The sequence below is a fragment of the Anas platyrhynchos genome, chromosome 14 (genome assembly GCF_047663525.1).
Source record: "Anas platyrhynchos isolate ZD024472 breed Pekin duck chromosome 14, IASCAAS_PekinDuck_T2T, whole genome shotgun sequence".
In the NCBI taxonomy this organism is placed as follows: domain Eukaryota; kingdom Metazoa; phylum Chordata; class Aves; order Anseriformes; family Anatidae; genus Anas; species Anas platyrhynchos.
Window position 1 is genome coordinate 1,401,891 of NC_092600.1, and position 260,111 is coordinate 1,662,001.

At 47.6% G+C, this 260,111-nt stretch overlaps 14 protein-coding genes and 1 long non-coding RNA gene across 26 annotated transcripts; 6 read left to right on the forward strand and 9 right to left on the reverse strand.

The window, feature by feature from the left end:
• Nucleotides 1-4,320: 4,320 nt before the first annotated feature.
• Nucleotides 4,321-7,088, reverse strand: LOC119718403 (uncharacterized). The gene is made up of 3 exons (XR_005269440.2): nucleotides 6,790-7,088; nucleotides 5,463-5,567; nucleotides 4,321-4,752 (listed from the first exon to the last, which is right to left on the reverse strand). It is a non-coding gene; the product is annotated as an uncharacterized lncRNA (long non-coding RNA).
• Nucleotides 7,089-15,412: 8,324 nt separating this feature from the next.
• On the reverse strand, nucleotides 15,413-31,309 carry NDFIP1 (Nedd4 family interacting protein 1). The gene is made up of 8 exons (XM_027468104.3): nucleotides 31,150-31,309; nucleotides 24,061-24,148; nucleotides 22,765-22,895; nucleotides 21,714-21,801; nucleotides 21,408-21,532; nucleotides 19,462-19,528; nucleotides 18,747-18,852; nucleotides 15,413-16,399 (listed from the first exon to the last, which is right to left on the reverse strand). The coding sequence occupies exons 1-7, from the start codon at nucleotides 31,186-31,188 to the stop codon at nucleotides 18,749-18,751; spliced, it is 642 nt and encodes a 213-aa protein (XP_027323905.1). The 5' UTR covers nucleotides 31,189-31,309; the 3' UTR covers nucleotides 15,413-16,399; nucleotides 18,747-18,748.
• Nucleotides 31,310-36,544: 5,235 nt separating this feature from the next.
• GNPDA1 (glucosamine-6-phosphate deaminase 1) lies at nucleotides 36,545-41,728 on the forward strand. The gene is made up of 6 exons (XM_021274457.4): nucleotides 36,545-36,740; nucleotides 36,991-37,092; nucleotides 38,220-38,402; nucleotides 39,004-39,188; nucleotides 39,854-40,028; nucleotides 40,311-41,728. The coding sequence occupies exons 1-6, from the start codon at nucleotides 36,617-36,619 to the stop codon at nucleotides 40,406-40,408; spliced, it is 867 nt and encodes a 288-aa protein (XP_021130132.2). The 5' UTR covers nucleotides 36,545-36,616; the 3' UTR covers nucleotides 40,409-41,728.
• A 654-nt stretch (nucleotides 41,729-42,382) lies between these two features.
• On the reverse strand, nucleotides 42,383-50,015 carry RNF14 (ring finger protein 14). Its single transcript, XM_027468102.3, has 9 exons — nucleotides 49,882-50,015; nucleotides 49,404-49,551; nucleotides 48,730-48,892; nucleotides 48,087-48,238; nucleotides 47,213-47,740; nucleotides 46,570-46,798; nucleotides 45,792-45,964; nucleotides 45,076-45,206; nucleotides 42,383-43,936 (listed from the first exon to the last, which is right to left on the reverse strand). Exons 3-9 carry the CDS (start codon nucleotides 48,881-48,883, stop codon nucleotides 43,879-43,881), a joined length of 1,425 nt encoding a protein of 474 aa, XP_027323903.3. The 5' UTR covers nucleotides 48,884-48,892; nucleotides 49,404-49,551; nucleotides 49,882-50,015; the 3' UTR covers nucleotides 42,383-43,878.
• Nucleotides 50,016-51,072: 1,057 nt separating this feature from the next.
• On the reverse strand, nucleotides 51,073-66,625 carry HSPA4 (heat shock protein family A (Hsp70) member 4). Its single transcript, XM_038186649.2, has 19 exons — nucleotides 66,344-66,625; nucleotides 63,433-63,490; nucleotides 61,724-61,864; nucleotides 60,986-61,108; nucleotides 60,421-60,520; nucleotides 59,907-60,040; nucleotides 58,151-58,395; nucleotides 57,686-57,762; nucleotides 57,224-57,375; nucleotides 56,141-56,247; nucleotides 55,684-55,817; nucleotides 55,045-55,226; nucleotides 54,651-54,740; nucleotides 54,006-54,158; nucleotides 53,390-53,515; nucleotides 52,352-52,459; nucleotides 52,130-52,249; nucleotides 51,568-51,729; nucleotides 51,073-51,333 (listed from the first exon to the last, which is right to left on the reverse strand). Exons 1-19 carry the CDS (start codon nucleotides 66,448-66,450, stop codon nucleotides 51,127-51,129), a joined length of 2,526 nt encoding a protein of 841 aa, XP_038042577.1. The 5' UTR covers nucleotides 66,451-66,625; the 3' UTR covers nucleotides 51,073-51,126.
• A 7,986-nt stretch (nucleotides 66,626-74,611) lies between these two features.
• On the forward strand, nucleotides 74,612-84,791 carry ZCCHC10 (zinc finger CCHC-type containing 10). Its single transcript, XM_027468140.2, has 4 exons — nucleotides 74,612-74,769; nucleotides 77,268-77,429; nucleotides 79,417-79,458; nucleotides 82,954-84,791. The coding sequence occupies exons 1-4, from the start codon at nucleotides 74,729-74,731 to the stop codon at nucleotides 83,222-83,224; spliced, it is 516 nt and encodes a 171-aa protein (XP_027323941.1). The 5' UTR covers nucleotides 74,612-74,728; the 3' UTR covers nucleotides 83,225-84,791.
• Nucleotides 84,792-87,142: 2,351 nt separating this feature from the next.
• On the forward strand, nucleotides 87,143-159,295 carry AFF4 (ALF transcription elongation factor 4). 3 transcript variants are annotated; one of them, XR_011803319.1, is made up of 24 exons: nucleotides 101,402-101,528; nucleotides 102,090-102,881; nucleotides 104,221-104,265; nucleotides 105,236-105,322; nucleotides 110,504-110,540; nucleotides 112,049-112,097; nucleotides 113,417-113,437; nucleotides 113,993-114,047; nucleotides 115,022-115,059; nucleotides 115,419-115,581; nucleotides 116,133-117,050; nucleotides 118,488-118,576; nucleotides 120,068-120,305; nucleotides 122,408-122,505; nucleotides 123,171-123,234; nucleotides 123,379-123,515; nucleotides 123,926-123,997; nucleotides 125,200-125,293; nucleotides 125,817-125,860; nucleotides 126,656-126,879; nucleotides 137,436-137,541; nucleotides 139,024-139,120; nucleotides 144,983-145,047; nucleotides 159,237-159,295. XR_011803319.1 is itself a non-coding variant. In XM_038186383.2 (22 exons), the coding sequence occupies exons 2-22, from the start codon at nucleotides 101,406-101,408 to the stop codon at nucleotides 127,998-128,000; spliced, it is 3,507 nt and encodes a 1,168-aa protein (XP_038042311.1). In that variant the 5' UTR covers nucleotides 87,143-87,554; nucleotides 101,402-101,405; the 3' UTR covers nucleotides 128,001-133,226. The 3 variants fall into 3 exon arrangements, 2 of the variants coding, with proteins under 2 accessions (XP_038042311.1, XP_071879252.1); XM_038186383.2 differs by lacking the exons at nucleotides 137,436-137,541; nucleotides 139,024-139,120; nucleotides 144,983-145,047; nucleotides 159,237-159,295 and adding exons at nucleotides 87,143-87,554; nucleotides 127,882-133,226; XM_072023151.1 differs by lacking the exons at nucleotides 137,436-137,541; nucleotides 139,024-139,120; nucleotides 144,983-145,047; nucleotides 159,237-159,295 and adding an exon at nucleotides 127,882-133,226 and having other exon boundaries at nucleotides 126,659-126,879.
• LEAP2 (liver enriched antimicrobial peptide 2) lies at nucleotides 133,872-135,787 on the reverse strand. The gene is made up of 3 exons (XM_021275574.4): nucleotides 135,605-135,787; nucleotides 135,044-135,183; nucleotides 133,872-134,155 (listed from the first exon to the last, which is right to left on the reverse strand). Exons 1-3 carry the CDS (start codon nucleotides 135,770-135,772, stop codon nucleotides 134,119-134,121), a joined length of 345 nt encoding a protein of 114 aa, XP_021131249.1. The 5' UTR covers nucleotides 135,773-135,787; the 3' UTR covers nucleotides 133,872-134,118.
• Nucleotides 139,579-140,699, reverse strand: UQCRQ (ubiquinol-cytochrome c reductase complex III subunit VII). Its single transcript, XM_038186388.2, has 2 exons — nucleotides 140,488-140,699; nucleotides 139,579-139,805 (listed from the first exon to the last, which is right to left on the reverse strand). The coding sequence occupies exons 1-2, from the start codon at nucleotides 140,639-140,641 to the stop codon at nucleotides 139,711-139,713; spliced, it is 249 nt and encodes an 82-aa protein (XP_038042316.1). The 5' UTR covers nucleotides 140,642-140,699; the 3' UTR covers nucleotides 139,579-139,710.
• Nucleotides 143,430-146,234, reverse strand: GDF9 (growth differentiation factor 9). Its single transcript, XM_013104015.5, has 2 exons — nucleotides 145,621-146,234; nucleotides 143,430-144,692 (listed from the first exon to the last, which is right to left on the reverse strand). Exons 1-2 carry the CDS (start codon nucleotides 146,048-146,050, stop codon nucleotides 143,743-143,745), a joined length of 1,380 nt encoding a protein of 459 aa, XP_012959469.5. The 5' UTR covers nucleotides 146,051-146,234; the 3' UTR covers nucleotides 143,430-143,742.
• SHROOM1 (shroom family member 1) lies at nucleotides 150,916-179,192 on the forward strand. 3 transcript variants are annotated; one of them, XM_013104010.5, is made up of 8 exons: nucleotides 159,425-159,499; nucleotides 159,967-160,039; nucleotides 169,574-172,355; nucleotides 173,375-173,454; nucleotides 173,748-174,338; nucleotides 175,315-175,465; nucleotides 176,573-176,845; nucleotides 178,567-179,192. In XM_013104010.5, the coding sequence occupies exons 3-8, from the start codon at nucleotides 169,677-169,679 to the stop codon at nucleotides 178,819-178,821; spliced, it is 4,029 nt and encodes a 1,342-aa protein (XP_012959464.4). In that variant the 5' UTR covers nucleotides 159,425-159,499; nucleotides 159,967-160,039; nucleotides 169,574-169,676; the 3' UTR covers nucleotides 178,822-179,192. The 3 variants fall into 3 exon arrangements, with proteins under 3 accessions (XP_027324472.3, XP_012959464.4, XP_005024396.4); XM_027468671.3 differs by lacking the exons at nucleotides 159,425-159,499; nucleotides 159,967-160,039 and adding an exon at nucleotides 150,916-151,126; XM_005024339.6 differs by lacking the exons at nucleotides 159,425-159,499; nucleotides 159,967-160,039 and adding an exon at nucleotides 162,613-162,917.
• A 5,241-nt stretch (nucleotides 179,193-184,433) lies between these two features.
• SOWAHA (sosondowah ankyrin repeat domain family member A) lies at nucleotides 184,434-188,066 on the reverse strand. Its single transcript, XM_005024357.5, has one exon. The coding sequence runs from the start codon at nucleotides 187,902-187,904 to the stop codon at nucleotides 186,306-186,308; it is 1,599 nt and encodes a 532-aa protein (XP_005024414.3). The 5' UTR covers nucleotides 187,905-188,066; the 3' UTR covers nucleotides 184,434-186,305.
• Nucleotides 188,067-195,080: 7,014 nt separating this feature from the next.
• SEPTIN8 (septin 8) lies at nucleotides 195,081-232,630 on the forward strand. Of its 6 annotated transcripts, none has more exons than XM_027468063.3 (10): nucleotides 195,081-195,239; nucleotides 207,329-207,443; nucleotides 208,673-208,868; nucleotides 209,546-209,732; nucleotides 215,216-215,377; nucleotides 217,132-217,228; nucleotides 217,597-217,765; nucleotides 218,004-218,136; nucleotides 218,861-219,051; nucleotides 231,210-232,630. In XM_027468063.3, exons 1-10 carry the CDS (start codon nucleotides 195,210-195,212, stop codon nucleotides 231,373-231,375), a joined length of 1,446 nt encoding a protein of 481 aa, XP_027323864.2. In that variant the 5' UTR covers nucleotides 195,081-195,209; the 3' UTR covers nucleotides 231,376-232,630. The 6 variants fall into 6 exon arrangements, with proteins under 6 accessions (XP_027323864.2, XP_038042313.1, XP_038042314.1 ...); XM_038186385.2 differs by having other exon boundaries at nucleotides 209,552-209,732; XM_038186386.2 differs by lacking the exon at nucleotides 231,210-232,630 and adding an exon at nucleotides 225,743-227,402.
• A 3,826-nt stretch (nucleotides 232,631-236,456) lies between these two features.
• Nucleotides 236,457-254,278, forward strand: KIF3A (kinesin family member 3A). 3 transcript variants are annotated; one of them, XM_027468437.3, is made up of 19 exons: nucleotides 236,457-236,616; nucleotides 236,986-237,268; nucleotides 238,572-238,716; nucleotides 238,975-239,059; nucleotides 239,551-239,656; nucleotides 240,417-240,556; nucleotides 240,946-241,143; nucleotides 241,519-241,693; nucleotides 242,743-242,844; nucleotides 244,264-244,335; nucleotides 246,119-246,127; nucleotides 247,026-247,182; nucleotides 247,901-248,081; nucleotides 248,382-248,492; nucleotides 249,208-249,333; nucleotides 249,988-250,041; nucleotides 250,168-250,236; nucleotides 250,439-250,563; nucleotides 251,073-254,278. In XM_027468437.3, the coding sequence occupies exons 1-19, from the start codon at nucleotides 236,611-236,613 to the stop codon at nucleotides 251,119-251,121; spliced, it is 2,193 nt and encodes a 730-aa protein (XP_027324238.1). In that variant the 5' UTR covers nucleotides 236,457-236,610; the 3' UTR covers nucleotides 251,122-254,278. The 3 variants fall into 3 exon arrangements, with proteins under 3 accessions (XP_027324238.1, XP_027324241.1, XP_071879254.1); XM_027468440.3 differs by lacking the exons at nucleotides 244,264-244,335; nucleotides 246,119-246,127 and having other exon boundaries at nucleotides 236,458-236,616; XM_072023153.1 differs by lacking the exons at nucleotides 236,457-236,616; nucleotides 244,264-244,335; nucleotides 246,119-246,127 and adding an exon at nucleotides 237,564-237,631 and having other exon boundaries at nucleotides 237,128-237,268.
• A 940-nt stretch (nucleotides 254,279-255,218) lies between these two features.
• On the reverse strand, nucleotides 255,219-257,529 carry IL4 (interleukin 4). Its single transcript, XM_072023335.1, has 4 exons — nucleotides 257,352-257,529; nucleotides 257,097-257,144; nucleotides 255,590-255,718; nucleotides 255,219-255,414 (listed from the first exon to the last, which is right to left on the reverse strand). The coding sequence occupies exons 1-4, from the start codon at nucleotides 257,484-257,486 to the stop codon at nucleotides 255,316-255,318; spliced, it is 411 nt and encodes a 136-aa protein (XP_071879436.1). The 5' UTR covers nucleotides 257,487-257,529; the 3' UTR covers nucleotides 255,219-255,315.
• Nucleotides 257,530-260,111: the final 2,582 nt, after the last annotated feature.

A 260,111-nucleotide genomic window follows, 5' to 3' on the forward strand; every position in this document is an offset into this window, starting at 1 on the left:
CATAATTGAAGGAAACCAATTCTAGCACCATGAGCACAGGTTATGAGATGGCACAGGGAGACACAGAGCTGGGAATCACTGACTGTGGTTCACTGACAGGGCCAAAGAGGACCCACAGCTGTTGGAGTCCTGAGCAAAAAGGGAATTTCTGGTGAATCAATGCATCCAAAACACCTATTAAGCAATGCACTTATTCTGAGAAAATGGGCAGAAACTTCCAGAAAATAGATAAAAAGCTAATTTTGATATTTCCTTTAAAAATACTTCACTCAGCTATGCATTTAATAGATGGGCTGAGATTTCCCCAAGGTTAAGAAGCCCTGAGGACATGCGAGGTTTCTCCGTGTTGCAGACAGTGGGAGGGTGGGATGGGGACACAACCAAGCGACTTTGGGCCATCCATCCTCGAATTCCCCCATCCTCCGGTCGCATCCCTCCTTGCCACGACTCCTCACAGCAGGCTAAGCAAAGCGCCGACGGTGCCTGTTGCTGTGCCGGGGAGCGGGACACATTTTTCCGTGGTGGTAAGCCTCTGCAAGAAGGAGAAGAATAATAGGAGCAGCGTGACACAGGGAAACCAGCAGCTGCAGCAGGCAGGGGCTCGGGCTGGGGCCGCCCTGCACCCCTGTGCAGTGGGCAGGATCCGGCCCTCCAGCACCTCCTGCTCCCAGAGGTGGCCCTGGTGCTGAGCAGCCTTCCTCCAGTACGGGGTTTTATTTTATTTTATTTTATTTTATTTTATTTTATTTTATTTTATTTTATTTTATTTTATTTTATTTTATTTTATTTTATTTTATTTTATTCCTTTGCAGTTCTACAGGCATTTTCTCACCGTGCATGTGTGCGGCAGCAGGTGCCCAGGTGCACGCCCATGCGGAATGAGAGCGGGATTATTCGGAGCAGTTCCCCTAATGAGCATCCCTGCTCTGTTTGCATGGAAATGAGGCAGGAGATTCAAGGTCTGCGTGGTTTGCCTTTAAAAAATAATAATAATAATTGTTTTAGAGGCAGCAGCTCCACATGCACAACTGCATGGCTGACACAGGAGCTCGCTTTCAGGCCTGGCTTTGCAGGCGCAGGGGCTGTGAGGGCAGCGCTCGGGGCACCCGCTCCCACGCACGCACACACCACTGGCCCCGGCTCGCTTCCTGAGCCAGCATCTCCCAGTAACGAGCGATTTTTGTGCTCGAGGCAGCGCCCACGCAGCGAGATTTGGGGCTGGAGCACTCAGCCAGCTGCCAGCACCATCCCCGCCAGGAGCTGGGTCCCACGGGCACGCAGGGGGTCACCCACCTGCGAGGGTCGGCAATTTGTGAGCGGCGGACAAATGGCCCCGATGAATTGCCTCTGCATTTTGTTCTGCTTCCTGATGCCAACAGCCCCGGGTGTCGGGTGGAGAGGCCCCCACCGCCCCCTCCTGCGGCCCCCCCTGCGGCTGTATCCAGCCCCTGCCTGCAGGGAAGGATGGAGCCGGTGCGGGGAGAGCCTCGTGGGGACACCTTGGCTGCAAAGTGGGGGGCTCGGGGAGTCTGTGCTCAAGCTGGGTGCAAGCTGAAAAATAAACAGCGAGCTGAGAAAGTCATGGTGGAGGAGACAGTCTTGGTAAAATTAAAAAAAAAAAAAAAAAAAAAAAAAAAAAAAAAAAACAACAACAACAACAGCCTTTGGGTCTCCCTGGTGTGAAGACGCCCGCAGCTGGTGGTCAGCCAGCAGCAGCTGCGTGCTGCAGCGTGGGGCTGAGGGAGGCCAGGCTCCCAGCCCAGAGCTTTCACCCTCTGTGCCTTCGGCCTGGAAAACAGAAGCGGAGCTCCCCGAGGTTTTGGAGTGGCACAGCCAGGATTTCACCCCACCGGCCGCAGAGGGAGCGGGGCAGCGTAATTTACTTTTAATTACACCTAGATAGAGGGAGATAGGAATGTGTTTTTACCAAGCTTCATCTTCTGCAAGAGCTTAAATGCTCTGTCTGAAAGGCAAGGTGCTGCAAGCAGCCAGCCCCAGCTAAGCAGAGATCTGGCCCGTCAGAGATGCCCAAAATTGACAAAAGTGGCAGCTTCTGCGTGCCCACCTGCCCAAGCCAGGAGAGAGGGCTTTGGCCACGTGGCTTCTGAGAGAGCAGGAGGTGGGGATGTGAAATGGGGACAGAGAGCACTCAGTGGGGTCCTGGGATTTAGAAAAAAAAATGGATTGGAGAGACCCCATGGTGCCAGGAAGTGATGGGCTTGTCATTCGGTCCCAAAGAAATAAGCGGAAAATGTGTATTGGGACTCCAGCTAAGCAGCAATATACCTTAACAGTCCCTTGGCCAGCTCCTTTCAGGGTTAGGCTGGCTGAATGTTGTAAACTGCAGAGGAAACCCAGAATGACAAACAATTGTAGGAACCTGGAAAACCAAGTTCCTCTGGATTTCATGGGAAGTGCGATTTTAAATACTCTGACCTGTCTGTCTGAGGGGAAGTGGGCAATAAATAGCAGCCTGGTTGTTATCAAGAGGATGTGAGCTATTTATAAAAAATTCTTGGGCTTTTTGAACTCTGTTTAAAGAGGCAATATCCTTCACTTGGGTAATTGGGGGGACTAAAATGCTAAAGCAAACAAGATTACTCAGCCACCTTGGGAAAGTTTAGTGCTTGCCTGTGTGTTTCCGAAATTTCAGGCCTATTTAAACAGCTGCTCCGTTATTGTCCCCAAGTCCAGAGGAGAGCATGAAAGGCTCTTTCAGACCACCTCTTGCACGGAGATGCACCCGCAGCTGACAGCCGCTCCCGGCACGCAGCCACCGGCGGCTGCGGCTCGGCGGTGCGACAGCTGCCAGCCAGGCTGCCTGCTGAAATAAAGCCTTCCGTAGGTGAAACGCCTCTAAAAATGTCTGAAAAGGGCTTTGCCATGCCTTGTGACGCATTGGCTTCCCAGCAGGATGAAACCTTCTCCATGGGTGCCCAAGCCTGGAGCTGCTCGGACGGGGAGCTGGAGCCCAGGGCGCTGCGGAGCGGTGCCCGCCCGCATTAGGGCTGCTCCCGTTGGCCAGGTCCGGACCCCCCCTGCAAAGCCAGGGCTGACACAGGCCACAGAAACGTCCCCCTCGCTCCTTGCCCCTGCCCCACGATCAGTGTGTCAGGATGTGGCATGGGGCAAGGCCCCGAAGGGCTCCCGCTGGCGGCTCTCGGTGCTTGGCTGAGCTGCTCCGCTGTGGGAACCACACACACAGCGTCCTGACACAGCGATGGCATCGCCTAAAACACACAAACACGCTCAAAAGAAGGAAAACCATGAAATTAAGGATAACAAACAACAAAGAGAAACTCATACACAGAATCTGTTGGTGTTTGTGAGTCACCGAGGCCTTCCTGTCTCCTCTTATAAATTGTGGGAATCCGCTGTGGGCCACCCTCTCCCTGAAAACCACCGAGGTGCTATTTTCCTCACAGCCCCAGCGCCCGGGGCGGGGGGAGCCCGCTGCACAAATGAAAGAATTTTTTTTTTTTTTTTTTCCTTCAAAGTAGGAAACCAAATCTGAGGAGCAAATGCTGCGCGGCGCGTAAACAGAGGCGCCTGCACGAGCCTTGGCGATGAGATCACCGAGAGCCCGGGCCCGGCGCTGCTCTCCGACAGCGGAGGGCTTAACAATGGAATGGATGGGAAATGCCAGGAAAAGTTAAAGAGCTTTGGACACGAGGTCTTTGTAGAAGCTCATTCTTTATTATTAACAAACAACTTCCCCCCCCCTCCTCCTTCTTTTCTCTCTTCGGCAAATGAGGATTTTCTTTCTTGCACGTATTTTTTTAAGCCCCAGCCACTTTAACCTCTCAGTGCCGGGGCGTTGGGAAGCCAAGTGCCACATCTCGCCTCTGTACATGCCAGCACTGCCCACGCTGCAACAGGAGGGCCAGGATTTCCCCTCCAGGTTGCAGGTGGGACTTGTAGGACAGCGACAGGGCACCTGCTTACTGCCCCAAGCAGGGACCATCCCCTTTGGTCCGGCACAGCCTGTGCAAAAGCTTCCTTGAGGCCGAGGGAAGGATGCTCAGCCCATGCTTCCTGGCTGAAACTCGCTCATGGTTTACAGTTTCTGCCTGAAAAAAGCTGGAATCCACAAATGAAAACCAGGTTCCCACTGGCAGGAAGGGCAAGCTTCGCTGGTGTCCGTGTGAGCGCCTCGCCCAGCACAGACGCTCGGATGGTTTCGAAGTTCAGCTGGATTCAAGGGGAGCCACCCAGGCTTGCTCCAACCAGGGCCAGCCTTGAGCATCTCACCCAGGCTGCACTCACAGCGGTGGTGAAGCACATCTGTGTATTTAGGGACTTCCAGCACCAGCACTGTGTGTAGAGACAAAAAAATAAGAATAAAAAGTGTAAGGTGCTCTAAAATGGGGTTTGATACTAGCGCACAGCACCCAGGCTTTGGGAGAGCGGTGTTCAAGAGCTCTGATGTGACAGCCTCGAGCACTCCTGAAAGCTCAGGGGAGATCAGCTCCTGTGTTTTTGCTCTCAAAAGTCCCTCGCTGACTTTTTCCTGGGGAAGCGCCGCTGGCCACTGGCCCGCTGCGTGGTTTCTGGAGGTGGGCAGGCACGGCAGAGCAGGCGACGGCTGCTTCTTCAGCCTGGAGGAGTTACAGGGACTGGGAGCTCTCCGTGCTGGCTGCTCTCAACAGCTCACCTCTACTTAAATTCCTGCTCGATCCACATGATTCGCTGTCAGTTCAGAAAACGCTTTCCCTGCTCCCTCCGGATTTCTTGGTTTCCATGCCACGAGCACTGGAAATAAAATTATTATAATAATGATTACGCTACAACAAAAAGGCTACCCCCAAAATTACAGAGTCTGGAAGAAACAAGGGAGTTAAAAACCCCGGGATAACCATAAGTGTTATAATTCCATGCTCACACTAAGTGCAGAACAAGCCTCGGCAGCCCCCACAGCAGCAGCCCCCGGCCCCGCCGTGCCGCGGAGCCCCGGGCACAATACTCATTAAAAGGGACTTCTGGGTTTAACGAGAAAACATCAGACTCCAAACTGCAGTGGAGAAGTCAGATGCAGGGTAGATAGGAAGGGAGATGTCACTTTGATACAATTCACACTGTATTTTAGCTATTCCTCTTTTTTTCATTTCCACTTTTGAAGAACACAGAGGATGCTTTTCCTTACGAACAGCACACACATTTATGCTGTTTCCCCCCCTCCAGCTCAGCACGTGCTCCCCGGGGCTGTGCTGCCCTTCGCTGGTGCTGGCAGAGCTCCTCCAGCCCGGGGTCTCGGCAGCCTTTTGCTGCAGCTCTCGAGCCCCCATCCCGTGGTGCTTCCCTGCCCTGCACATACACGTGCACCTGCTTCCTTGGCTCTCCAGATCCCTTTCCTTTCCCCTGAATTAAGCCACTAACTCTCTGACTTCTCAGTTCTTGCGTAGCCCCTCAGGTAGCAGAATTATTCGCATTTTTCCTTTTCTCTCCCTGCTGAGGTGCAGCACCTGAACAAGAACCAACCAGCCAGGGATGCACCCTCCAGCCAGACCTTCCCTGTAGCATTTCGGTTCACCTCGCGTTCTCCCCTCATTGCCAAACAAAGATGGTTTCTGCAGGAAAGAAGTGGAATGAAAGAAATGTGAGCTCCAGAGTACCCAGTGACAGAATTCCTGCCCGCTGGGGTGCCAAGGGACTGAACCGAGTCTAAGAAAAAAAAATCATTTGAAGGCTTTCTTCAATTTACGCTCGCAAATCTGCACATTCTCAAAGTGGCTGATTTTCTTGTTGTCCTCAAGCCCCTCTCACACAGCACCCGACCCAGCCCTGCTTCAGTACCTTAACATCAGAGGGCGTGCGGTGTGCTCGGGGACACGAGGGTGACATCCCATCGGAGAGAACAAATAAAACAATCGGTACCACTCGCTGCCCCGAGGGCTTCCTCAGGCAGGACTGAATTTCCCTGGAACCCAGAGAACAATTCCCTGCATGGTGTATTGATGGGGCCTGGGCTTGGTCGCCAGTACGAACACACACACACACACATAATTTTTTCTTTTACATTTTTGCGTGATGACTTGCATGACAAGCCTAATAAAAGCTTAGACAAAAAACCCAAAACACACAAAAATGTAATACTGTTTTATATTAACTTCCAGAGCGCTTCGGCGGCTGCAGGAAGAAGCTGCATTAAAACATTAGAACAAAAAGCAGTCAAGTATGGAAAAAATAAATGCCCACTTAAAAACCATCCACTGTTTCTGAGCTGGCACGGAGGAACACATCGCTGTGGGCGGCGCTTGCTGCTCCCACAGCACCTTTGAGCAGTGCTGGCTCTGTCCCTCCACAGCTCCCTCCCGCAGGGCTCACCGCGCAAGGTGCTTAAATCCCAAATCCCAGGGCCCACACACAGCCTGCCGCAGCAGGAGCCTGCAGCGGGGCAGGGTCTGAGCTCCTGGGGCACAGCACAGCTCATCCGGCCTCCGCCGAGCCACGAGGGCTTTCTGGAGAGGGCCGGGTGCTGGCAGGAGCCAACGGGCCTCCTGCCTCCTGCAGCATGGCACGTGCATCCCAGTGCCAGTCCCAGTCCCAGTCCCAGCCCCATTCCCAGTCCCAGCCCCAGTCCCAGCCCGTTTCCTGCCTCCCAGCCCCGCTCGGCTCCTGCCCAGCTCCAGGCAGCAGGGAGCAGGGCTCATCCTCCAGCCACACTGCCATGCTTGCCAAAGGAAAAAAAAATACAACAAAACCCCTATATTGCAACACAAAAAACAAACAGCGTGCGTGTGTTAAGGCAGGATCCCTCTCGTCTCCCCTCTCAATGTATTTATAGCCTACCTGGGGGGAACGGGAGGCGTTTTGTTACTAATGACCCTCTGGCATTTGAAAACCAGCAGTAACAGTTTAAAAGCGTGATCTATATCACAGGGCCACAGGAACAGCTCCGCATGGAAATGGGAACGGCTCTCTGAGAAGCTGATAGTGCACTGCAAACACCCCGCTCCAGCTCCAACTGTGCCAAGCAGCTGCAAGAAAGAAATACCAGCAGGAACGGAAAAATGTTTCCACTTATTTTCCTAGGCCTCGTGCCATCAAAAAAAGCCCTGGAAGGGGGCGGGGGGCCGGGGCTCCCCATGACACCCGTGCGAGGTGTCGGCCCCGTGAGCAGGGTCAGCAGGGGAACGTCCGCGGCGTTGTGTCCGACACCAGCGGCACCGGCACCACCACGGCCAGGGGCACCCGGCGTGGGCAGCAGCATCGGCTCCCCCGGTGGAAACCAGCCCCGCTCCCAGCGCCAAAACCAGTAGCTGCACTCGAAACCACTTCCTCCACCTCGTAACAATGCACAGAGGAATTTCCACAAATCCCAAGGCTGCCCTGACTTCCATTTCTAAACTTGGAAAAAGAAATGCCAGGACATTCCTTTGTTGTTCCAGCTCACTGGCTGTTTGATCTGGGTTTTTTTTCTCCAACCGAGCCAATTAAAGAATCCCAATTTCCCCTGGAAAAAGCATAAAGTGGTAAAAAACAATGCGCTCGCTTCTTTGATTCTTAACTAACTGTTTCCAAGCCGGACCCAAACCTGTCACCTAGTGCTGGGCAGCAAGGTTTAATGCCTAAGCAGCGTTTTGGGCAGGGAGAGGAAGCGATAGCTGCATTGGCACCGCTGCGCTCCTGCTGCTTCTGGAAGGAAACGGCGTAAGGCTGCCCGTGCCCAGCGGCTGCTCTGGCTCAGGTAAGCTCAGGATGGCCCCGACCAGTCCCTGCTGCCCGTTTCCCATCAGGGAAACGCAGGAGGGGGTTAGGAGCACTTAGGATGAGCTCTGGGCAGCCGAAGCACGTAGGGATGGACACCTTGCCACGTGGCTCAGACGGACACGCGGGGTGTGCGAGGCGCACGCTGCTGACCAGCAGCCCTGCGCCAGGAATAACGCGGGCAGCAGCCTCGCCGCAGCCACGCAGCAAAGCTCGGAGGGTGGCTGCTCCCTCGAGCGTGAGGAAACATCCATTCTTCTGTCAGGAAGAAGGAGAGACAGGAACCTTGAACTCGAGGAGGAAGGACCGGGTTCCTGTTGTTCAGCTGGGGTAATTAATATCATGCACACCGAGAGGGGCCCGAGGGGAGCACGTGCTGCCTGCGGAGACCCCGCGCGGGGCCTGTGCCGCTGGTGGGACTGGCTTGGGGATGGTGTGCTGCCCACAGCAGAGGGAGAAATCCCGCTGGGTTTTGGTGTTAATCTATAAAACCCCAACAGCCTCCTGCTGACAGCACCGTGCCCTCGTGGTGGAGGTGCCGGGGAGCTCGTCCTGAGCCCCGGTGAGGTGCTGGTGGCGCAGCTGTGGTCACAGAGGGGGGAGCACAGCCTATTTCATCTCTCAAAGCACCTCGGGTTTTGAGAAAAATACTGTAGGTGAAGACTTCCAGCCTCTCTCACGTGGAGATACCAAACCACTTATTCATCTACTGATTCCAGTGGGAATTTAACGCTTGGCATTGTTGGAGTTGGGATGCAGAGACACTGACACCTCTGTCTTCTCAGCTCCGGTTCTGCCGTGGACTGGGAGGCCCCGGACCAGCAGAGCCAGCAGCTGAAGGTCGTTGCCGTGGCCTGAGTCAAGATGTGAGCCCTGCGAGGCTCTCGTAAGCCATCAGGCACTGGCCCAGTGCAGACAACGATGCTATCCTCATATCCTCATATCCTCCACCGCCTGGGGTCCGGGCACACCCTGAGACCGATGTGCTCCAGCCCAGCCTCAGCGTGCCGGTGGGTGTTGGCGAGGTTCTCTTCTCATGATACGACAGGGATGAAGCTGAGACCTCTGCCTTTTTTTTTCTTTTTTTTTTTTTTTTGGTGGTATCTTATCATCCAAGAGCTCATTAACCAAGAATTCCTCATGCTGTTTATTTTCCATTTGTCCATATGCTCCCCACAAACCCAGCCTCATCTCTGTTTTAAGTTTATACTTAGAAGCAGTAATTGGAAGGGCTGAACAAAGGCACGAAGGAAGGCAACACAAGCACTAACAAACTTACCAGATGTTTCGGATTCCTGCGTTTCCCCGAGAAGCAGGATCCTTAATGTTTTGATCATGTCATCACAGCACAAAACCGTTGCAGGCCGGAATACGACTGGCTCCTCTTCCCCGACTATTGGCCACAGAGGCAGTAACTCATGTCACCGCGAGCCACCCAAACCCACGAGCAAAAGCAGAAACCTGGGACGAGCCTGTGCAGCACCGGTGCCTGCAGCGGGACGGTCCCAGGGATGCATTTGGCTTCAGACTTTGAAAACACGGGGCCGAACTGTGCTGCTCTGCTCCTGCTGGTGCGGCGTGGAGCTGGGCTGGCAGCAAACAGCCCCGCCTGGGGGCTGCAGCCCCACAGCAGCCCCGCTGCAGCTGTGGGGTTTGGGTCAGGGCACCACCACCTGCCAGGGCTGTCCCCAAAGGGCCGAGCACCCCAGGCAGGTCCTCACCAGGGATCAGCACCCAAGGGTGGCACCAGCACCAGCACAGGGAGCTGGCTGTGCCATGCTGCTGGGCAGTCTGCTGGGCATCCCTTATTTCGGTTCAAGAGTGCTCATTTCCTTGATGTTTTATGTCAATTCAAGAAGGATTTAAACTTTACCAAAGTAAAACACCATGAAGCTGAAACACGGGGAGTTGCTGGTTACATTAAAATGGTGCTAATTTGCTTGTAGATAAGGCCTTGTTTTCCAACACAGCTCTTGCAAAACGCTTGTGACAACATCACAGCACTCTACAGAATGGAAAGAAGGAAAAAAAGTGGGAATAGCAGCAATTCTGTGCGCTGCAAGCAGCCGTCGAGGCCGCTGGCATGGGGGAGATGGCACTCGCGTTACGGCCAGCAGCCTCCCTCCCTGCAGTTTGACGGTCACTGAGAGGAAAGACTGTCACCACAGCACACAGAAGGGACTCCTGCCTGCCTGGGACAGTGACGCCGGTCCCCAGGCGCCCCCAGCTCCACCCAGGTGATGCAGGAGGCTGGGGGATGTGGAAAGAGAGACAAAGAAAGCCCTCCTGCCTCCGTCCTGTGGGGTGCTCCAAAGAGCTGCAGAGCTCTGCAAACAACAGCCCTGCAGGCTCACAGAGACCGGCTGAATACATGAAATTAATTAGGGGAAGAACACTAAAAGCAGACTAAATACTGGAAATCATGAACTAAAGCACAGCTCACATCATGATCGGAAGGGGAACTTCCCAATTTGATTGCAGAAAGCAATTTACCTCAATTAGTGGGGACATAAACAGAGTGCTTGCTTAATAGAAGCACTGCCTCTCCAAAAAGCCTCTCCTAATTGCGTCTCTCCTCTCGGCATTTGCAGAACTTCCAGAGGCAAGTTTCGTGGTGGAAGGGCCCCGCTGGCCGTGCCCTCTGCAGAGTGGCACCATTACTGTCACATTGAGCTGCCTCAGCTGGTCCCCAAAATGCTGGGAGGAGGAGGGGAGCCGCGGGGATGGGCAGAGCTGTCCCCTGCCCTCCTGCCTCTGCTCCAAGCACACCCAGGGGCACCCGCAGCAGCTTCAGGACGTGTTTTGGGTTTGCTTTTCATTTGGGAGCTTTAAACCATCGTCCTGTCAAAGCCAAGCTCTGTGTTATCCCGTGCGTTACTGGCTGCACCTGCAGGCTTGAACCAACCTTTAGGTTTCTGGGCAGTGGCAGCTCCCCTCTCCTCTGCAACGCCAGGGTTACAAAGCCCAGCCTGCACCCAGCCGCATCCCGGCCCCGCGGTGCACAGCCGAGCATCCCAGGGCAGGAGGATGCTGCGATGGCCCCCGGCCGCCCCGCACATCTGCAACCCCTTTCCTTTCTTCTCCTGTTCTTTTCCCCCTCCCAGAGCACTTTAAAGGTCCAGATGAGGCCATAATTAGGCGAGCAGTTAAAGTGGCGACCTGGCAGGGCACTGACCTCCGGCCGTGGGTAGGAAGCAGTGGCTGTGGGTGGGCTGGGGCTCAGCCTTGAGCCGCGCACGGCGCCCCAAAACCAACACTTGTGTGCAAGCGCTCTTCCTCCAACCCCATCACGGCCCCAGCTGTTTTGTCTGTGCAAAGGAAACACGAATTTGGGTGATACTCCTGTGCTGTGCAGAGCTGCCTGCCCACCTGCCCCATCCCCTGTGCTGCACCAACACTGCTTGTTGTGGCACGAGGTGCCCGGTCCTGGCTCTGTCCCCTGCGTCCCCTGACACTGCTCGTGGGCATCACACCGTCCTGCTGCCCGCACGGGGCTGTGCTGCTCCTAGCTCCGCGCTCCGGCACGTCCCAGCATATGTTTTTAAGTAGTGCTGTTTGCGGTCGCTCCGCTCTCTTATCACCGCCGCGACCTTTGCTTGTTGCAGATTAGTGGCTGGAGCCAGTTGGATTTGTTTGATTTCTGTTGATGGTTATTAGGCAGAGGAAGTGCCAGAAGGGATTTTGACCTCGAGTTTAAACCTATTCCAATTAGAGCCACTGAGCCTTTAATTACTGTGCTCCAGCCACTTCGGTTAAAGCAACAACAAAAACAAACACAGAATCTGGTTGAAGATGGGCTTCCTTCTCATCGGCCCTTGGATCGGCTGCCTGCTCTGCCCGTTGGCTGCCCATTGCCCCGATCCCATTCCCGTTCCCCCCATGTTCCTGCCTGCCCTGCGTGGCCGCAGCAGATGAGGGGCACGCACCCAACGTGCAAGGCTGGGGCATGGCGAGCGGCACACTGAGAGGCCAAGAATGCTTCGGAAGTGCTGGTTTCTTACTCAGTATTGAGCAATTCAGTTAAAACCCCAAAAAATCAGTCCAGAGCTTGCTCTGCTTGGCTCTTGGACATGAGCAGCGTTTTGCTGGCCCCAGGACCACGGCACCCTTTGGCTCCCGGCACAGCCCCTTCTGATGCTCTGCGTAGAGGTTCCTGCTTTTTGCAGTCTTTAATTTCTTACATCCACTGCTATTAGTTTGGGTTAACGTATTTTAAGCTCAGCAAAATGGGGGTCATGCCTGTGTAAGCCCTGCCGTTTAAAAATAGTTTCTAGGCTACATCCCACAATCGATTCTTTTGTTAAACAATGACTAAGCCCCGAGCTCCAACACTTCCCCTCCCTGACCCACTTTTGTTTATTACCCAAAAATTTCAGAAAAGCAGCAAAACGGAAATCATCCTCGTGAGTGTCCCAGCAGCCCAGGCACACACACGGGGCTGGCACGCAGTGAGCGCCCCACACCAGGGCAGTGCCACCATCACCCCACGTCTCAGGAAACCTCTGGGTGCGTTTCCTACATCCCGGTGCTCCCGTACCTGGTGGGGTGCCCTAAAACAGCTCGACCCAACCACCTGCAGCCAAGGCCAAGACCCAGCAGGTGCTGAAAGAAGAGAAAATTGTGAACTCACCTACTGATTCCTCTTGGGTTTCCATACACTTATCAGAGCCGTGAAGGAACAGTGAGCCCAGGATGTTAATTAAGGTCTCTTCGTTAGAGCACAGAGACCAGAGGGCACCCAGTGCTTGTACAGCAGCAGCCAGCTCGGCTGCAGGAGCCAGAGCTGCTGCGCGCCTCCTGATCTGAGGAGCCCATCGCCATACAGCAAACCCACCTGCCTTGATGAAAAGCTCTTTATTTACACACAAGAAAACATCCAAAAAACGACATTCTCTTATTTTACACAGAAACCAGCTTAGAACTACTTGCAGGAAAGAGAAACAGAGAAACCCCTCGTTGTTTGAGGCCACGGTAACTCAGCTTAGCATTTCTGCAGCAATACACGTGAGGAGAATGATTCCCAGTCCAATTGTTTTGACAAGGGAGATACCAGATTGATACGTTATCATCGATCCACTGCTGAGAAACAAACCCTGAATGGATGTGGCCTTGCTGGCTGGGGCAGGGTGAAGGCCTGGCAGCAGCAGGAGCAGCCCGGTGGGCCCTGCCGGCCCAATTAAACCTACAGCCATGCTTTAAATGTGGCACAATGAACACTGCGGTGGGTACTGGGAACACTTCCTTCGGGCTGTAAGAGAGGGAAGCGAATCCCAGACACCCCAGAAATCACCTGAAGCCCCAGAGGACGAGACAGCAGCGTGCCTCGGGCCCTTTGGGGTGCTTCCCACCGCCCTCAGCTCCGGCTGATTCCCCCAGGCACCACAGGCACAGGAGTGTGCGCGGCCCTGGGCTGGGGCACTGCAGCCCGTGACTCATTTCCACTGAAGAAGCCACGAAAAATTAGTCGGTCATTGGCTTTGTGCGGCCGCAACACAAAACAATAAACCCATTGCAGCGTTCTTCTTGTGAGAAAGGACCTCTGCAGTGAGGCAAAAAAAAAAAAAAGCTTACAGAAACCACTACCAAACCCAGCAATATTTATCAACTTCTTGGGAACAAAAGCGTGTATCAGCCAGAGCAAGAGCGGAGGGAAAACAAGTCTCTAAGTAAGTGGGAGGTCTCCCCTGTAGAGGTTTTATTCCTTGGCCTAATCCCCGCTTTCCCATGGATGCCACGGACAATTAGCGCCCATCTTTTCACTGCAGGCCGGGCTCCCACCGGCACGGCGGAAGAGGCGGACAATGGGCAGATTTCACACGTTTCCTCCGCGGCGGCCCCGCGCTCCCGTGGCAGATTCGATTTCCTCCAGCACGCGGCGTTCCCCCTGCAGCTGATCCTGCCCCCCTCGCCTCGCTTTTCCTTCTTGCATGGGAACTGCAAGTACGGCCTCGAGACGTGCTTCCGAAAAACGCCTGGAAGAGCAATCTTAGAGCAACTTCCAAATGACTGGAAAAAAAAATCAAGTGGCCAAACGATTCTGGGGTTTGGGCAAGAAGAGGGATCTGCCTGCAGCACAGCTGAGCCTTCCTGCCTTGCACCCGTGGTGTAAAATCCCCAGGCCAGGAGCAGGCCCGGTGCCGCAAGCAGGAGGCCCCATGGCAGCTCCGCCGCCCCCTAGCCCCAGGCCCTCCTGCAGGGAGGTTCTGCTCGTTTCTGCCTTCCCAAACTGCCCCAAAACTGCCCCGGGATCACTCCTGGAGGACACAAGGGAACGGCTCCGAGTAGGCGTCAGGTACCAGGGCCATGCAGGCTGCGGGGCAGACCCCAGCAGCAGCTGGAAGGGGCAGGTGCCATCAGAAGGGTTTAAGGAGCAGGACAAAAGTCACAAAATGCCCTAAAACACACAGCCCAGCTAAGTTCCACTTCCTGCAGACAGCACCAAGGCCCCAGACATTGCTCTAAGGTGCTCTAACATCTGCTAATGAATCATTATTTATAAACCAAACCCTTTCTAAGTAGCAATATTAGGTTCCAGGAGCTTTCATTGATTAGTAAAACAAACCATACCTACACAAACGAGGGAGAAGTCGTGGTGCAGAGGTGACCATTATAGGAATAGTACCAGCTCTTTGCTAGCAAAAGCTCAGCTGTAAGCATCCCCCATCCCGAGCACTGAGCCAGCCCTGCTGCCTCCCCTCCCCGGGGAGGAAAATATTTGCTGGTTTCACAGGGAAAAGGCAAAATCCGTTTCTGGGAGATGGAATCCGGATCCTGTCTGAACCTGCTCAGAGGTTTACAATGCTGGAAAGAGAAAACAAGCTGGCTGACAGGAGGCAGGCCAAAGGTATTCGGTCACCAGAGATCACCACGGCCCCACCACTTCTGCGTGTAAAGTGGCTGAGCTGTCAGAGACCCAAAGTAATTATTTGAGTTTGGAGTCGGTGTTAACCCGTGCTGAATACAAGCGTGGGTTTCTTCAAACCCCGTCACCCACCCCCTTTCGGCAGGGCATCCCTCCTTGCCCGTGCTCCTTGAGGATGGCCAGAGCCGCTGCCTGCAGACCAGCTGAGCTCTAGGTGTCTGCAGCTCCAGGCCACCAAACGGGGAGGAACAGGCATGCCAAATATTCTGGTTCTCTGAATATACAAGACCAAATAAGGCCCAAATGCCAAGAGAGTAAACACAAGGCCGATCTACCAAGTTTGGGCAAATATGATTCAGAGTTCCCTAATGCTCCAGATTTTGCCTCGCAGGATAAACTTAATAATTCTGTGTACACTTATTCTTGTTTAAAAAGGAAGTCACCGTGTAACCCCCATCTGTCTCTGTCCGCCCAACCGCTTGTTTATCGAGACTGTGCATTTGTGAAGTTCGGCCGTGAATCAAAACTATGAATAAACCATTTCACGAAGCAGATAGCTTATGTATGCGAGACCGAGAAAAAACCAACACGCCCCCAAAAATTTATGGAATTGCTGTTTCCTCAACTGCCAGGGAAACAGGGCGAAACTGAAAACTGTTCTCAGGATTTGAAGACCTGGCTACAGAAAGGAGGGAGGATACCCTGAGGCGGAGAAAGCAGTCCGATTGTGTCACACCTTCTGTGCAGAAGCGATGAAATTCCTGCAGAAAATCTGCATTTGTAATCATTAACCAGGTGCAATAAAGCATAGAAACTCAATTAAACACTGATCTACAGCAAAAATTGCTACGTAAGTGACATTTATTAATGTTCTGCTATATTTACAGTTTTAACATAGTAAAACTCCAAAGTGAATTACCACTTGGCAGAAAGCACAAAAGTGGACATTAAATCTACATTTATAATGCATCATCGTCTCTGCTAACACAAATTATAAAAGCAAGAATTACAGGTATGTTAGGAATTGTCTCAAAAGTCCCAAGCCAAAGAAAAAAAAAGGCCCTTTGTTTTGCAAGATAATTTTTATACAAAGTTGCAATGTGACCTTTTATCTTTACACTACCAAGGTGTACTGTGAAAATCTCTATATAGTCCAAAAAGTAGGTAGTACGAAAGAAAAGTATACTACAACATTGAGAATATAGACTATTAAAAAATTAATACCTGTGCCACCTTCAAAATACTACTCTCTCCCAATTCCACCTCGAGGATCCGTACCGTACAGATGTACAGACCAATTTCTCCTTTCAGACGCAGATAGCACAGGTGGTGGAGAACTAAGCAGCAGCAAGGTATGTAACCATAGCAATGCCTTCACTTACACTTTTGAGCTCATCCCTTCGGGGCAGCCAGCATTATGCACGCCGTACACTAACGACCAGAGTCCAAACCTGCTCCCAGGATGTGGAAGGAAATAAAGCAAGCCTGTCCCCTGCTGGCTGCGGGGCATAGCTCATGCTACCCAAATTACTACAGATACTACATCAGGCTTTATTAGCACGTCACAGACTCGATTGCAAGAGCTTTTGCAAACATTAGCCACTAATGATTTAATGATTACAGAATTCTGCATTAATTATTAAAATTTTACATCTAGAAACAAATAGAAAGAAATGCTTCTCCTTTTTTCAACAGTACTTTTATTTATTTATTTTAAAGCAGGTGATTATTTTTTCTTCTGTTTCAGAGTCTTGATTCACTTCCTGCAGGTGTCCTATTACTTCTTGAGGGAGAATTCGCTAACGCAGGAAGACATTTGCCAGAAAACATCTGTCGGAGAAGGATATTGAATATTGAAACTATAGTTAGATTGCTATTTTGGATAACAGAAGGATGTAGTTCACAAAGAGTGCAGGATGTCTAAAGGCTTATGAAGTATGTCAGTACACAATGACATGACTCTAATGAAATGTGCAGTGTTTCTGTGCGTATGTTCCACTTCTAAAGAGTTAAAATTCCTGAAGAGTTAAAAACAGACACCGAAACAGGCAACGCTCTTAGAAACTCAGGCATAAAAACACATCCGTTTATGAAGTTACACTGCATTTGCACTAGGAGAACAAAATTGTACTCCGTCTTATTTGCTGCATCCACACACACGATTATGACTTCTGTATCTTTATATCAAACGTCTCAGTATGAGAGGCACCAGCTCTCACAAATTGCCTGTTCCAGTCATGCTGGGAAGAACCATCCAAACCTGAGATCCAACATAAAACACCTGCACTCAGCACACAGCTGGGGGATTCTGCTGGGATGCTGTCAGGAATGATGTCTGTTACTTGTACACACATCAAACAGTAAACAACAAACTTTCAATTAGATTCATTTTCACCAGTTATTTTTTTTTATTTGCACAAATTATTCCTCTCCTCTTTCCCTTCTTATATTCTAAAAATTAGCCCCTCTAGAACAATAATGATCATTCACTGTGCCCTTTTCATTATGTCCTGCAGCAGAAATCTTAAAAAAAAATAATATAGTAAAAATCCAAGTCTTTTGTGGTTTCCCTTCTCAGAATTCAGGATTAAAGATTTATTTCCAATGAAAATGTCAAAGTTGTAGATTTTAGAAGTGATTGTAGACATTTATCTTGAGGCATCTAAAAGAGTGCTTTTTGAAAGCTCCCAAGTGTACAAAAATTTAAAAAAAAAGATTTTTTAAAAAATACTACACCTCCATCCTTACAAGCAAGGAGTTAAGCAAGGTCTCTACAATTAGAATTTCAAATTCCAATACAGGAAAGGCCTGTGCAACAAGAAAACACACAGTTCCTATAACAAATGAAAAACTAAGTTTCAGTAAAGAAGCAAAATTAAAAAAAAAAACAAAAAAAACAGTTTAGTGAAAACAAACTACAGATGACACAGTTGATGCTTGAATGCTCTCACTATGTGACTATACACCTGAGGGAAGTAATCCTTCTGGTGACTCAGCAGGAATTTCAGAGGATATTACAAATCCTGGAGGAAGTCAACAGAAAAGTCCACCATAAACCAGTAATGGCATTAAATGGAACAGAAACACTTCAATAAACTGACTGAAGAACTACTTTTACATGCTATCACCACTGCACGACCTGAGCTGGAAAACTGCACAATTCTCATTTTGTGTAGCATGTTCCCACTGCAAAACAGAAATGAAGCAGTATCTTAAGCAACTCACAGTTTCTAATAAAAGGAAAATGCATTTGGAAAATTAAGCTTTGGTTTTAAATTCTGAACAATTTAATGACCTCAATTTAAAGCTGGGGTTTGTTTGGTTTCTTTATACCACTGTCCCAGCTGCAACTGCTTGAGCCCTGTCTTGGGGAAATCTAGTGTTATTATGAATTTTCTAAAGGGAGCATCATGTTGCACTCGCCATCTGGGAAGCAAACTATTACAGGATTTCCTTCCCCTCGGGGAGGGACAGTTAATGCAAGGCCATTATCTGCTGTAAGCAGGAAATTATGCTAGAAGGATTCAACTACTTAATTCTCCTCCTTTAAAGTCCCATTAGGAAGGTAGCAATGTTAAGGATCAGCCTTAAAGAAAAAGACTTCTAGGCATTAAGGCTTTTTCAAAACGTTCAGGTAAAAGTGTGTTCAAGTATGCAGGAGAGGTCTGCAATGAGAAATGGTGTGCAAGAGCTGAGTTTCTTCAGGAACTTGGCAAAAAATTCAAAGAGCACACTAAATTCAGACAAATTGTTCTTTCTGGGACATAAGCCAGATACACTGGCACAGTCTTCCAAACAGATTTTGTGACCTCTATTCATGTTTAGGACATACCACATGTTTCAGGCATATTATTTATGCTGAAAGACACACCTGTCAAATACAGTGCAACACCAAGGGGCAGAGATTCTGTTTGTACAATTCAAGTCATGGAATCTAATGAATTTAAAATTATTCAAAGGGAAAACTCAGATAGAAATGTCAAATATTCCTCTGCTCCCCACCAAGTCAGTCTGGCTCTGCCCATCTGTAGAAACAGGAGCTGTGTATGTGGCACCAAGAAACAATTGTTTGCTGCTGCCTTGTGTTCTAAAAGTATTGTCATAAATAAAAGCCTCGTTACTAAATAAAACTTAAAAAAAAAAAAACAGAACAACTTCACGAAAGCAGAAAGCTTACCTCTAGTAAATAAAGAGGACTCTGGTTCTGGGGAGAGTGGAAAAAGTATCTGGCATCTTTCTAACCTTTGCATAATTAATAAATCCTCTGAGAAACAGCAGAAAACCTAGATGAGAGAAACACATTTGTCTGGTTAGGGCAGATTTTGCTTCTGCAATTAGAGAAGGAGCAGTTCGACTCACTGTTACTAGCACAGAGGGACTTAAGTTGCTGGGATGAGTAATTGCTGATTAAATACAGGAACTTTTCTTGTATCAATGACACATGATCTTTCAATTTCATCCCATCTCAAAAACAAACTTTCCTTAGCCAATCACAAAACTTTCGACTCCAAATGAGGCCTAGCCACTTCCAAAGGAAGGGGAAAAAATTAAAAAAATAAAAAAGACAGTCCACAAGACCACAACTGACTCTTCCATTTAAAATACAAGAACAGACAACATCAGTAACTCTGAAGACAAGTATTGTTCTCTTGTTTTTCCCTTCTGGATGATAAAAGTGACACTGATACCAAGAATGACGACAGAAGGCTGTGGCTTATGTGTATCTTCAAAACACAAAAAGTGCTCAGGAAGAGTTTGAGGGTTACATTCCAGTTTTATATCTACATGTACATATTTCAGCTGCCAGTAAAGCTGTGCTTACAAAAGCCCCTACTACACTTTACAGAGTTCTAAGCAAACATTTCCTCTTTCCCCCAGACCAAAACACTTACCTAGTACAAGGAACACCCACCAGAGCCAATACTGACCATCAAAGTAACCGGGAAAATAGGTGGAGAACTGAAAAAAAAAAAATTACAAGTTAAAGCACATGCTAGTGTCTGAACCCAAATCTATTCTCAAGCCCTCTGCACACAAGAGAGTTTATAGAACCCTGCATCTTATTAACTACACAGACTGGAGGGAATGAACTACCTCCACGAACTTTTTTCTACACTTCTGACCAACTGTAACCAAGGGGAATGGAACAGATCAAATACTCAGCCATAAACTCTTCCAATCAGTGCAGCAGAAATACATGAGTGAGTAAATATTCCTATTCACCCCCACGCCTTTGATGCTGATAAGCCATGTTCGTAGTTTCTGAAAGGGGAGAGACCAGGCTTGCAGCAGTGCATCATGTAATTACACTGTTAGGTTGGACAGCATAGCTAACAAAAGCACAGTCAAAAAGAAATCCCATACCTGTGGAACCCTTTGACAGTAATTTCTATTGGGAGAATTGCTGCCTGTTGAATGAAAGGCACCAACACTAGTAGAGCACTTAAGTTCACTATGCCAATGGCAAATGCAATGATTTTGCTTTCACTCTATTCTAATTTAAAAATCTAACAAATGGCAAGCTTGATACCGAAGTTTAAATCAAATCTGCAGTTAAAGTCACTGGTCTCTGTCACACCTCTTAATCCAGCAAATAGTTTTTAACAGCACTGTTACAAGGATGTCTCCCAAAATCTTAAGTTTCTACAGAAAAAAATTAAGATATATTGTATTTACAAATCCAAGTCCTAGCCTAAAAATACTAGGTGTGAAGTGACCATGCTAACACTAATGCTGTCTATTTCTACTCAGGCACAGCTGAGTTTTTTTTGCTTGAAATTTAAAATGTCAGCTGGGGACAGCCGGGGACATCCGCATGTCATTTTCACAGCCACCATCGTTCCATGGCACTGAATAAATCTTTTCTTATTTTTTCTCACAACCCATCCAAAAGAGTATTTTGACTATATTTTCTCATTTCTTACAGTATCAGTACATGTATATATCATTTTTGTCTTTTTTCCCCCTAGAAATGTTTTGCTTTCTCCCTGCCTCTAAGTTTTAAAAATAATACACCAGCCTTTCTTGCTTCTGTAGGCAGAGGTCCATGCCCAGCAGGACCCTTTCTTTGGATCTGAACTCCTAAAATACAAACCAGCGCTGATCAGTCACATCCTGCCTTTCTCTGTGTGATCCAGTGGAGGGGAGCAGAGAAGATCTTTTAGCAACCTAGATATGCACGCTGTTACTATGGAAAATAAATTAAAATAGAAAAGCACACTTCTGATCACCTGCTGCTTGTGTCGCATGCACAACTCACCAGAGGGCACCAGCGAGCTTCTCTCACCCATGTGACTACGTGGTCACTGCCTCTTCCTTCAGCACAAAAAAAAAAAAACAAAACAAACCTCACACTGCCTAATTCTCAAGTCCCTGTTTCCCTCTTCTCACTGGTCATGCTCACACCAAACCCACATTTTAGAGAATATCGATTTTTCAAAGCAGCACCTAAAGAACTTCATCCTGGAGAGGAACATTGCTATGCTGACTGTAGGGCTGGCTTCACCTGGATAAATGTTTTATGAAGATCAGATCATTGTTACTGCTCAACACACAACCACATTTTGATCCAATACAGTGGCTCTGCCAGAGAGAGACATCCTTGGGTGTGCAATCTTTATTCTCCTTTATTAAAATAACAGTCCCAGCATATAACTACATAAATAGGACAGAACGACAAAAAAGCTCTGTCCTCGTCAAGTGAGGGGATCAAAATCCATTTCAGCATAAAAAGCTAAATTTACTACAAATAAATTCAGTATAAGTGACAAAAATGAGTTGGGGAGAGAAAAGTGGAGAGAAAAAAAAAGAGTACATGTTTCTGCACTACACAACTTACCCTGACAATAAGGATCCACTTGATAAGAGACAGACCAAACCCAGAAATGGCCCCGTATCTTCCTGCAGCTGAAGTAGTCAGACAGAAAGACAGGAAAAATCCAATCCAGTTGAAGAGGAATGCCACTGAGAAAGCAAGAGAAAAGCAGATGATCAAGCCCTCTTTATATACCAAGGAAAAAAAATCAAACCCTTAAAATTGGCACACACAGGTTTTTCACAGTGCTACATAAACCTAAGTGTGAAAATAACTATTTTGGGTTCTGAAACAGTCTGGGAAAAAAATAAAGTTTCACCATGTACTTACTGAAGAAAGTTAGCATGAAAATGCCATCATTCCCTATCCTCAGCTGGTCAGTGTCGTCAAAGTCATCCCGTGTCACAAAGTCATCCTCCTGCAAATCAAAAGGGGAAAAGAATGGGTGGATTTCAGTCAGTTCAATCCATACAGCAACCCCTCACCTGCACCTGCTTCTTCAAGATAGCAAACTGCACAGCCCTCAAAAAGCAATGCACATTGGAAGGCTACAAAATGCTTAGTTTACGTTTAAGGAAAGCCCCCTCAGGGAAATATATGACTAAATATCAAAAGGCTACAAATGCAAGCAGGAAAAAATCCCAAGGATAGGATGCAGGCATCACATATTAAGTCATTGGCATTATTTTTATTTATTTGTTTGTTTGAAGATAGTCAAGACTGCAAGTGTTGTTATTCTCAGTATAAAGAATGCCCCTGCTCAAACAGAAAAATTAAACTTTTCATCTCAACCAGGAATTTGGCTTCTATAAAGAAGGAGTAGTGGAAATTTAATGCTATCAGGGGTGGGGGAACAGACTGAACAAGATGCAGTGTTGAAAAAAAAGATGTTTAAAAAATAAAAATAAATTAAAAAAATACTGCAATAGAGGGAATGGTTTTATCATCTTTTTATCAACTAGACTGACTCCTGGGAAAGTCAACTAAGTAAACAGCAGGAGTATCAAGAGTAGGTACATTACACTGCTGAAAATTTAATCCTAAATCTTAAAACAAAACAATGAAAAAAAAAACAAAACAAAACACTGACAGAGCACAAAGCTATGGTATACTGCCTCTGTCAGCCTGCCAAACTAATCTGGATAGCAAATAGTGGCATTACTGAGATGTCTTACATCATCATTGCTGCCTAGAGGAAATTTTTTTTTAAAAAAAAGCACCACCAACAATAAACACTCACCCCTCAGAACTCTTGGGAGCGTATAATATCACTGCCCTAAAAAGCTAAGTAAGAAAAGTCAGGACACTTGATAAGCAGGACTTAAACCAGAAATTCTACACGAGCAATGTGAAGGACACACAGCCAGCCAAGTGTACTCACTCTTCCAGGAACCAAGGGAATTGTGGCTTCAGCCTTGGTTCTCTCTGCCTCATCATAACTAGGCAGTGTTGTGGCCACGTTGTAAGATGGAGGCTTAGGAAATCCTGACTCATCCTTGTAGTCAAAATAAGCTGCAATGAGAAAGTTATACAGAAGGTAACTTGTCTGCTCCTTAATAACACCATGCTGGGAAGGAGAAATATTTCAGAAGACTTCAAAAGACCCCAATGCCCGATGCTGGTAAGGCCTCCTGTCTCCTACCCATCATCCTAGCCTCTTGCTATCCCAGAACAAGAAGCAAAAAACAAGAGAGCACTCTTGTTTTTGAACACTATCTAATACCAAGTAATATGCAGAGCACTATTTAGCATGCCTGGCTCTACTTATTTTTAAAACAATAACACATGCTGTGCCTTTCCTTCAATAAAACAGAAGTAGTCACATTTTTGAATCCCAAATGGTTGGAGTTAGTCAAAGAAGAACCACTCCAAGCCTCAGGCCACTGGTGACCAGTTTTTGCAGAAAAGGGTTCCAAATTGTTTTCTGATGGGGGGGGGGAAGGGATTGGAAAAAATCAAAGAGCACTTCTGACCCACAGCCTCAGACACTCCAAGGAATGGGCACTAATGGGGCCAGCGTTACAGCTGTGTGCTGAGGCAGGATGCTCAGCTCGCTGGAGAAGCACAATATTCCAGCTTCTGTCCCAAGCCAGCTGGCTGTCTGAGAGACTGACAGTATGCTGCATTTGATTCACAAATCTTTAGAAGTTGACTGTGAGAAAAAACGGTAAGGTTTACCTACGCCAAAACACTCTGACACACAACCAGCACACAAAAAAGCTGTTTTGTTCCAAGCTAGTAGTGAGTTATATGACAGCACGATGAATCAGAAGTATAACCCTCATGACCAAGCCCTTAGTTATGAAAATTGCAGAAATCATGAATTCTTTAATCCCTTTTAAGCAGCAAGACATTTTTGGAAGGAGCACAGTATCATTCAAATGCCAAATGAGAGGAGAACCACAAATGCTCGCAGCACTTTGCTTTTTAACTGTCTTCAATCTGCTAAGAACGCTGCGGAGTGTAACTTGAACTCCACTTGATGGAAGACTTCAGATGACCGCAGCCAAAATGCATCTCCTAAACCACAAGTAACAACAGTGCCTCTGGATCGATTCTGATCCCTTGCTGCCTCCTCAGTGAGGATGCTGCAATGCCGCCTGGCAATAAGGAGAACGATGAAGGAGGTAGGAAAGAACAGCAGAGCAAACCCAGCTGTTTCCTTTTGCACGTTTACCTGTGCTCTCCGCAGAAATGCTGCTGTAAGGCGGAGGGGCATCATTTACCACCGGTGCAGTCTCGCCTGGCTCCTCTTCATTCTGCAGCTGAAGAGACCACACACAAGAGAAGTTAACTGCATGCCCCCCGGTGTGTGGAAGCATCCCTCTAGTTTTAATGGCACAAGCAGCCTCTTCTGGAACAAGCCTGCTCTATGGCACGGGGCATTTGAGAGCTGCTGGCTTCCCTCCAAAGCACTCCTGCTCGAGATTATCAGCGTGGCCTCTCAGCATTAATGTGCTTTCAAGTCGTGTCCTCGCACACCTGGGCTTTGCTGCTGGACAGCACAGCACAGCACAGCACACACCTTTCTGGTACCTTTGCATTTCCCTGGCACTTCCCAAGATTCCCCAGCTCACCCAGCTCAGGAGCTGCAATCACATCTGTTCGGGTTGAGGACACAGCAGGAGACACCCAACAGCAGTCTCCAGTGCTCCCGGGGCTTTGCTGGGGAAGGTTTTTGGTCTTTTTAGTGGCTATGTAATGGCACATGGAAGTCTGATTCTTGCCATTTCCCCTCAGCCTTTCACACCGTGTGAGTGAAGATGGTTTATTTTGTGCAGCATGCTTCCCACAGGCTGTGTATAAATAGCCATGCAGCTCACCAGCCGTACAGCGTCGCTCGCATGGAGAAGGTGAGGGGCTGGGGCTGGGATCGCAGACACTGCCAACAGCAACCCGGATGGGTTCAAAGCAGAAGGCACCAGAACGGAGCTTACAGACTTCTGCCCTAACATCTTCCTCCACTCCTCCTCCTGCATGCTAATGCTAATGCACTTGCAGCCATCTGGGACGTTTGCTTTCTTTTCTTTGGAGAGACGCTTTTGGCTTCTTCCTAAGCTGGCACTGAAGTCCTTCCCAAGCCTTTAGAGCTCGGGAGGGCTGGAGGCTCTTATTTTGCTTGTACGGCGTATCAGGGGGAAAAAATCAGCTCAGACTTGTAAATGAAGGTCTTGTTTTATACATCACTGCACAGCATCTTGTGTTTTTTTTTCCTTTTGATACCTGAGATCAAAGGATCACACTACATCCACATCCGCAGCCAAAGTCAAAGCCAAAGCTTTTTCAGTTTTGGGGCCCCGCTCGCCCTTCGCCTCCCCCAGGGGGCTGCTGCCCGCCCCACGTCTCTGTGGGTCACTGCTCCCTGCGCCAAGGAAGGCTTCAAACACACCTGCTGCTGAGGGAGTGGAACCTGGTAATGTTTAAATGACTTGGGTTAGCAAGTGATGGCACGGGCAGCGCTGCCCCCAGAGCCAGGGATCAGCCAAGAGGGGAAAAGGGCAAGCAAAGGAACAGCCCCGCCGGAGCTGGGGAGTCAGCCTCCCTCAGCTCTGCAGCCTAGGAATTCTCAGAAAATGCTCTGCCATGCTCAGTCTCGCTTTGTCCATGAAAATTCAATACTTCTGAGCACGTTTTCCTGCCACCTATCCCAGAGGCAGCCCATTAATGAAGGAGGGAGGCTCTGGCACACCACGGGCACTGTCCGCAGGACGCCCCGTGCTCCCTGCCCTCCTCACCGGGGTGGAGGGAATCACAGCCTGAGGCTCACGGGTAGGAGAGGAAAAAAACACCCGACCTAAGGTACAACCCCAGGGAAGGGGAAGGGAAGAGCTAGATGTGCGAGCACTGCAGGAAGTGAAACAGGAGAGGACACGGGCACCTGGTTCAGCATTAATTCTTACATTTAGGGTCCTTACTATATTCTCCTTGCAATTGCATCACGCAGAAGACAGCAAGACGAGCCTCCTGCTCGCTCCAAACCACACCAATTCACTGAACGACACAACAAACGCAGCTACTTTTTAAAACTGAGCCCCAGGCTCTGTAAGGTAGGCGGTTAGAGAAAGCAGATCCTCCTTTTAATGGACAAGGCACACAACTGCCTTCCAGCCTTTTTAATGATTCCAGGCATCTAAAATTCAACTAAGTGCTTATTAGCAACGCAGCACGGCTTCATGTGACAGGAAGGATGAATCATCAGCTCTCTCACATGCCCAGCACCGCTCCGGCAGCGCTCGCCCTGCGTTCCCCAGCCTGGCGGGGCAGGCACCGGGTGCAGGCACCGCACCGCGGGAGCTCCCGGCTGGGTGCACGGCCGAGACCCCTGGGCGCTGCTGCCAAAAGGCCTCGGAGCCCGGGGGAGAGCCCGGGGGATCTGATTTTAAGGCAGGCTGAGGCTGAGGCAGGCAGGTATTCTCTCTTTGATTCACCGGCAGATTTCAGCTTTTAAAGCACGACTCCTGGATTTGCTGCACCAAAAACGGGCGGTATTTACAGCATCGTGTCCAGTTATCAGAACAAGACTCTGGCTGAGATTGTTTTTTCACCTGATTACTGAAATGACAGAAAGCTGCCTGGCAGACCAGGGCAGGGCCCAGGGCCGTGCATTTTCCAGCAGGCAGCAGCCACCAGAGGCTGGCTGTGAGCAGCCGCTGCCTCCCCGCGTCACCTCCCGCAGCCGTGAAGCCGCACGCCGCGCCCACGTCCAAATCTCATACAACATTTCCAAATATTTCCACCCAATTTTTAAGGCCTTTCCAATAAATACATTTGTTCCTTCTTTGAAATACTCTGAACTTAGCCCACGGGCTGCTGGCACAGCTTTGCAGGGTTGTTTTACGCTTCCCCATGGCCCGAGTCCCCAGGCTACACGCAGCTCTTCGCGGGAACTCAGGATCCCTGCCAGCCCTGTCCTAGCAGTGCCTCGCCTGTAAGGGACCTGCCCGGCAGCACACCGCCAGCATTTTCTGCATTTCAGCTCGTTTCATGTGCTGGCACACGAGGCAGAGCTGCTCAGAAACCCCACGGAGGGCTCCTCGAACGCAGACGGCCCCGACCAGCCCTCGCCCCGTTGTTACTATGGTTTCTGCGAGGCTTCCCAGGCAGCTATGTAGGTTACTAACAGAGAGAGGATCGATAGTTTTTAAAAAGGTGGCAGGATTGATTTTTTTCTCAGAACAACGGAATCATAACCTCTGCAAATCCATACGCAGAATGGTAATGCAAAAAAGATGTCATCACCAAATTAGCAAGTGCCCAGCCTGCTCCCTTTCACTCCCAACACCCCGCACCCTTCTCCTTTTGCATTCCTGGCCTTCTGGAAACAAAGAAACTTTCTGCCCAGTCCAAAAGAGGGAACAGCTCTTCCCATTGCCTTACCTTGCACTGATCTGAAACCCCGACTTTGCCCAGCGCTGTTTCAGGCTCCTCTAACTTCCTAATCAGCGGGGATAATGAGCAGTATCAGACAAGGCAGCCCACGTGCACCAGCCCTCGGCAGCCTTCTCCTTGATGAGCAAATAACTGTTTTCTCCCCGAAGCTTTCAGTTCATTTAACTGCATCGCCCTGACAGCACCCAGCCACCCGGCTGCTCCTCGCCAACCCCTGGGGGAGCAGGCAGGCAGGAAGGGCCTTCCTCCTCCTCCTCCTCCCGTGTCCGAGGTTTTGTACAGAAGAAGGAGGTTTCCACCTCTGAGAGCAGTAATTAAATTTCACACACTTAACGAAGCAGAAGGCCTCGCTGTAATATTTAGGATCGCGCGTACGTTTTTCAGGACACGCATACATCACAGGAAGAATGAATGCTGGATGTTTCATGCACTTCAAAATAGTTTTAAAAATTTATTATCATATGAATATTAAGCACCTTCAATTTCAAAAATCCTCCTGTTCCATCTATCGAATTTGGGTATTTCACAAGAAGAGGCAGAAACAGAACAAAGGGACGTATTTTAATAACGCTGTTTTCTCCTTACACCCAGGGCCAAACGCTGAGCGTTCACACACAGAGGTACTTTAGGAACTTGCTGTCAGCACGGCCACTTCCAGAAGGCGCTGCCACCCCCATGCAGGAGGCAGCACGGCTGCTGGGAGTCACTGGGCAACCTGGAGGCCCAGCTGAGAGCCCGACACAACCCTGACACCTGAAATAACATTTAAAACTCGGAAGTTTGCCTGCCAGGCTACCTTCTGCTGTTAGACAAGCTGTGTGGTGGTACTGCTAATGTTTCCCAAGCCCTTTGAGCTTTTGGCAGCGATTGTATGCCAGTTCTGCAATCACCTTTTCACCTCACTTTTTGGTGAGCCTCCGCTGCCTCTGTGCCAAGAGGCAGCTCCAGTTCTGCCCATCTGCATGCACAGAAGAAACCACAACAACCACCCCTGGAAATTTCCTTATCATTCTTACCAGCTACTTGCGAGTACCTTTGGGAAGCGCATCTGTGGCAAAGGACAAACACCTCACCAAGGAAGCGATGGGCACTGACAGCATTCATGCTATCTGCTGGCATTCAGAGACACGGCACGTTCTCAGCTTTTAGCTTTGATCTGTGCCCCTTCTCCAACTGAACAACCAAACACAAGCCTGAGGTAAGCACAGGGTGCCACCTGCCACCTCCCTTCCCACTTCACATCAGTCTCCCCAGGCACTCAGCAAGCACTGTGGCCCTCCATGGATTTAGCATGCGCTCACGTACCCTCAGCAATACATTTCTTCTACAGTTTCACTGAAAGAAAACCAAACAAACGGAAAAATCTTTGTTCCTTATGTTTTCCATAGCCACCTCACATTACAAAATGATTCACAACCCGTTTTAGCCTTCAACGAGTGGAACCGGAAAAAAGTACCGTGTAAAAAAGGAATGTGTCTGTCTTATTTAACACACCCACCACAGCCTAGGTGGGTTTGCATTACTCATATACATCACATACAGTCCCAAATGCCTCAAGGAAAAAGCAGTTAACACATAAACCTAATAAAAGCCTAAGTATTTCTTCCAGAACGGAGGCTCCTTTCGATCCTAAAAACAAAACAGTTTTGTTGCTGAGCTCACCACCAAGGGGATATGCTCAGAAGGCTTCAGGCCAGCACTGCCCGGAGTGACCGCAGCACCGTGCCACCGCCTTCCTTCCTCCCCAGCACCTCCCAGCCCCGGCCCTGGGGGGCAGAGCCCAGCACTGCCGGAGGAGCCGACACGACACCCGCGGGCACCCAGCCCAGGGTTTTGTCTTACCTTTGTCCTGCTCTTCCTCAGCACATTGCATCCGTGCCACACCGTTCAGAGGCACAAGCACAGGCTGCTTCTTATTAGATTGCCTAAGGCCTGAGTAAAGCACCAGGGCTAGAGGTTTTGGAAAAATGGCTTTGGAAAATGAACCACGTGCCGCAAGCACCCCTTTAACGCTGCACAGCAAACAGCCACAGGTGAGTTTGCACTGCAGGAGGTGCTGGGGGATGCACAGCCTGAATGGGTCTGCAGGGCCAAGGAGCAGGGCAGGGGGAGAAACACAGGGTTGGAGCTCAATTACTCATTTCTGTTGTCCTCAGATTATCCTATCGCCTTTTTTTTGTGGTTTGTTTTTTTAAAAGCACACACGGGGAATTCTGAAAATACTTGGTATGGTCAGTGCACGTTCGAGCAGTGCCCACAGCTCCTCAGAGCTGCTCCCAGGCACACACGTGGATACGCAGCTGGCACCCACGGGGCACACAGCTCTGCCACACGTCGACAGCGCAGCACGGTCAGCCCTGGAGGAATTGCCAAACTGTGTGCCAACCACCACTGCACTACATCTCTCCCCAAAATACAAGTTCTCCAGATTTCAAATGTTCGGCCCTCCTCCACTGCCTCATCACCCCGTAACTTACAGATTAAAGGAGCTCATCCTCAATGCCTACACACTACCTACATCTGCCGGATCCTGCATTTAGCCTCACGGCTATTGATCCGTTACAAGCCTCTCTTCATTGGCACAAATGACATTTACACACAATAAACTTCAACGTATGAAAAAACTGGCACAGCCAGCGCTGGGAGAGATACTTCCACATCCTTTCCTCGTAAATACCAACTCCACACCTCTAGTTTCACAGCACGCAGGGATTTTTGGAGCAAGACACACATAAGGAGCCAGTAACACACTTTCCAGCAATATGGATTCCCTGTTCTGGAATGGGGCAGGGGGAAAAAAGCAACTTCTAAATAGCTCCAAGAAATAAATACATCTGTGCATCGGTTTCTCATTCCGCACTCAATTACACCCGTTTTCTCCCAGGAGCTTGTCTTTAGCAGCACAAATCCTCAGGGGCACAGCCTGCCTTTCTAATCTCTGCTGTACCACGCAGAGCTCTGCTCTACAGTAATAACAGTGTCTGTTATGTGTCTGCCTGATGTGTGAGCAGGAGCTGGCGAAAGGACAGCTTTTCACATTCCTCTTTAAGGAAATCAGCTGAGTTCTTATCGGGCAGGTCCGGAGAGCCACTAGAGAAGAAGGCACCAGAGTCCTCCAGCATTTCTGTCACCTATCGCCACGGGCTCAGGACGGCAGGACACGAGGCTGGGTCCCTTTACAAAATGCGTTTATGGAGAGGTTTGTCAGGGTCACGCCAACTGCGGGACTCTGGATTTGTAAGGAGACCTGGTTATTTGTATCTGATGTGGCCGAGACCAACAAGATGTGTCTCTGTAAGGACATCCGCGCTGCGGGGCGGGGGCACACAACTTTCACCTAACTTGTATCTCCCTGTAAAACCCAGTGCCATGGGGATGGGCTTAATGCCCTGTCCTGAGGGGGGGTCGCACCTGGTGCTCTCAGGGCCCCGGCCGCTATCGCGACACCAGCAGCAAGTCGCGACGCGGTGCCAGCTGCTGCCAACACCCAGGGGACAGGGGGCAGGGCTGTGGCGTGCAGCAGTTTCTGCCCCTGCTTCAAGCAGCGAGGCCTCAGCTCCTGCTGCGGGGCGCGGCACCCAGCGGGGCCCCCACCCGCTCCCCTCCTGCTCCCGGGGGAGCCGGGGAAGTCCCCCCAAACCCGCACCCACCCCCGGGGAGCTCTTGAAGCCCTGTTTGGGGCCTAGAGGGCCCCCAGCGCTGCCCGCAGCTCCCAGCCGTGGCATTAAGGCCGGCTGCCAGGCGCTGCGGCTCCGTGCAGGGAGCGCGGCCGGGCCCACACCGCCACCCGCGGCTCCCCCCCGCTCCCCACCGGGCCCCTCCGGCCTCCAGCGGAGCCCCCCCGAGCCCCGCTGCCCCCCCCTTTGCCTCCCCTCACCTGCTGGTAGCGGCCGCTGCCGGGCTCGGCGGCCGCCATGGCGCTGGGCGGGCGGGGAGCGGGGGGGGGGAAGCGGGGCTGGGCCCGGCCGCCTCCCGACGGGCGCTGCTGAGGCGGAGGCGGCGGCAGCCGGGGCGCTGCGGGGCTGCGGCTCCGCTCCCGCCCCCCCGACACGCCCGGCACGGCCCTGCCCGCTCCGACCGCGGCTGCGAGGCCCAGGGAGAGGAGGAGAAAGGCTCGGGAAGGGCCTGGGCGTGTTGGGGGGGTGCCCGCGGCTCGCGGGGGTCGGGGATGTGCCTGCTCGCAGCCCTCGAGATGCTGAGGGAAAACACGCGGAATCGGCCCAAAATGAGCCCCGAAGGTGCCCTGGGGAGCCTGTCCCGGCCCTGACGGCCTCCCGGTGGCCCTGCCCTCGGCCCTGCCAGCTCCTGGGGCGAGCACGGTGCCTCCCGGGGGTGCAGAGGGGACCTCAGGGCCCTGATGGTGCCACAGACGCAAAGTCTCCTTCCAGAAGGGAAAACACACACAAAGGTTGTTTATTTGGGAATTTCTGCACTGGATTTTACACGGGCTGAGGGATTGTCCAGCCTGTATAACCCCTCTTCGTTGTCTGTGCGGTTCATCTACAGGTGGATTTGTGCCAAACTGCCCGCATCAGTCCCTAGGGCTGATGAGACTTAAATATAAGGCTTAAATATTATCTGCTTGAGGATGAGGAGGGCTGAATCAGCCCTGCTGGGATTCCAAGCTGCCGATGCAGAGAGTTGAAGGAATTTAAACCTGAGGACACGGTCCTGAAGCGCATTACAGCTCAGTATTCGGTACCAGGACCAGGCTGGACTTTTGTTCTGTGTTCTGTCTTTGCAGGAGCAGGCAGCTCACCAAAGTTTTGCTGAGATGAATGAACATCCCCCTCCTCGCACTAAGGGGGAGGCAGCAATCATAATGGATTTTAGCCAGGAATAACCTCCAAAAGTGGATCCTGAGAAATGCTGGGGACGCAAAGAGAACGCAGGTTTCTTGCAACACATTTGAGGAAGCTGGGACGAGAGCTGAAGGCACTCTCATACTGTTGGCTTCACCCTTCCACGGGATTCACAGCTTGCACTGAGTCTCTTTTGCCGTAAGCAGCTGTCCTGATGACATGCGCGGATTTACTTGCCGTCGAGGTGGGATTATATCCCTAAGTATAGCTACAGCCCCACTGGTAATTAGCTGTACACTGATTGACTCGGACATCTGGGAGACTAAAATCAGACACAACCTGTGCACAACCTCAGAAAAGATGCTGGACAGTATCCCGAAGTGATGGTGAAATAGTTGGTGCCACGGTCATTAGCTGGAGGCATATCACCACCTAATTAGGCTATCTAGACTGATCAGGACTAACACAGGAAGGCTAATGGCAATTTCTTCCAGCTGCTTTCTGTGTATTTATTCAATTTTCTTTGGTAGAGAAGCTGTGTAGAAAGATAATGCTGTGGTTACAGTGCATGACTGCTTCTGCTTTCATTTCCCACATGGTTTTAGGCAAATCACTTCAAGCCTCTGCGTTTTTTGAATCTTCCTCCAGTGTCATTTCTCACAAGAGACATTCTGAAGCTTGAAGTCTTTGCTTTTTAGTGACTTCTGTAGGGGATATGCTGTGAAAGTATTTGAAAGCCATTATTAGAAATGTTAGAGAGTCTTCTGAAATCCTAGTGCTCTACAAGTGTTCTTTAATCATGGCGTATGGCTGAACAATGAAGGGGGCATTTTTAATCTACACTTTGTAATAAATATTGAACTCAAAAGCTAAATAATAATGCTCAAAGGAAGGACTTTGAAAGCTAAACATGTTTAAGCAAGAAATAAGCAGGACATTTAAACTAGCTCTTTCTGCTGATCTTTTAGTGATAAATGACCCAATTAAGAAAAAAGCAACAACAAATGTTCGCATGAGCTAATGGGTCATGTCATATTTCTGGAGCTCTCCACTTTAATAGCTTAACCATTTGCAAGCAGGCTGCAACCAGCAGGTTAAGAAAAGTGCCAGTGAAGTGTTGTTCACTTCAAGTCTGGATTATCCACTCATTCACAACACTGGCCTCGAGGAATAAGGAAACTGCATCACAAGCCTCATCCAGAGACTGCAGGGACTGAGAGAAACCTCACCGTGCTGCCCACCAAACGGCGACACAGTGCTGTGAGCCTGGCTGCTCTCCAGTTGTGTCCCTTCATTCCAGGAGCTTTGGCAGTGTTCCCTGGTTGTCTGTACTCTTACAGTTTTCATGGAAAAACTTTTATCACCGGCTATAAATAATGAATTGAGCTGTACGCCCCCAGAGGTACGCGTCTTCATGTGCAGCAGGGGAAGGCTGGAGGCTGAGCACCCGACGTGTTGTGTCTTGCTCACACTGCAGGCTGAAATGCGCCACAGGACGTCCTGAGCTAGAGTTGTCCAATTAGCTGAAGAGGTCTGTGGAGGGTTAACAATTGCTGTCTAACAGATGTTCTTCCCCAAAACAGCGTGAAAGATTTCTTCAGCTGTGAAAATGTGGCAGAAGGGCAAAAAGCAGGAGATGGGCCTCATACACTGCTGCCTTCAGTATAGCTGTCAACACTTCTAGCAATCTATTGGTAGGAAATTCAATTCACACTTTGAGACCCTTCGAGATACCTCGATGCTCTTCATTTTCTTCGTATTTTCTACTCAGTACCATTTTGTATTTGTATCTTCCTTTAGCTTTTTGCTAGTTCAAAGCTCTGTTGACACAATACAGTATTAGCTCTCACCTCAAGTTGCTTTAAAACCATGTTAGCTGTTGTACCTATAGCAGGTCAGGGCTTCGGTGGGTATTTCTGGTTTTACTGCCTCTTCAGAGAGATAGAATCAGGGATGACCGCAGTGCAAGCAGGCACAAACCCCAGCTTTTTCACCTGAAACCTCAGTATGCATTGCCTTCACGCCATCCTGTCAAACAAGCTCAGTCGGGCTCTAGAAGCACGTTTGGCCCTCGGCCTGAAGCCCTGCAGTGGGCCCTTGGAGACCCAGCTGCACAGCACCTCGCCAAGCCCTGGCAGGCATCAGGGTTTCACTCTGATTTCACCAGTGGTCTTTGTTGCCGTGTTATTTTGTCAGCCTTCTGGAGAAAACACCAGTAACCAATGGCTTCTGTTACTCCTCATCTGCAAAGATGGGAAATGACCGCTCCGTGTGCCCTCCTGCACAGCCTGCTCGCGGGCTGGCTCCACTCCAGGCTGACAAAATCCCTCACTGGGATTGGGATGTGCTGGGAGAAGCCAGGCAGTGACATAGTCTTGAAAAGGGCAGCTCCCTCCGGGTCCATCCAGCGTGGAATCTTGTTTTCTCCTTTTCTTCTAAACAGGGGTGAGAAGGTAGGTGGGACGTGCGCGAGCAGGAAGCGGTGACAGATGGTGGGTATTTAAGAGATGTTTTAATTACGGGACTTGGAGAGAGGCCCTTTATGGCGATAAATTTTTAATTGTTGCTTTTTTTTTTTTAGGAAAAAAAAATTCCCAGTGCTCAAAGGCAGTTCCTGGAAGCAACAGCTCTGGTCTGTGCGCACTGTTGACTCTAATCACTTCAACACAGAGAAAAAGAAAATGCTGTGCTTGTTAGAACCTGCTGGTCAAACTTCAACTTCTTCTGCAGAGGAGAAGTACTTGCTTCCTTCCATCTGCTGCTTTTGCTAGGAAGGAAAATCAGCTTGTTCAGACACCAGGAAGTTCTTCAACATTTGAACAGCTAGCTGTGAATGCAGGAACAGTAACATGCATAAATAATCATACCTAAAAATATCCTGCATGCCAGTCACACGTATAACCCAGCCCTGGAGCGATTCCTCAGTAACATAAGGCTGCCGAAAGTATGCAGATACATGGGATGTGGGCAGAACAAGGCAGCTGTGGCAGCAGATGCACGTGCCTGGCTCTCTCATACTGTTGTAGTTTTTTTCTTCTCATCAAAACATGTTTTGCTTTTACTGGGAGCTGCCAACTGCCTCTCATGTCTTTGTGCACTGCTCCTGTCAAAGCCTTTTGCAAAGGAGATCAAAACGAGAGCCAAGACCTTTCACAATTCACAGAGCCCCATCACACTCGAATTTAAAGCAGACACCTTCGCAAAGTCCAGCGCTGACCCTGGGCCTGTGTTGGCAGCATGTCAGGGCAAGGCTGAGCCTCAAACGCAGCAGCTCTCTGTAGCTGAGGGGTGCAAAGTGCAGTAACAGAAGGCTGTGCAGGTAGGTGGCAGGGAGCCTGAGCTGTCCGTGGCTGTTCTGAGCACAGCAAACCTGGCAGCCCGCAAATCACCGCAGAGGGGCATGCGGATGCTGCCCTGCAGCTTGTTGCTTTGGGAAATGGTCTTTCCTGCACTCTGCACCTCCATATTTGCCTTCCTTTTGTGGGGGTGATGCCTGGAGAACAGCAGACACAGGATGAGAAGTGTTCAGACATCAGCCAGGTCCCCGCTGTCCCTCAGCTCAGCACAGCTCTGCCTGGCTCCAACCTGTGCTGCTGAAACCACGGGAGCTGTAACTGCTGCCGGTGTCTGCGGGACTGACGGGTGTATCACACCGATATGATGCCAGAGGGAAAAGAGGGAAAGTCCTTTCACACAGAGCCAAAGGCGAGGCAACAGCCTGTAAAGAACCCCGGGCTGTCCAGCATGGTGGGCACATGGAGGAGCCTCTGCTGTCAGCTCTTTGCCCAGCACTGCAGCCACGGAAATACCTCCCTGCCTGCCGGGTAACCACTGCTGATGGAAACACACTGCACTTTCCATTTATTTAGTCTCTGTGGCCTAAAACTCTTCCCAAGTCCGACCGCAGGGTCTGGCAGTGGCCTGTCACACCCACTGTTCCCCAGCCAAGCACAAACCAAGCCAGCAGCTCTCAGCACTCACGGCGAGATAACATCAGGAGCACTCAGCCTTGCCAGGTCATTTACATTTTTTAAAAGGAAGGAACTGCATGGACTGGGTCCTAGGAAGGCAATTTGTATATTATTCCTTTTTCCTAATGGAAGTGAAGTGCTGCCTAACTGTGAGGAGCTTTGTGTTCCCTAAGGGACCTCTTCACTCTCACCCAGGCTGCACGGTGAGCTCGGGCACAGGTTGAAGGGAGCTGGAGCAGCAAAAAAAGGCCTTTTTGGGACACCAGCACCGTCAGGAGCAGCACAAACACAGGTCAAAAAAAGCAGCTCAATATCAGCACGGCGCCTGGGCAGCTCGGAGCCACTCAGCAGGGATGCGGGGCTGCACCCACAGCCCCAAAACAGCACCGAGGTGCCCTGAAGCAGCTCCCTGCGATGTACTCCCAGGACAGAGGAACGAGAGGCGCTGCCCCCAGCCTTGTGGCACTGCCCTGGGGCTTGCTGAGGCCGGCCCCAGCCCGGCCCCGGGCGCCCAGCGCCGCCCGCTGAGGCGGGGCGGGCGCTAAGATGGCGGCGTAGCGGCGGGGCCGCCATGAAGCTGATCATCCAGGAGACGTACGCGGAGGCCAGCGAGTGGGCGGCCAAATACATCCGCAACCGCATCGTGCAATTCGCGCCCGGCCCCGGCCGCTGCTTCACGCTCGGGCTGCCCACAGGTAGGGCTGACGGGCTGTCCGACTGACTGACTGACTGATGTCTCTGTGTCTGACTGACTGACTGTCTGTGTGTCTGACTGACTGACTGATTGATGTCTGACTGACTGACTGACTGACTGATGTCTGTGTGTCTGACTGACTGACTGATGTCTGTGTGTCTGACTGACTGACTGATGTCTGTGTGTCTGACTGACTGACTGATGTCTGTGTGTCTGACTGACTGACTGTCTGTGTGTCTGTCCGCCCGCAGGCAGCACGCCGCTGGGATGCTACCAGAAGCTGGTGGAGTACCACAAGAATGGGGACCTGTCCTTCAAGTACGTGAAGACCTTCAACATGGACGAGTACGTGGGTGAGTGGCGCAGGGAGCAGCCCAGCCGCTGCCCCTCTCAAAACCTGCAGCTCCTTTGGGTGGCCGAAGTGCTGGGTTTCACTGTTTTGCTCATAATTACCGATCTATCTGTGATCCCTCAAAGCCTCGTTAATTAGGCGCTGCTGCCAGCCCCTTGGAGCGGTGTGCATGCTGCTGCCTGCACTCACAAAGCTCCCCGTAGTTACTGTGCATTCGGAGCATCCCAGCTGCAAAGGGTTTAAGGGAGAAAGGATAAAACTTGTGTTACCACAGGGAGTTAGCAGGGACAATCTGAAAACCTCTATAAGAAATATTAGAGTATCAGGTGTTGCCTGAGCCCACACACATTAGAGCCCGCTGTGTTTTACCTGAACTTAGGTAGTGACCAAGTACAGATCCATTTTATCGCATTTTAACCTGAGATAATGTGCGTTATTAACTGCCACCTTTGTACCTGGATTATTGGGGTCACTTCAGCTGCAAGTCCCATAGAGGGCTGATGCGTTGTTACCCATCAGAGTGACCTTCAGGAACAGATACAGGTGCTTGTGGAGACTGCAGAGGAGTGTTGAATTTTGAAGCTGTGATGAAATAGCCTCTTCAGAAAAAAGAGTGCAGAGAGATTAGTGGAGAAGGCCTGGAGATCCAAAGGTGACAAACGTACAGGCTAATTATTTGCTAACTTCATGCTGGTCAAGCAGTTTTCTTGTGAATGATCATTATCAAGCAGCACCAGGGAGTAGACAGTTCTGCAGATTTGTAACACTGAAGGGGAAAAATATACGCAATAAATTATTTCCCAGGCTTGTACACAGTTTTGAAATTGTTCTTGCTAATATGAACTGGGAGGAAGACTGAACAGGCAGCAACAGACGAGGCACAGTGCGTGCCTGCTTTTCTGGAACATCCATCACATGTTAATATGAGGACATGCCTTATAGCAGCTATTGTGACAGACTTAATTTTGTTATTTGGGGAAGTAAAACGACTTTGGAAAGTTGAGGAAGTCACATAGGACAGATGAAGAAAACAGTGCTGTATTACCAGAGCCACCAGAAGGGCATGCAAGTGCATATATGTGTTCTGCGTTACAGGTGACATTAGTCCTGTGCGTGCTCTCTTACCAGGTCTCCCAAGGGATCATCCGGAAAGTTACCACTCCTTCATGTGGAATAACTTCTTTAAGCATATTGACATCTTGGCTGAAAACGTTCACATTTTGGATGGAAATGCGGCTGATCTCCAGGCAGAGTGTGACGCATTTGAAGATAAAATCAAAGCAGCTGGAGGAATTGAACTCTTCGTTGGAGGTGAAAACCTGAAGGATTGGCAGGAAGCACTGCCTTTCCTCTACCAGCTGTCTCATTTATTACCTAGAGAGTTCATTTTTAAGGCAGTTCAGTGTATTTGCAGTGAAAGGCACCTTATACACTGGTTCGCTGAGCGCGCATGTGTGCTGGTAGCCTTGTTTTTTTGATGTCCTGCTCCCCCAATTTAAGAGTTTCAATTCAGTAAATGAATTGTTCAGGGAATGGTTAAAAGGAGAACCAGGCAGGGCTAGAATTTTACCAAATGTAAAATATATTACAATAACCTGTGTGAACAGCTAGCTGCTAGAATTAACCAACAGAAGCTGAACACAAGTTTTTTTTCCCGTCCTTTTGCCTTTAGATTCTGCCACTTACTTTTGCTTATTGTAGTCCCAGCACAATTAGGGAAGAATCTCTCTTGACTTCAGAAGAGGTTCTTGCTGTCATTCCTACCGGAAGCACATTTTAGTTTGAGCAGAGAAATTGCAAGTGTCTATTCCTGGGAGTGTTGGATGTCCCTGTAATAACAGTGCTGTTGGTTCTGCTTCTTACAAAAACCGTTTCAGCCAGTGACCCACTTTTCAAACTGTCTCTGTCACAGGTATTGGCCCAGACGGTCACATCGCCTTCAATGAGCCTGGATCGAGTTTGGTGTCCAGGACGCGGGTGAAGACGTTGGCTATGGACACTATATTGGCTAATGCCAGGTTTTTTGATGGTGACCTCTCTAAAGTCCCCACGATGGCATTGACAGTCGGAGTAGGCACAGTCATGGATGCCAGAGAGGTTAGGAAAAAAACAGACTGCGTACAATAGCTCTAGAGCTATTCGTGGAGTAGCTCGTCCCCATCCAGTCGTGGAGCTGTAGTGCACCCTGCTGGCAGAGGCCAGCCCGTGCTTTTTTTGCCACAGCCAGCCAAACACCCAATCCTGCTTTCTTGCATCCTGTACCACCACAGAAAGGCCCTTGATCTGTTTTCTGTTTTTTCCCTACTAACAATAACATTTGCATAACCCTGCAGTAAGTTGGGATCCACGGGAAGCTAGAAAGGCTTTTGGAGAATGTCTTTGATTAAGAAGTTCTGCTGGTGAAATTACATGAAGTCAGCCAGTGATCCTTACAGTTATACCACATTGTAAAATCCATAGGGGGTGGCTTTTAACTGTCTATACCTTGATTTATTCTCGTTAAGTCTCAATGTAGAAGTTCCTAACAGGGGAGCTCAGAGTGTCCAAATCACAAAAATGACCCATCAGTCTATGATTTTATTGACAAAATGTAGCCAGAGCAAACAGGACTTGTGATTCAGTGAAAGACATCTGGGGAGAATGATAGACCTTCCCCCCGTTAAGGACTGGAGCAGCTCCCTTAGTTCAGCAGGGCATGGGTTTGCTCTCTCTCAACAAGTCTTCTAGACCCTAACTGCCATCCTCTGTATCTTGGAGTCCAGGTGATGATTCTCATCACGGGAGCCCACAAAGCCTTTGCTCTCTACAAAGCCATCGAGGAAGGTGTCAACCACATGTGGACAGTATCTGCTTTCCAGCAGCACCCCAAAACCGTGTTTGTGTGCGATGAAGATGCCACGCTGGAACTCAAAGTTAAGACGGTGAAATACTTCAAAGGTGAGTGTTTGAGCAGGCTAAGCAGCTGCTGTAGTTAGTTTTTAAGTTGCACAAGTCATGCTTTGTGTTAAATGTTTGGTCAACTCCCCAAACAGTACATTCCTTAAATATATACAACAGCTGAAACATCCAGCAATAGTAAAAGTGCCAAAGTCAGGCTTAGTTCTGTGGCCGTGGGAGCGAAGGAGCAGCGATTCTACTAATGCTGACTTTCATTAGCATCCAGTGAATGAGGATTTTGCTTAATGTCTACTGAAGTCATCTTTTTACCCACTACATTAGGTTTAATGCTGGTTCATAACAAGCTTGTGGAGCCCTTATACAGCATGAAGGAGACAGAAGCAGAAAGAAGCCAGCCTAAGAAGCCTTACAGCGATTAATCTCTCACTGTTCAGAGTAATGCTGAGCCATCTTTTCTATTGAAAACCAGCTGCAAAGAAAGGGAATTGCTGCAGAAACTCATCTTGTATTTGTTCTTAAAATAGCAAAATGATGATGTATTTGCTTCTCTCCATTAAAAGCATAGATGCCAAACACCTGCCTTAATTAACCAAATGAGGATGTGATCCTGTATACTGTGTTCCACAAACTTTCACTGCTAATGTTCTCTGGAGGTAAAATCAAGGGATAAAGTTGTTTAATCGGTGATGCAACTGTAAGCATGTGGACTGAAAGCCTCAAAACTCAAATGTGAAGATGTGAAAATACAATGGGTAATCACTTTGGAATGTAGTCCTTGAAATTCTGATAAATACATTGCGTCGTTCCCCCTCTACAAAACACTCCTAGATTATAATCATTTAAAATGGGGATGGTTCTTGTTCAGCCTGGAGAAGGTAAGGGATCAGCAGGACTTAGCAGCAGCCTGCTTCATAGCTACAAGGTCATCAACAAGTAGAAACCAGGCACGCTCCGCAGTGCACTGGGGGAAGATGGGAAGAGACAACAGGGCATGCATGGAGACAAGATGTTCGCATTGGATCTAAGGAAAAAACTTCCCTGGGAGGCCATTCCAAGCAGCAGGGCAGGTTATGCAGAGGTGGTGCAGTCTGTCCGTAAGAGGTTTTCAAGACCAGACTGGATGCAGCCCTGGCTGAACCCCGCTTTGAGCCGCATGTTGGACGTGAGACCATCACAGCAAGAGGGATGCTTCAAACAGCACTTACCAGTGCGGTGCCATTAACGCAGGGAATGGTGAGCTCGTGCATCTGTTTGACTTTATTTGTTGCCACAACTCTAAAAGAAGCCTTACATGTTCGGTTTCAGGGTATAATTTTATATGCACTGGTGCTTTATGATCTACAGCAGGGTAGCTCTGTTCACATTAAGCATAAATGGCTTCTGTTTGTGCTGCTCAGCACTCCGTCATTTGTGTCAGCACAGAGCCTGAAGCAGTAAGTTCTCTCTCTCCTCTTCCTGTGCTTTACATTGCTACAAGGAAATGCCAAATGAGCCTCAAAGGAAACATTCTGTTCCCTCTGACCTCAGCCTGTGCTTAATTACAGAAGCCCCACGGAGATGGGAAAGAGCCTGTACTGGCAAGACCCTGCCAATGAAACTTGATTCTTGGTTCTGATTATGTTAAGTGCTCTCATGTAATGTAAGATAATCGGGGAAGGATTTGTTTTCTTTATGCAAAAATTCTGTGACCTGTTAATCTATAACTTTCTACAGTAAATACATTAATTTTTTCTAGCTGATGGGATGTGCTGCTCAGTTTTACTGTGCTAGTGAAAAATGGAACAACTTAGGTGGCTGAATGGATGTGTAATGCCAGCTTTGAACAACAGCAACAAAAGCTTTAAAGCCTGTTATTTTGAACAAGGTTTTCTGTTACATAAAACCAAGGCTGTACTGAAAGCAGTTTGGGAGAGTTAGTGCTGCTCCATACCTTAAGGACTTCCCCTCCCTCCTTGGCTGGTGTTTACTGGCAGGATTTCCATAAAGCTGGCCCACCAGGCAGCAGCTTTTTTTTTTTTTTTTTTTTTTTTAAAGGAATTTCTAAAGGTAACCAGAGGGGGTCACGAGTATCCAAAGCTGTTTCCATACAGGCTTTCTGACAACTACCATGCATCACCTCAGGGCTTGCAACTTGCACGAAAACAGCTCTCCTTGCTCCGAGGGCGCTTGGCATACCCAGACCTGCAGGCTTCTAGCAGCAGGATGCCTCAGGCTTCAGCCTTGCTTAGTTTTGCACAAGCCCAGGTGGGTGTGTTGTTCTACAGCGACCACAGGAGAGCAACGAGGCACAAGCCCCGGCACTGATTGCCACCCGGAAGCACACCAGGGTGCCCCACACTGACCTCTGCTCTGATATGTGTGCCATAATGAAGACAAACAGGGAGACAACTACATTTACTGTCTTAAAGTGAATTTAGTGCATGTGAAAGGTGCAGGAAATACAAGTTAAACCACACACAATGTAAACTTTTCCTGTACACTGCCCTGATGCCTAAAGCAAGACGAGATCCACTGTCCTCTCATACCCTGTTAATCACTGCCAAGTCTAGTAGACTAACATCCTCTGCAAAAGGAACTAAATCAACACTCATTTTGGCCAGATATCTAAGTAAAATTTATTTACTATCAAAATTGAGTGAGAGGTGTTCACTTTGTTCACTTCAAGTTTCTGAGTTTTCAAGCTCCTGAGCTATCCATGCAGACCCTGCTATTTGTTTTAAACACAGCACATGCAGGTTTCATTTCAAAATATATTTTTAGACCATTCTGCAAGTGGAAAAAAATAAGAAATCAGTGGTTCCCTCCAATAATTACTTTCATGCTCCCAAAACTACTTACTGAGCTTTTAGGGGGAAGAAGGGGGGGGGGGGATTGAAATATTTTGAAGGGCAAAAACAGTGGAAATAAAGGATCTAGTCCAGAAGAAAAAAAAAAAAAAAAAGAAAAAAAAATCAAATTCCTTACATGAAGAGTTTTTTAAAAATAAGTTACTTCTTCATCTGATGAGAAAAACAAGGTAATTTTCAGTATTTTGAAGAACTCAAATTAACCCTGTGTATCCATAAAAATGTGTTTCAGTATTCAACATATTTCTCATCCTCAGTTCACTGCTTTAGCACTCACCACAGTCAAGATACAGGCAAGGCAAGGCAAGGCAAGAGGACAGCAATGCAGATCAGTCATCAGATTTATAGGCATTTCAGGAAATGGTTGTTGGTCGTTTTCTGCCAAAACATTCAGGAAAGGACCCAGCTGTTACAGCCAGTAGGAGGGGGTGTTACGGATAATCAACTTGACCGCTGTTAGAACTGTCAGGGACACAGCAACGAGCTGCTTTCAAAGACACAGCTCAAGAAATGCTATGGAAGCAATGGGCTCAGTCACTGACTACAGAAACAATTTCCCGTGCTGTTTCAGAAAGCTTTCCCTCTCAAGCAGCCCAACTAAATAGCTCCCGAGAGAGCACTGCAGCTACAGTAAAGCTGCCTTAAAAACCCAGGGGTACTAGCCAAGATCCTTGAAAGCTCAGTCTCCCCCTAAAGAAAACTCCAAAATATTTCCATGAGTTGGGGGCTTGGTTTGGTTTTGAAAGAGTGGCATCTCTTGATATAGATTTTCCCATTTATTTTCAAACTGCTGTCTGGCTGCATCTGCTTTAGCACTGGATATGATTACTAGGGACTTCCAGTGGTGATCCTGTCCACCGGATGGGCAAAATGGTCTCCTTTGGTTCTGCCAACAGCCTCTGAAGAGTTGTATGAGATTCCTGTAGTGCAAGGTAGCATCATTCCTCTATCACATAATGGTTCCGAAAAATCAAACAGACTCAACACAAAAATAGAAAGCATCTGTCTCTGGTTTCTTCGGCTTTTGCTGCTAGAGAAGGCTCCTAGTCTTCATCTTCGCCTTCCCAGAGCTCACCATCAACATGCATAGCTTGAAACAATCTGCAACACAGCCAGGAATTTACATCAGGATGGAAAATGGAAAATTGGAAGAAAGAAAAAAAAAGTGTCAAAAATACAAAAACAGCTCACAGTTTTTATACCATAAAACACGCATTTTAACCAACTTTGAGGACTGCAGCATAAGCTACTTTGCACTTCTACAGCACTTGATATCAGCAGGTCTTACAACATGTTACAAACATGTTTCAGGAACATGTTGAACATTTATTGAAAATAACAACAATCCGAGCTATAGTGGAAGTTATCTGCTATGCTCCAAACAGCTAACAGTCCTATCAGATAATACTGAGCTGGGCAAACAATTACAAATATAAGCGGGGGGAACAAAAGGGAAAAGAAATGCCGTTTTGTAAAACCGATCCTCGTAGTCAAGAGAGCCATAAGTGAAGCTAAAGTGAAAGAAAAAGAGAGCAAGAGACACTGGGAGAAATATAAAAAGGAAAATGGGGTAGGAAGGGAAAAAAACACTGTTGGGAGAGAAAAAGTGCTGAAAAAGATTCTTGTTCAAGAACAGAAAACAATCCAGTCAGCCACGTTTATTAAAAAATAAATAAATAAAAATAGCAGAGTAAGCAGTGGAGGATTGAGCAAAATGCTGGCATTTTGACGTTTGTATCCAGAGCCCTGCATGTCACGGTGATGGGCCCTAACACATGGAATACACACAAGCTTCCTACGGCCACCACACCTCTCTGTTCTGCCTTTCATTTGTCCAGACAGCAGCAATGCCCCTTGTCTCTTGATATATCCCTAACAGTGACGAATAAACAAAGTCTACAGCTTTTTAGAAGCAATTTCCTTGCCCAGATCCTTGTGTTGCATTATCACATGCTCAAGCTTCTGCAAGGAAACATCTCAGTGCAAGCTGTCTCTCAGAGGCAGCAAGTAAAGCATCAGGAATAGGCCCAGAAGGCTCCTCCAAAATACTGAAACGGAAACTCAAGAAAACCAAAATTGCTCCTGATTTTTTTTCTTCTTGTTGTCAGATCCTTTTAAGTGCAGATATAAGAAATCACATCTTAAACCATATAGCTACAAATTTCAAGATAAGGATAATTTAGGAGAGACAAAAATCTGTGAGTGGTGCAGCACGAGAAGCAACACAGGTAAATACGTACCGGTTAAAGCACGGGGAAGATGGATCGTTGAAGTGCCTGTAGGGGTTCCCCCTCGACAGAGAACCCATACAAAGCCAGCAGAAGTACTGCATGCAGCCAGTACACGTCATTTTGTTACAACCATCTAGTTTCTGGCAGGGAAAAGAAACAAGAAATAGCAATAGCAAAATCCTACCATGTCAGTCTTCAGGCCTGGCTGTGGATGATACCAGTCCTCAAGTGGCATCAGCTAATATGATAACTGCACTTCACCCTTATTCTGTTATAACACTCATATTTTTTTTTTATCATTCAGGTGAACTAAGAGCTAGAATCAAGAACTGTAAATCAGTTCTGCTACTGACAATACTGGAAATTACTCTTTTTCTGAAGCTATTTATTTAGCAGTTATAGACTGAAACAGCAGTGGCCTGAAAGACGTGGAAAACAAAGGGATTCATACGGATGTTGAGTCAGCCTGGATCTCCTCAGTACTGAACACCAACTGCTGCATTTACTCAAGTCCCTGAGCTCTAGAAACATGACTGCCTCTTCTGTGCATTGCAGTCAGCAGTGGAAAATTCTTTTACCAGTTGCTAGAAATTTACCTTCCCTGGTGAACTTGGAGACCAGGAATCAATCTCTGATCTCTTCTAAATGCAGAACCTAATTAACAATTCATGCTAGTTGCCGTTAGGAGTTACTCTGATTCTTCAGCCCTTCCCCACCACGCTCACCTCTATAGGAGTACCACAGCAAGGGCAAGACTTGGAGTTCTTCTCTAGCCAGTCTTTACTCTCCATCTCCTCAAGGGCTTTCTGAATCACTCGCTTGCCATAGCGCTGCTCCAAAAATCTTTTAGTTGCCTCATCCGCTTCTAAATATTCATTACGCAAATCCATCAATTTCTCTGAGGAGTAGAATAAACAACACAAAAGCTTTTGTACTATGTTGTAGAAAAAAGTCAAAAGAAACTTAATTAATTAAAAAGCAAGTAAAACATTAGAATCCAAAAGAAAAATAGGAGAATATTAGAACCCCTCTATCTTAGAATTCAACTGGTTTACAGTGTTTCATCACAAAAGAGAACAATTGCTGAAATTAGAACAGGTCTACAATGTAAAATGAACTGAAAAACCAAAATATTTCTCCCAAACACACATTTAATGGACCTTTGTCACGTTTTCAAGGCACAACAAAGAAGCATTCACCTGATTCAACATCAACTCTGACAATAGAAAGAAGTGGATTCACAGGAAAGGATAAAAAAAGAACAAACGAAATTATTCTTCCCTTCTGTGGCCTCTCTGAACCTGGCAGTCAGCAGTTTAGGGACTCCCTGAGTCAGGCAGTGCCATGAAAGCAACACTTTTTAATTGCCAGCAGCAGACCTATTCCAAATGAATCCGTCTCAGCTGACACGGTGACAAGTTTCCTTGTTTAATTCCTGACTCTCAGCCTTTTCCACACAACACCTAACTGCTTCTAATCCATTTCGGAAATGCGATGACTCACCTGCAGTTACTTTACACGGTGAGACCCCGTGGTAAGTCATTTTACAGAGAGTACAAAAAGCATAGTTGCAACGGGAACATATGCCCATGGTGCAACCTGGTTCTTGCATGACCGGTGTCTGACAGCCTGGGCGAGGGCAATACACTACATCTGCCATCAAGTCCAAGCTAGACTGCAGAAGCAGGCGGTCATAACGTGCAAACAATTGCTCTCCAACCAACTCCTTAACCTAAGCAAAGAGCAAAGAAAGATTATGTGCATTTGAAATTCTAAGTTTGCCAGCTTTGGCAGAAAAAGGCAGTTTGATGAAAAAGTACCTACAGCTGGGATGAGTTCCCTTTATATTCTCCAATACAGATCAAGAAATTACTCCTAGAAAGGTTATTTTAGGAACAGTTAAATAATCGAATGAAAAACATGCAGCATCAAGTGCAACGGGACGTTAATTCAGGCCTCTGACCAGCGCCAGCACTGACACAGCGGGCACGATGTGCCGTGTTACACAGCTTTAACAAGGGCTGTGACTCAGAACGTGAAAACAAAATTCCCCAGGTGTGTGCCCAGCGCTCACCATCCAAAGCCACACCTTGCTGCCTGCAGTTACTGGGCACTTAGCAGCACTCTGCCAGCACAGCCGCATTACCTGGCCAGGAGTAGCGACAGAAGAACACTTGGGCTCAGGGCAGTTGAGGCAGTGGACCTGACCATCCCTGATCTGTATTTCAAAGTAGTCCTTCAGGCAGGCTTTGCAGTAGACGTGGCTGCACTCGGTGAAGTACATACATTCACTGCCCAGCTTCTCACTGAAGCAGATATTGCACAAGTACATCTTACTGTTAAAGCACTTTCTTCTCTGAGCCTGATCAAAGTCCAAGATCTCCCTAATCAGGCTTGATAAAGATTCCACATCCTGCACAGCTCTTTCATCAATGATTTCTTCATCAGCTGCCGCAGAGCCTGCTGCACCACCACAATCCTTCTCAGCATCTAGAGGGACCAAAGGTGTCCTGCTCTGAGCACTCCCTTGATGGCACATTTTTAGCTCATATGGGGATGAAATATTCAGGTAACTCAGTGTTTCTTCCTTCAGGAACTGCATCCAGGCAAACAAGACCACACAGCCTCGATTCTCTTCCCATACGTTGTCTAAATGCTTGCAAAGAGCACTGAGCTGGAAAAGAAAACCATGACTTCAGGTTTCAGGAATTTCTGACAACTCATTACCATTTTCCTCTCCCATGGTCTTCATTTAACGCAAATTCAGGAATTCAATTTCTGCATTTTTTATGTAGACATAGAAGACATAAATCTAAGCTCAAAGATGCAGGCTTGTAACTCTCAGAAGAGCAACCAAATCAAAACAGGTAGGAAACAAAAGAGCCAACTGAAAGAGAGAGGTAATTGTACAGGTCTTAATTTTACTTTTATCTACTACGTTAACATCCACCAGAACACTGTTAGTTATTAACTTACTTAGGACCACCACATGGTCAAAATGTTAGAATTACTCTGCAAACCTGTGCTTGGGAGAGCCATTTGCCACTGAGGGTAAAGGCAGGCGGGGAGGTTGACGGGTAGTCTGGTGGGAGCTCAAAATTCAGCACGAGGGGAGGCAGAAAGCAGACGGTGTACTCAAACCCGTTCTTCTGGAGGCTGTCTGCGGAATTGCCTGAATCAAAGACAATTGAGACAAAGCGAGAAATAACAAGAAAATGAAAACCAGCCAGCCACAGCTATTTACAGCAGCACCCGAGATCTCTCTTTTCATTTGATAATTTCTAGATTTAAAATGATTTATTCACCAGCCCTCAGTAACAAAACTTCCCAGTACCATAAAACGTCACAGGGTTTTATGAGATTAAATCAGTAACTACCAGTACTGTGAGATACCAGGTCCTGCACAAACCAACAGCCTGGCAAGCCCTCAAGAAAGAATAAATAAATAAATGAACTTGATTGTTCCCACAAAATAGTATTATTCATCTCTAACTTTGAAGCTCGCTGAAGAGGTTACGTGCACAAGGATGGAACCCAGGACCCAACAACATCAAAAGCACAGGACAGGGTCAGTCACGGATAAATATTCCTGTAGGTTACCAGCACACCTGAGCACACACCAGGAAAAGCTGATTTAGGATAACAAAAATCATCTCAACTCACCACTCACAAAAACTTTGAAGTTTTGCGGCAATTCCAAACAAATTCTTGTTTCTCCTCCTTGTGCAGACTCGGCTCTCTTAAACTCATCCTCATCGTAGATGCTAGCCAAGGCCAGCAGCTCATCCTCCTGAGCTTCTTTGTCTTCCGAAGACATTTAAATTTTCTGCGGAGACAGCACCACGCTACAGCATCACCTGAGTTAACGCGGCCTATTCGATAATTGACTGTGGGTATGTACTGTATTCTACTGCAGTAAGATTTAGAAACCAAAATACCTGATACAAAACAATGTAAAATATAACCCAGAATTTTTACATGTTTTAAAAAAATAGAGATAATTTTAGAAAACACAAAACACCAGCAGAACATCAAAGGCTTCAAAAGCAAAGTGTGCTGGTGGCTGGGGACAGCTGGAAGAACAAAAGTGAAATATGACGAAGGCAAAAGTAACACAGGGATGTTTTGTTAGCATCTGAAAGGGAAAACGTCAGAAAAGAAGAAAAATGACCTTGCAGCAGTTCCTCTCAGCCCCCGTTCTAGAAGATGACTTTCTGATCACAACTGTTGGAGCTGTCAATAAGGCGCCTCAAATCCTCCAGAGACACCTTGCAGACGCACCCCCCTCACGCCTCAGTTTGTGGTTTGGTGAAATAAAGCCGGGGCTCAGGCGTTACCTTGGTGTTCACGGCTGCCGGCGAGGAGCTGCGGGTGCCCAGGGCCGGGGCAGGGGCGCTGCTCATGCCCTGGGCCAGCGGCGGGCAGGGGCTGCTCGGGGTCCGGCCTCACCGTGCCAGGGCCGCGGCTCGGGGCTCCGGGGCCCGCCTGTGGGCAGAGGAACGACAAAAACCTGAGGGGGAGCCAAGTCCTGCGGGAGGCACGGCGCGCCTGGAGCCCCAGCAGAGCCCCCTCAGCGCCCCGGAGCCGCCTCACAACCCCCGGCCCGGCAAAAACCGGCTGCCGGGACCCAGCTCTATACATATAAAGAAAAAAAAAGGAAAAAAAGGTAAAAAATAAAAGCTGAAAAGCGCCACCACCACCCCCACCCCCCAACCCGGGCACACCCGCGGGGCCGCCCCCCCGGGCCGAGGCCGCTCCGGGAGCTCCGAGCCCTGAGGCCGAGCCCGGCCCCGCCGCCCCCTCAGCCCCCGGTACCTCGGCGGGGGCAGCGCTGGGCCCGCGGCCGCTCAGGGCCGGCACCGAGAGGGGGCCGCGGGCGGCGGAGGCCGAGGGGGAGGCACCGGCCCCGCCCCGCCTCCGCCAGCGGTCCCAGCGCCCCCGGCGGCCGGAGGAACGCGGGGCACGGCCCCGGTCTGCCCCGCACACCCCCCCCCCCCCACGCCGCTTTTGTCACGAGAAACGAGAGGTTGAGGAGGCAATCCAGGAGAATCCAGTGCATTTATTTCTTCCGGGTGTTTCAGCTCTGGGTTTTTAACACATACAAAGTAATGGTTGCGAGTTTAATGACAAGCAGCACTAGAAGCAAATTACTGCGTAAAACTCATAGAAAAATGGGTTCTGTTCCTGAAAAAGAAAACAAGCATTCCAAACAAAGGCCTCATGAAGGAAGCAAGCGTACCCCTTAAAAAAAGTGTTAGGAAGTAGTCGGTCAACTTTCAGTATAGGCAGCTAGACTACACGTCCTCATTCCTTCTACAAGCACCTAATTGAGCTAGAGACAAAGACTTCTTGTAGTCTAACTAGCTGGGGAATATACACTTCCCTATTTAAGAGCACATTCATAGTCCAATCTGTTACGAGTATACAGTTGCTATTCTACAGACTAGGTAAATGAGTCTGAGTTTGGGCTGACTATCCCTGAAGCGAGGATACCAGCTAAGGACTAAAGGTACTGATCCTAGACCACTGCTTTGCATACCTTGTGTGAGTAGTAATTGTTCAAGTGCAGATCAAAATAAAACTAGAGTTGTGTGTTAACACAAACAATGGCTAGACTAAGATAAACAGATGAAAGACTATGCTGCAGGCTCCCTCCCCCATTATTTTCCTCATAGTCCTAATATTAATGGGCATCTTCTTATAAACACGTGCTATGATCCACAAGAGAAAGTGAACAGTGTAGCAAATTAGACTTGAGCTTTTGCAGTCTCACTTCTTTAAAAGAAGACTGGGCCTGAACATGCTTAAAGGAGACAGCTTAGGGCTGTTTCTGGTAAGAATCCCAGGAAGTTCTAGCTACAATGACTATGGCAAGAAATACTGCTTATTTGATCAAGTAGTTGCTACCTAAGTATTCTGATGTTAGGCACTGACCAAACCTCTCCAAATAGTACTAAGAGTGCTGTGGTATCCACTTGCTTCAATTTGTATTCAGAACATACAAAGTCAACAACTTAAAGCTTTATTGTAGTTTGCAATAATATAAACAAGTACTGAAATTTAGTCAATGTCCATTTCAGGAAGCTTCTTTTCTGTAGCTGTTGGGGCAGCTGCAGCACTCTGTTCATCAGCAGTCTGGGACCCACTGTTGCCATCTCCCTGGCCTTCTACTGGTCCATTCGGTTCAGCTGGTTTCTGCTCCTCCTTTGGGAGTTCAACTTTGGGTTTTGGCTTTGTGACTATAGGATTACAAATACTTGTCAACTCCTGGAAAGGAAATAGTTAGAAGTTAAAGAACAACTGTTAATATGCAAACATGTTTGCCACATCTACTTTTGTCACCAGCTAAGTATCCAAAGTTGAAAGGTAACATTCCCTTGTACATGTCCAACAGAAATACCTCACCACTGTCCTATTACAGATTTCTCAGTCTTCCTCTTAGCACACAACTAGATTAAGAAACAGGTTTGTGAAACTCAGGAATTGTGTATAAAGACTTACTTTAGTTTTAGCTTGTATGTCTTTAGCTTTTATAACTGGGTCCAAAGTAAGACTTCTCTTGTTTTGAAGATTAAGTTTATTATTCATCCACTCCATAGCTTCATTTGCACTCTTCTCCACTTTTGCTACGTCTGCTTCATCTAGATGGTCATACTGCTCATCCTGAAACAGGTTAGTAGTAGCTGTGTAAATAAGTACTTTAAGCATGCAAATTAAAGCTAAAAGTTCAAAGAAACTAGCATACGAAGTTCTACAAAGACAGAACTAGAAGGCAATTCTGGTTAGCAGAGCAATTAGCCTGCACACCCACAGATCTAATCAGACAGAAAATTGAAGTTCTGCTGCTGCTATTTTCCCCTCCAAGAGGGATCAAGATCTCATTTAGACTGCCGTTTTCAAGCCAACGCCCACTTCTGAAAATGTGGCAGACAGAACTCAGCAGCTAATCAGGAGGTTACACCATCTTTTTGATTAGCCTTAGTAAAATTCAAGATAAGCTTTATTTATTGCATTTTTATTGTATTATTTCCTTGTATTTGCCAGAAATTAAGCATGGAAATACCTTTGCTTTGAATGCATGAACAGTCTTCATGTACTGTTGAATCTGCTTCCCTAAGTCCTCAAATGCTTTTGGTCTTTCCTCTGATTCTTGAAATCTTGCTTGAATAGGCTGACCCAGAGTCTGAAACAAAGTAAAACAGGTATCAAGAAAGCGTTCAGAATCACAGCAATGCTGCAAGATTTGACAGGACACATCAACATTCCCAAACTCTTCACCACATACCTTCAATTCTGTTAATTTATCAATGTAAACTTGTTTGGGTTGGTCTTCACCATCTTCATAAAGCCAGTTTTCTGTATCTTCCAGCTTCAGTGTGAAACTATTTCGATCCTGAAGCAATCAATACAAAATAGTTATGCAAGATAATCCTAGTAGACTGCAGACTGTATTAAATGATGCCTGGAATCTTTCTGGAACATTTTTGTAAAGAACTTTGAAAGTGTTAATCTACTTTCACTGAAAAACAGAAATTCTTCAGTAATGCTTAGTGGCTGAGACCAGGCTTAAGGAAGAGCTTAGCTCAGTATTGTCACAAAAGCCTGTTTTTCTCATCTTCTGATATTTATCATTACTATGTTCTCAGACTTGGTCATAGAGTGAAACCTATCTTTAGCAAAGGTGCCGTGAATCTTACTTGGTTTGTCCCAGTTTTAGCTGATATACATTACCTAGGCACCACAGACACCTTGCCAGCAGAGCTGCTGTTATAATCAATAGAGATCCAGCTGAGGTTGGAGTGATTCACCTGATGACATGTAATCATCTACCTTAGAGTGATGATCACAACAAGCTCATTTGGCATACCAGGGAAAGCTAATTAATACCACAGGATTTTCATGCAACCTGTTAAGGTAGCACATTTAGTCAGACAAATCCCACCTACTATACTCCTAGATTGGCCTCTTCTTCTATTTTGAAACCATTCCTAAATACTGACAAGAGCTCAAGTAGAATAGGCTGCCTTAAAGACTGTCCAAGTGTTCCTTGTTTGTTTCAGTCAAAATACACACTGACAGCAGCCTCTTTTCCAAAAGAGATGCAGCAATTGAGCACCATATAACCTGGGTACCATCCACTTGTATGTGGTCCACATTTAGATTATTTTCACAGCCAGAAAGGTTAAAGATATTTCTTCAAATTTAGATTTTAAGTATTAAAAATGCAGTCTAAAGCATACTACTTCATACAGTCCAAGGTTATTAAAATACAACTGATCATTGCAGGAAAACATTAGAAGATGATCAAGCTAGCAGTACTTACATCTTCAGTAACAAATTTCTCATAAATACCGCAGAGTTTGTCTCTCATATCATACACATATTCTTCCACTGCATTCTTGGCATCATTCCTCTCCTTCTCTAGTTTATCCTGCATTATCATTTTACCCTGCAAACAAGTTGTCAAATTAGTTGGCTAAGAAGCTAATTACCTCATTAGGTGTCTTCACAATACCTGTTAACAAATGCTTAAGTATTTCAGAATCTGTAGTCAAACTATGGATAACAGAACTCTAGACAGTACATCAAGAAAATCTCATTTCAGTTTAATGTTGGTGGGACATCCAACATAGCACAGTCTACCCCAGATGAAGAACCAGCCACCATCATGGTAGCAGCTGCCAAACAGCTTTTAACCATAGCTGATTTTGGACACAATCACTGAATATCACCATCTTTTCTGCAGAACACATCTCCAGTAAGAGTTACAGCATTTAACAAGAATAATACATTTCTGGCTCTATGGGGCACTGTTGTTCACCCTAAAGGTGCTGTATTCACCTTCCCCTAACCACCACTGACATTTACCAAGCTTAATGAACAGCAAAACTCCCCAGATCTACTAGTGACATTTTTAGCTTGGGCAAGTACGAGTTTACCTCATTCTCAATGAATAAGTTCAGCATGTCTTTCCCTATCTGCCACACCAGCTGATTCTCAATGGGAAGATCCACTGTAGTAGTCTTCACTTTAGCCTTCTTGGCTTGAGGCGGCTGATCCACTTTCTTGTCTTTTGAGTCAGCTTGAGAAGTCTGCATTGAAGGAATATATTCAAAGTAAAAACCAGCATCATCAGTTAGTTCAAGCTGAGTATTCATGATTGGCAACAGAGACAAGTATTAACAAGTCAGTACACGTCAGCATTAGAAGTGCACACCATCGTTCTTACATTCCACCTGCCAAAAGGAGTCAGAATTAATACAACTGCTGACCTCTTTTCTCAGCACACTAGCTACAGTCATGGGGGTGATGCCCCAACCCTGATGCCGCCTTTTAGTATTTAAGTTACTGAAAATTATGATTTCTTTTATGAGCAAGAGTTCACCTGTTTTACCAGTACAAGGTCACCTGACAGGCCTGCAATAATCTATTCATGTATTTAAAACTCATTCACAATAAAGACAACAAGTATTTCAAATACAAGTTTAGCATCCAAAGCTATGACAAAGGTAGTGGATATGTTCACACACAACTTCTTCTGTAAGATTCAGAAGAACGTGTAATCGTCCAGATTTTTATTTTACCTCCATTTCTTCAGACTCTCCCTTATTTTCAGGTTGGGCCTGCTGTTGTTCTTCAGTCTTCTGTTGCTCCTCCTGGTCTACCTGCATCTTCTGAAATCCATAAAAAGATTCAGTTTAATGCATATGCAGATCACTGCTTCAGCTCTTAGGCTGATCACTTTACTTGCACCTAATGTTCTTTAGGCAAGAGTACATTCATGTATACCTCAAAGTCATGGTTTCAAGAGATCTGTCACAGGTGTGACATACATAAATCAGTACCTAATCACACCTGTATCTTAGGTGCTAGACACACCTACTAAATCCTTTTACAATTTCTAGAAACTTTCCAGAACCTGACCAATTATGCTTCATGATGTCTTCCAAGTAGCTAACAGCAAGCAAAGTCCATTACCTCTTCCTCTTTTGCATGCTGATCTGTTTCCATAGGCTCTTCGTTCTCATCAGATTTATGGACTTCCACTAGAGATGCACTTGAAACACTGAAGATACCATGGATATTTACTCTAACTTTGACTTTCACTTTTGAACTGGATCCATCTGTTTGAGGAGTGACCTTCTGAACCAAGAAGTGAGCTAAACAACCCCAGAAAGAAAAAACACTTGATTAACTTCACATGAAATTAAGTAAATTCTATTGCTGGCAGCAGATTGCCAGTACACACTCTAAAGATATCAAAACCTACTCAATCCAAGCAGTTTGACCTTTTCATCAGCAATACTAGGACACTTATTAGAAGTTGTCTATGGTATGCTGTAAATCTGGAGTTACTTGTATCAGAGTATGAGACCTCACAGTTCTGAGTATGCCCCTTTCAGGTTTGCTTCAGCATCAGTATTCTCTGCATTTAGAATACTTGTCCATAAACTTCATGTTACTCCACAGATTTTATTGCAGATTCATGGCTTTGTAAACCTGCCCCTACAGCATTTGTAGTAGATTAGACTTTCCAGACTATGTAATTAAAAAGAAGTCTGGAAAGATGTACAAGATGATTAATCAAGTTTAAAACCACAGAATGGCCTTAACTACCTATAGCCGGATCTGGGTAAGGCAGTTCCTTGGGAGAGCTGTAGTATGCCTCAAGAGTGAAAGGTTCCTTTCTGTAGAATGTGAGTACTTTAGAAAATGGGGCAGGATGGTTCTTGGGAAAGACCTCACAGTCACTGCAAGAGAAAACAGTACTTGTTTAGCACAAGGTGCCACTTCTGACAAAGTTAGCAAAACATTTCCAGATATTCTTTACAACTTATGGAAAAGCTTAAAAAGTAACAAAAGATCTAGTGTTTTATATGAAAGTAAGCACAACAGCAATGTAGGAAGTGCTAAACTTTGCCATCCTTTTCTCCCCTACTGTCACTAACTTCAGTGAAGGTCTCAAAGTTTGAGATGTTAGATGGACATTGTTCTAAGTACTACCTCCTCTAGTTGTTATCAGTTAGTTTTAAGCTGTATGTAATCACACAAGAAGACTGAACATTATTTTTACCTTAACCCTTCTTCTGCTGGTGAATTCCATCGCAAAGAAATGGGATATGGTATCAAGTCTGTGATAGAAAATTCTCTCACTTTGAAAGCCGGGGATAAGATAGCACACTGAAAGAACAAAGGAGTTATATTACAGAAATTCAGGCTTCAGGTGAATAGTAATTTAATTCAGCAAGTAGCTATTTAAGCTGCTTAACATGTAGGATTACTCTAAGTTAAGGGAGACTAATGCTGATTGATGGACTCAGGAACTGCATAGTAAACACTACAAGCGTTTATGTACCCTTCCTTTTCAGGAAGCTGTCATGATCCGCTCACTCTGAAAACAAATACATGTTTTAATTTAGAACAATCATGCCATTGAGTTTTTTTAGTGCCAGTGCAAGGAATCAGAAAATGTAAACCAAAGGTTTTAGTGACAGTATCAGTTGTTGGTTTGATTTTTTTGAACAAATCATAACAAAACCCCTTTTTAAACGGATTACATTCCAACAGCTGGTTTGTACCACAGATGGAACAGAGATAAGCACATATTAAGCATTTGAAGAGGAAAATAAGGTGATCATAGCAAAATTAATGTGCATTCAAAAGATCATAGCGCTAGTAACTACAGAGTATTTACTACTGCTTATGCCATTTGGTGATTCTGGCCTCAGCTCAGGACAGATTTCCATTAGCAAGAACCCAAGTTTTCATTTCCATCCACATCATTAAGCAATTGCCAGATTACAAGTTTATCAGTAGCCCTGTAAAGCTTTGTTTAACTTAGGCTCCCAAAAGGAGCCTGCAAAGGAAAGAAAGTCCTCATATGACCATGATCATACTACCAGTTTCCAGCTACAGCTGGAGCAGAGTGTATATTTCACTGCAGACTATACTGACCCACTGATTTTGCTTATACAAACAGCACAAAGGAGTCACTTAAGACTGCCACTCTCATTTTTCCCAGCCACCTTGCTGGAGCTTATGTGAATCCAGTCTATGATGCACATGAAGTCATCTTCATGTTACCTGTGGACTTCAGCTCAAGTATTTATGGATTTCAATAAAAATATTCACAGCTAAAGCACACAGCACTTTTTACCTGCAGCGCACAACCTCGTGCAACAGCCTCATCTGCATTCAAAGTTGTACTGACTTCTTTGCCAAAAAATTTACTGATCTTCTCTTTTACAGCAGGGATTCTTGTTGTACCACCAACTATTTCTACCGCATAAATATCCTCCTTCTTTAACTCTAGAAAGGAGTCAGATGTTAGTTTATTGAATAAACTGTTCTGTTTTAAGTGAATACACTGACATTGTAAACTACATTATACTAGACCAACCGTTATTATAAGCTTGTTATTATGAGCTTGTTCTAAATTTCTAAGCAGTAAGAATTTCAGGTCTTAGATTCTGTGAAAAGGTTCTAGAAAGCTTAAAACTAAGCCAGAAAAGGTTAGCTGTGCTAATCAGTCTGCCCAAGTTCTGTCAGCAGCCAGAGGAAGCTTGTATTAAGGACATCTCCTTCCTGCATGCAGAATACAGAACGCATACACACTTACTGGCTTGCTCCAGCACGCTGCGAAGGGGTGCTTCTACTCTTGCAAGGAGTCCATCACACATCTCTAAAAATTTGCTTCTGTTAGAAGACACCAAAAATAAAACTATAGCATACCATAAGCTAGTTAAAGCTGCAAATAAAACAGGATGCTAAGATTGAAATAATTTTAAAATGCTGCAGTGTGTACTCTCCCCAATCCTAGCTTTACACTTAGTTATTTCACATAATCTGTTCCTAGTAATCCAGGCATACTTGCAACCTTTATAGCCCTTCCTCTTAGTTCAAGGCCACTGAGCTGTCTTTAGAGATCATCATTTCAAGCAGAACCCCTGCACAAGCTTCTCTTACATTTTCCTCCTCCCACCAATCTTGAACACTAGTACTTTATACTAAGTTTCCTTCCAGAAGGAAGGAACTTGAATGAAGTACGCTCTACAGCTTACCTTTGTAAAAGTATATACATTACCTGTTCATTGTTCCAGACACGTCTATGTCATTCATGAAGCATTCAATGTTCATTGGGAGATCAGAGGCATTAGCGCTCATCAGTTTTTTCAGTTTTTCACATTCTTGGTATAGCCTCAGTAACGCACGAATCTTTGACTTGATGTCTAATTTATATTTCTTTCCAAATTCTTCACAAAAGTATTCAACTAACATTTCATCAAATTTCCTGCCTCCGAGTGTTGTGTCAAATGCTGTAGCAAGAACCTTAAGAAAATTGAACTCTTCAGTAATAGTACAATCAATCATTGCTTCAGTGAAACTGATCAGCAGTTCATGTCAAAGCACTGTTTCAACATAGCTTTGAATCAAAGCAAGCATATCACAGCATTACTGCAGATGAAGAAACACAGGCACAACAGAAGGATCCACTACTATTCATCTATATCCTGCCCTTGCCAGTAAGGGATCTTTTGATGAGCCTTGTCTAGAAGGCTAACCCCTTTCCAAATAATATTGTGCAATGTATGAGATGACTACGGGACATAGCTTAATTCTTGCTACCAGTAAAGTTATTTTTATTTCAGGGCAACCTCACTAGCAGGTGCCTCACTAATATCTGATGTCTAGCATGAGTTACAGCTGCAGTAGTAGTTGTACACATCCTAAAGTCTTTTTAAAAAGCCTACCAAACCTGAGCAGAGGTTTACCTATGACTTGTAGCTGGTACTAGCTATGTTCAAAATGTTATCAGAGAAAGCTATCATTAACAGACAAGTGCTAGCAGCTCTACAAGTATTTGGCCTCTTTGTGAATGATAATTTTCTTGAATGACAGCAAACACACGTGCTCCAAGAGAAGGATATCCATTACCACAAATGCTAAAAAGTGGCTAATTTACAAATACACGCTCATTTTTGATGATGGAATTGCCTGAAGAACACCTGCAGTCCTCAGCTGATTCTACTCTAACATTGTGAGCTTGGTACTTCTCACAGTGTAGGTTCAGTGAGACTGAACGAGGTTCAGTTTCTACATTTTTAACTGCTTTGCTATCCAGCACTGTTTATATCCAAAAGCATCTCTTCAATACTTCTACAGCTTCAGAACAGCAGAAACAAGTTTGAGAAGCACAAACTAGGTGAAGTTTCTTCATAAGAGGAAACAACTACAAAGTGTATATTTTCATAACTTTCGCCTTCTTGTTTCACTTCCCTATGCTTTCACTTTGTTTCTCTAGTGAAGGGAAAACAACCGGACCTGCAGAAATCCTGACTAAAAAAGCTAACTAATAAATGCTAACATTTGTGGCAAAACAGTAGCATCTTGGCAACTTACACTGAAGTACACTAACTTGCTTAGCTTCCCTTTTTTTTCCTTAGTCATTAAGAAAAATTACTCTTACATGAGCACCACAGTAAGCGTTCAAAACAGAAGTTTGCCCCTACACCTTTCTAGGAATTTGTTTTCACACTAGATCTTATGACTCGAGTATTTTTTGTTTTGAAAGCAGCACCCAAACATCTGTAAAAATTGAATCCAAGCTTTTCATTCTTTGCCAAAGTACACTGATCAATGTACATTTGCTTCTTCTACATATCATTCAAAAAGCTCCCTCATTCCCTGCCCTACTTTCAACTCTAAAGTGCAAGTTTAAAAATACAAATTGAGCTGCCTGGACATGCTTAGGTAAAGACAGGCAAGCTTGCCTGTAACAGCGTATGCACTGATGAATATTTCTATTGGTACTTAAAATAAATGAATAACAGATTCTTTACTTTCAGTTTTCCTTTGTTGAATGCGCAGACAGAAACTTGGTATGCAGAGTGCCCCATATCCACAAACACAACATTCCGTGGCTTCTCTTCTAGGGCAGGCAGGTCTTGCTTATAGATTCCATATGCAAGGGCAACTACACAGAAACAAGAATTGGTACAGTTAGGGCATTCAGATTTGTAATTCCTTTAAGTAGTAGCTGGTACAGCAGTAAAGAGCATTAACATTTCATCTTATTTTTCAAGCTACAGAGTTTTCTTGTTAAATATAATCCTGATGTAAAAATAACACGGAAGAACACTAAGAAGTATTAGCCCCTCCTAGAAGAGATACTGCTCCATTAAACAGGTATTCCAGAAGCATCTTTATGCCTATGAAGTAATGAATAGTGGGCTTTGGAAACTTAATGGTCAGCAGTTATTCCAGAGGACATGGATCAGTGACAAATTAGAAACCATTTTATCTAATAAAACTACAGTGATAAGTGATTTAAAGGGAGAGAAAGTAAGACATTACCTGCAGTTGTTTCATTGATTATTCTCAGACAGTTGAGACCAGCAATCTGTGTAGCATCCATCACAGACCTCCTTTCTGCATCTGTGTAGAAGCATGGAACCTGCAAGAAGAACAGATATTCATTATTAGCATTTAAGACCCATCCATAGCAAACAGTCACACAAACATGTAGAGACTGCACAGAGCACAGCAGCTTTCCTTCACACCCCACCCGAGAGTTACCCTTCCAATTTGTTTTGATGTTCATTACATCATTGTTCTTCCCCCTCTATCACAGCTGAAAAGGCTAGAGGTGAACCTTCCTTCACTCCCTCTCACAAACCACTCACTTTAGGAGCACAGAACAAGAAACATATTAAGTATTCTGATAAACAGCAGAAATTGAAGGCACTCTGTCATTAGCAAAGTAAGTCCAGCTTTGGGGAAGACATGAATAAGACTCAGTCTGAAGTAGAAGAGAAAGACCCGAGGCACTGGTAATAGCATTAAACTGCCAATTAAACCTAAGGCCTTTTCAGTTTATGACAGTAACAATGCGCAGAAGCCTTGGTTATCACATACTTACCGAAACAACACAGTCAACTACAGGCTTCTTAAGCGCATTCTCAGCTGTCTCTTTTAATTTGGTGAGGAGCATTCCAGTCACCTGTTCAATAGTAAAGTTTCTTTCTTCTTCCATATACATGACCTTCAAATAGAAATTGTATGTACATTACACGGTCTTTACTGAAAGCAAGCTTCAAAACTAATGCAGCCCCATCTTATGTACAGCAAGTAAAATACATAACACTGGAATATGCATTTGAGAATTCATATAGACAATGCTACTTTGGGCACAGTTTTGAGTCCTGATTGCTCAGTGTCCAGGATACTTCCCTCCCTGCTGCTCTGAAGTAATTTGACCAGTTATTGCTAAAATCCAAGTCAGAGATCCAGGTATTGTTCAAAAGGAAATTTCTGCCACTTTACCTGACATGTAAAGCTCACCTCTTGCATCCTTGCAATAGATGAGCAGCAGCTAAATTAAGTATGTTGGTCAAATAGCTGCCTTCCAAACCCACCACAGAAAGAAATGCATTGATAAAGTGGTATGTGTTAAACTGGCTTTGCAAGGAAAAATAGCTGTCTAGCTGCAAAATCAGTCTCACCTAGCACTTGGGAAGACCACCTGCATTATTTGCCTTTTAAGATTTGATTTTTATAGTCAGAAAAGAACAGAAGTCACAGCAGGTAGATTCAAAACCAAGAGATAAATGGAAGCATCACTTTCTTCTTCTTGTTCTTTAAAATACTCCAGACTTACCTTGATGCCAGTTGAACCTGTTGGCAGCTGGACAAGTTCATAGGCAAGGCTCGTTTTTTCAGCTTGAACAAAGGGATCTGAGAATGCACGACCATGAAATCTTTTAAAACTTTGTACTGTATTCTTTGCATTTGAAATAACCTAGAGAAAAAGAAATCTTTAATACAACTTGTCAGGGGAACATCTGAATTTCAAACAGAAGACTACACAGCTACACAGAGTTTGGTTCTCAGGCTTCTCTTGCTGAAGATTTGTCATTGGTATCTTAATAGTATCAGGGCAGATGCTAGAAGGCAGCTTCCCTCTGATCTCTCAGGTAACCTACAAGAATTAAAGATTTAAAGTAAAATGTATGCCTGAAAACTGAGCCAAGGGTCTATCAAAACCACAAAGTAGTTAGCATTTCATTCTCATAGTGCATAAGATACAAGAAAGCGTCTTCCCCATTTACCTGTTTCCTACCACCCTACCTTTCTACTGTGCTGCAGCCAGTAAGTTACCAAGTGTAACAAGCATAGTGATGCAGATTCCACATCAGGTCCATCACATGCATGTGACAGTCAACAGGTGGGTATTCTTACAGAACAGGACCTTGTCAAGAAGCTTTAAAAAGTCCGGAGGACCCCAAGATACTGTCAACTTGATTTAACTGACAAAAGGTAAGTTCTTTTAACAGCAAAGATCAGTGCAAATGTAGAAGTGAGAAAATCATTGATGTTTCACACAATATAAGTATCCTAGTTTAATCCTTCCATTTATACTACAAGATATACTCACAGAAAAAGTCACAATAATGTTCAAGCTGACAATGTTTACCTGTGATTCAGTTCCAGTGAAATGTATTTCTTAAGTAACCTGGGTTTGTTTGGTTTGACTTCCTGTAAGTTTACTTTCTGCATGACAAACCTCATTATCTACTGGATCTCTGTATCAATGCATTTCTTTAAGCTAAGCAGACACCCAATTCCAGAAGAACATCTGCATTGAGTTCTAGCACAGTTCTGCTTGAGTGCCATGATTGTGTCCAGTCATTTGTGTTCTAGACACTGAATCTTCACTAGGAATTTAGGCTAAGAAAAATCAAGCATTTGAATAGTCACTTCCTGTAGAGCACTCCAAAAAAAGTTTGACTGCTGTTTCACAGCAACACAATATACAATACAGCAGGACCCAAACGTCATGAGTAGAGCAAGTCAGCTAAACTGCTTGGTCCTTAAAGCAAATTTACCTACCTACACCAACAGAAACTCATGAATAAGAAAGTCTAAGAGACATTTAGGCTGTAACTCAAGCATGAAGAGTCAAGGAGCTATATAAGATAATCAGGTTTGTCCCCTTTCTACTAAAGGTATGCCCTGAAGAGTTGTATGGAATATAGCTACAATTAAAAAACTACCCTAATCCAGAGAGATAAGCTAAGGAAGGATGAAACACTATTGCTTGTTACAAATATAAGTTCTGAAGCAACAGTGTTTCAGATTTGAGGCAAAAACAGTTTTTCCCCCCATTTCATTAAATACACCCTTATATTCCTATCCAAGATGATAGAGCAGCATTACAAACTGAACAACTGAATTAAGTTCAGCTGTTTGTCACAGTTAGACACTAGGAAGCCAGTTCAGAGCCCTTTTAAGCTTCACATATGAGAAAGCCTGTGATAGCTTGATTTTTGACCACTGAAGCTGCTTTCACCCAAACTGCACACTCACCTGGCTTTTAGCTGCAGCACCAATCGAGCGATTCTTGGGTCCAAAGGCTATACATGATCTAGAACAAGAACAAAGATTAGTAGCGATTGGTACCTCTGCACTGAACATCAGCAGTCAATGCTTTTTGGTAGGAGTGTTGACAATTAACATTTGGTGCATTAAGAAAGTTGGTCGCTTTGTGTACAGGGAATCTATTTCTATGACCTCTGGAAAGAAGCAGGCACCCAGTTTCCAACTTAAAAGCTGTGCTGCTCCTCACTGAAGAGCAGCACTAGAACTCATTCACACTACAACAAGTTCTATAGCTAAGTAATAAAGGGGTAGACACTGATCTTAATAACGATCCTTGTACATCACCCAGTCAAAGATAAATTGTTAGCCAATAATACAGGAAACAATCAACTGATCAGAAGAAAGAAGAGGCAAGTCAAATATTAAAAAGTTACCCCTACGTATCTATACAAAATGCTCATTAAACTCCTCAGTTTAAGTAAACCCTTCAAGCACAGGAAGAAAAAAATGCAGATGAAGACTGGTGCTCATGGGTTTCATCTGCACTCACTGAAATAAAAATGCAGATTAACAAAGAAAAACTGTACTTCACCTCAAGCTCTGCTTAGAGCTTGCAGTTCTAAGAAAACAGAAGAAAACCTCCTTTTGGAGAAATTCCTAGTCCTACTAAGCTCCTTGACTTACATATTTAGCAAACTGTATCAACCCTAAAGTAAATCCAAGCTCCTCGTACCACTGAAGTAGTTAGAGAGGAAAGGCTGCCATTATGCAGATCGTTGCTATTACTGAGACATTCACAGCCCAGTGATCTCTGTGCAGCAAACGAGACAGCTTTACAGCAGGATTATGCCACCAGGCTGCCCCAAGAAATAAATTTCAACTCTGCCCAATGTTTAGAATTGGTCCTCTGAATGGAAACTGTCAGAAACAGAACGGAGGGACAGAGATAATTACCTTGGGTTTTCATTTTGAAAATATATGCACCCAATTTATTAATAGCTTAATAGATGAAACAAGGCCCATCCCCTTAAGCAAATATTACAACCAAATTAACATTTGGGGAATAAACCTTCTAAAGCAATTATTCATGAGATTAGTTAATGAAGAGCAAGGCTCGTTGGCGCTAGGCAAACCCCAAGGCCCACACTGGAAGGAACAGGCGCTGCAGTGCTACAGCTGGAAACCTGACCAGCACCGAGCAGGAAGCTCGTTATTAATTCACCTGGCTCTCCAGAAAGAAATTCTGGCATGAAGGTGAATCTGTGCCTTTCTCCTGAAGGAAAGGACATGCAGCTGCTAAACGCAGGAGCCATCGGCAGTGTTCAGCACGCTGCCGCTCCCTGCGTTAGGGCAGAGCTCTGCAGCCCTGTCAGACTGGTACCTCGAGGTGGGGGTTGTCTCCAGAAAGGGTTAGAGCACTGTAACCAAACAGGCAGGCTGCGTTACAGATTTGGAATAACTTCAGTTCTGGGAGCACACATCTGCGTTATCCACGCTTGCACCTGCTCAGCACAGAAGCAGCCGTGCCCCTGGACAGCCCCACGGCACCGGGGCAGCCCAGCAGAACCGTAACCGAGGGGGGAGCAGCCTGCCAGCCTCATTCCCCAAATTGCTTCAAAGCAGCCAGGGTAACCCATTAAGTACAAATTACACTATTAATTACACAACTTACTGGAAGTTGAGTAACTTGCTGTAGCATTTTAAATAGAAACATAATCGCAGTGAAGGTCAGCTGAGGTCTAAGGCAGCAACTGAAGGAGGGCTTTGACCTCCCTAACACACCTCGCAGCTACCTACAGGCACTGCCCTGCCTGCCCTCACCACCCCTATATTGGCGGACACCCACAGCCCCAGCAGCAAGCTGCCACCACACCGAAACACAGCACCGGCCTCCTAAGGTCACTCACAGCTACTCGGTGTAACTCAAGCACCCTCTTCCTCGTGGGTAAGGAAACTGCCTTAATCCTCCTCCCGCCTCTAGCTTTATCTCCACCACTTCTGCATTTCAGGAACACCACTTCCAAGGACAGCTGTGCGGCACCACTTTTGGATGTACAAATCCAAACCCCACAGGGCTGTGGGAGAAGCAAAGCAGAGCTGTGAGTGGGTTCGGTCACAGCACCAGCCAGGCCACTGCACTGCAAGGGGAGCATTGGGCAGGGCTCACAAAGCTCACTTGCTGAGCCAGGCCCTCTGCTTTCAGGACATTTTGGTGGCTGTGCCCACCTCTCAGCATGGATGTGCCTGCTCAGGGCACTGCTTTCTGCAGGCCCTGAGTGTATGAAGGAACCAGAACAGCACCTGAGAGTGAAGCACCGCTAAGGGCATTCTCAATATAATTTTGGGTTGAGCTGTGTGATGCCAGGATCTGGATTTGGTGCTCCCTGTGGGTCCCTTCCCACGCGGGATACTCTGTGATTTTATGATTCTATGAATATAAGATAATGTGTAATAGGAAGGGGTGGATAAATTATCTCCTGGGCAGCGCGCTGTGCCGGGTGACTTCCAGCATCTCCCCTCTCCTTCAATGTGGATCCGTGCAGCCTCCCAGGCACACCTCAGTTCCTCGGGACCCGGCTCCCACAGCTCCTGGGAGCCGCTCCGAGAGGCCTCACGTTAAATATCCCCCTGATACCCCTACAATTATTGTCTGTACTGCCGGGATACGCGAGCCCGGCCCTCCCCGCAGCACAGCCGGCGGGCTGGGGGCATTTTCCTCCATTTCTTATCCCGTGGAGCCCCCCTCGGCCCCCCCAGCCCACCTCGGGCCCGGAACAAAGCCGCGGAGCCGCCCCCTCCCCTCCCAATCGCCTCACAGGCCCCGACCCCCCCCCGCGCCTCACAGGCCCCGGGCCTCGCCTCACAGAGTTCCCCCCCCCGCCCCCCCCGGCCGACTCACGGCGTGCTGCGGTCGCTGTACTCGTTGGCGACGGTCTCGATGCCGCCGGCTCGGGCCACGGCCACGTAGCAGCTCTGGAAGCCCAGGTCGATGCCCACCACCGACATGGCGCCGCCCGGCCCGGCCCCGCCGCTCTGCGCTGAGGCGAGTTGAGGCGCGGCCCCTTTAAATGCGCGGCGGCGGCGGCGCGGCGCGGAGGGGGGCGGGGCTTGGCGGAAGGGGGCGGGGCGAGGCCGGGCACTTCTGGAAGGATCCCGCCGGGCCGCGCCGCGCGGGATGGCAACGGAAAACGAGGGGGGGGGGGGGAAGATCTCGCGAGACCGCCGGGCCCAGCCAATCCCCGCCCCGGATAGGGGGAGGGAGCGCGGTGGCTCCGCCCCTCGGCGGGACGCACGGGGCCGCCCGCGCGTGGCCACGCCCACCCAGCATGAGGCCACGCCCACTTCGTGCATGCCACGCCCACCGCGTGTCTGGCCACGCCCCCCCCCAGCGTGAGGCGGCAGCGGCCGGGCCCGAGGCACGGAGGGGCCGTGAGGGGCCTGGGGGGCTCTGAGGGGCCTGGGGGGCTCTGAGGGGCCATGAGGGGCTTTGAGGAGCTGTGAGGGGCCCTGGGGAGCCTGAGGGGGCTCTGAGGGGCCGTGAGGGGCCCTGGTGGGCATTGGGAGGCCATGGGGGGCTCTGAGGGGCTGTACAGGGCCATGAGGGGCCCTGGGAGCCCTGAGGGGCCCTGGGGGGCATTGGGGAGCTCTGAGGGGCCCTGGGGGGTCGTGAGGCCCTGTGTGGGCCTGGCTGCGTCTCTGAGTTACAGGGAAATCAAACCAAACCCAGGCTGGACTCAAAGCCTCCCAGCCCAGGGCTGTGCCCAGAAGTCAGTCAGTTTCCACCTCTGCTACTGCTTAAATTTATCACAGTTCCTTTACATCCTCACAGGACAGCAGGTCCCTAGCAGCGTGTGAAGCATTGCTGTTAGCACATCGCAGCCCAGCCGCTGCCCCATGTCACGGACCCTACGGCTGCATCAGCTCCCAGGGCAGCGCGAGGCCAGCAGGCTTGGGGAAAAAGCTGTTGGTAAGCGATTGACTGGGAAGGTGGCAGGGATTTTCACTCAGGGAGGAAAAGCAAAGAGGCTTTTTTCTTGCATGGCATAGGTCTGTCACCTGGTGAGACCAGATCGACGCAGGAAAGCTGCAGCGGACCAAGCACAGTGCTGGGACAACGGCAGGGCTCCCAAGGGGAGCTGAGGGAGAGCTCTGCTGGGGGAGAGGTCAGGGAATAAAGTGCCAAGGAGCGGCCAGTTCATCCCGACGCAAACGTGATTCAGATACTTTACTTACATTACAAAACATAATGTTTGGGAAAGTTTTTAATTCTGAGATGAAACGTGCTGAAGGTACGGAAGTGCAGTGTGCTATAAATGGGACGCTTCCAAATTCCCGGCCCTAAATTTACACTGCTGCGCCTTGTTTCAGTGATACAGAAGACACATGGCAGAGAAACTCAATATTTAAAGCAGGAAGGACTCTTGCCCCAAAGACTGTTGAGTAGCCTCAGCTCCGAGTGCTTGCAATTCCTCACGGCGTGCTCAGTGACACTGCTTTGGCAGCTGTAGGTGGGCTGGGAATTGCATCATGGTGCTAATGACAGAATAATAATGAAGTGTTTAACCTCGGATGTCCTTGAGAGTATGGGAAAGTGCCAACAAACAGCACCAGCCTGCGCGGAGACTATCACACAGCACATGCTCGAGGCACAATTAAAAGCTGGAATATCATAGAGTTTCCTTTTTTTTTTTTCACTTTCATTTTCAAAACGAGTGAAGCTGCCAGTGAAGGGCCAGCTCCTTGCTGCCCTCGCCTGTGGCTGCCTGGCCCCTGCCAGGGCGCTGTGCTGGACGCAGCTGGGCAGCAGGAGCAGCAGATGCTGGCCCTGGGGATGGAGGAGGGAGAGGTGCCACGGGCCCAAGCAGGCTGGGGGAAAATGCCTCAATCAGCTCAGAATCCGGGCTGCTGTTACATCGGGGTGTGAGATGGAACAGATTCTGCGGCCCTCCCCACTCTCTTTTATTTTCTCAGTGTTTTTGGTATAAAAAAATCAGACTTGTACTGTACAAAACATGAAAAGCCTGTAATAAATCCTGCTGCCCCTGGAGATGGAAGGAGGGGAGAGGGGCCTGCAGGCACAAAGAGGCTGTTCTGATCAGCAGATACAAACAGCTGGGGGAAAATGCCTAAATCAGCTCAGAATCTGAGCTGGTGTCATGTTGGGTTCAATTCTGTGGTCTTCCCCACTCTTATTTTCTCAATGTTTTTCATATTAAAAAATATGAAACTTCTACTGTACAACGCATGAAAAGACTGTAATAAATCCTGCTAAGAAACAAGCAGGATTCGAGAATAGCCGAACCCGTAGGGCACACTGAACTCTCCCAGTACGTACTCTTCAATAAGGCTCTATCATTCCTGATGACGGCTGTGTTGCAGTAGAGAGAGCAACTGTAAAATGGAAGAGCAAAGAAGTGGTTGGGATAACTCTGCTTACTGGATTTTACCCACAGCCTCAAAGGTAAGTCCTGATTTCTTTACTGTTTATGTTCCTGTGTGAAACAAGCTGGGAGATGAAGCCTGTCTATGTCACTGTGGTGGGCAAAATGCACAGAGAAGGATGGAGAGGAACTGAAACATGAGAGCAAAAGGAGGGAGAAATGAGGAGTGGGAGGAAAAAAATGTCTGGAATAGCGGGCAGCCCGGTTTGAAAGCACATTGTTGGGCTGCATTTCCATCCATTCCCCAGTACAACAGTAAGGGACTAAAGAAAGAATGAACACAAGTTCAGTTACCTTTTATATCCCCTGTGGTATGAGCCTGATGCCCCGTACCTTCAGTATGGTGGTGCTCAGCTGGAGGGAAGGGACCTGACTGCTGGGAGGACGGGGATGTGTGTGCCTGCCCTGCTGGAGCCCTGGTGCCTGTCCTGCTGGCTCCCCTGCTCCACTTCTCCCAGCCTGGCAAACTGATAGCTCCCAGACCCACTGCAGAGGCAGAAAACTGCTGCAATTCTTTGCCAATGTTTAGGCAGCATGCCTGAAGTGTGCAGGTTTGCCTCAGTTAACTTTGGGGATGGGATGTGTTACGTGTAAAATGTAGACGTGTCCCACAGACGTGCCATCTGCTTGGGTGGGCACCAAGGTCCTTATGGTGTTTAAACCTGTCCGGGTTAAACTCTCCATCAGTTTCTGACAATGGGTTACTGCTGGAAGAGAATTCCCAAGAGCTGGTGGATTTTAAGTTCCGTGGGTTTCTGCTTTCAATTAAAGGAGGTGTCTAGTATATTTTAAAAACTCTGTCATGAGATCGAATTATTCAAGAGGACCCAGAGCGTGAAAATCAGGAGTAAATAAATCTGACATGCTGGAAATTATGGGGGAAAATCTGCACATTTATCATTCCTTTCACTTGTTTTCTGGCACATTTTGCTAGAAATTTTATTTATTTAATTTTAGAATGTTAAGAAATAGCAAGGCAAAGCTCAGCTCTGAGGTAGCAAAGCACCGGACCACGTGAATTTACGTTGATTTCTAACATCAAAGCAGACATTGCCTTCTTCTGAGTAACTTGCCTTTTTCTTATGCATTTAAATATGTAATCTGTGAACCCCTACCAGACCTAAATATTCCTACCTGAACATATTGCTTGTTTTTTTGAATGTGCCATGGATGTTGCTACAGAGCTGCTTATGTGACTGCTGTGTATATGAACATGGGACAGAGAATGTATTTAAAACATAAGGATTATATGTGGCCTAAAACTTGGGTATTTTTTGAAGAAGAAGGAATAATTTTCTGTTCTGTTGCCACCATTTCACTGCTTTGAGTTGCAAACAGCTCCTCTGTATAATGACAGACACTGCGAACATCTATTCCTCAAAAGCCAAGGGTATGAAGAAAAGGAGAGGAGGGTAATGCATCTAGGTTAATTGACAGCCCCAAGACTTTTCTGAAACTTATTTCTCTTGGGAACTGCACAAATAAACCTCGGCCTGGCAGATTGAATTCCCTCTGATTTCCCATTATCCGTATGCTAAGCACAAGTGCTCACAAACCGCAGATCTGCCATTAGAGTATAGGAGCTAGGGCCAATGTTTTCAGGCTTTGTTTACAGAGGCATGTCTTGTAATTCATTAGCACAGGCTAAACATGAAAACGAATATGAGCTTAAAATAAGCCCGAGCTGGTGTCCGTCACAGGCTATTCTTTGGTGTGCTGTAAATAGCCCTTGCATGTCATCTAATGTATGGTTCATCGTGCTATTCTGGGCTATTCAGATACAGACGGGCTTTGCGAGCTCCTGAAGTGAGGGGAGCTGGAGTATCGTGTTCCCGAACTCTAATAAGAACCACACCACATATAACGTGGTTCTCAGAAAATCCTGGCTTGCCGTCCCGTGAAAAGTTATTCTGGGGCCATTTCCCCCAGCACAGTTATCTCAAGAATTTGCAGTTAAATGGCTGTTGAAAATACGTTTTTCCCTCTTATTCTGGTTTCCGTACTTTCAAGCTTGAAATGTGATTAGATTTCATGTGTTTACTAATGAAGCTGTTGCAGGTACTGAGGTGTCAGAGCTAGATAGTGGCCCCCCAGACTAAATCTTGAAGAATCCACTGAAAATTTGGCCTGACCCTTTTGCTGCAGGCTGGGAGCGAGGCACCGTGGGCAGTGCATCCCTTTCATCTGCCACCGAGGCTCCTTTGTATGCTGTGGCTGAATTCCCAGGGAAGAAAACCATCTGAACCTGCGGCATGTCCATGTAATGCATTCCAGTGATCTATTTAATGATGTCAGCTTCCACAAGCTGCGCAAACCACGTCCCCGCTACGTCGACATGCTTCACGCGCCGTCGGGAGCCATTTCTGAGCTGTTGACACACAAAGATACTTCGTGTTCACTGAAATATGAGCCGAGGATCTAAAAATACCGCGGAGTTTTACAGGCTGGAGCCGGAACAGTCACAGCGCAGGCACTTGCGGAGGGTGCAGCGAGGACAACAAAACATCCCCATAGTAACACTGCCGGCCCCGCTCCCTCGGGAGGAGAGTGGCTGGGGTCCCAGGCTCACGGGTAGCACAGAACGGATTGGAAGCACTCAAAATCCAGAGCAGTGCACTGAAGGTGGCAAGTGCCAAACGCACGGCGTGTTAGGGCAGTACCAGTACCGGCTTTCTCTGCCTAAAGAATTCTGTCTTGTGCTAGCCAGTACTCCTAACTGTTGGTACATGAGGTTAAGATCATAAGTCCAGTTTGTTTAAATGCCCTGAAATAATAAAGCCCACGTTTTCTTTTCATTTCTATGGAACTCTGGCTGGACTTCCATTCAGATTACAGGTTTTGGGGGTGCGTTATCCCTCCCAGTGTGGCTTTACAACAGCTGATCCAACAAAGTCTAACCCGATTTGGGGCTCGAGAAGCTTCCTCCACACGAAGGTTGAGGAACGGCTCCAGCTGACCCATCTATCTTTTTTCTTCCAGCTTTCTGTACTCCCTCGAATTGTCTGTTTATATGGTGGATACCAAAGGAGTCATGAGCCTGCTTCCTCTGCGAAGAAGCAAAGCAACCTGGCCAACAGGGATGTATTTATTACATTGACGGAGTACTGTGAGTAAACTCAGTTACTGAAGGTACATTTGAATGGCAGCAAGAAATTCTGGACAGGGCGTGCTTGAAGTCTATTTACTCTATCCCTTATCACTGAGGTGTTTTTCTAGTCTGCAGTTCTGCCTGAATAGGGGCCTTCTGTGTTACTCTGCTAGAGAGCTGGGGGGAAAAAAAAGTAAAATGTCCATTAAAAAAAATGCCAAGTGCCACCATTGCTAGTGCTCCCAGTTTGTCACTGTTGTTGTCCAGCAGTAGCACTACTGAGCTGCTCGTCGTTTTGGAAGGCTGATCAGTTTTGTGTGAGTGGCACTCGTAGCAGCAGTCTTGGCAAGGGAGGTTTAACTGTTTATTCGTTGACTCAGCCCTTCCTGAGAAAGCTCTGGCTCCATTCTTCCTGTTGCACATACAAACCCTTAACAAATATTGTGACACTTTGCTTTCAAGAGCAATGCGCAGGCATAGAAAAGTGCAGGGAGGTGGAAGCACAGTGGGAGCTGCATGACAAGGTAGCTCAAGGTCTGTGCCACCGAAGCTTTAGCATCTTCCATTTTTTTCTCCTGCGTTGTCTGCATACCCCCCCCCCTTTCCTGTCTAGAGAGGGGCACATTTTGGAAAGCAATTGCCCTGCCCAGCATGTTTAGAAATAGGTTAATGATACTGCGACTTTAAATAGCAGCCTGGTGTGCAAGAGCAGGATTTATGGTCCCAGTCAGCTCATTGAGCAGCAGCAGCCCGGATCCGTCCGCCCTTGGCAGGGAGCTGAGTGCCACGCCGTGACTCTGCACATTTGGTCCGTGGAGTCGCATCCCACCCTGAGGGGTGCCACAGTGAGTTACCGAATGCAAGGACTGGCTGTGAGACGCTCCCCCGAGGAGGCTGCAGGCTGTAGGAACCCGCGGAGTCTGAAGTTACAAGCACTCTTTCAAACTTCTCAGGTAGCAGGATTTTTAGTGGGTTGCTCCAGTACCAGGTGTGTCGTTGAGGTCTCTGTGTAAGGAGCAGCCCACACGCTCCATGAGTGTTCTGGCACATGGCAGCACAAACCTGGCTGTGCTGGCACATTGAGGGAACGGTGGTTCTGCTGTCACAGCTGCCAGGAGCACCAAATGTGGTTGGGCAGAGTACAGACACTGCTATCAGTGTGTAATTCACTCCAAGACTTGAAGTGATTCTGAGGTAAAAAGGGATCAGGGATTTATTTTAAGCATGGATTATTATAAATAGATCAATCCTAAAGCAGGAAATGCTTCTGTCTGACTTTCTCCATTCAAGTCAGATGCCAGCCATCAAGATTCAGATATTGAGGCCAGACTCTGGTGCGTTTATAACATACCAGGCATCACACAGCACAACGTAGCTATGGTGCCAGATGTAATTATTCACAGATTACCACAGAGCATCAGCCAAAACAGGACAATTATCAGATACCACAAGAAATGCCAGATGGAGAGGAAAACAAGCTGCATACAGGAACAGCCACTAGCCTTAGACATTAAAATTTCAGAGTTTGGAGACAGGAGCTACCGTGATTCAATTCGCCACACAGTAATTAATCCTGATGAGTTGGAGCTGCTTATGTCTAAGAATTCCTCAGTATCGTACCTTCCCCATGTGACAGTTAATGGGTGCCATTGTCCCCAGCAGATGTGACCTGCTCTGACATGTTTCATGTGTGACACAGCAGGAAGTTCTGGCTCTCGTATTTCCAGGCTGTGATACTAGAATCATAAAATCATTCAGGCTGGAAAAGACCTTTGGGATCATCAAGTCCAACCAGCACAAGGTACATTAGAGGCAGAACACCTCAGGACGTGGGGTGATCATCACCTGAAAGGATCAGATTTGTATTGCTGCATTATGCGTGCCGTATGTTCTATTCTTTCGCATCTGTGTTTCCACCTTGTACCTTGTCTTGAGGGAAGTGTAAGCCTCTCTGGCCAAGGTCTGTCTTTTCTTCCACTTCTACGTTTCCTAACACAGTAAGGCCCTGATCCAACTGGCACTGCTGGATGCTAGGAATTTAAGGAAATACAATATATTTTGTTGTTTTATATAATAAATGAATACTGTGCACTACCAAGAAGCCACATAGCTGTTACTACACTGCTATGGACCCACATTAAGGAGTATGTTTCCTTGAGGATTTTTGTAGCGAGATCGACGTTAGTGTTTTAATACCGATCCCTTGAGGTTACAACGAGTTTTGATAAAGCAAACGTTAGGAAGCCCCACTCCTGGCTGCCCTGAATTCAGGATGGGGGCTGTGCTGCCTGTGCCAGCTGGCAGCGAGGCACAGGGGGCTGCGTGCCAGGAGCGTGCCCTCAGAGCACTGCCACCACAGCTTCGTCTTCTGTCCCTTGACCTCTCCTCCCGTGCCATGAGCCGTAAGGAGGTGATGCAGGAGCCCAAAATACCAGCTGCTGCTGGCACAGGGCTCAGTGGGGTGGGGGCAAGGCTTCGCCTGGTGGTTCCTGGAGGTGCCTGAGGTGTTCATTCCCTCACTGTTAGGTATGGATGGAGAACAGAGGGGCAGCGCGGGCACGGGGACAACTTGTCAGCGCCAGCCCCTGAGAAGGGGCTTATACGTGACTATATTTGATGCTGATGCTGTGCGTTACGAGGCGATAATGGGCTAAATCCCCCCTTTTCTGCCATTTAGCCCCGCGCTGAGGGCGGCTCTGCCTTCGCCTCAGGCCCGCCTCGCGTCCCGGCATGCAGCGCGGCCCCGCCCGCCGCCATGGCGACTCCCATGCACCGCCTCATCGCCCGCCGCCAGGCGTGAGTGCGCCGGGACCAAGGGGGGTGTGTGGGGGGGGAGCACAACGGGGGGGGGTCCGCGGCCGCTCCTCGGGCAGCGGGGCCCCGGCGGCCCGGGCACGGCCCCGCAGCCCTCAGGAGAGCGCCCCGCAAGGCGGCCGGGCTGGGCCGGGGGGAGGCGGCGCGGTTCTAAAAGTGGCATTTTGGGGTTGGAAAAGTGGCATTTTGGGGTTATAAAAGCGGCGTTTGTGTGCTCCCGGCGTGGGTTTAGGGGCTGGTAAAGGGGTGTGTGGGGGGAAGCAGCGGCTGTGCTCAGAGCTGAGGGGTCTGATTGCCCAGCAGCGAAATGAGGAGAAGGCAGCGCTTTGGTGCTGTGAAGTGCAGTAAATGCCCCCCTCGGCACTCCTCTGGGGGTTTGCTTCTTCACCTCCCCCCTTAGAACAATTCCTGGTTGCTTTTTTAAGAGTGTTCTTTTTTTTTTCTGTCTGCTCACAGCTGTTGGTTAACATATGGATGGCCTCTGCGTCCTCATTCCTCTGTTGTTGTTTACTGTAGTTCAGTTCTTCCTCATTTTCCAGTAGAAAATAACTTGGAATTTCAAAGCACTTCTGGAATTCTGGCTCTTTAGGTTGCTATTCTGTATAGGTTAAGGAACGATTTCCTACGTTCTTGTTGTGTCTTCAGGTGCTTGATGGCTGTTTGCTGTATTGCACATTGGCTAACCTCTGCGTTTAGGTCGTAGCCGCTGACCTGTATTAAAAGTTTACCTTCACCTCATGCTTCTCATTCATGTTAAAACTTGTTAGTGTTGATATGATATTTATAGGTCTGGTTGCTGAGCTATTTTGATCTGTTTTCCTGGTTGTTGCTTTTAGGGCTTGATTTTTATCGTCCTACCTTGCATAAAGTTGTGTGCCCCAGTCATGTGAGCAGTCCCAGAGCCCTGGAAATGCTGAATTTTGTTGTTGTTGCTTTGAGCTGCCCTCCTCCTGTGGAGAGAGCTCTGGGCTGGTTTGTGGTACAAAAAAAGCAAAGTGAATGTTTTTCTATGTTGACTAAGCAGAGATAGCATCCTTGTTTTGCTTACATGCAACTCTTGTGGTAGAGCCAGGAGACCAGGGCAAGACAAAGCAAACTGTTCAGAGGACCTTGATTTGATTTGTTTTGTTTTGTTGGTGCTCCTTACCAGAGCTCCTGCTTCCTGCTGAAGTTTGAGTTAACTGCACCGTGTAGGTAGCAAGGTTAGTCATACAGTGCTCATTTACATCAACGTTTCTGAAGGTAAATCATGAAGCCAAATAAACTTTGCATTGAGACAGTGATGAATGTTCAAAACAAGATTATCTTTGAGATGCAGCAGAACTGTCGGAAAAAGTGATAGCTAGATGCAAAGGAGAAACGATTGCTATGTTGTTTTGAAAAGGAACACTCCTTTCTGAGAGCAGGGTGTTCACTGCTGGTCTGTCACCTCATGCTCTCTAAATACTAAGTGAACAGTAGAGGATCCTCCTCCTAGCTGAGACAAGCTGTTAATTTTGGTTGATTAAGATGTGCTGGCTGTCAAAAATGAGTGTCTTCATGTTGAAAAAACAACGCAAGGTGGAAATAAGTCACAGCAGTTTTCAGTGAGCTGCATGAGAGCTACAAAGTCCTGGCTCTGAAACTAATCTGTGATATGGCCTTGAGTGGGTCGCTTGGCTGCTGTATGAGTTTCCTTCTTTGTAAAGGAGGAGCACATCTGTGAGAAGATAAGCAAACAGATTTTTTTTAAAACTTTAGAAATGTGGATTAAGTGCTAGAATATGAAAATGTGAGTTTTTCTCACTTAACTTGCTCCTAAAAATGATCGAAGAATTTGATCACTGAAGACTGAAATGCAGACGTAAAATGCTCTTTTTTGCTAATTGTATTTGAGTGGCAGAGAGCAGTAAGTAAACAAGAACGTGTTCTTGCAATAAATCTTCTGACAGGCTTTAATAAATCTTAGCGAGATTCAAGTAAGTTACCAATAGGAGCAGCTCTGTTTTACTTGCTCAGAATCCCAGGCTCTTTGTGTTAATTTGGAAGCGTTCTGCAGTTGAGGGTTATATACGAGGATATGGGAACAAAGATTACAAGCTAGGCTGGCAGGAGCACATACATGTAAAGTGAAATTCAGGTGCAGTTGCTCAGTGCGTTGACAGTTAATGTCAGTAGTTCAGCATTAGATACTGTAGCAGAAGAAGGCTTAAGCTGAAGCTCTGGAACAGAGGAAAATTGTTCTTTCTACTTTCATAAATCGTTGATATTAGGATATTTTGATAACTGAAGTGCGTGAGTTTGCCAAAATTCTATGTGTATGTTACTGTTCTTGTCCCGATTCAAGATGTGCAATAATTAAAGCACCCATGAACATCGCTCTGGTTTAAACATAACTGCGTGTATCGTTAAGAATTTGTGTGCTAAAGAAAATTTCTATTTTTTCAATAGGTAGAACAGAGTTGGAATCAGTCACTTAATGCAATTCTGCATTTTTACAGAGAGGCAAACAAGCAGCACGTCAGATGTCAGAAATGCTTGGAGTTTGGACATTGGACGTATGAATGTACAGGGAAGAGAAAATACCTGCATAGACCTTCGAGGACAGCTCAGTTAGCAAAAGTTCTGAAAGAAAAAGAGAAGCGACTGTTATTGCAACAAAGGTAAGATGGGCAGAATGAGAATGTCCGGTTTATTAATGAAAAGGTAATTTGCTGGGTGGGTGGGTGGGAAAAATGGTGGTCCAGACCTTTTTCTGTTGTCTTTTCTCCCAGGCTGTGAGGTGTCTGTTCAGTATCAGAACCATTGTGTATGTTAGGTGGTGTATGTACACTCGGATCCCACAAAATTAAAGCATTGTTCATTAACACCTGCTTGTTACTTTGGGTCAAAAAAGCTTTAAGTGCATCCGAAACAAACAATAAAGTATACTAAGCTAAGGGTAAAGTAGTCAGAGGCTCTCTGTAATAGAATACGGCTTCCTGAGCTCCTCAGTTGCTTGGTTCCTTGAGTTCAGGTGCGAGCAGGCTGAGGATTTGAAGACCCGCCTTCTGTCACTGTTTAGCTTGCTGGCATCAGTAGAGCCTGCTGCCTGCCAGTCTTAGAGGAGTTGAGAGGGAAGGAAAGGTGAGATGATGTTTATTCCTTATTAAAAACTGCTACAATCAACTAAAAGTAGAACTCCTGAGTTTTATTACGGTTCTGGAGGCAATGTGTGGTGCCACAGGGAGAACAACCAAGTGTAACAAAGCAGCTTTGTTTGATATGCTGACCGCTCTCAGCTCTGTGGCTTCATAAAGTGTCAAACTCATAGAATTATACATATGTTAAAACGCTAGAGGGAGGCACAGGCCGATGGGTGGCAGCCTGGGTTAGTCACCAGCCTCCCCATAGGTGCTTTGGGGTGTAGCTCTGTGTACGCACACTGGTACTCATCCCTGGTTACCTAGGTAAGGGCATATGGCCGTAACAACAGAAATATGAGCAGTGTTCAGCAGTACAGGAAGGATTATAGCTTGCTTCAAAGCTTAAGGGTCAGTGACTCTTCCTCATGTCGATGGGATTTTGTGAGGGGTGAGGAAAACTCTTCCATGTAGTAATTCTGATATTTTCATACAACTGGTATGAAAAAGAAAAACTTGCAAAATCCCATTTTGCCAGCATACAAATGACCTTGGGTACTTTTTTTGAACTATAGTTTACACTTAACTCCAGAAAATGGCAGAAATAGAAACCTGTTATCCGTATGTGCTGCTATCTAATTGCGAAGTGAAATGTATTTTAAACTTCTCTAATTCCATGGTTACTGTTATTTCTGTGTACGTAAGATGGTTTTCAGAAATAGTTTCAGTTGAGGAAAAAGTATCCTGGGTCATAAAAGAACAACTTCCTCACCTATCAGTGGCACGTTAAGCATGTAAGTAGATGATGAGGGATTACTTCAATCACAAATGTTCATTCCAGGTTGAATTATGTGCTGTTTTCCTACAATGGGGAAAAAGGGGATGAAAAGTGGATGTGACCGGTAAACATGACTGAAATATTTAAAAATTATTAAAAAATCCCAAACTGAGGACTAGTAAAAATTTCCTAAAGTGGTTTGTTAAATATCACAAAATAATGTTTCCTTTACTCCTAAAACATTCTGCATGTGTATGAATACATGGCGGTCTGAAAGACAAATAGCTGGAAAGCATCCATATGAATAGTTTTGTGTCTTTTGTACCTGAAAGAAATGCACGATGAAAGCTACAGACTAATCCGATCTTCTAATCCTTTGTTTCAATCGGTTCAGTTATTGCTAAATGCGGGTACACAGAACTTTTTCTGTATCTGTATCTCCTCCCCTCTGCTTCTGTCATCCCAAGATGTTGTCTGTATAATGCAAAGGAAAAAAGTAAAGGTGAGTGAAGCATTCTTAACACAGAAAATCAGAGGTGAATTGCTGCAACCCCCCTCCCAGATTTGTAGATATTGTTTTTCTAGTTTAAATAGCAACTGAAAATAGATACTAAAGGAGCTTTGGGCAGTGCAGATTTCTGCAAGTGGGATACCAGTTTTCTAGTACTGAACTCAGTTCCTCTGTGCTGCTACATATTTAATTTTCCTACTGCATTAATCAAAGGCATTGTTTTTCTCCCCCTTAATTAGCGCTGGAGAAAGTACTGCAGAAAGGAAGACCAAGAAAAAAAGGTACGTGGGGATCGATGACAAGTTGTACAGCTGCTTCAGGGTGTGATCTTGCACTGGGTGTTGCAGCAGGCAGTTTTGGAAGGGGCCTGTGTGGAAATTGAAAGTGAGCATTGCAGATACAGATTTGGTGTTAAGCTTTTAGCCTGTTGGGGGCATTTGCACAGCAGGTACTTGGGAGAGTTTCTACTCTTCCCTGTCCAAAAACTTTAAATTCTTTGTCCTCTGTTTTTCTCCCTGGTCTTTCTCCTATCTCTGTGTTGTTTTGTTTTAATAAGTTGTCTTATTTCTGCCTCAGTGTTTATCGAGTAGTTTAAACAATTGTGCAAGAATGGCATACTGTTTCTAGTCTGTTCTCTCTCTACCTACTCATCTTGCTCTTCCGTTTGTTTTCATCCCTTTTTCTTAACAGCTGTCTGTCTCTGAAGCTTTGTCTAGAGAATGAAATACGTATCTTAAAAATAATAAATCAAAAATCCAGGAACTAAACATTTCCACCTTTACCATCCTCCATCCCTGGAAAAAAAAAAAGTTGAGCTGAGAGTTGTTTTGCCATTCTTCCTCCTTTACATATGCAGTAATGCTAGCATGGGAATCCACTTCAGTCTCTATTAGCAAAATCCTTTCAGGAGCAGCTAGAACCCGGGCTGTAAGACTCCTGCTAATCACGTTGCAAGTTTTACATACGGGGGATGTCTGTACAGTAATCGCCTCATTGTCTTCTTGCCTTTTGTTGACTGTCCTCTGTCTCTGAATCTGACCAGTTAAAAACAGCCTTGTTTTTTTAAAGGCAAGGCCTTTTGCTTTGTGTGTCAGTCATTAAATGAGCCAGAGCGGTTTTATAAAACATGCCTTTATGTGAAGCTCTCATGTTAAATCTGGCTTTATTGGAACACTTGATTAGTATCTTAGTTCTACTATCAGGATGTGTTTTCTCAAGGGCTTCTTTCTCAGTAGTGTTCACTTATTGTTGGAATTATCCATGGCTAGTGAGATCATAAATTAGCCGATTTCTTAACAATATAGTTCAGGTCTCTTCCTTCCTCAGCTTTCTCATGCGTTGCAGTCTTCTACTTGGCATGATTTTCAGAGTAGTTGAGCTCTAAACTGCTGCCAAAAGGAAAAGAACAAAAGAATTTGGGTTGGGGGGTTGTTTGACCATTGTTTCCTTAAACCTTAAAAACTTTGCTATGCTTGAATTGTTACCCTGCTTTTATGCAAGTATAAAATCCATCAATGTAAATTCCTTTCCAGGTCACATGGTTTTTATATCTTTAGTATGATAGGGGAAAAAATAAACGCAGAAAATTGAGCGAAGCAATGGGTATGGAAGTTCCAGATTTAAAAAATGCAAAAGTGAGACTTCTGGCAGCAGTGAGCGGTAACCTTTTACATAGTGTGTGTTTGTTTTGATATAAACAGTAATAAGGAAGCTACAGGCTTAACCAGAAAAACAGGAACAGGCAAAACTGCTGTCGGACAATGTTGTAACCTTAGGTGGCACAGAACTGTCTCTGAGTTTACGTTGGCTTCATCACTCCTCTGTGGCATACTTGGTTAATTAATTGAAAGCCCCCTTTATGCTGCCTGTCTGAAGGGTCCTGAATTGAGTCCTAATTCCCTTGTTCCTTCAGGCAGTCCAGCATGTGAACAGCCAGGTGATGGTGCCCAACATTGTAGGTTTGATTTAAGCAGCATGTTTAAAATCACCTGGGGCTGTTGGGTGATTGCAGTGGAGCCAGAAAGGGTAAAATCTCGGAGAAGGGTGATAGCCAATGTTACCAAATGCAGCAGTAATCCCGTGGTTCATCATGCATGGAATAATATTAGTTGTTAACATCTGTGAGCTTGTTTGGAGGAGAACAAATGCTTATCTGCTGGAGGAATGTGCTTTTCCAGTGGTACAGTAGACCCACAAATCTGAGACCTCCCAATATGTAGCATCTAGGATGTCACCTTGTCTAAATAGGACAAGGTAAAATAGGTGAATTTTGCTTCTTCCCATGTCCGTCTTCCTTTTGTGACTACCAATAGGCCACCGATTGCATCAGCTGGAAACAAGTATCTGCTTGTTCTTTTCTCATGGATCTAGCCAGTGCTTTCGTCGAGGTGAAGGTATTGAGCATTGTGTCTGATGTTTCAGATACATGGATGTTTTCGGGGGAAAAAAACATTTTGTCAAGGTTACCGTTCAGGGTATCCTCTGATCCTTGCCGTATAAATGGGTCTGCACATCCAGTAAAAAGTGTGTAGATTGAAACTACTGCTTTGTGTGGGAATTTGCCCAGAAAATAACAAATGCCACTTTAAAAATAGACACTTTTTTTTCTTATCTTGTTACACCAGTTTTCCACCAACAGTGTCTGTATTTAACTGGCCTTTATGATTTTTTTTATAAACATCCATTATGTCTGTGCACAGAGAGGGAACCCATGCCCTGTGTATTATAAAAACTTCAGTGGTCTGTAGCATATTACAAGCGTTCAGATTTGGCAGTTGTCGTGACAGTGGCTGATCTGATGGAAAAAACATTACTCTCTAGTAGACTTAACGTAGGTATTTCCTGAATTTTTATACTTAACCAAACACTGAGATAAAAACTACAAATCTGCATTATTATTTCTAGCATTTTTGCATAGTATTTGGTTGGCTTGGTGGGAAGAAGGGTGGATAAGTACCTCTATATTTTGCTTGGAGAAAGATTTATGGAAGAACTTAATTGTACTTTCTTAGAATTCATATTACATCAGTTCTGCAAAGACCTTGATCTTGGGAACAGTGGCCTTACAGTAAGAGCTAAACACGGAGGAGAGAAAAAAAGGAGAAAAAAAAATTAAACTGCAGAGCCTACAGAAATCCACTTTACAGTGTTCCTGACTCCATCTTTATCCTGGACTGTTTCCATACCTTCTCTTCCACCCCGAAAACAGAAGCCTGCTGTAGCGGCTGGTAGTGGGGGTTCTGCTAGCAGTAATCTAAGAAAAGTTTCCGCTGAGCACAGTTCTGACGTTTGGGAAATCTCGCTGATGAAACTTCCACCAACTCACATTGCCAAAATTTCACTTCTTATTGCAGTGCTAGGGATCTGATCTTTGTTACTTTTCCCCCTGAGGCTTTAGTGGTACAGCACATCCCTGCAACTTTCTTTTATTTACGCGAGTTAGTGAAGACTCTAGTCGTTACTGTGAACAGGAGGAGCCTTGCCAACTTTCAAACGTAACTTTTTTTTTTTTTTTCCCTGTAGTCCTGTTCAGGCTTTCATGTTGTCCAGGGCAACTTACATTATGTGCATGGTGTCATTCTGCTGTTGCTCAAAATTAATTTGTTCAGAATGGAATGGGAGGTTGGGAGCAGGAGGGAAGGAAGATTGTTAAATTGTTAGGCCTGGAAATTTTCAGGCCGAATAATTGGTCTTTGGATTACAACAGAGTATAAAGAGCGCTCTGTAATGCTGTCTATAGCAGGCCTGTTCTCATCTGTGTATTTGTTTTCTTTCAGATCTAAAAGTGTGACGAGTTCCAGCAGCAGCAGCAGTGTCAGCTCAGCTAGCGATTCGTCATCTGACAGTGAAGATTCCTCTACCTCCTCTTCTGATGATGATAGTGACAGTGATGAGAGCTCCTCAACTTCCTCATCGTCTCCATCCTCGAGTAGTACTACTTCTTCTTCGGAGTTTGAATCAGATTCTAGTTCCTCGAGCAGTAGCAGCAGCAGCACAGACAGTAGTAGTTCTGATGATGAGCCACCAAAGAAAAAGAAGAAGAAATAATATGTTGTAGCAAAGAACTGGTGCTGAGCAAATGATAACATTCTTCAAAGATGTTCTGAGCACGTGGTTGCCAAGCAGTTTACCTGGTCAACATTTCTACTGCTAAAACTTTCTAAATGTTTTGCATAGTTCATAGGACATGAAAAGTATTAAATGGCACGTGAAACTTACTGAAAGAGTATTTTTGTGGTTTATCCTTTTATGGGAAATTTTACTTTTTTAGTTTAAAAATCTATCATCAGATTTGTTTATACGAGCTAAGGTCCAGTAACCTGGATGTTTACATGCTGGAAAGCAAAAGCTTTTTATCGCAGATCATGCTGTGCATCACATACTGCTACTCTGCTTACGGCAACTTCACTTACATGTAGAAAATCCTCCGATCTGTTAGAAGCAGAAGTTGTACGCTGCTGGCTGTAGAGCACGGTCATTGTTGAAACTGAATGCACAATGTTGCACACAGAGGGCCTTCCATCTCACTGTTAACAAATGTATTATATGCTGCTGAGCTTTTTTTCTGATGGCTTTTCCTGATGCTTCCAGGTCGAGTCTTAATTGCAACATGAAACTTTAAATAGTGTTCATTTGTTAACGATCAATATGCTACTTGTGCTGTACAGAGGCTTTAGTCTTTTCAACTTTGCCTGTTTCCATATTTCCTGTCTTTGTAGTACTTTTCTGAGACAAACAGAGTCTGTTGTAGCATTGTCTATGTAAGAAAGAGGAGCAGTGCACAGTGGAAGAATTACGACTGATGCTGCTTAGGAGTTTCATCTTTGTGCCTTTTTTTTGTAAATTAAATGTATCCTGGTGAGAGAAGGGCTGGAGTGGGTGTTTTTTCAGAACTCCCAATAGCTTTCCACACAGAGTACGGTTAGTAAAGCCAGAGAAATGGTAGTGACGAGCAAAAACGGGCACTATTTTTTAGGAGAGAGAAGAAAGGCTATTTTCGTGGGATGCTCAGTAAGGAGTGGAGTTGTCTTGTAAAAGAGGTCCAAAGGACAGCGTTTCCATTTTGATATTTTTGAAAAAAAAAATAAAAAAAATCTGTAATGCAAGATTGCCAATCTACGTTGTTGAGCACATGGTAACTGGCATTATAGTCTGCAGTATAATCTGTTCGTTATTTTTACTGGCGTGTGTACATGTCTGTGGAAATCTGGCACGGGAGAAGAAAGTTAGTGCAAAAAAAATAAATCCAAGCATACTGCAGAACAACTCTTGCTGGTTATAAATTGTAATTTATTTGTTCTTTTGGTGGACTTGAGCTGTTGGCATTAGTATTTTAATTTGTGATGCCATCTCCTGAATTTCTTACTGTTGGAGTTACCCTTTTCTGAGGGGGAGGCATCACATGTGGAAGAATTCTTAAATATCTTGGTCTAGGTAAAATATAGTAACTAAACTATTTTTTATATTTTTATGGAAAAGTAGTGTGTAGAATTTTGAATAAACTGTGCTTATATTTAAATGTTTGAAAATATATATGTTGTGCGTTTTAGTCTGTTTTAGTGTGTTTTACGGAACACTGCAGACTGTAAATAAAAATTATCAGAAAGTTGTTGAAGTCTTCTTGAGTAAATGTACTATTTAATGGGAAAAGTTAATAAATTATTAAACGGTATTTGTTAAGTTCATGCTTACTGCAAATCAAAATGCAAGGCCTTTGGAAAACAGTACTTTTATAGGTCTGGGTTTAGGGTCATCTCATGGTTTCAGCGCGACTGAAGCAGGTGAGTTTGGAAGTTTGCAGCCCCAGCTTCCATTGTAAGGGCACAGCCAGGCTGTAGGGGACCGCAGAAAGAGGGGTGTGGAGCCCATCTGCGTGAAGATGATGTGCTACGAAGAAAAAAGGCTTTTGTTTTGGTTGATGTTGAGCTGAGCAGCAGCGTGGATGCGAAGGGGGTTGTGATGAGGAAGGGCAGTTGTTTTGAAGGGAGAGGACAAGGAATTGGGTCTGAACTGTCCTTGCCATGCTGTTATGACCACGCTGTGCGTTGGTTTCTTTAATGCTGCTGGTGTTTGTGTGTAGATTGCTTTGTCAGATGTGCATTGCTCCACGCAGAAGTGTTATTACTGCTGCCCTTTAAAATGTTTCTGCTAAAAAAGAAAAACTGAAGATTGTCAGACAACTACTGATAGCAAAGCAAGTCACTCTGTTCGGGGTCAGCCTCTTCCTGCTTCTGTTCACGTGCCCATAGTCAGACAAATTGTGTCCATTCATAGAGACAAAAGGAAACACTTGTGCATGTCAGGTTCCATCAGTGGGAGGTAGGACAAGGTAACATAATTGCAGATAGTATCAAGAAGTCATTAATTTAATTTCTGGTCCACTGTTGGCTCATGAGCAGAGACTCAGAGATGGCTCACTGTTCTTGCTGCGTATCTGATGTTGCCTGCCATTAAGTCTGAAACCAGCCGTAAGGCTGTCTATGCTCACGTTGTTTTAATGTTTACTTTTAAGTACAATATGTTTGATTTTTGTGACTTGCCCTTTCTGTTTTATCTCTGTATATTCTTATTTTACAGAGTAAAGCCCACCAGCCTGTCAAGAGCCTCACCACTCATCTTGCACTAGATCGCGTCCTGATACCTCGTTATAAGGTGCTTTGATTCCATTTTTTTCAATGGGAAAGGTGATTTCTTTGATTACTGTCTTCCAAAGCTCTGGGTTACCTACAAAAAGCCAGTAATTAAAAGCAAACAAAAACAAACAACCCCCCCCTTGGAATTGTTATTTACCAAGCGTGTATATTTACACGAAACCTGTGTAGCTTGGAACAGGCTCAATTTAATCTTTCCTCTTTCAAGCAAAGCTGCCATTGCTAATTGAAGTGAAGCAATTGATGCAGTCTTGTAGAAAAATAGCCTCAGGAAAAGGCATTGCATTTCAAGGAGAAACGCTGCTAACCCAGGGGAGAGCAAAAGGAGGGAGGGACCGGACAACCTGATCCAGGCCTCTAATAAATCGAACATCGGTCAGCCTCAGACAGGCTTTTGGGTGCCCTCAGTGAAGTTGCATTAAAAAGTCTTTCATGGATTGATGGATTTTATTTATTTATTTACTTACTTGGGGGAAAGGGGGGGGGGGGGGGAGTGTCCTTAATAAATAGGAATTTTGCTATCAAATGGATTTGCTCTATAAAGAAATGATTCGGCATACCTGAACCCCATGGGTTTAATTTGCTTTATGAAGTTATATTTACCCGAGCCGTGCCTTTAACCAGACACTGAGACATCAGTTGTGTCGGAGGCAGATCTTCACAGCCTAATTTTGTTCAAGATGTGTAAAAATTGTGTGTGTGTAGGGGGGGTGTTAGGAATAATACAAACCATAATGCAGGATATCAGCTCGGGGAAGCGAGGTACCAAAAATGTCACTGGTAGAATGTAATTTTGAAAACACTGTGGAAACCTTACAGAAATTTATAGGGTATTTTTATTATTTTCTGTCTATTTGCAGTACAGCGCTGTGTTCTCAGGGCCTCTGCCTCCTCTACCCCTGCGAAGTGGGAACTTGTAATTGCTTTTACTTTCGGGCAGGATTGTTCCCATTTGGCCATATTTTGTAGAGAAGTTGGTAATATTTTAGTGTAGGAAACCCTGTCGTAGTTAGCTGCCCGTTAAAACACTTTATAAATTGTTTATTTTTTGTGTGGGCCCGAAGCAGAGCCGCGCTGCGGCCCGTCAGCGCAGGCTGTGTGGGCAGGGCTACAGGTGCTGCTTTCTACTAAACTTCAACACTCGTGCGCGTTCAGTTAAATTTTATTTCAAATTTATTTTTCCAGCGCGGGCCCCGACCCCCTCCCCTCACCCCTGAGGCGCGGGCCTCCTCCCCCCCCCCCCCCATTCCCCCCCTTCTCCCCCCTCCCTCCGCATGACGCGTGACGTCGCGCGGTCACGTGAGCAGCGGCGGGGCTGCGGCGGCGGCGGCGGCGGCGCGCGGGGGCTGCCGGGAGCGCTGGGGCCCGGCTGCGGGAGGAGGCGCGGCCCGGCCGCACGGGCGGAGCGCAGCGGGGCAGGGGCCAGGCAGGGCCCAGCCCGCCCGGGGCCGCCCAGCGCCGCCCGACGTCGCCGGCCCAGCCCCAGCCCGAGCTCCCCTCGCCCTCCTCCTCGCCTCCAGCCCGGCCCCGGCCCCGCCATGGAGCGGCGGGAGCCCCGGGGAGCCGCCGCCACCACCACAGCCACCGCCACCGCCCGCCTGTGAGGCGCCCCCCGCCGCGGGCCTCGGGCCCTGCTCCCCTCACCCCTCACCCATCCCGGCCGGGCCCTGCCCTGCCCCCCGGCGGCACCACGACCCGGCCCGGGCCCGGCGGAGCGCCCCGCGGAGGTGAGACACGGGGGGGGGCAACCGGGCACCGGGGGGAGGGGGAGGGGTGGGGGGGCGAGGGAGGAGCCCGGCCCCGGCCCGGACCAGGCCCCGGAGGCCCCTTCGCGGCCGCCGCCCCCCCCCCCCCACCCGTGTGGGCCCCGGCCCCCGAGCGGCCCTACCGGGAGGCCTTGAGCCGGGCCGGTGCCGGGGATGCTGCCGGGGCCGGTGCTGCCCCCTCGGGTTTGGGCCCCGGCAGCCGGCGGCGGGCAGCGCTTTGTTCCTGCCCCCCCCACACCCACAGGGCGCTGGGACCGGGCTGGGGCCGCTCCAAGGAGGGATGGGGGGGGGGGGGGTGCGGGCACAGCCTCCGGGGGTGTTATGGAAAGCACCGGCCCCAGCACGAAGGGTGCGGAGCTGCGGGTGCTGCGTTGGGCAGGCAGAGAGGTGCTGGGTGCTGCCAGGCACCGCTGCTCGCAGCCGCTGCGTCTTCCAGAGGTGCCTCAGCCGTGGCTGCCTTTCAGGGGGAAGCCGAGTGCCTGTGGCCGTGCCTCAGCCCCGGCCCCGCTCCCTGTGGTGCCCACAAGCAGCTGGGGCCCTGCTCCGTGAGCACCCTCACAGCCAAACGCGGCCCCTGACGGCTGGAAGTGCTCCCCGTGATGTCAGCCAGGCCTCCCACTCGGCTCCCCGAGAGCGGGGCAGGCACTTACTCAGCGCCGGCAGGCTTTGAAATTAACTTCTTCTGCTCAAGTGTCTGCCTGGGGTTCTCACCTTGCTGCCAGCTCTTCCAGTGCCGGCCTTCTCACGAGAGCGTTGCTGGCTGCTTGCTCTTCTTGAAAACTCCCCAATGCTCCTCTGAAGCGGGGCGCCTGGCAGCCCGGGGCGTTGTTGTGAAATAGGGTCTAGTCAAGTGATTCGAAGGAGTGGCATTTCGTATCTGCTCTAATGAGAGAAACATCATTAAACCCTCCGCACGCTGCTGCGCCTTCTGGCCCAGCAGGGCTTGGTACGAACAGCCCTGGTCCTGGAGGGGCCGTGCAGGGCGTTAGATGTGGGTTGTACAGTGGCTCATGGTGAGAATCGGGGAGTTCTCGCTCATCAATACCAGGAGAGAAAATTTTGCCATTGGGCATTGTTAGGACCTTGGCTTTCTTACCATATCGGGGTCATTTCTGTGCTGTGCAGTGCTTGTGTAGCTTTCTGCGAGGGTGAGTTCAGTGCTGAGCAGAGCTCTCCGTCATCAAGGAACATGGTGGATTTCAGCTCTCGTTTCAAGAGTGGGTTAAGGTCCCTAATATTTTCTTTAAACGTCTTCCCAGTTCTCATTTCTGGCATTTCTCCTCCCTCTCAAACGTTGTGAGAGGGAGACTGAACGCCTCGGGTGGGTTTTTTAACCAGTTTTGTGCAGGAAGCCACACAGCAACCCCCCAGAGAAGAGGTGTGTTTTGCATTCTTCTAGCTATAATGATCGCAACTTGATAAAACTTCAGTGAAACGTTCCTTGGGTTTCCAGGTTGCCGTTTCTGTGAGCTGGAATGTGTTTGTACGTGGTTATTTCCCAACTATTTAATGAAAGGATGCCACGTATTTTTTTTTTTTTATCTGCAAACGCGGCTCAGTTTGCATTGTTCGGCCTTTGTAAATAAATACTTGCAGCAGAAATCTGTCCTGACCTCGCAGGCAGCAGATAGTAAGTTGGCAGGCGTGCCTTAGTTCCTCCTTTCTCCCCTGGCTCCCAGCTGCTGGCAAGGATGTTGGGCTGCACTTTGTTTTCCACGCTGGCCGCCCCGGCTGCGGGACGGGGCTGCAGGCACACGGGGACTCGGCCCCCTCCTCCCCCTCGCTTTCTGTGTCACGAGAGTTGCCAGAACTGCTCACAGCTGCGTCAGGTGCCTCTGCTCTTGTGCTTCCTGCTCCTCCTCTTGTTTGGAGAGGTTTTTTGAATCGTTGCTCCTGTTAATCTTTGCTCCAGATGATGGGAGGCGGCGGTGTTGAGGGCAGGAACAGCAGCGGGTGATCCCTGAGGCTGGCTGCTGAGAGCTGAGGCACGAAGTGAGCAGCTTCCACGGGCAGGTTTTGGGAGACGTGGGCAGAGAACTGGAACCTGAAGGAGGCCGCCTTTGTCGGCAGAGCCGTGTTGTAGAGCGGGGAGAAAGTTGGTGGGGGCAGAGCCCTGCGTGGGGCCTCCCTGTCTGAGGAGGTAGGAACGGAGTCGGGATTTCAGTGGCTGTGAGGTTCCTTCTCTGCTGCAGTAATTGTTGCCAGCCACATAATTTCAGATCGTTACTCACCTGTGGTTTGTTCTACAGGCACTCTTTTTTGCTCGTGTTGCTGTAGTGTCACAGTTCCCTTCAGCAGGAGTGGAGAAATGAACCCAAGGCCGTCTGTCCCCCCGTGTCGTTTGTTTTCAGTGTCTCTCGTGGAGTTTGTGCCACGGAGGAGCTGACGGTGGTGTTGTCCTCGCTACAGCAGGGAAGCTCCACGCTGTGGGGAGCTGGAGAGGCCGCAGCGTGAGAGGGAGCGTTTGGAAGTGGGTCAGGAAGCTTTAAGAAACCACATTTTAGTAGAGCACTGCTAGGGGTAGGCAAAATACCGCTAGCTCTGTTCAAATGAGAAAGTAATGAGTGGGGTAGGTGGGATTGCTAAAGGAAAGAGGAAAGGACTTATCTCGCAGTGACTCTCCTCTTGCGGGACGGATCCTTTCTGCAGCTGCTGCAGATTGACAAGATGACTTTTGCCTTGTGAGATGTTAGGGCTTCTGCTGCTCAGGAAATACAGCTGCATGGGCTCGTGCTCCTTCCTGCCATAAAGCTTGTCTCTTGAGCTTAGTCAGCCTGTGTTGGTAGAGGAGTCCTGTGCTTATGCTTTATAGTTTTCTCCTGTGGTAACCTGGATTTGTGTTCTCTCTAGCTCTGTCATGTATACCTGGATGTAGCCACGTCTGGCAGTTGTGCTGCTGCTCTCCGAGATGGGAATGTGAGGCTGTGCCCGTGGAGGTGCCTGGCAGAGCACTTAGCCGCGGCGCGGGGCTTCCTTCCCTGGTTTTGTGCCAGCCTCGTACGTGCAGCCCGGAATCCCAGCCTCCCCTCTGGCTGTAACGCCGCCTGCCTCACGCGCTCGTGCCTCGCTTGCTGTCTGCCATCTCCCCAGGCTCTCGGATCTTTGCTGCTTTCCAAGTTTCTTTCTCCAGCTTTGTGTTCCAGATCTCCCTTTTCCCTAACGCAGTGAGCTCTGTTTTCTTCCCAAGCGCCTTGTGGTTCTTCAAGTTGTCGTGGCTCTTGTTCTCACTTGAGTCGTTAATTGTTCCTGCTGATGAACGTAAAACCCGGTTTATGAACTTTATGAACTGGCAGTAGCACCAGGTACCAACAGGAGAAAAAAAACACCTCATTGTGCCGGGTGCTGTACAGACACTGAATAAGGGAAGTTCTTGCCCTGAAGTCCTGAACTCATTTTCTTCTGCTGACAGCTCATTAGGAACAGTTTGCCCGCACGGCTCTGCTGAGGGCTCTGCTGAGGCACCGTCCCCAGCCCCAGCAGCACCTCCTGGGCAGCTCCTGAGCCCCATTTGTTGCCAGCTGTTTGCTGAAGTTCAGTTTTCATTTACAGTTACTGCTATTAGATGGTTCCTGATAACTTGAATACGGTGCTTGTCCATGATTGATAATTAAAAGTTTAGTTAAGAGTCAGTTTTACTAACATCACATTGCTCAGGACAGTTTCCTTCCCCACCCCTCACTGCTGGCAGTTCTCTGCAACCTAAGAGCAATCTCTTGCTATTTCCACTGCGATGATGGGGGGCAGAAAGGCCAGACGTAGACAACCAGCTGGAACAGCGCTGCTCTTAAACGTCAGTGCTGTGTTTCTTTTCCCATAAAGGGCTGATGTTTCCCCCAGTGTCTGCAGTTCCCAAAAGTGGCTTTCAAATGGGTGTCCTTTGGACTGGGCTTGAAACTTCCCTCTGCTGTTGGGTTTGGCCTTTCAGCGGAGGGCTGGGAGGCAGCTCTGAGCTGTGGGTGCCCCCCTGAAGCTCTTGGGGCTGGGAAATGTCAGAGGCTGTGCATTACACCGAAGCAGATCACAGGCTTTGTGCTTTCAAAGCTTTTACTCTATATGGCGCTGAAAGGAGCAGGCACCCAGGTCTTGGTGCAGCCGTGTAGGCTCCTGGCAGCAGCCGTAAACGCTCGGTATCTCGCTGTAATTTGTCCGTACATCGTCAGGTGTTGTTTGGTGTGTGAGTGGTGGTGGCCACTGCCAGCCTTGTGATGGCTGAGCCCTTCTGGCACCCTGTCACAGCAAGCCCTGCGCGCTCCATCCCCTTTGCAGCCTGCTCCTGTGGCAGCCCCTGCCCTCCCTCCTTACCCGAGCACCCACTGTTGGTCCCCTGCTCCTGCTGCCCTGCCTTCCCCAGAACGCCCCCCGGGGGCTTTCCCCTCTTCAGGACCCTTGGGAAGCACCAGGGACGTGCTGTGGGGCGTCCTGCAGCGCTGTGCTGCTCCTTTTCCTCTCAGCCACATCTCCCGGTGCTCGCTTTGCTCCTCAGATGAGGCTGTCCAGGTTTCAGCACAGCATGGCAGTGTGGTTAATTTTTAGAAGCGAGCACTGGGAACGCGGTGTTTCTACCCAGCGACCAGGTAAAAAGCACCCTTCGGGCAGGAGGAATTGTTGAAACTTGCTCAGATTCTAAAGTTCTGTGGTCTGTAAAATTCTGCTCGGGTTCTAGAGCTCAGGTTCTAAACTTCCACCCTGGTGAGAGTCAAATTGCTCCCTGTGAGGTGCTTCCCGTGCTGGCTTTGGCTCTCAAACCTGCCCGCTTCGGTGCTGAGCGCTGACTCTGCTCCTGCCGTCCCAGCGAGGTGCAGCAGGTGCACACCAATCTTCGATATTTTAACCCAAATCTGCTCCAGAACACTGAAGCTGCTTCCCCGCTCCTCGCCACCCATCCTGAGCTTCCCGTAAAGCTCAACAGCTGATAAAACCCAGGGAGCACCTGGGTACGGTCACACACACCTCTGGGTTTGTTTCTGTCTTTAATTTAATTTCCAGGGACGTTAAAGAGCTTTCAGTGCTGGAAGTGCTTAAATGGCTCTGATCGGGCTTTGATGTGCACAAATCATTAAAGCAAGTGGGATGAGGAGATAAGAGCCCGCTTCGCTCGGGATAGTTTGTCTAGGAGCAGCTAACAGTATTTTGCTACAGGGGAGGGCAGAATCCAACCCAAAAAAGCCACCTCAGAGCGGTTTCTGTGTAACGCTGCACGTGTTCGTGGGCAGAGGAGTGTAAACCATCGTTTTCTGAAAAAAAAAACCAACAAACCCAACTGATTATCTCATTTACCAGGCCTCCATTTCTTTAGTGTAATCACTTTCTTATTTAACGATAATTTAAAAATTGCGTGATCAAAGTCCAGCTGTGAGAAATGGTGCCCGTGTTGGTTACCACGGGGCTCTCAGGGTGTCACACACGGAGTGGGGCCGGGGGCCCTGCAGGAGGAGCGCCTGGCAGTGCCCGGCAGCCAGCGGGACGTGTTTCGGCGTAAATAAAAATAGCAGCTCGGTGGAAGCTGCTCTGCTTGAGAAAGCTTTGATTTTACAAAGCCAGCTTTATTCTCCTGACCTCGGGGCCTCCGAGCATGAAGATCGGACAGGATGAGATACGGCGGGTAAGGTTTTTGCTGTCTTACATCTTTTTTTTTGGTGCGCTGGGTGGTCCCGCGTGGGGAAAGGCTTCTGATGGTTCTGTTTGCGTGGAGCCAGTTCTCGGTGTACGTGTGGGTGGGGGGAGGCCCAGCGGTGGTACCTTTTTTTCTCTTGGTTGCTTTTTTTTGAGATTTACAGCGGGACCTTCGCGTGGAGCTGTGGCTGCTGTGCCAGGGGCTGGCCCCGCCGTGCTGAGCGGGGAGGTGTTGGCCTCGCACCGAAACCCTCCTCTGGCCTGGGGAAAGCTGTGAGCCTGCAGAAGGCTGCAGTGAAAAGGTTTTCCTGGAGCAACGATTACCTCTGCTGAAAGATCTGCACCAATTATATTTAATGAGGGGGAAAAGAGAAGCGAGGAGTTTGTGCTGGGACACATCCCGAGCCAGTGAGTAGCAGAAACCTTGTACCAGGAGGGGCTTTAGCAAGGAGGCTTCAGCTTCAATTTGTTCGTTGCTTGTAAGCTCCTAAAAGAGGACTTTCTGGCTTTTTTTTTCTCTGATTTCCTCTGATCGGTTTTGTGGTTTAAGAAGTCAGTTGCATCTCTCATGGCCACACGGGGCACGACCTGCACCAAGTGGACATTGCAGGGTGTTCTCACGGCACCCCCGGCTGGCTCCAGGTGCATGCGTGGCCTTGGTTATGTGGAAGGATGTTAGAGTGCTTTCACTGACTGAAAAGCTAAAGGTGGGCAAAATGAGAACGTTTTAATTTCAGTTTCTTGTCAAGAGAACTACAAAACTTGAGCCTTGTGGCTGGCGTAAGGGGGTGAGCTCGCACCAAGCACAGACACAGCACACAGCGCATTTAATGTGTTACACAATGAATAGTTCAAAAACTGGTGTGTAAGTAAATAACTCGCACATTAAAGATTGCTCTTAGCTTGCACCGTGCTGCTTTGGAGTGGGAAATGGAATTGGGTTAATTCCCAGGCACAATGACGGGTCTGCCTTCTGGGCCAGGCACCCGTGCAGGACGGAGCTGCTCAGGGGAGCTGCTTTGTGCGTCGCATCCTTGGGCGCTTCCGAAAGGGGCAGCGGCCGTCCTGCCGTGTTCCTGCAGCACCTGGAAGCTCGTCTGTCTGTCTGTCTGCCTGTCCGTCCGTCTGTCTGTCAGCTGGAGCATCATCATGTGGAAGCTCCGTAACGAGTGGACGCAGCGGAAGGCCCCGCACGGGCTGTTGCAGTGAGGGTTTTGAAATTCAACTGAATTTTGGCGTGAGTGTTGCAAGGCTGTTTGTGTCTTCCCTTTATTTTGTACTAGAAAAAGTTTAACTTCTTTTTCTAGCGGCAAGATCCATCCGGTCTCCCTGCTGTGAAATCACGCGTGCTGCTCTGCTCGCCTGTGGGCTGGCCACACGGGTAGAACTTTCCGTCCATGCTGAGCAGGGCTGGTCGGGCAGCACCGCGCACCAAACTTGCTGAATTTCAGCTTATTTCTCTAGGTAGCTCTGGCCCCTTCCTGTTTGCTTCCATTTTTTGGTTCTTTGGCTGTAAATCCCAGCTGTTCTCCAGTGGGTTTTACCAAAGTTCAGCCAGCAAGCTCTCCCCTCTTCTTGGGAAGCACAAAGCGGCCCTGGAGCTCCCTAACGGCTGGTGGTGGCCGTTGGCACCCAGCTGGGCTGTCCTGGTGCGTGCCGACACCTCGGCTCAGGTGACTTTCGGTGCTTCTCTGTGCCCTGTTCGGTTGTTCTCTCGGGAATTCACCTGGTTGTGCCTTGTAGCCCCACAGCACGCTTCAAGGGGCTCTGCCCGCGTTTCTGCAGGGTGTTGGGTCGGACGTGGGGAAGATGCGTGGCACCAGAGGTGAGAAACACGGGCAGTCATGCTCTTTCCTCTTTATTTTTGTTAAAGAAGTTGCTTGTTCCCACTCTCTCATGCTGTGATAGCTGCTCTAGAGGCTGGGGAGCGTTCAGGCTCCTCCACGTTCCCAAATAACCCTGTCCCCCAGGGTTTGTTTTGACCCCGCACAGCTCGGGGGCCGGCAGGGCCGTGCTGCAGCCCCGGTGCCTCCTGCCTGCGCCTGGTGCCGTGCTCGAAGCAGCGAGGGCAGGAGCAGAGGTGTTGGTGGGTGTACGGCCGTGTGCCCGGCTGCTGGGGCAGTTACAGAGCCCCCCCCCTGGTTTATTCAGCACCTGAATTTACGGTCTCAGAACCCGATGTGTGTTGTGCAGCACGGGGCTTGGGCCTTGGCTGCGATGAGAGGCTGGAGATAAACGTGCAGTGAGGAAGCAGCCAGATGAGCTTTTAGCAGGGCTGGAGGAAGCGGCCGTTAAACCTGGGCACCGTCTGATAAACTTCTGCCCTCCTGCTTGGTCTGCAGCTGAGGACGGGAACCTTCAGGCAAACGTGAGTTTTGCCTTTTGTCCTTCAGGTGGGGCTTCGTGAGAGCACTGGGTATTGTTTCAGGGCCTGGACGGGGTGTATTTGTCACGGGGTTTCTGCAAAGCCAATCCCTTCTGAGGCCTAACGCTGCAGAGTTCGTAACGCTCCCGTGTAATGAGGCCTTGAAGACAGTAAATTAACGTGAGGAAGTCAGAACTATAATAGGCAGATTAACGCCGGCTGTCTGAAGAATGATTGCTTAATAAAATTTAAACGCCAATTGTCTCGGCTTCAAAGCTGGAGCAGGAGAACATGCAGGCACAGGAATTCGGGTAGCGAGTCTGCCCGATTAAAGTGGCTGCTGGGAGCAGCATCGCGGTGCGCTTCGTGGAGCCTGTGCGGGCAGGAAGGAGCACACGGGGAAGCTCCACACTGCTCCAGCGCCTCACCCTGCAGTGTGGGTCAGAAAGTGACGATTTTGGTGGATCCCAGCCTCATATTGCAGTCTGGGCATCCCCCTTCCCTCTGGGGTCAGTAGGGTCCCCCTGGCTGGGCCATTCCTCCGCGGGGTCGGTGCCTTCGTGCTCCCGGTTGTGTTGTGGCTCTGCTTTTTCTGCTTGAGGCCCTTCCTCTGCTGTTCCCATCCCCGGGGAGAGCAGGGCACGCTGCTGCATTGCCTGGGTTTCCCTCTGTCCGTGCCCTGTTCTGTAGGGACAGCACAAAGGGACTGGTGCTGCAGGCCTGGGAGCGCTCCCCTGGCTGGGAAGAAAAAGGAAGCCGGGAACTTTGTTTCAGAGGGCCGGGCAGCTGATGTCTTCCTGCCCCTAAGTGGTTAGTGAAAAGAAAAACAAAACCGATAGCTTCAGGTCTGTGTTTTCCTTTCGTTTCTCTCCAGAGGACGCAGGGAGGATTTCTTCCAACAGCTCTTGAGCTGCCAGCCTTGCACAAGAGCCTGGCTGTGCGGCGCGGTTCCTTGCAGAACCAAGAGCGAGCTGCAATCATTGCTTTATTTTTAGAGCTTGCCCTTGGTAGTGACACAAAATAAAACCGAGGGCTGGGTAAGGTTAATCCAGGGAAGGAGAGGTGAGGGGGTCTGGGCGCTTTCACTACCCTGTAAAACTGCTGCATGAAGTAACTGTGATGGTTTAAAGGAGGGTGGCTTGGGGTCTGTTAACCCTTGAGTAAATAACAGCAAGCTAGTCTTGCACATTCTGTTTGGTCAGAATCGGTTTAAAGCTATTTTAGCAGTATGTTTAGGAAAAGGACTTCAAACTTGTTTTTAGACCAGCTGAAACGCAGCTGCAGAAGTTCCAAGTGTCCTCCTTAAGTTGGGTTGTAAAATTCAGGTGCTGGGAGCTGCGTTTACCTTCATCAGAACAGAAGCCTCGTGTCTGTGTGCTGGGTCTTGGTGTGGTGAACGCTGTGCCCAGCGCTCACTCAGCTCCTCTCATAAAATGGGTCTTACGTGAGCGTGCAGAGCCTCGTCAGTCCCACTGCAAGGCCAGGGGCCCAAGGAAGAAATCCAGCCGATGAAATTAAATCGGGCGCTTTGGGGAGGTTCTGCAGTCACAGGGCTGGCTGGGAAGGGCCCTGTGGCAAACACCGAGCTCTTCCCTCTGGTGGCTCTCATCAAACATTAACCTCGCCTAGGGCAACTTTTTTTGTTTGGTTTTTAAAAGCTCTGCCTCCCTTACGGTGGGTACAGAGGTGGTGTTCTCCAGCTGTGTGTTAGCAGCTCGCTGGGGAGTGTGCAGAGGGAATGCCCCAGGTGAAGGACAGGACGGAATTTCTGGGGAAATCTGGGTTTTGTATTAGTTTTATACCCTCAGTACAATCGTAGCTGTACCAGATTACCAACAGAAGAGACCTCCTCATGAAACCTTGGAAGAAGGGATATCTGCTAGAAACGGGGTTGTATTTTCAAGAAACAACCCACCCAAACCCTTGATTTTCCCCAAAACACCCAGCTGAGGTGATGGCTCACGCTTTCTCGTGCTCAGCACATCAGTGCTGCCTGGAGTTTGGACAATTTTGTGCAAAGCTCTATTGGTTCTGTAAGCAATGTTTCAGTTTTTCTGCGCTTTTCTTTTTCTTTACCATAAAACAGAAAGCTCTAAGTCACTTTTATTTGGTAAGTGTTCAGTCGTTAGTGGCCACACCAGAGCGTGTTGCTGCTTTGTGCCTCGGCGTGCTTCGTTTCGCTGCTGTGGGGCAGGGTTTGGTGGCTGGGCTTGGTTTTGTTTGTGACTTCTTTACCAACTCTTCTGTGAGTGCGTTTGCATTAAACTGTCAGAGTAGCACTTGGGGACTGTGTGTGTGTGTGCAAACACCTCGTTCCTTATATACTGCTCCTTCCTAGGGGCAGCATTTCCAGCGCAGGGTGTGAGCCGGGTGTGCCCTGCCCGGCTGCTGGGGCCTGCGTGCTGCATTCCCCCCACAGCCCCTTTATCATTCACGGCCAAATGCTGTGACACAACGCTGGTGTTTCCTCACAGGCAGCTAGCCCGTGCTGCCTGAGCCACCTGTGGGATCTCTCCTGCTTCTGAAAGCAATTCAGACAGAAAGAGGCCCTTGAGGTAGATGAGGCTGTCCCAGAGGGGTCAGGGTGCTGCGAACACACTCTGAGGATCCTCTGAGGCCTGGCTGAAAATTTGGGGCTCTGGGGTACTTCCTGACGTGCTGCACGTGGGGGGCTCCCTGGTGGAGGTCCTCATTTGTTGGATGCCCATGGGAAGGAGCGATGCTGCTGTTGGCACCAGACATGGTTCAGGCAGGGTGAGAGGAGGGGGCCGCACATCCCACTCCTGTTCCCACAGCTGGCTGAGACGCCCTTTTCTTTGGAAGCACTGTGTGGTAACGTGTGGGTGTGTTTGTTGTGTTTTAAACTGGGAACGTGGCCCACGAGGCCCCTCGGAGGCTGGGTGGCGGTGCCCTAGGGGGAGGGCTGCAGGCAGGGAGCCCCGCGGGGCAGGAGCAGCGCTGTGCTCACACCTCCCTGTAGGAAAGTCCAAGGTTACGGGTGTCTGTAGCCAGAGCTGAGCCCTTTTTGGACTGAGGCCGAGCAGAAGTACCAGGCAGGACTCAGTAAGGGGTTGGAACGAGGCACAAAAATCCTGTTCCTTGTAGGGACGGTCTGAGTGCCTCACTGGTGTGCGCCATCCCTTCAGGTGGGCGGTTAGTGGTGCTCGAGGAACGCACACCAAGGAATTGGGACTCTGAATTTCCTGCCTGCGTTTCCTTCTTCCCTTTAACTCTTCAAGTCAAGCTGGAGAAGGGAGGCCCAAAATTTGGCTGCAGTGAGCTGTGCGGGGAGCTGCCCTACACAGCCTGGCCAAGCACACACCAGTACCAACCCAACCCGCCTGGCATTAGGCCCCCTGGAAATGGGAGTGCTGTGCTGTGCTTTGGGCCTGTTTGCCTTTTTTATTTTTAATTTGTGAACTTTTCTTCCCCCAGATGTGGAAGTTCAGGTGTCTTAGGGCCTGGCTGTGGCAGTAGCTCTGTCTCCCTTGGCCTGGCTCAGCTCCTCCAAGGGGTTCTCCGGGGGCCCTAAAGCTGGACAAGACACAAGCATCTGAAAAGTTCCTCCTGCAAGTGCCTTCCCTGCTAGCAGTCCGGGTTGAGCAGGCATTCCTTGTCTCGTGCTCGGTGCTGTGCACGGGGTGCATGTGGCTGGGAAGCTGTTGGACACGCCGAGCTCAGAGCCCACCACGCCAACCAGCACCGGCTTCATTTATTTGCATGTTTAATGCCCCTGTGATTTTAATAGCGTAGTACACGCTGGTGGTGCTTAAAATATCCCCGCAGAGATGCAGAAGAGTAGATAAAGAAGTCTCGTTTGAATGCGATCCAAATGATCAATTCCACTCCCTTCCTTCCCCAGCAAAACAAAAAGAAAACCCCAATGCGCTCCCTGTATGGCCACAGTGAGTGCCTGTGGGGACGTTTGCCACTTGCTACGTACTGCAGAGAGCTAGGGAGGAGTGGTAAGAAGCGCCCTGAGCTGCTTTGATATTTCCAAAGCCTGATTTTGCATTGACCTGGCTCACAGAGCCAGCCTGCCTGCTTTGCTCCGAGGGACGGTTGCCTTCGGGTCCCTTCTGTGCGGCAGCGTTGTGCCAAGTGCCAGATCTCGACTTCCCCAGCCCAATGAGTTGTAGTATGTCAGTACAGCTCTGGGAGGGTGCTCGGCTCTCTGAAAGCCAGTGAAGAGCTTTATGTTAAAATTTACCCCCCTGTTTGTAAAATGTAGGTGTGAAATTGAAAATCGGTCTTAACTGATCAGTATAGTTCAATCCGGTATTTGTTTCTGTTTAAATCCTGCACGTATAGGAAATCTGAAGAAGAACAAGCTTCCTAGACCTCCATCCTTCAGAAGGAATTTGTGTTTTGCTGTGCATGGGCAAGTGCTGAGGCAGTTTGCTGGTGGCAGAGCCCCGAGGCCTGCGGTGTGCTCCCACCTCCAGGAGTTGGGCTGAGTTTAGCATAATGGGGGAAAAAGTAATTTTCACATCTCTGTTAAAAACCATCACATCCCCAGGCTTGGTATCAGCACTGAGCTGCATTATGCTCATGCTTTTACCTTGTTTACAACGCAAATATTCCAGGGAAGTGCAACAAATCCAGCGCCTGGAAAAGCACTGAGTGTGTGAGCTCAGGCTGGGGGTCCTGGCTGCGGCGTCCCTGTAGGTTTTATTGCAGCAGAGCAGCGGGCAGAATGAAGCCAAATGAGTAAGAAATTGCAATGAAAGGCTAAAATGTTATTAAGGTGAAAAGAATAATGTTAAACAAACAACCGAGTGATAGGTAGAAGGCTTCCTAGGACGGGCTAGCTGCTTTTACACAGCTTTCAAATCAGCGCTGTAGCAAACTTGGTTGTTATTTTTAATAGGAAGCTGTCTAGAAACATGAAACAATGACTTTCAATAGGCATTTCTTCTCTGGAAGCACCAACCATGCTTTTGGCACACCAGTAGGGTGCTTTTAGCTCTCTTAACATAAAGAATTACGCTCACAAAACCAGGGAGACCTCATCGGTGGTCTGATTTTGTTGATTCCTGTGGGTCCCAATGCTTTATCAAGCACAAAGCTGACAGTATTTTCTTCTTGTGTTGCTGCAACTTGGCGTACTGCTGTTAACTCAAACAGCAAGAGCAAACCTCCAAGGAGGATGGGCAGGAGGGGAGCTTGCCAGCTTTCTAGTCTGCATTTTTGCAGTAGGCACAGATCGTGTGGCCTAGGGCAGAAGTGCAGCACTGACAGAGCTTCACGGAAATGACTGCTTTGGCTAGAAAGGTCTTTTAGGAGGGAGGGAGGAAGGCAGGCCTGGAAACAACATCAAAGCTGGAGGTCAGAGGATGTCGGGGAATGCCCAGAAAGGTGCTTCGGGGCAGAGCTGAAAGCAAACCACAGCCCGATTCAGGCACTGAACGGGGGCGGGGGGAGAGAAGGGAATTGCAGAACACTTGGGGGATGTTGAGGAGAAAGGGAATTGTAGGAATGACCGGGAGATGGATGGGGTGGGCTGAAACAGCTTCAAACAGGTGCAATAGTTAGAAACAGTTATTTGCCTGAGGACTTTGTGCTTTTTTTTATTTTACTTTTATTTTTCCTGCATAAACTCTCCCAGTTAGGCACAGAAGGTAGCTGTAAATTGTGGGTTACAGCTGCTCTAAATGCAAGGTTCTTTAAACTGGACAAAAACATCTCTTCGCTTTAGAGGAGCTGCAGTCAGCAGCGGGTTCTTAACTCAGCTCTCTCATTTGGCAGAACGGGTACCGGGGCTCACTGCGCCTGCCTTCCTCCTTCCTCATTTCCTTCTGTGATCAGGAAATTATGTTTTTTTTTGCAGCAACATGAACCGTGAAGACCGGAATGTGCTGCGTATGAAAGAAAGGGAAAGGCGAAATCAAGAAATTCAACAGGGTGAAGAAGCCTTTCCGCCTAACTCTCCTCTCTTTGCGGAACCATACAAAGTTGTGAGTTTATGCCATTTTCACAAACTCATTTTTTTGTGGCAGTTCTGTGCAATTATTATTAGAGGACTAAAACCTCTATTGGCTGTCTAGATTTTAACAGCAGCTTTGTTTTTTTTAGAAGATAAATATTGATTGGGCATCAGTAAAAATAACAAAGTTCACTTGGATTTCTTTTGTAAGCTGTAGAAATAAGTGTAAAGTATTGCAGAGTATTTTGTTCCTTTTCTTTACCTTCTCTGCCAGTAGGGACTTTGTCGTTATTTTCTTAAAAAAAATTAAAGATCAAAGATTTTGAAATTGAAAACAAAAGCCTTCTAGTTTTCAAATACAAAAATGATTCAGTGCTGCCGAAGCACATCTTTTCTGTATGCTCTAGGGGGTTAAATTACTGCTTGAAAAGCAAACCTGGGACTAGGAAACCTTGGCAAAAAGATCGGGGTGCTAGCCACGATCCTAGCCTTGAAATGCAGATCAGCTGCACTAGTTGTCAAGTCAACTCACTGAAAGCGAAGTTGTGACTTTTAACACTGAATTTTGCATTTTCTCTAATGATTTTCACAGACCAGCAAAGAAGACAAATTGTCTAGTCGCATTCAGAGCATGCTCGGTAATTATGACGAAATGGAGGATCTTCTAGGAGATCGATCGCAACAGAAGCTCGTTGGAATTCCCAAACCAACCGTACCATCAGCAACAGATGAGAAATCAAACCAAAGTTTCTTTGGTGACCAGAGACATAATACTAGTTCACATCAGAGTAGCAAATGGACTCCTGTAGGACCAGCACCTAGCACTTCCTCGCAATCTCAGAAACGGTCCTCGGGTTTACAGAGCGGGCACAGCAGTCAGCGCGGCAGTGGCAATAACACTAGCAGTAGTGGCCAGAGGCATGACCGTGACTCATACAGTAGCAGCAGCAGCCGCAAAAAAAGCCAGCATGGATCAGAACACTCCAAATCCCGTTCTTCCAGCCCTGGAAAACCACCTGCTGTTTCTTCGTTGAGCTCCAGCCATTCGAGATCTCATGGAAGCGATCATCACAGCAAAGAACATCAACGGTCAAAATCTCCCCGGGATCCAGATGCCAACTGGGACTCTCCCTCCCGCGTACCCTCATTTTCAAGTGGACAACACTCTAATCAGTCTTTTCCACCCTCACTAATGTCCAAGTCCAATTCAATGTTACAGAAACCCACTGCCTATGTAAGGCCGATGGATGGGCAGGAATCCATGGAACCAAAGTTATCTTCTGAACACTACAGTAGCCAGACTCACAGCAGCAGTGTGAATGAGCTGAAGCCCAGCAGCAAAGCACATCTAACCAAGCTGAAAATACCTTCTCAACCACTCGATGTAAGTTCCTACCTATTTACTGGGTTCTTAAATGATAGTCCCTTTGGGCTGGGATTTTCCAGCTTCTTTAAAATCCCAATCTACGTAACCAAGATGCAGTTTATAGTAAATGCTGTTTTTTTGTTAAATAAAACATCTCTCCTGGTGAAAACCTGTATTTTAAATGGAAAACGTGAAGTTCTTCCATGTGGATACTGTGATTTTCATTAAACAGCCTATGAGACAGTCTGAGAAAGGCTTAACTAACCCAGACAGGCTAATTTTCCTGGAGTACTTCTGAAGTCAAAAGTCAGTAAAATAGTAGGATATTCACAAGTCTCTTAACAAGCCTGTATCCATACATTGTCTTTGCTGGGAGCCGTGTTGCCTTAGCCAGGTGATGCTATCTGAGCATATCAGGTTTTCTTTTGAAGCCAGTAGTAATTTCTAGATGTGATTATTATACCTTCACCTAGGGAACATCAGCTAACCCCAAAGCACACCAAAGTGGAAAAGATTCAAAACTTTGATCAGGTATGCTGAATACAGAATACTATTGGACTAACAACTTTTAATAGTTTAATAATCCTGGAATTGGTAAGGCACAGACCTTGACTACAGCTCACTTGCAAGGAGAGGGCCTTTCTTAATAACAAAATGGCCGTGCATTTCATATGAACTGTTTAAGTGCCAGTAGCAAGAAAAAAAACATTTGTTCCTGGGATTTCAAATAGCAAATTAAGATTCAGGAAACAGATAAGGAAAGTCGAAAAATTATTTCCACCTTCTGAAAGACTTGACACGCTGGTGTTAATGCAGTGAAATGTGTTGTCATTCTGCTTTCTTCCTGTTGTAGCGTCCCAAATGCAGTAGATTCATAGTTTCATAATTATTGCTGTTTCTAGTTTCGTGCTGTGCTGTTTTACTTTGTAAAGCAGTTTGTCATTACTGTGTATTCATTGTTGTGCATTTGAGTTCAGATATTATGCAGTGGCTTCTTCCAGGGAAAGATTGAAAGCCATGATTCTTTTTTCCCCTCTTTCCAGAAGTTTTTAATATCCCCGACTGCCTAAGATCACTTCTAACTGTCAAGTGAAAAGTAAGAGATTATTGTGGCAGTTTTATAGATCCGGTGTATTTGCTTTTCATAACTGGATGTGACTCATCCCATAAAAATTTGAAGCTATCTGATATTAAAATTAATATTGTTGAAAAGAATTAACGAGGTCTGTTTGTATCTATATAGACTCTGTATGAATTGTGATAAGGATTGAAGTTTCTTTTTAACTGCTTCAAATTCCTGGGATCCTTTAAAGAAAATCTGCTTTAGGAGATGTTAATCTTGAGTTTTGATTTGTAGGCATCAGCATCTGGCGATGTGAGCTGTGTGGATGAAATTCTAAAAGTAAGTTCTCTGCTTTTTTTTCATAAGTTATTTGTTGAAGATACAAAACATTTCTAAGGAGGTGGAAACTACTCTCCAGTTGATTAGTTCCTTTTAAATTGGCTTGACTGCAAGTTGTTACAGGAGGGCTCTTCAAATAATCCTGTGAAGCGGGTAGACTGGCGAAAACCGGAGGCAGAGCTGTGTGTGAGCTGGGCACTGTGCACTGCAGGGTGCACACATCATCTCCTGGATAGCCTCGTGGCATTCCTTTCCTTCTAGCCCCATCCCCGCTAATCTAACCAGAATTTAGCCATTTCTTCCACCTAAATACAGTCATTACCTTCCAATACCTTTTTAGAGTATAATTATTTGTAGCTACCCGACAGCAGACCCTTCCCTTCTCCTCTACCTGCATTATTTTCTCAAGCCTTTTTACCCCTCACGTGGCCTCCTGTTCATATGTCTGCTGTCACAAAGGTATCATTGCCCCATGAGCATTTCCATAGCGTATTTCCTCTGACCTTCAGTACTCCATGGTCCTTGGAGATGCTCTGAATGAATACAAGATGCTTTCTTTCCAGCTTCAGGTATTGATTTTCACCTCTTTTTCCTCAAATTTTATAGATTTCCCTTCCCAGGATTTTTCTTTCTACCCCTTTATCTTACATGTGCTCTTCACAGGCTGAAGTGATCAGACGCTGGCTTCTACTTCAGTTTATGTTCAGGCCAACCAGATTTATTGATTTGTTCCTTTCTGCTTGTTTTGTTGGCCTGTCTATTTATTTTCATGGGTAGCAATTTAAGATTCAGGTTTATGTGCAAAATCTTCGTTACACATTTGGGAAATTAAGATTTGAATATAAAGCTCATTGAAGTGTGAACAATGAACTGAAAATTTAGAGGTTTACCATTTAAACCAGGATTTTAACTTGAAATCTTTGCTCTGCTTTTGTTTTGTTAATAGCTTGTCTTTTTTGTTTTGGTACAGGAGATGTCCCATTCTTGGCCTCCTCCACTGACTGCTATTCATACTCCGTGCAAAACTGAACCGTCAAAATTTCCTTTTCCAACAAAGGTCAGTGCTGTAGTCAAATACCGAATGCAGTTTAAAAAAGTAGCTCCTATTAAATTAGCGTTTTGGAACTCTTTTAAATTCAATTCTGTATTCTTCTGTGTTTGTTTCAGTGCTGTGCAACTCTTTATCTTGCTTCACAATAACATTGTCGTTCTTATGAAAAATGTCATTGTTTATCCTCTGGCTTACATGCATAAAGCACTCCTCAATGTCTGCGAACATATGTATAAGCTTTCATTTTTATATTAAATGCTTTTTCATAAATTCAAACCTTCTTCAGGGTACTCCTGAAGCTTTAAAATGCCACTGAGCCTTTTCCCTGTTAGGGAAATACTTTGCAGCACTTTGTGCAGAAGCAAGCATTGTTTTACCTCATCTAGCAAGCAGTGGAGACTGACTGGTAAATGCTAAGAAATTCAAATGTACTTTTCTGCATAAACTGATTTTTCCTCATAATTTTGAAGTCCAGTTGTAGTTCTGTTAGATCTTACATTTCCAATTACAAAGGAAAAAAAGTTTTTAAATGAGACCTTTTGCTCAAGAAGTTTTGAGATTACTTGCCCAGAAATATGCCTTATTAGCTTCCCATGTACTTAATAACTACTGAAGCATTTAAATTATTAATTGGAAAGAGAAATCAGTTGCTTTTTGCTGCTGCTGACAGCATAGGGCATGTTGCCAAGAGACCTGCTTGAGCCGACACCTCTGAGGAAGGAGCTTGCATTCTCCTACCTTTTCACTCTTGGCTGTTTGCTCCTTTCCCCTCGGGCTGGCTCTCGCACTCCCAGCTGCAGTGCTTTAAGGCAAACTGGCAGAAGTGATTGTTTGCCTTGAACTGCAGCTCTGTAATCTGAAGTGTCTTGGAAGCTGTAGGTAGGCAGGGTAGATAGTTTGGGGAGCAACTCTAGCAAGTACAGTTCAGCTTATGATAGCTGACTCGTTTCAGACTTTGTACCTATTGATCAGCAGAAAAAGATTTAAGGTAAGAATACAATGTTTCTCAAGGCTCAGCATACATCTGAAACAGGTTGAGGTACTCTGTCCCTAGTTTGGCATAATTTTGGATTGCAGAAATTATGCTGGTCATCTTTTAAAAGTTACCTTAATAATCATGAAGACTACACCTTTTTGGACGAGGCTGCTATGCTAGAGGACCAGTTGCTGCTATCATTTTCCTGCTTGATCCAAATTACTCCCCAAAACAGTTCAGTGAAATGTGTTTTAAGATTTTTTCCCTGAGGTTTCTAAATGAAATCTGTCTAAACAGATTGTCTTGTTCCATGAATGCTTGGACATCAACTTTCTAGCCCTGTCTCTCTTAACATGAAGATGTTTTGGAGTTTGCATGTGTTTGAAAATCCAAGTAAAGGAGCTTTAATACATGAAACAAGCACATTGGATTACTCTTTATAACAGTCTAGTTGGAAAAGAAGTGTGTTCTCCTTTTGACTAGTTGGTCATAAGAAAATGCTTTCTTGTGAGCACCTGTAATAGTTTCCTCAGTGTGGGCACAAGGTTTAATCTAGGTGATTTACCCAGATGAGCACTGAGTGAGTACAGTTTTCCAAAAGGCTCTAGCTATAGCTCATGATTATTTCTTGGTCAAAAGTTCCAGCCTCTGCAAGTGCACATCCACAAACTCCCACAGACTGATGAAAGGTTAAACAGTTGTGTTTCTCCTACTGGCTAGATGTCTTGGAGCTACAGACAGTCCTGTTGTCATCACCCTGTCCTGTCGTGTTTTTGTCTCCGTGCATCTCTTTGACTCGGTGTGGGGAGAAAGAAGCTGTGCAGAGATCTGTAGGCCTTTGCCACATCCAGAGAAACTACGTAAGGTTGCACAACCTTGTTGATGCTTGAACAAAAAAGGGTGGTTGTGTGTTTCGTGTTTTCTTCTTCTTTTGAATCTATCAACCTGGACTGTGTTTCTTCACCCAGTTTGCAAAAAAAATTCCATTTATGGCTGCTCTGACTCTTTCGACTTTTTGCCAGCTTTTTTATTTTGTGGCTGCACATCTTAACCATGGAACTTTGTCAAATTCTCTCTCCATATCCAAAGTCTGTAATTTCCTCTGCCTTCTCCCCTCTGTCATTCTTGGCAGCAGGATCTTCGCAGAATTCCAGCAAGCCAGTGAGCCGTAGGCTTCTGCTGCCTGGACCCAGAGCAGAACTCAGAAAACAAAACAAAGCAGTGATTTACTTTAATCAAGCAGTGCTGCTCCAGAAAAGCTCGTTCTCTTTAATACTCTATTTATTTACAAGTGATATGCTGCAGTATTTCACAGCGTTCCTTTTGTGTGCAGAAGCCTGGCATGTTTTGCCTGCGCACATAAAATAGGGCTTCTTTTAGTGGACCAGTTGGTTTTATTTGTGAGGCTGTTGGGATAAGATCGCTTCTCCTGTGTGCGGATAGTGAGTAGGTTGCAGGGACTCACACCACTGACTGGGGCCTGTCTGCATTATTATAATATACCTAATATCAGAAAGTCTTTGAATCAGAAGATAAAACTTCATGAAAATAGGTCAGGGAAAGTTTTATGGATACTATGAAAAGAAACTGATTCCTGACTCTTGGTAAAAGCGTTATCTGGTGACCTAACACTCTATAATTTTATCCTATGTAAGGGTTTTTTTGTTTGTTTGTTTTTTAAAGCCATGGGCTCACAGTCAAAATCTCCAAAGCATGTAAAATATATTCAAAAATCCAGCTGTTCGTTAGAGGGTGGGAGCTTTTCATCTCAAAGCAAGCATCCTTGCCAGGTTTTGTGCCTGCGTGCCCGAGCGGTGACCTGGAGACATCCCTGGAGAGGTGGGTTCTGTCTCCAGCCTTGTTCAGCGCCTGCCCCGTGCTGAAGTGACCGTAATGGCCAGTGGGCAGGTGTGTCGATCCTTTCTCAAGCAGAAACTTTCTTCTGAGAAATAAAAATGAAAACCTGAGTTTTCAGACATTCCCCACCGGCTGCTCACAGCCCGATTCGGTACCCACTGCTGTTCCCAGCAGCTACCAGGTGGTTTTTCTCACTGCAGTTCTTGTGGCAAACTACAAGCAGCAATTTTATTTCCTGTTAAGTGTCGTCACTGCCTAACCTCAGTGGTATTCTGTGAAAGAGGTTTCCTTCCTTTAAGATATTTTTAATTCCTTTTTGAAGTAGACCTTTAGAAGATAGTGCCATAGGTAACCTCATGGTTGAAAGTGTATATTCTTATTTATTTATTAATTTCTGAGTTTCTTAAAGAAATAATGTATTCAAAGACAAAATAGGTGGTGAGGTGTTTGGAAAAAGTTGTGTGTTTAAGCATAACTCCTCGTTAAAGTGCACTTAACTGAAATATTGCTCTGTGCCTTAGAAATAGGAAGTTGACTGACGCGAGCAGTTAGGGGTTTCTGCAGAATTTGTGCTACGTATACTGGTGAGAATGGGTGCCAGTTCCTCGTCTTGTGCTCACCCCAGCACAGATGCTCTGTATCTGTAGATGTGGTATTTTGATTACGATATGGTCTTTACTTCTTTTTTGACTTGAGTTTTATCAGTCCTGTCTAAGTTAATGGTAGGCAAAAGGAAATTGGGGAATCACGCTTGCACTCCTTGAACTTGTGTCAAAGATAAAAATCTGTTTTTGTTTTGAAGGAGGTAGAGCTTTGCTTTCTGTTGAAGTCACAACACTTTTTTCCAGCTTTGTCTTCTCTTTTCACTTCGGGTATAGTTGAATTTTATCTATATTGTCCCTTTCTTTCATTCAGTTTCTTTCATTAGAGGCGTTTGGAACACGTGAAAATGAAGTCTCCTAGCAAGGTGTGGTTTTGAGAGAAGTGAGGAATCTGTTCTTCTAGACCACTGACAAAAAAACTTGTCCAAGACATTATTTCAACTGCTTCCACTTTTGAAATAAAGTTGAAGGAAGTTAGAGTTAATCTAAGCACGCCTTGTTGCATAAAGCTTTTGTTACATTTGGAAATCACACATACAGCCACTCAGCACACCAGTGAGCTGGCTGTTAGGGAAGACTGGTTCATAGCTATACCAAAACCCCTGCAATTCAATGTTGTAAAATGTGTGTGTATGACTTCATGGATTAACTCCATTTTTTCACCTTTCATGCTTAAAGTCAGCATTTGTCCTCGTTTTAAAATGAGGTCAGGAGGGTCCTGGTTTGAAATGGCGAACTGGTTTAGACATTTTTCGGTAACTTGGTACTCTGCATATTTGTTTATTGAAACAATATGTTGGTGTTTGAAAAGTTTGATAATGTACTTTTGGGAGACAGAAGTGGTTTTCTGGAATGGAAATAGCAAAGATCACACCAGTGCTAAAATCTGCAGGGCTGCATCTTTCAAGGCTAGACTTGTAGGTAACAAGTCTGTTACGTCTCAAGGCAGGTAATATCGCTGTTCATTGGCTTTGGTACAAGTGAATTGCCTGATTACATGCGGATTTGGCTGTTTATCGGGCTGGGGGTGGGGGCGAGGAAGGGAAATGATCTGTTTGTCAGCTGTGCCTGCCTGCGTTTCCCCAGGAACTCGTGCAGAGTGTTCTGAGACGAGGAGTTGGATGCAGCATTTGTGCAGGGCTCTTCGGATTTCAAATTTCATTATCTCATGTGCTCTTCTGTAGCTGGGATTTTTTCATTACTATGAGCTTTAGTATACTCATTAATTGTTCATTGAGTGTTAGTATGCTCATGGCTTGTCCACCAAGATGCTGTATGTGTCTGAAAAAGAGAAGAGAAGAATTTGAGTGAAAATATGTAAAGCTAACAGCAAGGCTTTCCCCACTGTATAAGAAAAATAAAAACATACCAAACTGCTCATCTTCATGCTAAACAAACAGATAGGATTTATGGAAGTTACACAGAGATTGAGTTTCAGATACCAAGAGGTACAGCACAAGGCCCTTAAAACCTGGCACGTAGGGATGGCTGAGCTCCAGACGAGGAACATGAAGTGCTCTTTCCATGTGCTTGCTGTTCCACTACGGTTGGTGAAAGGAGTTTGGGCCCAGATAAAGAATCACTCTTTGCTTTGTTGTTGTTGTGTGTGTTTTTTGGTGGAGGAGTGGTTTTGTTTTGTTTTTTTTTAAAGATGCCATCCTTTAAAGTCAAAGAATAGCTGGATGATGGCATGGTTTTTGGTATGTTAAAATTCCCTTTGAAAAAACTCCTGTGATCTTTTTATTCCCTTAGGAGTCCCAACAGTCCAGTTTTGGCACTGGAGAACAGAGTAAGTATATTAAACTTCCTTTAATACGTGTAATGTTTTTGTTGTGATTCAGTATTTTTAGTATCCTCCTAAGATGTCAGACTTTTTAAAGAGACTTTTCCAGACTGGTCATAGCATGGAGTCTAGGTTAAGATTTTCTGTACTTTCTCAAATGTTGATTTACGAAATAGCATTTGATTTTCTTCCTAGTTTCTTGTTGGCAACTAGAAAGCCAGTAACAGCCTTGCAACTCTGTTGTATCTGCTAGGGGGGGGGAAAAAAAAAAAAAGAAGTTTCTTTAATTTGTCATATTTTTTAATTCTTGAAAAAGTGTCTTTTTGGTTGATCTGAATGAAAATAGCTGAGTACTAAAAACAAAACACCCTCAGATAAGACCTCTAGATGTAATAGAAACTGATAGATTGCATAAGTTCATGTTTTGGTAGAAAAAGCACATTGCATTTCTCCTTTGCCATGTTCATTTTTACTTTGTGGATATAAAATCAGAAGGAAAAAAAAAACAATCAAGAATTCTTACAGCAATATACTTAATAATCTTGAATTCGTGTCCCAAAATATATGTCTGTTTTTAGACAAAAGCAGCTTTTATTCCCCTTGAATTATATCTTTAATTTGATTATTACTGAAACAAGTGATTTAACCAGGTAACAAACCTAGAAAAATTGAATTAGATTTGTGCTGTTGTCTTCCAGAAGTCTTTCCACTCCCTGTTGAAGTGATTAAACAGATTAAGTAGTAAAAGCATAATGGGTTATTCTTAGGTATTCACAAGCAGCTTAATCTAAACACCTAATACAGTGGGGAATTAAGGAAACAAAACGTAATTCCCTGATGCCAACAAATGGACGTGCGTTCAGGGAGCAACTGATCTCTCTGTATGTGAATGGAGGGGATGGATAAATAAAAACATAGATCTGGTTTTCAACTCCTGTTTGAGTTTTCTGGGAAACTTTTAACATTCTTGTTCCTGTTGTAGTATGCTTAGCAATATACCAGAATTAAGGGGAAGAATAAAACCCCAAGCTGAAAAGCAGATTATATCAGTATGTATTTTGACTGTAAGAGTTGGTTTGAGTGAGTTTTCTTTTTGGGTTTGAAGGTTGCTTATCCACTAAAAAGCTGTGTAGGGATGCTGAAAAGTCAGGAACCTGAAAGGTTGACCTGTATCCTGTACCCAGCACGTGGAAGGCAATACGTTAACCTTGACAGAAGCAAAACATTTTTTCACACCATCAAAACCAAATTAGGCACGTATCGGTTTCAACAGCGATCATTTAAATAACTTTCAAGATTTTCTCAGTTAAATTCGTTGTTTTACTTGGTGTTTTGTCTCTGCATCCGCTCACTCGGTTGGTCTCTGGGAGGCTGTACCTGGTGTCTGCTGGTTCTTCCTTTCTGCCGTTCGCTCAGCCGTTCTGGGTTTGTTTATCCAAGACTGTTTACTTCTGGCAATCTTGGAGTGACTATTTTCCTGTCTGAGTTTAAAACTATGCACTTTTTTCTTCTAGAACGATATAATCCTTCATCAAAAACATCCAATGGTCATCAATCCAAATCGTAAGTAGCTGTTGAGAAAACATTTCTCAAATAACCATTGAATTTTAAGAGATTGGGGAAAATAGCTGTTTTGTTACATGACTGTGTCGGTTCTTGCACAGACTCTTTAGCATACTTGTCCTAGGCTGGCAGAAAACAGGGATCGTTTCCTGTAAGCCCTTTGCAGGGCCAGTAGAGCAAATACGGTGTATTGGTGTGAGTAACAAACACACCGTGCCTGCTTTCCTTTCTCCTGCTTTTGTCAGCTATCAGGATAGGTGTGCAGGGGCTGGACGTAGGAACTGGAAGCGTATAAGAATGGGCAGGATGGGCCAGGACATACCAAATGTGTGCACTGCAGAGCTGTCAGCTAGGAGCAGCCTGCAGCAGTTGCACAGCCAGCCAGGATGAGGAACTGTTTTGTTATTGGAGGAGATAGTAAATTGGGTTTGGGATCTAGTGAAATTCATGCTACTCAGTCTTTTAAGTGACCAATAAACATTTTTGTTAGGTACACAGACCCAATATTATGCATCCTCAGTCATACAACTGAAAGAAAAAATAAAAAGTAACTGGAAGATTCTAGATGACTGTACTCCACCACCTTTCTCAAACCTGAAAATTGATTATCTGCTGCTTAAAGATCATTTCCAAACAAACATGACCATAAAAATAAAGTTTAACCACCCGATTGTATGTTTCATAAAAGTGATGATAGATTCTGAAAACCTGGTATTCTGAGTTAATGCTTGCTGCGATGCAATTACAAAATGAAGTCTAGTTCTTCTGCTTGTCCATGTACATATTACAGTCTTAACAAGATTAAAAAGCAAATGACCTGTGGGAAGGAAATAGAAGATAATTGAAGGCCGATTTATTTATTTGTTTTAGACTTGCAGTCAATTTCCTGAAAACATGAGGTTTAAGAAGATGCTTATATGCAGCCATTTCAACAAGTAGGAGAAATAGGAGTTCGCTGTTTGACTTTGCTTTTGTTTTGGTAGTGGAATTCTCCATGAAAGGACTGTGCTATTTCCAAAACAAAATGCAAGAACATCTAAGGACAAGACGTGGCATCGTGCATTAGTTGAACTGGGGTGCATAGGAAGAAGGATTAGAAGATGTTTACTGTTGCAGTAGACTTTGAAACAAAGTGATTGTACTCTGTTCAAAAACCTCAGAAAATGACATAAATGTATCTTTTGGAAAAGGATAGTAGTGGAAAGCATTGGGAACTAGATCTAGAGGTTGGCGTCTCTTTTCAGGTTATCAGTAGAACAACTATACAGTGAAATTCAGATATACCAGACTTTTAATCCTTTCTCATCTTCTTTTTCCAGATGTGAATCGAACCAGACAGAGTAAGATGTCCTATTTTTGTAATCCATTTTTTTAAATAAGCACAAAGGCAATATACCCCACTATATGTTTTCAATGTGTTCATATATTTTCAGTATTGTGAAATAGGTGTGTAATTATAACTAGCTTAAATAATAGGGTAATTATAACTTTGAATAATAATAGAAAAATTATAGTTTAATACAGTTGTGCTTTTGCCATGAGACGGGAAACAGCCACTTAATTTTATTTAGCACAGTATTCTTGGTCATTGTATGTGAGAAGTTGAACATCCAGATTTTAGCTCTTCCTGCATTAGTAAAATGTATCAGATTTCCTTCCTAAATTTGACAGACTGAACAAAGGAATGAAAGTACTAGAGTCTGTATTTTTCTTTAAAGAATGACTTAACTCGCCATTCTTAAACAATTAAATGTTTTAGAATGGTAACTTGCAGATTTCACCCACGCAGCCTGCTCTATAGCATAAACAATAGCACGTTGGAATATAGAAGAATGTTTTGACTGTAATTAAAGTACATGGAAAAACTTGTCTCACTTTCTCCCTTTTACTTACAGTATGTTGAAAGATGACTTAAAGCTTAGCAGTAGTGAAGACAGCGATGGAGAGCAGGTATGTTCATTCAGTACCAAAGTTTCAGGGAAGTATAGCAAGCACGTTGATAATTTGGTAGTTCAGCAGCAGTCAGTACTCCCAACAGCAAACCGAGCAGCTCAAAGATTTGTAATTAAGAAGCAAAAATCAATTAACAAGTTTCTAAACAAGCTCCAGGTATTCCACAATACAAACTGGGGGAAAATCATCTGTTTTGTGTGAATAGTATGCTATGAAAATAAAGAGGAGTATACTTCATAACGTATGTAACAGCCTGCCATTGAAAGATAGAAACCTTCATGTTCTTCCATGCTGTCTAACACATGCATGGCATAAACATTTCTGTGCAGGGACTGTGTTTGGGATGATAAGAGCTACTGTGTTTGTGCTTTACTCCCAGGTTTTATCTGTAACTGGGTATAGCAGCACCTTTATTGCTATAGATAAGTCTTTTTTTTTCTTCTTTGTCAATATTAATGTTGTGCGGCTTCTGCTAAAAATGGCATTGGGCATGCTAAATTAAAAATACCTGTAGGGTCTATACTAAGCAGCAGTAGTCCACTCTCCTTTTTTTTTTAATTTATTTTTTTCCTATTCCCACTTCTATTACTTGATTTGTTTTCTCACGTGAAAAACTTGAAGATAGTGCATTTACTTGGTTACCTACTGGTACTCTGGCCATCTCTAGAGTAGGATCATAGAATTTCAAATAACCTGATACAAAAAGATATTAAAGAATGAGAAAATAGGTTCTCTCAGAATACAGGGGACTGTAAGATGACACATCTGTGGTAAAAACTTGGAGAAAACTCTGATTTGTTTTTCTTTCTGTTCAAGGAAAATTGAGACAACTTTCTCAAGTACTGAATTAAACAGTGTTCTGGCGAAATATTTTAAAATTTTAAGGCTCTTAATTGATGCTTTGCGACGTAACTGTATATGCAATCCTAAAGTAACTTCCAGAAGCTTCATGCTCTTCTTCTTAATTGCAGGATTGTGATAAGACAGTGCCAAGGAGCACACCTGGAAGGTAGGCATTCCTGCTAGATTGCAGCATAGAAAGTAAAGCAGTGATATTCAGTCCAGTCAGCACTCATGACCTGATCTCATTTCTAAAATCTCTGTCTTTCATCTTCTGTTAGAGCAAAAGGTGATGAAAACGTAATCGGTGATTAAATAGCATTTATCCTGCAAATTATACTAACCACTTTGTGAAGGGGGGGGGGGAGCAAAGGCTGTTGTTTGTTTCCTGAGTAAGTTGCATTCTGTTGAACTTTTAAGCAATTGTTAATTAAAATGTTAGGTTTCATTCTTCCTAATAGAAGGATTTCTAGGATGTGTTTGTGCCTTGAGTAGTGTTTCTTTATTTTTCCTCATTTTTGTTTTCAGTAATTCTGAACCTTCGCAACATAACAGTGAAGGAGCAGATAATTCAAGGGATGACTCGAGCAGCCATAGTGGATCTGAAAGCAGTTCAGGATCTGACTCCGAAAGTGAAAGCAGTTCCAGTGATAGTGAAGCTAATGAACCATCGCAGAGCGCATCCCCTGAGGTAGGATGTGACATGTATTCAGGCTGTCTTCGTTAGTTTGGCATTCATCCCGAGTTTTAAAAGCAGAAAAATTGAATGTGTTCTCAAAGTGGTTAAAAAAAAAGTTGAGCTGACACATGTGGAATCATTCCCCCATCTGCACAGTGTTCTTTTGCTGAAGCACCTGTAATTGGACACAGTAACAGTGCTTTATGTAAGCACACATTTGATGTTCCACTTTGAGGTGATTTTTACCACCAGTTACCTGTTGGAGTGCAGACCCTGGGTATGGTGACAGTATCTTAAAAAACTATGGTCTTTTAGTCTGGGTAGCTATGGCAGCAGGTATCGCCTCTGGGTAGCAGCTGCTCTGGCTGAGGGGAAAAATGAGAACTGCTATTTGTAACTATATTCATCAACTCCTTTTATTTTTGTTAATTATTGATCTCAGATGTTTGGTGTACCTCTTGCTTAGGCATGCAGCACAGTAGAGGTGTCCTGCAGAAAAGATGGAAGAAACGTAAAATGCTTAATATAACACTGCTGTTTCTTTTTTTTAATTTTGTTTTTAGCCAGAGCCGCCGCCAACAAACAAGTGGCAACTGGATAACTGGTTGAATAAAGTTAATTCACATAAAGTGTCACCAGCTTCTTCTGTGGACAGCAATATCCCGTCCTCACAAGGCTACAAAAAAGAGGGACGGGATCAGGGGACAGGCAGTGGGTACGCTGATCAAAGTGGATCCAAGGATTCGATTTCTTCTACACCAGGGCGAGATTCCAAACCCACCCAAAAGGGCTCAGAGGGCAGTCGTGGCAGGCAGAAATCACCTGCGCAGAGTGACAGCTCAACACAGAGGAGGACTGTAGGTAAAAAGCAGCCCAAGAAGGCAGAAAAGACATCTGTTGAAGAGCCTAGAGGAGGTCTTAAAATAGAAAGTGAAACCCCAGTAGACATGGCAACAAATATACCTTCAAACAGGCATAAGGCAGCCACAAAAGGTTCCAGAAAACCTAACATAAAGAAGGAGCCCAAATCTTCCCCTCGGCCTACAACGGAGAAGAAGAAATACAAGGCTTCGAGCAAATCTGCCCAGAAATCCAGGGAATTCATAGAAACAGATACCTCATCCTCTGATTCAGATGAAAATGAAAGCCTGCCTCCTTCGTCACAAACACCCAAATATTCTGAGAGCAATAGGACTCCTGTTAAATCTTCCATGGAGGAGGATGACAGCTTTTTTCGGCATAGAATGTTCTCTCCTATGGAAGAGAAAGAGCTTCTTTCACCACTCAGTGATCCTGATGAAAGGTACCCACTTATTGTGAAGATTGACCTGAGCCTCTTATCAAGAATACCAGGGAAGCCTTACAAGGATGCTGACGCGCCCAAAGTGGAAAAGAAAACCGTACCAGAGAAGCACACAAGAGAATCCCAGAAGCAGCCTTCTGACAAAAGCTCTACAAAAGGCAAAAGGAAACATAAGCAGGTGATGACTTTGTAGATACGATTTTGCCTGTTATCTTAGCACCTTACTGCCTTGCTGCGGGGGTGAAGTGTATAACACAGCAACCCGTATCATACGTCATTGTCATGACGCTGAGTAATTCAGGAGATGACTTTGGCCACTGTTTTGTGTAGAATATGTTGATCATTCCTGTGTCGTTGTACAGGGGTTATTTGAGTTTTCTTTTGGAGTGAGGAGGGAAAGGGAGAAGGTTGTACATGGAGGTCTGTGAGCACCACGGTGAGTGCTCGTGGAGGTTGCAGTGCTGCTGTACCTCTGAGCATCCTGTGCTTTCCTGCCTCTGCTCCACCTGCCATTAGTCCCTGTTGCACTGCGGGCCAGCTCAGGCCGCTAATCCAAAGGAAAATCCACCTGGCCCAAAAGAAAAAAAGTGTTAATGTGGATCACTTCAAACAGCAAACGATGCATTTGCATGGGAGCTATTGCCAGGATAAGGGATGGGCAGAAACAGACCTGGGGCACAGCAAGAGAAACCGTAAGATCAGGGGTGCTGCTTTACTGAGATTGGAAGTATCCCTCCATAACAGTGAGGCTTTTCAGAAAAGCATTTAATCTTCTCAATTAAATAAAAAGCAGGAATCCCAAGGGACAGTAAAATGGACAGGTATTAATGAGGGATCTGAACAGAGTTAGCACTGCTGGGAGAAAAATAGTAGGGGGTAGCTGCTAGTATAATTTTAACCTGCTTTTGGAAAAACTCGGTAGAAGATACACAGTCTGTATAAAGAGCAAATCTGTGACTGTCATTTGCTGTTGTGTTTTCGTGATGGTGATGCTCAAGGTTGAAATATTGGTGTGACAAAAGTGTAACCTTCTGGGTTTGAGTCTGGGTTCTGTACCAGGTGGCGTACTCTGTGAGGCCCTAAGTTCTGGTTTATTCTTTGTATTTCTACTTCCAGTGCTTGTTGAAGACAGCTTTAAAATGCACCCTCAAAACCCTTTGACTTTAGGATTAGGTTTATATAAAAACCTGGTATTCAGCATCTCTTCCTTAACAGCCTGCAAGACTTTTACTGTTTCTGGCGTTCGTAGGACACCTGCTTTAGGCTCCCAGCATAAAATCTGTATCCTGATCTCTTATTGAAGCTTTTGGCTTTTTTTTCTGGTATTTCATGGTAATACTTTTGTTCTAAAATGTACAATTTGACTGCCACTTTTTTTTTATACGGGTTGGTAATTCAGAAGTCAGATTTTGTTTTTCTTTGTGTTCCGATCTCAGGGTTCAATATCTGGTCAAATATTTGATGCAGGCTAGATGCTTTGAGGAATGTTTTTATGGTCTGTACAGATCTTACTCTGTACACTGCACAATATCTACTAAATATGAAACATTTACAGCTTCACTGAGATGATAATGTAGACGTTTGCCTGGATGTATTTCTTTTTTGCTTTATTCAGAATGAGGATGAAAACAGAGCCAGTGAAAGCAAGAAAACAAAACTGGAAGAGAAAGCTCCATCAGGACACAAGACGTCTAGCAGTAGAGAGTGAGTACCTTGGCTGTTTTCAACATGAAAGCTCGGGGTGATCAAGAAGACCAATCTCCCCCCATTTCCTTCCTTCCACAACAGTGTCTCCTCATTATTATTTGATGGGTAAAATTTCATTGCTTCTTATTCTTGAGACGGATTCAGTTCAGTTTCTGCTAGTAGCTGGTGGAAATTGATTTCCATAACCAAAAACATTGACCAAGCACATTTTTTTACTTAACAAAACTAAGGTAAACCCTAAAGTGAAGGGTTGGTTTATTATGGAAAGTACGCTTCCTGTTTTTTTTTTCCTCTGACGTATGGTGTGTTTTTTTTCTAGAAGTAAGCTGTGCCTCTAGGTTTTTGATCTTGCAAAATCCGTACTTTTAAATTAACCTAATCCGTTAATTCTCCATTTAGCAAGTATGTAAACTGAGAATAAATTACTTAACTGACATGTGGGATGCTGATGGCATTGAGACCTGGATCCATGGATTTAGCCTCAAATTTGCTTGACAGATTAGCTGTAGTGTAAGCATCACAAAAAATAAAACAATGCAGACTTAGCAAAAACAACATCCTTCAATACCCTTTTACTTGCAGGTTATTTCTGCAATTTTGTAAATGACAGGATAAGGGGAATGGTTTTAAACTAAAAGAGAGGAGATTTAGATTAGAGGTTAGGAGGAAATTCTTCACTCAGAGGGTGCTGAGGCACTGGATCAGGTTTGCAGTGAGGTTGTGGATGCCCCATCCCTGGAGGTGTTCAAGGCCAGGCTGGATGAGACCCTGGGCAACCTGGCTGAGTTGGTGGCATCCCCCCCATGGCAGGGGGGTGGAAATGGGTGATCTGTACGGTCCCTTCCAACCTGAGCCGTTCTGTGATTCTATCTTTTCTTTTTTCCTTTTATTCTTGATATTTGCTTGTTTGCCAGTGTGGTTGTCAGAAGGACACTTTGTTAAAGGCAACTATATTTTTATTAAAATACTCTGTATAAATTATTACTTAATGTACTGTACTCTGTAAAAAGGGGAGCCAGGAATAAGTAACCATAGCCCTCAGCAGTGAAGTTGAGAAAGTTTTCCAGTTCCCTGGCTTCCAGAGCTGGCTTATCTGGACCATCTTTTTTCTGAATTGTTAGGCTGAGTAGTCTGCAATAGACAGGCTGGCGCTGACATGGGCATTAATTTCTGACGTGGTGTTTAGGGTGTTTTTTAAGAACTGTTGCAGGGATGTGGTTTTATGGTTAGAACTTGCCTGCTGCATTTTCAGGTCAGAACAAATAAAATGGTAAAAACGAGTTCAATCAGGCTTCGTAACATCCAGTCACTGTGATAATTGTTCTTTCTTTCTTCCTCTGAATCTGGCTTGGTAGGGCTAACAATAAAAATCTTGTTTTTTGGGGGAGGAAGAAGGGACCAAAAAAAAAAGTTTAGAAGAAAATGGGCTTTTTTTTTTTTTTTTTTTTTTAAATAAAAGACAAAACTGAACGTGTTCATTTTGTTCAGGTCTCTAAAGCCAAGTGCTGTTAAAGAGAAGGATTTACTGCCGTCTCCTGCTGCCCCAGTCCTACAGAAGGATTCCAAGCAGGAACATGGGTCCCGAAAGAGGACAGTCAGCCAGTCGTCATCCTTGAAGTCCAGCAGCAACGTCAGTAAGGACAGTAGTGGTGGCAGTAAAAGCAACTCATCTTCTAAACAGAAGAAGATGGAGGGAAAGGGTTCTAGCAGTACTAAAGAAACCAAGGTAAAGGGCTTATTCTGGGACTGCCTTGAACTTGTCAAACTGCAAAGCGAAACACATGCTCAGTGTGATCTAAACAGTGATTCACAGCTCAAGTTGAAATGTAATTAGTTTTAGATTTGCATTGTTTCATGTCATGGTGCTTAGGTACCTTGGAAGTCCGTAAATTAGAAAATAACTTGGGAGAGATTGTGGAATACTAATGCTTATTCCTACCAAATGCTTATGTTAATTAGTGAAATGAGTTTAGACATCTTCTGATTACAGATGCTGCTTATTTGTTGTTTAATTTGTTAATGAGAAATATCACTACAAATTTGTTTACACAACAGTAAATAGAATAATGAGGTTACTCTTATGTCATTGGAGCAATACAAATCTTGTCCTAATTTTAAGAACAGAAGCTGGGTCTGTGTTCACTGCTAGGATGCAAAGTTATGGCTCTCATCTTACTGCGTCCTTGGACTCCAGAAAGGTGCTTTTAACTCCAGCTCAGGAAGGTACAGAGCCCACTGTAATTAGATTAGATAAAAAATGGGTGCAAAGATGATACAGGAAACTTTTTTTTTCTTTTTTTAATTTAAGAGATTTAGGTTAGGAAGATACTTACATGGTGGGATTCAAAAATATTACAGGAAGATGATGCACTTAAGTCATGGAAACGTAATGTGTTTTTTCATCAATACATAAATGTGCATTACTGGACAGAAATTACTTTGTGAGAACATCTGACTGTTTAAAACGTATCACTGAATACCTGTGATAAGCAATTCCTAATGTATAGCCAATTTTTGAGTGTAGTATGTTTAACTTGGAGGGATTTCAGCTCCATCTTTGGGATTCCAAAGTACGCTGAAGATGTTGGTGCAGTCTGTCTGTGAGCTCCCTGCAGCAAAGCCCCAGAGCATGCTATGGGCTCTGGAAACTGCAGTAGTTGAAGCAGCTGCTAACCTCAGTGGCTGGGTTTGCAGTTTCTGAGAAGTTCAGAAGCAAGGTCTAAAGTGTTCAGGAAGGATAATTGATTGGGCAGGAGTAAAGCAGCAAATTGCCATTAGCAATGGCAGAAAGTAGCTTAGTCATTGGGGTGGAGTTCCTGAAATATCTGGACTGGGAGACGTGCTGTGTTACTTCAGATGCCATTGCAATGAGATTTTAGAAACCTGGCGAGGTTGTGTGCATCGAGACACTTCCAGGATGCCTGTAGATAATGAAGTTGCATCACAGACTGCTGCTCTCTGTCCTTTCCTTATTTGTTAGCATAGAACTGTCCCTAAACCAGCTGTTAACTGGTGTGCTGTTTATCCTTTTATGCCTTGGATATGCTTAGTCACGCCTTTCTTAAAGCAGTATGCTGCATTCCACTGCATGTTTTGGTATTGACTCCAGGATCCTTCTGATTAGCAATGATCTGATAAGGGTAGGTTATGAAATACATCTGTATAGCTGGCCTTTGGTCTTCATAAAGCCAAAGAGCTGAAAACACATGTGAAGCTGGAAAGCTGCTTTACACTTGAGCAGAACAGATTCACATAAAACTCACGGAATGTTTTAGTATCCAACCTTCAGCCTGCAGTGTCACTGAGCTGTGTGTAATTTAAGGGAGCAAGGACTGTATTGTGAGGACAGTTGTCATTTCTCCTTGAAGATGTTGCTTATTTCACAATCATACTGGTGTTTTCAAAGCAAAGAGATTCAGCAGTTTACTGTTGAGAAAAATGAGAAATCATTAAAATATTCGTAGCATCTATGATGGGGTGGGAAAACAAGACCTAGAAACAGCAGTGTGGGAGGTTCAGGGAGGGATTTCCTGGACCTAGGTGTGTCTAGGAAACCTTAGCTGCACTCCTTCCTCTGAGGGAGAGCTCCTGGTGTATTAGAGCCAAAAGCCTGATCACAGCCTCTGTGTCTTCCTCTGTGCCAGCATGAGGTGAAGGCCTTGTGGAAGCTGTGTTACTGTATGGCAGCGAGAGCAGCTGCAAAAATGACCTTGCTGTGAAGTAGCTGTGAAGTCATAGGAGAAACTTACATAACAAACGCTTTATTTGCAGACAAAGCAGACTTAATTGTTCTTTAAGTTTATGATTTGGGAACAATTTTCCTTTCAGGAAAAGATTCTGAACAATTCCTCAAACTGCCCTCCTGTGTCTGCTCCATCTACAGAGAGCTCAAAGTCTAGAAGAGCAAAACTTGTTTTTGATGACAGGTAAGAAAAGCAGAGGGATCCTTTCCCTTTGCGGGGATGCTAGTCTTGGAGCACAGCCAGCCCCCTGTGGGGAAGCGTTGTCTTTTTGCTTCACAGAAGATGTTAAGTACAAGCTCATGCTCCGGAGAGCTGCAGTGATGTTCTTGTCTGCCCGCTCTGTGTGCCACTTACGTGGTAGACAGCGCAGTCCTTGAGAAGGAAGTCCTCGAGAAGCCTGCCCTGTGCCTTCCTCTAACGAGGCAGGGCCAAGCAGTAGACTTGCATCGCTCAGGGTTGTTCTGATTTTAAATGCTGATGGGTCCATTGCACCCTCAAATTCTTGTTTTGTTTCCTTCTCTACCCCACACTTGATCAACTGTTTGGTTTGCTTGGCTATCAAATGCAATCCTGTGTACTAAACATCTTACCCAAAATCCTTTTTCAAATTACCTGAAACGAGAGAACTAAAATTAACTATTTTTAACGGTTTTATCATACTGTAAATAATCATACAATTTAACTATTACAAGTATTTTTTAAACAGTTTCAGCATATGGTAGCTCCTATAACTTGAGTTAGGGAAAAAAAAAAAAAGAAAAGAAATGTCAACATTAAGAAACTTCAGTTGTAAAAGGAAATGCATTGTGGATGGTGCTGAGTCCGTAAGTTTCTCTCTTCTGTTGTAGGACTTACTCAGCTGATCATTATTTACAGGAAGCAAAGAAGTTAAAGCATAATGCCGATGCACTGGTAAGTAAATCTGCAATATTTCTCTGGTGTTTGCACACAATGCTGGGTTTTGTTTACTGCTTTTGCCGGGTTGCTCTATGTCTGTACTGGGGCTTTCTGGTGTATCGTCTCAATTCTTGTCTTTAAATTTTTTTCCAATCTCAGTCTGACAGGTTCGAGAAGGCTGTGTACTACCTAGATGCAGTAGTGTCGTTCATTGAGTGTGGGAATGCATTGGAGAAAAATGCTCAGGAATCCAAGTCCCCGTTCCCTATGTATTCAGAAACTGTGGAATTAATCAAGTAAGCAATGTAGGGGATACACAAAAGTCAAGTGGGTGGGAAGGAGGTCTGGAAATAAGAACTTCTGGGTTTCAGAAAGGTTTTCCCACCACCATTTGAAATCCCTTATTCTCCAGTAGAACCAGATCACTTACCACTTTGTTCCAGTTGCTGAGGGTTAAACTGTTTTCATGAATGTTGAGATCCTTTGTTCCAAGGTTCTTGATGTCTCCCAATAATATGTAACATGTGAAAAGCAAAATTTTCCCAATTATTATCTAGTCATATTTTGTTTAGGGTCTGGGGGAAGTAACTGAAATGGTGAAGACAGCTGAAATTAGAAATTGATAAGAACTTTGATGGATAAGTGATAGTACAATATTTTGTTGTTTACTTGATGGATTGTTTACTTGCTGATGCTTTATTTGTAGGTACACTATGAAACTGAAAAATTACTTGGCACCGGATGCTACAGCTGCAGATAAAAGGCTAGCAGTGCTTTGGTATGTGTATTCTGAACTTAAGACAACACACTGATTACTTCAAGTGCAGTCTCCATGAAATACTGTATTACACGGACTTCTCAGGTGGTTTTGAAAAAAAAAATATTCATTTGACTGCGCAGAAAGATTAATGCTATATATCCGATTACGGTAAATTTGGGCAGAGAGGCTCTCTAGTTTTGGGACTATTAATGAAATTTCCGAATCTTTTTCCAGCTCTGTCTGATTTCCTTAAAATGATGTCAGTTAGTGCTTTTATTTTAGCATGTGATTTAATTGATGCGATGTCTATTGCAGCAATGAGGCAACAAAGTTGTTATGTGGCTAGAAATGGTAGAGAGATCTTTTGAACTTTTATCCTTCTTAATGTTTTGGTAAATTACTGTTGATGAATTGAGCTCTCCGTTTTCTCTCTTTGCAAATTGCAATACTCAAAAATAATGGATTGCTGTTGAGTTTGATGTGGATCCAGCTGATAGGGGGCTGTTCGGTGACCTAAGTGCTTCAGAAAACACCGTTGTTGCATTAACAAACTGTTTTCTGGTTTGTTTTATCTTTTTTTTTTTGTAAGATGGGATTATCAACATGCATTGCTTATTCATTTGAAAGAATTTGTAGCTCTGATTTGTGCCTTTTTTGCAAAGATAAACTTGAAACTAAGGTGTTTGACTGGATTTGCAAGGAGTAATGGCAGAAAGGATGCGGGTGCTTCCTATGTATTCACCCAGTGATAAGTCAAACTTTAGAATGACTGAACAATTGTCATTTGCCTTCTGGACCAGTGAAATGGCTGCAGCAAGCAGGGGAGCAGAACCAACCAGTATCAGGTGGAAAAGAAAGGGGAGGTGACAGCAGAATACACTAGACTCAGTATGTCATGACAGGAGCAAAACAAATTAAATTAAACTCTTGTCTAGCAAGTAATTTAGTGCTGTCTCCTGAGCTCAGAACTGGGGATTAGTTATATCAGCAAACTCATGGAAAACTATAATTTCCGCTCAAGGCAGAAAGCTGCTGTGACTTTCACTTCCTTAAGAAGTTAAAAGTGGGTTTGGATTTTTGCTACTTGGGACTTGACAATTGGCTTTTCAGAGTAAGGAGAGAAAGCTTTTAAAAACACTGCTGCGAGATTTTTGAACTTCGCTGAGATGTGATAAACTTGGCTTTAATTGTAAACGTTTTGCTGTTCTGTCTTTGTTTAGTCTTCGGTGCCAGTCTCTGCTATACCTAAGGCTTTTCAAACTGAAAAAGGAAAGTGCATTGAAATATTCGAAGACTCTGACTGAACATCTGAAGGTAATTGCATATGTATTTTTCATTTTTAATCAAATTAAAATTCTGCATCACTAAAAATTCCTCTATGCAGTTTACAGACTGCTGCGTGCAGACTTCAGTATGCTCTATTTAGAACTGAAAGTATATTTGAGCTGAGTAGCTTAAAGCTGGGAAGATTCAGCATGACTATAGTGACATCAACCCACTGGTCCTAACATGATTGATCTCTATTAATAATTTGATGTAGCTTTTGTCTTTAATAAGTTTAGTAGGCTTCAAAGAGAATTTTAAAAGATTTTTCTTTCTGCAGATATAACAAAGCTGAAACCTCACTTTGTCTTCACTGATTTTTGTCTTAGTCATCAGTACAAGGGATATTTTTACCACATTTGAAAGTACTTTGCTTGATATTATTCAAGATTTTGATTATTGTTTAAAAGAAAAGCCGTAAGAACTAACTTGTTCAAAAATGACCGATTAAGCAAATAAAATGTGATTAAAGTATAAACATAAATCAGGACAATTTTTTTTTTTCCCCCAACAGAATTCCTATAACAATTCTCAAGCACCATCACCCGGTATGGGAAGGTAAGTAAAAAAGTTGGTACCAGTATTTCCCAATGCATCTGTTGTTCATATAATTACCATAGATCATTCTAACAATACGTCATAGATAATTCTAATTGTAGTAGATTATTTTATTTTGATAAAGAGTTTGGAAAACTGTTACTTGCGATACTGCTGTACTGAAACTTAGGCAGTTCCTTGTTTGGGAAGGAAAAGAAAAACAAAGTAGTGGGTCATTAACACACAAAGTGTTTGTCTTTGTGAATTTGTTGTTTTATACAGTGCTTTTTCCCTCAAAGCAGTAGCTTTATTGGTGCTGCAAGCCCAGATGGCTACAAGTACAGGGTTGTCTGTTCCATAGTATAGCCATTTAATTCTTTAAAACTTAACAACCAACCTTTTATAGATTACTCTATTAAAAATTCCAGAATTTAGGGGAACTGGTCAGATTTGCATCATGTTATTTGAAAATGTAGCAGTATGGCAGCATAATTAACCATGCTGTTTTATTATTATTACTATTTAAGCCTCAATTAATTTAAACAATGAGTTTAAGACTTTTTAATTAAAAGATGGTGAGGATTGGTTTTGGTTGTTAAGCTGAAACAGAGGAGTTGGAGGAGCCTTTGCAATTTTTACCAGCCCATGCGTTTCATCTGTTGCAGGGCAAACCCTGACTTATCGATGTGTGAAGTGGGGGTGTTTTAGCATCCCACATTCTGAGGTGTAGGAAGAGAGGTCTTAAGCATTATTCTTGCAGCGAGCCTGAAGTACACATGCATGCATTTTACAATTTAATATTTTTCTTTGGATAAGCAGCAAGCCTGTTGGTATGCCGTCTCCAGTCTCTCCAAAGCTGTCTCCAGGGAATTCAGGAAATTACTCTTCTGGGGCAGCCAACCCTTCAGGGAGCGGGTCTTCGGTGACGATCCCCCAGAGGATCCATCAGATGGCAGCCAGCTACGTCCAAGTTACATCCAACTTCCTCTATGCCACTGAAATATGGGACCAAGCCGAGCAGCTGTCTAAAGAACAGAAAGGTAAGGCTCGTCACAGGCAGGTTATAACCTCAGATGTCAGGTTGTGCTGAAATGCTGACAGGTTTGATTCTGGAGTTCTGGTTAACAGCACGCGGGATGCTTAGCTGGGTCCTCTGCAAAACAAAGGCAGAAAGCGATGCCCCTGATTATGGTGATGTCCCAGGCTGGTTGTCTTGGTTGTCAGGTGGTGCTGGTGGTGTAATCATAGAATCATAGAATATCCTGAGTTGGAAGGGACCCTTAAGGATCATCAAGTCCAACTCTTGACACCGCACAGGTCTACCCAAAAGTTCAGACCATGTGACTAAGTGCACAGTCCAATCTCTTCTTAAATTCAGACAGGCTCGGTGCAGTGACCACTTCCCTGGGGAGCCTGTTCCAGTGTGCAACCACTCTCTCTGTGAAGAACCCCCTCCTGATGTCCAGCCTAAACTTCCCCTGCCTCAGCTTAACTCCGTTCCCGCGGGTCCTGTCGCTGGTGTTAATGGAGGAAAGGTCTCCTGCCTCTCGACACCCCCTTACGAGGAAGTTGTAGACTGCGATGAGGTCTCCCCTCAGCCTCCTCTTCTCCAGGCTGAACAGGCCCAGTGCCCTAATGTTTCCTAATGGCTATGTTTTAAATAAACAAATCCTGATTTTCCCATAAGTTGTTAGCTGCAGGAAGAGGAACTTGGTGTACTTCCTCCTCTGAAATTCTTATCTTGAGTAAATATACACGTTTGAGGGAAAAGACCAAAAAAAGTTTAGCAACCATTTAACCGTAGTATAATTATTCTCATCAGCTAGTCTTATGGGAAAGAGTAAAGAAATTGACTAGAAAAGACCTTTTTCTTTTATTTTTATTCTTCGAACGTTCAGCCATCTTTCGTTTCTTCTGTTTTAATCTGAAAGATTTGTGTTGAAAAGATTTTTTTATTTTTTTTTTTTGTGATGCAGTGTTTCCAGTACACCAGCCAACGTGAAAGATTGTGCCTAATTTAACTTGCATTTCTGTTGTTTTAGAGTTCTTTGCTGAACTGGATAAAGTCATGGGCCCTCTGGTTTTTAATTCAAGCATCATGACAGACCTAGTGCGTTATACCCGTCAGGGACTACATTGGTTGCGCCTGGATGCCAAGTGATATTTTGAACTGAAGGAATGGAAAATAGAACACATTTTTCTCGCTGCCTCTGATTTATCTCCACAACACTGTGTCATGTCAATAAGGAAGACTGCCATAACACATTGCTTAGTTGACACTAAGAGCAAGGAATGCTTTGAAATGTCTCCCATCCTCATTTGTGTTTTGTGTTTTAACCCCAAATTATCTGGTTAATGGACTTCTTCAGTATTCCCGTTTTAAGTTATTTAAATATTTTAAAATTTGCAAAATATAAAGGTGTACTTCTGCTAATCTATCATGGATAGATTGGATCATTGGAATTCCAGTCATAATACATGAGTCAGTTTAAATCCTATTTATTTTAATTTTTTAATTTTAATTTTGAAAAGCCCGATTTTGGGGCCGTTTTTAGCTGTTTCTTCCCTAAATTTACCCTTTCGAGTACTTAGCAGAAATTAAACATAGACACTTTATTTAAGGACTTTGTGAGCTTTGTTACTCTGTAATGTCTTGTGGTGGTAGAGCCTGTAAAAGGAAGTAGGGTTGATAGGTTCTAACGTGTAGGAACACCATACTTTTCATGCCTAATGCCTATGAGTCAACTAATAAATGACAGCTAGAGATTTATTATTGCAGAATTTGTACTAAATAGAAAAGTTCCAGATATTCTTCTACATATTAAGATACTTCGTTTAAATGAATTTTAAAGAAATTTATATGGAAAATATTTAGCTGGATCTGACTTGGGTTGCTTTCAAGGCAGTTTCAAAACGTTGATTAACACTATAACAAATCACAAAACATTACAGTAATTTGTATTGGATGTAATATCAAAGTAATGGTGTAGGAATGAACTTCAGTCTGATAGGTGCGATGCATACAGGAAAGGTTTCTGAAATGGACAATCTTGTGCTTTTTTGTATCTCTTCATTTAAAACAAGTTTTGTTTCCGTGCTTGTCATTTTTCGATACGTTCAAAATCAGCGAACTTTGTGGTTAAAAAAACCAAACCGACAGTAGTTAAATTCCTACCAGAACCGTCATTTGCATCTTTTCTATTGACTGAGAAACCAGGAATCTGAAGTAGAAATGGAGGTCCATTTTTTTCCTTTTAGGGTCTGATGGTTAATGGACACTACAGCATGACAGTGCAACAGCCATTGTGGGGTGGGGAGCACGCCTGCTATTCCAGGGAAGCTGTCTGACTGCTTTGATGCAGAATGGATTTGAAACTTGTATTTACCCCATGTTAACGAAGGTCCCATTAATGCTTGATGTGTTTGACGGAGCAGAATATTCGCTTGAGAGGAGCGATGTGGTGCAACACAAATGGTTCGTGGAGTTGCAGCTGACTGCTCTCAAAACGTGCAAACCAAAGTACCTTTCCACGCAAGGTGCTTGTCTGAGTCAAAGGTTTAAAATGCTACTGCTTTCAGTATTGCTTAGTGCCCCTAACATGTCTGGTGTGCCTTATGCCTTACTTTTAGATGAAGATTTTATGAACTGTTTACAAGATGTTTTACAGCAGGACCAGGTATACTGTATGCAGTGGTCTTCTGCAGTACTTTGGTAAAATTCCATTTCCTTTGTAAAAGTAGTGTCTGTCACACAAACGGACTTCTCAGCGCAGTGGTCTCCTGTTAAAGAGTCAAACTCTGAATCCTTTGGAGTGAGATGGTGGAATGCTGCTTTGTTTTATCTCCCGTTTAACCCTTTATTCTGTACCAGATATGAACGTGCATGTTCAGGAAAATTATTGCACTAAATTTTTGTGTAGCTGTAGTTAAGTGCCAAACTCATGGCAACCTCGGCAGAAGGAATAGAATTCTACGCTACTTAGTACTGCAGTATGTCCTATGGGCTTTAAGAGTTTAGGAGTTTTGCAAATTAGTAACCTACTAAAAGGTAGCTGCATATTCGTAGAGCTTCCTTTGCGTTCCAGCGTGTTTTGTACTTCCAGAAGAGCTTTGCTACATACAAACCGATACGTGGGTGACGGACCTGCGACGTGGTCACTTAGAGCCGAATTTCCTGTTCAGGTCTGTTGGAGCATCCTTTGTATTGAATCACTGTGCAAGATCACATTTCTTTTAGTGTTTGCTGTTAGAGACAGAACTCTGTACCCTCAGACTCTGCATCCTGGTTAATGGGACACTGTCAACTATTTTTTCCTTTAATACTCTAAAGTGCCTAGCACACTTTTGACGCTATATAAAAATACCTTCTTAGAAGTTGCATTCATAGTTTATTTTTTTGTGTAGTGCTGCACTAGCCAGCATGGCTGTTTTTTGGCTTGCTCTTTTGTGCACAGTTACCATGACTGTCAGCAGGAATGGTCTCATCTCTGGGATTTTTTTTGTTTTCTTTTACTAGAGTCCCACAAATACCTTTTGGTGTCACGTGCAATTGGTCTATAAAAATGTATCGCTTATCCCTAGATCGGTGAATCTTAAAGGATTGTCTTCAAATGACCAGAAGACTTTCCACATTGTGTCAAAATGTGGACCTAAACTGGTTGAAAGTGTCCCACCTCAACAGTGTACTTCACAGTGAAAAACCCCCCAAGAGTGCTGTCCCGGATTTCTGTCTGTCTGGGAGATGTGCAGTGGTCTTGTTCATTGAAAAGAAATGCCTTACTCATCTGTGGCTATTTCAAGCAGAGAAACTTAGATTTCACACTTCCAAAAGCATATCTATTTTGGGATTTACCATTATTTCAAAGAGAGAAGTTAAGTATTTATCAGACTTCATAGCCAAAAAAATGCAAATACGTAATAAGCTTCCATCCCTCTGTCCAAATGCAGGCTAACAATCTAAATCTTTTTTTTTTTTTTAACCTCTACACAACAGCGGTGGAAATGCATGTCCCTTCAGCACTAAGGCAAGTCGCACTATTGACTAATGAGGGAATCCCTAACTCCTGGCTTCCTAAACGATTCCCTAGACGATTGTATATTAAATACATATCAGCGCTGTAATTTTAATTCCCTTACTGAACGCGGTCCCAGTTGGTGAATCTTAAAAATGGCTTAATCAGACTAGGCTTGCTCAGATATCAATATTATTTGAATTTGCTGTGAAACTTGCAGGTTCCTAGGTGATAAGTGCAACCATTTATATTTATAAACAAATCTTTAGGACACCAGAGTAAAACAGCCCGATACTTTTATTTTGATTTGAAACTATTAGCCATAAAGCAGAGCGTATGGATGGCTCTTCTTGGCTTTTGATGGCAGTATGCAATTTGTATTGTATGTGTCTTTTAATATATATGTATATATATATGAACTCAGTCTGTCCAAAGTATATGTTATACTTGTTTTTAGATTATGGTGCAACTGACTATATTGATATATTATTTATTGAGTGATGATCACCGTCTTACTGGTGATAAATCTTGCATATTATACAGGAGTGCAATGTATATTCCTTTAGATTGCTGAGGCTTGATTGCTGTGATAACAAAAAAAAAAAAAAAAGCCCTGAAATGTATTTATGAAAGGCCCCAACATACAGAGAGTCAGTACTTTATGGGAATACTGTTGTGCTTGCCTGGGGCAAGTAAAATAAAGCCGTAGGCAGATAATTATGTAATTTTCCAAAATGGGAAACTATTGGAAAGAGAGACTACCTTTGCTGTATTTAATGTTTCACTTACCTAACAGATATTTACTGTCACTGCAGTGTTTATAGTAAGGGCCTGAGCAAGTCGAGTTTGAATTACCCATTGGGGAGTAAGCAACTTCCAAATTATTACATGTCTGACGAGTATTTCGGTCAGGGTTTAAATTACTCCATCTAAGGAATCAGTATTACGGAAAACTGTGTGTTTCCAAGCAACAGAGTTAAGATACCTGTTAAGTATAAAGAGTAGCCAAAGCTTTTGGTAGCCAACTCAGACAGATACAGACCTATTCCAGGAGGCAAACGTCCTAAGGATGAAAGTTGTGTAAACCCAATCAATCAGGGAATCGTGATCTCTGTCTAACCCCAGTACTTCTCAAGGAATTGGTCTCCGATGCCGTTTGAAACCAGCAGCGTTGGGGGCAGAGAGGGAAGGGTTGGCTGTACGGTGAGCGAATTCCTGTTTCAACAGGAGCTCTGGGCTTCGGCGGAGCAGCCGTAGCTCTTTGCTCTCTGCCAGTCTCAGCTGAGTTTCAGTGGAATACACTATAGCGAGCAATTGGAAATGCTGCCTTACAGCATAGAATTTATATAGGCTATCTGTATGTAAACGCTTACCTGTTTTAATTTCATCTGGAAACTTAATGGGAACGTATCCGTTCCTGTCGGAACTCTCCACGTTTGCTAACGGAGCTGATACAGGCAAATTGGATTGCAGTGTTCCCTGTCTTCAGTTTTTGTATGCAACCCTAGGAATTGATGCAGTCGGGTGCACAGTTACTTCTGCAGCGGTTGGCGTCGGCTGCGCTGGCATTATACATCCGAACACTCAACTCTAAGGACCAGGCATGACTTTTGCAAGCACAGTTCCTGACATTTGTATCTGGTCCCCCTTTTAAATTGTTTTAAGAAATTTTGTATATGGAGGATAAAGTGCTTATATATTTATTAAAAATCCTTTATCTTATTTGAAATTATTATTTGGTGAAGAAGGGTTTTCTTTTGGGGGAGGGTTTGCGGGAGGGGGAAGGTAACTTTTAAGCTGTCACTTATAAATGAAGCCCTTATTAATCATACAGAAAGGTACTGTTAGTAACTAATGGGATGTCTCTGTTTTATGCTTTGTACATGACAAGTCCATGTGTTACATTTTGTTTCTATCAAAATATTTAGGCATCTGTCTTTCAACCAAAACCTAAAAAAAAAAAACAAACTGTGATTTTATTTGTTGCAATACATTTGAAATTTCAAAGGGTACTTTGGGGCTCAAAATTAGGATTTCTAAGTCAGTATGTGCATTTCACGTAATAAAGCTGTTAATGGTGAGCAAAGTATTATATACTAACTAGATTTTTTCCACATCTGTATAGTATATTCTATGTATTTTGTGGTATTGAGATTATAGAAAGTTTAGTGTCTGAAACATGCGTTTAATGTGTATTTTTAAACAAATTTATGGCAATTAAAATATTTGGAGAAAAGGGTATCACATTTCAATTTGTAAAGATCTTTTTAACTACTGTGTCATTAAAATGCTTTGTACAATGCAAAACTGTAACTGGAGAAACTAAGTTTAATAAATATCAAATAGATTTTCTGTATTAAACTTCATAAACACTGTGTTCGTGTCTGTTGGACAGGCTGTCTCCTCCCCAGTATTGCATTTTAAAGCAGTTTTCATCTTTGTTTTAATGCTGTCTGTATAACAAAGGAAACTGACATTCAGTATTTGTGTCCCAGACCTGTTGATATTCGTCTAATCAAAAGTGGCTTCGTTTCTCTCAGCCCTCTGAGTTAAGATGGATCTGATTTTAATAAATTTATTTTGAAATAAGAAGATCCTTCAGTGGAAGAGGTCAGTTTAGGACTTACTTGGGCAATTTTGATTAGAAGTAATTAAAAGTAAATACATTTTCTAGTTATCAGCAGATATATTTGGCGTATTGAATCTGCTAGCAGTATTATTATCAGTTTGTTTGTTCCCTCTTTCCGACAGGCCTTTATTTGAAGTACTGATAAGAGTTCAGCTGTTGAGACTGAAATGAGATGGAAGCGTGATCTACTTTAAGCACTTGCCAGGTTGAAGGATAAATGTCTAAAGTCCAGTTTGAAATAAGCATTCCTACTTGAAATGCCTGATGTGCACTCACCATACACTTTGCTCACAGGATACAAGGAAAAACCCAGGTTGTTTACTGAATATAAACTTTTAATCCACACCTTAAAAAAATATATATTAACAGTTATAAAAAAACAAAACAAACGTGAGATGCAGGGCCCTTTTATTGAGCTTGGCCAGAGTCATCCTCAGGCGTATGCTGCAGAGGTACAGCCTCGGTTACTGAATGCTGTCCAGCTCTTTGAAGTCCTTTTACCAGTTCTTATGGCAGAAATGTCGAATATGCTTGTTGCTGATTCACTGTCCTAGCTTTTGAACGGTCAATAAATATTTCACAAGTAGAGCGGAGCATTGCTAGCAGTAACAGTGATGGGTGTTCTTCATTATGACAGGTCACTCGGAGGCGGATCTCAGGAAGCAGCGGTTTTTCCTGGAAAACAAACCACCGTCAGGCACTGACAGCTGTGTAGGGCTCCAGCAGGTCTGTCTGTCCTTAGCAGGGCTCAGCTATTACACCCGTGCTTGTATTCAGCTTAACGTGACTCAGTTTGTCTCCATTCATCTTATATCCTTTGCTTTGCATGGTAACTCCAAAGTACGTATTACCCAGGGCTATATGGCCAGGCTCTAGTGCAAAAAATACACACCACAAAAATGCCTTCCTGTCTATTCATCTTCCTGTAGCTGCTGTTACAGTTCATCCACGTTAATTGTTAAAACCAAATAGTGCATTTCAGGTGCATGCAGAGTTGGAACCCGACTGTCATTTCCTGTAGTATCTGTGTGTAGATGGATCTATTCTACCCATTTTCCATTTGCTTTCTGGTGTAAGTACAGTAAGTGCCACACAAAATCAGCTTTCAAGCACTAGGCAGTGATTTTAACTGATCACTTTTTATATGTAGTTGGGTAGCTTATGTTTGCTTTAGTATTTTAGCTTTTAAACAGTGAGCTTCAGTAATCACTTTAAAGTGCTTACCATTTTAAGGATGGATTATTATTTAAGGCTTCTAAGTGGCTACCTAAAGCTGTCCGGGACTCTATGGTTGGTTGCCTTTTTTTTTTTTTTTGAAAAGATGGTTATTCTGGGTTGCAATGAAACTACCAAGGCCTATCATCAAGGGCATTTGGACTCTGTTCTGTTTGTACTGCTTACAAAAAAGGTCTAAATCTATTGCTCCATCCATCCCCCTCCTATCTTTTTTTTTATGCCCAGAATTAATCCCATGTCTTATTTGAATGAGAATAACCAGGAACTTCCTCTCCATGATATAATACCAAGTATTCCTGAGCCTTTCTATTGATTAGGGTTAGTTACCTGCATAGCATTGTAATACACTCGCTGTTATCCCTGCATGAGGCTCCGATGGGTCTCAGTGAGACTCCTCTCCAGAACGGTGTCATCCGCCTTTGTCTTTTTAGGTGGGGCTGTGGCTGGTGCAGGGAAGCACAGTGCATCTGAAACAGATTGTGGCACAGCTGTCAGGAGCACGCAGCAGCTGTAGGCAGGTGGTCATTTGGATGCTGTGGTCAATCATATCAATTTTAAGTGAAAGACTGTAAATCTTTCTTGTTTTCGGACCATAGAGCGCTCTGTTAAAGTACAATTGCTTATATCCTAACCCTAAAGAAATAATTATAAAAATCAACATTTTTAATTGTCTTGAGAGGGAAGGCAGAATTATTTGCTAAATTACATCTCAGAGCAACCCAGTATTCCCCCTAAGCAGTTAGTTACTTCTTCAGGATGTTGAATCTGCTAAAGGAGCTCTGCTCTTACTTCTGGCTCTGGCAGTGAGTGTTATTTGTGTAGCTCCTAACACTTTCATTCACTGCCTGGCTGTTTGCGCTAGCATTTTAAATAGTTCTCTCTACTTACCTGGCTGAGCAGCAGCGAGCAGAATAAGAAGATTGCCATGACTTTCAAACAGTGCATCTTCACAGTACGGGCTGCTGCTTCGGCTGGAGGAGCAGCTGTGGGCGGAGGAGGTTGGAAGAGCCCTGAGTAGAACTTGCCAAGCTTCAGCCAGATTTTTATAGACTTCATTCTCTTATCATTGCATCAGCTGTCAGTCATTACAGGAACAAAGTTCATTTCAGAGCAAGAGGGAATTACAAAGTTAGCATCTACCGAAGCGATCTGGTTCAAGGCCTGTCTATCTAGCTAATGATTTACTCTCCTTCCACTTGTACTTTGTCTGGTCAGCTTACCAGATTTGCCAACTGTTCCTTTTTTTAAAACCTAACACGTTACCAGAACTCCATCCTGCACTTGCAAGCAAAAGGGTGGGTGGCCCAAAGTAGCGTGGTAAAGATCAAAAGCCTTATTGTAACAACCTTATTTAACTCCTCTGACATTCACAGTATGCGCAGCTCTGGGTTTGCCAGCTGGCAGGTAAGTATTGTCCTACCGAGTGTATTTGGAGCAGCAAAAGGTACTTTTGGTTCTGCTTCTCGTTCTTGGTACATGAAAGAATCATAAGCAAGTTACTTCTAACCTGTCTTTCCACGAACGTCGTGCTTAAAAAGTGGATGCAGTACTTTCCATGTGGGTTTTGCAGTGTAAAAATGGTGTAATTCCTGATAAATCTTAGACCTCTTCTTTCAAGGATCCCAGTCTGTTAAAGATAAGCTAGGCAGCTAACCCTAAAGCAGGAGGTGGCTGTCAGGACTTTCTGGAGTTGAGTTGCTCCACGTAGCAAGACCGTGGTTTCTTTAGACGAGCCGTCTCTGCTGTGGTCTGCCTCTATCTTACAGCATAACTCGGGAGTGGTCTTCTAGAAGCTGCCAACAGCAGCTCCCACCGATGGGGACAGATTAGCGTTAATTAGAGGCACTCTTACACTTTTCTGTGGTGAAATGAGAAGAGATTGCAGCAGCCTGGAGGAAATGTTTCAAAAGAACGACACGCTACCTTTCATCTTGCCCAAAGTCTGCGTTCAGACACACGCTTCTCCCACTTGGTCTCCCGCTGGGAAGTGGGAGAGGTGTTTCTAAGATCACTACTCTGTCGCTGCACCTTGCCAGTCCTCCTCCTCCTCCTCGTCTCTGATATTTTATGCATCTGGCTCCCAAATCTGTCCGCATGTTCTGTATCTGTCAAGGAAATGGTTTATGGGCTTGCAGAACAACACTACCAGCTCAGCCATGGCAAGCACTGCGTGGAGGCTGGGAGGCACCCTGCTTTGAAAGTTACTTCAAGTGGGAAGATAGCGTATAAAATAATGGGTTGTTTTAGCTAAATTATAAATCTAAATATGGAAGCAACAGACTACATATTCTGTGATTGCTTAACGTGCACGTATAAGTGCCAGCGTGGAAGGCAAGTGACTGAGATTAAGATAATGCCTGCCATGTTGTCAGGTTCCTGCCTACGGATGATTACCCCTTAGCCCAAATTTCACTGGGATTAAATAAAATCTCTTTGCAGCATATCACCTGCAAGCTATAATTGGAAGATTTATTCCTTTCCTGGTGCTCCTTACTGTTTCCCTGTTTGTCTTGCTTCCTTGTGGGAAGGAACCAAGCCCCTTCTTCAATTCACCTTCCTTGGGTTCACACAGGGAAAGAAATGAGACAGTAAATTATTGCAGATCAAATAACAGAACTGGAATGTTTCTTTTACATCTGGCTGTGAATTTCTCAATTGTTTTTCCCGTTAAGTCCTTTCCTTCCATGCATGTGAGTTCTAATTTCTGCTGTCTCTCTAGGCACTGTAGTAGAACAGAGACAAGAAAAGAAACAGTGGTAGTCTTGGCTGCGTATTTGGAGCACAGGATGTGAAATGACAGCTCAGCTCTGACAGCCGTGTCCTCAGTAAGTCATTGTTCCTCAGCTTTTTTGGCTAGCTAAGATTAGTACTGTGTGATGATGCACCAAAACTGTTGTGTGTCCTAGGTTACTAACAGTGTCAGCTTGTAGTTGCAGATGCCTTTGAAGCAGCAATCTTTATTCTGTGCAAGAAAAGAAAAAAAAATTGGACTGCTTGTTTCCATGTATGCAAATCCAGTGCAGTCCACTTTCTACTGCTGGCTAGTCAGGAGCCACAGCAAAAATGTTGGTTTAAACAACACCAAAAAAAAAAAACAAAACATTGCTGCATTGCCACTCCTAATATTTAGCAAAGGGACAATAGAAATAATTGGCTGATTAAGATGGTAGCCCGCTGTCTCCTATTTGCCAGTAGGAAGCCACAGCCCCCTTGAACATTTAGCAGAGGGAGAACAGAAACAAATGAGATTGGGAAACTTTCAAACACTGAGCCCAACGCCCCGATGCCACGCAGCGGGCAGGAGCCATCGCTCAGGGCTGGTGCTGGAGCCCCGCAGGCCGAGGCCACCTCGGGGGGGTTGCGACAGGCGCTGCGGCCGTGGGAGCAGGCAGGGAGCAGCCCCCATCCCGGGGCTGCCCGCGGTGCTCGCAGGGCTGCAGCGCCGTGGGTAAACTCGGCGGCAGGGGCTGAACGTGCCGCGGTGTTTACAGGAGTCTGGCAGCCGGCGAGGCCAGAGGTCAGCTGTCTGTGAACGGGGCAGAGACCTCATCGCAGAGGCTGCGAGGAGCGGCTCAGCCTCTATGGTTCCGGAGAGGGATTGAGGAAGTACTGAGGCTGTACCAAGCCTACCCGTCCTGTTATTTAGGCTACAAGCGGCTGCCGGTGCTCTTTGGGGCCAAGTAGGATGCAAATAAGAGCTGTGAGCAGAGCCTGCCTCGGGACATCTTTGCCACCTCCCAGCTGCAGCCAGTTCAATGCTCCCGTCTTGCTCAGGCTGCCTACACAGCACTGGTGAACCAAAGCAGCTTGAAGCATGGGCTGCTTGCGGTGCAGCGGGAGCACTGGTACTACTCCCGGTCACGGCAGCCTCTGACTGTGCTCAAGTACAAAACCATAAAGCATTTGACTGAATGATTTGCATGCCCCCAGCTTCCTGAAGTGAGGCCGAGCATCTTTGTATTCCCAGACGGCTCAGTCCTGAGCCTGCAGAGCACCTACCCCAGGAGAACGTCACTCTCCCTCTGCAGATAAGATAAATGCTCAGTACCAGCTACGGGACTAGCACAACAAGGAGATAAATGAGTTACTTTGCTTGCAGCACGAGCTTGAGACAATCAGCTCAAGACTAAGGGAAAAAAAAAAAGATAAAGAACTGAGCCAAACAGTCTGGCCTGGGGAGAGCAAAGGGTGTCACACTTAATGCTAGGGGGTGAATTTCCTAGGCACAGATTTAAAAGCAAACAGTAGCAATAAAGCTCCTGAGATCACCCTCAGGTGTCAAAATAATCTTTTTTTTCTCCTTGTAGTTCCCAAGAAGAAGCTTCTAATTTGGCCCGTTAACACTAAGCAGCCAGCAGAATGGCAGTTTATCGTGCGATTAACGTTAATAAAGATGATAACCAGGTAGGTGTATGTGGGGCAGAGTCCACGCTCAGCTCCGAGCCATCAGCCAGCTCATGCAGTTTTGGGCAGTATCAGATGGGCTGTTTGTTTTCTCATAGGTATCAAGGCTGGAACGTATTCTATTTCAAGCAAAAAGTGGCTGGTGAGGGAAAGATCAAGGGATCAAAGAGCTTACCCCGAGCTGTCATTTCTAACCAAGGAGAGCTGAACACAGCCCTTGCTACACTAACTAGACTGGGAAGTGTCTCAAAGAAACAGCAGGCAAAGAGGCTGGAAAGTAAAGTAAAAAGTAAATTAAAAATTAAAAAGGAAAAAGTAAAAAGGAAAGGAAAAAGTAAAAAGTAAAATAAAGTAGTTTGAGCACAGGGTACTTTAACCTGATAATCCCTTTGTACAGAGTGAACCAGAGACATTTCATACAACTCATCTCAACACGCAAAGCCACGGGCTTCACACAGTCATGAGACAAAGTTAACGTTTATTAGACAGCACTTTATCTCCCCGTCATCCCAGTCATATGAACTCGCTTAGCAACAGGACGCCGATAACACGGCGCTAACATCTCCGCTGACATCTCCTTGTGGCGCTGGCTACTTGTCGTTCTCGTAGTCGGCAGGGTTCTTCCTCTTCAGCCTCTCGAACTCCTGCATGCCCCAGGAGTACAGGAGGTAGGCGCCCACGAAGGCTGCAAAGAGAGGAGAGTGCTGAGGATGGCGAGGGGGGAGGCAAAGCTGCGTGAGGCTGGCTCACAAGACACCTGGTACAAACCCTCCCTGTTCCCCCATCCTTCCCCAGTCCCCCTTGGCCTCCCCCTTTCCCCTCCAGCCTCCCCCAATCCTTCCCATTCCCCCCTAGCCTCCCCCAGTCCCTCCCATTCCTCCCCCCCCAACTCCCCCAGTCCCCCTCAGCCTGCTCCAGTCCCCCTATTCCCTCCCAGCCTCTCCCATTCTCCCTTAGCCTCCCCCCTCCAGTCCCTACAACCTCCCCCAGGCCCTCTCATTCCCCCCCAGCTTCTCCTGGCCTTCCCCAGCCCCCCCAATTCCCCTCCCAGCCTCCCTCTTAGTCTCCCCCACCCCCTCCCCTTCACCTCCAGCCCCTCCAATTCCCCCCCCATCCTCCCCGTCCCCTTAACCCCCCTGAACCTCCCCCACCCTCTCCCCTTCCCCCCCAGCCTCCCCCATTCCCCCCCAATTCCCCTCCCAACCTCCCCCATTTCCCCTGATCCCCTCAGCCTCCCCCCCCCATTCCCTACATCTTCCCCCGACCCCCCCCAATCCCCCCCAGCCTCCCCCATTCCCCCTGATCCCCCCCTCACACCCCCAACCCCCCTCAGGCCTCCCCCTCACCCCGCCCCCCCCCATACTCACGGGGCACCACCTTGAAGACCTGCGAACTGAAACGCCGCCACACGTTGGGCAGCCCGTGCGACAGCACGTTGGGGAAGGCTCGCTGCTCGAAGGGCGACAGGCTGTAGGTGACGACGTGCCGCACCCGAGCCAGGTTCCCGAAGTGCCGGCCCATGGCGGTGTCACCTTGGAGACCGCCTCTGCCGCCGCGCGGCCCGGAAGCGGAAGCGGCATCGGAGATGCCGCTTCCGCTTCCGGGCCGCGCGGCGGCTGAGCGGGAGGAGCCCCCTCAAGGGGGTGTCGGTGCTACCCCAAAATGTCCGGGTGGAGTTAAAAAAAGACAAAGTAAAAAAAAGTTAAAAAAAAAAAAAGAAAAAAAAAAAGTAAAACAGACAAAAAGTAAAAAAAAAAAAAGTAAAGTAAGAAAGACAAAGTAAAAAAGTAAAAAAAAATAAAAAAGTAAAATAAAAAAGTAAAGTAAGAAAAAGTAAAAAAAAGTAAAAAAAAAAAAAGTAAAAAAAAAAGTAAAATAAAAAAAAAGTAAAGTAAGAAAGACAAAAGTAAAGTAAAAAAAAAAGTAGGAAAGACAAAGTAAAAAAAGTAAAAAAAAAAGTAAAGAAAGACAAAGTAAAAAAAGTAAAAAAAAGTAAAAAAAAAAGTAAGACAGACAAAAAAGTAAAAAAAAAAAGTAAGAAAAAGTAAAAAAAAAGTAAAAAAAAAAAAGTAAAAATAAAAAAAAAGTAAAGCAAGAAAAAGTAAAAAAAGTAAAAAAAAAAAAGTAAAAGTTAAAAAAAAAGTTTAAAAAGTTAAAAAAAGACAAAGTAAAAAAAGTAAAAAAAAAGTAAAGACAGACAAAATGTAAAGTAAGAAAGACAAAGTAAAAAAAAGTAAAAAAAGTAAAAAAAAAAATGTAAGACAGACAAAAAGTAAAGTAAAAAAAAAGTAAAGTAAGAAAGACAAAGTAAAAAAAAGTTAAAAAAAAGAGTAAAGTAAGACAGACAAAGTAAAAAAAAAGTAAGAAAGACAAAGTAAAAAAAGTAAAATAAAAAAGTTTAAAAAAAAGTTTAAAAAAAAGTTAAAAAAAAAGACAAAGGTAAAAAACCACCGAGTGATGTTGTCACAATGAAAACGCGAAGTGACATTGCCACAGTAAAAAAAAAACACACCAAATGACATTGTGATAATCAACACCAAGCGATGTTGCAACAATAATAAACGTTAAATGACGTTGCTACAGTACAAATCACTGATCTTGCCGCAGTTTTATAAATGGGGCAAAAGAATAATGTGAAGGCGGTGCGCGCACACCCTCACAGATGTAAATCTTCCCCAAAATGCCACGTGGAAAACACTAAATGATATTGCCACTATATATATATATAAGTATATATATAAAAAAATTAAAAATAGCCACAGTAAAATAAATAAATAAATAATGTTACCGCAATTTTATAAGACAAAATAATAATGTGAAGGCTGTGAGCGCATCCCCTCACAGATGTAAATCCTCCCCAAAATGCTCTGTGGAAAAAGAAACACTAAGTGACACTGACACAATAAAATGACATTGGCACAATGAAGAACACCAAATGATGGTGCCACAGGTTTATAAATGAGACAGAATAATAACGTGAAGGGACAAGGTTTTAAACAAAAGCGTTTGGTGGGGCTGAATTCCCCCAGTTTGAAAGGGGGCGGTGGGAGCAACGCTCACTGTGCAGGGAAGCTTCTTTACCCCAATCAAGCCCGATGTTGACCTGGGCTGGGGTTTTGTTTGACACCAAGGTTTTTGCCTTGAGCTCTCGGTGTTTTCCAGCCGCACCTCTGCTCGGAGCCAAAGCAAACACTATTTTTAGGCAGCAGCCCCAGCCAGAGGCCTCTTTTGGTGGAAGTTAAGTGACCGCTCGCCAGGCAGCGTTGTGCCTCTGCGGGGTACTCCAGGCTCACAGCAGCACCGAAAGGTTCACATTTAGGAGGGGAAGCGCTGCCCGTGTCCTGTCACAGCCCTGGGAAGTCACGCACGGCCCCTCGGGTTCAGGCCTTTCTCCGCCAGGCTGAGATCCCAAGCCCTTGGGTACTGCATGGGTCAGGCTTTAACACTAGGGTCCAGTAGGAAGCCAGGGACTCTATGCATTAATACATTTGGAAGCCCTTTTAAAGGCTAGTCTGAGCAATTTGAAGAAAAACAAAAACCACACGAGACAGCGCTACGCTACATCCTTCTGTTAAAAATCCACATCAAAGCTGTCTTTTGTGTGAGTCCCCAAACCAAAACAAGTGTTTTGAGCAAAATTCTTGTAACTAGAAAAATCTAGGAGAAAACACGTCAGTCTTGGTGAAGCTTTTGTCTAAAAACAGAGAATTAAGGTGCTGTTACCTACACTCTTACTGTGAGAGGAAATGAAGCTATGGCCCTACATCTTCACACCTCGTATCAGACTACTAGACTTTTACCAGCATTTAAATAAACTAATTTGATAGCCTCCTAAAGGCCTTTAAATGTCAGTGCTGAGCATTTCCACATCTCAGAAGCATGCGGCAGCACAGTTTTACATGTAGAACCCCATACCCTAACACCATGACCAGCTCATATATTGTGCTAAAAAACAGATCAAGATTTCTCAATAGCATATCTGTGAGCTGTTGCATGTTTGTGTTCAAATAGTTCAGTGATTTATTTTTTTTTATCTCTCTCTTTAAATTCTTACCATCTATTGTTGAGAAAGCTTGAGGAGCATGACAGAAGAAAAGCAAGGGACAGCCTGATAACTTTTCTTTTTTAAACAGAACTGCAGGGAACAGATGTCTTCTTGCTAGGGGAATTAGAAAAATGTGTTAGGGAAAAGAGTGAGAAACCGAGAAAGTAATTTTTTTTAATATTAGAGTCTTTCCTCTTTCCATAGAGGCTTGCCAGAAATGTCATTACAACATTACATATCAAGGAAGACTAGCAGGCACTGAGCTTAAGTGGTATGCATGATAGGCATTTATTTCCTTTTTTTTTTTTTAATCTATAACAAAACAGCTTAAAATAGGCATCTGGTAGTTGAAATCTTCATATTTTAAATGCAAGATTATTCCAATAAAAAGATATTTACATTTAATTTCACATTGTAGAAAAGTCGAGTGGCTACAAAAATAAGTGCTATTATGTAAACACCTACTAATCGCATGCTAAATCCTGACCGATTTTAAAGAGCTGTTAGACAAACGCTGCAGGTATTCTGATAATTCAGAATACCCAAGCTAAGTGTAAAATGAATTAGGATTCACCCACTACCGACAAGTGCACTTCGTAGCTATCATATCTTCATACTCTTTGTAGACTATGGAGCCGTCGGGCTCGATCGTTAGCACGCTCAGTGGGCTGTACTCGGCAGGAACACAAGAGGGCTTGGGAACAGATGAGTCCAATTTCTCATATATTAAGTTCTGCACCATCGTATGCACAGGAGAGCCGTAACGGTGCCCCACGACCCGCGGGCAGTCCCCTTTGCAGTACTGCGGGCTGTATCTGTGTGGTGCTATTATCCATTTGTCCCATTTTAGCTGGCTGAAACTTAGACGGAAGCTGTGGAGCTCACACTCATTTTGAGGAAACAGGAATTGTTTGAAATATTCACTCAAATTGTAAGGTGGAGTTGCTGGAGCTTCGTTCAGGGTCTCATCTCTTCGACGCCGAGAGGCCCTTTTACTTTGAGGATTCTCTCTTCTTTCGTCATCGATGATATCAGCCAGCAGACTGCTCCTTGGCCTGGGCCGCACTGGGTTTTTCCTTCTACGTCTAAGTGAGTTCCACCTGTGATAAGCTTGCTCACTGGTATCATTTAAGTAAAGGAGAAGAGAAGGGGGAACCAGAGCCATATTAATGTAACTGTCCTGTTCAGTGCCGTGTTGTGGATCACCCATCAGACAAGTGAAGTTCACAGCCATATGAATATTCCTCCTGTTAGTAGCAATTAGAGGCTGGAGAAAAGAAGTCACGTCGATCTCCACCCACTTGCGTTTCCTAACTTCAAAGTGCAGGCTAAAAGCTACAGCGTGAGAAACACTGGGACAGACTTGGCTAGAAAAATCATGCTCCTTAACAGACAAGTGGCACATGCACGTAAAGGAAGAAGTGGGAACAGATGTGTCAAATGAATAGAGCAAGACAGACTTGAGTAAGTGCTCTAGAGCAGTAACACGATCCAGGTTGAAGAGCAAATCCCCCGAGTGAAGGTCTCCTGAGAAGGGAAACATAATTTTGCAGTTACTGTACCTCAATTTGCCATGAGGACATACATACTGAAGTTGATTCAGATTCAGGCTACTACTTTTACTATTACTGTACTTAGGATACCTAACCATGCAATTAACTGTTAATTGACAGTGTATTTTTAAAGCAGGAGACTATACTATGCCAGGAAATTTTAGCCATAAACATTGATTTATTTTTGCTGTAGTGAATACTTTTTAACCAATTCTCAACCTCAAAGTCCTATTACTGTGTATGAGCGTGATGTTTGTGTTCTAGGTTATCTGGCTGTCCCAGTGGACGAATCCAAGTCAGGAAAACTCAGACAACTCGTCACCAGTCACGTAAGTAGAATCAGAGGCTAAGGATTGTTGCTCTGACTACACCACATTAAAAAAAAAAAAGTCAGTGACGTGCTCAGCCACCCTAGTTTTCAGACCCGACCCTGCTTTACCAGGGGTTCTACTCTTCACACATTTGGTTATGATTCTTTCCTAGGAAAAGCACAAGGCAAGGAGAAAGTCATCCTGTAGCAGGGTTCTTGTGCGATAGGCATTGGAAGGGAACATAATGCCCTTCCTAGCCACTTTTTCCTTAATTTCTTATGTTGTTTAGAACTGATTATAAAATTTCCTTTAACCAGAGGAAAAATGAGCTAGGCAGAAACATCAATATGATCTTAACCACAGTACCTTTTCTGTGCCAGCTCCCAGACCGTGGGGAAGTCTTTGTCTAATGCCATTTAAAGAGAAGCACATCACAAAGAACTTGCACAGTTTAAGAGAAGAGCCATCAGAGTTAAAACAGCAACAACTCTAACAGAGTACCATATTTTTCTGCTATACTGCAAGCACAGAACATGCCAAAATAAACCCCAACCAGCTGAACGCTGGAAGCTCAGGTCACTGCACACCTACCTGTCATTAGGTCCCTGTGGCTGTGCTTGCATTCCGAACACGGGGTGAAGAGTCGAACAGTGTTATAGAGGTGGCTTTTGTTGGCCTTGGGGATTCCCTCCTTGGTAGCAGACATCTTATAGAGCCTCTTCATGTACCTGAGGGCTCTGGAGTCTGGCTGTAGCCTCGGGGCCTCGCTTTCCCAGCTCTGGCGTCCCTGGTCAGACAGCACCTTGAGAAGGGGTGGCAGGAGGGCATATCCACGTCTCACACCTTTTGGCAGCCTCAGCAATGGGTTTAGCTCACTGGTGGCATCCTCAGGAGCTACCAAAAACCCAGAGATCCTGTCAGATGCTGCACTGTCCCTGGAGCGGGGGGCACACTGGATGCTAGAAGAAAGCCAGTGAATATAGCAATAGAAACAAACACAAATTCTCCAGGTACCCTCCATGCTTCTTAGGGCTGCAGCCAAAAAAACACCTCCACTAAAATATTCAAGAAAAAAAGAGTCTGTGAGCGTGAGCCCTTATATATGTTGCAGCTGTGGCACGGGAGGGAGGTTTCTTTCTCATTAGAAACCCAGGGGGAAGACCTGCAGCTGGCTGCGGAACCCACATGCTTGTTTGCATTCAGGGTAGAGTCGCTGCACATGAAAGCATTTTGTAAGCAAAATCCTTACTCATGTAAACCTTTCTCGCGTGGTAAATGGCAATACAAGAGCGTTCGTTTATCAGCCTCCAGAGGGAGCCGGGGAGACAAGCTAATACTGGCCGGTCTAACTGGATGCTTGTTATTTGCACAAATTTTGATATTTGCGAGTTAACTGTTAAGAAAATGTCAGTAATAATGCTAATTATCATCGCTGAATATATCTAAAATGTTAAATATTATTGCCATCAGCAATAATAAGATAACAAAAAAGAGTTAAACTGGTTTTCATTTGCTGTTAATGTATTTCTCAAATTTTGCTTCTCAGTGGATGATAGCATCCACCTGAGAGAGGGGAACTGTGGCTGTGGTACCCTCAGGCTCACTCCCATTCCAGCACACATTTACCTCCAGTCTTAGCTGAGGCAAGCAAAAAAGCAGAGTGGTTTTTTCAGTCAGTACCAGCGGTCTGGAGTTGCTCCAGAACTGGAGTAACGCTGGTTGCTTCAGGAGTACTGGGAGCTTCTGTTATGCAACATAACTGAAGGGATGGGGTTTCTTTTATTTAATCAGGAAAATGCATAAGAAAGTGTGTTTTCATGGCATTTGTTTTTAGAGCTATGCTATCAGTAATCTAGTGAAATGTCACCCATAATCTGACTTTCACATCTCAAGGCTTAGTTAAGGAGTACTTGTTCAGAGAATGCTTAATTAACTTAGAGAAATGTCAGTCTGGCATTCTTTGATTTGCAGTGGAAGGTGAATTCAGATAACAATCTATCCTCTGAAACAATATTGCCTTTTTGTTAGGTTCGTTTAAGCTGTTTTGATTACAATAAGAGGGGGATACTGTCACGTCTAAGGTCAGCTATGTTTAAACTGCTTTGAATAAGTTGATCAGTGGCTTTGTTCATTTTAAAAATACATCCTTGCAGCAGACAGGCTGATCTGCTCCTCCCTTCTGGATATGAATTAGCCCCACGTTAAGTTCAGACATGTATCGACAGTTTCTGCTGTTCCATGACAATTTAAGCTGCTTTCTAACATTGCTGTGCTACAAACCACGTGTGCATTCCTGCTCTCTCCTTTGCTGATTCTGATCTTATCACATCTTGTGGGCAGTCCATTCAGGGAGCTGAAATGATTGGAAAATAATCCAAGGAGAAGTGAATGTGTGCTTTATTGTGCTGAAATCCCTGGACAACCTGAGAACAGCTAAGTCTATCTCGAACAATTCAAGGCTCAGCAGGGCATGAGTGGTACTTCTGAACGCTGAAGGCGGAGCAAATCCTTCACTATTATTATGTGTGGTGGGTGCCAAAATAATCTTGCATATTTTTATATATACACTGCATTGGAAAGAGTGTTCTTGAGCATGTAGCTTTAGAAATGTTTACTTAAGTAAACCGAGAAGTTCATGAAACAGGTGAAAGGTCACAGAAATCTGTAACCGAGGATTTAAGCCTAGCCCTGACCAGAGAGATTCTGCTCTTCTGAAAAGTTTACTGGCCTGATCATAAAACTCATCCAGATTTATTAGCTCTTTTGCTGGAAATCAAAGCAGAGAGCAAAATCAAATGCATCCAACTTGAACTGATGCCTCATTGAAGAGGCACCTTCACGGAGCACGATGACAGGGAGAAATCTAAAGGTGCTCTAAAGGGGCTTGGACAGGATTCCTGAAGTGCTACAGACCACAGGTATGTGTGAGTGAAGGCTTCACATCCTTACACCTGTGGGCAGTTGGGCATGGTCATTGGAGGTACTGAAGGTTCTTGTTTAGTCAAACACAATGTCCAAGGAGATCAGTTTCAGGATATTTCTTTAAGATTGCTATTGTTTGTTGTTCTCGTGTTTTACATATCTGAAACATGTATTCAGTCTATTATTAGTCATTAGATTGTTGCAGCAGAAACTGTTTTTTTCCTTTTTCTTCCTTGGGAAACACTGAGTACCCAGTCTGTACTGTCGTAAACGAGCAGCAATCTTTAAATTCCTATAAAACTGAGCTGAAGAATTTGTGGCTTTACCCTGTAGCTAGATCATTACATTAGTTTCTTACCACAAGGGAGCAAAAGCATTAATCACAGGTGTAGCTGCTGTGCCCTGATAAACAAAGCATTTTCCTTTTGGCTCACCGAGCTGATTCAGTGCACTTTGAAATACAAGAAGCATCAGGTGCTCTCTGCAGGGTCAGTTAATGATGTTGCAGAAGCTCAGCTAACTGCCCGAACAGAGGTAATGCTGAGCTGCATGTCTGCGGTACAGATGTGAGCTGCAGCAATTTCTGACAATTTAAAAGGAAGAAATGTTTCCTGTTACTTCCAATCGCTTCTTCCTGCCATAAACCAAAAAGATCAAACACATTATTTTAATGAGCTGATGCTTGTATATGTGCCATTGTTCAACAAAACAGAATTAGGGCTAAAAAATACGTACCACTGATGTTGTGACTATAGTATAAAACAGATTTCTTTTAATTACTGCTTACAGCCTCTGCCCATTTTTATTTCCTAGATGAGAACATCAGTGATTCCTTAAGTTGATGCTAGCCAGAAGTTTGGGCTCTGTTTGCCGCTCTGTGCCTGCCAGTTGAGCTGTTTTTAACAGCCACGGTGGATGAGGTTTTTCCCAGTCATTATCATACTTACAATTGTCCTACAGAGGACTCTGTTTCCTAGCTGAGAGGTCAGCCTTCCCAGAGAGCTCTGGAAAATAAGTGAAACCTACCCGAGGATGTGGGTGAAATCTATGTAAGCCATGGCTCTGATGGATAGTTTATGAATCCCTTTTTTTTTTAACGCAGGCTATTTCTCCTACTAGCTCTGCAGCTTTCGTGTATGCTGTTCCTGCTGCCGTCCCTTTGTGCTTTACCTTCCAGCTGCCTGAGGTGGCACGGCCGTGCTGACTGTGTGTACACCGGGGCTGTGACCTTGCGGGTGCTTTGTGAGAATTAATAAATGTTCTTGACAGGGCAATCAGTTAGCTGGTTCATTTGGTGCAGGAGTTTAGTGACTTAACAGGCAGCAGTGTGAGAAAAGTTTTTCCTTGTCCTGTTGTGAACACAAAGGATCAGCACGGAGCAGCCTGGTGGCCTCACCCAGCGGCTCAGGCTGCTGGTGGCCGTTTGGTACCCGTGTCTTACAGCAGTCAAACCTCTTCAGTTCTGCAGCAGTGAATGTACGTGCTTGTGGAGTGCTCTCCTAGAGCTCTTCTGTGTCGAGGGTTTCGTTTACAAGTCCTTCACACCCTGTTTCTGTCATCCACGTGATGATTGCTGAGGGATGCAGATATGCGGTGCCACGATGTCACCTGCCAAGCAAATATCCCATGGAAACCCGCAGCTTTCTCCTCGTAATCAGATATTCTTTAAAAAAATAATGAGAGCTCATTGTCTGAAAAGGAACAACGGCTGCAGACAGCAGCTACCACAGTGCAAGGCTCCCCAGGGACCCCCCGTCAGAGGACACCTCCCCTTACCCCCCCTCTGTGCGGTAGGCACCCAGCCCGACCAGAGGGGTTACAGCTTGGGGTGCGCAGCCTGCAGGGACTGAAAGCTCCCCTAGGAGCTCCTTGTGCATGAGCCTTTGGAAAGGAGCTAGGGGGATTTGTACGCACCCTTATAACTGTGACTGACCATGTGGTAGCTGAATGAAGTAGTCTTTTAATATAATGAAGTTTTTATTGAAACAAACCATCTGAAGTTAACCAACAGCTGTTAGTTTGCACACACCAGTTCTGTTCCAGGCAGGAGCTGCACGCTTATCCAGAACGTGGCTCCAAGGCTTATTTTCACAATGCATTTAATGCAGCCCGAGGGTTACTGCTTTCAAGCATGGCTTTTCTGCCTTCTCCTCCTTGCCTTTCGGCTGCACGTTCTTGCTTTTTCCCTTGGATGGAATAGCATTTACCTGCCCTGCGAGCTGAATGCCTCCTTTCCGGCTGCATGCTCTGCATGAAATTGTGCGGCCGCTCAAAACACATCCTCTGGTAAGGAAGCAGCTGCGAGGGGTGACTGCTGGGTTTGTCAGGTCCCACTGCCTGGCTTTGCTGTCATGTGGGGCTCTCCAATGTGACGTAGTCAGGTACACGTAAGGTGTTAAAGATGTCCAGAAAGTTTTTGTGAAAAACATACGTGGTTACAGTGAGCTCTTCTTTTTTTCCTGCTTTTCATAAACATGCAGACAGGAGTGCAGGAGTTATTCCCCTCCTCCTTGTTTTTAGGAAGAAGAAGGAAAAAAAAAACAAAACAAAACAAACAAACAAACAAAAAAACTCAAGATAAACTCTGACAGACCCAGGAGCCGGGACCTTCACTCGGTGTTCTTCTTGCCCTGGCGTGGACAGCTGAGATCTCCAACATCCCTAGAGCAGAGAGCTCAGCTGGGGCTCTGTGCTGTCGGTCGGTCCCAGTTACCCCTCCCGAGATATCTTCCTGCCTGGCAAATTTTCGAGCAGAAGCTGAAGGGGAAGGGGAACCTCAGAGGCCAACCCCAAAAGCCGGGGAGCCCCCCGGTGCCCCCGTGGCCCTTCCATAACACAGCCCGGGAGGCGCCGGCTGCCAGCTGGGGCTCCCCGGAGGCTCTGGGCTCACCTCTGGGCTCCGCAGCAAGTCCCGGGGGGGCCTCGGGGCTCGGCCCCGCTGCCAGGCGTGGCCTCGGGGCTCTGCCCCCCTGCCCCGACACGGGAGCCCCCGGCGGCCGCCGCCGCCTCCAGCGCGCCCTGGGACGCAGCTGCGGCTCCTCCGGGCTCGGGCTGCGGCCGGGACCCCCGGGACCATCCCCGAAACCATCCCCGGGACCAAACCCGGGACCCCTCCGGGACCCCGCAGCCCGGCTGGGGGCTATGAGCGGGGCAGCAGGGGAGCAGCCTGCCCCAGGTAGGTGGCAATGGGGGGGGGGGGACCCTCGGTGCCCCGTGGGCTGCCCAGAACAGACGGGGTTGAAAAGCGATTTTCTGTGAGGCGGTGCTGTCTCGGTGGCCAAAGGGATCCTTGCAGGGGTTCCAGCACGCCGGGTTGCAGGGCTGGAGGAGTAACAATGTGCCGTGTGTGCGCTGCCTTCAGCGGGAGGCTGCAAATCTCTCTGTTAAAGACCTGAGCCGCGTAATTATTTCCTGCAGAAATCACGGGGGCAGGAATTGCCTGGCCCCTTCTTTTCCTGGTGTGCGGAGACCTGGTAATAGGATTCTTCTCTCGGAAAGAGAGGTCTCAGCAGCCCCCAGTGCCGGGATTGAAGCAGGGGCAGGTAGGGGTGGATGTGATTTGGGGGAGAGCAGTTCCACGCCGTAGCGCTCTGTGCTCAAAATGCTCCCGGAGTGATGTGTTTGGGACGGAGGAGCATCTCCGAATGGTATGTGCCGAAGTTTGGGAATTAATGGGAAAATATTGAAGTTAAAACTTGAAAATTTTGGTGTGCGTTCGGAAACAGAAATCCGAGATGAATGAACACAGGGCGGGGAGGTGACTGAGGGAGAAAAGGATTTCCAAGTGCGTGCGGGGGGGCTCACAGAAGATTTTCCAGCCCTTTACGAGTGGCGAGAGAAAATGCAAATTTTTCTGAATTTGCCTGGGAGGGCTTTGTACGCCCCGATTCTGCCTCCTTTTGGCTCTGTTTAGCGCTAAGGTGCAAGCCCCAACACGTGGGGGGGCAGATTGCTGCTGGCAGCGCTGTGCCGGCCTGCCAGGGAACCAGGGCTGGGCACCACCGAGGGCACGGGGCAGCCCGGGGGAAAGGGGCAGCCTTGGTGCCCCCCAGCCACCACCCAGGGGTCTGCCCGGCTGGCTCGGTGCTTAGTTTAGCGTGCTCGTTTCCTCATTTGACTTGGTCTGATAATTTGCACCCTGCTTCCTTGCTTCATCCAGACTTGGGGGAAAAAGTGGGTAAAATTTATCCTCTGGTGCTCAGAACAAGCTTAGGGGAGAAGATGCTGTCTTGCCTATTTTCGGTCGTTCTGACCCGTCCCTGAACAAGTTCATTTCCCACGCCTTGGAGAAGGGAAGTGATTTTTGTTTTGCATGAATTTGCATCGGGGCTGTGCCTTTTGTTGTTCCCTCTGAAAGCCTTCCCAAGTCTAGCCCATTAATAAGTCTCCAAAAAAATGCACACGCTTTGATTTTTAGTAACTTCACTGTCTGCAGATTGCCCTCAACCTACCGGAATCTCCAAGAGCTTCCAGCCGGGGCTGGGCTGGCTGTGCCAGGGGTGAACCCCCTGCCTTCATCCTGTGGCTGCAGAGCCACGTTGTCACCCTCGTGACTGGTTCCAGTTGGCCTCGGCCAACTGGGAGCTGCAAACTGGTGCTGGCTGAGCGCAGCGTGAGGGTCTGCCAGAAGGCTGCTGGTGTAACCCAGTGAAACCAGGGCTGAAAAGGAATTGCAGGGTGGGGCAGGCACAAGTGCAATGGGAGTTCTGCGACTGTTCTCTTAAAATAACTTTACACATGCATAATTCTGATACAGATGACTAAAAGCAAAGAGGAGGGGAAAAAAGAACTAATCACAGTTAGTTCCTCTTTGCTTATGATGTTTTCTTAATCTTGGTTATTAAAATCAAGTCTTAATTTCTTTAGAAGTTGTTTGCAAAGGAAAAGCTGCGTTAGAAATATGTTCCAACCTGCCATCAATGGTGTCTCGTAACTTTATTCAGTCTTTAAAAAACACGTTCCAATTCCTGTTCCCTGCATCTTCATCTTTTGGCACGGGGATGCCAGGCACCGTTTGTGCAGGTATGCGGAGGAGATCCAGGTTTCCAGCTGACTCTGGGAGTGCTGGCCCAGCACGAGGCCAGCTCTGGAGCTGGCTGCTTTGCCCACTCAGACAAGAGAGGCAAATGTAAGCGTGCTTTAAAAGAGGGTTGTATTTTTCTCAAGGGCATGCAGAAGATGAATTGCATTTGGGTATTTTCTGCCCATTTCTTTGGGTCTGGTTTAGGTCTGATTCAAAACACTGAAATCAAAGTGAAGGTGCCATTTACTTCAGAGGGCCTTGAAGAAACTTTTTGAAGAGTTACAGTGGAAATTTATGGTTTTGTGTCAGACTACACACATTTGAAGACGTGAATAAATGTATTTAAATATTCCATAGTCTGACAACCAAGCCTTCAGGTGACTTGAAGTTAAGGGAGTGCCTGTGCTCTCAGAGCCATCCATCCTTACATCAATACGGCCGAGGCCTTCCTGCCAGAAGATAACTAAGTTCAGGGGGGTGTTGGGTGCGAGGTGACACGTCTGCTTCTGGCTCCTCGTGCTGGGACACAAAGTGACCCGTGCCACTGGCTACGTTAGGCTGGGGAGCTGTGTGAACTTCTGCTCGCCCCCAGAACCTCTGGTGCTGCCCCTGGCAGCTCTCAGCCTACAGAGCAGTAGGAACGAAAGAAGTGGTCCAAGCCCAAAAGCTTCCAAACAGCAACACAGCAATATGTAAAGTGCTCGAACTTGGAAAGTCTTCATACATCGAACGTATGGAAATGTGGAAGTGAGCGAATGTAAATAATGCATGTAAATAAGCAGCTGTAAATTAACAAAGATTGAAAACGCAGACTTGTCGACAGCAGACGAGGTCAAATCCAAGTTAAGCCAACCAGATGGTTTCTCTGTCCCCCTCCACACCAGCTTTCCAGCTCACCTCCTTTAGCAGGCGTTTCATTTGTATTTTTTTCTGAGATGCCCAGTGACAGTTCTGGGGCTGCTTTGACCAGGCCGTTACACGTCTTGGGGATGAGTCTTTCACACTCTGACAGTTTGAGGACCTGCAATGTACTCAGCTTTCTAAGCTGAGCTTTCCCTTTTCCAGGCTGAGCTCTTTGGACCTTTAAACATAGACTGTAGCCTGTTTAGCGAGATGTTTCCTCATTGCTGAGTCAAGAAATCTTAGTACTTGTCTTTATTAGTTACATTCCATTTTGTATCTTGGTCCTTCAGATTTTGTTCTTCTCTGTCTGAAGAGCCCCAGTTCTCTGGCTCTTGCTGCATCCCCCTGCCTGTCTTACAGCTCTTCCTCGCCACCCTTAATTCCGAGTGCCGACCTCTGTGCCAAAACAAGCCCAGGCTGCCCGAGTTTGCATGTGGGCTGCCTGCATGCAAAGTTTAATATGTCAAATTTCGACTGAATTTATGCAAAGTGATTGCTCAGGGATTTGAATTTGTTCACAAATTGAGAATATTCAGATTTCACAGACACATCATAACCGGTATCTGGTGCAGTTGTTTGTTGCCAGATTTTGCCTGAACTCTACACCACAAGATCCAGTCAGTGCTTCATAAACAAGGATTATCAGCATTTTTTTTCACCTTTTGAAGTCAATATGTTATTCTGAGCCTTGCCTTAAACAGCTGGAAAACTTCATCTGACAATTCCACCCCCTAAGAAAAAAACTAACCCCCAAACCCGTGGACATCTCTCCAGCTGGAATATTCCAGTCAAATGGATAAACATTTGTCTCAATAAGTACCTGCAGCAGGAAACACGAGGCAATGCTGATACATGTGGGACCTTTCTAGAATATACAAACCTGTCTATTTTTCATCCCAAATGCACATTGACACCTCTCCTCTTTAGGAGTTAATTCTCACTGCAGCATTCCGTTGCGTGGAGCTATGTAAGATTATTTCTTGTATCATGGGCGTTCCTGCACCTGTCCCTACATCTGTTGTACAGACTCCAAGTTTCACTAGCAGGGGAGGATTATGATCAGTATTCAAAAATAACAGCTTTTTGCTACTCATCTGTCCTGGAGTAATAATGTACTGTACAGTGAGTCTCTATCTAACACAATTTCAATTTCAGTCCTGTTTTGAAGCAAATGTTCCATGTTAATTTGTATGCTAAAAATATGAATCAGCTTTTTTTGGGTCTTTTTTTTTTTTTTTTTCTGGAAAAAAAAAAGCTATTATTACGCAAGTACAAATAATTGTTTACTTTAAAATTGTCAACAAACTTTCCAAGTGTTGTAAAACAAGTGGTTTAGATAGCAAGCACACAGTTTGAGATGAGTTTTGTAATAATCTTGGAGCCCATAAAATGTAAGGGCATGACCTGACGATTTGTTGTACTTCTCTGAACAGTCACCATTAATCTCTGGATTTCTACTGTTCTGTATTTGAAATAATCACATCACATTAGATATTTGTTGCTAAAGCTGAATGTTCTGGCATCTAAAGTATCACAGGCCATTTCTACAAGGCTGGTTGTTGAAGACTCGGGAATGACTCAGCTTCCTAGCAGATACTGCAGAAACCAAGCGATTTAATGCTTCCTGTATATTGCTGACATTATCAAAGCTGTCCTGAGAAGTGACCAGCGTCTGAGTTTTCCAAGCTGCCCCGCTCAGTTCTTCACCCCACCAAACCTTGTAAGGAAATGATTGCAGTACCGGTGGGTCCGATGGAGGAGATTTGTCCAAGCCTTGAATGCGGCGCCCACCCCGTGTTGGCACGTTCAGAACAGCAGCGATGTGCTGCCCCGGGGTCTCAGATTGCCGATATTCCCTGCTATCTCCAAGGCTGATGGGGAATTTCAATCCACAGCAGCCTGGCTGGTGCCAGGAACGCCTGTTCTGTCGGGTCTGAGGGGAGGTCATCGGCACTGATTCCCCGCAGCGGCAGTAGGCACGCGTTCCACATTGCTGGGGGATTTGTACATCGAAGGGCCCTTCCAGCCTAAGGGCAGATGAGCACATACTGCTTGGGGTTTTGTCTAATCCGGCATACCACGGTCTTTCTGCTGGTGGCAAGTGTTCAGTTTGCACCTGTCCGTGCCTCCCCCCTCCTCCTCTTTCACCCATCCCTGCTGCTGAAGACTTTGTAGAAGTCAATCTAAGGCAACTCAGCTGCAGGACCCATAGGGGTACGAGTGCTGTCCTCAGACCTCTGCTGCTTTAGCTGCCAGGAGACCTCAGGAGGAGCTCACCACCCAGAGAAGTCCCCTGCCTTCAGGTGCATTTTGCAGTCCTTGCCAGGCTAAGCACTGCTCAGTTACGCCACTGATAAGGTTGACACATTGGCAGTTCTTTGTAGTAAGTTAACACATTGCCATGCACCTTACACAGAGTAAGGTGCATGGCAAGTGCCATGGGCATTAGAAATGCTTCTGCGGTATTTCTAAGGTATCTGAGTCAAAGGTGTCTGAGGTGGCACTTCAGTAGGGTCAGGAGAGCCTATTCTTGCATGGTAAGGGAAAACGAGCTTGCACACGTAACCTTAGGTCCCTGGGGCTTAAGGACCTGAGACCATTACCTGAGCTGACCCGTGGAAATGCACCCACAAAGCCTGCGTGTAGCACGATTATCCAGCACAGGAAATCTGCTCTAGTGAATAGGGCAGGCAGCTGGAAAATAGAAGGTTTATCCTCTTCCCACTTGTTCCAGTAACTTGCTGCAGGAATGTGGGTAAATCACTGTGTAGCCTCAAATCTGCCCACAGAATAGCTGCCTTTGGCTCTGCATCTGAGAAGTGCTGAGTTCAAAACACCTTTGTGTATATTTATACATAGTGCAAGTAATATTGCATAAATTATATAAAAGAGACTGTGAAATAAGAGGGATTTGTTCATATCAAATGAAAAATAAAGTCAGTGGGATTTTCTAGTGGATTGTCAGTCATTAGATGAAGACTAATAGAATGTATTGCTGGGTAGCTAGGAAAATTGCTCCTTTAATATATAAAATGAGATTTAAAATGCAGAAATCAGTTGTATCTTCTTGTATATCCACTTGTAGGAATTTCCAGAGCAGACACTTCCTGTGCTTCTTGCATTCCTGTTAATAACTTCGTATAACTTTACCATATGAAAGACATCTTGAAACTTGTTCCTCTTTTTTTTTTTTCCATAGTGAAAACTCCCCAAAAAGTTGTGAAATTTGCATTGTGCAGAGCTTGCAGAGTAAAGTCCTTATTAGCAAAAAGCGTTGAGTGGAAAAGCAAATGCATGCTTCCTAAAATATAAATCTGAAATTTAAAATGGATTTGCACATCGTTCTGTCATCCCCGTGCCTTCTGAAGTTTGGTGAGCCTACAAGATTTAAATGATTAACCGGCGTTTCCAGACCGCTGGCCAAATGAGTCCTTACCAAATAGGAAGGTATGCGGGCAGTCAAAAGATTAACGAACCAGGTTTGTTTGGAGACTCTTCTTTGAGTTTGATTATCAGAATAATACTGCTTTTCCTTCTGGAACCGTGTGCTTGGGTTGCAAGGCAGACAGCTTTCTTTAAAAGCTGGGTTCGAGAGGCGTTAGTTGGGTCCTGCTGGTTTTATACATTCATAAGCTCCAAGGCAGTAAATGAAAGCATGTGGGAAAGAAATACCTGTTATCAGTCATTATCCTGAACTGAACTGTACTTAATGCCCCGGACCTTCGTGTTCTGCGTCTCTGTTGACCCTCTGCAATTTTTCCCTTAAAAAAATGCAAGCTGCTGGATTAAACCGCCGGCAGAGCCCGCGGTGCCTTCGCCGTGCGTTTGTTACGTGGGAGAGTGGCAAAGCTGCCCCGAGCTTAATCGTGTAATGCTCCTTTTCTGTATGACATCTAATGGCTACATTATTTATTTAGCCTCCCCGTAACAAAGACACCATTGTACCTGAGTGCTGTGAGAGAAAGCAGAGAGCCTGGCTCTGCCGCGAAACTGTACCAGCAGCCCCCAGGAATTCCTCCTTATTTATTCATTTTCCCAAGCGCAGGGAGAGGAGCACACACCTGATGGCAAAAGCAGGCAGCAGCTGGCATTTCTGCTCTTCTGCGGGACCCTTGTCCCAGGGGGGCCGTAGTGTCCCTCTCCAGTTACTGCTCGCACATTTTACGGTGCCTGAAAGATAAACAAAAGGGTCACGATCTTGGGAGGTGTTTGTTATCATCCTGCACTACTCCTCCATGCTGAGCTACAAGTGGGACTCCTCAGCAGGATTTTTAAATGCAGTGACAAGTCTCATCCAAATTCTACTTTGGTAATTACCTGAGAAAAAAAGAAAGCCCAGAGCTTCTGAGCAGTGAGACACTTGAACCAGATGTCCTGTGTCTGTTTTGAATGCCCCTTCACTCAGCCAGTATAGAGAATTGCAGCCTGGAGTTCAGACAGCATTTTTCCAGTGATGATTGGGTCAATATCAGACCCAAAAGGATGCACGTTCGTACTTTGATAGCCTAACACCGAGGGTGCACAAGGGTAAAGGTGGGCCTGGGTCAGAGGGACAGGCCCGAGCCCCCAGAGCCCTGTTGGTGTGGGAGGGGGGCTCCTTGGCAGGGTGCTTGGAGCACGAGCTGTCGTGGGGTGGGTCTGTGTCTGGCAAGAGACTCGTTATCAGGAGCAGTGCTTCACTGCACAAATAAACCTTATTGTTACGGTATTTGTACGGGACACAGTGGCATTAATAATACTCAGGTAAAACAAAAATCGAGCTCTTTTGAAACATATACAAATTACTCACTGGATGTTGCTATGTTTAGTGTCAGCTCACACAAAATGAGGTTTAGACATTAGGAGGAAGTCGTAAATGTAATGGCAAACTTAATGGGTTTTTCTCTGGGGGATGTTAAATCCCAGCTTCTTAAATCCAGCCTTTGCTAACGGGGAGCTGCTGGCATGCCCAGCATTTACCTTGGTACCTTCTGCACTTACACTGTGTGAAGTTCCCAACCTGTGGCCCAGGGATCGCCGCTAACCTGTGAGCCACGCTAAATGAAGGTCAGCTGGTGTGAGAAACCAGATCGAACAGTAAAACTGAAACCCCTGCATGTGCACCCAGGCTGGTGCAGCCCATGGCTTGAGACACTGAAGCATCCCCGTTTCGTCTGCTGCAGGGTGTGGTGTTCGCTAGAGACTCCTCTGTGGGTTCAGGGAGTTTGGTCACCAGCCGTATAGCATCTAAACGTGCCTGGAGCATAGTTTCAGCTGGGAAAGGTGTTCAGCTTAATATGGTTTTATTTTTTTCTGAGGATGCTTTCAATTATGGTTTGATTGTTCTAACCTGAAGCTCCACAATTATCTATTTCACCAGGGACAAACCCTGTAACCTGACTTGGTCAGAAACCCTAGCGGAGGATTATGTGACTGTAAGCGTGGCTGTGCTTTCCCAACGCAAAGCACTTGGCAGCAGTACTGATTTAAGGTAATTCTTGGCATCTGTGCTTGCTTTTTCCCCAAAGCACAGCTGCTTTTTTCTGCTCAACACCACGGCAGAAGCCCCATGTGTTCCAACTGCCTCTGTTGCTGCAGAGGGGGAAACCAGCCTTAGAAGGAGCAAGAGCAGGGGAAGCTTCTGTAAGTTACTTTGGCTGCAGAACATTTTCTATGAAATCAGGGTCTAAAGGAACACTGGGATGTCTGCCTTTGATCCAGGGCACGTCTTTGGGACTTAAAATAATGGTGTTGGCTTTGTATTGCATTTTGTCTATAAACTGCTACCAAAAAAAATAACTACATATTAGGGAATGCTGGAAAACTGTTGGTTATGTTTGCTGTAATGTCATGAAGGATTAACTCCCGTAGGAATTACTGTGTTATGGTAAAAAATAATGAGTGTTTGTCTATAACAACCCTGTCCCAGCCTTCTGCCCTGCTAACCAGTCTGGTTGCTCAGTGGTGCAGCTGCACCTGTGAAGTCTGGGAGTGATGAGGGCTCTCAGGGATATTATTTTGCCTGTTAGGCTGCTGTTATTTGCATGGTGTGAGTGGATAAACCCCAGGATTTCTATTTTTCCTTTCTATCTTTGCCACCGTTGACCTAGTTTTTGAAGCCAGTAGCCCTGAGCAGCCATCTGTACCCGAGCTGATGCCAAGTAATGGAAATCACATCGCAAGGTAATCGCCCCCTGAGTGGTCTGGGGGGTCCACGGGTGTGTGTGCTGTGTTTGCACTGCTCCCCCTTTGGGTTTCGCTTCCCAACACCATCACTAGTGGCGATGACCGAACAGCCGGCGTGCTTGTGGCTGAGCCAGGTACGAGCAAGGTTTCCCTCGTTCCTGATGAATTGCAATGTTTTTAACTGCCGGGAGCAGCTGGAAGTTCTCTCTTTTTGGGGTCTCTCCATTGCAAATGGCTCAGTCCTCGTTAGCCATGAGGCATATTGCTGAGCAGGGCTGTGGTTAGCCCTTGGCTCTCTGGAGACCTTTTTGGTTCCCGTGCTGAGCAGCCCCAGCAGTGACTGAATTTGAGGACAGGGCAAAGGGCAATTGTTCACCCCAAATCTCCAGTGCTCCATGCAAAGGCAGTGAGAAGGTTTAGTTGTTGACACTTGCAGAATGTAGCCTTGAAAGAGCCCCAGCCTGTGTGTATAACTCATTGACTTCTTTGCCAGGTAACTGGTTTATAACCTAGGAGGAGCATTGGGAGGTCTGTGATTTATGCTCTGAAATGATTTCATGATTAGTGGATGCTGTTATTGTGTGCGTAATGCCATGTATTATTTTAAGTTACCAGGAAAACTTGTGCTGGTTTAGGGGCTGGGGCTCTGTGGTACTGTGCCACCAGGGCCATTTTGCTGGGGCTTTGCTCTGGTTTGTGAGGTTTCAGCTAATTTGCCCTGAGCTGTTGCTGATGCCCTGCCACGCGGAGCCGTTCAGAGGAAAGCTGCGTTTGTTCCTGGGAGCCTCTCAGCTGGTAATGGATTTATCCCCGCAGCAGTGTGGCAACAAGAGGCGTTTATCCCCACTTTCCATAGGAGAGGTGCCTGGCGATGCGTTTCATTTAAGGCTGTTTGAACTTGGTGTATCTTTGATGTCTGTGAAATTCTTGTCCAGAGTGATCAGGACAGGGAGTGTGGGCTCTGGGCTGCGTCCAGGAGAGTTTCAGACACCACCTCAACCCCGATGTGTCCTAATGTCTTAAAGATACCTCCTTCTGGTACGAGGGCCAGAGCTTGCAAAGGTCCGTGGCAAATCCAGGAGCTGAACCAAACTCCCTGGAGTTGATGGCTTAGCTGCTGAGTTTCGCTGTCCTGAGGGTGCTGGGAGATGCAGGAATTGATGCCGGAACCTTTCAAGGCGTGGGGTGATAAAATGATGGCTTGGGCTTTCTGCATTTTCTCTTTTCCTTGCGGTACGTTTGAACCTCTGCTACCCACGTAGGGCTAAGCTGGGATTTCTGTCTGCAGCACTTTAACAGCCTGCCATCTCTGACAGCTGCACAAAAATCACTGTCCCGAAGGAAGCTCACAGCACACAGAACACGAGCGGTGCCTCCAGCTGCTCCCCAACCAGAGCTCGGGGACCTGCAAGGAGCCGTCCACCTCTGATTTTCCTCCCAGGCGGGCAGCACGTCGTGCAGCATTTACTTCTCATTTCTCGGGCCATTTGAAGCGCTCCCCTCGCCTCCTGTTTCAGAACACTCACCTCCATCTGATACCGAGTCCTGGCTTTGTGAAGGCGCTGGTACATGGGGTGGCTGAACACCCAGCTAGTTACTGAGTAACTCGCAGCAGCCCTTCTCTGCGCTCAGCTGCAGCTCACACGCCGTGCTGGGGTGTGTAAATCGGGCTGAGGGCTGGCCCTGCTGTGTATGGGATTTAGAAGAGGATTCGGGTTGTTGCTTGCAGCAGCTCTCAGGCACGGGCTGAGCAGTCAGCAAGCTGCGCTCCCACAGCCCCCGTGTCCTGCTGCGCACAGGGGAGCTGGAGGCTGAATCCAGATCCTGTCAGAGAACATTTTGCTGCTTCCCACTAACTAAAAGCTGAAGCTAGCCACAAGCAAGGAGATTATTTTCTGTAGGAAGCTTGGAAGAAACTCCTGTTTTTTCCCTGGGAGACGATGCATGAGAACAAATGGGAGAGTTGTTGCCTGGATGACATTAACCAGTTGGCAGCTTAGTTTGAGGAAAAAATAGTGACATAAAATCGGCTTATTTTTTAAGCCCAGCTGGAAACTAGTCTGAATTCATCTCACCAGATAAGGATGTTATAAAATACAGCATCGGACTCCAGCAAATGTATTTGGAGGCAGGAAGGAATTTGCTGCAGAGGCTTGAGGTGATACAGAGTCACACAAAGTAGATGAAAGCCTCAGCCTCTGCCTTCTGTGCCACTTCACAAACAAAGCATTTCAAAAACAAAAGTTGTTTTTTTCTTTAAAAAAAAAAAAAACACACAACAAAACTGCGGCACATAAAACACAGCCTCACTGCTTCCTTGATCTGCCTTGATGTTTATCATCCAGCCCTTTTGCTCTGCTCCTCGGAAAGCAGCACTTAATTCTTTAAGAAAATTAAATCTCCCTGCTTCCAGTGGGACTAATTGGCCCTTGTCTCGTGGCGCTCCTCGGCTGCTGTGGAGCTGGGAGCGCGGTCCCCAGGGAAGGGCTCTGGGCTGGGGCCAGCAGGACCGGCTCTGGTAGTGACATCCCAGGGCAGACGGAGCGGTGCTGGCTCCTGCTGCGGCCTCGGCAGCCCCTGCGTGGAATTTTTGGGCTCTGCCCACGTGGGAGCCGCGGCCACGGCCCCAAGGCTCGGGTGGAACAAGCGCCGCTGTTAATAATTGACCGGTGAGATAATGAAATAGCCGTGCCTGCTGTTTGCTGTTCTTTCTTTTCCACCGTGGCCGTAACACTCTGCACGATGGAATGTCGTAAACCAAAGGGCGATTTCCACAGGCGAGGCAGGGGAGTCGTGCGTGGACGCGGCTTTGGAGCCTGTGATGTGCCCGGGGCTGCCTGCTGCCTCTGAGGCATCCCGGCCACGTGGCGGCCAGGTAAGTGACGGGGGAAATCGCCTCTTCGGCACTCTGCAAGTTAATTGATGAATTGCTTCTTAATCTACAGATAAGTGCGTGTGTTTGGGGAGGGAGAACGGTTCTGCGAAACGCAGGGTGCGGACCTTGGAGGCCCCCAGGGCGTGTGTCTGTGTGGTGCTGCCTTGCTGTCCCCAGCTCCCTGCACAAGCAGATGTCTTTTCATCGGGACAGTGCCCACGGCAGCGTGTCCCGGAGCAGCTGGGGGATGCAGATCCAAGGACCCAGCTTAATGCAGCGTTTGTACCGTGTCTGTACGTGGTTTGAGCACTGCCAGGTGCACCCAGCCGTGGGTGCCTGAGGGACCCCCGAAGGATTAACTCAGGTCTCGGGTTGCTTCCTGAGCAGCATCTGCTGCCGAAGTCCATCAGCTCCCATCCGAAGGCATCTTTCCTGTAACAGTCAGCAGGGAAACAGGCGAAGGAGCAGGAACTGTCCTGGAAAAGAGCAGCCTCGTGTGATTGCACGCAGCCTCCTGAGCGCCAGGGCTCAGCCTGCGCACCTCGGAGTGAGAAAGATGGGACTTCACAGGGTGCTGCTTGCTCCTCGGGGCTGCACGCTCTGTGTGTTTGCCGAATAAAGGACGCCTGGGTCTGTGTTCCCAGAGTGAGCTCGGTGTGTGCTTTCCCCAGTCTTTTTCCTAATCATCTCCTGTCAATTTTGCGGCATATGCCTGGAAACTGTTTGCAAAGGTAAGCGAGCGTTTAATTTCTGCCTGGGATCCCGAGTGCCTTGCGTTCCACCACCAAACCTGCGCTAATGTAACTAACAGGTACTCCCAGATCAGCTTCAGCTCCTGGTGGTTTCTCGGGGCTTGTTATGGAAACCAGCGATAACAGTGATTAGTGTGAGCAAGAATAAATGCTTCTGCGTTGTGTCCAGATGAAAGATATGGGAAAATACTTGAATGTAATGCTTGCCAAAGGACTGGGCTGCTCTACCATACTCTGTTTCCTTTATATACTTCGTGTTTTTCTTTTTATTCCACTGGAACGCTCTGCAGTAACTGGATAATACATTTTAGTCTCCCTCAGCCCGAAGGCAGGCACAATTACAGCTGACATCTGGATAAAGGAGACTGAGCACAGGCATCTTCTGGGAAGGAATAGTTTCTGTTTCTTACGTCGAAATAAGTGAGTTTTAAAGCTAATTGTTTTTAAAAATCAAATTAATTCATCATATTAGATTTGTATAGAAGAAAATGGAAGTGCTAATACTGTTGGTTAATTATGTTTCATACTGGCAGTGTGCTCTAAAACAGTGGGACAGCTGCGTGCTTTACTGAGGCCAGCAAGTTCCCACAGGAATTAAGCTGTGGGCAGCAGAAGTGCTCGGGAGGCAAGGTGCTGGGTGCCCTTCCCAGGGTAGGACTTCGTAACAGTTTTGTGGCAAGGCAAAAGGTGGCACAGCAGCGATGGTGTGATTGTGTCTGCAGGATAAACTCTGCCATGCAAGGAGGAAACTGCCTCGGGCAGGCTGAGAACAAACCCACCTGGCCTCGGGCCGCTCTGCTCCGTGTTGCCCCGAAGCTGCCGAAAATGTGGTTTTCTGCTCTTGATTGTCTTGGATGTGTTGGGAGTGTGTGTGAGGGGTGTGAGAGCTCTGTGTTCAGTTTGAATTCTCTTTTGTGTTTCCTAGGATGTTAATAACCTAATCCATAACGAACTTGCACGTGTATAAAAATCACCAGAATCGTTAGAGTTCTTTCTCTTAAACTTTGAGCTCATTAGAGTCTCTAGTCATTAGAGTTTCTAGTTCTTTGGTGCTCTTGAATCTCTTTGAGTCTGTTCTAGGATGATGAATTTGTGGGATTAAATGAGCTCAATCAAGCAACAAAAAAAAAAAGGAAGATTGTGGTGAAGTAAGAAAGGATGGAATGGGAAAGGCTGGGAGGACACTCACGTGTTTGGGCTGAAGCAGCGATTTCTGACAAAAGCCTTTTTTGTGACGTGTTTTCCGAGGTAGAAACAAAGAAAGTGTTTGGTGGTTAGTAGATTAGGGAGCGATGACGGTGGAAGCCAGGGGACGTTTTTCAGGCTGAGTAAGGAAAGGCAGTGAATCTGAGGACAGTGGGGAAGTGTGCGAGGGGTGACTGCTGTAACGAGAGGGTCAGGCTCTGCTGGGCGCCCAGACAAGGTCGCTCTCTGAGGGATTGCTAAACCTGACCTTCCTCATTAAATCCTTGGTCAGACATCGGGCCGTGGCTCCCAGGCCCAAGATAATTTTATTTGGGCTGCAGTCTTTTTCAGCCGAGCAGTCGTGTTACCGAGATGGCAGCTGTGTCGGCAGCGAGGTGCCCTCACCCTGCAGATGCAGGGAAGGCGAGTGATGGACCAGCTCCTGGCCGGGCAGAGCTCCCGTGCTGGTCTATAGGAGCCCGGTCCTTCTGTGGAGAGCTAGGCAGAGCTGGGCGAGGGCATTTAGGAAGATTTATGCGCACAAAATGAAGGGATATTGAAACGCGTTCTTATTTTCATCTTCCTTGAAATTGCTCAGGATGTTCGCATTGCTCCAGAAAGCCAGAGGCCTGTGTGTGTGATTTCACTGGGAATGTTTACATTCCTCAAACTGTGGTGAAATTTATTAATGTGCACATGAGTCATAAACCGCCTCTAAATCCCACTTAGGCTCTGTCTCAATAATGTCTGACACTTTGACTTTCTTTGGCTCCCAGTAGCAGGGAAAGTTTCCCACTGGGCCCGTGTAAGCCAACCCTGCGAGTTTGTCCGTGGGCTTTGACATACAACATCCCTGGCAGCCGCCAGACAGCGACCTGCACGGTGGTGGAAACTGCACTAAATCGGGAGTCTGTTTTGTAGAGACTTCAGACATCTTGGAAGAAAAATACAGGTTAGCAAAGGTGCATTTCCAGGCATCCAAAGGGGGTGCCACCTGCTCTTTTCTCTTATGTTGCTCTCCTGTAAGACAAGTCTGAAACCTGAAGTTGAAAGTTCTTCTAATTTATAAACTAGAAAGGCAATAAAGCTGGGAGAGAGACTTTCCGAGACGCTGGCACAGGGACAGTCGTCCAGACACGCTTCCCTGGATGTGGTGTCCTCCTCCTTCCCTCGCCCTTTATCATGTGAAAGTGGTGGAATTTGAAGACTTCAGACTTCTGTCTGGAATTTCCGCAAGTTTCACAGCGCGGTCAAAGGAACGAATCTTGCTAAGACGTGGCGTGTCTGGAGAGAAGAGAGACGGGCACTGGGGCTGTGTGGGTCACCATGTCCTGCGTGTGCGTGGGTTTCTGCCCGGGGGGCGATGTGGGAGCCGTGGGTGCAGCTGCAGAGCAGCGCCTGGTGCCCCTGGGCTGGCCGGGAGCTGCCTGCTGAAGCAAGGTACCACGGATGTGTTTTGGGTGGCCTGTGAAACGGATGGGTCAGGTGCTGTGATCTGTGCAAGTGATTGGAATCTGAAGAATTTGGGCTAATATTTACAGAGTGTTTGCCCTCTGATAAGGAGCGGGTCAGTCACAAACACGAACATGACATAATGTCGGTAGGTTGGTCCCAGAGCTCGCCTTGCCTTTCACACTTATCTCTCCTGTTCTTCAGAGAGCAGCTGCGTGCTGTGGTCTGGTACAGGTTAATAGCTGTGGGGCTCTTGCCTTTATTTCCATGGAACTATTTGTCTAAAAGGGGCAGTTTTACAGAAATCACCTCAGTAAACTTTATTGGAAGTGGACAAATGAGCACAGCCACGACAATACTATTTTTTCCCTACTATTACCACGGTAGAAACTTGGAGCAAATTTTGTTTTAATACATCAGACATCGTTATCTGGGCCCAGAGTGTGCCAGCCTAGTGCCCACAGCATCCTCCGGGTTTTGTTCAGCCTCGGCCTGCTGTGCAGCCATAGCTGATCACGTTCCCTCTTGAGGTCCTGATTCTCTTCCGTGCTTGTGTTCACCTCATCTCCTTGGCAAATCTACAGAGCAGCGACTTCGTGCTCTGTATTTGCAGGCTGCTTTGCATAGAGAGCTGTGCTCCGCGCACAGGTTCCTGGGCAGAACTGGAGTTAAGTACAATAAATGAAGGGATGGATGTCAAGCCTTTAAAAACAAAACCAAACTAAAACAAAAAAGCACCTTTGTTTGGATCCTAATAGCTGTTAGGGGCTTTATTACCTCCTTGGGCATCTGGAATGACACAGTTAGCACACTTCCTTCATCTTCCAGTGTCTTTTGTTCTAAAACACCTTTAATTTAATGTTTTTCTTTTTCTGGAGGGTTACAATGAAAATACTGAGAGCTTGCCTGGAACATTCGCTCTGTGTCACGGGCTTGCCAGGGCACTTCTAAGACCCAAACCAGCGTGGTCCATGAAGGTGCTCCACCAGCTACCAGCTGAGGAGAACAATGACTCCGTTGTTTGGCAGTTGAGGTTTAACTAAATTCGTCTTTCCCTTCCGCGTGTGAAAAGGAGGCAGATTCCACATAGTTCTTTGAACACATCAAGGTCCTGAGCTCAGGAAGCATCTTCCCGAATAGGGATGACGAATAGGATGGTGGGTTTTCCCTGAGATGTGTTTCATTATCGCGTTGTTTAAGTTTCAGTGGAGATTTGTGGAGCTCAGTGCATCACGTCAGTCCCTATTATTTCTATCGCTTCAAGGACGTGACATTGCAGGCTTCACTCAGACTGAGCAGACACTCAAGATCAGGGCCGTGGCAAGAACAGGAGCAGAGGGCACCAGAGCGGAGAAAAAAGTTCTCAGGCTTATCTGGCACCTCCCTGCTGCCCAGGAAAGGCTGCAGGTGGCTCAGGTGAGAGGCTGCCACGGAGGAGCAGGTGGAGGAGGGAATGCCCTGTGAGCTGCCACCTCCTCCTGCGTCCTGCTGCAAGCACGACTCGGTACTTGCTTCTGTTTTTTCCAAGCCAGGTGCTCACACCTTGAGCATCTAAAGCACAGAAATAGTTCCCTGCTCTTTCTGGTATTGCCATGAAAACCTGAGACACGAATTCTTCTCTTTGTTGCTGCGCTCGCTGTAAATTGCAAGCAGAGGTAGCTGGAAATAACAAGGGGGAAAGGTTCTTAGGAAAAACTGCTGTAGCAAACCAGGAGAGCTCTGTCGCTGATGCACGCAGAGCCGCAGCACGAGTGTTATATAAATTCTGCACATAGCTGCGGGAAGTCAGAGCCAGCTTCTGGCTGTAAATCCGGGCAGCTCCACTAACTTCGGTGGAACGGTGCCAGCACGTCCCAGACAAAGCCTTGGCCCGGCCTATTAATAGCAGCCGTGGGGGAATCGAGCTGCTTGGAGAAGGTCCACTGGAATAAAATTTTGATTAAAAAACGGAGATAAAAATGACAGAGGAATCTGCCTTCTGGTTCTCTCGTGGAATGTGGCTCCCACGGGGTTTCATCCTGTGCGGCTCCCAGCACCTCCAGGTACACCCAGGCTCGCAGAGCTCACCGAGCATTCTCTCTCTCATCTGCTTTTCCTTCTTGATAGGTTCAGAAAATTCAAGGTTTTCTTTACACCAGATTTCTAAGGTTTTTATTTCCTTAAATTCTTCAGTACGCCGATGAAAAGCATGGGAAATTTCGTCATCAGCCACTCACGCTGTGTGTTTCCTGTGAGACAAATTTCACGGCTGCGTTTAGATCATCCCTAGGGAGAGAGAAATCTTCTCCAAGTGTCCGGGAGTTGATTTCTTGCTGAAATTTCTGAAGGACACCAGCAGAAGTTCCCACTTGGTGGTGGTACGCTCCTTTCATTTCTCAGAAACTAGTTAATTTATTTACTGTGCCCCACAAGTCCAAGTTCCCTTCAGAGATTAACTTGTGTATTTTGGCCTCCATCCACCTCTTCCCTTGGCTCCAAATGAATGATACCAGCACTGTCTTTGAAACGAGGCAGGAATGTGAAGGTTTTTGATTAAACGGCGGCATCACCGCTGGAATCTCCCCGCCAGCTTTACGAGGCCCTGCTGCGGATGCGAGTTGTTGGGAGTGGCAGGCGAACCTGGGGGGAGTTCCACCTTTTTCAGGAAAACAGGCGTGCGATATTTAGCTGGTAGGATTTGGAGACAGTTTGCGTTTCTTCAGGAGTGTGGCTGCATAAGGTGAGTGCAGCCGTGTAGCTGCAAAGCCTCCTGATGCTCAGGTGAGGGCTGCGTCCACCCAAAGGAGAGCCAGGCACTGACCCAGGGCTGTGAGCATTTCTGGAAGCACAACCGAAAGTCACTTTGAAGCTTCATCCCGCCAGGTGTGTGCTGTATTCAGGTACCTCCAGGATTAGGCAGCACTGAGCCGGGGCTTTCAACCTCTCAGACTTATTTCTGGACAGACTCGGAAACCAGCTTTGAATCTGGCCCTTGATGCTTTGTAACTGCAGTGAGAGGACATCCCCTAATTGTGTACGTCTCTTAGATTTAATGAAGATCTCAGAAGTTCTTGTTATTAAAGACTGAGTCCCTCCATTTGTGGCAGAGGAATTGTTCCTTCCAATATCCTGATAATTGCTGAAGCCATCCAGCTACTCTGAACACTGCTTTCAGGTTCTCACCATCACCATTTGTGTGATGCTCTGCCTGGTCTCCCAAAGTGCAGTTGGGATCCTCCAGCTGAGTCTTTTTCACATCTCTGTTTTTTTTTGTTTGTTTTATTTTAGGATCCTCTGAATATTACCGGAATGTGACAGCGGTGCAAAATGTACTTTTTCAACAGCTCAGTTGCAGACATCTAATCAGAACATTTCCTGGAAAGGCTTCGACATGGCTCTGTCTGGGAACGAGATAGAAAGATGGGCTCATGGGCAAGGCGGCCGAATTGGAGAGCTGGTGGAGCCCGCGGCCTCCCCTGACAGCAGCCGTGTGTCTCCAGTGACGTCCCTTGGCAGCACGGAGCAGCTCCTGCACCTCCCTGGCAGGGCAGACTCTGCTTACAGCTCTTTCTCAGGGGGATCAAACATCCCGGAGTATCCCACCCCATCGTGCTACGGCGAGCACTGCTCTTTGCCTCCCGAGCAGGTACCGTACATGGACTCAGAGTACGTGAGGGGGATTTATAACCTCAGTGCAGCAAACGCTGATCTCAGGTGGCTGCCTCCGCACAAGGCACCAGACCCGGGCAGCCGGGGCATCTCTCCCAGCGCTGGGCTCGCGGGGGGCTGTGGAAGCACTCCTTCCCCCGGGGCTCCCAGCCAGGGACCGCCACCCTCTCCTCCCGTGCGACTCGACAGCTTCAGGGTCGCCAGGCACCTTGAAAACACGAGAAGGAGGCGTAGCTCTGGAAGCCCCAGCGAGGGCAGTGCGCAGCCAGCTCACGTGGACGTGTCGTGGAGCCAGAACAGGGCTGAAATCCCTGAGCCTGAGGCAGCCGGGAGAAAGCCTGTGCAACACAAAGGTTGGTGGTCTGCTGGTTCTGCAGAGGGGGGGTCTGAATCAAAAGGTCTGGGGCTAAGGACAGCAGAAAATGCAGAGAGGAGCTCAGCCCAAAAACCTGTGAAGAGGAGTAATGCCCATGTTTTCAGCAGGCCATCTTCGTTCATTTTTCAGGAATATTTAAGGACTGACTCTGTGGCTAACGTCTCGAAAATGTTTTCTGCTTACAATTCAGCTCATGCTCATAAAATTCCTGACGAGACGAGCTCCAAGCCCTATCCTCCGGGGCATGCCAACCCTCGCACTGTTAATGATACACAGGAAGACAAACAGCATCCCTGCAGCGTGCGCAGGCCAGCTTTCAGAGAAACAGATCCGCGAGGCGTGGTGCCAGAGCCCAGCCGGTGGAAAGGGTCCTTGCTCTGCGCCCAGTGCCCGCTCCGTGCCGAGCTGGACTGGGATGTGTTTGAGGACATTTGTGACTTACAATATATGGAGCATGCTCCTCTAACTAAAAATGCATCCGGGAAGCTGGGCAGTTGTAGAGATGGAAAGCAGTGCTCTAACTCCAAAGGAGAGCTCGGGAGTGGTGCTGGGGAACCGCTCCTGAGTCCCCAAGCCAAAACACAGAAAGCGTCGGTGTCCTGCAGCTCCCGTGCTGACCACACAGATGATGCCGACCACACAGCTTTGCTCAGACCAAAGGAGGATTCCGCATCACAACTTCTAAATGAAGTCAGGAAAGAAAAACAAGCCAGTAACAGTGATCCTGAGCTTAGCATGCATCTGGAGCAAGAGGAGGCTCCTGCTCCCTATCAGAAATACCAACCTGGACTTCAAAAACAGCTCTCGAGAGAGCTGCGGGACGATCTTGCTGGTGAACAAATAAGCAGGCAGACGACTCCCATGCTTTACTACCTTGCTGGGGGAAAAGCCACCAACATCCTGCACCACCACAAGCTCGCCCAGTGTCAAGAGGGCTCAAGGAGCTCGCCAGAGGAATTTCCAACAAGCAGCCAGGCTCCCTCGGTGAGGAGTGGAGAGATACGGAGGGAAAGCAGCCAGCTCCAGCCAGCCAGCCTGCACCACCGGTGTGCTGATGACGGTCTGAATGAGGCTGAAGATCTCGTTCTCGGGAGTCCTGCTTCATCCATGGATGAGAGTTTCAAGAATGACTACAGAGAGAAACTTAAAGTGGCCCAGAAAAAGGTTCTGAGAGAAACCTCCTTTAAAAGAAAAGACTTGCAGATGAGTTTGCCTGTTAGGCTGAGACAGAAGCCGTCCAAGAGGCCTTCAATCGAACACCTGAGATCTTTCTCATTATCCGGGGCAAATGAGGAAGCCAAACTCGCTCCTTGTTCCCCTCCTCCTCTGGAACCCTTAGAAAGGTTCAACAGAGATAGAGAAATAGAGAGGCCACAAAGGGGTCAAACAGGGGGAAGGAAAAGGGAAACAAAAGAGGAAAAGAAACTCTGTTATTCTGAGCCCGAGAAACTCGATCAGCTCGCAGACAAGGAAGCCCCGTGGAACCAGGCCAGGGGTGAAAGGACTGAGCCGGGAACAGAGGCAGCCAGGAGAAAGACCCTGGAAAACAGAGGGAGGGCACTGTCCAGCTCCAGCATCTCCCGGACAGAGCTGAAACAAATCCAGCACACGGCGCTGGTTGAATACATGGAACGAAAGATTAGCCAAAGACCAGGAGGCACGCAGCACGTCCCGCTGCATAAACCACCCCTGCAGAAGAGGCCCTCGCTTCCCAAGTGGCCTCCTTCCAACCCCAACGGGAGCAGGAAGATGCAAAGCGATGAGGTTTTCTGCCAAGCTTCCTCTGAAGAACCACCACCAGATGTTTTCTCTCCTTCGGCACTCGTCCTCCCCCCGAGTGTGGCCGGCAGATGTGGCCCCAGCTCTGCCACTGCTGGATCGGTGCCCTCGGAGCCCAGCCCATGTCCTGCAGCCGTGGGGAGCCGTGGCTCTGAGCAGACACCAGCCGAAAGCCTCCCCGGGGCTGGAGCTCCTGCTGCTGCCCCGGCTGCTGAGAGACCCGAGTCAACGCCTCCTGCTGCACAGGTGAGAGGGGCTGGGGCAGGGGCTGCTCTGAGAGAGAGCACAGCGGCTGTAAAACCACTGAGCAAGCAGGAATGGGGATGAAGGCTTGGTATTTAACACGTGGTAGGGAGATGAAAGGAGTCGTGGCAAGGCACGCTTGCTCAGTCTGTAGGAAATGCAGGGTAGTGGTTGGAAAGCAGAGCGAATGCTCCGTTTTTGCAGCGTGCCAGAGAATTAATTAGGGGAGATTTTAAAGAAGTGCTCCCAATTTTGACGCATTCGTGATGAATGATAACAATTTGTTATTCTCCAAAGCATTATGTAAGGAAGCATTACCAGCAGCAGACAAACAACGCGTTCCTCAGTGTGAGGAGCTGCAGCCATTGCGTAAGGGTGGAACTGCAACGGCCGACTGAGCAGTGACTGAGCAGTGACTGAGCAGCGTGCTCGGCGCTCGTTATCCTGCAACAAGTGGGCAGTTTTACAAAGCGGTAGGGGGAAGGCTTCTAGCTAAAAATTACCCTTTGGGAAGTTCCTGAAGTGACTGGAAATCAGAGACCTGCCCGTTGCGTTGCTTCTGCTGTGCTCTGCAATCACAGCCTGGGAACTCAGGAACCTTTTTGGCTTCTGAATATGAAGGACAGTGGCTGCCAATGTTGTTGCAAAAGGGGAAAAAATAAAAATAATAAAATAGAAAAGAAATACTCTATTATATTACAAAAATTATCCAACTGAAGAGACTCCCAAAAACACTGGCCACTTTCTGAGTTGTGGGGGTCGGTGGGAGCAGAGCCTGTGCTTTGTTGCTAGCCCTCACTTGGTTTTCTAGGAAAAACAGGTGGATGCTACCTAGAAAGAGTCAAATGGCATCTGCAGTAATAAAAAGAGGTGGAGAAACTTAAAACACCAAACAAACAAAAAACCAACAAACATCAGCTTGCTAAACCCACTCAGGTTTATGCCCCCAGACAAGGGCGTGAAGCCGAGGCAGTGGCACGGTGCGAGCCTGCCGCCTGTACCGGTGCCGTTCTCGTTTCCAGGACGCGGACAGAGGTGCCAGCAGTGCCAGCGGGGCCGTGTCACCACCTCAGCCTCGTGAGAGCTGCCTCGGCATCCCCAGGTAAGGCTCCAAGGGGTACGGGGGCTGCCCCTTTGGTTTCTGCCGTGGGCACCGGTGCGCACCGCGCCGTGCGCCCGGGGAGCTCCTGCGGACACCGGGAGCGCAGCTCCCCCCTGCGACCTCCGGCAAAAACAGCAGCTGGGAGGGCTCGGGGAGGTCCAGCCTTGAGGCTTTAATAAACAGAGGAAGCTGGAAAGATGACGGCAATTGCTTATAGCTGCTTAAACAGCCTGCAAAAGCATCTGTTGCAGAGGAAGTGTCTCAAATATAAAGGAACTTCTTTGCTCTTACAGCTTCCACGATCCTGTGGGAGGTGGGTGCCAGAATCACGAACAAGACAATGATATAAGTGGACACTCTCGTCAGGACGCCGAGGAACTAGCTCCTGAAACCTCTATTGCCAGCCCGAGAAGCAGCAGCAAGGAAGATGCCCAAGTGGAGAAGGAATGCCGAGCCGGATCTCCGACTGGCAGTGCTTTAACGGAGCGCCCAGAGCAGCAGCTAAAGGCAAGCGATGCTGCAGTGCCTCAGGAGAAAGGAACGTGCTGCCACACGGTGCTGGCTCAGTCTGACCAAGGAGACAAAAATGAACCCAGAGGTTTATTTGCAAAGGAAGCAGCTGTGCTCGACAGCCCAGAGGATGTTCTGCAGGAGAGAGAGACAAATCCGTCCAAAAGGAGACTGGGGTCTGCTGAGGACCAGCGATACCAAGAACTTGCGATGGAGATTGTTGCCAAAGACAGTTCTCTGGTTGATATTCTCATGCCTTATCCAGTGAGAAAAACTGCTCTGGACCTGATGGAGGGTCTTTTTCCTGCTGACATTTCCATGCTGGATAGATCACACAGAAGAAAGGCAGATGGGCAGCAAGCACAGGGGAACGAGTAAGTAGACTAAAACAATTAACCAGTATTTTAAGGTCTTACGATGCATGAATATTAAGTATATACTAGTGCTAAGAAGACTTAGGGATTTTTTACGCTTGTTTTGTTACTGAAATATTTTAGTTTTCTGATTTACATGTCAAGAAAGGAGAAAGAGGCTATGAGTGTGTAATGGGAGAAACCTGGAGTAAACTACACCATGCCAGCGGCATGCAAACAAACAAGCTGCGTGCATGGAAAGCAGGAGAAATAAGCAGGCTGTGCATTAGTAGGTGGGCATTTGTGGTATGAGAAATTTAACCCAATTCTGCCAGGGTAATTTGCTGCTGTTCAGCCAGGCCGTGTGGTTCCCACACCACGCCATTCACAGATTTTGCAGATCCAGGTGTGCAGCAGATTCATCCACTCCTGAGCCTGTTGAAGTGGGAGCTGGGGCTGCATGTAAGGCCAGGAGCTGGCCCGGAGGTCCCTGCTGCTGAAGGTGGCAGGAGACAAAGTCCCTGCTGTGAGATGAGAGAAGGGTGATTTGGAAGTAGAAATGCATAAAACCAAGGACATAACCAGAGAATGGTAGAGGCTGGAAACGATCTCCAAGATCGTCTGGTCCAACCTTCAGCCTAGCGCTGCCAAGTCCCCATTAAACCACTCACAAAGCACTGCATCCACACATTTCCTGAACATCTCTAAGGATGGTGAATCCGCAGCTTCCCTGGGCAGTTTGTTCCAGTGTTTCACAACTTTTTCAGTGATTATATTTCTCCTAATATCCAACCTAAAGCTCCCCTGGTGCAACCTAAGGCCATTTCCTCTGGTGCAATAGGGTCTCCCCTGAGCCTCCTTTTCTCCAGGCTAAACAACCCCCGCTCCCCCAGCGCCCCTCAGACCCTTCACCAGCCTCATTGCCCTTCTTTGGACACAACGTTCATGAACAGAACTCTAAGTGTTTGTCACAGGTGTTTGTTTTCTGTACAAATAGCAGGAAAAGCAATGGAGATGCACCAGAAGAATGTTCTGAACCTGAACTCAATGCCAAGCAAAGGAGCGACAGCCCCATTTGTAAGGGAAACCAGACCCCGAACCCAAGCGGAGGTGACACAAAGGACCTGGATGACATCACGTGTAAGAAAGTAGGTGGCTGGCCTGCAAAGGAAGCGTTGTTTCTTCACCACCACGACGTTATTCACGTCACATTCATGTACTGTGGGTGCTCCTATTCATGATGTGTATCGCAGTAACAATGTTTCACACACAACTTTGAATCATTTTTAGTGTTTTTTTTTCAGTAGTAAATTTCCTAGTGAACTGGCAAATTGGTCGCAAGCAGTGGTGTTCAAATTCTGCCTGGCTTTACTCAGACCTCTCCTTCCACACACTCACCTTCAGCAGGTTGTTGGGGGTGGCTCTGCAATGAGCCCACAGGTTGGTTATCCCATTCCTCGCACAGCCAGCTCCTGTGCAGCAGCTGGCTCAAATCTGGATTCAGTAGCTGTAAAATTCATTACAGCTGGCAGCGTAAATAAGAGGTAAATATACCTCGGAAGGGTAACGTGTAGCTCTGAAGAATTAAATTATTTTTTCCCTGTAGAAACTCGGCTATAACCTCTCTCAGGTAATTATAGCCTGCCTTCCTGAAGTTCCTCCTGCTGTGCATGTGGTGATATTTTTCGTTGCCCGCTGTTTAACTGCTGCTGCTCTTTATGGTGACGTTGGTTGATTTCCAAAAAAAGCTGATATCACTCTCCCACTCTGCTCTCAGGGCCTCTTCCCACAGTAACACCGCTGTATTACACAGCCTTCCCCGCTTGCTTTGCTACTAGGCACTTTGCTCACTGGCATCCACTGAAAAAATCACTTTTTCTGTGCATATTATAAACGAAATTCCAGTCAGTTCTTGTGTGGTAAGAGAGCTGTGGCTTCACGGTCATGTCTTAGACAAAGCCGTGTGTATACATGTTGTAATCTTTGTTGTAGTTTATTTCTGACTCTGGTAGGAAGCTCTCAGAGCTAGGCATTATATCAGCAGTTAAGGCGATTACCAGTAATTTGCTTTTCAGAGTTTGAGAATTAAGTATACCTAGCATGATCTTTCTTTTTTTTTTTGTTTTCCAGAGCTTGAAATTATTTTAAGTCTTAAATTCGCCGAAGATGACATGAGAAAAATCCCTTCTTTATAAGCGACACGACTTCCCTTCGGCAATAAGCCTCTTGTGATTTTTTTTTTTCTCCTTTTGCAGCTGGAACTCGTCTCCAGCCTGCGCTCCAAGCTGCAGGCGCTGTGGGAGGACAGGGAGCTGGTCCTCTCGGAAGCCAGCGAGTGCACCGCGCGTGGCAAGGAGCTGGAGGCCACGGTGCACGACGTCTGCAAGCCCAATGAGTTCGAGCGCTACCTGATGTTCATCGGGGACCTGGAGAAGGTGGTGAGCCTGCTGCTCTGCCTGTCCAGCCGCCTCGCCCGCGTCCAGAACGCCATGAGGAAGATCGACGGCAATACAGATGCCGAGGAGAAGGTGGGTGATGAGAGCACAGGGTGTTTAATTTGTCCAGTCTGTGTTTTTCAGGGTGGGGCTGTGCTCTCACAGCTCTGAACAGGTGGGATTGTACCTGACCTGAGCCAGCCAGCTGCTGCTCAGACAGCGTTTGGTACCAGGCAGAGAGGGACTGGGTCTTTTGGTGCCGTTTTGGACAGTTTGGTGCCGGAGAGCCCTCGTGCATGGCCAGCAGCACCTCTGCTCTCGCAGCAGGGTGGTGGCATGGCAGGAGCAGCAGGACCTGGGGCTGAGCTTTTGAACCCGTGACTGCTCCCTCCGGAGCAGCCCACAACCTGTGCTTCAGAGGTGGTTGATTTCCCATTGGTAACTGCAGCGTGGTAATTACTGCTGTCAAACCTTATTTCACTGAAAGGGCACGTCTGAGCTGTAGGGAGCAGGAGGAAGATGTGGTCGTAACTTCAGATAAAATTTCCTGCAGTTTAACTCAACTGGCCATTTTTGCTGGAAAATTAGAAATTGTCTCATTCCACTAGGAAATCTTTACAAGTCTGAAATATGTTTTTTTTTTCTAGCTGAGTTTATCCTAGGAATCCTGAGTTTCAAGCTGAGTTTATCCTAGGAGTGGTGGTTTCCTGCTGTCCTCACTGCTTTCAGACATGCTTTTATCAAAGCGGTACCTGCTGCTGTTAGGTTTTGTTCAGAAATTGGGATCCCTGGTGTTACTGCTGGGATCCCTGGAGCTGGGCTGCTGCTGACCTTTAGTGCACGTTGTAGAGGTTTGTTGTAGTTGGAGCACGGGGGGCACTGAGAATCCTCCCGTGCAGAGCGATGAGGAGAAGCAGGACCTACCTGCTCTGAAATGTCTGCCAGGTTAACGCAAATAATTCCGGGCAGCACTCCACACCTAACGGACTTTGTGCCTTGTGGTTGGCAGGGGGCTGCCATTTCCGTAGTGTTCTGTTTGTCCTCTTCATGTAAATACATTAAAATCATTTATTCAAGACTTGGAATAACATGCCCGAGAAAGGTGTGTTTACATGCCAATATTTTTTGCAGGTATCTCCCAGTCACTGCAATTGCCCCGGCAGCCTTGCTCTTTGATTCCAGCTGCCACTCTCAGGATGCAGGTGGTGGCAGTTGCTCTGTGCTGTTTGTGGACTTGGTCCTGAAACCAGAGATTTTCCAGCAGGGCTATCCCTATAAAAATCATTACAGCTGAAAGAGAATGAGCTAAAATGTGAAAGGTGTTAAAAGCCCGTAGGACAGGCGAGGCTTGATGCTTGTGGATTTGGGAAAAAGAAATCTTTGATGAACACTTGTCTGCATCACAGTAATTTTAGTACACATGCATTTTAATAGAAGGAACATGATATTTTTCATGTGGCATTGGCACTCTGGCCACACACAACTCAGAAAATACAAAGAAGTGTGCTTAAAAAACCTGCTTATTGAAAGAAGAAAGATGCAGGATACGCTAAAATTAGCAGAACGTTAAGTACATTGATTTTTGTCCTGAGGGCAGCATGGAAGAAGTGAGCCTTGATGGGATTTACTGGGAGTCTTTACCTTGCAAGCCACAAGAACGAGTAATTTAATCTAGGAAAAACTCATGTGGAACACAAAGCCCACAAGAGGAAGTAATTAAACTAAATCGAGTGTGGCTTCCAAATTACGATCCAGAGTCTGCCAGGAACGATGAGTTTTCACAGTGTGCTGCTTTGTTTTTTTCATCCCGTTAGCAATCGCTGAACGAGCGGCACAAGCTCCTGTCCAGGCAGCGGGAAGATGCAAAAGACCTGAAGGAGAACCTGGACCGCAGGGGCAGAGTGGTCTCCGGCATCCTTGCCAAATACCTGACGGAGCAGCAGCTGCAGGACTACAGGCGCTTTGTGCAGGAGAAGACCTCCTTGCTGATCGAACAGAAGGACCTCGAAGAGCAGATCAAATTTTTCGAGGAACAGTTAGAAAATCTCGAGAAGAGCATCCCCCTCTAATACCCTAGCGGACCGTCCGTTTTTGTACCTGGTAATTTGTGACGTTTTCCTGGGAATCCGTGCACGCTGACCGCCCTGGGCTCCCGCTGATGACCTGTGTGCTGCTGTTAGTGCCCCAGGACCGACAAGTGCTTCGAGGCTCGAGGCACACTCTGGACACGCTTCCCCCCTTGGAAGGCCAAGTGACAAAATCCTGCGGTGTGTAGCAGGCTGCGTTTTGGAACTGACTGCTAGGATGTCTTATTCCTCTAAATGTGTCATGTATTTCCCCTTGTCCTCTGTCTGTCTGTTTCCAGATTGACATGACTGCAATAAAAGAGCAGCACGAGTCTGCACCTCGTGGGTGGGCGAGTGCTTGAAGTGGAAAACCACGCGGGTGTGCAAATCTGAACTGAGATTGAACAAAACCGTAGGGAATGCTACGGATGCAAATGGGAATTCCCTATGCAAAACCATAGGGAATGCTTTCGGTGAAACTCCTGCACTTGTTCCTACTGCTTATGTACGTGACACAGTAAAAATGCATTGCAGTGGAAGAAAACAGTCATTTTCTTAGTAGTTGCCTTCCACAGGTACCTCCTGGCTCTGCGCAGCCCAGGTGGGCTGTCCAGTAGCAGGTCAGAAAAAAAAAATGCCAGTAGGTGTTGAAACCATCTTAAAAGAACATTTCTGGGAAGGTTAAACTCTGAACTTACTCCTGCACGCTGTGTTTGCAAAGTCCTTGCTATGCTTTTGAAGTGTTTATTTTTCAAGCAACGCCTTTGGGGGCTGTTTTTAAGTAGCTTTCAATTGTCAGCGTGCACAAGGAGTGCTGAGCGTGGGGAAAGCGCTCGGCTGCAGCAAGAGGTAGGTGGGAAGAGCGGAGGAAATAATTCGGTTTCAATGAGGCTTTATGTAATTCCCTTGGCAAAAATCTTTTAAACTAACGTTGTGTTTTGAGTCAAACCAGTGATGTTGCTGTACTTAAAATTTGAGTGATTTTTTTTTTAAGGTGTTCAGTGAGAGGAATATTCGGTGTGAGCTGCACACCTCGGTCGTGAATGAGGCAACTACGAATCTAACTCAGGTTTCTTCCATGGGCAAAACAGATTTCCCCTGTTCCCTGATGCTAGGCATTACCAAGAAATGTTTTACTAGTGGTGCCTCTGAGATCTCCAGCTGCTCTCCCTCTGCCTTCAGAACAAACTGAGGTGGTGTTAGGTGCTTCATGGGGCCCAACAAATAAGGGTTGGCTCTGTGGCTGTGGGACTGATGTACCCTGAACAGGGCTGCAGAGGTGGCTTCAGAGGTACATCTACCACGCTCACCAAGTGCAGTAAATGTATTTGCAGTAAAGGGTGCAAGGGGATGGTTTAGAACAGAGTGGTTTTGTCCTGCTGGTCTGAGCAAAACGGATTGTGCTGAATGTTGGATGTGCTGATTTCCTGGACACAAGGAACTCCAGTGAGCAGTGCCCCAGCTGTGCAGCTGGATGGCCATTTGGCTTCAGTTTAGCTCAGCAGAATAAAAGGTTTGAAGTCCCTCAGGTGGCTGAAGAATGGGGCAATGTGTCAGTGCCAGCTGACACCACTACAAAATCCAGACTCTCCTAAACCCATAAAAACGTGTGGTTCCTCTCCTAGCTGAGGGTAACCAACTAGTTGGAAATAAATTGAAGCTGGTACGTGCCTTGAGGTGCAGGTGTGGGTCTGCACCCTTTAGTTCCTCTTGGCTTTTTCCTGCTTGGTGTCATGGAGAAGATTTTTGCTGCTCCTACCACTCTGGTATTCACAAGTATGTTTCAAAGAGCAAAAATTAAAAATAACTTCTACTCCGTTTTGCAAAGAGTCACGGATCTGTGCTCCTTGTTACTTTTTCTGAACTGTGAATTTCAGGCAAAGTGAAAATGATACAGCAACGAAATCGAAACCTCTTTGCTGGCAAGCAGAAACGCTTCCAAGGCACCAGCAGGTCCGGATGTCAGGTGGGTCTCGATTTTGATGCTGATCCTTTGTTATTGATTTGTTTCCAGTGGCCAAGCCCAAGGCAGTGGTGCCAGCTCCTGCTGGAGGGAAGTCGTGTGCAGTCCTGCTGGAACACCGACATGCTGAGATGTGGGCTTGTAAAATCACAGTCTGATGGGCAAATACAAACGATGATTTAACCTGATCACATCTTAAGAGCTTTGCAGAGCGTCCTTCCTAACGCATAGGAGCAGCCCTGGGTACTTGTGCTAATGGCCAAAGGCTGCGGTGGCTCAAATTCATGTCTGTTACCTGCGAGGGAGAACTTTTATTGCCTAGAGCCAGAGGGATGAGCAAATACAGCAGGTGTGGGACAGAGCAAGTGGCCAGTGGAAGGAGAACATGCTTTCTGCTCGTTTGGCAGCGCCTTGGCAGCCACTGCAGGAATTTTAGAGGTAGTGGCTCACTTAGGATTTGGTTTAACACCCACTGCAACGTGTGGGAGTCGCTGCTGGATAAGGAGCTGCTGTTTCAGCCTCTCAGGCACTAAATTGAAAGGTTTTTATTATTTTTGTTTCTTTAAACCCTGGCCTCGTTCTCTTCACGGGGGCGTTATGCTGTTGGACTTGTGCGTGCAGAGCTAATTAAGGAAGGGAGGGGTGCAGGGGTTAATGCAAATGTGCTGCGGAAGATGTATCTGGTGCCTGTGAGAGCTGGGCTGAGTAAATGGGAGGATGTTCTCTCTGCTTTGGGGATTCATGGCAACCATCTGAATAAAATTTTAAAAATAAGCTCAGAGCAGCATTGCAAAACTCATCTTCTGCACCCTACGGGAGCCCACAGCTCCATGGAAGGATAGGCAGGCAGTGGGAATCGTGTAGCCTCTGGGTTTAACAAAACGCACCCAAGAAGCAGCTCATGCATTTCCCTGTGAAACAGCAAGAGGCATTAAGGGTTGTGTGAGAGATTCTGAAATGTCACATGAGCCTCGCAGCTGAGTCATCTCATAGATAAATCCACGGAGAGAAAGCACGGGCTGAGCCGTAGGCTTGGTTTGGAGAAAAAAGGCACTGCTGAAATCGTGTGCAAGCAGCCAGGGGTCTTTGTGACAGCCTTCAGCACCCGGGACGAGCACAGGAGCATCCCACAGCCCCTCAGCACGTAACCCCGTGTGAAGCACACCCTTGTGATGTCCCTGCCTGGTGGCAGCTCCCGTTTTGGGGGTCCTGCTGGTTGCCCCCTCCTGCCCGTGGGGTCAAAAGCCCTCCCTGGCTGTTTTTTCTTGGTGGCAGCAGACAAACATTTAGGCACTGCAGTCAGGGACAGAAGCTGAGCCCTGTACAAGGGCTGGATGTGCTTGACGATTTGCTTTGTCTTATAAATTAGTGAAATATTCCTTGGCCCTGGGATGGAAAGTGAATGTTCCTCATCACGATGCAGAGCTCTGGATCTGCCTCGTCCTGCTCTGCCCCTGCTGGCCCACAAAGTGCTGTGTGTGCCCGTGCTACGTGCAGGCCAAGTCACTGCTGTTCATCTCTTCATGAATTTATAGGGTCCCACATTAGCACAAATTAGTGGAATGAGCAAAACCAGCCATGTTGCCACTTTACTTCAATTGATATGCAAATCAGGAAGCAAATGCACCCAAGGAATGTAGGTCATGGGGGAAATGTGCAGAGCACAAGAAGGGGGGAGCAAGGAGGAGCTCAGGGGGGCTCTCATGGCCCTCACCTCCCCTCGGTTCATTTTGCAACTCCTGCTGGGTCTGGTGGTGGTTATGGAGGGACTCTGCTGAGGGACGTTGGTTTGGTGATAAAGCCAAGACCTTGTAAAGGCTCCTTTGCAGGACAGGGTCAGCATTGCCCAAGGATTTCATGCAACAGCTCTTTGTATTCAATACTCGTGAGAAGAGAACTGAGACAGGAAAAGTCGACCTGAACCTGCCCACGGCTGCCTTGCCTCATCCTGCTCAAACAGTCCTGGAGGACAAAGTCTGGCCTCTCACACAGCCACAGCTTGGAGCTTGTTTGTGAACCTCTTGGGCGCAGATTGCTGGGCTGATGCTCCTCGGGACCTGTTGTGCTGGTGAATGGGCAGAGTTGTAACAAAAATGACCTGAGTCAGGGGCAAACAAACATTAGCTTTGGTGATCCCTGCTGCTAAAGTAAAACCTCCTCCAGTTTCGTTTGTGTAGCCACTTCAGGGAGTGTGGAGCGTTCACCGGTTACCGCTGCCTCTGCTGGTGTTGCCTACAAGTCTACAAAATTACCTTGATTTGGATTTAAATACCAACAACTGTGTGCTTTACAGAAGTGAGCAGGGAGATTATCTCCGTGTTGTAGCTGGAAAAGGGGGACAGGGCAGGTAGGCAGACAGGTCACCAAGGGAAAACAACCCCTGGCTCCTGAATCCTGGCCCTGTGTTGCATCTGCACCCACCACTTCCAGCTTTAACTCGCTGCCAGCCCTCTCCCACCCTGTACGCCATTTCCACACAGCACAGGCAGAGCCCAGGGGCGAGGGTTTTGTGGTTTTGTGTTTTTATCCTTCCCTGCAATCAGCTTTGATGGTGCAGGAGGCAGCCCCCGGCTCTGGGCAGGGCCACAAGCTCAGGTTTGCCTGGCTGTCCCCTCGCGGCGCTGCTGGCGTGCTCAGGAAAGCCTCCTGCTTAAACTTCACAGCTGCCAGGCCTTCGTGTCAACGTCCCGTCGTGTTCAGCCGGGTTTGGGCTTCAAGGAGTGAAACGTGAGAAGAAGCTGCTAAGCTGAAGGATTCATGAAGCAGCATCTCTGCCAAGATACTCCTGATTTGCTAAAAATCCCGTACCGTGTCCCCCCACGGTGTCAGCAGCAGCACGTGCCACTGAAACCAGGAAAGCTGAAGGACGGGTTTTACTTCAAACCGAAGGCAATCTGTGTTTTTGTAAAAAGGGCTGCTTTTACCTCAACCTGAAGGCGATCTGTGCTTTAGTGAAATGGCAGCGTGTGTTCTCAGCACCTCTGAGCGTGTTTGCACCTGGAGGCACGCAGACAGCACTGGGCGCACTGATCGCAGCCTGCCCCGGCGCTATCTTTTCCTGAATGCCCTCAGCAGGGAGGAGCGAGCTGAGTCACGGCACAGCCTCGCGGGCACAGCCGGGCCCACCCCACCCGCGTGGCACTGCCAGCCTCGGCACCCCCCGGCATCACAGCCCTTGGCCAAGCACCTCCTGGGCACGTGGCGAGGACCAGGGCTCCTCCAGCGCTGCTGGGGGCTCTGGTGGCACGCTGCTTAGTCGTGGAGAGGCCTCCGAGGAGGGAGGAATGCAGAACTTCCTTGATGGGACGTGTTGCAACAGAGCCTTATCGCAGACGTGACTTCTTCTTTCTGCCCCGCCGCAGCAGCTCAGGAGCTTTGAAAGCTTCTCCCTGCTTTGCAAAGGTGAAGTCGTAACCACAGCTTGCAGTGGTTTTCGGGTGTTCTTTTTCTGAACCAAAACACTCCATCCTCACACCTTGCCTCTGCCTCAGGTTGTTTTAACTCAAAATTAGCACTAAAAATTCAGCCACATGCTGTGAACAAACCCCCAAATAAGACTGAGTCAATCCAGAGACAGCTTCCAACTCGCACCGAGGCAGCCTCAGTTCTGTGGGCGCCTCAGAGGTAAGGCAAACACACACGCACACTTCCGTGGTTTCAAAAGCTACAGCAGAAAGGTGTTTAATGTCACTAAATTGAGAAAGGATTTTTAAAACAGAGCGACAGACGTTTTTCCTGGAGCTCTGCAGCTCACCCTGCAGTTTCAGACGACCGCACCGGTCACTGCTCACACCACCAGCCACGGAGCAAACAGAACTTTTTTTTTTTAACACTACTCCAGACATAGAAGTCATGAGGTGCTTGGTCATTAACATTGCGTAACACCTTAATTAGTTCAGTACGGAAGCAGACGGGTGCAGAATAATCCTATTCTCTTCCCAGAGCAGCTGGCTCGGACCCTTCTGCGCTCAGTGACCAATGCTGGGACCTCGGGGCTGATGCTGCAGGGAACAAAGGCAGCGCCTCCACACCCTGCACGGTCCTAGAGTGTTTGGGGGAAGCCAATTACAGACGACAAGAGGAAGCATGAGGCGTAATTCAAGGCTGGAAACAAAAACCAAAATCCACATTCCTGGAGTCAGTGACTCAGAGAGGCAAAGCACGCAAACAAGTATTTGGGACAGGAACCCAAACACCTGACTGGGACAGCAGCACGGCAAGCACAGAACTTAGTCACCTCTGTCACCTCTGAGCTCTGCAGCTTTGTTGTTAGTTTTAGATGAAAAATGAGGCGGTTTAGCAGACTGTGCAAAGCAACCAAACAGTTTCTCTTAGCTCTGCCTCTTCGTCTCAGGTTAACTTTAGCCACATAATTTAAAAAATGATAACAATCTCATGGCAAATGTGTTGCTCGCAGTTAGCATGCTGTTTGGAGCTACACGTCGTTCTCTCTATATAAAACAATTATAATACAAAAGAAAAGTGAGTTTTAGATCCGTGATTCATGCTGTTGAGATACACGTTAAGAGGTCATGCAGACATCTTATCATGAAACACCCACTGAACAAAGCCCAATCTCTTTATAAATATTTTCATAAGTAGTCCAAAATCAAAGTTCAGATTTTAAATAAAAAGAATCAGACGTACAAGCCTAACTCTGTTTCCAGTTGGCTACTCACACTGCACAGGATCTGCATCCTGGTTTTCCACTTCATTTTTTTGCTATCAAATAACAAAAAGGTTTTCACTCAGATTAAGCGACAGTACTACAGTCAGTTTAAGCATTCACAGTTTTGAGACATGGTTAGTTAGTACCACCTGGTCAAAAAGTCCCTCAGGAAGAGGAAAAATAAAAATAAAAAAGCTAACCTAGGCTTCACACTGAGGTAGACAGGTCAGAGTGACTGAGCAATGAGGGTGTTTTCTTTTTTAACCTCTTAATCTAATAAAATGCTTTAGGCAACAATTAAGACACGTTAGTATTTCTGGTAGTGAGAAATTTCGTTCTGAAAAAAGCACAATTTGAAAATACACAATTTTAAAATAGAAATATTCCTCCTCTGTTACCAAAACATTCAGAAACGTCATAGAAAACTATGCATCTTTCCTCGAACGCGAGCCTGCTAGGTAACAAGCCGTGTTCAAGCAGCCGGCTCCCAGGCTGCTGTTCACAGTGTAAAATCTGCACTTCTTTACCTTAGTTTGGCTCTTCGGCTGAGGAGCACAGACCAAGGAAGCTGCACCTTAAGCATTTTAACCTGTCTACACAGAGTCCGTGGCCTTCACCAATGCATCAGCAGGGCACAAGGACTGTCTGTAACATTCCCTGCGCAGTCTCCTTCCCTCAGGCTTCTGAGAACTGGGTTTCAGCTGGCGGCCTTTGAGCCAGACCCTGTTACTGGCTCACTGGAACTTACTTCTAAGAAGAAAGACACGGAGAGAAGAAATCTAATTTACTTCTTCAAGAGAAGACCAAGGCCCCCAGTCACAGTATTGAACAATTCCAATCCCCAGAAGGCAGTGGCTAGTGGCCAAAGAACAGCTCGGAGACCGGCCGGCGTTTCACAACGACCTCCTCTTGCTCCTCCTCCTCCGCCACCTCCGAGAGGGAACAATACGAAGGGAAGCTCCCTCTGGTCTTTGGCTTCCTCCTCGGGCCTGTCGTGGCAGCCAGGAGCTTGTTCAGGGACGAAGGCTTCCTCAAGCCTTTGGTGAGGTCATAGAAAGCCATGTCATCGGATATGACCCCCAGGAACGTACTGGTGGAGCTCAGGATGGAAGCAGCGATCTTGGTGCTCTTCTTTATGGGCAGGGAGGATCCCCCAGTGATTTCGAGGCTGGGGTCCCCCAGCAAGCGCCTGATGGCAATGGAGGCCCCTTCCCTCAAGCACTGGTGCGGCTTCTTCCCGCTGTAGTCCCTCAGGTCGGTCTTGGCGTGGTAGCTGCGGACCAGCATGCTGATGACGGTCTCCTGGCCGTGCATGGCGGCAAGGTGGAGCGCCGTGTAGCCGCCGTGCGACCTGGCGTCCACGTCGACGTGCGTGCCCTCCTTCTGCGCCACCTCGATGATGTTCCTCACCATGTCGCAGTTGCCGTTCTTGGCGGCCCAGTGCAGGGCGGTGAAGCCCGAGATGAAGTCCCGCCGGGCCGCCAGGCTGGCGTCGCCCAGCAGCAGCCCGTGGAGCTGCTGGGACCACTGCCCCTCGGCCGCCATCACCAGCCAGCGGTGCTCGGCCTCCTCCAGCGGCACCGCTGCCGGCTCCTCGCTGGCCCGCAGCGTCTTGGGGACCCGCCGCAGGTTGGGCGAGCGGCACCCGGCCTCGTCCTCCTCCGGCAAGGGCGACAAGGCGGCTCCGGGCTCCTTGGGCTGCTCTGGGGCAGCGGCTGGTGACGGCACGCAGCGCACGGGCAGCATGCAGGGCTTGGGCACCGGCTCCCGACGGCTCCCGGACCCGCCGGCGGGCAGGGGCACCCCGCCACCGCCGCTCCTCTGGAAGAGGCCACGGAGCTCGGACACGGCACGGGGCGACGGCTGCTCCTCGGGGGGCGAATTCAGCGCCTCAAGGGGTGACGGCTGCTCCTCGGGGGGCGATGGCAGCACCTCGGGGGGCGACTTCAGTGCCTCGAGGGGTGACGGCTGCTCCTCGGGGGGTGACGGCAGAACATCGGGGAATGACTTCAGCGCCTCAGGGGGCAACCGCAGTGCCTCTGGGGGCGATGGCTGCTCCTCGAGGGGCGACTGCAGAGCCTCGGGGGGCGACGGCTGCTCCTCGAGGGGTGATGGCAGCTCCTCGGAGGGCGACCTCAGCTCCTCGGGGGGCGACGGCGAGAGCCGCCCCTGAGGCGGGGGCCCGCCGCCGTCCATCGGGACGCCCGCGGGCGGCGGTGGGGGCCGCAGGTGCCTCTTGAGGACGACGAACTTGGCGCCGTCGCGCTCCTTCACCGTGGCCACGGCGTTAACCGAGCGCTTGAAGAGCTCCCGGCGCTCCGCCCGCTCCGCCGCGTCCCCGGCGGCCTCCAGCAGCGGGCGGAAGGCTCCCAGCAGCTCGGCGTTGCGCACCCACCCGCCGCGCTCCCTCAGGAAGCCCAGCACGGCGGCGGGGCTGAGGGCGAGCTCCGCCATCCCGCAGTCGCCACAGGTGGACGAGCCTCCTCCGCCACCGGCCCCCCAGGCGGAGCGAGGCCGCCCTGTGCTGGGAGGAGGCTGCCCGGTGTCCCTCGGCTTCAGGCACCTGCGGCCGCTCCCGCTGAGGTGACCGAGCCGCCCCGCCCGCCTTCCTCCTCCTTCTCCTCCTCCTCCTCCTCCTCCTCCTCCTCAGCCCGGCCCCGCTGTCTCCTCCCCGCGGGGCGGTGCTGGGCTGCGGGCACCGCCCGGCTCCGAGGCCCCGGCGCCAGGTGAGGGGCCCGGCCCCAAGGCTTCGGGGGGGGGATTTTGGGTTTCTGGGACCCCGGCGCTCCGGGGTAGGCAGAGGCAGCCCTCGAGCCTTCCCCGGGTCGGTGGGGACCCCCCTCAGCCCGCTCCGCAGGCAGCGCACACGCTGTGTTGGTTTGTTCCTCTTCCAGCTTTCTAAAATGATCATTTTTGGTTCAGTCTCAGCGAGCTTTGGCTAGCAGGCACCCCGCAGGGGCAGCTCTGTGGTGCCCCAAAACCCTCCCTTGTGCTGCTGGCTCGCCTGCGAGTCCTTTGGGTCAACGTCTCTGACTGAAAATAAGTCAACACTTTGAAATATGTTTATTTTTTATGATGCTATTTACCGTATCTATTCTCTACGTTTATCTTTTTTCATATCCGCATCACACACGTGTCCACGTGCCGAAACCTTCACAGCATGCCCGCACCTCTGTGTGCATCCGAGGGGAGACACCCCCTCTTTTCATAGAGAGCTGTCTAACTGTGCTGCCGTATCAATTACTTCTGCTAAAGCACTTCTTTTAACATAATTATTGTTCTCAATTCTACCGTTAAAAAACCTCAGACAAATGTCTTTTCCCCAGGGGAAGGAGTAGGACTGAAGACCTGCTGGGGAGATGACGTTCAACCTGCAAACTTGTTTTCTCCTCGGCTGAGTGTTGCAATTGAGCTCCCGAAATTGATTCCTGAATGACTGAACGGTTTGTCTAGGAAAACAGCAAGAGCGACTGAGCGCAGAATGAGCGGAGTCGGTGTGGCATGAAGACAGATAAAAGTAACTGCACAAGGATGGAGGAGAAAAACAGAAAGGAGGAAAACAGAAAGTAGGTTTTTGTTTTCACCGTCCTGGGGCTTGAATAAAATGGAGCATCAGCCGGTGCTAAAGTCTCCATTTTGAAGGCAATTCAAGGTGCGGCGATCTCCACGCAGCGAACCTCTCTCCTTTCCCATTGGGGCTGACCTCCTTTCTGCCTCTTCGCACCCATCACTGGTGCTGGAGGAGCCTCTTCCTGCAGATTGCTCAGTCTTTGCTTGGCAGCCTTCCTCCTGCTCGCTCCATCTTTGTGCAGGTCTCTGACAAGCTATTTTATCTCTCGCTAACAAGCTGGCACCGAGCCAGTTCCTCAAAATCATTTCGCTGCTCTAATGTTCTTTCACATAATAGCGTGTAATCTTCATGCTGATTGTAGCAATTCAGTATTTCCATGTGAATTGCACACCTTTTATTACTGCCTTTAGATGTGGCATATACAGTAACCTCGCCCTCTGCCGAGGGAGCTGCTAGTGCGTAGTGTTTTGGAGTATTAGCAATGCTTCCTAGCTTACGGCATCCCACAGTTCTGCCTTGCCTACTGTAGAGAGCTAATCGTGAGCAAGCATCCAAAAATTAATTGCTACGCTTTGGTTTCAATGTTGATTTCTTTTCCTTACTAGAATCTGTTGCAGGCATAAGAAAACCTCAGCAGTCCACGATTTCTGCATTGCAAACTTTCAGCCGTACCCTAGGATTATAGCTCATGTCTGCAAATGAGCAAGAGGACGGAAAATAATTCAGAAGAATAGGCTTTTGTGTAAAGCATTTTCTTATGTTACAAATATTTCAGGAGGAGTTGCTCCTGTTGCTTGAGTTGGCTCCAGCACGGCAGGCTCTGTCCTAGGGCTGGCTGCTACGCAGGGGACTGCACGGCCCCGGCAGGATTTCTGTGGGTGCTTGTGGGGAGGTGCTGGGTACTGTGCTTGTGTGGACAGCCCTGAGGAAGGCTCCCTGCACCCCTGTATCCCTTGGGACCCACGAGGGTGCTGCCAGCTCCCCCCATTTTATCCCCACCCTGAGAGGTTTCCTGTAGAGGGCTCTCCATGCCCCAGGAAGCCTCTTGCTGTGGCTGAGGTCCCACCACCTCTCTGGGGCCCAGAGGAGGTCTGTTACTGGGGCTGTTCCCCCTGCAGGTCCTGGCATTCCACGTGGCCCCAAAATGAGAAGGCACGGCCCCAGAAGGCTATGAAGAGGAAGAGGGATGTCTGCGAGTGCGGCTCGTGCCGTGCCGAGTGCGAACTGGTTCCTCTCGTTTAAGCGCCTTGTTGCGAGGAGCTCCTTCTCCAGGTAATTTTCCAGTGACTCATCCAAGCACCTGCCCCGTGCACGCTCTCCTCGTTCTTTGTGGGCAGGCTGTGCCGTGTGGCTGTGCTCCTTTTCACAGTCTCAGTCAGTGGGCGTGAGGTCTCTTTCCCAATTTCCCTCTCTCCGTCCTTTTTGCCAGTGCTGTCCCTTATCTGCCACTGTCTTTTGGCTGCCCACCTTTCAGGCTGAGTGCCAAGTCCGGGGGATCAGATCCCAGTGAGCTTCTCTTGTTTTACTCAGGGCTGGTCATCCTCTGAGCAGACTGTGCAGCAGAAATTAAGCATTTTGAATGAATTGTATTAATTTACATAATAAATGAGTTTAGAGCATCATGGGCATTATGCTTATCAGTCATCTGGAATTTCCAGCCTTAAAAAAAACATGAGAAGTTTTACCTTCTTTTCTGTGTCACCAAAAACTTATAAAGCAAATATTTTGTGTGGGGCTATTTACGGAATGCTGTGGGCTGCTTCTTAGGAGATTTCAAGCCAACTGTTACATGTCTTGATATTTCTAATTTACTGGCTGGGACAAAAACAACGTACAGAAACCCACGATTAAATCAATTTACTGCTACTTTTTTTAAACACAAATATTGCAGCTTGCTCATTCTGTGTCATAAGCCTTAGAGAGCTGGCCTCTATTTTGCACTGAGAAGTGTTGCCTTTCCCAGGAATAAATTTCACAAACTTTCAAGCTATTGGCATGACAATGTAGTAAATTGCGCAGAGAGGCTGGGGTGTTTTGGCACCCTGTCAGGGGAGGAAGGTAAAGGTTACATGGCTGCAATTAGTCACAGCATGCAAACCTGGGAAATAAAGTGGGAGATCAAGCAAAGCATCCAGTGTTCAGTCCCTGGAGGTGCTCAAGGCCAGGCTGGATGGGGCTTTGAGCAACCTGGTCTGGTAGGAGGTGGAATTAGATGGGCTTTGAGGTCCCTTCCAACCCAAACCATTCTGTGTTTCTGTGATTCAGAGCAAAGTTTTTTTCTATTGACACTTCAAAACTGAATGAGGTGGTATCCCAGGCCCTGCTCCTTCCCATGTGGCTAGAAGGAAAAGGAGGCGCCACACTGGAAACAAAAGAGGAAGAAAAAGGGAATATATGGGGATGGTCTCGGCTGGATGGCGTGCTGCTGCTGTGCAGGCAGGTGGGGCTTAGGTGGTATTGACTGTGGGTGGGATTTGTCCCCCAAGGCAAGCTTATTTTCCTCTGAAATGAAAGCAGAGCTCCCAGGACAAACAGAATGACAAAGCTCACGATTTTTCAGTTTCTTTGTTGATATTTTCATGTGAAACAAAGAGCATGCATTGTGAAGGGAAATAGCTCTTCCTTTGTTCCTTGGCAAAATGCAGCAACCTTCAATATATAAACAATTGAGCAAAAAGTCTGCGAAGGGGTGGAAAGGGGGAGCGGGAAGAGATGATTATTTGCAGATAAAAGGTATTTTCAGACGAATGAGCAAAGTTCAGCTGTGACTCTAAGACCTCAGTAACCACTTCAAAGGCTCTTTCTCAACAGCAGCCGTTCAAATGCAGCCTTCTGTGCATCTCAGGGTTTGTGTTTATGAAATACTGCTTGTTCCACACAGATGGTGAAAGGACCCATCCCAAACATCCCCTGTTTTTCAGGTGGTGCCTGTGAACTTGATGGGATCCTGACAGGGTAACGCAAACCTGGCATGAGGTGCAGCGTGGTAATACTGCCCTTCGGCATTAGGAAGCAGGGAAAGTTGGGGCCATTTCCAGCCATTTCTGGCGAAATAGACCTACAGCTCCTGTTGACTTTACTTCAGCTGAGAAAGATAGTACTTCTGTAGGAAATCCTTGTAAGTCCCATACATTGTCAGTACAGCCAATGAACGTTTAATGAAGTTCTTGGTGGTTGTGCTGCTAGAAGAGTAACTGTGAAACCGTTTGATTTCTAAAATTACCCAGGAGGATGTAATTCAAAATAGTTACCAAAAAGCTACTTCCTCTGGCCTGTGTTGAGAAATGTGAAAGGGTTTGTTTATCTGCACCACCTGGATCTGAAGATCAAGGATTTTCCTCAGCCCTGAAGGACGCAGCCATCTTCAGAAGGCCTTGGACTTGCTACAGTATTCGTGTGGCAGGGGGATGATCGGTCACTCAGGGAGGCTGCATGTGAAGTAAAAAGGTCTGTGACAGCACCTATTTAACTCCACTTTCGTTGTTTGCACCCAGGTCACCACGTGAAGAACAGCAGCAGCTACTGATCTCCCCACAGCCAGAACTGTGCTGCCAGTGGTCACGCAGCGAGGGGCATCTTCCTTCCCTCTCCCCGGGACAGAGGTGCCAGGGATGCTTTCGTGCCTCTCCAGTCCATTGCATGCTCTGCCTGGGTTCCTCGCTCTGCCTGTAGACAATTCCCAGTCCAACCTAAATTCACCCTGCATTTAGCAGGTACAAATATTCCCCTGAGTTTAGAACCCTTGCAGGAGCACCCAGCTCCACTGCGATATACCTTGAATTCCTGAGTCATTAGGAACAATTTGCATAACAACGGATGTCCTAGCAGTTAAAGGAGCCACTAAAAACTAAAAATTCTCTTGAGACCGTTTTTATGCACCTGGAGCTTTTGAAATTGTTGGAATAACAAGGTGTTTAAAAATAACTCCAAGCTTTTACACCGTGCTTGCCTCTGGCAGAGATCTGCCCTGTGCTGGTGGCTTGCTAGCAGACAAAGGCAGGGAGGACTGCAGGTACCAGCACCACAGCTCAACCTGAGAGCCAAGCAGCAGCAGGGCTGTCCCCTGATCTGTTGCAAGGTCTTGGAATTTCCTTTATGCCTTGAATTCTTGCATCTGGTGTTCAGCAGTGCCCTCTTTAGAGAAGTACAGCATTTTTGCAACTTGTCTTTAACTAGAACAAGGGTATGGATTAGTAGAATTGATTCGGATGTATGCATTCTACTCAGGAAGGACAAAAAAAAAAAAAAAAACCACGGCATTTCTTAACTGCGCTAGATTTATCGTATCTCAGAAAGCAGATCACTTGGATAACACATCCTCAGCAATGCTTTGAAATTGCTTCAAGGGAGAAAACAGCCTCTTCCTAATCTCCTATTCCTCTAAGTGCTTGCGTTTGGTGACCCTTGCCCTCTCCCTTCAGCTATGTGCATCTAATTTTCATATCCTGTTTTACTCTTCCAGCATAAGCACACTCCCCTTCGGGGCTGAACAGCGCTTCCCAGAGCTCCTGCAGCATGATTTAGGTGGATGCTGAGGAGCCTTGGGAAGACGTAGGGAAATAACATGATCTTGCACACCTGCTGTAACGCCACAACTCAGTGCCTGCTAGGGCAGTGTGGTCTCATTTGTTTATATTGTGGTGGGAGCAAGAGACCTTTGGAAAGATTGTAAATAGCTGGTAAGGGAGAAGATGGGAGTTAATATGGAGTGTGGGTCATAGAGTATTATAATGAAGCATAAGTTCTCTTTTAATTTGTTTGAGGTTTGTTTGTCTTTGAATGCTTTGTCCTGCTTTAGGGCACTGCAGGGACTGTGTTTTTGTGGGTGATGAATGTAAAGGAGCTGGGATACTGGCTATCGTTCTTTTGCCTTCTCTTGCCAAAAATGTTGAAATCTGGCAAACCTTTTGAAAGTAATTGGTAAAAGAGCCTTAAGCAAGGTTGCTCACTGTTCCCGAATAATCGGGGTGCTGCCTGAAGCTCTGACTATATCATAATCAAGTAACGGCTGCATTTGTGGCCTTTGTGCAGGACGCTGGAACTCCTGCTGCAGGTGAGCTGCGAGCACCTGAATAGACGAGGAGGAATCCTGCAGACAGAGCTGTGCAGGTGAGGTCTCCCTCGTTGGGTCCCTGGGGGGCGGTTACATCCCTTCACCACTGCTTCCCTCAGTGCTGCAGAGCCTCAAATGCCCCCCAGGGCTACGCTCTGGCAAGGGCACGGGGGCTGAGCTGGTGGGAAGGGTGAGGAAAGCCTAGGGCCAAACCAGGAGAGCAGACGGGTGAAGGTCTGGTGTCGTGCCCAGCTGCGTGACAGCGAACTTGTGGCACCGATCGGCTGCTCCCTGGTAGGAGCACTGCACCAGAGGGCACCAGAAAGCAAGAAAAACGCTGCTCTGTGCTAACGGCTTGTGCAGTACCAATGGCCCCGTGGCTTACAAAGGTGAGGGTGCTGGAGCTGGCTTTGTGCTTCCTGCTGGAAGGAGCGACGAGGGAAGCCTGGCAGCCCTCAGGTTTGACTTCACCTCCTGTACCCAGTGAAACGGCCGCGATCTCCCAGCCCAGAGCCGAGCTGCTCCAAGCCCAGAGCTCCCAGCCCAGGACTGAAGCTCGGCCATTGCCCCAATGGGTGACCCCTTCCTGCGGGGCTGTGGTGTGGGGGCACCTGGGGCCTTCTGGAGGGCTTGGGTGTGCCCTGAGCCTGTGAGTGCAATATTGGTGTGTGTTACACATCTGTGTGTGTTACACACCCGTGTGTGCCACATCTGTGTGTGCGTGTCACCCCTGTGTGTGTCACCCCTGTGTGCCACAGCCGTGCCCACCGCCTGTACCCCTCAGGGCTCCTCCAGCCCCTTCCCCTTGGCTGCCCCCCACTGCCAGGAGCCGCCTTCTCGTCCCCTTCCCCTCATGGGGAAGCTCCGCGGCCCGGCCCCGGTCCCCGCTGTGGAGGCTCGGGGCCCTCCCGGGCCTGCCCGAGCCCCGATCCCCAGCCCCGCGGTGCCCGCCGGTGTCCGTGAGGGGGCGGCGGCGGCTCCACGGCGGCTCCCCGCGGTCCCTCCCCGCGTCCCCCCCGGTTCCCCCCGGCCCCGGCCCGCCCCGTCCCGCCCCGGCCGGCTGCGGGGCGTGCCCGGCGGTGGCCATATTGGAGCCATTCCGCCGCCAACACCCGCGGCGGACACAGCCCCGGCCATGGCCGCCACCGAGCTGGAGCGCTTCGCGGTGAGCACTGAGGGGCTGGGGGGGACCGGGGGGGACCGAGGGGGTCCAGCCCAGCCCTGGCTGCCCTCCGCCAGGGTTTGGGCTCCCCCGGTGCTGCGGCTCCTTGCTGCCGGCCGCTGCCCCTGCTCTGCCCGAGCCCTGCTGGGTGCTGAAGTTTCCAGCTCCAGGCTGGGTGTGCGGGGCTGTAGGAGATGTGGGACCCGCAGAGAGGAAAGTTGGCTGTGGGGATGGGGCTGGGGGAGCCGCTGCTGCCAGCCCCTGAGCTGGGGGATGGAGGTGAGCTCAGCAGCAAAAGGTGGGGGCACCACAACTGCCCCCCAGTGCAGCCCTTGCTGTGTCCTGTGTAACGCTACTGGGAGCCTGCTGGGCTCTACTGGTGCCTGCTCGGGTTTTCTGGGGTGCTGCCAGAGCATAAATGTTGCCCAGCCTGGGAGAAAATGGGATTGAGTCTTGGGTTCGTTGGTGTGGGTACCTCACCGCCTGGTGTGCTTACGTCAATGCTCTGTCACTTTTTTTTTTTTTTAACTAAAAGTTCCCGAAGATGCTTGGCTCCCATCTGAGCACCGAAGTGAAATGGCTGCACTCCAGCGTGAATTCGGTGCCCGGCTCCATTAGGAGAAAATCTGCTTACTTTGTGCAGGGAGCGAGGGTGGCTTTACGGGGATCTGCAGGCTGAGCGCCTCGCTGCTCATCTCTGCCTTTGGACGTGGTTGCAGCTCTGCCCAGAACCTCGGGCCTGGCAGGAGCAGGGAGAGCAGCATCCTGATCCCATTTGATATAGGGCAGAGGGCTGTCCCAGCCGCTCTCTTTCCTTCATCCTCCGTGCACATCTCTGCACTGCTGCTGCTCCCCCAGCAGAGTCGTGGAGGCCTCGGGATGAAGGTGTTCCGAGCTGTTTGTTCTGTGGGGCTTACAGCTTTCCTGGTGTCACTTCATGGCGCTGTGCCTCTGAGCGTAAAGTCTGAATGGGAATGGTTTGCTACTGCCAAGAACCGATGATAAATTCATTTATTTTTACCAGCTGTTTGTATCTGCAGTGGGAAATAATGTTGAAAAAGCCTCCGCAGGAGGTTTCTGGTGTACAATAATTCAGGCTATTCAGATTGGTGAAGCTATTTTAAGTGTCCAGCTGACACTGACATCCTGGAATGTAGTGACCCTTAGGTTTGGATAATGTGTTTTGAAAGCTCCCCAGATGCGTGCTGCCCTTGTACAGTCCTCCAGAATGCCTCTGTCTCCAGCACAATCAAGTTCCCTTGAAGTGCTGCTGTTGGAAACGACCAACAAAAGCAAATGAAAGGAAGCTCGCCTATAGAAAGCTGCCTCAGAGGCAGCAGAATCGCGCCAGCGGTGCTCAAGCCAGCCTTTGTTTCTGTGAATGTCCTGCTTGTGAGGGAGGTCGGCTCCGGCCCCTGGAGGCTGAAGTTTTCTGCTGGTCTGCCCCAGGAACGTGACTCACCTTTGCCGTGGTCAGGGCTGGGTCTGCAGGAATCAGTTCTGCATACCTGGGTGTCTTCCTTGCAGCCTCCTCATCACACTCCGACTCACCAACAGCCCCCTTTAAACAGCAAGTGATGACTTTGTGTAATCTGGGCTGTGGGTGAGAGTTTGGGTTAGTTATGAAACACTTCATGTATCATCAAGCTCAGACCTTCTCCGTTGCCTCTTCTGAACAGAACCAGGCTAGCAGAGGCAGAGACAAGCAGCTGGCCTCAGCCTCCACGTTGGGCTGAGGATCAAGGTGATGCTGTACGTTTTGAAGATGTCACAGCTGACTGCTGTGTGGGCTGTGGCTTCGTGTGTGGACGAGGGCTCTGTGACCATCAATGCCCGGTGAGGAGGGCCCGGGATGCGCACACAGCCGTGTGCGAGCTGTGGTCACGGTGCGGGTGCCTTCCTGCCACCCCGAGGTTCCTTCACGTTAGCTCTCGGTCGCTGAGCTTTTAGTGGCCACCTTACCAAGAAGTGTTAATTTATAGTAGGTCTTGTCAGAAAAACCACTGCTCTGCACAGAGGAGAGATGAATAACGCCTTCCTCACCGGAAAGACAGTGAGATTTGTTCCTTGCAGCAGGCTGCCGGGTGGCTCGGGGACTGTTTGGCAGCTACGTGTGAGTGTTACCTGCTGGAGAAGCCGATTTACGCCCCTGCCTCGTGTCCTGCCCTGACTTTGTGGAGGGAGGGGAAGCTCTGAGCTGCCCAAGTCGTGAGAAACTTCATGCAATTCTGCTGCTGTTTGCTGTGAGCTCCTGGTTTCTCTTTCTGACTGCAAGGCTTAAACCCCTCCAATGCGTGAGGGGTCAGCGTTAGGTGAAGGACTGTGAGGAGCGGGCTGAGGACAGCTCTGTGTGCTGTGCCAGGGTGGTTGCCAGAAGCCTTGTGGCTGCTGGCCCTAACCCTAGGTGTACAACTTCCTTTAATCAAGCTCTAGAGGGAAATGCTTCCGTGACTCAGTTCCAGTGGAAACTGGGGTTTGCTTGGATTTGGGCATTCCCCCTCCTTGCTTTTTGCCCAGCCGATGGCACCGTTTGGAAGTTCCAGAGTTAAATTTCCTGTGTACGTTTGTTTATTTTCTTCCCCTCGGTCATTTTACCTTTAGCTTTCTGAAGGGTCTTCCCTGGGAAAAATCCAGGTGCTCCCCCATGCAGCGCTGAACAGAAGCGACAGATTTTTCCCCGAGCTGCTGACGTGCGCCAGGAAGCGAGCCCAGCGGGAGCAGCCCTCTCCCTCCGTGCCCTGGCCAGCTCCTCTGCCTGCAGCGTGAGCTTTTTTTGGGAAGGAGGGATGGGGAAACGGGCTTCCATTGGAGCAGGCGAATTGGTGGTTGCCTCTCCAATCCCTGCAGTCCCTCCCCGGGAGGCTCGCCTGTGCTTCTGCAGGAAGCCAGCCCCGACTGCTGCGACCGCAGGCCCAATTAGCTCAACCACAGCCCGCTGCAGCTGAACGCTTATTCTGAGGCTATGCGCTGGGAACAAATGTTGCCCAGAAAGAGATTTTTATAGTTTTTCCTTCCCCGCTGTGGCGAATCCAGAGCATCCCTTCCTCTTGCAGAAGAGATGCAACATGTTGTTCTGCGTGGGAGCTGCTCGGAGCCGCTCGTAATCGCAGTGAGCGCCGAGGCAGTGGGTGGAAGGACGTGAGCTGGCAAATGCTGGGGCCGTGCGTGCCCTCTGCGTCGGCAAAACAAACGAAAGCCCGAAAGAATAACTCTTTCAGGAGGCCGGCACGGCGTCAGGACTCGGCGTCAGTGCTGTGGTGGCAGCTGTCAGCCAGTCCCCAGCGCCGCTGGAAGGCCACAAGCTGCCTAAATATTATCTTCTGTAGGAGAATGCCAGCGCTGTCGCCAGCTGCGGGGAGGGACGCAGCCCCGTCTCCGAGTGCCCCCGCTGTCCCCGCTCGGCTCGAGGCACCAGAGGCAGCGCCCGGTGCCCTCGGTGGCTGCCCTGCTCCTCGTGCTCCTCTCCTTCCCGTGCTGCTTTGGCTCGGAGGCTGGGAGGGGAAGGAGTGGCGTGATGCTGCCGTGGCCTCTCCCGGGTTGTGCAAGAAGCGGAGGAATTTGGGAGGCCACGGGAAGAAGCGCAGGGTGGGGGTGTGCTCAGGAGATTAGCTTGGGTTACCAGCGCCTGTCCTCAGCACCTTGCAGGCTGTGGATGGGAGAAGCTGCCCTGCTGGTTTCGGGTTAGCTGCAGTCCTCGGACGTGACCCTGTCCTGCCCCGAGCTGACGCCCATCTGCCTCTTCTTCACTTCCCCCACGTACCTGGGGCTGCAGCGAGCTCCGAGGTTCGTACCTGAAGCTCGGCGCTCAAATATTCAGGGATTGTAAAAGTGCCGGAGGGGGACTCAAATATTCAGGGAACGTAAAAGTCCCAGAGCAGCTCAAGGGAGAAAAATGATCCCGAAACCCAGGGCTCCTCGGTGGTGCTTTCCTTCCAGAGCCTCCCCCCGCTGCAGGCGGCCTTACTCCAGCTCATGGTGTTTGGGTGCCAAAGTGGAGCCAGGAGGGGAGTTGGCACCCCCCGGAGTGGTGTGACGGGGGGATTTTGGGGGCTCCCCAGGTACCTCGGTATCTCCCTGCTCAGCACCCTCAGCCTGCGGCTGGCCGGGCCGTGGGGTCAGGGGTTTGGAGGCAGCACTCTGTTTAGATGTGCGGATTCCTCTGTGAAGCCAAGAAGCGTCCGTCTCCCACACACGAGGAATTCCTGAGATGTCAGATGGCTCGAGAGAGGTTCCCATGGAGCGCCCTGCCTCAGCCCAGCGCGCAGCTCTGGCTCCCTGTGCCTCGCACAGCCTGGGGAGCAGATCGCAGCGGGGAGCATGAGGTGAGAGCCCCGCGCTGGATCCCTGCAGGGGTTTTGGGGCTGCCGCTGTCCTCCCTGGCTGCTGCCTGAGGTGCTGCCCTGAGCCCGTGCCACCTCCGCGTTACAAGCGTGAGGAAACAGCTCCAGGAATGTCTCCAGGGTCCCTGGGAGGCGAGGAGCGTGCCAGTGGGTTCCTGCCAGGGCCAGGACCCACGGGGCAGGCTGTGCCGTGCAGGAGCGCTCTCCTTCCTTCCCCTGCCTCTGCAGCTCCTGCTGGGGAATGCAGGTTATGCCGTGGTTTCACAGAGACTGAGCAGCCCCTTCAGCCTGCCTTTTCCCACGTGCCTTTTTCAGGTAGAGATTTTCTTTTCTTTTCTTTTCCCATGGCCTCGAGTCTTCAGACTGAAGCTGCTCTGTGCTAACGCACCAGGAAGCTTCCCGGAGGCTGCGTTAATCGGGTACCTGGCAGGTGGCTCGATAACGTGGTGGCTGTGGTTTAACTCGGAGCTGTGTGCCCGTGGGATATAAAACTTCTCCTCCTGCTGTCGTCCAGGCAGTGTCCCGAGGAGACTTGTCCAGGGGCTGGGAGCCCTGCTTGGGAGCTGCCGTGGGGTGGTTGCGTAAGGCAAGTGGGGGGGATAAAGGAGACAGCGGTGACCCCAACTCTTGGGTTCCCATTAGAAGGTCTCTGTTCCCTTGTCTAAAAATATAAAGAATAGTTTTTCATTTTGTTGTGATCGGGCAATAAATTCTGGAAACGTATGTGGGAATTAGGCATGTTTACTCTCAGTGGTAACTAAAACAAATCATCGCGGGGGCTGATCGCCAGCACGGCCTGTTCAGCAGCTGGGCTGTTACACGGTGGGGATCCGGCCCCTTGTTAACACCCCCCCCAAAACGGCCCCAAACCTTTTCCATGGCACTTCGTAGGGGCAGGTGCTCAATTCCTCTCTTGGCTTCGTCCCACATCTGTTTGTATTTCCCCTGGATGAACCAGGAAAGGTGCCCGCTCCTCTTCCTCATGGTGACAAGGAAACGAACCTGAGCTGGGAGCGCCGCTGGTGAGTACGGGGAAGTCTCCAGGTGGCTACGGGGATGGGGTTGGTCTGTCAGACCTGGCTGATTGAGGAGTTGCATGAAATCAGGAGCCTGAGTGCGCTGTGACTAGATAATGTGGAAAAGCAAGGAGCTGGGGCAGCGTGCTGTGCTCCTGGCTGCCTGATTTGGGGTCCTCTGTGAACAGCCCGGAGGAGAAGCTGGGTTTGTGTGCTGGACGCCGCTTGGCTTTGGGTGGCTCGGGGGGGCTGGAATTCTCAGGCTGCTGGAAAGCTGAACTTTCTCATCCTCTGAGGTCATTGGAGAGGAAATATCTCTCATTTTTCGTTCCACAGTCTCTGCCTTAACCAACTTTCCTCATTCTCAGAGGCTGTGTTCATGTTTGCAAAGCACCGTGTGCACAATGCCCGCAAAGCCTCCTTGGCTCCTTCGTGAGCTCTCATCCAGGGCTTCTGCGACAGGGCAAAATGCAGGTTTAATCCTTCCTTAATTAAGAAAGCCCTCCCAATAAATTAATTACTCCACAGGTGTTTTAGGAAAATGGTTAAAAAACAGACTATGGGAAGGAAACACATGGAATTTTGCTTTTAGTAGAAAAAACTGGAGAGGAGTTTCAGCCAGAAGCAGTCAGTTTGTTTGCAGGGAATTCCATCGATGTTGCCTTCACAGGTTGTGGCTGTGTCATCTCGGATGCTGCTGTGTAAGGGAGAACGAGGAGCTGTGTGCTGCCTTCACACCCAGCGCTGGAAGACGGAGCTGGTGTGTTCAGCCCGTGCCAAGTCGTGTGGCTCTGGAGGACTTTGGTTTTGCTTCTGGAAGGCAGGCAGGCTGCTGAGGCTGAGGTGAGGCTGAAGGCAGTGCCTGCAGCTGGGCTGGCTGCTCGCAGGTGCTGGAGGGAGCCCCATTACCTGGCTGCTGCCATCAGGATGAGGTGTGCCTAGAAACTGAGGCACCAGGAGCTTGGATACAGGGAAGGAGTCAAGGAGCTTGCCCAAGGAGTGCTTTCCTCAGGAGGAATTTTGCTTTCTGCTTTGACTTCCTGACTGCCTTCCCGTGGGTAGGTGAGCACAGCGTGTTCAGCACGCTGCTCTTCTCCATGCACAGCGGTGCCTGTGCTGCCCTGAGGCCAGCTCAGGACACACGAGGTGCTTTGAAGCACTGGCACTGCTCTGGGGCTCGTTTTGTTTCCTCCAGGATGCCGAGCACCGCTGCCCACACTGCCCTCTGGGCTCCTGCATCTCACTTGAGAAGGGGACCAAAAGCTTGCAAGGAAAACATCACCTTGGGTAGGGTAACCTTGAGTTAGCCCTGAGGGGAAAACCTCAGCTTTTGAGTCTCCTGCCTCTGTGCTGCTTTATGGGGCACGTCTTGGTGGTGGCTCCATATCTGGGTTCTCCAGCGAGGCTTTCACCCGCCTGGAGTGCAGCTGGGAGCACGAATAAAGGCTCGAGTGTCTGGGAAAATTCCTGGCATTCCTAGCGGAGCGGTTTAAAGGGGGGCTGGTGATTGTTTTCGTCAGCAGGAGCTTTTCGCTGGGGGACTGCGCTGCGGGCTGGGCTGGGAGCTCCTGGTTGTGAGCACACAGCAGCTGGAGGGGCCTGCCCGCAGCCCTGTGGGTGTGCTGTGGTGTGCAGGGCCTTGGGAAAGAGCAGCACGTGAAGGGCCCTGGGGTTCCCCTGCCACCGATGGAGTGTCAGGCATCAGTGTCATGGCTTAGGATTCTGTAGGGCTGCCACGGTGAGGAAAATACTATTGCCCTCCCTGCACAGACCCAGTGAAGGCAGAGCTGCCCACCCATCTGAGGTTGGGCCAGCAGGATGGACTGGAGTGGAAGGTAGTGGAGAAACTCAGCCACAGCCAGCTGCCACTGTCAGACAGGTGGTAAACCAGCATAATAAATCATCATAATAAATCAGCATCACCCCCCCAGCTAAACTTCTCACCCTGTTTTTCTTCCCCCCATTTCCCCGGCTGGTTACCAAGTGCTCCACAATGAGGGTCTGGAATCTTAAGCACGTGCTTAAGACCAGCTGAGGGCTGTCAGGCTGGGGTCAGGTGCTTGCACTCAGCAAATCTGCCCGGGACTGGTGGTGTTGGTGTGCAGAGTTCGCCGAAGAGGTGCCGAGGTCTCTGCTGATGAGCCGAGCTGCAGGTGTGCTCCCTCTCACCTTCAGGACCACGGACCAAGTTCACGCTTGCTGCATGTGCAAGGCAGATGGTATTTGTGTGAGATCTATTCTGAATGCTGTAGAGAGCACCTGGGGCTGGGCTGGGATCTGCGGAAGGGGTGAGTGACTTGCTGGGTGCTTTGCACTCATCCAGAAACCGGGCCGAGCCCCAGGGAGTGCCTGCTGGCACCGGGACGCGGGGTTTGGCTTCTGACACTGTTTGCCCAGAGGCCTGGAGGCGAGTGCTCGGTGACTCAGTTCACTCGTGGCATGTGGGTACAGCTGGGATTTGGCTAAATCCACACGTTTCACGCGCTGCTGTGCTCCTGCTCCTGGGCTGGGAAGCAAGGAGGTGAGCAGTGCTCCCAGGAGGAGACATCCTGAGCTGCCCTGCCTTGGGAAACGTCAGCCACTTACCTGCCCCACTCATGTTTTGTTGGGCTACAGGCATGGGAAAAGGCACCAAGGCATGGGAAGGTGCAGGGTTATTTTATTCCTCGGGGTGGGAGCCAGGAGTTGCGCTCAGTTCAGGTGTTAGCTGGCAAACACTGCAGGTTGTAGTTTTCCCTCTTGGTTTTACGGAGCTGTTCGCAAGCTGCTCGCACAGAGCCTGCTGTGGCAAGGGCGAGGATTTACAGCTCCCTCGTGCCAAATTCGTACTTTAAAAAATAAATAGTTTTATCACCACTCGTGATTGTGGTGCTCGCTTACGCTTTGGCTCATAAATGTGCCTTTACCTGCGCCCTTCAGGAGGTCAGAGCCCTGGGGGCTGCCGCAGGCAGCAAACACGAGCGCATGGTCACCAAAGAACACTTCTTGTTGAGGTTAATTCAGGAGTGATGCTTCTTATTTAAAAAAAAAAAAAGATTTTATTTCTTAAACAGCCGATGTCAGCAAGGTCTTTCGTGCCCAAATTCCAGCCTGCTCGTGCTGCTCCTGGCAGGGGAGCAAGGAGAAGGAGGGCAGCGCATCCACCAGCAGTCAGCGTTTCCAGGAGGACGGCGTGCTGAGCACGGAGCTGGTGGGCTGTGTGGGCAGCAGGAGAGCCGCTGTGCCTGGGAGCAGTCCTTGAAAAATGTAACGGCGCAGAGTGAAACTGCTGCTAATTCGGAGGTGAAGCAGGAAAACTGTGATGGGGTTGATTTTTGTATTTCTGAAGCGCTGTTGGCACGTCGGTGGCTGTTGCAGGCTGTGCCCTTGCTTGTGTTGCTTGAATCAGTGCCTCTTCCACGAAGAGCCTGGTTTGTACGTGATCACTGCACCGACACCTTGCAGGGCCGTGGATTTGGAATCGTGGCAATGGGGCTCTCTGGTTTCTCTGCTGCCTCCTCTCGCCTCCCTTGCAATGAGGGGCAGATGGATTGTGTTTGGGGATGTGGCTGGTGGCCAGCTGCCCATGGCTGTGGGTAAAACCTCGGTAGCTCCCATCACGGGATCCCCTGGTGACCGGGAGGCGGTGTTCAGGGCTGCAGGGGCCGTTCCTGGTGGAAAACTGCGCTCAGAGCCATCATGAGCCCTTAATTACCACGCTGCAAAACGACCACGTGGGCTTCAGGGAAGCTTGGCTGCCTCTCGGTTGTCTGCAGCCCCAGGATGGGCTCTGCTGCCCGGTCAGAAGTGGGAGAGCGACTGTCCTGGCTGGGAGATGAGGGATCTGGAGCTCTTTGGAGGCTGCAGAGCCCAGTGTGAGCAGGGAGGGCAGGGCTGTGCCTCTGTGTGGCTCCTGCCAGGCTGTGCCGCGTAACCCTTGTGCCACGTATCCCTTGTGCCTGCTTCTGCCCTGGCCTCCTGCCCCTGCTGCGGGCAGGGGAGGTGAGCACACGGCTGGCCTGGCCCTCAGCAAACGGGGAGAAAGCCCTGCTGAAATTCTCAGCTTGTTTCAAAACACACCAAAACAAAATTCATACTGCTGCCTGACTGCTGCCCTCGTTATGGCAGCGTTCATGTTCTGGGTTGATTGCAGACGCCGAGCCTTGCAGGCTGGCTGCATCTGCTGGCAGGAATTCAGTTCTGAGCCTGACCTTGATGTTTTTATTAGCAGGTGAGCTGTGCCGGGCTGTCCTGGAGCGGGGCTGGGCGAGCAGGAGCTGCCCGAAGGGGCCGGTGGTCCCATCCTGGTGCTGCAGGAGGGGGCTGTGGGTGGGCTCTGCTCTGCACCAGGTAGATGCAGCACACAGCTCTGCACAGAACTGCTCCTGTTCCCTGTGCTCGTGTGCTTCCTGGGTTGGATGGGAAGAGCAAACAGAGAGAACCTCTCTCGTTTTCTCTTCCTTACCCCATTACCCTGCAGTCGCTGCTGCCGTTGTTTGCCCTAGCGCAGCAGCAGCCTTGAGTGACAGCTGAGCTGCGGGCAGAGCACATGGGGTTTGGTTTTGGGATCGGCAGCACCTGGGACTCGATCCAGCTTGTCGCTGCCTACAGGAATCAAAGGAAGCCGTGTGTTTCAAGGTCACCGGCAGAAACCCTTCCCTGAGCTCTGGCTCGCTGGTGCGCTCACTTGGCGAGCCCGTGAGCCCCTTGGGGTAAGTGCACCCCTGTCCCACAGCAACAAAACACTGAAAAGAAGAGGAAAAGACGGCCTGTGCAAAAGCATTTGGCCTCTCTCCGAAGCACGACCGAGTTTTTGGTGCCGCCGTGCCTTGCTGGAGCCTGCTTTAGGAGCTGGAGCGGCGCTGCCTGTTGCCTGGAAACCTTCCTGCGAGCCGCAGCACTCAGCACCAGCAGAGCAGCATCGTGAGCCTCCTTCCCAAAACGGCATCGCAAGCTCTGTGCTGGGCTCTGCTCCTGTTTGCAGTCTGGAAGAAAAAGAAGCAAGGTGTCGTGGTCCAACTGCGTGATTTGCCCCGGAGCGAGCTGCTCGCCGTGGTGGCGCTTGGGGCAGAGCAGGGAGCTGGGTGCCTTGACCCAGAGTGGCAGAGCTGGGGGGTTCCTGGGCCTGGGGAGCCCTTCTCAAGTCACTGAGCGTTTGGCTGAGCCCTTGGCCACCTCAAAACCACAGCTGACACGCTCTCTGCCACAGGAAGCCTTGAAACGATCGCTGTTTCCGTGTAGTTACGAGCGCATCGATCCTGCCGGCACGGCGCAGGATCCTGCGGGAGGCCGCCCGCAGCTCGGCGGTGGCCGTCCAGGGAGTCCCGAGGGACAGAGCTGGGCTAAAACCCTCTGCCAGCTGGTAACAAGCGAAGCAGGAAGCCAGGGGGGTTGTGTGTCGGGCACAGGAGCTGCTTCGGGTGTTTACAAGTGGTTCTTGTGATTTAAACACTTTGTTTTACAAAACCGAGAGATAAAGGAGGCTCTGACTCAAGATGAGGTGGAGAGGTTCCTGATTTGTTTGGGAGTCTCGTTGCAGACCCAGATAGATGCACATCGCTTATTAGGTCACTTTTGCTTTCCTCTTGAATTAATTTACAGTCTGCCAGCCAGCCAGGGCTCTCCTCGGGACGTGCTCTGCAGCCCCGTGGTCCGGTGGCTGCGTTTGGCAGGGACACGGAACAACTTGAGCCAAGCAAAGGACAGATACATCTTCTGTCCCCATCTTTTCCTGTCTGTGGGTGGTTAAGATCCTTCTGCGGGGTGATTGTGGCTGGGGCATCCCCTGAAACCATCCTGGTGAAGCCCTGGGGATGAGTTTGGTTCCTGGTGAAACAGGAGTGAGCGGAGAGCAGCCTGAGCCGAGGTGGCCCAGCAGCCTGGTGGTGCCTGCCCCATCCCTGCAGCACCACAGCTGCGTTCTGACAGCCTTTGCCTTCTGCTCGATGGCTTTCTGCTGTTTGCTTGGGGTTGTTTTGGTTGGTGGTTGTTATTTGGGGCTTTTTGAGCTGTGCATTGGAGTGGCATTGACTGCAGAACCCGTGTGGTTCCCTGGTACCTCTGTGCGCCTGGCGGGCCATCCCTGGCTGGTCTCGCTGGGCACTACTGGTTGTTTCTAAGCCAAGCTTCCCATACAGGTGATCAGCTTCATCCCCCTCTGGGGGAGGGAGGAGACAGAAGGAGACACAAAGTGCGTGTGGGGGAGGCAGGAACAGGAACAGCAGAGCAGCAGTGGAAAACGGCGCGGTCACAGATGGCAGAGCCAGAGGGTTCCTCGGCCTGCGCCGAGCAAACAGAAGCACGCGGCTTGGGGCAGCAGCGAAGGAAAAAGGATCAGGGAGTCAGGGGAAAGGCAGAGCTGGTCTGGCTGAATTCTGTGCTGCAGGACTTAAAATAAGAGGCAAGGAGGAGGGGGAGCAGCAGCAATAAAACGCAGTGGGGGCATTTCCCTCATTAACCACCCCCAGCTGCATGGAGCTGGGACTCGTGCTAATATTTACTTTGCTTTGTAGCCTGGTAGCGTGGCTCTTTCTGAGGCAATTCCCCAGTAAGAGCAGTGCTCTCCCCTCTCCTTTCTTCTGTTGGTGGCTGTCAGAGGGTTTGAGATGAAGCACAGCAAAGCACAGGGCGCTGTGGGCAGTGTTGGGGTCTGGGCAGTGCCTCTGGGGTCTGTGCAGTGCCTCTTCCTTGGCCTTGGTGCTTCCCCTCGGGTCTCTGTCCCTGCAGCTCTGCTAATCTGTCTTTTTCTCCCTGCCAGAATGAAGAGAAGAGGAACCTTTCCCTGGGGGGCCATGTGGGCTTCGACAGCCTCCCGGATCAGCTGGTCAGCAAGTCCGTCACACAGGGCTTCAGCTTCAACATCCTCTGCGTGGGTGAGCACAGCCCTGCGGGGACAGGGCTCAGCTGGTGGCCTCGGGAGGCTGGGGCTGTGTTCGAGGAGCCCTGCTGGGACACAGCCTCGGCAGTGACTTAGGGAGAGGCTGGGGAAAGGCTTTAACATCCCCTTGCTGCCTTCAGCGAGGGAAAGGGGCAGGAGGCGTGTGGAGGGCTGGCCAGCTCTGCATTGCAGCGGGGCTGCCAGCACAGGCACAGAAAGAGGCAGGGAGGTGCAGGGGACGTGGCTGAGCCTTGTGGGTCAGACCAGAATTGCTCCTGGAGGTGGTGAGGGTTGGTCTTTGCTGTCCTTGGCAATAGGAAGGGCTGAGGGAAGGCAGCACGTGGTGGTGTTCAGTCAATGCTGCACAGGTGTCACGGGGGCAGGCTGCCTGTGACATCTCTGCAGGACTGTCCTGGGCAGCTTGCAGGCACTGAGGCGGATCTCAGCAGCTCTCTGAGTGCTGTGCAGAGCTTGCTTTGAGCTCGAAATGAAGAAAACTTCCACCAGCTGCTCCCTGTTGCTTCTTTATCCAGCTGCCCACCAGAAAGGGCTGCTTCTGTGTGTGGACTTGCCAGGCTGCGTGCTAGGATCAGTGTGTGCATGCACCTCTGCCTTTTTTTTGAATGTGCAGCACGCTTTTTCCCCTGGTGCCCTGACCCACACTGTCCCTAAACTTTATCAAGGATGGGGCCCAGCTTTCACCCCGGCAGCATGGTGCAGGCAGTCCCAGCCCCGCTGGCTAAAGGCAGAGCTCAGAGGGCAGAGGAAGAGCTGCACAGCTGGCTTTGGTGTAGCTGCTGTGTGGAGGGAGGGGGAAAGGGCTACAGCAGGACGGGCTTTAGTCCTTTGACACATTAACTGTGTGTGTTGGACCCCAGGATGAGGGGTGTGGAAGAACTGTGAGTGAGACTGTAGGCAGTCAAACCCAAAGCCTCAAAAAACTCTGCTAGAGCTGTGCTCTCCAGCTTCTGTGGTGCAAAGTCAGCATTGATGGAGGGGAAAAGTTGTGTGTTTGTTTGCTCTCTGGTCTTCAGTGGGGAGATGAGACCGCAGTGCTCCGTGTTGACTTTGCATTAAGGCTGTGAGGCCTTCGAGACTGCAGCTGCCTTTGGACAATTGTCTGGTCACCAGCAGCTTGTTGCAACCTTTCGCAGCGTAACTCGGTTCTGCTCTGTAATTAATCCTCCTCAAAGTACCCGGGTGCTGATAACTTCTCCTCCCTAGGCGAGACGGGCATTGGGAAGTCCACGCTGATGAACACTCTTTTCAACACCACGTTCGAGACGGAGGAAGCCAGCCACTACGAGAGCGCTGTTCGCCTGCGGCCGCGCACCTACGACCTGCAGGAGAGCAACGTCCACCTGAAGCTCACCATCGTGGATGCGGTTGGATTCGGGGACCAGATCAATAAAGACGAAAGGCAGGTCTCGTGCCATCTGCTTGGCATTTCTGGGCTCGCCTCTGATGCTCAGGCACGAACTGTACCTGTTTGCAGTGCAGCAGGGGAGGTGTCTGTGTTTGTGTTAACGCAGCAGCTCCCTGCAGTGCCTCTGGCGCTGGGGACTGGGTGCAGAGCGAGCTGGGTGAGGAGCTAAAGGGACAGGGGAGGTTGCAGGAGGTGTTTCCAGCAGAGAACGATGTCTTCCAGGAGTGGGAGCAGTTAACAAGCTGTCCTCAGCACACGGCTGGGAATTATCTGTTCTGGCAAGGGTTGGTGGCTCTGGATCTGTCTTGTTTAATTACACAGACATCTTGTTCAGGCCCCAGGTAGAGGCTTTCTGGGACTCCAAGGTCTCTCCATGGTCATCTGGCGTTGCTACAGCCAGATGGCTCAGCCCTGAGAGCTGTGCAGAGCCTGATGTGGGGCTGTAGCTGTCTTTTCGTGCTCCACTGTCCTTAGACTTTGCAGTGCAGCCTCAGCAACCTTTGGATTATAAGGTCTGTGTGTAATTGCCACTTCTCTTGTTGTAAAGCTAAATTATTGGAGTCTTATAGCTGTTTTAAACAGCATCATGATGTGTCTAGGAGAACTCCTGAAGTCTTCAGGCTGCTTCATTGTGTGCTCCAGTATCTGGGTTGCTAATGGTATGGTTTTAGTTACAGGCCGATCGTTGAGTACATTGATACGCAGTTTGAAAACTATTTGCAAGAAGAGCTGAAAATCCGCCGTTCCCTCTTCAACTACCACGACACGAGGATTCACGTCTGCCTGTACTTCATCACGCCCACCGGGCACTCGCTCAAGTCCTTGGACCTGGTGACGATGAAGAAGCTGGATAGCAAGGTAACGAGCTGCGGGCTGTGCTGTCCGTTTCTGGAGGCGGGGGGATTTCTGCCAACATTAATTGTCATCTGGAAGGCTCTGTTGGAGTGCTGGACTCTTTCCTGCACATTAGCTAAGCAGTTTTTAGGACTTTGGTAAAACTTAGCCTAGTGTTTGCTGAAGTCTTTTGTTTTCTCACCGGCTTTCTTGAAAAACAGCAGGTGAAAAACTGTTTTCAAGCAAGCTGGAGTGTCTGTCACCGGAATAACTTTACCCAGATCAGTTCATTTTTATCAAAGCTATCAACTGCATCCCTAACTCCTCTTTAAAGGAGTACAGCTAAGGATGCATTCCAGCTCCTACAGTTGAATTATGGAAACTGCAGAGCCACCTCTGCTGTCCTGATGCTCTCTCTGGGGGAGAGGGGCTGGAAGCAGCCGGGCAGTGAGCTTCCCGAGGCAGTGGCTGTACAGAGGAGATGGGCTGAGGAGAAGCATCAGCTGTGCATGGTGGTGTGTGTGTGTGTGAGGGGCTGGAAGTGCCAAACGATCTGTTAGGAGATGAGAATATCTTATGGAATTATAAATGCGGAGAGAAACTCTCAAGGTCATCAGCGTCCTGGAAGTGTGTTGTGAGAGGGGCTGGCTGGGGTCGTTTCTTCGTGCATAAATGATGTCTGGGGGCAGTGGGTTACTTAACTGGCTGCTGGTATGCCTGCAGCTCACAGGAGCTTTCTGACACAGTTCTGGTTGTCCTAGCTGACTTCCAGGGAGCCGCAGGAAGGCTTCAAAGGTCACTAGTGACAGCAGCATCTCTTCCATCTTAGCAAGAATTTCCTGTCTCTAAGAGCAGCACTCAGCAGCGTGGTGGTTCCTCAGATGGCAGGCACCGATCAGCTCACACAGAGGGCAGATGAGGCGGCCGGGACCCTGCAGGAACTGGGGATGCCCTGAATTGTATCTAGGGAACATGCTCTTCTCTGGCTCTTGTCCACGTGCAGCTCTATTGGACTTTCCTGGTGGGAAGAGTTCCCCGTGGCAGGGTCCCTGCTGCTTGCCCTCGCCTCCCGGGGCAGCTGGCCTACTTTTCCTTGGCCCCACTCCAGAGCAGGCACTGGCTTCCCACCCCAGTGGCCTGTTTGTAACCACGGGGCCCGTTACTCTGCCTGCTGCAGGAATCCGAAAACTTTCCCTTAATAAACTCTGTCTCTTGGCGTCGTGCCAGCATGACATGTTCCCAGAAATATGTTTGGAAGAAGGTTTTTTTGCACGATTCCCGTTGGTGCTGGTGGTCCCACAACGCTTCTCTCTTCCTTCCCTCCTGCAGTCCCTGCTTCTCCCACCTCCTGGCTGGCTTTAACGGGGTCCTTGCGTAGTACCAGAATAAATCCTTTGTGCTTGTGCAGAGGTGGGAACTCTGTGCACACACAAGCTTTTATATTTCTAAATTTCCACTGAAGTCATTGTGTCTGAAGTCACTTTGTCCATTTGCTCCCAATTTCTGGATTTTGTGGTGTGGCCTCACACAAGGATGCACAACAAAACAAACGGGTAGAGCCATTGATCTCCTGTGCATGTCAGGGCTTTGGTGCATTTCTCCAGCAGTGTCCTCCCAGGATTTGTGTGCTTCCAGGCACTCCTGGAGGATCGGGGCCTGGCAGCCTGTGCCCTTACCAATATCCATGACCCATTTGTACTGGGAGGCCAGCGTGCGTGCAGCTGGGAGACACTGTCACACCTCTGCCTTGTGTGAGCACTCCTGGACCTGGCTTTCTTCTTGGGAAGCTTTGTGTGGCTTACAGCTGGAGAGTGGGGAACACGGAGGCAAGAAGTATAGGGGAGGCTTTGCTCTGCTGGGTCAGGAGGGTTGTGCAGGGACCTGGCTCAGTGACACTTTCCCTGCTGCTCACTGGTGGCTGGCATCAGCTGTGGGGCAGGCTCTGGAATGTGCTGGGTCTGTGGGGAGCCTTGCTTAAAGCATGAAATTTACAAAATCCCTCCTGGGGAAAGCTGTTTTCTAGACAGAATCTCCCATTGTGCTGTGCTAAGCTATTTGTTGGGCTGAGCTCGGGGCCAGCTGTTGCAGGGGGGGATTTCCTTACAGCCAGAGGCACCTCCAGAGCTGGTGCTGGGGAGATGGGCAGTGGTGGGGCTGGCTGCTGGGCAGAAACTGCGTGTGACCTGGCCAGGGGTTAGCTTCCCACCCGGCTTAACCTGGGAAAAGGAGGGGGGAAAATAATACAAAGAAAATTGCAACAGTATCAGACAAAAAGGTGATTTATTGATTTATTTTAACCACATCCCTGCCTGGGAAGCGATGGCCTAACTGTGTGCTGCTGTGGGCATCCTGGGGCTCCCTGTTGGCTGTCCCTGCAGGGTCTGCAGCCTACATCTGCTCTCATGAGCTGTGGCTAATTGCTGCTCCTTCGTGAGCTGACACCTCCTAGGAGGGTCAGCAGCCAGTGACAACACCTCGGGGCCAGCTGTGCCTCTGCTGCATGGCTTCTGGGTGGCATCTGGCTGCTGTCCTTGGTGGGGCTTGCGTCTGGGAACGCTTTGGAGATAGGGAAAAACCCGGTTTTATTTCACAGGGTGGAAATGCATATGGTCTTGCTATATTAGGGAAAAATAATTTTCTGTCAACTTACTTATTTGGGCACATTCTTGTAGGTTTTATTTTTGGAGCTGAGCAGCGGCTCTGTGGTCAGCGAGAGCCGGGGAGGAGGCGCGCTCGGGGTGCGTGGAGCTCGCTGCCTCAGCTGAAGCACAGACTTCCTCTGGCCCTAAATTCCAGCCAAGATCATCAGCACGTGGACTGACAGTCATGCAGGCACTGCGCCTGGTTCAGTCGGATGACAACCCACTAATTAATGTAATGATTTTGATACTAGGTGGTTAAATGGAGCATAGTGCTCTTCCACCGCGAGATATTTGGATGTTGCTCTGGGATTTTGCCTGCAACAAAAGGTAAAGATTCTGTAGGAGTAAGAGTGGAGGCAGAAACCTCCTGTGGTTCTGGCATTACTTTTTTACTGGCTTTTTAAAGCCTGTTGAAGAAGGAAAGGAGAGGTGGCTTTCACCTCTAGCTAGCTGTATGTTGGCTTGCGTGGCACTAATATGGTGAGCCATGGACTGGCCTTTGCACAGATGTGATCACCCTCCTAGAGCACCTTCTGCAGTCCTTTTTGAGTCCTCTCCCATTTTTATAAAAGGATGAGCTCAGTCTGGCCTTAGACAGCTTCTTGGGTGTCAGTGCTCAAAAGCAGAGAAAGGAAAACAGCAGGATAATTACATGTTGTTCCACTTGTTAACCAGGGGATTTCAGCTTGGGGATTCCCAAGACATGCATGAAATCAAAAGAAAAACAGTAATTTATATATATATAAATAAATAAAATAAAGGAAGCTGCAAGGGAAGAAGAGGGAAGCACAGAAGTACCCCTAAATGCCCTGGAGGTCTCAACAGTCCTGGAAAGCTGGCATTGAGCTGGAAGAAGGTAGCATGGTTGGTGTAGCTGCATTCCTGGTAGGTCCTGATGTCTCTCTCTTTATTTCAGAGCAGCTGCACGCATTTTATCAGGTGTCAGGAAAAGACAGAACGATCCAGGACAAATTTAGCTGAAAAAAAAATCAGCCTACTGCGAATCTTTTGCCGCTAATTAATTGTTGGCATTTGTTTCGGTGTTGGCTATTGATTACTGGAAATGCAACAGCTTGCCAAAGCCCTTTTGGGGTTTGAACTCCGCGGCAGCACATCCTGATGGACTTGCCTTCTGAAAGGGTGAGGAACGTGGTTAAAGGGACCCAACCCAGCTTCGTTTTTTTATTTTGGGGAAGAAGAAGGGGGGATAGGCTGGCAGAAAATGGCCTGATCCTGCCCTTGGTGCTCCTTTGTCAGTGTGCCTAGCGGGAAGGGCTGCGCACAGCGGCTCCCTGGCAGTGTCTTTCCCCTGCAGGTGGTGCTGAGCAGGGGCTGGGTGAGCCCTGAGCAGTTTGATGTGGGTCTGGGCTGCCTCTGCTAGCAGGTCAGTGAGACCCAGCTGTGGTCACGGCCCCTTCTGCCTTGGTAATGAGGGCAGCTACCCGCTGAGGAGTGCGGGGAGACCTGCGGACCTTGTTCTGTGGCTCTCAGGCCCTTGGCAAATGAGGCCAGATCGGTAGCTGGGGATAAAAAAACCACAAGTTTCATCTTCTCAGCGTGAGAGTAGCGAGGCTTCATTGCACACAGGAGGTTCTGGGGCCACGTGGCATCCTGAAGCTGTACCTGAGACTGTAGCTGAGGTCGTACTGCTGAGCTGGGGACATGGCTGGGACCCAGCTGCTGGACAGGGAACGCTGCCGGGACATCGAGCACATGGAGGTGGCTCTCTTTTGGGACAAGTGAGCGCATGGTGTGCAGTGAGCACTGAACCAGAGGGGGAGAAAAAGCAATGGGAAAGCAGCACGCTGCAGGGAGAGCCTGAGCTGGGCAGGGAAGGGAAGGGAAGGGTCACTGGTGGCAGCGGGCACCCAGCGGCTGCTCTGAGTTGCTGCTTGGCAGGACAAAAAGCGTGGGCTGCGGGGAGGTGCTAGGTGGCAGAGCAGCCTGCTGCCTTCTCAATGCCTGAGTTTTACTGCTCCCAGCCTGGCTGCTGGTCAGGCAGATGAGTTTTGTTGTTGTTTGTTTAAGCAGGGGGTGCAGTGCTGCACTTGGCTGTTCTGAGCCCGGCAGGGTTTATTTAGCAGGCTCCCGTGGCAGATGCTGCCCTGCTGGGGCTCCGCAGCACAGAAGATGTGGGACACGGCCCCGGGGGGATGTCTCCAGCCCGCAGCTTGCAGGCAGCTTTGTGAAACCCGGGCTGATGAAGCCGGGTGGTGCGGTGAGCCCGGGGACTGCTGGTGTGAAACCAAAGCTGAGCAACAGCAGCTCCACAGCGCATCTCCTGCCTGCCGTGTGGCACCCTGCACCGCCCGGGGGGGCTGTGATCCACCCAGCCTGGGGGTTGGGATCCTCGCCGAGGGGCTCGGGGTTCCTCGGGCAGCATCTGCAGCTGCTGGCAAAGCATCTGAGGAGTCCGTGCTCCTTCTGCTCAAACACAGGAGGGTTTCACGTAGCCTCACAGCAGCATTTCATCCTCGCACAGCCAGAGCGGAATGGGTGATAAGTTGAGATGTGACAGCTGAAATGTCTCTGTCTCTGCTGAAGCGTGTAACAGAATGCACCAGCAAGAGCAGGGGCTTTGATCTGCTCGCTGCGTGTGCGTTGCAGGCTGTTTGTCTGCGCTTTATCTGCAAGTCCTCCAGTCAAATCACTCCTGGGGAACTCTTCCCTCTAGTGTTCAGCTGGGCTCGTGCGGCAGCTCGCATGCAAAGCGTGGCACCTGGGTGGCTTTAGGAGGTGGAGAGCAGCCACCGGGGCATGGCCTGGGCCATCTGCACACACCTCAGCTCCCCGTGCACCTCTCTGCTGCGTTCTGTTTGCTGGGCTCTGTTTTCACCTGGCTCTTTCTCCTTCCTTCTGCTGTAGGTGAACATCATCCCGATCATCGCCAAAGCAGACACCATTTCCAAGAGCGAGCTGCACAAATTTAAGATCAAGATCATGAGCGAGCTGGTCAGCAACGGTGTGCAGATCTACCAGTTCCCCACAGATGATGAAGCAGTCGCTGAGATCAACTCAGTGATGAATGTGAGTAACGCTGCCAAGTGCATTGCTTCCAGAAGCTGTGACAAATTAAATTGCTGCACAAAAATACATTTGAAAGGCAAGTTTCGTTGGGTTTGTCCAGATGCTAAATATGTTTGAAAGCTATGCTGCGGATCTGACAGATGCCTAAGGCTATTGCATACAAAATTAATTAAAATGTGGCTCTTATTTAATCTCTGTGGGCTCTCTGGAGACACTCAGCTCAACCCTAAAATTTGTTTTATTGGATTTTGAAAAAATACTTTCTTCAAAATTCATTTTTATCTGCTTTTAGGCTACTTATCATTTGAGGAGGGAGAGACTTTGAATAAGAAATTTACAGTTAGATTTACATTAAGTCTTCCACTTAGCTTCCCTAAGCAGAGAGAACAATTTAAAGCAAAGAAGAAAAATTGTGTGACTCTATTTTGCCCTTCTTAAAATTAAAAAATCAATTTCAGATGCAGTGGAAACGTAAAAAAGAACTTCAAGTTTTGGAATTTGGCTTTACTCCCAACTCAGAGTTTATCTTTTGGAATAGAAACAGTTGAAATGTTTTCATCGTTTTCGTGTTTTAATGTTTTTATTGTTTTTTTTTTTGGCTTAAATAAAAAGCAGCTTTTTCATCAAGATGAATATTTTTCTGCAGGGGTGTTCCAGGTTTAAATGCTTTGGCTTTTCTTTCAATCCTTTATTTTTTCCCCCCAACTTTTAAGAATCAATTGGTAGTTAGGTCAGTTAGATATCTACACAGCCACTGTAATGGTTGCTGAATTCGTGGGCTGCTAAAAGCTTTGCAGGAGGCAGTACTTTTAAAGTACAGGTAGGTGTGTTGGGGAGAGAAATGAAAGCGATGTTTGCCATCGCTTTCTCAATCAAAATCCTTCTGGCTGCCTCCCTGCCAGCTCTGTTCCCTCCTCAAGGTGCGGGCTGTTGCTGGCCTCATCCCGCTGGATGTGCAGCGGCTCTGTAGGGCTGTGCAGGGAGCACAGGGGCTGGCTCCATGCTGGCCACAGTGACCCCGGCACGTGGCTTTCTGCCACCGCCCCAGAGGAAAGGAGCAGTGATGTGAGGGAAGTCTGAAGGCGACAGCGTGTGTTCCTGATTGAAGTTTGCCTTGCAGCAGGCTGGCAGAACCTGGGGAGGGCAGGGGGTGGTTCTCCAGATGAGGAAGCATTTCAGACACTTGTGTTTGTGCTGCAAGTTTGGGAGGGATCAGTGTGCTGAGCCTCAGGTGTACCTGGAGAGCAACGTCCCTGCTGCGTGGCTCTGTTCCTGCAGCCCTGAGGATGTTTCCATGGGGCTGGTGCCACGTTTCCTTACTGTCCTTGGTGCTTTGCAGCCCAGGGAGCAGCGAGCTTGCCAAATGCTGCACGTGGCCCAGCGGGCTGCGGGTGGGCACTGGAAGGGACGAGGCGTGTTTACGGACGTCTCCGTGCTTTCTGCGAGGCAGGAAGTGCCCTGCTCTTGGCACGCCGAGAGGCTGCAGCTACAAGAACAACCCGACAAATGGGGAGAGGAAGAGCAGTAACGAGCATGGTGTTCCCACAATATTTCCGTGTTTAGGTTAGTCCAGTCAGCGCCGCTCGTTAGCTGCTCTGCTGCGCCGCGGCCGTATGCTGCTCTCTGCCACAACACCATGGATCAGAGAGGAGACTGAGGGCTTCTCTGGAAGGATTTCTGCAGTAGATCTGGTGGCCAGGCTGATTTCCCAGAGGTTAGCCCATGTGCTAAGTCCCTGCTTGACTCTGTTGCAGGCTCATCTGCCCTTCGCTGTGGTTGGCAGCACGGAGGAGGTGAAGGTTGGGAACAAGCTGGTGAGAGCTCGGCAGTACCCGTGGGGAGTGGTGCAAGGTAAGGTGCTGGGAGCTGGGCATACAGCTGCAAATCTCCCTGCCACGTGCACGGGCACATGCTGGCACCCTCCAGCATGAAGGTGCCTTGTGCTAAATGCTGGGGCCATGTCCCCTGCAGCCTCGTGTGGGCTGCCCAGCTTTGCTTTGTGTTCCTGCCAGTATCTCAAATACATTTTCTAAGCTCTGCTGAAATTCCCACCCAGTCTGGTATGGCCAAAAAGAGTCCCTGCATCCCAAAAGTTGGTTACCCAGCATGGGATGACAAGTAGAGGTCTGTGGGAGGGGAATCGGTGGGGTTGGGCTGTGCATGTGGTTGTGCTTCTCCCTCTCGTGCGTTCTGCTGACTTCTCGCCTTGCTTTAACCAGTTGAGAATGAAAGCCACTGCGACTTCGTGAAGCTGCGAGAAATGCTGATTCGAGTCAACATGGAGGATCTCCGGGAGCAGACCCACACCCGCCACTACGAGCTGTACAGGAGGTGCAAACTGGAGGAGATGGGCTTCAAGGACACGGACCCGGACAGCCAGCCCTTCAGGTGAGCGGCACTGCAGAGCCACGCTCGGGTACTGGCAGCCCCAAGAAAAGGGGAGGTCTGTGGGTGCTACCTGCAGTGCTGGGCTGCAGAATACTAGCACTGGGTTTGAACTTTGCAGCTGGCTTTGGTGTTCCCTTCCCTGCCTGATTGTCTTTAAGTGAAGCAGACAGGCACGCGTTTTCCCCATCCCTAAGTCGTTGGTGTCCAGAGTCTGGATTTCGTTTGCTTTCTTACCCAGCCTACAAGAAACATATGAGACCAAAAGAAAAGAATTCTTGGGTGAGCTCCAGAAGAAAGAGGAAGAAATGAGACAAATGTTTGTTAACAAAGTCAAGGAGACGGAGGCAGAGCTGAAGGAGAAGGAGAGAGAGGTGGGTGTGCCAAAAACCTGCAAAAGGAGCCCAAAATACAGTCAGCCACAGGATCTGGGTCTCGGCAGTGTATGAATCCTGGAAAGCACATGCAGGGCTTGAGTAGACCTCATCAGCCACAGCACAGAATCACACACACCTTCCCCCACCTAGGGGAGGGGATGCTGAGTAATGTTTTCAAAACAACCTGACTGGTTTAGGTGCCTCAGAAACAGGAATCTCCCCTGTCTGTGCAGCGTGCAGGAGGCTGGGTGGCTGTTTGGGGAGTGAAGGGTGGCGCAGAGCATTTCGGTGAGCGTTTAGGGCAGGTAGGCTTAACCTGTGGAGGCTCACTGGACAGCAGAGCAAATGGGGCAGTTGGGCAGGAGTCCCAAGGGTCAGTGTGAGGCCCTGGGAACTGGCACCACTGGAGAGGAAATAAATGAATCATCTTCAAAGGGGTGAGGAATGAGAGAGCCCACAGTCTCCTCAGCCCTGCGGCAGGGCTGCAGGCTGAGCTGAGATCCTCTGTGACCTTATCCAGATCTCGCTCTTTCTCTTTGCTTGATGTGTGGGGTCAGGCAAAGCAGAATTTGTCTTCAGCTGAGAGGCACTGAGTGCCCTGTCCCCACCAGCTGGGCAGGTCTCTGTGGTGCTGGGGAGCAGTGGGATGTGGGGTGACGGCTCCTGGGAGCGGGGCTGAGTTGTGCTGGGTGTGATGCTCAGGGCACTTGTCTCCTGCCAGCTGCACGAGAAGTTTGAGCACTTGAAAAGGATACACCAGGAGGAGAAAAGGAAGGTGGAGGAGAAGAGGAGGGAGCTGGAAGAGGAGATGAATGCCTTCAACAGGCGGAAAGTAGCGGTGGAAACCTTGCAGTCCCAGTCCTTGCAGGCTACCTCACAGCAGCCGCTGAGGAAGGACAAAGACAAGAAGAAGTAAGTGACCAAGCTTCAGTCTTTCTCCTCTGCCGCTGGGAAGGCTGTGGGTGTGTTCAGACTAACGTTTTGACAATTACTGACAGGGAAAAGGGGGTTTTGGAACCCAATTCCCATCCTTCTAACTGCCTAAAGCAAAGGAAAGACGGGGGCCTGCTGTGCCCCGGCCCTGCCCTGGGGAAGCCCTGCTGGCTGCAGGTGGGCTCCTCAGTTCGGGGCCATTCTCTAAAGGTTTGGGGTCATTCTCTAAAGGATTGGCTTCGCCTCTGTGACAGCCACTGCAGGCAGTCATGGGAATGGTTTGTTCCTGGAGACATAGAGGCTGGAAATCAGCTGCGTCTCCTCCCCAAGAGAGAAGTGGGGACAGTGTTGGCAGTTTAATGTCTTACAGGTGTGGTGTCCATCCTGCAGCACCTTGCTGAGGTCTGTAAGGTTGGGGCCCTCTTTGTAGAGTGCCACTGATGTTCAGGGGCAGAGCTGCAAAAAGGAAAACAGCATCCTGGGCTGAAGCAGCACTGGAAAGTCGTTAGGGCTCTGTGTGAGACAGGGCTCCCAGACACGGTTCTGCTTGTGCTGAATCGCTGAGAAAGCTCTCTTCCCCTGAAGGCAGAGTTCTTATCTTAGCTTGCTGCAAGTTAATTGACATTGCTGAAGCCAGCAGGAGTGTGGAGAAAGAGTATAAAAATAATGCTCTCTCAGCTGCCTGGTGGTATAATGGTAGAGCAGCAGTGGGGTGAACAAGCTTCCAAAAAGAAGGGTTGGTGGTGGTCCTGCTTACATTCAAGCCAGTCTTCAAGGAACAAAACGAGGTAAGCTGCTGTGCAAGGTGGTCATTCTGTTGTTCCAGCACTTTTTATTAATTCCTCTGGTGTGAAGGAGCTCTGGTGTCTGAGTTGCATGCTGTCACATCCAGACCAGGCAAACGGCAGTGCCTTCTGAGCCTTTTAATGATGAGAAGAGAGCCTGGGTGTTAACTACTCCCAGAGACCTTAAACTTGGCAGCACAGCGCCTGGCTTCACGTTGCTGCTGAGCTCCCATGCTGTCACTCCTGTGCCACGTGCTGCAGCGCTAGCAGAGCTTGTTCTGCCTGCTGACGTGCTGCTAATTTGTTCCCTCGGAAGGAAGATAACAGCCCGTGCAATTCAACATATTTGCTCCCAGCGTAAATGTGTCGGGGTTAAAAACAAACCTTCCCCAGGCCTGGCAACGTGCTCAGGACAAGTCCAACGCAGCCGCTTCCTGCCCGCTGCCGCCGTCTGTGCCACAAATAGGCTTCCTGTGGGGCAGCCCACCTGCAGGCACTGCTCCAAACCCTCCCTTTTCCAAGCTCTCCCTTCTCCAAACCCTCCCTTTTCTGTGTGGTGCCAGGGATCAGAGGCCGGCCGGGTGTACAGGGTGGCACTGTCAGCAGGAGCAGAGCCAACGCAGTACAGGGAGCAAACGATTCATCAGGGTTTTCTTTTTCTTCTTTTTTTTTTTTTTTTAAATGACCCTGTGAGCTGGTTCCAAATAGGGCAGGTGGGGGTCTCTGCTCAAGCAGGGCGATGAAATACTGAAATGGAAACTTGTAGGCAAGGCTGCTCCCCTGTGCCTTGCCTTGTCAGTGACCCCTCTAAGCAGATCATCCTTCGTCTGGGGAAGCTCACCGGGGAGCTCACACATCAGTGTGGTCCTTACGCTCCCCGACAAGCAGCATTCGTGTCTCTGCCGGCTGGCTTAGGGAATTTGTTTCAACCAAATCAGCCTCGGGGACAGCTGGGACTTGTGGAGCTGTGGCAGGCAGGATGGGGGCTGAGCGGCACGGGTCAGGCTCTGCCTGCGGCTTCAGTGAGCCAGGAGCCGAGCTGCTGGGGCTGGTGCGGGGCTGTCCTCGGGCAGCAGGGGTGTCAGCCCCCTCCAATTCATCAGTGCCCTGTTAAGAGCTGGAAATGAGGGAGTGGGAATGAAGGTAAGGGTCTCCGGGGGGATTTCTTCGTGTCTTGGTGTTAGGAGAGCTGGTTGAGCCTCTTATGTGTCATATTTTAACACGGGGTTTAATGAAAATTGGAGAGGGAGGAATTGCAGGTGCGGAGAGGAAAAAAAGTGTCTGTGCTGCGCCGCTTTGTGCAGGCAGCTGCTGAACAGATCGCGCTTTGTGAGCATTGTGTCAGTGCTCGCTCTGTTCTGCGAGCCCTCGGATGCCACAGCAGTGTTTGGCCTTCTCTCTTCTTTTATTTTTTTTTAAACGTTTTGCTACGTTTTGCTTTGGATTAATTTTCATAATTTTAATTCATGCTTCTTTTTATGTTTTGTTTCTTTCAGTTAATCACACACAGACTTTCAGGCCAAGAGTGGACTTGGTGCTTTCATGTGTTAAGTTGCTTGAGTTCCCCACCTTGTGACCCTTCTCATAACATTGTGTGCGTGGACCAAAGTGAAAGAGAAAATGAGCATCTCCGGTGGTTGCAGTGTAACGACTTGCTGTTATCTGTGCAGAGTTATCAGTAGGTTCAAGGAAGTAACTTTACCATGTACATTTTTTTTAAACAAAGACAACTAATCCCTGAGGCAAGGTGCTTGGTTCTAAACCTAGCGACTGAGCAGCCGTGCATAAAATGACCGTAACTGTGTCTGAACTCAGCTTACCCAGCAGCTCAATGCTTGCTTTCTAGAGTTTTAATACTTTGTATTGGCTAAGGTGACTGCTTGAGCCCTTTCTCCCTCGTATGCCTTCCTCTGCACATGCATAGATGTGAGAAGTGGTATGAAGAGTGCTGAAACGTTTATTTTTCTAACAAAATCTGGATTTGAGTCAGTTTAGAATGGGCGAAAAACCCAGTGCTCAGAATTTCTGCCCTGGGAATCTTAGTCCAAGTAACCAACCCTTAATCCCATAATTATGTATTTTAAGTCCGAATTTCTCTAAATATTTTCTTCATCATTTATAATATATATATATATAGAGAGAGAGAGTGGTTAATAAACTCATGGGACAATGTTTTGAATTTTCTTTACTGCTAAAGTAGAACTTCTATATAGAAAGGATTTCCGTAAGGTGGTGGTTTTATGCTGTGGAACTACAGGCTTCATGCAGCTCTTCACGTGTCATTTACCAGCACATTTTACCGTTGTGTAAAAAACTAAGCAGTCATCTTTCCTTTTAGGTTGTTTAAAAATAAATAAATAAGAAAAGCCATAGACATGTTCCTAATCAGGAGAATCCCCCGATCACGATTTCTGCACCGTATTTATGCTGATAAGCTCCCTTCCTCCTAGAGGTGCTTCCCTTTACCCCCCTCCCATGCATAGAAATCCCAGCCTTGTTTTCCTGGGTAACTGAGCTTAGAGGAATAATTCGGATCAATATTATTTTATTCCACTCAAACCACTTTGTAATAAAGCAGGACAATAACCGAGGAGAGACTGACTAGCTCTGTTGTCATGGAAAAATAGTTGGACCCAATTCCATCAGGCAACAGAGTAAGAGAAAACAAATATTTTATATTAGCCCCCATGTAGTGTCTTCAGAGTTTAAAAAACACTGGCTGGCTAGGTGTTAGTTGTGAGTGCGTGCATTTTTTGGTTATTAATGGTAAAGGATTTCCCTTATTATTATTATATTTTCTTAAAGACTTGTCTGTAAGCGAAGCAGTTAGCACATTCCTTCCCTTGCAGGTGGGGGCATGGCCTCGCAGCCTTTGCAGGTCTGATGGAAGGCAGCATCCTGCTGGATGAGGTTCTTTAGCTTCCTTATCCCATTACAGCAGCTTTTTTTCCCCCAAATACATGCTCAGGTGTTAAGTTTTCACATGGACATTGGCCTCTTACATAGATGTACTGAAAACGACGCCAATGTTACTTGGTGCTTGTGTGCAAGAACCTCACGAGAACTTCACAGGTACCTGTGGGAACATACCTGCAAAGAGGAGAAGTTGTGTGCACTTCCTAGGAGTCTGCTGAAAGCTGAACGTGTAATTGATAAGGCTGTGCCTCTAAGTCAGATGGATTTTAAAGAGTAACTTTGAACTGTTCGGAGGGCTAACGTGCCCTTCTCTAAGGGAGCCGTGCGAGGGACGCAGCCCGTTGTTACGTACAGGAAGACAACGCTGGCTGACAATTGACTGAAATCCAATCATGTAACAAATTAGGGGCATGATTTTGATTATTACTGACGAGAGAAACTCTGGTGCACTAATTGCCTGAGTAAGCAGGGCTGGGTGGTTAACTGGTTGGTTAACTGCTGTGCTTCTCGAGGCCGATGCTACCGACGGCTGGAGGAAAGCTCCAACTGACACTAGTGTGTATGCAACCAGCTGCCTCACCACTGCTTGTCCAGTCGATATTTTTGTCCTGATCTCATGCTGCAGCCAACAAGATCTATGCAAATGACTTCTTTCTGCCCTGGCTCAACAGAGATCGATTCTTTTTTCCTAGAATAACAGATAGTTGAGAATAATGATGATAGCAATAAAAGAGTATAAACCTTCAAACCCATGGGCATTGTGGAGAAATTCCCAGCTGTTTCTGAAGAAGACATTCAGAATGTATGTAACAATATTTTAATTATTATTATTATTATATATACGTTGACTTTCCTTTGGGCTGGATGTTCCTATTTCTTGTAGTTATTTGTCGGCCTCGACTTCATCAGGGTCAATCAACTCTTCGGAGCAATCAACATCAAACTCTTCCCCACAGAACTCAGTTTTTTTATTCTCTAGGACTTGATTCTTCCTTCTTGACTGAGACAAGACTTGCATATGTGGTATGTAGGGTAGTTCTGTATCTTATTTTTATTTAACGAGCTACAAACACATTGTGATGCTAAGCTCCCTCCAGTCTGAAGATTTACCTCTTGTAGGCTAGAAGTGAAAGCAAAGCCTCTCAGAAGTGACTGAAGCTGTTCAGTTACACATCTTTCAGCCGTGTCACTCATTTATCTGTAAAAGGTTGGTATTAATGGGAAAACTGTCTCTTTTTTTTTGTCATTTAAACATTGACCATCATGTATATTGTCTGCTTTCTAATTTAAAATGTGTTTTTAGGGGCTTTAAGTTTTTGCAGGCTTCGTGTCTGATTGTGGTGAGCTCCCCGCAGGGTGCAGAAGGGGCGTTTAGCTCAGAGCAAGTCTGAAGAGCTCTGGGGCTGTGTCCCTGCGGGTTTAGCAGGCTTCTGACGCGCTGCATCCGTTTGCTTTGTCATTCTGAATGTGTTGGGGTTTTTTTTTGACTTTCAGTTCTTTCCACTCACTTTGTACTTTTTTTTTTTCTTTTATTAAATCTCACATGTATTTTGAGTTTTTGTGGTGTCATTTATTTAGCGGTGGATTTCCTGTGTTACCTAGTTGAAGTAACAATGCATAACAGTGCAAAGCTTACCCAGAACCCAGTGTATCTTCTGAATATTGGGAACACTCAAAAATAGAATTTACTTCTACATCATATGAAATGCAGAAAAGGACATCTGTAATTTGTGGAGGGATTCTAAGGCATTAATCCAAACTCCATCCCTGTTCAGGCAAAAGCTGCCTTAAAGCTCGTTAGTGCTTCTCTGTGGGATCTTGTGACTGAGAGGGGAGATTTACGGCAGTTCCACTGCTGAAACAATGCCCAAACAGCTGATTCAAGGGTAGGATGACAAAGGAGCAGAAATGGACAGTGGCAGTGTCTGAGTGGTACTTCCTCTTCATACAAACCAGAGCGGTGTGCTTTTTCTGGAAAAAATGCATCTTACCACGTTATTTTAGCCACATCACGGCCAAAAAAAGTGCACAGCTTCACTTCGGGTTTCTCTTTTCAGGGACTGCTGATGAAATTGTTGCTTGAAGCTCTGTTCTTGGTGTCAGCTCTGCGGGGCATTGCTCTCTGTGAAGCTGTGTTCAGTTTTCTGTGTGTCTTTGGGTTTTATTCGCTACTGGGCTGAGGGCAGTGCTGCACCTGGGACAAAACCAAAAAGCGGAGCTTGGCTGATGCACGGTGTTGCTGAAGTGGTGTTTCCGACTGAAGCTTTTTCTGCACCCCAGATTTCAGGAACTAAACCAAGTCGGTGCTGCTGGCTGCTTCCGAAATTGCTGTAGAAACATGAATACGTACCGTGCTGCAGCAGGGACTGGTTCGTGTCAGAGCCCTGTGCTTTCTGCATCTAACATGCAGCTTGCTGAAAGGGCAGTGGGCAGTCTGCTCCCTCTGTGCAGCCTGTTTGCATCCCGCTGTTGTATAGGGCCGGGCTGCTCACACCAGCACCAGGCCCCGTGCTTGTACCTGCAGGGCGCTGACCAGGAGCGGAGCTGGGGCTGTGTTAGGGTCGTGTCACTTGGGTCTCTTGAGCTGTTGAAGGATGAGCCTGAAATGGGGACTCTGCAGCTGATGCCGACTGGTTTGTATGAAACATTTCACAAACTTACCCATCCCAGTACTTCTTAAAGGAAAACCTTCTAGGAGGCCAGAGAAGAGGTGCATAGGATGGGGCATCTCAGGTGCTGTGTCGGCAGCCTGCCCTCGTTAAAAGTTCAAACCAGTCCCAAACACAACCTCAGCAGCCATGGGAGCTTCTCCAGGTTGTGGTGGTTTCAGTCCCACCATCTCCTGCGTACCCGGCCCTGCACGCTCCCAGGCGGCTGCGTGAGGTTTGTACTTTGACCTGTTCGTGCTGTCTCTGCCTCCTGTAAATAACTGAAACTTAAACATTGATTCTCTTTTGTTCTTTCTGTAGCTTTTTTAGTCTTCCCACTGCGTGCTCCATAACAACAGGAAGACATGTTAATTAGAAGATTTATTAAGGCCAAAACATCTCATGCAGAAGAAATTAATTGGTGCTTTCACCTTTAAGCTTGCCTTATATTGCACAGAAGAGATTATATAGCAAGGACTAAGATGCTCTGTGTCTTCTGATTGGGAAAAGTTTGCTTGATCAGGTTTCTTGATCAAGGCAAAATCTGAGGTACTTGCCAAAAGATAAATTACTAATTAAGGCTGATGCATGGCTTGCACTGAAACCAAAACACTAATCTCGGGGTGAGAGCCTGGACGAGGCACTTAACACTGTGACTAAACTTCCCAAGGGAAGGGGAACGAGGTCGGGTTAGTCCGAGACAAGTTTTCAGCTTGCTGCTTGAGCTGCCACTGTAATGGGATTTTCATTCGTTCCTCTCCTCGGTCTGGTTTTGGGCCGTAACCTGAGAACCTCCTAACGCCCTTAACGCTTCAGCCGGGCTCTGGTGTTCCTTAGCAATAACTCTTCCGTGTAGCTTTTTTTCCTGTAGACTTACAGGCTTTACAACCTAAATCCCCAAGCCTCAATTTGTTCAGTTTTCCTAGGGCTGTAACCCATGTGCCTCACAATTAACCCCTCTCCAAAGCCCCCTGTGCCCTTGGCCTTACTTCGGTTACCGGCGCTCCTGCCTGGCCAGCCCGGACTCCTGCAGCTCCTGCTGGGACGTGCTGGGTAAGAGCAGAAACATCCTAAAGGACAACTAAATAATTCGGTAACAGAGGGGAAATGCTTTAAAGCTGGAGTCTCGGCATTCCAGGCTTTATGTTCTGCATTTATAGCAGACCGACTTCCCCTTACATAAATAACTTGTTTAAAAAAAGCTCTTGGTGTTTGTGTCCCAGGCTAACTTCTCAAAGGAACAGGGCAAGGCCCTAGTTTACCTTCATTTTAAACAAACCTGTAAATGAATCTCAGGAATGACCTGCTTGTACCAAAGTTGGGTTTAATAAAAATAGAACTGACATGTTTAACAAACATCTGTTAAACGCGTTTTGTACGCTAATTATATTCACTGGAAGAACACAGTGCTTTGTCCAAATTCACAATCCTCGCGGTCGTTCCAGCTTCCCTCTGTTAACCCCCTTGTCCCGTGTGTGCTGGATGTGCTCGTACTGCCAGCAGCCCCCTGTGCCACGGCTGGAGGTAACGGCCGAGCCCACGGGGCATCTCTGAATTCTGGAAAGAAAATCACCCAAGTCTGTTGTTAGGCACACTTGAAATCTTCAGCTGCTCCCCTGATCTGCACCATGCAAGTTTTTGCGTTGCGTTTTCTTTTCATTTTTTTAAAAAAATCTTTTTTCAAACTCACAGCAGAGAGAGGCCATCCCTGCTGCCCACAGCTCCTCTGAAGGGCAAGGAAAGGCGTTCATGCCTGGCACAGGTGGGAAGGAGCCAGCACAGCGCTGTGTCCACCTCACTCTGGGAGCTGCTGGGGCCTCTGCAGTCATAGTGAGGTTGCTTTAGGTTCGTTTTCTCCCTGGTGGTGATCGCTGCAGGGTGATGGTAGGCGAGGGGAAGAGATCCTCCTGTAGCTTGCCGTGTTTCCAAAACGCAGAGCCCAGGCAGGCAGCTGGGCTGTGCTCACACCCCAGGGAGGGGGGAGAAAACAGCCCTTCTGCCAGGTCAAGGGAATTCACCCTAAGAGCTCTTTGGAAGTGCTGTGTAAATGTTCTCTTGTTTACAAGGACTGAGCATTCCCCAAACAAACCCCACAAAACTGGCCCTCAGCACATCGGGTGTTTGTCAGCCGTGCTGGCTGAATCCAGTGTGTTCTGCCAGAATGGGGCAGCAGAATGACTGCGGGGCCGTGGGGGGAGCCCAGCTGCAGGTAACACAAGCCTGGGGGAGGGAACGACCTGTGGCTGTGATGTGCACGCAACGGCAATCCGAGCAGACAGGCAGAGACAGGAGATAGTCACGGTCTGTGAAACAGCTGGCCAAAATGCTCCTTCTGTTCTGTTGGTTCCTTTATCCTAACTCAGCACTGGGAGAGGTGTGGGCAGGCCCTGTGCTACCAGAGAGAAGCAGCCTCCAGCTGCACTGCTCCCAGTCCAGTTTGTCATCCTGCACCCCAACTGGGAACACAGGACTGTGCTGGGCCTCTCAGCATGGGCTTCAGCTTTTTAGATTGAACTCCCCATTAACGTGCACTCTGGAATGTGGCTCAGATGGCACTGTGGGGGTTTTGAAGAGCAGTTCTGTTGGTTTGTAAGGTGTTATCCAGCATATGGGTGAGAAACTACGTATGTAGGCTCAAAGCTGGGGTGAAAAACAGATAGGAGCTGTTGTGGTATGAAGGTAGAGCACGTTGATTACTGCGTGCAGAATTTTTCTGCTACTATTTCCATTGGTTAATGCAGCTGGTGAAGATGCTTGAGATAAGGTAGAAAAAGGGATGGGAGGAAAAGCAGAACTAGAGACGGGAAGCAGACATGCAGCCCAGCTTCCTGCAGGGGCTGCTGAGGGCATTGCCTTTTTGCTGGCCTCTTCACGGAGCACGCCGAGAACACGCAGACCAAGATTATATTTTATTTAAAGTAAACTACAAAAGGCAACTTGCCTCCTTCAGAAAGTCGGGCAGTCAAGTCACAGTTTGATAGAAAAGGAAGGTGCCACACCGCGGGAGGAAAGAGCCCTACCACAGAGAGAAAAACCTTCCCTGTGGGATTTGGTAGGATTAATAAATAACGCATCACAAGCACGCCACTGCCCAGCTCCCAGCTGCAGGACACCTTGTAAACGGGTCAGGTGTGGGGAGGAGTGCTGAGCCCTGCTCCTGGGGCATCCCCCGGCACTCAGTGTGGTAGCTTTGACTTGCTTGGGCACTGCTTCCTTTGCGGTTTCAGAAGAAAAGCTTGACTTTCTCCCTGCACAAATACGAGGCTGATTCTTTCCTCAGTACCAGCTCTGGCAAAATCTCAATGTAAGACTTTGGAAAGCTTTATCTGTTATCAGAGCTGCTCAGGATGCCACGCCTGCAAAGCTCGCAGTCCGGGACTTTCTCTCCTACCAGGTAAGAAGATGAGCCAAGGAAGGAAGGCCAGGAAATTTCTTGCTGCACTGGTGAGCGCTGCTGCCAAGCAGTGTAAGGATTTCCTTGCTCCTTTCTTACCCTTGCTCCCCATTTATTTATCCAGTATCACTGAGACACCTGCTCAGCACGTAGCCTGTGCTGGGCTCCATGAAAGCCTTTCCTGCTCTGCGACAGACTTGCAGGTATTGTTACTCATACAGTACTGTCTGGGTTTTAACTTCTAACTAGTACAACTAGCACCTGAAAATGCTGGCCCTGGTGTTTAAAACACCTTTAAAAAAAAAACAAAAAACAACAAACGTATTTTGAAGGAACGTGTAAGGCCATTTTTAAAAGTGCAAGAGAAGCTTGAACTGACCTTTGTAGATTGTAAAACTGCTTTGCTATAGCGATTAACAGTTAACAAAAACTATGCTGGTAGTGGTAAGGAATTAGTTGAAGGCATTTTCCATTGTCCAGTCTGGTAAGACAGGAAAAAAAAAACAGCCTGGATGGCACAAGCTGGGCAGTGCTGTCTGCAGCCAAGAATTGATCTCCCACAGCTCCCAGGAACTTGGAGGGGGCCTTTAACGGCTCACCCAGGAAGGAGCACGGATCTCAGAACCCTTGGATTCAGGGTAAGGACTTAAAAAATAAAAAATTAAATGGCTTGGCTCACAGCCTTTTCACTGTTAAATCAAAACCTTGGTCCTACCTGAGGACTGCTCTTACAGAGCCAGCAGTGGGAGCTCCCCCTTCCTTGAAAGCAGCTCCTGTTTGGCTCTGCCATGGGCAAGTCACGTTAGCTCCAATAAGAATGATGGAGTGTGCTGGAAGAAATAAATGTCTCATCTCTCACACTTAATCACAGCAATCTTAAAAAATAAACTGAGGCATGCGGTGCTCTCTGGTGTAGCTCATAGCCTTCTGCCAAGCTGATCCCTGAGTTGTGGGATTGTGACCGATCCCTCCCCTCCCCAGCTTTCTGTATTTACATGATGTTAAAAAATGAGGGGTAGCAAACACTGCTAGAAAATGCATAAATAGGAAAATAACACCGTTTTGTCGTTATCCTCTGAAGGACACAGGAGTGCTCTTACTCTGTTGTGTCTGTTGGTCTGTTTGCTGGGACCTACTGGTCCCACAGGCGCTGCTTCCAAGGCAGGACAGTCTCCACTAGTCCCTTTCAGGTGCCTGTAGGGGAGGACAGGGGGAGCTTCCTTCTCCAGGCCTCAGCTGAGGGCAGAAGCCGCCCACGTGCCCCCTCCCACCATCCGCTCCCCCATCCTCACTGTACAGCTGGCTGAATCCATCATAGTATTCATCTGTCTCCATGGCGTCATCAGGAATTTGGGCTGGAGTAGATGTGAAAGCTGCTGGAACTGGCTGCCTTACAGCCACCTTCAACCTTGCCTGCTGGGAATGTTTCAATCCAGAAGGGTAAGGGTAGGCTAAGCTTGCCTCGGGATGGCCCTGGATGGCTTGAGTGACGGGATAAAAAATATAAATGGTGTTGGATGGCTGCAAACGTGTTAGCTCTCGATCCACGAACTCTTTGCAGTGGATGAATTCAGTACTGGTAACCTGTAAAGACAGATTTTTTTTGGTAAGTTCATCATAAATTATTTTCTACTCTGGCCACTGTTTCTGTGCCTGTAATTAGGAGGAGGGCAGGGACAGGCTGTATTGGACACCTCAACAGATGCACGTAAGCAATATGCATACTGAGCCTGATGCAAAACATTTAACCAGGAGCTCCTGAACCTCTACACAACAGGTGGGTGAGTGCTCCCTCTAGTTAGGAGGCTGTGAGGTCCAGCAGGGACAGCAGACGGCTACTTATTTCAAAGTGACAAAATGAGTTGATGGTAAGCTGCCGACCTGGAACATTTGCCTTCTAAGCCTACCCTCTTAAAAAGCAGGTGTTCTAGGAAGCTGGAGAAAAGTTTCAAAAAAAACAGAGCTTGCCCTTTGTATGTATCATTAGAAGCTACATTGGTTAGATTTTAAAAGCAAGGTAACTGCTTTTAGAAGTTCTCACCATCTTCAGTGGGAAGCTGAGGACACAGCGCGTGGGCAGCTTGTAGGAGCTTTCAGCCCCTCCCAGGATGGGAGAATCTCCTTGGCCAGGAAGCAGGGAGCTATCTGGGGCCGAGCTCTTTTGGAAACCTCCTCTCCCTGCCAAAGGGAAGGCCCCAGCCCTTAACGGTTTCATTCCTTCTTGTGTTGGCACTAGCAAAGCCAGAACATGGACACAGGCTTCTCAGAAATCTGCTGAAGTGCAATGTGGGTGGTAAACACGCCTGCACTTTATTTATTTATTTATTTATTGGTGGCCTGGCATTGAGAGTTGCAACCAAAGGCCATTTTGATTCCTACCTGTGCTTTCTTTAGCAGATCAGTAATAACAGGAAACCAGTCAGGAGTCAGCCTCTCCAGCTCTAAGGTGATGATCACCAAGGCCAATGTGGAGCCCTTAAACTGCACTAGTTGGTGGCACGCCATACAGTGCTGTAGCTGTTTGGTCAAGAACGCAACGTGGCGGGAAGGATTCGTCTGAGGCTGCCCATTTAGTAGATGGGGCCAGTTGGACATCACCATGGCATGGAACTGGAGAGAAGAAAAAAAAATATATATATATATAAAAAAAAAGCAGAGGTCAGTGAACTTTGTATGTTTTCGTATGTTACCGACCAAACGTACAGACTAATTTCATCTCGTATCAGGAATCCAAGAGGGTTTCCCCCCATCCCCACCCTTTTTTTTTTTTTTTTTTGTGTTTTGTGTTTGTACTTGCCAACCACTGAACTGTTTTTGAGCTTATAATGAATGTAAAAGGTCTGTGTTTCCTAACAATTTCTGAAGTTTCTATGTTATCCAGATTGCTATCTTGGAGATTCAGTTCAGACCAGCAGATATGAGTAGAGTAAAACCAATAACAAACAATGTACTCTGAATTTACTGAGGAAACAAGCACCTAAGAAAGGCAGTTTTTACAATCAGCAGCCTAAGATGGCTTAATATTTGCACATAACCTTATAAAAGGGATCCAGGATGTTTGTATGACATGATTTTTGCCTTACTAGCACATGATCGTTTCTTGAAGACAAAGTTTAATCGTTTCTATCAAATATTTAGTAACTGCAATGTGAACTAAGTGCCAGATTGGGGTGGTGTAATTGCGTAAAACAAGGGTGAGTTATCAGTGGGATGAAAAGGGAAATGGTTTAAGAAAAACCTGTGTGTGAAATGTAGCAAAACTGACAGCTTTCTATGTACAGTATTAATAGAACGGAAATAGTTAGAAATATTTTTGCAGTGTGTATTTAAAAAAAAATAAAAATGGCGTATAGTTGTGCTTTATGAGAATCTTTTTAATGTCCATTTTAGTTGTCCTTTAAAGATGGGAGTAAATTTTTTGAGCAAAATGAGAGGTTTTAAATAGCAGTTAATTTAAAAAAATAATAAATCATTGTAGCATTTGTCAAAAGGCTTGCAGGTAGCTAAGAGCTGGCAGTTTGCAAAGCGTCGTGGGAAGGATGTGTGGGTGTGTACGTGCGTGCATCCGTGTTTTCTAGTATTATTTGATAAGCTGTTTCTTTAAACAAAAAAAAAGCAAAACTTAGTGCTTACAATGTTTAAGAAATCCATTGGTGTTGCCGTGTAAAGATCCCAGTGAAGCTTATCTAGTATAATTCTTTCCATTCTCAAGATCTCAGCTGGAGAGCGTTTACAACCACTCTGCACTGCGAGCATCTTCACCGATGGTATTACCTGTAAAAAAAATAAAAATAAAGAAGGCACCTTCCTACACAGTGCTGTGTGCATTTCTCTGTGTTGTGAAGGGCTCTAACAACTCTGTACCCGTCCCAAAGTGCTACGCAGACCCCTCGTTCAGGAGAGCACTCTCCTGAGGTATCTCACAATAAATGAGGACCGGTCTCGTTAGCTTTGCTCCCCTGACAATCTAGGAGGAGGCTTCCTGTTTTACAGAGCCTTTTGTAGTTGTCTGGTTTCCTGTGGTCATTGACTCAGCTTCTCCTTTTTAGCTGAGGGGAAACGAATAACCTCGCCACAATACATCTTAGAAAGGCTACGATAAGCATTTCGCTACAGCAGAGGATATTTGAGGAGAAGCGCATCTGACTCCAGTGCCTAGGCTTTCTGTTCTTTTGCGAAACAGAATGAAGGGAAGAGGAGAAATACTCTGAAATGCTGTTCAAGGTCTGTTTGGTTCATGTTTGTAATTGTCTGAAGAAGCCTATCAGTCTGTTTCTGCCGTGAGAGATTTTAGCTAGATGCACTGGGTGATTATCCCTTGTAAGCTCACACTTCCATGGGTATTTGCTGATTTTTTGTGCTCACCATGAAGTGCAGACCTGAGTCATTTCCTCACCAAGTTCAGTACCTAGTTTTGACTCCAAGCAAACTCATCCATTTTAAACTTCCTCTGAAGAACCCCTGCTCTGTCTCGCCTACCCTACCCTCCCAGGACCTATCACAGGAGAATTACAGCACTTTGATGTTGTGCACACAGAGCTGTGCATGTACATGTGTGTCTCGACTGTCCCCCCAGACCAAGTTTTACTGCAAGCTGTGGAGTCTGATGAGGAGAGGAGAGGTTTAAGTGCAGGAGGGAAATGCATCCATTACATAAGCAAATATAAGCCCTTCATCCATAAAGGTCACAGCTCTTCCACGCGCTGGTGAAAAAGGACTGAAAATGTTACTGCCACCCCTTAATGCCTACTCAGGGTAAACAAATTCAGACTTCCTCGTTACGTCCAAGTCGTCCAAAGACCTGGAAACACAAATAACTTGAACAAAAGAAATGAGTTTAGAGAATTTAAAATTATAAACATACAGACCTCATCTTCTTCATTGGTTTTTGCTGCAAGGACAAGGCAGGAAATTGCTATGCACTGAAGATATTTTAATTGGGCCTGAAGGGAGAAAAAGAAAACACTGGGTAAAGAAATAATAGTCTTGGGAGGAATAATTGTCATTCAACTACAGACGCACAAGCTTCAAATTGTCATTTAAGTTACAGCTGTTTCTGAATTAGTTTAGCTGCAGTAAGATTCATTTGAAGCCAAAAATAGATCAGGGAAATCCAAAGTGAAACAAAATAAATCCTCTTCGTGGTGCCATTTTTATGCACGTATCCCATGATTTTAGATGATGCTATGCAACAGTGTTTACAATGCAGTGCTCCTCCTCTTAACAAAGATATTCATATGCTTGTGTCACGTGCCAGTATAGATCTGACCAGAACTAAGAGCTGCAAGGGTCAGTTCAACTCCTAACTTTGCTGTTGCTTGAACTGTGGAAAAAGTTGGCCCCAGAGTTGGTTATATGATGGTTATATTCATGATACCTGAGTTCTTTACACTTATGGCAGCATTTGGACTGCAGGGCACACAATCTTCTACTGAGGACTGTGAATCAGCAAACCTCGGCAAACACTCGTGTTTGTACATATGCCTAAAAGCATCCCCCTGAAAACCCTGACTGCTCCCTAAATCTGCTGCCAAACACAGCACTCCCTACATTTGCAATCAGCAATCTAACCAGACAAAAAGCTGACAGAGTCTCTACCTTTACTGATGCCAGTAACCGGTTAAGGATGCTGATAGCTAAGGCGAATGTTTCAGGGTAGAACTGGAACTGCGAGCTGATTTCTGCAATCCAGAGAACTGTTTTCTCGTAACATGACGGAGAGATATCTGTACCCTGAGGGGAAGAAAAAGTTAGAAATAAAAAAGGCAGTTAGTGCTTTGATGATTTTGTTAACATATCTCCAAAGGAAGACTCGAATCATTCTAAGTGCCCTAATTAACATTTCAGATGTCTCCAGGCTTGCAATGAAGAAAGTCGCCCTCTGTGTCTGCAGAGCAAGGGAAAGGGCAAACATTGGTGCAATTTAAAGCACTGCTACACCTTGCCCAGCCAGCCAGGCTCTAGCTGCACTTCCAGGCACTTCGTACTGGAATTTTACTGGAGGGCTGGATGGGGCAGCACACAGCTCTGCCCTTGCACAACACCTCTGAACCTCCAAGCCCAGCTCCGATGAATAAGGTGCTGAGTGTGCTCATTATTTCCCTCTCCAGAGAACGCTGAAGCCCCTGCTGCAGCACAGCTTGTGTTCAAACACCCTCAACGGGGAGAAAGGCGTGAGTCAGGGGCAGGTTCTGATTTACTCTTACAGATTTTTTAACAGCCCTTGAATTTGCTCAGCCTTGGGATCACAGAGATCAAGGTCATGAGAGAATACCTTCAGGGTGAGGTGGTGGAAAACCGGCACTTTCCAAATCCTAGTCTCTCTGGCTAAGGCACTTTCCAGGAAGCAGGCAAGTCTTGAGCTCTCTGGAGGTCCAGGGCACTTCATAGCAACTCTTTGAGCCAGTTTCCCAGGCGGGAGCCGCTGTCAAAACCAAGAGAAGGATTATGAAGCGATATCCCAGCTCCTTGTGATAGGTGATTTCCTCTCAAGATGCTCGTCCAGTGCTGAGAACGAGACAGGAGCAGCCGTACAACTTCTTTGTTTGCTGATAAGCAAAGAACAGTTCTGGCACGCATTTTCCCAGGGGGAAGCTGATGATGGAAGAAAACGTGTCAGACAGCTAAACACTGCAGGCTCGCTTTCTGACTCTTGTGCTCTGTAAAAGCTCCCTTGAGCCACCCCGGAACGAGCAGTACGTATCGCTGCGCTCACTGCCCCGTACAGCTCTCCCTTTGCAGAGTTAAGTTGCAACCTGTTAGCTGCAGATCCCGAATTTCTGGCAAACAGAGGCCTATTGTTTCCAAAAAAAGCATCCGAGATGATTGTTCTTCAGATTTTTTTTTTTATTTCTTAATTAACAGTTTAAAAGCAATCTAATCTTTCTCTGTTACAGCTGAAGACACACAGCAGCTTTGGGCACACCACTCTCCAGACTCTGTATGTAATAAATGTGAAGAAAACTACTATTTAAAAGATAAACAGTGAGGTTGTCTCAGCCTGAAACAGCGCTTTAATGCCTACCTCATATCCCAGTTTTAAACAGTGTAAAAAAAAAGGGGGAAACAACAAAAAAAGACGTTAGTAGGTCTGCGATTTCTGCTGCTCTCTGCCAGCAGAGCGGCGGAGGAGGGCTTCCACAGCAGCGCTTGGGGGACCCTCGGGCTGATATTGCTCCGATAATTTCTCCGCTAATTTCTCGTTATCCCTGGAGTTCCGTGGAGCTCCCCGCTCTGTCAGGGACGCCCCGGAGCCCGCCCCGTCCTCCCAGCGCCCCCACCCCCCGCTGAGGCAGCGCGGCCCCCGCCGCCCTCCTTACCCGCCCGGCTGGGCCGCGCCGCGGGGGGGGGGGGGGCTCCGTGCGCGGCGGGGCATCGGGCCGCCCGCGGGGCCCCGCCGCCGCCCCAGCAGCTCCGCGGGGCTCCGCGGGGCTCGGCCGGGCCCCGGGCACCGGGCGGGGCCGCTCCGCCCCGCACCGCCCCCGGGCTCGGCGGCTGCGCGCGGCCCCGGCCCGGCCCCACCGGGCCCTGAGGCGGAGCCGGGAGTAGGCCGCGCCTCGCCCCGGCCTAGGCCCCGCGGTTGCCATGGCAACGCGCCCGCCCGCCCTTCCGATTGGCTGCGGGGCGGGGAGGGGCGGGACTCTCCCCGCCTTACCTCGGCAGCCATTGGCTGCGAGGGCTCCGCAGCGCGCGGGGATTGGCCGCCGGCCGGGCGGGCGGGGGGCGGGCGCAGGCGCGGTGCTGTTATTGTTCCGCGCTGCGGCCCCGCGCCGCTCCCTCACCGGCCGCCGCCGCCATGCCGGTGAGCGGGGCCGGGGGGCTGCGAGCGGGGATGGGGTGCGGGGATGGGGCGGGGGTGGCCCGCTTGGGGCCGGTTCCATCACCGGGAGGCTGAGGGTGGTGGTGGGGCCCGGGGCAGGGCCAGGCCGCGGGGCTGAGGGGGGCCCCTCACGGCGCGGGGCCGCTCCCGTCAGGCAGGGCCCGGGGCCGCGGCCTGGTGGCGGTGAAGTTCCTGAGGGCTGCGCGGTGCCCGCAGGCTGGGAGGTGCTGAAGCGTGCGGGGTGCGCCCTGCCCTCGTTATAAACCCCCCCCCCGGGTCAGGGGTAACGCCGCAGCGGTGTCCGAGGTAACGCCGCAGCCCGGGGCTGTCTCTGTGTGGTTTCCACCGCAGATCAACAAGGCCGAGAAGCTGGACAGGCCGGAGAGCTGCGACAATGTCAAGGTGGTTGTCCGCTGCCGGCCCCTCAACGAGCGAGAGAAGGCGACGGGCTACAAGATGGCAGTCAGCGTGGACGAGATGAGGGGGACGATAACGGTTCACAAAACAGACTCGTCCAACGAGCCGCCCAAGACCTTCACGTTTGACACGGTGTTTGGGCCAGAGAGCAAGCAGCTGGATGTCTACAACCTAACTGCAAGGCCGATTATTGACTCCGTCCTGGAAGGATACAATGGTGAGTGCCTTGTTTCAAGTCTGTGCACCCCATTTCGTGCTGCCTGCACTTTTAGCGATGCTGCTGGTCCTACTGGGAGCCTCCCTGGCGAGGGCTGTAGCTGTCTGTTTGTGTCCTGACCTCACTTAAAATACCCAGAAGGTGCTCATCATCCCGAGCACCCGCAGTGGTTGTAGCTGCTGACTGTAAACAGGGGGAGATCAGTGATGAGCAATGCCTGCTGAGGTCAGTGAGCTGTTGTGTTTTCATTCTCCATCTTCTGTTTACAAAGATAAACGCTTTGTTTCATTATCAGAATTCTCAGCGACTCTTCACTGTACAGTTTCAGTAACCAAGCAGCTGCCGTGGTCCTGCAGTAACTAGGTATGCATACCAGGCTTGTGCATATAAGTGCTGCATTTTCTCCTCTAAAATTTGCTGGTTTAGACTAAGATGACTAGTTAAGCACATCTGCGTGGCCCGGCAGATAATCTGCTGCTTCCTACAGCTGGAAAGGGTACAACCGTGGTTTGTGTGTGTGTTATGCATGCAAATACGCTGCGTTAAGGAAAGGAGACGTTAGCAAGGAAACAAATTACTGCTTTCCATAAGTGTGCTATGAGCAACAGCAGCCTGTAAAGTTTTTAAAGGTTTGCAAATGCCTAATAAACTCTCGTGCTAACACACCCAGTTTCAGCTGGTTAAAATTGCATTTCTCCAAACTGTAATGCCAATGAAAATGGAAGCCTAATTTGGGTTTTCAGCAGTGCTGGGGCAAAACCAATTAACCAGTGTATTTCTGGAGTGTCTGAGCTGGGTCACGGTGAACTTTCTGATGGCTTCCTATGTGGGCTGATTATCTAGTTCAAACTGAAGCTGTGTCCGCAGGTTCAGAATCAGGCTGGTTCTGTGGCCTGTGGTGCAGGAGTCTCACATTGTTTCTGCTGTGACTTAGAGTGCTAGCAATAGTTGGTTTTACACCTGGTATATAACCTGCCTCTAATTGACAGTGTTATTAATTGGGCCTGTATTAATTATGTGTGAGCCCTAAGTGTACTAGCATTCCATTCTTTAATCATTCTGTATGGTTAAAACAAGCTGACTTTCTCTTAAATATTTTGCAGGCTGGATAAAGCAGTGGCTCTGACCTGTTTCCCGTTGTTGTACAACGTTTCTTTTTCTCTTATCTTTGTACAGTATCTGCTGGAGAGGGTGGAAAGTTTCAACTCCATAAAAATAAGATGTGCTTACAGCTATTGGGCTAAGAATTAATGAGGTAAAAATGCAGCTAGCAGCTTCCTAATTATATTTTCTTATTCTTTAGGCACTATTTTTGCATATGGGCAGACTGGAACAGGCAAGACTTTTACCATGGAAGGGGTCAGAGCAGTTCCTGAGCTTAGAGGCATCATTCCGAATTCCTTTGCACATATATTTGGTCACATTGCCAAAGCTGAGGGGGATACAAGGTATGGCTTCTCTTTACTGTTTCTGTCTTGCATGTCTATCTGTAGAAAAAGCCAGACCTCAACAATGGCAACTGAAACCGTATCTCTGGCTTCAGCTGGAAGACTCCTTGGGAGGGGAGATCCTTTTGCACTCCTTAGGCAGTTCTTGACTGGGCTGCAGGATTGTATTTGTAGATTGCTGCTTTCTCTTTGCTGTCTGTGATTGCCTGACCTCAACAAATATCTTCCTAAGAAAGCAACCCAACTGTTTGTCTTCAGGTTTTTAGTTCGTGTGTCTTACCTGGAAATTTACAATGAAGAAGTACGGGACCTGCTAGGAAAAGACCAGACGCAGAGGTTGGAGGTGAGCTGCCTGTTCTGAATCTGATGATATTGCTCACTGCTGTGAAATAAATATTTTAAAGACCAGAGAGCGTTTGAAGGGAAGTGGGAGGCTGGGTTCCTTGGCACGTGTCCCGTTTCCTCTGAGATGCAGTAGCAGCTGGGTATCTCTGCTGATTTCTCTGAATCTTTTCTGTTTGGTCAGATGTACAGTTAGAAACTGGCTTTCAGCTGAGTCAGTTTTGTGCATGCAATGCTATCCTAAAGGCCCCCTGATAGTTTTGCTAGGAGTTAGTGACTGGGACTTGAAGCCTGTATTTGCTGTTAGGGAAAACCAGTGGAGTGTTGTCCTGCATGAGTCTCAGTTCCTTAGCCATTCGCTTTCAGAGCGGAGGAGTGTTTTCTGTGCAAAATAGAACCTGGGGGAGGAAATCACTGTAGCGATACAGTGCCACTGAAAATTGCCGTCAGGGATCTTCTGAGGATGCTCTGTCTAAACTGTTTCTCTCTTAGGTTAAAGAGAGACCTGATGTGGGAGTTTATATCAAAGACCTTTCAGCTTATGTCGTAAACAATGCAGATGATATGGACAGGATCATGACTCTGGGCCACAAGAACCGTACGTAGTCTCGCAGTGGGCAGGTTTACAGCTCTGCTGGCAGGCAGAGCGAGGGTCTGATTGTGAGACTGCAGTAAGAGGTGTTGCTCTGAGTCCTAAAGCTGGAAAGCTCCTTCAGCTGAGCACAGTGCAAAAGGATCTCCCCTCCCAATGCCCTTCTGTGCAGGGGCAGGTAAAGAAGGCCATGCGTCCTCTGTTGGAGGAACGGTGAAGAGGAGGATGCAGTGACAGCAGTCAGCATTGTCAGGGGTACTAGCGTGTCATGGTTCTTTCCCTCCTCTGTTCTGACAAGGCTGAGCAACAGCTAGTTCTGTGCTGTGAACAGAAGGTGGTATATGCTTTCTGGAAGATCTCTTAGTTAAGCCCAGATCCTTTTATGAGCTAAAATTCTGATTTACTATTGCTTTTGGCATGGATTGTCATGCTCTTATTTCTTAAAATACAGCTATTTACAGGGGTCAGCAGTGAAGGCATAATGCTAGTGATCTCTGTAGCTTTTAAAAGGAAACAAATGAGAACTGCTGCTGCTCTTGGGATGGGATCATGCAGTCAGCTTAGCCACAGAAGGTAGCAATGCTTCTGGTCTAGACTGGGGATATCCTGTGACTTCCGTGCCTCAGAACACAGTTTGCTGAGTCAGAGCATCCTTCTCCCATCTTCTGAAAAACAGGGTTGAGTAAAAAGGTGGGGATAAAGCTCCTTTGAGAGCGAGAAGGATGTTAGAGGAGTGTGATTCATTAACCTTTTTCTCAATTAAAAGGTTCGGTTGGTGCCACAAACATGAATGAGCACAGTTCCCGTTCACACGCCATCTTCACCATCACCATCGAGTGCAGCGAGAAGGGGGTTGATGGAAACATGCATGTGCGCATGGGCAAGCTGCACCTGGTCGATCTTGCTGTAAGTAGGATCAGTGAGGTCTGCCATAAAACCTGGTGGGCCTGGCTGCTCAGTTATGCGCTGTTAAAGGCTTAGAACAGAAGTCTGGACAATTGGCTGATCCTGCTTGGCAGAGGGGTTGGACTAGATCTTCTGAGGTCCCTTCCAACCTTGGTCATTGTGTGATTACTCTGAGCAATACAGAATTTTCTGGCATTGAAAGCTTCAGTTAAGACCTGTTTGACTTGTCTCGTTAACCACGACTGAGGTACATGCCTAGGTTCTCTAATAACGATGAGGTGTTCAGTGACATGGCTGCTAGCTATACTTCAGGGGTAGATGACCCTATTTGGAGGGAGGAGACATATCAGAGACTTTGTTGCAATTCCTGATTCCTGTTTCCTTTCCAGGGCTCAGAAAGACAGGCAAAAACTGGAGCAACGGGGCAGCGACTGAAAGAAGCTACAAAGATCAACCTTTCTCTTTCCACGCTGGGCAACGTCATCTCAGCACTGGTGGATGGCAAGAGCACTCATGTGCCCTACCGTAACTCCAAGCTTACACGGCTCCTTCAGGACTCCCTGGGGGGCAACTCCAAAACCATGATGGTAAGCTGAGAGATGCTCCTACCGGTGCCAGCTATTGATCTGTTCCTACAGAGACAGCATAATGACTTTGCCAGAAGAACAGCCTGGCATTTACTTGTTTCTTTCAGAGCTATTTGCAGTTGAGAACCTTTTACGTACTTTTGCTATCTCTTCTCTTAGTCTCTGCACAGACAGGGATCTGAATGTAGTGTGCACAAGATCAGATAGAAGTCGTGCTTAGGTAGCCAAAAGCAGCCTTAGTGTGGAAGCAGCAGGAAAGCTTGGGAAGGAGTGGCAGTGTGATACTGGTGGAGCTGGGGATGGATCCCTGTGAAATCACTTGTTCTGGACTCTAACACTTCACCATCTAGTAACTTGCTCTTCCGTGTGTCACAGTGTGCAAACATTGGCCCAGCAGACTACAACTATGATGAGACTATCAGCACTCTCAGGTACGCAAACCGAGCCAAGAATATTAAGAACAAGGCCAGGATTAACGAGGACCCCAAGGATGCTTTGCTGCGTCAGTTTCAAAAAGAAATTGAAGAGCTTAAGAAAAAACTGGAAGAAGGTGAGATTTCCTTGCCTGCTGGTGTTTGTCTAGACAAATTCTCACCCTGTCTGAGTGTGAAAATTCTTCCCTATTTGAAAATATCACGTGAGTACAGCTGCTGTTTGCAGGTCAGCGTTCTGGTTTTGATTATCCTGTTCGGTTCCAGAAGAGGTGCCCTCAGGTAAGGGCAGCAGGGCCCTCCTGCTGAGGGGACCTGGCTTTGCCCACTAGGTGGCACTTGCCACTAGCATAAAGTGATGGCTCTGGGCTGAGTTCTGTGTGCTCCTGGTGAGCAAGCAGAGGTCTAGGTACGATTGGGTGTGGGGTAGGGATTTAAACTGTGCAGTAGCAAAAGGTAAATGCATCCATCCTCAAGCGGGGAGAAAAATTTTCAGTAGAAAAATGAAGTAAATTTGTGTGGCTAGAGTGACCATCAGCCAGGACATAGAGGAAACAAGAAGCTTCCTAAAGCCCTGGAAATTTATGAGCTTGTGACAGTTATTAATCCATCAATATTCAAAAACTCTGGCAGAGGAATACTTCCTGAGCAGTGACCTTGGCTTGACATCTCTCTCCGGAGTGATGCTTACAGAACAGAATATGGTAGCAGTAGCTCCGATAAGGCTTGCTGCTTGGAGCCTCTCCCATTCAGGAGAAGCAGGAAATGTCAGGAACGCTTTCTTCAGGGACTGGGAGCTGGATGCAGCTGTTTCATCCCTAGTGGGTGGAGGGTGGCTTCTGAAGTTTGTAGATTCTAAGCTGTAGAGAAGTGGCTTTATTTGCTAACATCACTGGATTTCTATCTCAATAGAAAAATCTCCAAATGCTTTCAGTTCTAGGAAAATTCAGTAGCTTTACCCTTCAGCAGTCCATGGATGCTTTGTTTCCAGTGAAAAACACCTCCTGAAGCGTTCACACTGACTTCACAACCCATATTAACCTTCCTTAATTTCCCAGAGCCATCACAAACTATCTGCTCACTGCTTTCAGGCAAATGCCACTGTCACAATAACAAGGTGATACAAGGTGAAGGGAAGTGCATCAGAAACAATCCTTTTCCCTTCTAGGGGAAGAGATATCTGGTTCTGAGACGAGCTCTTCTGAAGAAGAGGATGAAGATGATGATGGGGAGATTGGAGAGGATGGAGAGAAGCGGAAGAAACGACGGGGTAAGGCAGCAGGGAATCGTGTCAGTGCCACCAACTTCCTCCTGTCCTGCTGCTGGTGTCAGAAACTGTAGCAAGAGTCAGGCAGGGAAAAGTGGGGTTGTAGGGCTGCCCTACTGCCGCTGCAATTATCATGCCTCTTCTAGAAACGAAGCTATTTGGTGCTGTCTCTGCAGATGGACAGCTCCCATCCTCTGTGGTATCTGCTTCCACTCGGGTAGTTGTGCTTGCGGTAACGTCCTCTTAACGCGGTGGCTCCCTGGCTGCCGCAAGGTGGCTGTGTATGGCTTGTGACTGGTACTGTGGAACTTCCCCTGCCCACAGAGGTGGGAGGAGGAAGATGCCAGAGATCAGCGATAGGCAGATGTATTTTTTATAGCCATAGAAATGGTTAGAGGGATATTTTGGCTGTGGCTTAGGCAAAGGATTCATCTGTCTTATGGATGTTCAGTAACTGACTTCACTCTAGTGTCCTATTTTGTGTTGATAGAGGAAGAACTTGACCTTTGGTTGTCTGTGTGCTAGCTGAAAAGTTGAATGGGAGCTGCACGCCCCTTGTTTGGGAGCACTCTGGAAATCCCATGGTAAAGTCTCCTTTATCCTACACTAGTATTAAACTACCGTGTAGTATCTTAATCCCAGAAGATGCTGCTGAACCTAGAACTGCAGGTTATGGTGTACTGTGGGAAGCTGTGGCTTCCAGATCTGGTACCTGTACAAGCAGAGTCGTAAGTGACATCTGTCAAGCCTTGAGTGTTGGTTGTAACGCAACTCTTCCTTCGTTTTCCCCTGTTGGTACTTTCTAGAATCAAAAAGGTTGACCAACATCTTCATCAAGAAACACGTTCTGCCCAAAGCTCCCACCAGAGGAAGCCATCTTCAAAATGCTGCTTGAAAGGAATAGAGGGCAAATAGCTGTGACTTAACTTAGCTTCCAAACGAGCTACTCTAGTTCCCTAAGTACAGGTGCTGCTCAGCAGGAGTGTGCACAGTAACTGTCCCTGTTTAAGCTGGTTCTGCCTTCCAGAGGGAGCAGTGTACATTGCTACATGCATAAGACTGGAAAGGACTCATGGTCACTGAATCCTCTGCTACTGCAGATATCCACAGCCACCTTCACTGGGATCTGGTTTTCTGTGTTGTTGCTTGAAATGGAAGCAGCCTTGGCATGTGGTTTTTAAGCTGTAGGCTGGTTAAGGTGGGTTTAACTGAACTGTCCTTGTGAGCATGCCTTCTGTGCTGGGAAGTGGTGGCTTTGCAGGCTGTCTGGGAGGGATCCTAGCAAATGCTTCCTAATGGGAACTTGTGCCTTTCTGAACTAATTTGCTGGCCCTTCTGGGTGTCTTTTCCTTGGAACTAACTTCCCATCTGCATGTTTCTTCCTCTCTGGGTTTTTCTGTGGGACTCGCTTCTGTTTTCCAGGCAGTAGCAGCAGCAGTAGTTCAGACTCCACATGCTCTGTCATAGAGAAACCTCTGGATAAGTCCTTCACTAGTGAGTGGGAGCTCTTAAGTCTCTTTAAGCTTTGGCCTTTCCATAATCTGTGCACTCCATTTTTGCAATGCCGCACTCTTCCCTGCTTTGTCTGTTGGAAAGATAAACCTGAACTTAACGTGGATAAAGCATGCCTTTCCTTTGCTGCTTTCATGCTTGCAACAGTGGTTCAACGTGCACGTTGTTAGCCAGATGTGAAAGAACAGAAAGCAATTCAGTATGCTGTTTGAACAAGTTTTAAAGGCAATTGGGAAATAATAGGATAAGTGTTTGCAACTTCTGTATTTTAAATACTCCCTCTAAGATATCAGAAAGTCTGAGCAGCTTTTTTTGGTAGGTGCTATGTTATATTGGACTCTGCCTTCTCAAAATTGGATTTGGAGAGAATGAATGAGCAGTCAGCAGTTAAGCTACACTATTTTTATACTTGCAAGGGAAACTTCATAATGCTTTGAGTGGCTTTGTTTTGGCAGACCCTTCCAAACAAACAAAACTGGGCTGTGGTTGCTGATTTTTTTTTCCAGACTGCCCCATGACATTAAGTTTTTAGAGGAAGTTCAGAGGAACAACAAGGGATCTGGATTTTGGTTTAGCAGTGAGGAAAGTGTGGTCTGCTCCTGATCAGAGAGAAGAATCTGTCCCTTTAAAGTCCTACAATGTTAGTGATGACTTTAACCAAAAATAAAATGTAAATCTCAGGCCTTGACTTGTAGGGACTTTACCCACGGTGGTTATCCTGTATAGACGTAGTCCACTCTTCTCCGTGTGTGGAGAGTTGGGAAGGTCTTGCTGTAAACCTCAGTAGCTTACACTAGTTGTGGTAGTGGAAAGTGTCAGCTCAGAGAAAGTGTGGTAGCAGAAGGCAGCTCACAGCCTAAGGGTGACCTTTGAGTAATACTGTGATAGGCTTGGAAATCTGCTCGCTTCAAATTCGCTCTTTCAAAGCTTGCTGAAGACCTGAATATTTTGTTTGGCTGAGGACAGTTAATGGCAAATCGCTGCTGTGGCACTGGCTGGATCAGCCCATCTCCCGCAAGGCTGGAGGCAGCTCTCTTGTAGAAGCTGCATTGGGCTTTTGGTGATCAGGATGAGTGTGGTTTGGGATATTAACTGTCCTCACGTGTGGCCCTTTTGCATGCGGTGCCTTTCATTGCCCTTTCCCTATCCTGCCTCTTTTACTGCACTCGCTTTAATAACCCAAACTGGCTCTATACCTCTATGGAAGCATCAGTTACTGCAAATTAACCTACTAATACCCTATGTGCAATTGTCATGTATCTTGCAAAGAATTGGCTTGAAAACTTGGTTAAAACTTAGAACAAGTCTTCTGTATGCTAAGATTTCGCAGGTAATTTAACAGAATTGGCTGGCTTCAGGAAGGGAAAAAAATGCTAAGCCTCTTAAGAAGAAATCCATACTCTGTTTCTTAGGGCATGATCTTTGCGGCAGGCTCATGTTACACTCAAATTCTGCATTGCACTGAATGGGCAGAAGAATGCAGGAGTGAGCTGAAGACTATCCTGGATATGCCGAGCCCTTTTAAGTACAGAAACATCCTATGCTTTAGCACAAAATCATGATGCATTAATATTTGCTCTAATGGAGTTTTATTTCTTAGTGATTATTCAGTTTTCTAGTCTGGAGACATGCATGTAAAATTAATGCTTGTTCTGATGTTGATGAACTTTGTCCAAAATGATCAAGCAATAATATATTTTCTTTCCTCCTTTTTATGCATATGCTGCCTCTCTGCGATTTGCTTTCTACTTCCTCTTAATGCAAGATCAAGCAGGTTGGTGTAATCGATTTCCACCTCCTTACAATACAATTGCAGAGCTTGGTAAAGTGTCCTGCAACTCAGTCTATTTCACTCTTTTCTCCAAAACTGAGAACAAACAGGCCTGTGTACTAACATGTAAAAAGCATATATCTTGCTCACTGCTTTATATGATCGGGCCACTAGGTTCAATGAGTTGCTCTGGCTGTGTCCTTTTTAACACATGAAACATACCTGGTTTGCTTTCAGACTTTTCAGACTTTAAAGACATAGATAATAAGCACTGATATTTGCTGTGACCTTCCAATCTGTGGGTAGTCACTATTTCATAGATTGAATATCACGCAGATGTTTTCCTCTGCTGCCTGTTTGCATGGGGTTGTTTTGAATTTCCCTAGTTTCTGTATTTTCACTGTAACATGTTCTTAAAACACCTACTTGCTGACTTTGCCATAGATAACACCTTAGAGTACAACAAGCAAGGGGGTGGGAGGACGTGCTAATTTGGAATGTGAATATGTAGGTCTTGGTAGCCCAATGAGTTGTAGGCCACGGCAATCTTCTGTTTTCTATTGGTTGGCCTAATCGACCTAGTTAAAATATCTGAGCTTGGGCTTCCCCTTAGGCAGTATTCCTTCTCCACAAGTGGTCTTTGTATGGTTTCTGTTTCAGGGCATTATGTTCTTGTATTAGTTCTGTAGAGCTTCTTCGTTGCAGGAACTGGAGGCAAGTCAGCAGCATTAAAATGCAACTTGAAAGACTGAGTTGTGCCCAGCTTGGAGCCCTTGAGTTTTGGCATGAAATTAATGCTTGTTAAATACAATTACTGAATCTGAACTTAAAAAAAAGTGCTGTGATACAGAGGCAGTATTTTTATCTGTGAAATAATTTTTTTCCCCTATCTCTTTGAAAGGCAAAAAGAAAGTTTCCCCTGATAAGATGGTAGAGATGCAAGCAAAGATTGAAGAGGAGAGAAAAGCTCTTGAAACTAAGCTTGATATGGAAGAAGAAGAAAGAAATAAAGCCAGAGCTGAACTGGAGAAGAGAGAAAAAGATTTGCTTAAAGCTCAGTGAGTGTCATGCTCTAAGTATTTTTTATTTTATTTTTTTGTTGTGGTATGGGTTTTTCTTCTGTTAATCTTCAAGTCAGTCATTGATATGTGGAGATGCATGGTGAGGTGCTAGTCAAACTGAACATCAGCTCTTGCTGTTATCAGAATGAAAGAGGAGCTTCCTCTGTGCTTCCAGATTAGAGCAGGTAGAAAAGAACTCTATTCTACTATTTTTTTTTTTATTTTTTTATTTTTTTTTAAAACCTCAGCTAGTTGAGATGGCCTAGAAACTTAAATCCTCCAAACACTGGCAACCAGTGAAGAGCAGCATTACTGCTGTGTCAGGGGCAATAGGGATGTAGCAAGCCAGGTTTCCTGCAGCACAGTGCTGTGAGCGTGCCACCATGAGTGTAGGGGCACACTCTTCTCTGTGCTGGAGGAGAAAAGCTGCTGGGGTCGCCTGCTATCACCAGTGCTTTGCACCCTCTGAGAGAGGGGGACTACAGCGGGAGAGACCTGTCTGCTGAGCTGGTTTAGCCTGCATGAAAGTGATGGGAGCTGGAGTTAAGGAAATCAGTGCTCTCACTTGCACTGCCTCACCCCCACGTAAACCCTTGGCAGCCAGACAAGTTTTTCCAGCCCTATGAATGCTGTCTGGGCTGTAGGACTGAACTCGACCTGGCTGTCTTGTGAGTGCCTTAGGATAGGAGATTTTCCACTCTACCTGTCTCTCTAGACAAGAGCACCAGACCCTGTTGGAGAAACTGTCTGCGTTGGAGAAAAAGGTGATTGTAGGAGGAGTGGACTTGCTGGCAAAAGCAGAAGAACAAGAAAAGCTTCTGGAAGAATCAAATATGGAGTTGGAAGAACGAAGGAAGAGAGCAGAACAGCTTCGCAAGGAGCTTGAGGAGAAGGAGGTGGGTTATATTCGTAGGTGTTTGGAAACAGCAGCTGTAGTAGGACACATGGTGTTTGTGCCTTTGCACATGGATAAAATGTGGCTCTGCTCTGGAGGCATAGCAGAAGCCAACCACTTTGGTGGTGCTCACTTACCTGGAGGAGTGTAATCACTGTGGGTGTGAGCCAGCTGGGCCAAGCCAGGTCTCCGTGCCCTTGGCAAATGCTTTTTGTCCAAGTAGTTTCCCTTTCTGTTCAAACTGTTGCAAATATTTTTTTATTATGTTAATATGTGAATGTCTGCTAAATCTTGCATGCAGCAAGAACGCTTGGACATTGAGGAGAAGTACACCAGCCTCCAGGAAGAAGCACAGGGGAAAACCAAAAAACTGAAGAAAGTTTGGACCATGCTTATGGCTGCAAAATCAGAGGTCAGTGTCTGAAGTGCACAGCTTGTGGTGGATGACAGGAGTGACTATAGCTTGTAGCTACAGTCAGCTTTGTAACTCTGGAAAAAGTGCCATAGATTTAAAATATTTTTGCTTGTCTGCTTGGTTCATGTAATTTAAAAAGAGCTGCACCGGAGTGCGTTGTGGAACTTTCCTTTAAGCCAAGCTGAGTTGGAGTATGCATGAGGCTCTGAGATACTCAGGACTTCAAGGAGATGTACTGCTTGTTATGGAAGAGAATAAAAGATAGCTGGTTTTTACTCTTTACTGCTCTTTACTCTCTGTCCTTCCTGTCTGTTACCCTCATCCTATCTTCCTCAGTCCCATTCATTCGGTGTGTCCTTTGGCTGCTATCTGGAGTCCCTGTTTCATGAGAATCACACTGTCTTTGCAATCAGGGACTTTCCTTGGAATCTTGCCAGGGATGTAACTTGTTTGCACACTTTGCTCTTAGGTAGTATAAAGGTTGGACTGGCAGAAAGCCAGTTTCATGTTTCTGAGACCAGGAAGGTTATGTAGTTTTCAGCTGTCTCTGGGCTGGAATGTGTTTGGAGGGTTTATTCTTGAGACAAATATTCTAGTCCTTCTAACCAGAGTTTGCCTTCCTTTCCCAGGAGCCTCATACAGGCAGAAGACTGTTTTAGGCTGTTACCTTACGCTAGCTCTGACCCTCCTCAAATGTCTTGTTTGTCTGTAGATGGCAGATCTGCAACAAGAGCATCAGAGAGAGATTGAAGGCTTATTAGAGAATATTCGACAGCTGAGCAGGGAACTCCGTCTTCAGATGCTTATCATAGACAACTTCATTCCTCAGGACTACCAGGTAACGATGCAGACCCTAAGCCCTTGATGTAGGTGCATGCTGTGTTCACTGAGCCCTCCAGCTATATTTGGTCCACTGACAAATGGAATTAGTTGGCTTCCCTTCCCTTTGTAAGGAAATGATAGGCAACTGACAGACGCTTGTCTGCCAAGCTGTAGCACAGATTTGTTCCTGGACTACAGTTCTGTAATTCTGTGATTCTGTGATTGCAGACTTATACAAAGTAATAAGTGAATTCAGAGCTTTCACTTGGGTTCATTCTTGTTCTGGTATCACCCACGAATGCCCAGAAAATCATGTTTAAATCTGACACACATTAATAGGAAATAGAAAAGGTATTTTCCTTAATCTTTGCTTTTCTGTATTGCATTGTGTTTTTACTGCTAACCTGGTTGCATTGATAGAGTGGAAAATCCATATTTTAATGGGAACTCTAATGTATGCAATTTGGGAGTGATGTTTTTCCTCTGTAGTCTTCAGAGCATAAATTGGGGTTTTGATCATGGTATGGCAGTCCTGATATAAACAACTTGAAGTGGTCAAGGCTGTTCTTAAGCAACTTGTCAAGGCTTTCCAGGATGCATGTTCTGGAAAATGTATCTGGAGCGTAGATCATTGTTACAGGCTTGCACAACTTCTATAACTTCTTTCTAGGAAATGATCGAAAACTATGTTCACTGGAATGAAGACATTGGAGAATGGCAGCTGGTAAGCTAGCTGACTAACGTACAAGCTAACGTTAGCACAAGCTTCTGAGCCCAGAAATAAATTTATATAGCTGTAGTTTTTACTGTGCACAAACAATTTTACTAACAGACCTTTCTTTTATTTAAGAAATGTGTTGCATATACCGGAAACAATATGAGGAAACAGACTCCTGTCCTGGACAAAAAGGAAAAAGATGTGAGTGGCTTCTCATAAGCATGTGTTGAACTGACTAGGTCTAAATTCTGCTAGGTCTAAATTCTTTGCTTACCACAGCATGTGCATTTATGGGACAATCATCAAATTTCATTTTTTTAATTTGAAAATATTTTTTCTTGTCTTAAATAGAGCAGTTGATCAGCACATAAAGGTTCTGATGTTTTGCTGTCTTTCCCTTTAGCCCTTTGAGGTGGATCTTTCCCATGTTTACTTAGCTTACACGGAAGAAAGCTTGAGGCAATCTCTGATGAAACTGGAGAGGCCAAGGACTTCAAAAGGAAGATCTAGGCCCAAGACTGGTAGAAGGTGAAGAATTTTGGAATATCTGTATGTAATGGGAAACTTACACGGGAAGGCTTAAGTTTGTGCCTACAAACTTGACAAATGTTTGAAGACTTATTGTTATAATACAAAATGCTAAGATTCTGCACTATGTAAGATTTACCAGTGCCAAGTGAGGCAGAACCAAGCTGAAATCTTACTGTGGTAAAATCTTGCCCAGAAAGACATTTATGTAGGGACTTTTCTGGTGTCCTTTTGTCACATTCCCCTATTCTGTCATCTTGTTTTATTTTACTGTCTACTGCTGTAGTTTAACAAGTGACACACTGACAGTGTGTATGCTGGTATTACCAGAAAGTAATGTACTGCTGGGGGAGACTTCAGCAAGGGTGTTCTTGATCTTTTTCTGACAGATGCTTTGTGGAAAAGTTATCACTGTAGTTTTGACTTGAAAAGTGGCTGGTCCTTGTCTTTCCTGGACAGCATAATGATGTCTGTGGTTATTTTTCCTTTCCTTTTTGCTCTCCAAACAGAAAACGTTCTGCAAAGCCAGGAGCTGTCATTGACTCCCTGCTGCAGTAGGTGTGACGTGTTCAGAATTGCCGTAAAAATCAGTGAGTGTATAAGGTTTGGCCAGAATATGCAATTCAAGATGGCACAGTTCGAAGTGGCTATAAAATCCATACCTTGCTGGTATGGAGCTTTATTTAAGATATATATAAATGTATTTTTCCTTAGTTGCCTGTATACTGTATGTTATATTAACATAATATTAAACTGGTATATATTACGGTTGTGAAATTCTGTGTTAAACAATGTGTTGTGCAGGGAAACTATTGCTGGTAATCCTTGTTGAAATGTATAGAAAATAAGGGTTCTAGATGTGTTTTTAAGTGCTAGATGACGTATTAGGTCAAAATGGTTGATGGAATCCTAAAATTTAATGCTGGTAAATCTGATTGTCCTGCTTTGCACATAACCGGCAGCTTTCACTGTTGTCCTCTGTTGCACTGATCTGTTTGAATGTGGTTGCTGCAAACCTTTGAGTTAAGAGCATTAACCCTTTTATTTAAATATTCCTCACTGTATCTATTAACCTGATCATACTGTGTATGAAGTACACAGTCCTCTTGGTTTGCAACCTGGCTGTACAAAGAAAGTAACTGGGTTGGGAGAATCTTGAATTACACAACTTTGGGACTTCGGGGAAGGGACCATGCTCTGTTTAAGTGCAACAGAAAACAAGTATTTCTGAGTAGTGCTTTTAGTTTTGTGTGTGTGTGATCTGCTGGCACTGTGGAGAGTGAGGCCTTTGTAAAGTCAAGAGAACTCTTTTCCTCCTCCTTTTAAGTCTGTGTTGCAGCATTGCTTTGGCTGTTTCTTCTGCTTCTGAGCTGGAAATTGTTTTAATTGATGTGAATTCTTTGTAGTAATCTGGACAGCACAGATTATTCAAGGGAACTGCTTTACTACAGCAGGACTGTGAGCACTGGGGTTCCATTTTTCTCATCCCTGGCCATAACTGAGGCTGAATTACTCTCCTTTATTAGAATAGGCACAAATTGCTCAATTTTCCCAGTACGGTAACATCCCCTGAAACAGCTCATGCTGTTTGTTGGACTCTATCATCTCCTGTTGCTGGCTGTGTTTTGAGGGGGGAAAGAAAGGTCTCTGCTGGGAACCATTTATGGTGGCTGCTCTTTGATATTTATGCTGCTAATAGACACATAACACTTTAATACACTACTTTTGTGTCACAGAAAAAGACGCATCTCCTTTGAATTGTGTGTGCTATATAACTCATGCTAGAGCATAGCAGCTGTAGGAATCTCAACAATCCGATGCCAATGTGGTGTTAATTAGCTGTAACTTCCATGTAATTGTAGCGTTACCTAGAGTTTAAAAAGCTGTGCTCACTAATGTGAAAATTGAGTCCTTAAGCATGACATGAAGAGCAAGATGGCTTCTGTCCAGAACTCAGGACACCTGAGGAGCTATGTTTGCTATTACCAGAGCACTCTTGCAAAGTATTTGCAGTAGCTAGAAGTTGATATCCCTTCCTTACTGTCCTGATACTTAACTGGATGTACCTTGCAAATCTGTAACAGCTCTGTAGCAGGATCTGCAACAGCTAAACTGGTCTTGCAAGGCCACGCTTTGCTCTGGAGCGATGCATTAACTCTATTCTAAATGAGTCCTAAGCTTTTCCCTGGTTTTTCAATGTGTTTTTTCAGGATCATGACCTAGGAGGAGAACATACTACTGCCCTCTTTTTTTTTTTTTTGGGGGGGGGAGGGTGGAGGAGGGGAGAAGTGGAAGGGAAGATGAAAAGATCCGATTTGTCACCTAAATTCATACAAGATGCAGATATAAACATTGGCATTTTTTTTCCAGTCTAGCATTTGAGTAGAGGTAAAGATTCAGATCTTTTTCTGACCTAAGCTAGTTGGATTTTTCTCTGAAGTGCTGACCTTATTTTGAATGTACTTAAATTAAATTAGGATATCCTACTACATGTTTATCATCAGCAAGACTGAAAATGGCTCAAATGCTTTTTCTGTCTGTTTCTTGGCTCTGTTCTTGTTGGTTCCTGGGCCAAGCAGATAGATGTGTAACTTTGGCCTGTTCTCAGAACCAGGGCAGACTTTTGTATTTCTCTGTTTATTGTGTCTTGCTGTGCTTAGTTTTGTTGAATGATCTGTTTTTAAGGGTGTTTCTCCTGAATTCTACTTTCAAAAAAAAAACATTGAAAATTCTTTGGGAGACCATCCATCAGTGGCTCAAATATGCTACTGTGAGCCATGGCACTGCATTTAGACTATTTAAAGCTCAACTATAAAGGTACATACATTGTTTGAATTCTTGTTACAATCCTGCTGCTGAAAACAACTGTACTCTATATATTTAAGAACCTTGGGACAGAGAAACTTCAAATAATTGCACAGCTTTGTAAATTGGAGGATTGGGATTTCCTGTTATGGGAGCTTGTTTTAAGAACAAATCTGCTCTTACAAGAGGACTTTTTTTTTAAAGTGGAGCTGTCTTCATGATGATCTGTCAGCTTGGCTTGCCTGATAGCTGTGGTGGATGTTGTTGAAGTTCTGGGAGCTTCCTTTCAAAAGAGAGCCTGGCTTGCAGATTTGTCTTACTGGCCCTCTCTGTAGCCCAGGACAATCTGTGAATGTCAGGTGTGCCCGTAACATGTTTTGAAGAGGAATGGGCTGGGTTTGTGTGGATTTTTAATCCACACAAATAGTCAGTAGAGCCATTTTCATCCCAGGTCAGTGTGAGTCCTATAGAATTTCTCAGTCCTGTTACCATTAAGCGTGTGCTCATTTTTGCATCTTGCTACCAGAAGATTCCCCTTGTTCTCAAATATCAACCTTGACATTGAGTTTTCCAGGCTTTGTGTTTACTGTCATGTAAATGAATTTTCATATTTAACTTTTGTTCCTGAACCTTTCTTCAGGTTCAAGGGAGGAGAAAATGGTCCTTAGTGCCTTTCAGAAACTTACTGTCCGCATACATCCAGCTTTCACCTTTCTCAACAGTTTTGTTTAGCCAGTTCTGTATATAGGAAAAGCTGCTTGTCTAACTTGTCTATCTATTTATTGGTTTTCTAACTGTTTATTTTTTATTATCTTTGTGTTTTATGGTTAAATTTTATTCAGTACACTGTACATATCAGTATTGTGTCCCCAAAGCATGTTCATACCATGAAATAAAACTGTTGATTCTACCTCCCCGCTTGTTTTTTCAAGTAACTATATGCATACAGACTCGTAAATCATTTGGGAGTCAGGCGTGATGTCAGGAAGGGTGGCTGAAGCAGCCTTTATAGCGTTGGAGCACTTGCAGGAGAAGTTAGCTAAGTGAGCTTGGGGTGCTGGGGGAGATCCTGTTGCCAAGCCCCAAGGCAGTGAGCAATAAACTCAGGAGAGAAGCAGACTGCAGAATGAGAGTGGGCTTGGCAGGCCTGAGATCAGTGCCCCTTGAACAAGCTGACCCTCTGCTGGGGCTGTCCTGAGCTGCTGGAATGGGGGAGCCTGACTGAGCAAGAGCAGCTCCCTCGCTGCACCACAGCCACGGCTGCCTGCGTTCTGCCTTCTGGGTACGGGCACTGAACAGGTGCTACTGCTGGGAAGGAGAATGTTCACGCTGTGGCTTTGAGTGTCCTCCTGCTACATCCCACGCCTGTCACGGTGTCTGTTTGTGCAGAGGGTATGAAGTTACCTGCAGTAATAGGAAATGTTCAGCTCTTTCCTTTGTTGTGTGAACTCTTTGGTCTGCATCGCTTTTCTTCCTCTGGAAGGTATCTCCGCCTGCTCATGCAGCAGGTAGCAGACCACAAAAAACCTGTGAACTTTGCAGCTTCCCTGAGTCCTCTGACGCAGCAGATGCACAGTCCTGGGACTTTCCAAAGCCTTCTCCCACGCTGTGCCAAAATTGTAAACTGATAGTCTTGCAGGTATTTAGGTGTCTGTCCCCTGCTGCTGGGGAAGGACTAAATACTGCCAAATACTTGACTAAATACTTGCCAAAATGAAGCTTGTGCCCTGAGCCAGCTCCTGCCCGTGCAGTCAGGATTCCCTTCACAACCCCAGGGCTTCCTTGCAACTTATATTGCAGGTGTGCTTCCGTCCTCACTGTGCTCTGGCCAAGAAACATCTTGTGCAAACTAAGCGTGTTTACTCCAAAAATACATTTATTTAAAGAATCATAAATAACATTTGCAAATACAATGTCAATACAATAATTTAAAAAAAAAAAAATAAATCACAAATTCTCTTTTGCTACTCGTTGGAGGGTTCTGTGGAGGCCCCGTAGGAACTCCTGCAGGGAGGTAGTGTTGCCTGCTGCCACGGGACACGGTGCCTGCAAGGGGGAGACGTGGCTGTTAGCCAAGCCCTTCATGTTCAAAGCCCAGCTGCTGGAAAGCAGCAGCCAGGCATGCAGCAAAGCGCCCGCCTGAGGTGCCCAGGAAAGGGGAGAAGCACAGGGTGTTGAGATTCTGGGGGCTGTGCCCCCGTGGGGCCCGGCGCTGCCTTACCTTGAGGCTGGTGCTCTTTGTCACGATGTGCAGCAAGTTGAGGTAGATGCCCTTCAGGGGTTTGTGGCAGCTCAGGCTCTCGAAAACAACCGTGGAGGCTTTGCACAGGAGCTCCATGTCGGTGCTTGTCTGGAAGGAGATGCAGACGGCGGTTTTAGAAACTATTCAGTCGCAGCCTTGTTAGCAGTGGGCTAAAAGAGCACAAATAACCCATTTCTAGCCTGAAGGGCAGACACGAAGCAGCTCGAGGCCTCCCCTGACTCCTCCATCCCCAGGTGAGGCGGTGGGGGGGGAATGGATCCAGCCCTGGCCCTGGGCTGCCCACGGCTGCGGGTGGCAGCTCTGTGGGAATCACGAAGCCCCCTGAGGAGAGTTCACCTCCTCCAAGTGCTCTGTGCTGATGGAGTCCCGTGGCAGCAGTGTCACAGCTGAGGCGATCAGAGAAGCGCCTGCGGTGCTAAGGAAACCACGCAGTCGCCTTCCCTGACGCTGCCTGTCCCTGGAAAGGCAGGCCGGTGCGGGAGAGCTGTCCCTGCTCAGCTTTCTTCAGCTTTCACCCCAGATTTCTCCATTAATCGAGCAACAGGCCCATCTCCGTGGTGTCCTTGCCCAACCCTCCGGGGCAGGTGTTGCAGCGCTGAAGGACGAAGGGGCCCTCATAGGGCACAGGCCGGAGGGGCTGAGCTGAAGCACCGATGCTTTTAGGGGCAGAAAGCTGCCCTCTCTGCACCCAGGGGTCGGGATCCATCCCTCCTCCGTTCTCCCCCATCCTGTGCTGCTTGGGCCCTCGGCCGGTGCCGTTCCCCCGTGTTGTGCTCGGTGCCCCGGGCATCGCCTCGGCCCCACAGCACCCGGGGCCGGTCCCCACAGCGGGAGGGGAGCTCCCTGTGCCCTGGGGAGGGCATCGGCTTTCTGTGAAAACAGGAACTCTGGGGCTGGGGAGCCGGGCTTAGGCAGCAATTTTCAGAGCAGAAATAGGCTTTATTATCTGCCATTAAATCTGCTGCTCACTAAAGAGCCTTCCTCCAGCCCGGGGGCTCGGGAGGGATGGGGAGCCTCACACCAGCGCTCGAGATGCAGCGTGAGAGGGGTGTGTGGGTGTCTGTGAGAGAGTGACACACGGCTCCAAGGAAAGGGAGCATTTCCTCTCTTCCTTTCTGAAAACCTCTAAAAAAAGTTTTTTTTTTAAAAAAAAGCCCGTATGCTGCTGCAATACTCTCATTCCTGCCTGTTGCTCTCCTGCCTTCCAGCTGGGCCACGCGGACGGGGACCGATGCCACCGCCAGCGTTTTGTGCCCATGGATTGTGGCAGAGCTCGGGGTGGGCACGCAGAAGGTGGTGGCCGTGTCCCACCGCCCCGGTGCCTCGCTGGTGCCGGCAGCACGGGGACGGCTCGGCCCCAGGCCCTGCCTGCGTGGGCACAGGAGGGTTTGAGGCCCCGCGGGGAGCCTCTCCCGCCACCGCCGATGGCCGAGTCACAGCTTTCAAGTCGGCGTTCCCGTCTTACCTCATTGCCTGCAAAAACGTTTGTCACGTTCGCCTTGTCACAGGAAACCTTTATCAAGACAGAAAGGAGAGGAGCAATCAGAGAAGAGATATCGCCGCCTCGGAGCCACCCTGACACACGCAGCCGGGCTCTCCCCATACCCCGGGACACGGCTGAAAGCCACGGCCGGCTTTGGCAGCTCTGCCTGGGCTCAGCACCTTCCTCCTCGTGCCCGGCACAGCCGCCGTCCCTCCCTCCTGCACCCACTGCACCTACCTGCGTGGAGAGGATCTCGCCCAGCAGCCGGATGCTCTCCTTCAGAAAGATCGAGCGCTCCAGCACCGCGGCCTCGTGGCCGTGGCAGGCCAGCAGCGCCAGGAAGGCGAGCAGGACGGAGAAGGAGGTGCTCATGGCCTGCTTGTACCGAGCTGCCTCAGCTCGCAGTTTCTGGATATTTGGGTGATCTATACCTGTGTGTGCCTTTCTGGAAGGAACATCTCAATTTATGGCTGTAAAATTGCTGAACCAGAGGGAAAAACTTATTTTTCCCTTATCTGCACTTTCCAAAGTTGCTCCTATCCAATTAGGACAACAGGTCTTTTTTGTAAAAGTCAAGATTTTCTTCTGATCTTGTATTACGTTTCAACAAAGGAAATTTCCATCGTTCAGATAACGGTGGTAGGAGTCAGATCACGTACAAAGGAAAAGTGTAAACTGCCTGCTTTGGGCTTCTCCGTTTCTCCATATCCCAACCCTTTCTGTACACCGTGAGGTTAACGTGTCGTGAGCCCAAATTGCGGACCACGGCTGTGACCGCGCTCAGATAATGGAGCTTTGCTTTTTCTTGCCTTTTTTTTTTTTTTTTTTGTTCTCTCTAAATATCCTGTGAGCGCTTCCATTGCTCAGCTCTCGTTTCATTTGAATATCTCCAAATCATGCAAAGCGTCATATCATCTGCATACAATTTTGTCTACACCGTTATCTTCACCTGCGCGCGGGGAGAAACAGAAAGGGCGGCGCGGCGCTGCGGCGAGGTGCTGCGGGGGGACACGTCCCTCCTGGCCCTGCGGGACCCCAACACGGTGTCACCACGGGGACCTGGGCATGGTGTGGGGGCCCGCTGCGGCCCCACAGCCCCATGAACTGGTCCCATATCAGTGGTGTGGGGCTGAGGGGCTGAGCGGCTCCGCTCCACCCTGATGGATCCAAGAGCTGGGGGATGCCCTGGCCCATCCTGCCCCGCTGGGGAAACAGCCCAGGGGAGGTTCAAACGCCGGGTGCCAGGGGCACCGTCAGCCAGCGCTGCCGCAGGAAATAACGCTGAGAAATTAGCTGAGCTGGGAAACTTCGGAGTTTTGTAATAACTAATAGGTATTTTTCTAACTCAAATAGCAACTTGCAATCAGATGCTTGATAAGGGTTTGCGAGCGCTCCATGAATTCAGGAGCAGCCAGACTGAGAGTAATTTTGTTTGTCTACTTATGAAATGCCCCTGATAAAATTAGTGCCACTGACTCAGAAAGACATTTGCAAGGGATTTGCCAGTGGAGCCCTGCACCGTTTCCTACCTGCACCGCGCCCGATGGGGCGCAGATAAGCGAGCGCACGGCGGCAGCGGGAGCACGGTGGCAGCGTCCCCACCGGTGGCACTCAGCGGGGGCCGGGGGTGCCGAGCTCCTCACCGGGATGTCTGGAGCTGGGGTGGCCACAGCCCCACTGTGCTGGGTGCCAGGGGACAGCGGGGCACGACAGGAGCCTAAAAATGGTGCAGTGGAGATGGGGACAGAGGTGGCAGTCCTGTCCCCTTGGGGACAGATTCCCCTCAAGGGGCTGTGGCAGACACAGCGGTTTCTCCAGCGATTGTGGTAGAAAGATCTGAAACTGGGATAAATTAAAAAAAAAAAAAAATTCCCTCTACGTTATCAGAAGAGCCTAACCTCTGAGCTACTTGGGCTGAATCACGGTGGAAAACTGCATCACTGTGCGATGGGTAAGTCACAGGGAAGGAAAAATTCCCACATCCTTTCCCCAGGGTGGGATGCGGCTGATGGCACTGATGTCCCTTGGTCCCTGGGGGCATGGCAGCGTGGGCCCTGCTGCTGCCCACCCATGAGCTCGGCCACACCTGGGGACAGCTTTTCCAGAGCCCAGCCCGTGCTCGTTAGGGAGCTCATCAGGCTCCCTCCTCAGCCCACTTGATCTCAGCCTCCCTTCTGCCACAGGACTCAGCTCCAGCCCTTCCCTCTCCTCTCAAATTTGGGGACCTGCCCCTAATTATCCCTCTGCATTTATTCGTGCTGCTTTGTGCACATTTCTGTGTGTCACTGTCATGCTCCAGCTCCCGGCTCTCTCCCAGGTCCCCTCTCCCAGGTCCCCTCTCCCAGGTCCCCTCTCCCAGGTCCCCTCTCCTCCCTGCCTCCTGCATCCCGCAGGGACCAGCCTGCTGCCATTTCTCCGGGGTGCTGGGCTCAGAAGTGCTTCCAGCTGCTCTCTGTGGGGTTTGACACATCCCATACCTTGGGGGCTGAGGTGCCCGGGGGTGCCCAGCCCCGGCTGCCAGTGCCAGAGTCCTGCAACCTCACAGCAGGGCTGCTCCAGGTGGGCACGGCCACCCGTCCCCATCTGTTTTTGGCCCAAGAAAAGGGCTGTGGCTCTTCCAGAGTAAATCCAGAGGCTGCAGCTGACCCCCCAGGGTGACGCATGACAGCTCCGTGGCCCTTTTGCCTGCCCCTGCCCATGAAGCTGCCACCCCAGCGCCCCTTCCCCGCGCCAGCCGGACCCAGGGGCAGGACCCGGTCCCCAAATTCCCAACCCCTGGGGAGCCGATGGAGCCGACAGCAGGAGCCATGCGTTTGGAGCTCGTTGGTCAGTAGTTTATTGCTTAGGCCCTGAGATGTTTTTACAACAACAGTGCAAATTTGAAGTGAAAAACAAACAAAAACAAAGTAATACTGACTTCCAAATACATGATAATTTGAATATATTAACTCTGTTGTAATAGGAATATTTTAAATAAAGGAACAATAAATTATCCAT

Bases quoted from the DNA above. Each gene is read 5' to 3' on its own strand.
- SHROOM1 (XM_027468671.3), top strand. From the start codon at position 169,677: ATGGCTCTGTCTGGGAACGAGATAGAAAGATGGGCTCATGGGCAAGGC. The intron at 172,356-173,374 runs GTGAGAGGGGCT...TCTCGTTTCCAG, and splicing joins CAACGCCTCCTGCTGCACAG to GACGCGGACAGAGGTGCCAG. The intron at 176,846-178,566 runs GTGGGTGATGAG...TCATCCCGTTAG, and splicing joins ATACAGATGCCGAGGAGAAG to CAATCGCTGAACGAGCGGCA.
- SEPTIN8 (XM_027468063.3), top strand. From the start codon at position 195,210: ATGGCCGCCACCGAGCTGGAGCGCTTCGCG. The intron at 215,378-217,131 runs GTGAGTAACGCT...ACTCTGTTGCAG, and splicing joins AGATCAACTCAGTGATGAAT to GCTCATCTGCCCTTCGCTGT. The intron at 217,766-218,003 runs GTGAGCGGCACT...TTTCTTACCCAG, and splicing joins CCGGACAGCCAGCCCTTCAG to CCTACAAGAAACATATGAGA.
- UQCRQ (XM_038186388.2), bottom strand. From the start codon at position 140,641: ATGGGCCGGCACTTCGGGAACCTGGCTCGGGTGCGGCACGTCGTCACC. The intron at 139,806-140,487 runs GTGAGTATGGGG...CTCTCTTTGCAG, and splicing joins GGTCTTCAAGGTGGTGCCCC to CCTTCGTGGGCGCCTACCTC.
- AFF4 (XM_038186383.2), top strand. From the start codon at position 101,406: ATGAACCGTGAAGACCGGAATGTGCTGCGTATGAAAGAAAGGGAAAGG. The intron at 115,060-115,418 runs GTAGGCATTCCT...TTTTGTTTTCAG, and splicing joins CCAAGGAGCACACCTGGAAG to TAATTCTGAACCTTCGCAAC. The intron at 120,306-122,407 runs GTAAAGGGCTTA...TTTTCCTTTCAG, and splicing joins GCAGTACTAAAGAAACCAAG to GAAAAGATTCTGAACAATTC.
- NDFIP1 (XM_027468104.3), bottom strand. From the start codon at position 31,188: ATGGCGGCCGCCGAGCCCGGCAGCGGCCGCTACCAGCAG. The intron at 19,529-21,407 runs GTAAGTTGTGTA...TTTTTTTTTCAG, and splicing joins AGTGGATCCTTATTGTCAGG to TTCTCCACCTATTTTCCCGG. The intron at 18,853-19,461 runs GTAAGTGTTTTG...TCTCTCATCTAG, and splicing joins GTGGGTGTTCCTTGTACTAG to GTTTTCTGCTGTTTCTCAGA.
- GDF9 (XM_013104015.5), bottom strand. From the start codon at position 146,050: ATGGAGGGTACCTGGAGAATTTGTGTTTGTTTCTATTGCTATATTCAC. The intron at 144,693-145,620 runs GTAGGTGTGCAG...TTCCCTTCTCAG, and splicing joins CCACAGGGACCTAATGACAG to GAGACCTTCACTCGGGGGAT.
- LEAP2 (XM_021275574.4), bottom strand. From the start codon at position 135,772: ATGAAGTCTATAAAAATCTGGCTGAAGCTTGGCAAGTTCTACTCAGGG. The intron at 135,184-135,604 runs GTAAGTAGAGAG...AATCTGTTTCAG, and splicing joins GCTCGCTGCTGCTCAGCCAG to ATGCACTGTGCTTCCCTGCA. The intron at 134,156-135,043 runs GTAACTAACCCT...TTTGTTTTCCAG, and splicing joins TGTATTACAATGCTATGCAG to GAAAAACCGCTGCTTCCTGA.
- ZCCHC10 (XM_027468140.2), top strand. From the start codon at position 74,729: ATGGCGACTCCCATGCACCGCCTCATCGCCCGCCGCCAGGC. The intron at 74,770-77,267 runs GTGAGTGCGCCG...GCATTTTTACAG, and splicing joins CTCATCGCCCGCCGCCAGGC to AGAGGCAAACAAGCAGCACG. The intron at 79,459-82,953 runs GTACGTGGGGAT...GTTTTCTTTCAG, and splicing joins AGGAAGACCAAGAAAAAAAG to ATCTAAAAGTGTGACGAGTT.
- SOWAHA (XM_005024357.5), bottom strand. From the start codon at position 187,904: ATGGCGGAGCTCGCCCTCAGCCCCGCCGCCGTGCTGGGCTTCCTGAGG.
- KIF3A (XM_027468437.3), top strand. The intron at 237,269-238,571 runs GTGAGTGCCTTG...CTTATTCTTTAG, and splicing joins CGTCCTGGAAGGATACAATG to GCACTATTTTTGCATATGGG. The intron at 247,183-247,900 runs GTGAGTGTCATG...CTGTCTCTCTAG, and splicing joins AAAGATTTGCTTAAAGCTCA to ACAAGAGCACCAGACCCTGT.
- HSPA4 (XM_038186649.2), bottom strand. From the start codon at position 66,450: ATGTCGGTGGTGGGCATCGACCTGGGCTTCCAGAGCTGCTACGTGGCC. The intron at 63,491-66,343 runs GTGAGTCGGCCG...TTCTTGTTCTAG, and splicing joins TACAGCGACCGCAGCACGCC to ATCATGTATAGCCTTTGGAC. The intron at 55,818-56,140 runs GTAAAAATAATG...TTTCTCTTGCAG, and splicing joins CCAGCAGAAGAAGGGTTAAG to TGACTGTGAGGTCTTTCCCA.
- RNF14 (XM_027468102.3), bottom strand. From the start codon at position 48,883: ATGTCTTCGGAAGACAAAGAAGCTCAGGAGGATGAGCTGCTGGCCTTG. The intron at 48,239-48,729 runs GTGAGTTGAGAT...TCTTTGATTCAG, and splicing joins CTTCAAAGTTTTTGTGAGTG to GCAATTCCGCAGACAGCCTC. The intron at 46,799-47,212 runs GTAATGCGGCTG...CTCTTTGCTTAG, and splicing joins CTGTCGCTACTCCTGGCCAG to GTTAAGGAGTTGGTTGGAGA.
- IL4 (XM_072023335.1), bottom strand. From the start codon at position 257,486: ATGAGCACCTCCTTCTCCGTCCTGCTCGCCTTCCTGGCGCTGCTGGCC. The intron at 257,145-257,351 runs GTAGGTGCAGTG...GTCTTGATAAAG, and splicing joins GCGAGATCCTCTCCACGCAG to GTTTCCTGTGACAAGGCGAA. The intron at 255,719-257,096 runs GTAAGACGGGAA...ATCTCCTTCCAG, and splicing joins ACGTTTTTGCAGGCAATGAG to ACAAGCACCGACATGGAGCT.
- GNPDA1 (XM_021274457.4), top strand. From the start codon at position 36,617: ATGAAGCTGATCATCCAGGAGACGTACGCGGAGGCCAGCGAGTGGGCG. The intron at 37,093-38,219 runs GTGAGTGGCGCA...CTCTCTTACCAG, and splicing joins CAACATGGACGAGTACGTGG to GTCTCCCAAGGGATCATCCG. The intron at 39,189-39,853 runs GTTAGGAAAAAA...CTTGGAGTCCAG, and splicing joins CAGTCATGGATGCCAGAGAG to GTGATGATTCTCATCACGGG.